Below are 288,358 nucleotides of genomic sequence, written 5' to 3' on the forward strand. Positions count from 1 at the left end.
CTAGTCCAAAAAGTTTTTAAAGTTGATTGTCTAAACGTTTCAATCACTAATTGTAATCTATAGTAGAGTTAATTTTGTGTACATCAATTTATCGTCCATTGTCTTATCCATTTAGATCCCTGATAATGAAAGATGCTTGTAAAAATAGTTTCTCTGTTAGAAAATATCTATAAATCAACGTCTTATCTGACAAATGTGACATTTTAAAGTGGATTTATCGAGAAAGTGATTTAGGTCTAAGAGGCTCAATTTTCTCAGTCTTATATGTAATTTGTGTTTCCACTATGGCTTCGAAACTGTTAAGTATCCGCTGGATTAGAACTGGTTCTCAGCCATACTGAAAAATCGTGCATCGCATCATATAACTGACAATTTTATACGAATATTAAAATAAAATCATAAACCAGTTTTGTTAACTCTGACCTTCGGCCCCTCGGAGCTTCTAAACTATAATTAAAATTTTCATCTTAATATCTGCGGAAAGCTGTCTATAATACGTTGCGATAAATAACTATTCTCTTATGTAATTTGTGTTTTCTTACTTTCATCGGAGAAGAAACATAATTTATTAACCTGCTCCAAAATGATCAACTATTTTTAAAAGGCGAAGCTTTTCTATAATTATGGTCGGTCCGTCCGTCCGTAACGGATAGCTTTTTTCATTAATTTAGGCATGTTAGAATTGTCCTATCGATTTCAAATTTTGCATGGTAATTCCTGTAGTAGAGAGGTACGATTTAGAAAGCGTAGCAACTTTATAATCATTACCAAAATGTCCGTACGTCCATTTTAAACATGTTGATTTTTTTACTTTTTTAACAACAAATTTTTATGTGATCTAATCATCCGATTGATCTAATTTTTGGTATACTGATTCCTGGGACAACACAGTATAATGTTATAAGCGAAGCAACTCTATAATCAAGTCCTAAATATGTAAGTATGTCCATAAACATTATCCTGTATAAAGCAGTTTTCAACAAATTTACTTACAATTTTGCTTCGACTCTTAGACATTTATACATGTGTATTTTGATTATTCAGTTCTGACACTATATAAGTGTCCATGTCCGTTTGTCCTACCGTTTCAGTGCTTCGCTTTTATGGATGTTGTCATCCTTGTTTTTTCTTTATTTTTTAAAAATTTGAAGTTACTTTTCAAGTCATTCCTTTTGGTGGATTTATTATTACTTGGATCTTATGTAGTAGGGCGGCATCATACGGACAAGCCTTTCATAGAGTTGCTATGCTTCGGCTTATCAAATCACAACCCAGCGCTAATCCTAGTTTATCACCACTTCACCCGGCCCCTTCGGGGCCTTGCCGACACCTCACAAGCAGTGGTCAAATTGGACATCTTTGATAGTAGGAGGGGCGCGGCCCCTTTACAACCCCAAGCCCCAGTCACCTGTCTTGCCGGGAGATGTCTGCCTTCCCCTTGCTGCAGCTTACCCCACAAATATTCACCGAAACAGGGCTCCGCCCTCAGCTCCCCACACCCCTTTCTACCTAACCTATTTTATCATCTAATTGTGTATATATAGTAGTAATCCTATTGTAAATGTATTCAGTCTAAAATATATCTCCTTAGTAGCAACTACTGTTAGTTATTTATTGATAGAATCTTTAAGGCTAGGGGCTCGTTTGAATCGAACTCGCGATTGTATGGTTGAAACGCTTCACCCTACCACACTTACACCAGTTTATCATATTGTCTAATAAAGTGAAACACGTATCTGGCTAAAATAACGATCCCCTCCCTTCACCCCCTTTACCCTATACCCTACCCTCCTTCTGGATGAACGAACTGGCCAATAAATGACAGGGGAAAGAACAGCCTAGATTCCCATGTCTTAATATCCCATAACTTTTCTGTCTATATTAAAAAAATATAATTGTTTGCTATGCATTGAAAAAACACTTCAAACATAATATCAGCGCCATTTCTAAGCATGAATATGCTTGTTTGCTATAAATTGAGTAATTTTGATGTACTCCAAATAACATTGCAATATATGATCACATTCTTTTTATTTGTTTCGAAACAGCAACCACAACCACCCTGTTCATCTTTAAAGCTTTATGTCGACACTAGAGGTCTCAAGGGGTGTAATATTCTCTTTCCAATGTATGTTAAGATCAGCTATTTACCATAAAATATCCGCAAGGGGGCCTTAGTTATATTTTTGGCAATTTGTCTTGAAAGGGTGGTGGAACCCTCCCCCAAAATTGCTATAAACCTTTTCAGGAACTAGTTGAAGCTAAACTGTAAAGGAGAACCATATTGGTTCAGCGGTTAGCAAGATCCTTTGGTACAGAAAGAAAGAGATCCTTTTACTCTATCTATAACTAGCGGCTACGCCCCTAGAGGCCTCTAGGGGCACTTGAGGAGAGAGTCGAATTTAAAAATCAAATTTCTTATTTTAGATTTTCGAGGGAGGGAGGGTGCACCCCCCCCCCTCATTCTTAATTTAGTTAAAGAAAATTCAAATTTTTTTTTTTTTTGGGGGGGGAGGGATTTTTCATTTTGGGGTTGGGGGGGTTGGGGGTGTCCCACCCCCCCAAAAAAATAGTTATAAACCTCCCCGGGACTTATGAGAAGCTACCCTGTTAAGGAGAACCCGATCGGTTCAGCGGTAAGCGAGATCCTTCGGTACAAACACACAGACATCCTGTTACTTTAGTATAAGGATACAAAGTAGCTTGATGTCTGTCCGTCCGTCTGTCTGAAGCTTAAGATCTTGGTAACCACTGATCAATAACTCTATTTGTCTGTTTGTCCACCCAAGCTTCACTGCTTATAGATGTTGTTATCCTTGTTTATGATAACACTATTCTAATAACTACATTCTAGTCTTATGTTGATAAAATATCAGCATAAAAGATTGACAGAGGCTTCATGCACTATTCCAGGATAACACTATTCAAATAATGACAATCTGCCTATATCATTATGCTGATAAAATGTCAGCACAAAGGTTTGACAGAGAAGGCTTTGTGCACCATTCCAGGAAAACACTATTCTAATAATGACAATCTGACTATAGTCTTATGTTGATAAAACATCAGCATAAAAGATTGACAGAGAAGGCTTCGTGCACCACTCCAGGATAACACAATTCTAATAATGACTATAGTCTTATGTTGTTAAAATATCAGCACAAAGGATTGACAGAGGCTTTGAGCACCATTCCAGGATAACACTATTCTAATAATGACTATAGTCTTATGTTGTTAAAATATCAGCACAAAGGATTGACAGAGGCTTTGAGCACCATTCCAGGATAACACTATTCTAATAATGACTATAGTCTTATGTTGTTAAAATATCAGCACAAAGGATTGACAGAGGCTTTGTGCACCATTCCAGGATAACACTATTCTAATAATGACTATAGTCTTATGTTGTTAAAATATCAGCACAAAGGATTGACAGAGGCTTTGTGCACCATTCCAGGATAACACTATTCTAATAATGACTATAGTCTTATGTTGTTAAAATATCAGCACAAAGGATTGACAGGGGCTTTGAGCACCATTCCAGGATAACACTATTCTAATAATAAGATTCTAACTATAGTATTATGTTGATAAAATATCAGGACAAAGGATTGACAGAGGCTTTGTGCACCATTCCAGGATAACACAATTCTAATAATGAGATTCTGACTATATCATTATGTTGATAAAATGTCAGCACAAAGGTTTGACAGAGAAGGCTTTGTGCACCATTCCAGGAAAACACTATTCTAATAATGACAATCTGACTATAGTCTTATGTTGATAAAATATCAGCATAAAAGATTGATAGGGGTTTCGTGCACCATTCCAGGATAACACTATTCTAATAATTACCTTCTAGTCTTATGTTGATACAATGTCAGGACAAAAGTTTGACAGAGGCTTGGTGCATCATTCCAGGATAACACTATTCAAATAATGACAATCTGACTATAGTCTTGTGTTGATAAAGTATCCGGATAAAAGATTGATAGGGGCTTAGTGCACTATTCCAGGATAACACTATTCTAATAATAAGATTCTAACAATAGTATTATGTTGATAAAATATCAGCATAAAAGATTGACAGGGACTTTGAGCACCATTCCAGGATAACACTATTCTAATAATGAGATTCTGACTATAGTCTTATGTTGTTAAAATATCAGCACAAAGGATTGACAGACGCTTGGTGCACCATTCCAGGATAACACTATTCTAATAATGAGATTCTGACTATAGTCTTATGTTGTTAAAATATCAGCACAAAGGATTGACAGACGCTTGGTGCACCATTACAGGATAACACTATTCTAATAATGAGATTCTGACTATAGTCTTATGTTGTTAAAATATCAGCACAAAGGATTGACAGAGGCTTCGAGCACCATTCCAGGATAACACTATTCTAATAATGACAATCTGACTATAGTCTTATGTTGATAAAATAAAAGGACAAAAGATTGATAGGAACTTTGAGCACCATTCCAGGATAACACAATTCTAATAATGAGATTCTAACTATAGTATTATGTTGATAAAATATCGGGAGAAAAGATGGACAGGGACTTTGTGCACCATTCCAGAATAACACTATTCTAATAATGACTCTCTGTCCCATAACATTATGTTGCTAAAATATCAGAACAAAAGATGGACAGGGACTTTGAGCACCATTCCAGGATAACACAATTCTAATAATAAGATTCTAACTATAGTATTATGTTGATAAAATATCAGGACAAAAGTTTGACAGAGGCTTTGTGCACCATTCCAGGATAACACTATTCTAATAATGAGATTCTGACCATAGATTTATGTTGATAAATATCCGGATAAAAGATTGATAGGGGCTTCGTGCACCATTCCAGGATAACTATATTCTAATAATGAGATTCTGACCATAGTCTTATGTTGATAAAAATATCAGTACAAAAGATTGACAGAGGCTTAGTGCACCATTCCAGGATAACACTATTCTAATAATGAGATTCTGACCATAGATTTATGTTGATAAATATCCGGATAAAAGATTGATAGGGGCTTCGTGCACCATTCCAGGATAACTATATTCTAATAATGAGATTCTGACCATAGTCTTATGTTGATAAAAATATCAGTACAAAAGATTGACAGAGGCTTAGTGCACCATTCCAGGATAACACTATTCTAATAATGACAATCTGACTATAGTCTTATGTTGATAAAATATCAGCATAAAAGATTGATAGGGGCTTCGTGCACCATTCCACACTATTCTAATAATTACCTTCTAGTCTTATGTTGATACAATGTCAGCACAAAAGATTGACAGAGGCTTAGTGCACCATTCCAGGATAACACAATTCTAATAATGACATTCTGACAATAGTCTTATGTTGATACAATATCCGGACAAAAGATTGACAGGGATAACACTATTCTAATAATAAGATTCTAACTATAGTCTTATGTTGATAAAATATCAGCATAAAAGATTGACAGGGGCTTAGTGTACCATTCCAGGATAACACAATTCTAATAATAAGATTCTAACTATAGTATTATGTTGATACAATATCAGCATAAAAGATGGACAGGGACTTTGAGCACCATTCCAGGATAACTATATTCTAATAATGAGATTCTGACTATTGTCTAATTTTAATACAATGTCAGGACAAAGGATTGACAGAGACTTCGTGCACCATTCCAGGATTCTAATAATGACATTCTAACCATAGTATTATGTTATAAAACACCAGGACAAAAGTTTGACAGGAGCTTCGTGCACTATTCCAGGAAATATCAAGTTTAATCATGTTTATGTACTTTGTCCAAAACTTTTCACTGTTGGGGAGGAGGGGGGGGGGGCACATTGGGGGGGGGGGGGGATATATTTTACACTAAAATAGACAGGCATTCATAACTTTTATTCATTATAGTTGAGGGACGTCCAATCCAAGGGGGTGCCGTTTTTTAATTTTTCACTCCTCCCAAATAAAAAGAGCATGTTTCAAAAACTTTGGGTACCAGTGTAATTTACAGTCCAATGTACCCTACATTCTTGGTTACTTACACATGAAACAAAACATGAGTTTAGTTATTTATTACATCGTATTATAGACAGCTTTCCGCAGATATCAAAATGCAAAATCATAAGATTAAAACCAGTTTTGTTAGCCCAGGGGCTCCGAAGTCCCGAGCTAATATACTTGTGGAAAAATGTCTGATTTTTCTGTATGGCTGAGAACCGGTTCTAATCCAGCGGATATTAATCGGTTTCGAAGCCACACTGGAAAATTAATTACTGAATAATTGACCCTGAACCTGAATGTTTGGTGTTTGATTTAAGTATTGTTTTTTTTTGTGTAGCTCATCGAGACTCATACAAAAATTATAGAATGCCTCAAAAAAGTCAGTTGAAAAGTTTAATTCATTGGTATTTTAATGGATTTTGATTGTACATACTTTGGATGGAGGTTGTATGATGAGTCCGTCCGTCCGTCCGTCTGTCTGAAGCTTAAAATCTTACTAATGTACCGATCAGGTTTTACTTGTATCCCGGGAGGAAGAAACATTGGGCTGTTCATTACACTAGTCCCCAAAGTCTTATCATAATTCATCTTATTTGTTGGCATAAAAACCTTGGGGACTTTTATTGATTTTTGAATTTTTAGTTGATTGTCCAAACATTTCATCCACTAATTGTAATCTACAGAAGGGGTTATTTTGTGTATCATCATTAGGGATGTACATCAATTTATAGGCCATTGTCTACTCCCTTCAGATCCCTATGAGCATACCATGATTTAAAGCCTTTTCTCTGAGAATAAAACAAAGCTACCTGACCCAACACCTACATTGTTCAATGTCTGAAGTTGAGGTATCGTGACTAAGGTTGCCTTTGCTTCCCTTTTCCCCAATATAATTTTCTTGTAGTGTTCTATCACTTCTGACAATGTTAAAACTGCAAAAAAATACATATATTCGCCATGGCACAAAAGATGGTGTTTGTTTAATAATGGTATAAGCGTATGGATAGTTATTTATCGCATCGTATTATTGACAGATTTCTGCTGATATTTAAATGAAAAAATATAAGAACAAAACTAGTTTTGTTAGTCCCAAGGAGCCCTATGTTCGGGCTAACAAAATTGGTATTAATTTATGATTTTTGTTTTAATATACGTGGAAAATTGTCTGGAATACGAAGCTATACATGATTTTTCAGTATAGCTGGGAGAGAACAAGTTCTAATTAATCGGTTTCGAAGCCATACAAAAAAAAAACAGTAGATTATGCGGATTTCATGAACTTTTTTCTTTCTCTGTGTTCACTGAAATACAAGGACATAGATGTATTACAAAAAGCGAAGCATTTTTTTGCTATAATCATTATTTGCTATAAAGTAGTAAGGTTTTTTTTTATTTTGTCTGAAGCTTTTGTTACATCCCCAAAACATACAACTACCATTTACTATAGCTTTGTATGAATTCAGATAACTTTGTGTGATTTCTGTATAATACTTGTGTTTCAAATAAGCTTTTTGTAAAGAACAAGATAATATTAACCATAGAAAACAGCCAAGATGGTGGAAAATCATCAAAGTTTAAAGATTCTTCCTAAATTTGAAAAAACATCAATATACCAAAATATTGTCAAATATGTTAAAAATTACATTTATTTATGAATGTATCTCTAACAATATTGATTTCATGTATTTGTTGAATCTAGTAAACACCAACCTTTACCACCACTACACACAGAGACCTGTACAGGGCGAGGGTACCCCTCAACACAATCACCGTTTGGAAGAAGTAGCAGTTCTTTTTGAGTGCTCACACCACACACACAACAAATTATAATTGTAATAGTTAATAAATAATTGGCATGGTGTTCTAATAAAACGCCGGCGACTGAGTCCCGTCCAATGCAAAGAATTTGTTTGAATCTTTAACAATTTTTAATGTCTTTTATATCTGATGTTATAAGGCCCAAATGTAAAGGGTTGGCAAGAGTCATAAAATTATCCAAACATGAGATGTAATATATATATTGTGATTGCCTAAGATTTAAATAAAGAAAAAGTTAAGCCCTCCATGTAACAGCATATCCTTGTTTTTGTTAGTCATAAAGACAAATAAAATCATTCAAAAGCAAAAGTCAAAAAGATTAAATATTTTCCCCCTAAAAGCTCCAAAGGTTTTTCTTTTTAAAGTAAATTCAAATATTGTTAACTTACATAATTCAGTCCCAAGTATAAGGGTTGTTCTGTGAATATAAAAACAAATTATGTTAGTGTTTTGACTTCAATTTATTTTAAAATAAAGGACCCAACTCTTCGCTTCCCTTCTTTCCTTTCCCCCCCCCCCAAAATTTAGTTTTTTAAAATTTTCTTTTTTTCTTTACCCAACAGTGGCTCCCCGCAACGTTATCTTTCTTTTTTTTATAACTTTTTCTTCTTTGCTTATTTTCATAGATTTTTTTCCACATGACCCTTTTTTGGTCATACTATTTGAGTAATTTTATCATGGCCTTAGGTTTTTTTTATATAGTTTGTTGTGTGGTGTGGTAAACTGATTCTATTGGTTGCATATTTTTTTGCCTTAACTTTGTTCTCCAATAAAATCAAAACTGGGCTTGAAAAGACTATTTTCAATTTTTTGGGGGGGAGGTATAGTAGGCACCACAGTTAAAGAAAAGGTGATTTCTAATAATTTTTAAAAATTAATTTTATACAGCTAAAACTTTATTTACATGTTTACGTGATATGTTCAGAGCAAATAATATTTTGTTTTGTGATTTGTCCGTCTGTAAGCAAAGCTTGATATAACTAGACAATATCGTAGGTCCTCCGTAAAAATTGCTTCTCTATTTGCCATTAACTTCACCCTGTCGTATACACAATTAACTGTATTCTTCAAATGTATTTTAAATGTTAATACAGCTTAGAATTGCTTCTCATGACATTATAAATATTAGTATGTATATTTTTGTCTAGCTTTGTTTTACATTTACTCTTAAATATTAAAGCATTTTATTTTATCAATCAAATTTATAAACACCATTTGATATTTTATTTTATCAAATTTCGTAGCCCTGCATGTTTTTATTTTGATATTTTGCAATCAATAGTTTTTGTATATCTTTTGCAATAAAGATCAACTAATTGAAAAACATAAAGAAAACTTTTCAAAAATCAATAAAGCTACACAAACAAATTTATAAGCAAAGAACTTTGGACTTGTTCTTTTTATTGTAATCAGGTTTATTAATGTCTTTAATGATAATCCTTAGCATCCCTGATCATAACATCTAATATATTTCACTCATAATAATTCATGAAGTATAAATAAGTAAAAGATTTTTTTGGTTCTCTTTGACAAATGCCTAGTCACACATCACATTACTTTTATTTTTTATTTTCGTTTTTTATGTCATTTTTGGTGTTGACATTTAATAACCCCCCCACTTGAGGTGAATATATATCCATAAATCAAATCCAAATTTCTCATTGCAAAACTTTGCTTAGCTAACTTTTTTTGTAATTTTTGGAAATGTTTTACTTTCCTCTAATTTTTCCCCTTTTACTCTGTTTTACACATATGCTACACCTTAAAAAATTGTTTCCCTGAATCTGTGTATAGATTACAATGATTTATAATTCACCCAAAATTAAATTTCAATTTACAGAGGGAGTCCATATTCCTTCAAATTTAAATCTATTCTTTTGCAAAGCGTAGCTATTACATATTTGTTGGTCTGTCAGTTTGCACAAACCATTCATCTACTCACGAGTTTGCACAAAACTTGATATGTTTTTCATTCTTAACTTTATATCCCAACTCATAGTTACCCTTCCTCTTCCATCCCACTGGTTAGCAACGAAAAGATTTAATTTACTAAGCACGTCTGTCTAAATCTTTGACCCATAGTAAAGTATACATGTAAACTTTTCTTTTAAAACCAATAAACTATAAATTTAGTATACACATTATTATACATTATCATATTTTTTACACAAAAAGTACCTTAACAGGCGCTTTTGAATGAGTCATTTTCATCACTAACCTGTACTGTAGATACTATATAGATGTAAGATATACTATATGCTAATATTTTTCAATTCTGTTTATTTTTAAAACCAATAACAAAACTATGTACAAAATTGTTGTTGTTTCTTTTATACTGATAAGACACATTGTATGCCCCTTTCTCTTTTAAAACGTAGCCCCCTTCATCTATTTCGAATTTTAAATGTTATTTATAAGCATCTCTCTTTTTGAAAAGTACCCCGACCCATATCCCAAAATTAACAATCCCATAATACACATTTATAACATTCTAATAGTAGCAAAGCTACTCTATAATACCAAATATTTTTTTTATGCTAGTACAAAATGTTTTTGAAAAACCATTACCCTCTTAGCTATTATGTACGATATATGACCTAAGTCCCGATCCCATAAATCATATTGACCGTTTGTTCATTTACATTTTAGTAAGCTTTTGTTGGAAAATTATTTAATCATACACTTAAAGAATTTAAATTTACAAAATCGTTTTTAAAATTATTATTAAACCTCTGTTATATACATATTCAAAGCCAAAAAATATGTGAAAATATGACTTGATGTGTAAACTTTGGATAAATGTGTTCTGTGTGTATATGTATGTCTGTTTTTGTATGTTGTTTGTGTCTATGTATGCAAGTGCCCTAAGATTATACAAACTGAAACGCCTTATTTTGATTTTTCGTTAAAATGAGTACCTACAACTTTCTTTATTCTGAAAGGTATAATTAAATTCGTCAAAGCACTACAAATTTAAAGAGTCAATATTTTGACAATTTTTTATTGAATAATAAACAAAAAATAGACAATCAGAAATTTTAAATAAATCCTAAATTTCCTCGTTTTTCTGTCAATATTTATCTTTTTTTTTAAAGCGAAACTTTTATATAATTAGGGTTGGTCTGTACGTCTGTTCGTATGTAACAGATAGCTTTTTAAAGTTACTTAAAACGTCTTAGAATCGTCCTCTTAATAGCGTAGTAACTCTATAAATTTTAACAATAATTAGTCTGTATGCCATTCAAACACGCGGATTTTAATTTTTTATGTTATAAAATAATTCATTCATACAATTTTTGAAACACTGAATCCTAGAACAACAAAGTACAACGTTATTAGCAAAGCATCTCTTTAATCAAGTCGTAAACAAATGTAAATTTGACCTCATTTTATTTTTAAGCTAAACTAAACATTCAATTTTGTTTCGACTTTTATACATTTTTTTTAGATTTTTCAATTTTGACTCTCTACAAGCGTTAATAGTTTTTTTTACTGTTTCTGAGCTTCGATTTTATGGATGATGTCATTCTTGTATGTATGAATTTGAATGTACCATTCTTGTATTTCTAAATTTGTATGTTTTTTTATGAAAATTATGTGTATAAATCTACAATCCTATCCATTAATTTATTTCTTGATTACACTTACCCCCCCCCCCCCCCCTCCCCACCACCAAGCATAAACGATAGCGAGTAATGGATATCTGAAAATACGCATTGACGCCAAAGAGTACAAATGTTACGCCAATTGTGATCACAACTCTCACGTTTATATAAAAATGCAACATATAATAATAGCTATTAAAACAATTTTCAAGCATAACTTTTATCTTTTTAGGATAACAATCTAATAAGAAAAATATTTTTACCATATGAAATTCGTGATCAAACACCTAATTGAAAAAAAATGCAAGACATAGCTCTTATTTTAAGAAAGACTAGGGGCAACGAACGCCCCCAAGAAGCCTCTAAGTGTTCTTAAGGTGGGAGGGGGATAAGTCAACCGCCCTTCTACTTTTTAATTTGAGTTTTAATAAGAAATATTCAGAAAAAAAATTTTGTGGGGGATTTTAAATTGGGAGGGTGGAGATACGCTCTCCCAAAAAAGTTAAAAACCTTCCCTGTACCTAAAAAAAAGCTTAATTGCAAAGGAAAACCAAACAGATGTTATTTTCAAAAAAATTTTATAAAACAAAAATTTGCGCATTTGTATGAACACCAGAATTATAGGTTTGAAAGGGGAAGGAAAAAAAGAGAGGGGGAAGAGAGGGGGTAAACTAGTTTGAAGATATCTGAGAATAGTTATGATCGCCATCTTCCACTATCGCATAAACATTTATTTTTTTTAGGGGGAGGGAACGAATTATTTTGATACATTTTGTTTAACATTTCGTATGTATAAAAAACAAATTCATGTCAATTTTTCAGATTGAAATAAACCCTTTTTCAGTCAAATTATATTGCTGCACTCATAAGTGTAAAAATCATATTTTTATATTGAATTAGAAATTAATTTTTTTTTCAAAACATATTATAAATGAACATTATAATTGTAAGATATCCTAAATAACTTTATTCTGCCATTTCCCCTGTTTTTGTTTTCTCAAACATTTTTTGTAACATCCCTTTAGACACCTTTCATTTTATTTTGCACTTGGCTTCGCTCATATGAATGCTGAATGAAGAATTTTTATACTTTTGCACTGTAATATGTGCTTTCCCCAACATCTAGACTTATATACTTTCAGGGACATTTGGAACCAACAGCGTAGATTTTGAACAAAAACAAATGCTTTTCTTTGTTTAAAACCCCTTCACCTATTTCTCGAAATTTTCACCTTAGGACTTAGTACATTACACAAATATTTCAAAGCCCCTGGCATCCCTGCGTTTCTACGCCTTTGGCATTGGTTCTAATACAGACCCCTGCCACGGGCCTAATTCATTGATAGACAATCAGATTTTTTTGCGCAGCTTTAAACAAGTTCGGTTGTTGCGTAGTTCCTTCTTTCTGTCTGTACCCTTTTTCTTCAACTATTCGAAGTTTTAATTAAATAATTATGTTTTAATTTAACTCCGCTACTCTTTAGTTTTCCTTGTTTTTAATATTTTTGTGTTAAAAATCAAATACCTTCCATGTTTTTTTTACGGTAGACAAACTTTACACGTCATTGCTTCCAAATTCATTTTTCATTCCAATAGCTTTTAAAACAAAAAAATACTTAATTACAAAACATGAAACATGTTTATTATTGTCTTTTATGCATAGCTTCACTACAATTCATGTTTAATGCCTGTCGACACCAAAATCAACAACTTGGCTTGAAATTTACTTTTAGCAAACAAAACATTAATTCTTAACAGCCCTTTTAAAATTTCACGACTTATATTGCAAGTTAATCTAACGTTTCATACTAGAAAAACTTCAAAGTTTTTTTTTGTAGAGTGTAAATTAGAAAAATTCTAACATTTTTTACCTTTATCAGAAATAAATGTTAAGTCAAAATCTCCCCTTTCCCTTCAAATTTCGGCCTTGCTTGATTGATGCCTTTTACCCGCCTCCATTTCCCCAACCCCCGCCCCTTTCCCACGTTCCCCTAGGCCTTGCATGATTCTTTTTATTTTTGGGGGGAGGGAGGTGGTGAATGGTTCAAATGTAAACTATTGTCTTTGTTTTATAAATGTTAGTATCTTTTCATCAAAAGGTTATTCAAAATATTTGATCAAAATGGACAAAATTTTATCATTTCCCTTATAACCCTTTCTAGATATCATTTCTTACCAAAAATGGTCTTGTTGATATTAAAGCTACGCCACAATTTAATATTTTCACCTGTGTTTCTGTGTAAATATCTTCAATAAAATTTTAATTTTATGTAAAAATTTCTCGGGAAAACATGCACATTCTTTTTAAACAAATTTTTCTCTCATTTACCTGACATTAAGACGCATGACTACTTATGGATACTGACATCTTTTTAAAAGTTATTCTTAAACCCTACTACAGTCATAATACATTACGACTTTTCAGATACCTTATAGTAAATTAGCCATTTATTCATCTATTAGTTTTGTTGTTTTAGCACACCTATTTAGTAATATAGCATAAACAAAATTTTACATTGAGTTTATCCCTCCATATTAATATCATTTTGTACTCAAACTGCTCTAATTGTAAGTTTGAGTAATTGTCATTAAGAATTTGTTTTCAAGAACTATTTCTTTTTCAAAAACATCAAATCTAATCATATTTTAACTGTAGAAGCTATACCATATTTTATAAATCTATTCTGTCCATATGTCTGTTTGTCAATCTGTCTGTCTGTCAGTCCGTTCATCCATCAGTTTGTCTGTCTGTCATGCACACTATTTTTTTTCAATTGCTTTGATGTTTTTATTTTCATTCAAGAGCCTTGCTACTCATGAACGTTGTCTTCCCTGTTCAATAACAATTTAATCTAATAATTTAAACAAACAATCTTATATCAATATTTTTGCTCATCAATATCATGTAAAGTGTAAAATTAATGTAAATCTTATAAACAGTAGCCCTTCAATTTTATTTACACTTTTGCAATCAAAAGTTGTCATGATTAAATTTTTTTTAACTTCCATAGAACAATTGTTTTTTTTTTTCCAAAAAAAAGGGTGGGTGGTTGATACAGGTTTTAAATAAATTTTGTTTGAACATTTCTGAGCATACGAGTTGCTGTGTAATGTACGTGATTGTCGTAGTGACCCTTATTTGTGTTCTCTTCCTGGACTGGACTATCAACTGATAAGTGGCGCAGGTCAGGAGAAACCCCACGGGGCCACGCGTCAATCTAAATAGCCTGCATTATAGAGCAACCTTGTTTAAAATGAGATGTTAAAATAGAATTATAAAGGTCCTAAAGGTTATGAACTCTAAATTAATTTTTGAAAATCTGAATCAACTAGAAAGTAAACTTCAATTTGATTTCATCTACACCTTTGCTTTTGGAATAATTATTTCATATGGTGTGTTCGAGAAATCTAAACACAACATCTTTAAGGCCTTGAAATAAAGAACAAGTTCTGTTTAACTTCTGAAACTTAACCATTTAGCTGTTATATTTTCTGACAAAATGAATTTTACCTCTATTTTAAACTTTTCAACACGTTTAATCAAAACATTTATAGAATGTTCTATAAAATCTTGGTTCCCGAACTGTAACCTTTTATAACTTTTATAATGGATACAAATGTTATTTGATGAAATGTTACAATTTAGGAAGTTTTGTTTCAATAAATGCCTTAGTAATTTTCTCTAATGAAACCATTTAATATTTATGAATATTTGTTTTTCAAGTTTTAACAAATTAAATTTATATTACATCTAAGAATATGACCGTTAAAAGTCTATTTTCAATATTCTCTCATAACTGTTGCATAAATAGTTAAAATTAAGAAAACAGTTGTTTTGTAATCCAAATGAAACGTGAACTTAACAATATTTGATGCATTTCTGAAATATCTCTTGATTCTCAAAAGTTTTTAAGATTTTATTTATACAAAAATCGCCGCTGGGTTCCTAACTTCACAAACATTTAGTTTGGGTTGAGATATAAAAATTTAGGGTGTTTTTGATCTCTCAATTCAATCTGATAAGAGAATAGTTTTTTTTCGCTCAGTTAATTGTGTCCCCCAATTATAAAGGTTTGACCAGCCTTTCCCTTTTATCCCCCACTAATAAAATTTCCCTTAATCCCCATAGAATTTTCTAGATAAACTTTTTAAAGCAGTCTTTTGTGCTAAGGCCTAGCATAAAAAAATACATGGTTGATCTCTAGATTCCTCCCCCAAAATGTTTATTTGTACTGTAAAATAAAACATTAAGGACCTATGTTTATTTACATACACATTTAAACAAAACCCCTAAAAATATTCCCAAATTTTACAGGACTTTTTATAAAACCTTGGTCCTGTACACCAAATATTTCCCCCCACTGATTTTTCCCAGTCCCCTAGAGGTTATGTAACAATTGACACCTATTTGGCCTTAACAGGGATAGAGAAAGGTTGTTACTGCTCTTTGAATTTAATAAATCACATTTTTGTGGATGAAGACATCACAATGGGATTTGTGCTTATTTGTACCCCAAAATTGTGATCCTGCAATATAAATTCCCTTGCGGTGTACTTGGAATTTATTTTTGCAAAACATTCAACAAGTAATTAAGTATTTTAAGAGGCTCCGGGTGGCCTAAAATACTAATGAAAGTTAAGAGGTCTGTACATGACAGGAAGATACGAAGTCTAAGACCGCTGAATAGTTATCTAAGAATAACCGACTTTTCTGTACATGTAAAAACAACATTATTCATTAATTCATTGATTATTAAGAGAATGATGTCTAAATCTATCTATAACCCTATAATCAATGAGAGCTCAAAGCTCATGTCTGCCCCTATACTTATTTTAAATACCAACTCTAAATCTGGTTGTCTTTAGGTAGTTTTTTATAAATCATAAAAACAGGACACACATATATATTATTTTTTTTAGAGTCAACTTAAAAGAATTTTTATTTTGGAGGGGTGGGTGTTGTGCCTGTTTTATCGACTTGGAGCCAGCTTCTGGCCTGGAGCTGACTCTAAGTTGATTTTATATTATTTCATCTTGGACATTGCTACATGTAATTATAGTATTGACCTGGAGTCTACTCCATGACCAGAGCTGACTCTTAGTTAATATTATCCAGTATCTTACTCATAACTTAAAGTCTGCTCCCTGGTCAGAGCTGACTCTGAGTTAATTTTGCATTTTTTACTTTTAGCCTTAACCTGTAATCAACCCCCTGACCAGGGCTGACTACGCGTTGATGTTACCCTGCATTTAAAATTTTCTAGAATTCTGTTGTATTTCAACCTTGACATACAGCCAGCTCCTTGGTCAGAGCTGACTCTGTGTCAATTTTACTTTTGTTTAACCCTAAATCTCATTTGATATTCTTCCAATATACCATTGTATCCTAGTACCATTTTCATGACCATAACTAATATTTACTTCATCTTACTACAATTGACTCTAAATTCATTTTGTTAATGTCAGAACTTAATTTACTGTCAGTTTCCTTTTTGAACCTGACATTAAACTGACTTTTGGTTTCAAAAATTTAGATTTTTATCAAGTAATCCTAATTATCTTATGCTAAAGTCAACTACTTGGCCTAAAGTTGACTGATATTTAGTTTTTCAGAATACTGTAAGTACTTTACTTAACCTTCAGCCAGTTTAAGTTTTGAACTGACTGAGAGTTAATATAATTATGATTTTCTTTTAAAACTTAATTGTTACTTAAACTGCACGTGAATGATGCTTGATATATACAGTAACATTTATTGAGCTCACGATTGTAAGTAGATATATAACCTTTCATTCCTTACATTCAAGAAAAGTACCTGTCAAGAAAATTTTGTGACAAAGAACGTTTAATCAGTAAATCATTACTTCTAAATGACAATACCATAATTCCAGAAAGGTTGAGATTTAAATTTTTCCTACTCTATACTTTTCAATGTTGATGAATATAATGTTACTCTACTCTGTTTTGTTTTACACATGAATTTTACCTCCATAATCTTTGAGTCAACAGTATACCAGATTTCAAATATTAGTTCAACACAAAGTAAAACATTGGTAACATTGGTAACATGTTGTTTGTACATAATTTATTTTTTCAAAATCTATTGATTTATGGTTGAAGTTTGTTAACTAACCTTATTTCTTTTCTATTGTCCTTTTAGCCATGGTTGACAATAGAATGGATATGATGTAAGACACAACCTTTATTGTTATTTGCAATTGTTTAACAAAGGTTTATGTAGGAATACTTAATTTTACATAATAATTTTTCAAATCATAAATCAAAATTTCTTTTAAAATGCTGATATCACTGAAGATATAGACAAATGTTTTATGTAATTATGTTTTAATGTAGTTACTAACACCAAGGGTAGTTTAACTACCGCCCTTATCTAAGTATTTACTTTTTAGTATAAATTGGTAACTACATAATACATAAGTCATAATAACACCTTAGGGTGGTCTAACAACTGCCCTACTATGAGTATTTAATTTTTAGTTTAGAACTGGATTACATTTACACTTTAAGCTGATCCAATATTTGCTTACACATAAAAATCATTTTCAGTTGCAGAGCTTCTCTGTAATTAGAGTTCGTTCAACCATTCGTCCGTCCGTTAATTCAGTTGAAACATGCTTTTATTTTTGACTATTTATATATAAAAAAAAGATTATCTGATTCATTTGATTTCAATTACATAAAAATACAACGTTATAAATAATAATGTCCTGATATAAACATATTATTTAACAGCAAAATTAAAACAGTTTTGTTTAGACCCATACATCAATATCATACTTATTAATATCCGATGTTCTACAAGATTAATAATCATTTGTCCTTTCTATTTTAAGGCATCGCCTTTATGGATTCATTTTTCCTTGTTTTAGTGATATTGATTTTCTCTTTAAATATTAAAAATGCACATATAAAACTTAGCTGCGCCACTTATGAACGTATATATTTCTTGTGGTGTTAATCTTAAATAACGACAAACCTACTCTATAACGTAAAAGTACATGTATTTGAAAAGAATATTTTAATTTATAAGCAAACAAAACTTAAGATTTTACAGCCCCTACAAGTATGATTCGTATGTCCGTAACAAACAACCCTTAATTTTAATTAATAAAAAAGCCTCAAGAGAAGTGTGCCCTTCCAATATAGTTCCCTAAAGACAAGATCCCATCCTTAGAAAAATTTCACCCAAAAACAATGGTTTTAGGCTTTTAACATTTTGAAAATATTGAGCTTTTATTTCTCACCAAATCCATAATAACACCTTTACTTCAGAAAATCTTTACAGCATGTACAAATACCTTTATTGAAACAAACCACTAAATAGTTTTATTCAGTTTGACTCTATCCCTGTTCACTTCATCTTATTGCATGTTTATTTTTTTTCTTCTTATTTTTAAATTTTTTTTATATATTTTCTTTTTTTGCTCCACAATCGCTTTAAGGTAATTAACCTAATTAGTGTGTAACAACTCTGTAAAAATAAATTCTTGCTAAAAAAATGCAAAGCTCTTCTGCAATTCTAGTATGTTTCTTAGCTACATTCAAAGGTAGAACTTTCCCACATTAAAAATAGGTACATTTCAAAAATATTTCAATCTTTTATGTTTTATTTCATTTTCCTCCCAGCCCAAGTTTTATTTAAAGAATAGTTTCATTTTTCAATACAGGATTCGTACTTGTAATGCGTAAAACTTTGCTGTGCTATCTATGGATGTTATTGTCCTCAGTAATTGTAAATTTTACTCACTGTAAACCTACTCTATAATTTAAAGGTGAATGCCTTTAGATAAAAGGTAAACCAAATATTTTTTTTTTTACAAATGAATATGACCGTCTATTTGCCCCCATTCTTCTAAAATTCCCCCTTCATGTAATACCCAAATGCCCCACAGCTAATCTACTCTATAATTTACATTGTCTTGTATCAAAAGGTAGAAATAATAGGAATATAAAGAGATTTTATCTATTTTTATTTTCTAATAAGTTCTAATAAGTAATTATAAGGAAGTTTAAGGACTCGGCTAGGTACCTAAGAAAATAAAACAAGAAAGCTAGATACAGAAATTAGGAGGCTTACTTGTATTACATTAAACATGATCAGATTGTAATAGATTTCAGTAACAGTTCAGAATTGTGAAATGAGATAAATATTTGTAATTTTCATGTAAATATGAATTGTGATTAATAATAATATTGTATATATTGTTTATTATATCTCGTAAAGGTTGTAACATGAGCCCAATGAAAACTTTTTAAAGTCCGGGTGACTGTTACATCCCCAAAACATACAACTACCATTTACTATAGCTTTGTATGAATTCAGATAACTTTGTGTGATTTCTGTATAATACTTGTGTTTCAAATAAGCTTTTTGTAAAGAACAAGATAATATTAACCATAGAAAACAGCCAAGATGGTGGAAAATCATCAAAGTTTAAAGATTCTTCCTAAATTTGAAAAAACATCAATATACCAAAATATTGTCAAATATGTTAAAAATTACATTTATTTATGAATGTATCTCTAACAATATTGATTTCATGTATTTGTTGAATCTAGTAAACACCAACCTTTACCACCACTACACACAGAGACCTGTACAGGGCGAGGGTACCCCTCAACACAATCACCGTTTGGAAGAAGTAGCAGTTCTTTTTGAGTGCTCACACCACACACACAACAAATTATAATTGTAATAGTTAATAAATAATTGGCATGGTGTTCTAATAAAACGCCGGCGACTGAGTCCCGTCCAATGCAAAGAATTTGTTTGAATCTTTAACAATTTTTAATGTCTTTTATATCTGATGTTATAAGGCCCAAATGTAAAGGGTTGGCAAGAGTCATAAAATTATCCAAACATGAGATGTAATATATATATTGTGATTGCCTAAGATTTAAATAAAGAAAAAGTTAAGCCCTCCATGTAACAGCATATCCTTGTTTTTGTTAGTCATAAAGACAAATAAAATCATTCAAAAGCAAAAGTCAAAAAGATTAAATATTTTCCCCGTAAAAGCTCCAAAGGTTTTTCTTTTTAAAGTAAATTCAAATATTGTTAACTTACATAATTCAGTCCCAAGTATAAGGGTTGTTCTGTGAATATAAAAACAAATTATGTTAGTGTTTTGACTTCAATTTATTTTAAAATAAAGGACCCAACTCTTCGCTTCCCTTCTTTCCTTTCCCCCCCCCCCAAAATTTAGTTTTTTAAAATTTTCTTTTTTTCTTTACCCAACACTTTAGTTCTAAATAATTACTCAACCATTTAGGTTCTCTATTTCAGGTAAGCTTTAGATATGTCCTTTAATGGTTTTAGATATTTTATTAGCGGAATAAAGTCTTAGGATGGTTTAAAGCTAGTATTTTAGCCATTCTCTGTCCCTTCAAATAAAGAGCCCCTAGATGCTAGGGGCGTGGTCGTTAGTATTCAAATAAGACAGTATTTATAAAGTCACCATCCTTTTCTAAAAATGTTTGTATGTGTTAAAAGATCATATTAACGGCGAGACCGTTTGATTTATAATCTTCAAGGAAGTTAAGTATTTGTCCAGGAGAGTTTGGTGGGGGTTGTCTCACCTTATTAACTCTATAGGTCTAATAACTTGGACACTTTACCCCCCATCTCAAAAATGATAAAATAAAACGCTGGGATGAACTTGTGAATGACCCTGCCTGGTTTGATTACAATCCTAATATATAAAGTCGTAAGCTTTTAACTATTTTGGGGGAAGGTATTTCCACCTTCCCAAAAAAAAGGAATGCCCCTTCCGCCAAAAAATACTTCTTTTGTCAAAAACTTACGTGAACCTAGAGGCTTCTAGAATCAAGATGTTAAAAAAAAATTAAATTCTGGAGTTTTAATTTTCAACAAAAGAAAAAGGAAAAAAAATAAATTTTGTGGTATCACATGTTATTTATCATACATTTAAATACATACATACATTGTAAATATAATAGGTGAATATGTTATTTATCATAAATCTAAATACATACATACATTAAAAAATATACAGGGTGAATTATGAATATGTTATTTATCATACATTTAAATACATAAATACATTATAAATATACAGGGTGAATATGTTATTTATCATACATTTAAATACATACATACATTATAAATATACAGGGTGAATATGTTATTTATCATACATTATAAATATACAGGGTGAATATGTAATTTATCATACATTTTAAAAAATACATACATATATTATAAATATACAGGATGAATATGTTATTTATCATATTTAAATACATATATATATTATAAATATACAAGATGAATATGTTATTTATCATGCATTTAAATACATACATACATTATAAATATACAGGGTGAATATGTAATTTATCATACATTTAAATACATACATATATTATAAATATACAGGGTAAATATGTTATTTATTATACATATTTAAATTAAATACATACATACATTATAAATATACAGGGTGAATATGTTATTTATCATACATTTAAATGCATGCATTATAAATATACAGGGTGAATATGTTATTTATCAAACATTTTATAAATACACACATACATTTTAAATTTACAGGTGAATATGTTATTTATTATACATTCATCATTAAATACATACATACATTATAAATATACAGGGTGAGGTTTCATAACTTCATAGCATTTATTATATAATGTAGTAAGGTTTTTTTGTCTGAATATTAAGAAAATAATGGTCCAAATTGGTTGTACTTTTCAGGGAAGATTGAAAATGTTGGGGTGTGTTTTTATAGGCTATTTTCCTGACCTTCATTGCCCTACCATAGGGTCTAATTAGTAAATGCATCCAATATTGGTAATGGGGTTATTTATCTCATCGTATTATAGGAAGCTTTCCACGGACATTAAAATGAAAAATTGTAACCAGTTTTGTTAGACCCGGGGGTCGAATGCATGGGCTAAAAAAGTAGTATTAATTTTATGATTTTATTTTAATATTTATGGAAAATTGTCTATAATACGATGCTATACACGATTTTCAATATGGCAGAGAACCAGGATAATAATCGGCTACAAAGCCATACTGGAATTATTTTACTGAAAGCCCTGTATATAAATGTATATTATGTACCAGGGAGGAAAGGGACATTGGGCTGTTTATTACACTAGTTCCCAAAGTCTTATAATAACGTTTTCTTAATCGTTGGCTTAACAACCTTGGGGACTTTTATTGAATTTTGATTGATTGGTTCATTTAGTTGAGTGTCCAAATGTTTCAACCTCTAATTGTAATCTTCAGAAGGGGAGATTTTGTGTACCATCATTGGGGATGTACATCAATTTATCGGTCATTGTCTTATTCCTTTAGATACCTGATTATGTATAGTATAGCCCTCATAGTTTACAGGACTGGATAAACTTGAAACTGTCCAAACTTTAGATTAATGGTCATTTCACAGGTTTTAGGCTGATTAAATATACTATGTATTTTACCCCAGGGATCTGAAGGGATAAGACAATGGCTGATAAATTGATGTAAATCCCCAATAATGATACACAAAATTATCCTTCTACAGATCAAAAGTAGTGGCTGAAACGATTGGTCAATCAACTAAATGGACCAAATAATCAAAATTCTATAAAAATCTCCAAGGTTGTAAAGCCAACAAATAAAAAAGGTTATTATAAGACTTTGGGGACTAGTGTAATAAACAGCCCAATGTCCCCTCCCTCCCTCCTACCAATATACACACACTTAAAAGCAAAAACAACATACTTTTAAATTTATATTGCTATCATCATATTTTTTATTTCTTACTATCGGCTATGCCCCTAGAGACCTCTAAATTTGAAAATCCAATTAAAGAAAATTTTTTGGGGGGGGATGTGGGTCGACAACCCATGTTTAATTTAGGTTTTTTTTTCAAAATTATATTTTTTTGTATGGGCGATTTCTCTTGGGACGTTTGAAGTACCCTTCCCCAAAATAGTTATGAACCTTCCCAGGACCTGTAATGAAGAACCTTAACAGTTAATAAGATCCTTAGGTACAAACAGACACACATCCTGTTAATTTGTTAAAAGAATATCTAAATTATAGCCGACATGGCTTACAAATATCTACAGTCGAATAGATTTAGAGATCCTATCTTCATTCACATCTACAAAGAAGTACTATTTATATATAACAATGATTATTCACATTGGGTTCACCTTTTAAAAAAAACAAAATTACCAAAAATGTTTAAATTACATAAATTGTGTTTTAAATTTTAAATTTAAAAATTATGTTTATGTAGTTTTTCCTGTTTTTCCTCAAATATTAGAAAAAAACAAATAAATATAGACACCTAGCGGCAAACTTTAAAACAAAAATTTTGAATTTTAAGTGAAAGCTTTCTTTCAAAGTTTAACCCTATCAAGACGAGATTATTTAACATAAAAATTAATCAATAAAAAAAAAATCGGGAATATTTTTTACAAGCGGCTACGAAATACTTCGCTACAGACAAAAAGCTTACTACATCATAAAACGGTATACTTTTTGTTAGAATTTTTGTATTAAAAAAATACCAAATATTAATAAAGAAAAAGTATTAATTTTTGCTTTTTTGTGTAAAAGTCTTTTTTATTGTTTATTGCCACCATGCCTGCCAAGTAATTATCTTAGATAATATTTGGGGGTAGATAGAAAGATCGTCTTTAATACGAAGCGTTGCTTCCCACAATCATGAAAAAATCAGCTAAAATTACAAATTATTTTTTCGAATTAATTCAGTTGTTGTCTACAGCTGATTTTTGCTAATATTTGCGGATTTGTTTATATCAAAAATTGCTTGCTATTACTATTCCTGGTATTATCCTCTTAGAAATTTTTTTTTCAATATTGAAAATTTGAGTACCCCCCCCCCCCCCCCCGACAACGAACTATGAACTCTGGCCGCAGCGCTCGGCTCCCTAGCCTGCCTAGCCGCAGCGCTCGGCTCCCTAGCCTGCCTAGCCGCAGCGCTCGGCCCCCTTGCCTGCCTAGCCGCAGCGCTCGGCTCCCTAGCCTAAAACCTAACCTAACCTAAAATAGTTGTTCGTCGGTAGTCGGGGGGGGGGGGGGGGTGGGGGTGGGGGGGTACAAAATTGAAAAAAAATGAAAAAAAAATTTCTAAGAGGATAACGCCCTATTCCTATATCCCTGACTAGCGGCTACGCCCCTAGAGGCCTCTTGTGGCACTTTAAATGTTTGGTTTAAAAAAATAACACAATACCTTGCAATGTTTCGAAGAATTCTCTATCAATATTCTACGATACTTTGCAATGTTACGTAGGAGTCTCTATTCGAGAGAAAAAAAATTCGATTTATTGTGATTTCTCTTGGGAGGGTGGTGGTACCCTCCCCCAAAATAGTTAAAAATCTTCCCTACTATGAGAAGGTACTCTGTTAAGGAGAACCCGATCGGTTCAGCGGTTAGCGAGATCCTTCGGTACAAACACACAGACACACAGACATCCTGTTACTTTAGTATAAGGATAAATCTAGTATAAATTAAGAGTAAATCTAAAAATCTTTTTTCTCCTGGAAAAGTTCGTCCTATCTCTATGTCCGTAAAAGATATAATATATTAAGAGTAAATGTATAAAAAAAATTACGTTTTTGTCCTTGTTTAGAAACATTTGGTCTAAAAAGATAATTTGACAATAAAAATGTAATTCAACATGTACAAAATGCTATAACCTTTCTGTCAAGTATTAGATTTGCTTTAATTATGATAAAAAACCATCGGTTACACTCCTAGTATCTATGGAAGGGAGGACAGAAAAATAGCCTAAAACCAATCAAAGACGTATATTTAAAAATAATATTGCCTAAACCATTTCGGTACCTGCTTAAAGCTTCTCTAAAATGTAGAGGTTGAAAGGTTAAATAGCGAAGTCTAAATGGGCAATCATTAATAATTTATTTATTAGAATTTAAAAAACAAGAATGACAACATCCATAAAAGCGAAGCTCTAAATGATAGGACCAACGGACATTAACACTTGTATAGTGTCAGAACTGAATTATCAGAATACAAAATGAATAAGAGTCAAAGCAAATTTATAAGTAAATTTGTTGAAAAACTTCTTGATACAGGATAATGTTTATGGACATACTTTCATTTTTAGGACTTGATTATAGAGTTGCTATGCTTATAATATTGTACTTTATTGTCCCAGGAATCAGTATACCAAAAATAAACAATCGGATAATTATATCACATAAAAATTTGTTCTTAAAAAAGAAAAAAATCATCATGTTTAAAATGGACGTACGGACATTCTGGTAATGATTATAGAGATGCTACGCTTTCTAAATCGTACCTAACTACTACAGGAATCACCATGCAAAGTTTGAAATCAATAGGACAATTCTAACATGCCTAAATTAGCGATAAAAACTATCCGTCTCGGACGGACGGACAGACGTACACGTACGGACCGATCCTAATTATAGAAAAGCTTCGCCTTTTAAAACAATTGATTTTTATTTTCTACAAACATATAATTTAATTGATGTTAAACTTGTATATGTATTATCATTGTGGTTATATGATAAGGTGTCAAATGTATTTATTGAATTTCATGTGAACAGGCACTAGCACTAGCAGGTGGGAGTGTCTCACACCACACTAATCAAATTGAAAAAAAAAACAGCTGATTTTAATAATTTTAAATTAGTTACTTTATTGCTAGTGTAGTCAAAGGTATCATTATGGATATTGAAGGTGATTCTAATAATGGAAATGAACTTGTTGAAACAAATAAAGATCTTTCACTAGATGCACCTGTAAAAAGTGATCCCACTTCAAATGTTACCAGTGAAGTTAATTCTGATAAAGTTCTAGACGAACAGCTGGCTGTAGAAGGACCACCTCCAATGGATGCAACAAATATTGATGAAGATTCTGAACCTGACATAACAAAAGAACAATCAGCTGCACCAGTTCTTTATCCAGCAGATGAATTACAACAGCTACAAACAAATGCCAACAAGGACCAAGATGATGATCTTTTCAATGACAATGAACCTCCGGAGATGACTGAAAATATCAAACTGAGAATTATGGATGATTATGAGGAGCATATTGTTGAGGGTCCAATGAATGAGATAAGTTTGGATGATGGGGAAGACAACAGTATCAAGGATGGACTTATGGACGAGGTTAATCTTGATGAAGATAGTTCTATGGCAAAAATAGAATCTAAACTTGACAATAGTTTCAATCCCATTGATAATGATGATAATTTAGAGGAGATTTCTAGAGATGATAATGATGAAATCAAGAAACAATCAACTGTTACATTCGCCGCACCTCCTGTAACCTCAGCCCCCTCTGCCCCAACACTAAACACAATATCAGAACAGGGAGAGTTTATCAACATCAGTGTAACATCCCCCCACAAAGTTGGGGATGGAATATCCTCGTACATGGCATACAAAGTCAAAACAACCACCAACATCCAGAACTTTAAGAAGAAGGAATTGTCGGTGACTCGAAGATTTTCAGATTTTCTTGGACTCCGTGATAAGCTGAATGACAAGTACACCCACGCTGGAAGAATTGTTCCCTCTGCCCCAGGCAAGTCTGTTGTTGGTATGACCAAGACTAAAATATCCAAGGATGATGAAAATGCGGATCAGTCTGAATTTATAGAGAAGCGCCGAGCTGCTCTTGAGAGATATCTGACAAGAACTGCTACCCATTCTGTCCTGCGCAATGATCCAGATTTTCGTGAATTTCTCGAGCTGAACACTGAGCTTCCCAAGGCGAACCAGACATCTACATTGTCTGGCAAGAATGTGATGAAAATGTTCTCCAAGATGGGAGACAAAGTCTCCAGTTATACAACAAAGATGGAGGAGCCAGATTCTTGGTTTGAGGAGAAGACAAATATGATTGATAATCTAGAGAGCCAGCTCAATAAACTGTTGTACTCCACAGAGGCTTTGGTGGCGTTTAGAAAAACACTAGCTGGACAAACCTACAGTGTTTCTAAAAGCATTACAGCCCTAGGCCATGCTGAAGAAGACACTAAACTATCCGCAGCACTTGATCAGCTAGGAGATGTTTTCATGGAAATACAAAAAGTTCATGATCAACAGTCCAAAGATGATCTCTTTCTTCTGTCAGAATTAGTTCATGATTATCTTGGTCTGGTAGCGGCCATCAAGGATGCTCTGGCAGAGCGGGTGAAGGCTTGGCAACACTGGCAGGCAGTCACCAAGGATCTGAACAGGAAGCGGGAGTACAAGGTGAAGCTGGAGGTGTCCGGCAAAGCTGACAAGTTGGCCGAACTCAAGGCACAGATAAGTGAGACAGAGCGTCAGCAAGATTCAGCCCAGGATGTATTCGACAAAATTTCTGCTACTTTTAAGGAGGAAATTGATAATTTCGAGGCTAAAAAGTGCCAGGATTTTAAGGCCAATCTGGTTGACTACCTGGAGAGAATGTTGAAGGGCCAAGAGACTGTGGCAACTCAGTGGGAGAGGTATCTACCTGAAATTAAGCAGTGCGGGGCTTAAATATCTATCAGGACTCGGCAGCCGCGCGTAAGCTGCTAGTAAGCCTCAGTGAAACCATCATTGTTTTATAACTTTAAAATTCAGCAGGGTTTTTAAACTTATTCCTAAACAGACAATCCCACGTGAACTTAAACTTGAGGATCATACGCAGCTGAGGCACAGATGCCGAGCCCTGATATTTATTGATTAAAAACACAACTATTTGAAGCCTATATTATAATTTTGACTGAAATAATTGTCACATATACAAGTAATTAAATTTGATTTCAAATTAAAACAAAACATTGAAAGAAACATATCTGTGATAAGTAGTTATTACTTTATATTAATTATTAATTATCATTTAATTTCATTTTGATTATTCAAATAAATTTTAAAAAGACATTTTTTCTTTTTTTTATACATGTAAAATTTCTTATAAAAGTTACTCTCGCAACCTTTTATTATTCAACGCTAAGCAAAAGCTACTTCATGATTTCTTATCCATTTACAAAAAAAATAGGATCTCTGCCTGTTTACCTGTTTACCTGTCTATCTGTACCACAGGATCTCGCTAACCGATGAAGCAATACAATTCTTCTTTACATTGTAGCTTTTCATAGGTCCTGGGAAGGTTTATAACTATATTTGGCGAGGGTTTCTGCCACTCTCCCAAGCGAAATCACCCCTAGAAATAAAATGACTCTCACAAAAAATAGCTTTCTTGGTGTGTGTGGGGGAAAGGTCGACTTCCCCCCGCACACATCAAGTGCCCCTCGAGGCGTATTTGCTAGTTTGTAATAAAAAGCAAAGTATTTTTTTTGAAACAATGTCTATCCTTTGAATTTTCTAAGCTCTGTATTACCTTAAATCCGATACATTTTCAATTCTAAATAAAATAAAAAGTTTTTCAATTGAAAAGCTAAAACTTTTCAATACGAATTGCGGGAAAGAATGTGGGGTTTAGCACGCGTAAAAAGAAAGGCAAATGGCTTCGAATCCGGTTAATATCCGATTGATAAAAACTGGTTCTCAGCTATACGGAAATGTTATGAATTGCATCATATTACATACAATTTCAAACGAATTTTAATTAAGAATCATAAAAGTAAAACCCGCTTTGCTAGTCCGGGCCTTCGGGGGTAAAAAATCAGGTTTAAATCTTTTAAGTATTCATTTAATATCCGCGGATAGCTGTCTATAATACTATGCGATAAATAACTATTAGCAACTTCAAGAACCTTTTCATATTAATGACGTTTAAAAAGTACAAAAATAATGACACTGGACGCCCAGTTGAAAATGCTGCCTTAAAGCCAAACTAAAAACCCGCAAACGTGGCTAATCACGTAGTACATCCGCTTGTCGTCGGGGAGGTTACTAATCTTAGATCAACACCGTTCTATAACTAAAGACGCTAGAAACAATTCCTACTTCTACCACGTCAGATACTTATTATTAATAGTTAGAGTAGTAAGAATGCCTTGGTCTAAAACAGGCTCAACTCATTGCCATGCACAGTTAGGACTGCCAGACAAAGATCGTGCAATCATAGGAATGGTTGTCTCTTGGGAGTTAACCTAATACTCCAGTTGTGTTAGGACCAGGGATCTAAAGGGATACGACAATGGCCGATAAATTGATGTACATCCCCAATGTTAATACGCAAAATTACACTTCTTCCAGATAGCTGTTGAAACGTTTGGATACTCAACTTAACACAGCTACTAATACAAATTCTTGAAAGTCCCCAAAGTTCTTAATACAACGAATAAGAAAAAGTTATTATAAAACTTTAGGGACTAGTGTAATAAACAGCCCAATGTCCCCTCCCTCACTGAATAAAAACCCTTCATTACATATTGTTAAAGCCAGATTGCCTTTACCTTTACCCCTGAAGGTTTATGGATTCAGATCAGCTGAAATAAATTTCCTATTCGAGCCCTAGTTTCCTAAAGTGTACAGCAGATAACCCAATTATTGCAGACCCTATTTTCAGCGACTCCGGTCAAATGGAAAAGCGATTTAATGTATAAACGATTTATACATTATACATTCAAAAATTTTAATTTTTCAAATTTTGATTTTTTTTGAAGTTTGAAGCTTTTTTAGCTAGTAGCAAATATTGAGATAGGACGCGGAAGCTACGCACACTTTCGGAAACTAAATTCAGTTCATCTGGATTCAGATTGGATCACAAGTTAAACTTTATTGTTTCTATACTGCTGCAATTTTATATACCACTTTAATACCCAAAGCATCAATACGCAGCTGGCACTCTTTTTAGGATTCGACAGCCGCTTAGCTCTAGGGTAGCTGCGGCAGTAAATAATTGTATTTTTAAAATTAGCACGTTACTGCTGATTGCCAAAAAAGCAGGGATCTAAAGGGATAAGACAATGACCGATAAATTGATGTATATCCACCATGAAGATAAACATAATTAGCCCTTCTGTGGATTACAATTAATGGTTACAACATTTGGACACTCATCTTAATGAACCGACCAATCAAAATTCAATAAAAGGGCCCAAGGTTGGTAAGCCAATATATAAGAAAAAAACATTATTATAAAACTTTGTTAACCAGTGCAGTGTAATAAACAGTCCACTGTCCCCTCCCTCCCTGGCAAAATATGGTCTTATTTACAGCTTTGGATTTATAAAAAAAAATATGGTAGCGGCTTTTTTTTTTTTTACAAACTGCGCCTAAATGCAGCTACCGCACCCTTCGGTATCAGCATATAGGGGAGCGAGTAATAATATTCACGTTTTTTTTAATAAATAGATATAACTAATATGAAATATTCTATTTTTCGAGGTTTTGTTGATACATCCACAAGAAAAAGATTGAATTATCCTTACAATAAAGTAACAGGATCTCTGTGTATCTGTACCGAAGGATCTCGCTAACCGTTGAACCGTTATGGTTCTCCTTTAGTAGTTTAATAAGAATATTAACAATTTAATTCTAAAATCTCCTTTTGTAGTTTAATAAGAATATTAACAATTTAATTCTAAAATCTCAGAATATATATGTCCCTTATGACGCGATTATTGTGCAAAAATATATAGAGAATAGGCAAACGGATTATAGCAACAGAAATGAAAGTAACAAAGATGACAACATTAAAAAAACGAAGCTCTGAAATAAAACTGTAGAACAAATATTAATGAACATTTACACTTGTAGAATGTGAAAACTTAATAAGCAGAATACTAATTTGAAGTATGAACTAAATTGCATATGAACTTGATGCAAAATTACGTAAATACGTAAAAAAAATATTCTAAATCTTACCAGATTGTTACAGAATTAATTATCCAAAGTTTAAAATAGATATGGCAATTCTAACATGCCTAAATTATCAAAAAGAGCCTGACCTATGACGTACGGACGGGCGTCTAGAGAAAAGCTTTGCTTTTAAAAACTAAAAAAACTATCAAAAGTTTGGTTTAATCATTATATATTTATCATAATTTTATTCTAAATAACAGAAAATTTATCACATTTCACATGAAAAAGGCACAAACGTTAAATTGATATACATATAGCACTAAATAATCATAGTGATGCTCTTTCAGTATCTAAAATACAAAATTTTGATTTTTACTTAAAGGAAACCTGCAAGAAATACACCGCTCTAACTGCTGAAAGACTACCACAAGTTGACCCAATAAATTTGAAACCTTCAGCTAGATAGCAAAATTTAAGGTATTAAGTCTACTTGTTGCAGTCTATCAGAAGTTAAAGTGTTGTATTTCTTGCAGGCTTCCTTTCAACACAAGAAGGCTTTTTATAATAAAAATTAGTTTGGCAGCCGCCAGCAAGCCGCTAATAATCTGTCGTATTATGCCATTTTAAACCATTAAAGTAAATTTTAAATAAGTTTTTTTTTAATTTTACAAAAAGATGGCAAAAATTTAAGTTAATGTAAATTTAACAAGGCAATAATGTCCATAAGTTGCGCAGTTAAATAATCATAATAGCATTAGTATTGAGAAAGAACGAAATTATCACAAAAACTTGGCGGTTGTTATAAAATTATCTACTTATAAAGTTACTGCGCTTCTCAAATTAAACTTAATTTCTCAGTGGATTTGATGCATTTATGAAATATTTGGTTAGGCTAATATTTTACAATAAATATCATATAAATTCAATTTGACGAGAAAAAACAATTGGATGAAAAATTGGATCTGGTGCAGTTCATGGTAAAATGTTCCTGGGATCGATTCTCTTTTGCTAGCTGTCAAACAGCTGAACGTACATGTCATGCTTGAACAGCGTTATTATCGGCATAAGAAGGCCTACAAATGATTTGGAATAGCCAAGATACAATGATGTACAGGGAAAGCTTGACTGAAGTATTAAAGTGTAAAACCTTTTTCGCTCATTTATGTTCATTGTTTCTTTTAAAATAAATCCCCGGATTTTTTTTCCGTGAACTGCAATTGATCCAAATACTCAAGTTTATATTCTAAAAAGCTCTAGATAAACTTACTTTTGGAAGAATTGTAATACTAAAACAAAACTATATAAAATTTGGCAAATTTTTCAATTTTAGCTTTTATTTACCTCGTATTAAAGCAAAAGTTAATAATTAAATTCAATAAACATTGAACATCTATGCATGTAAAGGTCTATGGAAGATAAATGTTTCAATTAAATGTTCAATAAAGTTATAAAACTACTCTAAACAAAAAGATGTAAAAAAATATTCATGAACATATTCATATAACAAGGATGACAACATCTATAAATACAAAGCTTTGAACGGTAGGACAAACGGTCATAAACACTTGTACAGTGTCAGATTTTTGTTGCAAAGTTCTTAAATATAGAATACTATTTCAGGACATACTTAAATTTTTAGTACGTGAGTATAGAGATGCTTAGCTTATAACATTATACCTGGTTATAATAGGAATCTGTATTCCAAATATCAGATGTATAGAATAGTTATATCACAATCATGCAAAGTTTGAAAATTGATAGGACAATTCTAACTTGTTTAAATTTGCGGAAAGAGCTTATCGTTACCGACGGACGGACCCACCTAATTATAGAAAAGCTTCGCATATAAAAATGTGTGTCAGAAATTAGGCTAGTAAATGTGATTATGTCTGCAATAATAACAATTACACTTACAATTCAATCTTCACTCTCCGCCACTACACCAATTATGCTAATTCAATATATTAACTTATTTTGCAAAGGAAACTCATATATTATACCCCCTTTTGTTATTTTGAAAGAAGCTCTTTATAGTGCATATAAATTGACATCATACAATACAAATTGCCAATGATAGGCAAATACACAAACTCAATTACACATTTGCAGGCTAGTATACATTTTAATTGACCATGATAGGCCAGTTTGGCGTTATTTTTTGTAGCCACAATAAAGCTCACGGTAAAATATCGATAAAATCAAACCTTTTTTTAGGCTACTAACTAGCCAAAAAACGGATGTACGTACATTTTTATAAAAAGGCCTTTAAAAATGGCAACACTCAATAAAGCAAATGCGCAGTTTTTTACGAAAACTTTGATTTGATTCTCTTAACCTTAAACTGCAATACATCCAAAAATTTTGTAATAAAAAAATGGGAAAGGGAGTATTGAAGCTCTACTATGTGAATATAAGGCTAAAATGTATTTAACCAGTACGACTAGATATGTTAGCAAAACTATCACTATATTATGGTACGTCTGTATGTCTGCATTTACTATATGTGCTTTATGAATATACTAGCAATTTCACCCCAAGCATCTTACTAGGGACGTTGTTTTTAGATAGGTATACAAGGTAGGGAAGAAAAATAGACCAAAACCATCCAACGCTTAAATCTATAAAAAAAAAGCCTAAAACCGCTCCATGACCTATGCTAATCTTTACACAAAAAACCGGGAACTTAATAAGTTCAGTAGTTATCGAAATCTTAAGCTACAGGAAAAAAAACTTACTACCTGATATAATAGGATTGAATTTACTTAAATATTAGGTACACCAGTTGCCCAAAATTATCATATATGGAAATTGTTTTTTTAGATCAAATAATTCTTGAAAATTGTACATTTAATCAGTGCAGTAATCAGTAGTGTTTGAAATGGATTTCTATAGCAACTTTGGTCTGTGTAATGCCTATAATACCTAGTTATACAATAAACATACGTTCTGATTTCTTACATTATGTCATATACATTTAGTTTACACCAGTACAAATTTAATTTAAATTATTTTTAAATTTTGTTTAATGTTTGAAATTGATATGTCATTAAAAATATAAATTCATTTCACTGTTTATAATATTTCCTAGACCTAGGCTGCTGTATTTGATCATATCTCAATATAGCATCCAAAGTTCTTGGATCTAGGGCAAGTGTGTTATGATTACTTGAACAATTAGGTCCCTGACCAGCAGCTGCACACGCGTGTCCAGGCTCGGCACACGTGTGCTCGGCGGATTCTACCAGAGTCACTTCATTCAGATCTGTAACAGGCAGGAGGTGGGGGGCGGGGCGACCACCAGAACCTTGGGCTGGAACGCCAAACGGATGATGGAGCCCTTCTTGGGAATATGATTCAGCATGGACTTGAACAGCGTCAGGATTATATTGTAACTGTTGGGCATAGTAGGAGGAGGGATCCTCCTGGAAGATTCGAGTTCGAGCCCAGTGATGTCGTTGGCCGCCAATATGGGGAGGCCCGTGTTGGGGCTGCTGAGAGTGGGAGGAGTAGGCGGAGAGAGGTGGCGCTGAGGGTGAATAAGAGGTTTCTTGTCTAAAAGTAAAATATAACCGAATTAAAATGGAAGAAAGAACTTATGCAGCGTTATTGTAATTGAAGAATTAGTGCATTTAAAGGCAAACAATCAATAGAAAGTTTAAAATAAACAGAAGAATCTAAATAGAAATAAATTCTTTAACGATAAATAATACTAGATTTTCATCAATTGCTTGAGTGTTGAATTAAAGTGTGTTGCAATTTACCTATCACTTTTTTAAAATACTAGCAGCAAACCATTCTAAAATCATCCTAAGGCTTAGATCTAAATATATAATACCCTATACCATCAAGGACCAGAACCTATGTGAAACTTCCCTAAAGGGTGAACTCAATAACTTTAAATCTTAAGGTTCAGACGAAAAAAAACTTTACTACTTTATATAATTAGATTTTATGGGCAAGTTGTTGTATAATTGTTTGAATACCTGTATAAATTTTGGTTATAACTGCGTGTAGGTACTGCTTGTCCTAAATAATGTTCAGGTGTAGAAAATGATTCCGGAGGTGGTGGCATGGCATGATTATGCCGGGGAGCCTGGAGGACATGGTCTTGCTGGTGGTCAGGATCTTGTCTATACCTGGGTCAAGGGTGCTTTCCCCTGCCAGACTGCTGGTGAACCATTCTGATCATATCCAAAATATTTACTCTTTATTATATTACTTTATGTGTAATCCAAGGATCTAAAAGAAGCTTCGCTATAAAGGAGAACTTAATCGGTCCAGCGGTTTGAGACATCTTAAGCTACAGACAAAAAAAACTTACTAGGTACTTTATATTATAGAGACTAGTGTAGCCAATTGTTTGTCAATTAAGATCTTAGAAACCAATTGAAATTGGATTGGTCTACAATTTTAAGTGAACTTTTTTTGTGTCCTATCCAGGTTTTAGTCTATAAAATATTATATAATGGAGAAATTTCCCTACAATTTCTACTTTGCCGAAATGGGTAAAATGTGTCTGCAGTATTTCATTATTTTTAAAAATGAAAAAGTAGACAAAAAATTTGTAAAATTAAGATATTTTCCATTTATCTTATTTTTAATTGTTAGGTATTTGTTTTTGTTCAGAGAACAATATATTTATTTCAATAAAAAATAACATTTAAAATAAAAACACTTCACTCAATTATTTTCATCTGTTTATAGTTAAAATATGTACTAGTTGATTTGTCCCTAGCGTCTAGATATTCTATATTCGATATTGGTTCAGTTGTTAGCGAGATCCTTCGCTACAGACAGAAACACTTTACTACTTTATATAATAGGATATATAAACCAGAGTCTGCAGAGAAAAAGCCTAAACCCATCCCAAGACTTAAGTTTAAATAAATAGTCCAAAACCATCCCTACCAATGGTTATATTGCTTTATATTACACACTAGCGGTTGCGCCCAGCATCTAGGGACTCTTGAAATGATATGGGTAGAAAAATAGCCTAAAACCATCCCATGGCTTAAATCTAAACGGAATTAGCCAAAAAACATCCCAGGACCTATATGAAGCTTCCCTAAAAGTGGGTACTCAATCTAAATCTTTTCTAAATCTTAAGCTTGAGACAAAAATACCTAACTACTTTATATAATAGGATACAAGTTGTGAAGAAAAAAATCATAAAATTTGTAAATAAACATTTTCCTGTACTGTTCTGTATTTTTTGCGGCAGCGGTCTTCTCCATTTTACCCAGAATTTTCTTCAAACTCCTGAGACAAGAATTCAAATTATTTCATCATTTTCTTCTCACATAATAGAGGAAGCTAGAGTGTTAGATTTGTTATAAAAAAGTATATTTATTAAGGACAATTAATGATTACAGCTGATAAAGAGTCCACTGTCCGAAAAAAACCTTTAAACGTGATTCGGAGTAATAAAATGGCGAAATATTTATTTATTTAATTTGTTAGAAAAAAATCTACATAACTAAATACATGAATATAATAAATAACTTCTATAAAAACGGTTATAATTTACAAATACAAATATAGAATTATGCCTCTTCTAAATATTCCCAAATAGATTTATTTTTAAAATACATGGATCTACCACAATTAGATGTTAAACGTCGCAATCAACAAAATCTTTACAAATTTTAGGTGCTGCTAAGTGCTATCCAATTTGAAAAATAATTACATGTGAAATCTAGATAAAATCTACTGCTCACAAAAGTAATGTCAAGTATTTACTCCAAAACTTGAAAAATAAAATAATGTAAAACAAATAACATTTCTTGTTGAAAACAGGAGAGAGAGAGAGAGAGAGAGAGAATTTGGATCTAGAGCAGTTCACGGTAAAATGTTCCTGGTAACGATTATCTAAAATTTTTTTCGAACTTAAAAGGCTGTTTACGGTTAAACGGTGGACCGTATATATTATGCTGGCAGAGAATTTTAATCAACAAAAGAAGGCCTACAACTTTACAAGTAATCTGAAATAGTCATTACCCAATAATACACAGTTATCTCGCAGTGTATAAAAATGCGCGAAAAAAACTTTAGGGAAGTTTTCCCTGTGCATAATTGGATCTTGACTATTCCAGAATATTTATAGGGGTTTTTATGCCGCTTAACACAACGTGCGGGCATGCCAGTACATTCAGACATTTGGCTGGTAGCAGCCTTTAAAGTAAGGACGTCCAATGATGGGGGGGGGGGGGGGGAGTAAAGAGTGTCGTAGGCCGTAGGCACCCCCAAAATTTTAAGTTTGAATTTTACCCCCCGTCCCCAAATTTTTTTTTGAGATAATCGTTACTAGGAAAATTTTACCGTGAACTGCACTAGATCCGAGAATTTATTGCTTTTTCCAACATGAAAGGAAATTCAAATCATATTTTCCGATAATCCGACAGGATCGATTATTTGACTTGTTTGATCTTATGTGTTGCCCAATTTTTCATTATTCTAGCCTTTTCAACACACGAAAACAAATATTGTACAAATTCTATCTTTTATCTTTATCGGACATTCTAGAATAGTTATTTGTCGTATCGTATTTTTGACAGCTTTCAGTGGATATTAAAATGCAAAATTATAGGATTAAAATCAGTTTTGTTAGCCCCGAGACACCGATGAACTGGGCTAACAAAACTGTTTAGTAATAAATGTTTAATAAAGAGCTATTTTTGCGATAGTAATAATTTGCTTTACTGATGGCTTTAGCAACATTAAAAGCGTTTTTGGGAAATGTGAAGTATCATATTTTTTTACTTTGGGAAAGGGTATTTGTATTTAATAATACATAAAATGATTAAATAGCTAAAATATCAAGGAAAATAATGTCCATATTTAAGTGTTACATAAGGGGACGTTTAATTAAAATATAGTTAAGGTGTAAGTGCAGAGACATAAAAAATAACAAGACAAACAAACAGACATTTTTAAAGAAGGATAAGTGTTGATTTAAGATGATCTTATTTGTATATTAACTATGAATTATAAAGAATTTTATTTTGGCGTGTGAGTATTGCATCCCATCATACAGCGGATGATGCCCATTGGTTCTCTGGAGACCTCTTGAGGCCAAAAAGAACCTGCTCGCGTAAGATACTTAGAGGTTAGTTATAGAGCAGCCATGCTACTAAAAAGATTAATTATACCTGGACATATAATATTCCCTTCCTTCGCTGCCATCATTACGTTCTAGACACACCAACCAAACATTAACATTTTAAAAATTTTCATTTTAGCCATATTCATGTAAAAATGGGTTAGTTTCAAGGGATATAAAGGTATAAGACCGTTAAATACAACGATAATACACAATAATACCCCTTAAAACGTTTGGACACCAACTAATAAAATAAAGTCTCTAAAGTTTAAAGCCAACGAATAAGAAAACGTTATCATAAAAATTTGGAGACTAATGCAATGTAATAAATATCTTAATGTCCCTTCCCTCCCTGGTTAGTTTCTTAAAAAAGAAATTATACCTAAATATGTTTCTTACTTTATAAGAATAGTTAAATTATAGAGATGCTCCACTTAGTTCAATTATAAGATTTTTATAAAATAGTTTTTTTTATTCAACTCATGTTTTTTTCTAATTCTTTCACTGCAAGCAAAATCTTTTTATTGATAGAAATATAATTAATCCTTTTGTTCATTACAAATTATCATTATTCTCTTTAATAAAGAAGTAAGTTTTTTTTTCTCTGAAGCTTAAGAAATAAATAACTACTGAACTGAATGGGTTCTATATTTTAGGTAAGCTTTTCATACGTCCCGTGATAGTTTAAGGTAATTTCATTTTCTGATTAAAATCTTAGTTTTGTATAAGCTATTTTTAGCAATACTTTTCTGCCCCTTTGAATAAAAAGCCCTAGAATTGTAAAATACATATTATCTAAATTTATTTTTTTGAATGTTGAAAACTAACTGCATCTGATTGTGCCAAATTTTGTAAGCCTCAAGATAGATTTGTATGGATTGTAATTCAGGGTTATAAAGGGATAAGACAATTGCCGATAAATTGAAATACATTATACATCTCCAATGATTAAAAACAAAATAATCCCTTTTATAGATTACAATTAGTGTTTGAGACGTTTGGACACTTATCTTCTTGAACCAACTAATCAAAATTCATCAAAAGTTCCCAAAGTTGTTAAGCCTACGAATAAGAAAACTTTGGGTACTATTGCAATAAACAGTCCAATGTCCCCTTCCTCCCTGATTGTAATCTTATTGTCAGAGTTCAAGTGTGATTTAACATTGAAAGTGAATTTAAAGAGATGATTCAGCCAGCGTAGAGGGTCTGAGTGAATACATTGTGAGCAGTACGATTACGTCCATTTTAAATAAAATAATTTTATTATGTGTATTTAACCCAACTAAAGTTAAATAAATGTTATGTTATGTTATTAATAACAAGCAAAATTCCAGCTTGAAATCATTTCAATATTTAATAAAGAGAAAAAATTTAACATTAAGGATACTTTGATAAAAACAAAGCATTTGACAAATAATTTCAACAAGGTTCATCTTCTAAAAAGATGATTATATAGTTCATTTAGCAACCACCCATATTATTTTTGTGATAAGATATCTCTTATAACTTTTTATAGACATTAATATTATATTACCTATTCTGAGAATGATATGAAAAAAAATGCAAAAAAGTTGTGGTAGTTTGCAAAAAAAAAGCAGAGTATAATGTATAAATAATTGATAATGTTGTCATCTTCCTGGCAGAGGAACAAAATATTTGAATTATTGATGGCGCATCTGTGTGCTGGTTATGCTACTTTTTCAACATCAACAATTTCAGGGAGGGAGGGAGGGGGCATTGGGCTGTTTAGGACACTAGTCCCCAAAGTTTTATAGTAATGTTTTCTTATTCGTTGGCTTATCAACTTTGGGGACTTGAATTTTGATTGGTTAGTTCTTTTAGTTAAATGTACAAACAGTTTAACCACTAATTGCACTAATAGGGTCTTTATTTAAAACAAAAGATCTTGATTTCATTAAGAGGCAGCGTGTTGTTATCTAGAGGTTTAAATGTTTGATTATTTTCCTAGATCCTCAAGAAAACAGAGGAACAGAGTATCCACAGCCATAGAATAAACTCCAAAGAATGCACTAAATAGAAAATATAGTTATAAAACAAATATTATTGTAAATTTTATAAACAAATAATACTTTAAAACCACAATTATTTTCTTTTGTCAACTATTAAAGAGCAACACCTCCCCCCCCTCTTTATCTTTTATCACTGCTGCACTTACCTCTTTGAATCAAATTTTCTGAAATATAACCAATAATGGGCTATTCATCATTTTTATTTATGAAATTTTAGCTTGTTATTGTTACGCTGCACATAGAAACAATTGTTCTTGTTGAAAGCAAAGTTTTTATATAATTAAGGTCGGTCCGTACGTCCGTAAGGATTAGCTCTTTTTGTTAATTTAGACATGTTAGAATTGTCCTATCGATTTAAAACTTTGCATGTTGATTTGCAGTTAGGTACAATTTGGAAAGCGTAGCAACTCTATAATCGGTATCAGAAAGTACGTACGACCGTCTAAAACATGCTGATTTTTTATTTATAACAATTTGTCATTTTCCTATTCATCTGATTGTTGGAATACTGAGTCATTTCAAAGATTCGCTTTTATGGGTGCTGCCATCCTTGTTCTTGTTAAAAGTGAAACAAATTACCTGGCTATTAGATAGCTACCCACAACAATAAACACAATAGGAGTGAACATGTAATACAAATTTGGGATATGCTCCTAAAATATTTTAATATTAAATTACTATTAACAAAATTGACAGTAAATTAAAAGGACATACTTACATTTTTAAGATAAATATATCACATAAAATTTTTTTGTCAAAAAGTTTAAAAATCAATTTTAAAAGGACGTATTGTCATTCTGGTTACGATTATAGAGTTGCTACGCTTTCTAAATCGTACCTAACTTCTATAGGAATCGTCAAGCAAAGTTTGGGATCGATAAGACAATTCTAACATGTCTAAATTAATGAAAAGAGCTAACTGTTTTGGATGTACCACCAACCTTAAATAAAGCTTAACTTTTAAAAATGTAATGGTCACCTGTATATCTGGAATGTATCTACCAAAGAAGAAATAGGAAAGAGTTCCACTCACCTGTATATCTGGAATGTTTCTACCAAAGAAGAAATAGGAAAGAGTTCCACTCAACTGTATATCTGGAATGTTTCTACCAAAGAAGAAATAGGAAAGAGTTCCACTCACCTGTATATCTGGAATGTATCTACCAAAGAAGAAATAGGAAAGAGTTCCACTGATTAATACAATCACCAGTTTACCCAGGAACAGAAGGAAATCACAGACACTAAATATATATATATTTTTTAGGGATGGCAATCCGTCAAATTTTTGGACCGGATACGGATTCGGATTCTTACAAGAATACGTCTAAAAAAATGACGGATTCCCGCGGATTCCGGATTCTTATTTTTGGCGGATTCCGGACTCGGATTCCGGATTCTAGCAGTAATTTAAAAGGCTTTTTAAAAAAATATAAAAAATAAGTGCTACATATGTCCTAAAAATTATTGTTCTTGGTGTCCTCTATAATTCACTTCCGAGAATGGAACCATATTTCAAAAGATTTTATATATAATGATGATAATCTTTGCCTTTAAAAAGGGGGAGTTGAAAGAAAAACTCAAGACGCTAATTTTAGCCTACCAATTAAGAATCCAAATCCGCTATTAAAAAATGGATTCCTGATTCGGATTCCAAAATTGATTAAAAATTGGGCGTATTCCGGATCCCGTATTCGGATTGCCAACCCTAATATTTTTGTCAAGTAAAGCTTTTTGTGGCTAAGATGTTTTATAAACATACTAGTTGCTGTGCTCCTAGCTTCTGGTAGGGACAGAAAGGACAGAAATATAGCATAAACTAAGACTTAAAGAAAAAATTAACCTTAACCCATCATAGGTCTTATGTTACGCTTCCCTAAAATTGAGAACTCAATCAATTCGGAAGTTATCGAAATCTCAAGCTACAGACAAAGACCCTTACTATCTTATATATTAGGATATTGGGCAGATAAAGTTAAAATTTTACAAGTCTAGTCGATTTTTTATCTATTTATTTAAAGTGTAAATTTTGGTGGACTTAGCAAAACATTTGATGTAAATGAAAGTTATTGATGAACTGCAGTATTTTCGGCGAAAACTGGTATTAATATTATGATTCTTATCAGTACTGTGCTTATTTTTAATTCAGATATATAAATGTACTTCTACGATTAATCTAAGATCATTTAAAGAATTTAAATTTGCAAAAGTTGTAACATCTAATCCCCACAAACTTGGACATCAAGGCAACTTTGCATAACTTTTGTTTTTCTTGCATGCATCATTCAACTAAAGAAATCCTTTTCAAAAATGTTTTTCTTTTTTAGTTTTTGAATATCTCTAACATCCTTCGTTGCATCTTATGTTTGTTTTATTTAGTTAAAATAAAGAAAGTTTTCTAAAAGGTTATTTCTACTAAAGAATTTAGCTTACCATTACCTCGTAAGGGTGGGATTTTCCTTCGATTTAAGTGATAATCAAGAGAATACAGAGCATCATCCACGTGTTATGGGATGCGATACTCTAACACCAGAGGATATTAGGTTAAGTAACATCCATCAGACAACCAACTCTTTGATTGCACGACTTTTGCCTGAGAAGTCCTAACTGTGCATGTTAGTTAGTTGCGCCTGTTTATGGACCAAGGTATTCCCCCTACCCTTACCATTTATGTCGAGCACCTGACATTGCAACAGTAGGATCCATTTTTAACGTCTTTTTTTATGACGCGGTGTCGGCGACGAGTGGATGCGCTAAGTGTTGAGCCACGATGGCGGGTAAAGGATTAAGCTAAGTAATATTCATTACAAAATTAAATACCTAGATATAAATGCACTGTAAAAATCTAATTGTTAAAATTATTTTTTAGATTATTAATAAGAATCATTTAATTTTTCCGCATGCTTTTTCTTTTGCTTTATGTTTATTTTACCTATTTTATATTACTATAAAAATAAATAAGGTAGCATTATGCTTAGTAGCATATCTCAATGAGCAACCTCCATGAAATTATCCCTTGTGTAATAGATATTTCTTTGAGGGAAGAATATGTATTTAGTTTGTATAAAAATGTGTGAAAGTTTAAAAGGATGTTGAAGAATAATTACCCAGGTCTCTACAATTACTCAGACTTATTTTCCAAACTTAATAACAAAGTTTGCCCATGAATCAATATAAAGATCTTAAGTAGGGTAACTGTAGGGTCTTTATACAACTTTATATCTCTTTCATAATATATTTATACACATTATCTAGTAGTTAAATATTTATGCAGGAGTTAATAGTTATTTCTCACATCGTATTATAAACGGCTTTCCGCGGATATAGAATGTACAATTATAAGAATAAGACTAGTTTTTTTAGCCCCGAGGTGCCGAAGGCACCGGCTAAAAAAACTGGTTTTAATCTTATGATTGTACATTTTTATATTAGTAGAAAGCTGGATATAATTCGGTGCTAGACATAGTTTTTTTCGTATGGATGAGAACAAGTTCCTATCCACCGGATTCGAATGAATACGAGAAATTATTCTATATGATTTTCTAGTAAGAGGAATGGGACATTCAGAGATCGCGTAAAACTTATAAAAAAGGTAATGGAAGCAAAATTGGATTAAATACCCAAATCTAATAATTTTTCATTTTACTACCCACGGAAAGCTGTCTATAATACGATGCTATAAATGAATATTACTTACCCGTCCAGAACGACAACCCTCACCAGGTTTCTCATGATCAGATTGAAAGCTTGTTTGCCAGAATTCCAGAAATTAGTTCCCTTAAAGAAATATTAAACTTTATTTAAAAGTTCCTTGTTGATCACAAAAGCCCTCCCCTACATTATAATTGAAATAAATTGGAGGGAGAGTAGTTTGTTTGTTTATTACATTAGCTCAAGTAATTATGGGTACAATGTTGAACATTTTTTTCAAATCATTTAACGAAATATTTTTTTTATTATCTTAATTTAAAAGGTTTAAAAAGTAATAAGGTTTTTGAGTAAACGCTATAAGAAGCACATCGTCTCAAAAGTGTAAACAGATAGCTAATATTGAAAAATAATAAAACAAGGATGACAACATCCATAAAAGCGAAGCACTGAAACGGTAGGACAAACGGACATTAACACTTGTATAGTGTTAGAACTTAATTATCATAATCTAAATTTATAAGAGTCAAAGCAAAATTGTAAGTAAATTTGTTGTAAAACTGCTTGATACAGGATAACTTTTATGGACATACTTACATTTTTAGGGCTTGATTATAGAGTTGCTTCGCTTATTACATTATACTTTGTTGTCCCAGGAATCAATATACCAAAAATCAGATCAATACGATGATTTGATCACATAAAAATTTGTTGTTAAAAAAGTAAAAAAATCAACATGTTTAAAATGGACGTACGGACATTTTGGTAATGATTATAGAGTTGCTACGCTTTCTAAATCGTACCTAACTACTAAAGGAATCACCATGCAAAATTTGAAATCGATAGGACAATGCTAACATGCCTAAATTAACGAAAAAAGCTATCCGTTACGGACGTACGGACGGACGGACGTACCGACCATAATTATAGAAAAGCTTCGCTTTTAAAAATCCTAAATCAGAATACAGACATATTTATTTAATTGCTTCAAAAAGGCTTTTCAATTTATTTAACTTTGAACCTTAAAATATATTTTATGTTCTGGAATTGTGAAGCTAAATGTTTTCAACCAAAAATATTAACAGATTCTAAGCTTCACAGAACAACATATGCGTGATAAAACTAGGATGACGAATTCCATAAAAAAGAAGCTCTAAAATCAGATGGAAGGACAAACTAATAAAAAACGCACGGACTTTCTGGTAACGATTATAGAGTTGCTACGCTTTCTTAATTCTACCTAATTATTATAGGAATCACCATGCAAAGTTTGAAATCGATAGGACAATGCTACATGTCTAAATAACGAATAGAGCTAACCGTAACGGACGGTCCGACCCTAATTATAGAAAATCTTCGCTTTAAATAATATGGTTGTAATCTTATTTTACCTTCATAGCACACATGATGTAAATATTTCTGTTGAAGAACTTCATCATCTTCTCAAGACACCAGAGGCAACATTTACACATGCATATGATGCACCTTAATATCATAAAAAATAAATGAGAACACATAATGCAAAGGATGTAATAGTAATCTGGGAGGGAGGGGACAATGGGCTGTAAATTACACTCCTAGTCCCCAAAGTTTTATAATAACGTTTTCTTTATCGTTGGTTTAACAACTTTGGAGACTTTTATTGAATTTTGATTGGTTGTTTAAATTAGTGTCTTAACGTATCAACCACTAATTGGTATCTACAGATTCACAGAAGGTATAATTTTGTTTATAATCATTGAGGATGTACATCAATTTATCGGCCATTGTCTTATCCCTTTAGAACCCTGTATAGTAATAATATTCTTCTTTTACTTAAAGTAAAAAAAAGTATAAAAAGTTAACCAAGCCATATCTCGAAAAAACTTAAATTATAAAATAAATTTTATCATTTGTGGAATGAGTCACTCTTAAAATACTCTGACTGACGGACTTTCGAACGAACAAAACATATTCATCGATAAGCTACGTTATTAAGTTGCTGTGGTCATCTATCTAACCTATGTGACGCAAATGACGCAAAGTGATTTTATGCACAAACTGGTGATCTTGATGCTTTAGATTTAAACAAGGATATTTATGGGTCCATTAGTAGCATAGCAACAATAATAAGAATTCAAGATAATAAAGTGTAGTACAGTAATAACATATGAGTAATTTGATTTATAATAGTTGCTTAATCCCTAGCATCTGTGTTATGAAAGGAGGGGGTTGGGGGGGGGGGGGGGGGGTGTTCAGAAAAATGGCCTAAATCTTCCCAAAGTATTTTTTAAGCCTACCCTAAAAGTCAAAGGAACAGCAATTTCCGAGATCTCAGGACTCAAGACTGTGATTTTTTTTTGTGAAAATATTATAGAAAGGTGCAAGTTTACTCAGTGAGTTAAGATAAAAAGGTGGGAATCAAGCATACGGTAAAAAGACAGAGAGAAGGGAACAATTTTCTTATTCGTTGGCATAACAACTTTGGGGACTTTAGTGAATTTCGATTGGTTGGATCATTACATTTGTGTTCAAACCTTTCAACCACTAATTTTAATCTACAGAGTAGGAATTTTATTTATCCTCATTGGGGATCGACATCAATTTGCCGTGGGGAAAAGGTATGAGAAACAAAGGGGGTGTGTGGGTGAGTATATCAAAGAGCAGAATGCTCTGCATAGAAATATCAACAGATAGACAAGAACTGTAGTGCAGCATCACTACTAAAAATATGCATTCTCATCAAATCCTATCATATTTCTAAAAGGAAAACTGTCTAATCCTGATGAATGAAAAGCTGAAAAGGAAGGCTGGCGTGCTCAGAGATTAAATTGTTTAATGGATTTCTGATGTAATTCTGGGATCGGTTTCACATTATTCTGTAAAACCAGAAGGTTAGTGATACAAACTTTTAATTTTTTGGGGGCGAAGGTGATGAAGGGATCTACTTTGTTAGTGTCATTAGTTAAATGATTTACTTGACCTCTTTATATATAGGCTTGCAGCTGCACTCCTAGCATCTAGGAGCTATCCTTTTATATACAGTAGTAAGGCTTTTGTCTGTAGCTTAAGATTTCAATAATCATGAAGATGATTGATTTCTCCCTTTACGGGAGGCTTTACATAGGTCCTATGATGGTATTAGGCTATTTTATTTTAGATTCAAGTCTTGGGCTATTTTGAGTACAGATTCCTGAAATGCTAAGGGCGCTACCGCTAGTAAATTCAAAAAGGTAAGAAATTTACAGAGGCACTTAAATACAACTTTTAAATACTTTCAACGTTAACAGTATATTATGTTAATGTTTTTTTTGTTGAAAATTTGTGTCACCAACTCAATGGCCATTGCCAACTAAAACTGACCAAATGGTTCGAATAATAATTTTTATTTTATTGTAATTTTTACAATTACACTCAATATATTTGAGTTGAATTTATATATTACAAGACAATAAAAGCCAACCAAAGACAATTATTACGTTCAGTTGTGAGAAAGAGGGTAATTTTTTTTCACGTAATTCCTTAAAGCTGGTTGTTGGGTTGAAGTTAAATGCTCTTATTAATTCAAAGTGTTCTTAATTATTACCAAATGTATATAAATTAAATGGTCTATAAAGGGGGGGGGGGAGTTCTGACACATTAAAGTTCTTAAAACTTGAATGATTTTTTTCCCGTATTATATAAATGTGCAGTCAAGGGAGGGGGGGGGGGGGGGAGTTCTGACACATTTGCTAAACCTGGTATATAGGCTTTATCTTTGGACTGAGAGGATAGGTTGTAAGATAAAATCATTCTTATATGATGAATATTCCCAAGTTTTAAGATTTTTTGGATAGGCCTCCAGGTTCTGGAGCTCCAGGTGCTCTTTTTACAGGTAAAAATAAAAATATTTTTTTTTGAGGAGTTAGAGGTCAACTGAGAAAACAAAATATGCATCTTTTTGAAGGTTATTCACATATTTGAAGAAAAAACATACATATTTTATTTCATAAGCTGACATCTAACTATTTAAAAAAATTATATTTTTAAATTTTACCTGTACAGAGACCACCTGGTGGCCTGGAGCTCCGGAACCTGGAGGCCTATCTAAAAAATCTTAAAACTTGGGAAAATTCATCATATAAGAATGATTTTATCCCTAATAACCTATCCTCTCAGTCCAATGATAAAGCCTATATACCAGGTTTACGCAAATGTGTCAGAACTTCCCTCCCCCTTATTAACAGTTTAACTTAATAAGGGCATTTGACAACAAATCAACACCTAACTTTACGGAATTACGCAAGAAAAAGGCCCTCTTAAAAGACGGCATTCTAGTAATAAATATAGAATATCTTCAGACATACCTATTAAGTAAAGATAATATTTAAAAGATTATAATAGTAATTTCATTATCCTATTATATAAAGTAGTAATCGTTTTTTGTCTGTCCAGAAGGATCTCGCTATCCACTGAACCGATATTGTTCTCCTTTACAGTGAAGCTTCTTATAGGTCCTCGAAAGAACTATTTTTGGAGAGGATGTCTTCACCCCCCTCCCCCCCCCCAAAAAAAAATTTTTTTTACTCTTTTAAAACTAAAATTTAAAATGGGATGAGGTCGACTTTCCCCCCTCCTACCAGTGCCCCTAGAGGCTTCTAGGGGGCGTAGCCGCTAATTATTTGATAACTTACTTAGCCAAGTCATTGTTGAAGGCTTTGCACCTTTTCTCAATATACTCCACAATTGTCCGAATAAACCTGAAATATGAAAAGTTATCAATAACATAATAAGAAATATGGAATTATATGAAATAGGATTAAGTGCTCTAAAGCTAAAATAATAAAATGAAAATAACAACCACACCACAATCCCCTCTTGCTACGCCCATTCAAAATCTTCAACCCTTTCTTTCAGCTGTATTTTTGTTTGTTTTGTATTGGTCTGCTGTTAGACCATAAATAGATATGTAGCGGGAGTGTAAATATGTTTAAAATATAAAAAAAAGTTTTTAGGTATGTGTTTTTATTAATATGAATTATGAAAATTAATTTTAACAGCATTTTTAATTACATAACCTTTTATAAAGATGCGATGCATCTCTACTTACAGTTTAGTGTAAGCTCTCAGAGCATACAGTCGCATGCACAATGTGAAAGCTGCAGTAAACTCACTTGTGACTTAAGTGAGTAACTTCATACAAAAAATGTAACTTATAAATATCAACTTTAGTTATATTAAAATATTTATTCTAAGACATAACTTCTAGAAACTACAACTCAAAATGGATCTAAGTGATAATATCTACAAACCCAATTCAATGTCAACCACATTTCCTAAACAATATCAACACTTCATCTTCAAAATTTCATAATCCTCATAAATTAAAATCGCTACTAAGTCATCTCCACCTTCATTTATAAAAATAAAATTCTTCAAATTTAAAATATTTTACCTAAAACGGCCACTTATTCCCAAGAAAATAAGTAATACTTCATAGTCAACTTAGCCTTCAAAAATAATCTTCCATCAAATCTAATATATCTTAATCTGCAAGACATTAGTTGTAAAATTATACTTACATCACTCACTTCTGTAATATTCATAAAAAAAATTGGCCTAGCATCAGAATTCTGCTAGCTAAGTAGGTGGGTTAGCATTTTTCTAGGTTTTATGTAGGTCTCCAAAAAATTAGTCCTTAGAATTATGCTTAATGGGATGGGGCATGAATCTATATTGACTACATATAATAATTTAAATTTGCAGAGGTGTTTTTTATTAAGTAGATTTAACAGCAAATGTCACCAATATCAACTGCAAACCTAAAATAATGTATCCTAATCGGCCACCACATTCAATTCTTAATCTGCTAGACATTAGTAATAAAATTTTACTTACATTATTCATTTCTGTAACAAAAGTGACAACAAGGGCCTAGTATCAGAATTTTGCTAGCTAAGAGTAGGGGTTAGCATTTTCTATTATAAAGGTCTCCCAAAAAAAGTCTTTAGATTATGCTTATTGAATGATGGGCAAGGGCATTTATCTATTTATGACTACATATATTAACCTAAACTTTCAGGAATGTCAATATTGTATAGATAATTTAACAAAAATGTCAGCAATGTAAACTTCTCCAAACCAAATTTCCATATCCTAAACGGCCAACACATTTCATTCTAATAAATCACAGCTTCAAACAATTTAGACATCTAAATATAGAGTAGCTTCCTTCTAAATATCACAATAAAAAATTTCTATTTATGATACAATCAGCATAATTTTCTTCTAAACACACAAATCAGCATATTTTTTACATTTTAGAACTCTTAAAAATGACATTCATTATTTCTACAATTGTTTTACTTACAAAATTTCATTATAACTACAATAATAACTACATATATAACTACAAGGTAACTACATTTATAACTACAAGATAACTACATTTATAACTACAATATAACTACATAATAACCACCAGTTAAGTCACATTTAATTTTGCAATCATATCTCCGAGGGGTTTCACCCCTAAATTCAGATCATAATCGAGTTAGTAGTAAAACCTCTACCAGTATTGCCATGTACTAAAAGAGGTGTACTAAGCTCTACTATCCTTGTACCATAAACTATTCATACCTTATCCTATATTATTATCATAAATTGTATATCGATAGTTAAATTGATGAAATACATACATACATACATACAATAAATAAAATCAAAAAGAAAAAAAGAAACGGTAAATAGGTATCTTATTCAGATTCTTCAAAAATAGACTTTTTGTATGTATTATTTACTGATTTGTGTTTTTTTTCCTTTACAGGGCGATTGAGAATGATAACTATAGTTATTGAAATATATATGGCCTGTACAAAGATGTTAGTTTGATAAAGTAGTCTTGGGTTGAGATGGATCAAAAATTTTTAAAACTAAAGTAATAATACTCAGGGAGGGATGGGACTTTTGGCTGTTTATTAAACTTGTACCCAAAGTTTTATACAAAGTAGGTTTAACAACCTTGGAGACTTTTATTGAATTTTTATTGGTAGGTTCATTTAGTTTTGTGTATCATCAATTTATCCGCCATTGTCTTATCCTTTTAAATCCCTGACTTTACTTACAAAGGATTTAACGATTTTAAACGGCATTACCATATTACCTGATAATAGCCAGGACAAGTGAACCGAATGCTATGGTGCCGACGTGATAGAAAGCATTGCCCATACTTCTGAACAGCTGGAAGGGAGGAATCTGGTCTTTCTTCATTGTCCAATACCACTGAAAAATATTTTTATTGCTTAAAATTAAGTATAATATATAGTATGACAGTGATTGAAAATTATTTCACGGCTTGGAAAACCGTTGTTTGTTCACTTTGTCTATCCGTCCGTCAGTCTATGGGGCAAACGTGATTTTCTTGGGTCCTATTCAAGATGGACAGCTAGAATTTTAAGAGATTAAATCACATTAACATTGTACAACCAAGTTTCATCATTATTCGCCAGTTTATTGAGGTGCTAGATCGATTCCTAAATGTTAAGTTTGCGTGATTTTCTCAACTCCTGTTAAAACTAGAAAGATGAAATTTACAATTGAATATGCTTCACATTCTACATATTTTCATTTTTTTGTTGGGGTACTAGATCGATTCCTAAATTTTCAAGGTAAAGTCTATTCATCCTATTATATAAAGTAGTAAGGGTTTTTTGTCTGTCACGAAGAATCTCGCTAACCGCTGAACCGAAATTGTTCTCAGTTACAGTAAAGCTTCTTATAGGTCATGGGAAGGTTTTAAACTATTTTGAGGGAGGGTGTCTTTACCCCCTCCCTCCAAAAATTTTTTTTTACTCTTTTGAAACTCAAATTTAAAATGGGATGAGGTCGACTTTTCAACCTTCTACCTTAGGGCCCCTAGAGGCTTCTAGGGGCATGGCAGCTAGTATCTTAAAAAGTAAAAACAATTTACCTGTGAGAAAACTCCAGCAAGAACAAGTTCTCCATAGGCAGAGAAGAAGAAAAGTCCCCAATATAATCCAAAAACATTGACGAGCTGCAGCCAAGAGAAATCTTTGTTGTTCATGTATCTAAACAAATAATATATTTTTACAAAAACAAGATGACAACATCCATAAAAGCAAAACACTGAAACGATAAGACAAACGATCATTAACAAAGGTATTGTGTCAGAACTGAATATGTAGAATATAAATGTATAAGCCTAAAAAATTGTAAGTTAATTTGTTACAAAACTACTAAAATACAGGGTACTGTATAGGACATAGGTACATATTTAGGATAAATATATCACATAAAAATTGTTGTTAAAGAGGTTAAAATCAACATGTATTTTTGACCTTTCTTTTAAAGATTATAGAGTTGCTACGCTAAATCGTATATAACAATTACAGAAATGAGTATACCAAGCTTGAAATCGATAGGACAAATCTTAAATATGAAAAGAGTAATTTACCTGAAAAATTGACAAGTTGCCTCTGGACAACTGGTTGCACAACTTTCAAATTCTTCAACCTGCAAATTTAAAGAAAGAAAATTATCTTTATGCATTGGAAAAAACAAAGCTGTTATGAAAAGCAACACATTTGAACCAAGTGTTTATGCTACTAACACATTTTAAGATTGTCAAATTTAAAATATTTTTTAAAGGCGATAAAAAAATGTTATTTTTAAAAGAGAAAATAATACAAAAAATAGAAAACCATAAATGTAACGCCACAAGAGGCCTTTAGGGACACTGGAGGAAAGAGGGGGGGGGGGGGGAAGTCGACCCTTCACTCTTAAGTCTAGTTTTAAAAATAAATTTGGGGGGATTCCTTGGGGGGAGGGTATACCCTTCCCCTTAAAAAGCTCCCTGGACCTATAAGAAGCTTCACTATAAAGAATATTTCATATCGGTTCAGTGGTTAGCGATATTCTTCGCTACGGACAATAAAAGCTTACTTCTTTATATAATCCTAATAATAAAGTAAAAGAATCTCTGTGTACCGAAGGATCTCGCTAACCGCTGAACTGATATTGTTCTCCTTTACAGTGTAGTTTCTAATAGGTCCTAGAAAGGCTTATAGTTATTTTATGAAGGGTACCAGTACCCTTCAAAGAGAAATCGCCATAAATCCAAAAATATATAACTAGCGGATATTTTTTTGTGGCTGATCTTAACAAAGATTGAAAAGAAAGCATTTAATGTGCCCCTAGAGGTCTATACGGGGCGTAGCCGCTTGTAGGATAATACTGCAGAAAGGTAATTTTGTTCTTTGTATTTAATGTAGTATGATTGATGATATCTTATTGATTCATCGGTCAAACCATATTAACAAAGACCCGAAGGTTATTGGATAGAGAAAGGAATAAACTAATATAAAACAAGGATGACAACATCCATAAAAGCAAAGCTTTGAAACGGTAGGACAAATGAATATTAATACATGAAGAGTGTCAATACTGAATAAAAATATAAATGTACAAGTCTAAACAAAGTTATAAGTAAATTTGTTGCAAAACTGTTTAATTACAGGATACATTTTATGGACAATGGACATACTTACATTTTAGGGCTTGATTATAGAGATGCTTCTCTTATAACATTGTTACTAATTGCAATGGAAATCAGTATTCCAAAAATCACATGAATAAGGATAACATAGGACATTCTGGTAACGAACATAGAATGGTACCTAACTACTTCAGGAATCATCATGCCAAGTTTAAAATCGATAGGACAATTCTAACATTTGAGAAACTAATTACCGTGCACGTTTCATTTGATTTAAAATTCTTGCAGTCTGGAATATTATCACATTTGTTCTCCTAAAATATGAAAAACTTTGTTAAGGGTAGGAATAGGCAGGGATGTACATTCCCAATGATGATACACAAAAATATCCCTTCTGTAGATTAAAATAAGTGGTGGTAAAGTTTTGACATTCGACCTAATGAACCAACCAATCAAAAATTCCCCAAAGTTGTTGAGCCAACGAAAATAAATGTTATCAAAAAACTTTGGGGACTAGTGTAATAAACAACCCTATGTCCCTTCCCTACCTGAGGAATAGGGCAATAGAAAATAAATCAATCCCCTCCTCTATCTCCTTAGTCATAGGAACAGTTTTTCTTTCGGTGCAACATCCCTGACCATCCACGAAAACAAATAATTAAAACTGAAAACAACAAAAATGAAACAATGTGTTCCCCTTTTCGAAAAAAAAACTTTTTAATAGAGTAAAAGGAAATATTTGTACGTTCAGAAAAGTTTTCTCTTTGTATGTAATTCACACCTAGTTTTTCATAATTTTTAACTACATAACTACGCAGCGTATTATGTTAAAAAATGATAATTCTTACATTTAGACTTCAGGGAAGCATAATATATGTATAGACTGACTTTATATATGATGGATGGTAGGTTATTCTTTTTTCAGAAATTATTGCGTAATTATTACCCAGAGAGAGAGAGAGGAGATAATTGGCTGTTTATTACACTAGTCCCCAAATTTTAATAACAACGTTTTCTTATTCATTTGCTTAACAACTTTGGGGACTTCAGTAAATTTTGATTGGTTGTTTCATTAAGTTGAGTGTTCAACGTTTCAACCCCTAATTTTAAACTACACTAGGGGTAATTTGGTGTATCATCCTAAGGGATGTACATCAATTAATCGGCCATTGTCTTATCCCTTTAGATCCCTGATTATTGCCAGTACATATATACGTGCTCAGTCACTATTACGCATGTACTGGTATTTCAACATGAAATAGAAAACTTTGGTTTTGAAAAGTTTTTTTATTATTTGTTTTTAAAGATCTACTTACCTAAATTGTAAAATTTTTCTAGGAAAACTCTTAAAAACTAATCGCAGTTTGGTCGTTTGCCATTTAGAAAGTAAAAACGTAGAGATATTAATAACGATATTCGGTTCAATGTTCAAGTTCCTTATTTCACATTCTAAATTTTTATGTTCTACATAGAAAAATACATCCAGGTAGAATAACTCTGTAGGTACTCTGATTTACATAGAAAAATATACTTACAGGTAGAATAACTCTGTACTCTGATTCTCCAGAGGAAGCCAGGTACATAGCAACTATCATAAACCATCCAGCTACAGCCTGGATATAATAATTATGGATAAAATTACAGGTAGAATAACTCTGTACTCTGATTCTCCAGAGGAAGCTAGGTACATGGCAACTATCATAAACCATCCAGCTACAGCCTGGATATAATAATTATGGATAACATTACAGGTAGAATAACTCTCCAGATGAAGCCAGGTATATGGCAACTATCATTAACCATCCAGCTACAGCCTGGATATAATAATTATGGATAAAATTACAGGTAGAATAACTCTCCAGATGAAGCTAAGTACATAGCAACTATCATAAACCATCCAGCTACACCCTAGATATAATAATTATGGATAACATTACAGGTAGAATAACTCTCCAGATGAAGCCAGGTATATGGCAACTATCATAAACCATCCAGCTACAGCCTGGATATAATAATTATGGATAAAATTACAGGTAGAATAACTCTCCAGAGGAAGCTAGGTACATGGCAACTATCATAAACCATCCAGCTACACCCTAGATATAATAATTATGGATAACATTACAGGTAGAATAACTCTCCAGATGAAGCCAGGTACATGGCAACTATCATAAACCATCCAGCTACAGCCTGGATATAATAATTATGGATAAAATTACAGGTAGAATAACTCTCCAGAGGAAGCCAGGTACATAGCAACTATCATAAACCATCCAGCTACAGCCTTGATATAATAATTATGGATAAAATTACAGGTACATGGCAACTATCTTAAACCATCCAGCTACAGCCTGGATATAATAATCATTATAATAAAGTAACAGGGTGTTTGTCTGTCTATCTGTACCGAAGGATCTCGCTAACCACAGAACCTATATGGTTTTCCTTCACAGGGTAGCTTCTCTTGGGTCCTGGGAAGTTGAAACCTATTTTTGGGGAGGGTACCAATAACCTCCCACAAGAAATCAACTCTAGAAAAAAATCCACGCTAAAATATTTTTTTTGTAAAACTAAAGCTGCGAGTGTGGAGTCGACTTTCCTACCCTCACTACATATGCCTTGGAGGCATCTAGGGGCGCAACCGCTAAGCAGTTAATAATGCATGAAACTAACTTACCAGCTGTAGAATGAAGGGAATGATTGGGAAGAACAGGGTGGAGAACATATGACCCACCGCCTTCGAACCTTGCTCTATCAAGGCTATGGCAATCAAAATCCTCTGAAAAATAAAACAAAGTAAATATTTTACATCAGGGTCTTTCTACCAGCTTATACCAACAACAAAATTAATTCGGAAAAAATCACGAAACTTATAAGTAATTTCAGCTGTCATTCATCTGCCCCCAAATATTATTTTAGATTTATTCCCCTTGTTGGTTAAACCTTTTTCCTGCCTTTCTAAGAATCTTAATTAAAAGCAAAGAACTTGCTTCTCTAGTTAATATCCTTTTTTGTCACAATCAAAACTTCAAAATCGCATGAAAAAAGATCCTACAATTATTTTCCATTAAATTCAAACAATTTTCAGTTAAATTAAGGCCAAAAGGCACAGCAATAACAAGCCATACAATTTCATTGCATTACTTATTTAATTTTGGACAAGAAATAAGATGGTTAATGTCATCTTAGCTTAATAATCTCTTAGTGACTCATCGTCGGGCTGTCAGACGGACTAATACCTACTTATATGAAAGTGACAGGATCTTTGTCTGTTGGTCGGTAACGAAGGATCTCGCTAACCGCTGAACCGATATGGTTTTCCTTTACAGGGTAGCTTTTAATAGATTCTGGGAAGGTTTATAACTATTTTGGGAAGGGTTCCACCAACCTCCGAAGAGAAATTGCAATAAAAAGAATATAACTAATCGCATCTACCGGCCGTAAAAATATTTTGGTAAACAGATAATCTTAACACAAGTTGAAAATAAAACATTTTACGTTTCCCAGAGGCTTCTAAAGGCGTAGCCGCTATCCTAAGTTATAATGTAGATGACAACTAGAATGATAAATTGTACCAAAATGTTGTCTAGAATGTTGTCTAGATTGGCATTGTTTTAAAAATAGCAACCAGAGTCTATTTTCTCTAACATGTACAAGTTTTCGTAATCAGTCTAATTGTATGTTCACTGTAGTACACTTGTAGTACAACAGATTACTTGCGAAGAATATATTATTACTTCGAAAAAAGAATGACACCATCCATACCGGCGAGCCTTAATAAATACGAAAATAGGAAAAAGTAACATCAAAAATATAAGAAGATATTTTTTTTAACATGAAAGAAACAAAAGTGTCAACACTAAGAGAACTAATACCGTGTATAGGAATAATAGTTATTTCTTTCATCGTATTTTAAACCGCTTTCCGCGGATAAAGAATGTACACGGGCTAAAAAAACTGGTTTTAATCTTATAATTGTTCATTTTTATATTCGTAGAAAGCGGTTTATAATAAGATGCTAGACATAATTTTTTCGTATGGTTGAGAACCGGTTCCTATCCATAAGGATGTAAATATTTAAAAATCAACAAAAGATTTAAGACTTGAAATGATGGAAATCTGAACGAACAAGTTTTAGAGTAGTAACGATTTAAAAATGGCAAAATTAGCGTTTCTTTGACTTTGTCAAAGCGTTTGATAAATATATTTTTAAAAATTTAATTCTAACATTGTAGACCAAAAGAGTTACTGCTCTAAGGTGGAAAACTTTACATCTCAATGTTTAAATAGCAATATGAAATAAACAAGGTTACTACTATCTGTACTCGTATCATTAAACTTTGTATTGCTGTAATTTTCAGGAAATTAACTATAAAAGCTACATGAAACACCAGGAGATAAATAAATTGTCAGGTTTATATTATGTATTATGTACGTGAACAACGAGGGTGTTGGTGCCCCCCCCCCCATTTTTAATTTTAGTTAAAAAATTAAACTGAGAAAAAAAAATTCTTTAGGGGGGAGTAATTTTTTTCTAGGGGCTAATTCTCTTGGGGTGGTGGTGGTACCCTCCCCAAAAATAGTTATAAACCTTCCCGGACCCTAGGAGAAGCTACCCTGTTAAGGAGAACCATATCGGTTCAGCGGTTAACGATATCCTTCGTTACAACCAGACAAACAAACAGACAGACAGACAGACATCGTTCTACTCTGTATAAAACTAGCGGCTTCGCCCCTAGCCTCTAGGGGCTTTGCCCCAAGAGGTTATAAAAAAAAATTAAGGTGAAATTCGTAAAAGAGCCAAGGAAAACTCCTACAAAAAAAAAAAAAAAATGGGGGGGGATTTTTTTGTTTTTGGGGGGGTTGGGGGTGTCCCACCCCCCAAGAAAATATCTTAAAACCACCACAGGACCAGTAGGTATATTCCCTGAAGAGTAGAGCCCATTCGGTTCAGCGGTTACCGAGATCTTAAGCTTCAGACGGACAGACGGACAGACAGACGGACAGACATCGTTCTACTTTGTATTATAGATATTAAAGTATAAATCTGACCAACTTGAACTAGACAGAGAACCAATTAGAAAATTAGTTTCTACAAAGGATAAAAAGGGGTAATAAATTATCATATTATAATCATTTATTACATTTTTAATATAAACTTTTACTGTGTAAAAAGAGGAATTTGAAAAGCATAATAGTTTAAAAGAGTCAAAAATGGCTATTATCTCATTTAAACAGGAAACCGGTAAAATTCTTTCTCGTATTCATTCGAATCCGGTGGATAGGAACCGGTTCTCATCCATACGAAAAAACTATGTCTAGCATCGTATTATGTCCAGCTTTCTACGAATATAGAAATGTACAATCATAAGATTAAAACTAGTTTTTTTAGCCGGTGACTTCGTCACCTCGGGGCTAAAAAAACTAGTTTTAATCTCATAATTGTACATTCTATATCCGCGGAAAGCCATTTATGATACGATGCGAGAAATAACTATTCTCATATTGTACGAGAATTATCACTTTATGTGCTTCAAATCGTTAAAAGGAAGTGTCGTATGAGCAGCTAGGTGAATATGCACTCTTCCTCAAAGGGTTAATTAATGTTCATTTGTACTTAATAAATAAAAATTATTACAAAACGTTGACAAAATATTACTTAAAACATGTACATTAAATGATCGAATTATTGTGATTTTTAATAGATATTCTGTTTTAAGTACACACCCCTCCTTAACCGAACTTTAGATTAAAAAAATTTCCCAAACATTCGGACAATTGTGCATTCAAATAGGACCTAATGGTAGTTAGAATCAGTTGAGAACAAAATCCCAACTGTTCCTTCTTGCCAGATATTGCCATTTTAAGATTTTAAGTAAAATTACACTAAATATCCTAATACAAACTTCACTCTTCTTTCAATATTTTAGTGTAATTGTAATGAAACAGCCCTAAAACAGAGTAGCTTTGCTCCTCTGGCCAACCTGACTGCCTGGAGTTCCTTACAGGAAGGGCCATATTGTGTTAACAAAAGTGAGGATTCGAACCCATTCCCAAAACTATCCAATGTGGAATAACTGTATATTATAGCATGACAACAGTAATTTGTATATTGGGCTCAGGCTATGAATGCCTCTCTGGATACCCTCTAGCTATTGTTTGTGATCAGAGCTGGATCTTTAAGTAATCTAGTGCAGCTGGTGCCACTGCCACTGCTACAGCCATAGTTGCAGCTGCTGCCACTGCCAGTTCTGCCAATAAAACATGGATTTTATGACTGTGCAATGTCGGCTATCCTAGAAATATGGATCTTAAAAATCTTTTAAGTCTCAACATTTCATATATATTTTATTAAATTATTATTTATAAAAATCTATATTTCAAGATCTATGATGGTTTCGAAATAAAAAAATTATAATTAATTATTAAAGTGGCTGTCTTTGTGGCTACATGGCAATATTAAATGACTGTAGCCACTTTTAGCTTGGCCAGCTATGGTTCATGGCTACATTTAGCCGCAGCTATGTATAGCTATTTTGATTTAAAGATCACTATTTGTTGAGCAGCTGTACATCTGGCAGAGGCAACTGCCACACTAAACAGTTTTAAAGATCCAGCTCAGCAGGGTCAGATCCTTGTTTGACTTGTAACTGGGGTTCTCCACGTTCAGGCCCCTGCGCTTGAAGTTTAGGACAGGTCTTGACTACCATCTCTGTCCTGGGGGGCAGTTTGATGTGGAACCCCTCCCCTATCCAGTTTGCGCCTCCTGAAGGCACCTTGACACCATGGAGGTTTACAACTAAAAATAGCCAATGTCCAGTTTCACCTTCTAGAGGGCCTTGGACCCTACCTTGAATGTAATGGGCAGCAACTCCATGCTACCCATATCGTGGTCATTGGTCAGCTATGAACAGGTGCTACACAACCTCCTTGACCACAGGGAATTCAGTGAGGACAAAAACTGTGGCTGGCAGTGGCCCTATGAGACTGCCTTGGCCAAACAGTTGATTGTACGGCTAGAGCGCTTCTTGCCTTTAGTCGCTGGTGGTGGGAGGGGCCCTGGGCCTTCCCCAGGCTTGGAAGCGCTGGGTTCACTTACTTAATGGGAGTGGGGGCAACCATGGCTACTCTCCCAACTGATCCATACCATCAGCTCAGGTATGTTGAACAGTAACTGTATCCCTGACTCCCTCAGACAGAACCCTCCCAGGTTCAGGGCATGGTTCAAGATGCACACCACCATGATCTCCTGGAGGGTCAAGATCAGGGTAGAACTAACTTGCATCTTGAGCAATGTATGCAGCCCACCACCTGCAGCTCTCCTTTTGTAGCAGCTGTGCTAATCTGGAATTGGCAGGGGAGCATTTCATGGCACAGGGCTCGGGCAAGGGTGTGTGAAATCACCCTGAGCTTGGAACTTGTTTGCCAGAGTCCATCATGGCATCTACCTCTATAGGTTGCTATTTCCGGTTGGGCAGCTGCACCCACAAGTGGCAGTGTTAATAGGAGTCTGAGGGCACCTCTGGGTTTTGACCTGCTCTATCCCTGGGTGCGGGTGAACAACACCCCAGAAAACATGTGGTGCAGACCTCCAAATTGCTCCACTGGGGCCTGGGGGTGAATGGTCCGGTTTCTGGTTATTATATGCCTTGCCATGGCTAGCCATCCATCACTAACTGGTGAAAATACTGAACTCATGCTGTAATATATAGCTATTCCATGTTGGTTAGTTTTAGGAATGGGTTCGAATCCCTACTTGTGTTAATACATTAAGGCACTCTCTGTTAGGAAATCCAGGCAGTCAGTTTGGCTGCAGGAGAAAAGATACTCTGTTTTGGGGCTGTTCCATTAAAATTACACTAAAAATTTCAAGAAGATTTATCTTTGTAATAGGATATTTAGTGTAATTTTACTTAAAATCTTAAAATGGCAATATCTGGCAAGAAGGAACGGCTAGGATTTTGTTCTCAACTGATTCTAACTACCATTAGGTCCTATTTGAACGCCCAATTGTCCGAATGTTTGGGAAATTTTTTTAATCTAAAGTTCGGTTAAGGAGGGGTGTGAGTACACTTAATTTCTATTGTTTATGTCCTAAACTAGTTATCGCTCAATTATCAGTTTACGTTAGGGCTAGCTAAATGGTAGATAATTGCAGTTTAAGGAAATCCGCCGCCTAATGAGCACTGTATTTAGGTATGTAAATATTAATTGTAATTATCATTATCCAAAAGATATAAGGCCCTATAGACACTCTATTAGAACTAGGGTTGGGCCGGATACTTTTTTGGCCGGATACCGGTTACCGGATATCCGGCTGATTTCAAATGTTGGATATCCGGTAACCGGCCGGAAATCCGGCAAATATCCGGTTATCCGGCCAAATTACCGGATATCCGGCCGGATAACCAGCCAAATTACCAGATATTAAAGTAGTAAAAAAAAATTTCTTCAGAAATCTTATATAAATTTACATAAAGTTAAACTTATTCAGAAAAATGTTCTTCTAGCTTCAATAATAAGAAAATTATAGCCATTTAAGATTTTAAAAAGCAGAGATTTTTGGTGTAAAGTATAAAAAATTATATAGCCGGATATCCGGCCGGATAGTTTCAATATCCGGTATCCGGCCGGATATTGGATATGGCCGGATATCCGGCCACACCGGATATCCGGCCCAACCCTAATTAGAACAGCTTTCTTTCAGTTAACTTTTGTACTTTGCCTTTTGCAATATAGTAAGGTTTAACTCTATTATGATACTCTAATAGTTAATCTATAGTTGTTATCTATTATATTATTTGTTCTTAATATGTTCTTATTTAGAATCTACCAAACTGTTTCTACCATACCGTGTACCTTGTACCCAGTGTTGCTTTAACTGGCGCCCTACTCAATACGGGTTGTGCTGACAACTAGGATTGGAGACAGGGCAAAGGTTAGCAACTAACAACAGAGTTTAGAGTCATCTCCTTCTACTTTGCCTTCTGAACCTTGTCTTGGTTATTTAATCCAGGACTAAGAGGTTAGATTGGGTCATCCTGGCGTGACACCTGTAGAGAAGCTTCGCACCTAACCTGTATGTATCTATCTTTTTCTTTATTTTAATAAATCTGTACAACTTCAATATTTGTTTTATTTTGGCAGTATAAATGGTTTTGGTTTTTAACTAAATAGGTATTTAATAGGCCGGCTATTGATTCCGCTCGCCCAACAGGAAGCTATCCTTTTAAAAATGTTTTTAAATGCAAAGCTTTTCTATAAATAAATTAGGCTCGAGCCTTACGTACGTCCATTACGTTGATTTTTAACATTTTTATCAATATATCTTTATATGATTTAATTTATCTGATTTTTAGAATACTAACACCTAGGACAACACAGTACAATGTTATAAACGAAGCATCCCTATAATCAAGCCCTAAAAATGTAAGTCATTAAACATTATCCTGTAGTTTTTCATCAAATTCACTCACAATTTTGTGATATTCAGTTCTGACAGTCTACAAGTTGATGTTCGTTTGTCCTACCGTTTCAGATCTTCGCTTTTATGGATCTTTTATGGATTTTCTATAAAAAAAAAATATGTATCCTAACCTGTCTGAGGTAGACAAAAACACAGAAGAGAACGAAGAAGATGATGCCGAGGATGATGGTGAATGCCAGCCAAGTGTCCCGCAAGCACAGCAGATCATTCAGGTAGTCAGGGGTCAGGTTTACCTAGATCATATAATTCTTCAATAAATGTTAGAATAAATTATTGGTTTAAAAGACTGATCACTACAAGTACTGAACCAAATAATCGATTTTTTTTATAAAGTATCCAATCCACAAGCACAGCAGATCATTCAGGTATCCGGGGTCAGGTTTACCTGGATTATACAATTCTTCAACAAAGGTTATTGATTGATTAGCCAGAGTTTCTTAGGGTTTGGACTTGGAACTAAGTAGTCAGTATAAACAAGTTTCCGGTATGGCTTCGAAACCGATTAATATCCGCTAGACAAAAACCGGTTCTCAGTCATACTGAAAATTATATATAGCATCGTATTACAGACAATATTCCACGAATATTTAAACAAGTCATAGAATTAAAACCAGTTTTGTGAGACCAGGGCTACCAATATCCGCGGAAAGCTGTCTATAATACGATGCGATAAATAACCAGTATGATATGTGCCAATATTTTTTACAGAGACCATGGGGGATAAGACACTAGAGTTAAATTGATATAAATCCCAAACGATAAACTAAATTACACAATTTGTGTATTGAAATTATTGGTTGAAAAGCTTTGACACTGCTAGTTTGAACCAACCAATCAGATTTGAATAAGTGCCCAGCGAAAGAGAAGGCGTTGTGATAAAACTTTTGGTAACATAAAAATTTTCAGTCTATTTGTCTAACCCTCCCTGGTATTTTCAGGTAAATTATCCTTTTAAAAATAGAGATATTCATAAAGTTGCCAATATTGGCGTTTTAATGAAAAAAAGTATGAAAAACGTAATATACAAAAGATTCAGTTAGTAAAAAGTAAACAAAGAAATGTCTCTCTGTTTCTAAACCAAACACATTATATTTTCATAACAAGATGAAAAAATAGAATCCTTTTCTTATTTTTCTCCAGCAGGTTGCTTTCAGGGATCTTAAGGGATAAGACAATGGACGATAAATTGATGTACATCCCCTATAATGATTTCTTCTTCTGTATATTACAATAAGTGGTTGAAACAGTTGAACACTTCACTTAATGCAACAACCAATCAAAATTCAATAAAAGTTTCCTAAGTTTTGAAGCAAACGAATAAGAAAACGTTATTATAAAACTTTGTGGACAAGTGTAACATACAGCCCAATGTCCCCTCCCTCCCTGTTCTGTCATACTTTATAAAAACAAGTTTACCCAAATCTTATGTAAAGATAATGTTTTTATTAAAATGAAATCCCTCGACATTTTCAGAAGTATCAGGGATCTAAAGGGATAAGACAATGGCCGATGAATTGATGTACCTCCCCACCAAAAATACCATTTCTGTAGATTACAATTAGTGGTTAAAACGTATGGTCATTAAACTTAATGAACCAACCAAAACCAATCAAAGTTCAGCAAAAGTCCCCAAAATTGTGAAGCCAAGGAATAGGAAAATGTTTCTATAAAAATTTGGGGACTAGTGTAATAAACACCCCAATGACTCCCCCCCCCCCTGAAAAATATCATCTTTTAAAAATTTGCATATAAAATAAAATTGTAATGATATAATCTTTATAGCTTCTTTTTATGATGAACATTTATAGATATAAAGAAAAAGTAAAAGAGATATATTCAGGGTTTATAGTCAGGGATCTTAAGGGATAAGACAATGGCCGATAAATTGATGTACTGTACATCCCCAATGATGATACGAAAAATTACCCATACTGTAGATTATAATTATTGGTTGAAAGTTAATGTTTGAGCAAAATTTAATTTAGTCCCCAAAGTTGTTGAACCAACTAATAAGAAAACGTTACTTTGAGGGCCAGTATATTTGACAGCCCAATGTCCCATCCCTTCCTGGTTTACAGTATCATTACTTCATTTTATCATGATTCATTTCATATCATATAAAAAAATATATGACCTGAGATTTAATATAGAGAAAGATGCAATAAACGCAGGGAGTAAGGGAGGGGATAATGGATCGAATATTCAATTTTTAGGAGTCTCAGACTTTGGGTACTGGCTTAAAGGGAATGTGCAAGAATTTAGCAGTTTCTGACTGAGTTTGAATACTAGCGCATGAAATGCCACTACTCGTTGTGTTTGTTTTGAATATTGCAGACGGGAAGAAGGGAAGTAGGGGCAAGAGAAATAACTACTCGTTGTGTTAGTTTTGAACGTAGCAGACGGGGAGAAAGGAGGTGGGGGCAAGGGGCAAGGGAAATAAACATAATAAAAAGGGGCAGTCATATTCTTGCCCAGCCAGCTAGCAGCTGGCCGGGTCCAATAGTCTTGTAATATAAAAATCACACCATTAAACCTCAATATATTTCATCAAAAACAAGCTGTGATTTCACTTTACATGACGCTATGGAAATCTATTATTTAATTAACAATCCCTTTATAATTTCCTCCAAATTTAATGGATTAATCTGGATTTCATGGCCTTTCTTTGATAACTCTTATATTGAATTAATTTCCCATTGTCCCCTCCCTTACTCCCTGCAATAAACGAGAGAGAAACAAGGACAATTCTGTTTTCGAGTTGTAGATAATAGTTATTTATTGCATGGTATTATAGACACCTTTCTGTGGATATCTAAATGAAAAATTGTAACATTAAAACTAGTTTAGTTAGTCGTGAGGGCCAATGCAAAATGCAAACAAAACGTGTAAAATGCTCTTCCTGTTTCTCATCATGAATTGCATCTTTTACCTAATTTGATTATTATTAAATTTAAATGTATTGACCTAAATAAAAGTTTTTTTTACAGACACTATAGTGATATATGAGACATGTTTAATTTCCAATTTTAGATGAGGCTTAGGTGATGCACTAATATGAGTAAACTTTCATAGTTTTCCACTCATAAAAATATTACCTACATGGTGCATATTTTATCATGTTTTTACTGTCTGTTACCTAGTCGCTTTCTATTATTTAATGTTTTATTACTACTAGAGGCTACGCCCCTTGAGAGGGGTGAATGATAGCAACACTGCTTTAATATTTTTAAACTGGAAAAAGTCTTAATAAAGAATAAACAATAATAGACTACCACAACTAAAGTTTTATTTTACCTATACATTGGATAATTAACTAATCATTAAAATATGCATATTATTTCCTTGCTTTTTCATATCTTGATAAATTTACAATGCTTTTGTGAAAAAAAATGTATTTTAGATTAATTTCTACTGTAAAAGAATGACTTCCAACAACACATCCGTGTTTGACAATGCCAAATATACAGGGAGGGAGGGGATATTGGGGCTGTTTATTACACTAGTCCCCAAAGTTTTTATATTAATTTATCTTATTTGTTTGCTTGACAGCTTTGGGGACTTTTGAATTGGTTGGTTTATTATGTTGAGTTCCAATCGTTTTGACAACTAAATGTAATCTTCAGAAGAGGTAATTTTGTGTATCATCATTGTACATCAATTTATCGGCTACTGTCTTATCCCAGGGAGTAAGGGAGGGGACAATGGGCAATTAATTCAATATAAGAGTTATCAAAGAAAGGGCATGAAATCCAGTTTAATCCAATAAATTTGTAGGAAATTATAAAGGGATTGTTAATTGAATAATAGATTTCCATAGCGTCATGTAAAGTGAAATCACAACTTGTTTTTGATGAAATATATTGAGGTTTTTTGGTCTGATTTTTATATTAAAAGATTATTGGACCCGGCCAGCTGCTAGCAAGAATATGACTGCCCCTTTTTATTCTGTTTATTTCCCTTGCCCCATGCCCCCACCTCCCTTCTCCCCGTCTGCTACATTCCAAACTAACACAACGAGTGTTTATTTCCCTTGTCCCCACTTCCCTTATCCCTTCTCCCCGTCTGCAATATTCAAAACATACATAACGAGTAGCGGCATTTCATGCGCAAGTCCCCAAACTCAGTCAGAAACTGCTAAATTCTTGCACATTCCCTTTAAGCCAGTCCCCAAAGTCTGAGACTCCTAAAAATTGAATATTCGATCCATTGTCCCCTCCCTTACTCCCTGGTTTTATCCCCTTAGATTCCTGATAACAATTAAGTAAGATTTACTAATGGATAAATGAAATGAGATCTCAGGACATTGTGAAGTAAAACCTGTCAGTCAATTAGAGTTCCTATGCACTACAAACTTTTTTACTGATGTGGCACACACACACCTACACATACACACACACACACACTTACTCACACGTGCACACACACACACACACCCACACACTAAATGAAAGATGAAACTTTGTTACTAGTGTGGTTTACACACACAGATTCATTTAGCTTTGCCAACCAAGGAGAGGAACGGGGTTTAGTACAATCAAATATTAGAATAAGACAGTCAACTTAAATCAAGTTAAAGGGACTGTGCACGGAAAAATTTCTCATCTGATTATCAAACCTAAGTATCATCTCATTCATAATATATCAAAGATAAGGCAAAACGGGCTTTAAAGGACTTAAAAACGGATTTTTCCGCCGATTTTTACTAAAGTTAGGATTGAAAGAATTTTTTCCCGTATTATATAAATGTGCAGTCAATTATTTTCCTTTTCTTCTATGGCTAATACTTAACATTTTTTACATTTAAACGTTAAGCCTTTTTTAACATAAACCAATGTACAATGTATAGTTACTAAGAAATTTTCGGATTTGAATATTAACTTTATAAAAAATCATCCGTTAATTTTATTTCACAAGAATTCTGTAAGATTTTTAAAAGCGAAGCTTTTCTATAATTAGGGTAGTTCCGTACGTCCGTCCGAGATAGTTAGCTTTTATTCGTTAATTTAGGCATGTTAGAATTGTCCTATCGATTTCAAACTTTGCATGGTGATTCCTGTAGTAGTTAGGTACGATTTAGAAAGCGTAGCAACTCTATAATCGTTACCAGAATGTCCGTGCGTCCATTTTAAACATATTGATTTTTTTACTTTTTTAATAACAATTTTTTATGTGATAAAATCATCCGATTGATCTGATTTTTTGATTACTGATTCCTATTACTATAAGGTACAATATTATGAGCGAAGCATCTCTATAATCAAGTATTAAAAATGTCAGTATGTCCTTAAACAGAATTCTGTATTTAAGAAGTTTTGCAACAAATTTACGTATAATTTTGTCAAACCTTAATTTTCATATTTTGTATATTCAGTTCTGACACTCAACACAAGTTAATGTTCGTCTGTCATATAGTTTCAGAGCTTCGCTTTTATGGATGTTGTCATCCTTGTTTTGTTTAAGATTCTATTTTATGTTCAATTATCACCTTGCTTTTCTATAGTCCAAAAATTCATAGAAATTAAAAATTGACTAGGGTAATAGTATTTTTGAGAAACTAATGGATGGTAGAATAAACGTAGATATCATGTTAAGGGAAAATTTTCGTCAATTTAGGTGGCTATTTTCACTGTTAGTTCGTTTATCAAGAAGAAGGGGTGGGGGAAGATCGTTATTTAAGCCGGCTACAAGGTTCAATTTATTAGAGAACACGAGTCTGGTGTAACATGATCCAAGTAATAATAAATCCATTAAATAAATCAACTCAATTTTTAGCCCTGCCTAGGTGTATATTTTAAGATTTTAGTACGATTTCTTTAGTAGAAATTAACAGGAAAAGCATGAAGAAGTTAATAATTTGAAGTGAATCTAAAATATATTTACCTCAAGAATATTTTTCAAATTTTCATCGCTTGGAGAAATCCATATGAAGTATAACCTAAAAATATAATAATTAACTTGGATATGTATTTATCTAAGAAAATCATAAGCTTAATTAACCTGAACATACCAAGCCGAACAAACGGCAGAAAAAAAACGAATTGTTCGCTAAGTGCTGAACATGGTAAATGCTAAAGGGGAAAACAATTTATTGACTTTCATAATTTCAATATAAACATACTAGAAATGCCTGGATGTACCATCCAGGTTTAGATAAATTAGTGAAAATTATTGTTTCCTTCTGTTATAATACATTATTGATATTGCATCTTTTAGTTATTCTTTCATAGCTTAGTGGTATGATATGAGAGAATGGGGTATGAAGATCAGTGGTTCAATTCTTGTTGTCAAGATAAACATTTTTTATTTCCTTTAAAAAAAATTGAATTTTTTATTAAATAAATAAAATAAAACTAAAACTAATTTTGAAAAGTCACTTAAAATCTTTAAAAAAGCAATTTAAAAAAAAATGTTGCCAAGCCTCGAACCGGCTTCCTTGGCCCTAAATATTCTAAAGAATATTTATTTTTATGACATTGTAAACAATATCGGTAATTAATAAAATAAAACTAATTTTGAAGTCCCTTAATATCTTTAAAAAGGTAATTAAAAAAAAATTATCGCCAAGCCTCGAACCGACTTCCATGGCCCTAAATATTTTAAAGAATACTTTATATGAATTGTTTAAATTAATGGTTTTATTAAAGCTTTCCTCTTTAGCTCAGTGGATAAGTTTTATTGTTAATATTTTATCCAAGCAGTCTGAAGCACCTAAGATCGAAACCACCTCGGGTATTTAAAAAATATTTTTATCTTTATAGAGAGAGAGAAAGAGAAAGAAAGATATTGTTGTGTGGAGGGGGGAGGGGGGGGGGTAATTTTTTCCCAGAACGATTTCTCTTGGGTGGGTGGTGTTACCCTCTTCCAAAATAGTTAGAAACCTTCCCAGAACCTATGATAAGCTACCCTGTAAAGGAGAACCATATGGGTTCAGGGGTTAGTGAGATCCTTTGTCACAAACAAACAGACAGACAAATAAACATTCTGTTACTTTATTATATGGATGATAGCTTTAATAGTTTATTATACATGCGGGCAATGGAACTGGAATTCTTGATAAGTTACGTGGGGGGTTTTGAACCGGCGACCTATAAGCTTTAAGGGATACTTAATATTATAGGAGGAAAGAGAGAGAGAGAGAGAGAGAGAGAGAGAGAGAGAGAGAGAGAGAGAGAGAGAGAGAGAGAGAGAGAGAGAGAGAGAGAGAGAGAGAGAGAGAGAGAGAGAGAGAGAGAGAGAGAGAGAGAGAGAGAGAGAGAGAGAGAGAGAGAGAGAGAGAAAGAGAGAGAGAGAAAGAAAGAGAGAGAGAGAGAGAGAGAGAAAGAAAGAGAGAGAGAGAGAGAGAGAGAGAGAGAGAGAGAGAGAGAGAGAAATTCGTAGGTTGCGTAATTTTCAATCATCAGCGACCGTTTAAACGGATATAAAAATCAAAATTTTATAAAGTAACAGGATATTTGTCTGTGTGTTTGTATGTTTGGAGGGTAGGGCGAGTAATATAATAGTTATTTAAAGCATCGTATTATTAACTATTATTATATAACACTGGCTTTAATCTGAAATGATTGTGCATTTTTATATTCATAGAAAACTGGATATAATAAGATGTTAAATATATTTTTCAGTCTGTTATGTTAAACAAAAAAAAAATTTGAAAATTAATGTCCCTGCCTGGAATCGATCTTGGAAAACCATGACCTTAGCCTTACACCGTACCCCTGTGCCACAAAAGCTGCATTAATAACAAACAAAAATTTGTCATATTTTTACAACCCAAAACAAAATTAATAATAAGGATTAATCAACCCTTCTTTTTCTTCCATTGTTCTTTCCTTGAACTTTCCTTGAATATTAATATTTTTCTTCCATTGTCTTTTACCCTACTATTAATCTTTTTCTTCCATTTTCCAATCCCCGACTATTAATCTCTGAATATTATAAGAGGGGATAAAAATTGAAATTATTATAATAGCTAAAACTATTACGCCGATATTAAATTACACCAAATTTTTGTTGTATACTATAAGACATAATTTTTTTATACATTTTCTAATTTTATGTACGATTCTTGGTGTTCTCCATAGCTCAGTGGGAAAGTGGTGGTGTCTGGTTATCATGATCGGGCGTTCAATTCCCGGATTTGATTTTTTTTTTCAGTTCGTTTCCTTGTCTACCTTACGAAAAACAAATTTAAAAAAATAGCTTTTTGATATTTTAAGTGACTGTTATTACAATGTAAATAAGTAAACTTTTACCAAATATTACTTATTATATCAGAGAGTGAAAATGATATTTAGTGTTTGGGTAGTTTCGAACTGACAACCTTCCGACTTGATCGAACAAAAAAATATTTGAATTAGTCTTAGTTAAAGATTATCACGAAACCTCCGTACCTAAAAATTTGTATTTTGTAGATTTGTAATTTTTTTTTTTAATTTGATTCTTTAGGTTATATTTAGCTTTTTTTTTGTTCAAAAACTTGTCTAAATTTTTTAATCTTCAAAATACATATACCCCAATTATCAATAAACCTCGATACTCAAAGAGAGTATATCACGAAACCTCCGTACCTAAAAATTTGTATCTGGAGGTTTCGTGAATAAAACTTCGAGGTTTTGTGAATCATACTATTTTTACTACCTTATCTATTTTACTTCCAATCTTTGAAGTTGCATATAGCTTATATATAGAATGTGTGACTTCTTATCTGGCTAACCCAGGTTCGAATCCCGTCCGAGAGGGCCACCGATTTTGTAAATGTTAAAAATTGGAAGATTTCATTAAATAAAAGTTGTCGCAAATATAGGTATTAAATAAAAATTTTTTGGGGGGGCCATTGTTTTATTGAATACTAAGGTTATCTCCAAGATCAGGCGAAATTATGAAATATTTTTCACGTATGGTTTCGTAACCGATTATTAATCGCTCGTTTAGAACCGGCTCTCAACCATACTGAAAATCATGTATAGCATCTTAATATAGACAATTTCCACGAATATTGAAATAAAGATTACAAAACTGGTTTAAATCTTATAATGTTTTCATTTTAATATCTGCGGAAATCTGTCTATAATACGATGCGGTAAATAACTATTACGAATTATTCAGTTTTTGGTTACAGTTGACTTTATTCCATTTTTTTTATAAGGCATTGCTTGGATTGGACCCAATCGTCCAGAGAAATTTCAACAATCTATCTATCTGTGAACATGACTAAGCTGAGTCTTGTTATAATTAAATTTAATTTTAATTTTCAAATTCTAAAGAAGATGAAAATTTAATTAGGTTTGGTGCTCTCTAAATTAATCAGGGCGACAAAACTTGCACACAATATTTTACATTATTACAATAGCAGGGGTGTATATTCTGTATGGGATCCCCTGTTAAAATGAAAAAAATGTACGGGGGATAAAAAAATGTACTGAAACATCAGTTGATACTATAGTACATAATTTTTTGGAAATATTAAAAAAATTAGCAAAATTCTATTCGTCCTTGGAGAGATAGGAAAGGGATAGTTTCACGAAGTGCATTTAAAAAAAAATAGTGAACTGTAAGTTTTTTCTATTTTAAATAACGTAGTAGTGCATAATATAAAGTTATTGATTAAAATTAAGAGATTTTACCAGGGATTTTACTTAAAAAATGAGTTTTTCATTTTTATTTTCAACTTCGTTGCGTGTTATATATGGCAAAAACTTTTTTGTCATAAATACAACTTTAGGTAGCATTTACTAGTTAATAGAACTTTAAACTTTTTATACAACAAAATACACATAACAACAAAGAATGACCAATAAAATATTCAGCATGGTACTTAGAGTAGTGATCTTTTTATATGTCTTAGTAGAATATATTAGGCATTTGATAGATATGATTGTGATAAAGAATTTTAACATTGACCTGACCAAACTTTTTTTATTTGACAATATCTAAAAGAGTTAGTGATTTGCAACATAAATTACATGAGAATGGTCTTTTTATATATATATATGTTGTATGGATAGTTGGTATTTCTGCGTGAGATAATGTGTATATTGTAAGTAAACCGGATGGTTTTCTTTATTTTTTAAAAAGAATCTATAGAAAACCTGTTTTATAGTGAACCGGACGTTAATTTTTATGTTTTTTAAGTAACTTGTCCCAAGGGGAACCCCTGTTCAATTTTTTTATAACTCTTGTGAAATATGTGGGAAAAGATGATCTAAAATTGGTGTTTTGGCTATTCATATTTGGAAAAAAATAGACCATTCTCATGTAATTTATGTGGCAAATCTCTTTAACTTTTTTCGATATTGTCAAATAAAAAAAGTTTGGTCTGGTCAATGTTAAAAATTCTTTAACATATAATCATATCTATCCAATGCCTAATATATTCTACTAAGACATATAAAAGTTCACTACTCTAAGTACCTTAACTCTTTAAATACATTCATAGAACTATCCCTTTTGTTTTTTTTCTATGGGGGAAGAGGGTCTTTATAAATAATCTTGTGCAGAATATACACCCCTGAGCCAAAATATTTTACATAAGCTTTAACATGTAAACAAGAACAATCACTTCCAAAGGTGACAAGGAATTTATATAAAAAGTAAGAAAAGATAATCAAAAACAGATACTTTGCTACTTTTGATTTGGAAACAATAAACAGACGATTGTATTTTACTTAAGCTGGACGTGGACCATACATATTCAGTATATGATGATAGTATTTTACGTAAGCTTGACATATCGAGTATATAATAATGGAAGAGTAGTTTTTTTAAAGTAAAAACCTGTAACAGGATAATTAAAGAGCAGCTTCGCTATTAATATAAAAAAAACCTGTAAGCACAATAACCCAGAAGGCCGCCTGTTCCAAAGAATATCACACTTATACTCAGCCAAACCATTAGACCTAAAAAAATATATTATCAAGGATTATTTTCATACCCAAGAGGGCGATTCCAACAACCCATAAGAAATATCGCCTCGACAAAAAAATATCTTTTTAATATTAAAAATCAAAAGTTTTGTTTGTCCTTTAAGATCTCGTTAACCATTAAATAAATCAAGTTCTTCATTTATTTACATAGGTCCAGGGATAGTATTAAGCTATTTTACCACCTTCCCTCCTCTAAATACTAGAAGCGCAGCCGCTAGTAATTTCAATATACTCTTCATGTATATAATAATAAGTCTACAATCTACATACATACACACGTTGTTTTAATTAAACAAGGATTAAATGGCGACGGTGCGTGAATATTTACTCAAATTTTATATATTAGAGAACGCGCCCCAAGCCTCCGTTCGAATAAAGAGTTAAACTTAAACTAAAAACCGTAGTTATATAAATAACAAATTTTATGATTGAAACGTTCTTAAAAGTAGAACCAAGATGGTCTAGGGGTTGGCAAGGTCCTAAGGGACAAAAAAGACAAAGGAAAATTCAAAATATATGGACTGACATAAATAAAAGAAAAATTCATAAAATTATCTGTATTGAAAATTCCAGGAGGAGGGGAACAATGGGCTGTTTATTACACTATTCCCCTAAGTATTTTTTTTAACAACCTTGGGGACATTTATTGAATTTTGAATGGTTGGTTCATTTAGTCGAGTGTGCAAACGTTTTAAATACTAATTGTAATCTACAGAAGGGTTAATTTTGTGTTTCATCATTGGGAATGTACATCAATTTATCGACCATTGTCTTATCCCTTAAGATTCTTAGAAATTTCGCTTAAGATGGGTAAATTATAAATATTGAAAGTTAATTGAATAGCTTGCAAATTCTGTGTGAAATCTTTGCAAAATTTGAAGAATGTCACAATGCATATGCATGAGATTGAATAATCTTATATTTTCCGATTAGATGAACTATATAACCTAAACCCTTGGTTTCAAACCATTGTTTCTTAAATCAAACCTGAAAGAAATACGCAGCTTAAACTGGAGAGAGACTGCCAAAAGTAGACCCACTACCCCAAATTTGAAGCCTTCATCTTCAATGACAAAAAAGTTATAGGCATTTTAGAATGAAATTTTTCCAGCACTTATGATAGAAATTTAATTATTAAATTATGTCATCTAGAATCAAAACTATGAGCTCATTTTTGGCACAAAGTTAAAATACCAGTAACTGATTACATTTTTACAGTAAAATTACCCCTTTCATAGACAAAATTTCTCAAAAATTCAGTATTGGGTCTACTTGTGGCAGTCTTTCAGCAGTTTTTTTTCTCAGTTTTTCATGAAGGCTTCCTTTAACCTTACATTTAATCTTATAACATTTAATTGAAGACAATACCTGCAAGGAAGCGCATGAGAACAATCCATATGAAAGACAGGATGCAGGCCCCGATGAGACCCAGCCCAATCATCCACCAGGTTTCTGCCAGGTCAGAGAACACTCTCTCCCCGACCTCACGGATGTTCAGGTAAGCGGTCAACCGGAACAAGGCTTTGTCTAGCGTGTCCTACAAATAAGAATTCTTAAATAAGTTTTCAATGGGAATTACAGAAATAGAAAAAATGAAAATTGATAATATAGAAAAATATAATCATAAGCTAGAATAATAAAGCACTTTCTTCGAAGTATAATTCAGATTATTACTATAAAAAAGAGAAGAATTATTTATTGCATCGTATTATAGAAAGCTTTCCGCGGATATTAAAAGTAAAAATTATAAAATCAAAACCAATTTTGTTAGCCCCGAGTAGCCGAAGGAGCGGGCTAACAAAACTGGTATTAATTTCATGATTTTTATTTTTATATTCGTGGAAAATTGTCCGTAATACGATGCTGAACATGAAGAGGTTCTAATCCAGCGGATATTAATCGGCTTCGAAGGTATATTGAAAAAAAAAGGCTAAACACTTTATTTGGCAATTTATCTTGTCCATGTTTTATTGGTTGTTGCTTCTCGTGGGATAAAAGAATGATTTGTAAGAAAAAAGGAAATACAAGAACATATGAAGGATTATACTTCTGTAATTTAAACATTCAAACCAGTGTGGTGTGTGCATTCATTTGCCAGATGGGTATCAGGGTGTTATTACCACCCTACACCTAAACGTCATTGAATGAAACACTGGAGTAAAATAGTTATTTATCACGTCGTATTATAGACAGCTTTCAGTAAATAATCAAATGAAAATTATAAGATTACAACCAGTTTTGTTGGACTCGAGGGGCCGAAGGCCAGGGTTACCAAAACTTGTAATAAATTTATGATTTTTATTCTCATATTGGTGGAAAATTGTCTCTAATATGACACTATACATGGTATTTACTTGAGATTAAAATAGACGTCAATCTGCACAACATACAGATAAACATACTTGATTAGTATCTCTGAAAGTGAGAAGAAAGCAGGGATCTAAAGGAATAAGACAATAGCCGATAAATTGATGTACATCCTCAATGATGATACACAAAATAATCTCTTGTGTAGATTACAATTTGTGGTTCAAAGGTTTGGACACTAAACTTATTAAACCAACCAATAATAATTTATTAAAAGTCCACAATTTTTTTAGGCCAACTAATAAGAAAAATATATTACAATACTTTAGGGACTATTATAACAAACAACCCAATGTCCCCTCCCTCCCTGTAAGAAAGGATGATTTGAAGAGAGGTGAATGTATTTGTCCCCTGTGTCCCCTCCCTCCCTGACAGAAAGGATGATTTGAAGAGAGGTGAATGTATTTGTCCCCTGTGTCTCCTCCCTCCCTGTAAGAAAGGATGATTTGAAGAGAGGTGAATGTATTTGTCCCCTGTGTCCCCTCCCTCCCTGTAAGAAAGAATGATTTGAAGAGAGGTGAATGTATTTGTCCCCTGTGTCCCCTCCCTCCCTGGAAAAAAGGATGATTTGAAGAGAGGTGAATGTATTTGTCCCCTGTGTCCCCTCCCTCCCTGTAAGAAAGGATGATTTAAAGAGAGGTGAATGTATTTGTCCCCTGTGTCCCCTCCCTCCCTGTAAGAAAGGATGATTTGAAGAGAGGTGAATGTATTTGTCCCCTCCCTCCATGTAAGAAAGGATGATTTGAAGAGAGGTGAATGTATTTGTCCCCTGTGTCCCCTCCCTCCCTGGAAGAAAGGATGATTTAAAGAGAGGTGAATGTATTTGTCCCCTGTGTCCCCTCCCTCCCTGTAAGAAAGGATGATTTGAAGAGAGGTGAATGTATTTGTCCCCTGTGTACCCTCCCTCCCTGTAAGAAAGGATGATTTGAAGAGAGGTGAATGTATTTGTCCCCTGTGTTCCCTCCCTCCCTGAAATAAAGGATGATTTGAAGAGAGGTGAATGTATTTGTCCCCTGTGTCTCCTCCCTCCCTGTAAGAAAGGATGATTTGAAGAGAGGTGAATGTATTTGTCCCCTGTGGCCATTCACAAAACCGTCTCATCTCAAAATTACACGAATATCTGTATTCTTACTTTTTAAGCAACAAACATTCAATATTTGTAGCTTTTTAAAGATGACTATTGTACGATTGTATTAATAAAATAATGCTATCGCTTAATTAAATGCTTCACAAAAGTGAAAAAGACACAAATTACAACAGTTAAATACTTCACTACATCAATTGTAAGATATTTTAGTTGGCCAATAATCAGAATGATAAGAAAAAATGCAATAAAAAATAATATTGTTTTTCATTCAATATCTCAAAAAGGTTTAGTAGACACCAATTTAAATAGTCTTAATAATATATTTCATTGTATTTTAATGTTTTTGTCTAAAAGGTATTTAAGGGGTGGGGGGGGGGTAATGCAACCATCGCGTAATCAGTGAGCAAATGGCACTTAGAATTCGAATTTCCATCTGAAATTTTGCATGAGTGATCCTTGGTAGGTCTATTTTCCCTAAATCGAACAAAAAGTTGAAAAAAGTAACGACTAACGGCTGGCGGCTCAGCCGATTTGTCATTTTTTGGATATCTATATTGCAATTTAGTCACGAAACCTATCTCCACATAATACTCATTTCCACTCCAAAACGCTATTAAACGTTTCTAGACGGTAGCTGTTGGTACTAGAAGTTTTAAAAATGGTTATTGCTATCATTTAACATGAATTAAACCACAAAAATATGTTTTTAAAAGTTGATTCCTACGTAATTGATGATGAATTTACCCTGAAAATAGGCAAAAAACGGCTAAACGGCTGAGCCGCCAGCCGTTACTTTCCCAACTTTTTGTTTGGTTCAGGGAAAATAGACCTACCAAGGATTACTCATGCAAAAGTTCAGATCGAAATTCGAATTCTAAGTGCCATTTGCTCGCTGATTACGAGATGGTTGCATTAACCCCCCCCCCCTTTATTTTAAAAATTGCTGAATAAAATGCTTGCTTATAGGTCCTTAATTTTTTTTATCAAATTCGTCACAACTCCAAACATTATAGGATTGAATGAGTAATGAAAGAAAGAAAAGATATTCCCATGTGAAGACAGACAAACACTTGACACAAATATCATTGTAAACTTCACAGACCATTCAATTTTATTTTATTGCTTGTCCTGCCGCCCACTTTGGGTCATTCAGTGTGTCTGCTTCATTAATCTTTTTCATAAGGGATTAGGTCATACCCAGGTAGAAAGTCATAAGTAACCAAGTTCTTTAATCCTATCATCAAAAGTTTTTTTTGTCTGTACCTAACCGATAGCGAACTTTTACGGTAAAGCTTCTCATAGGTCCAGGGAAGGTTTATAAATATTTTGGGGAAGAGTATCCCCAACCTCACAAGAAAAATTTTTCAGTATGAATGAGAACCGATTCTAATCCATCGGATATTAATCGGTTTCGAAGCCATACTGGAAATAAGTATTTTCCCTAAAAAGCATATCATTTTATCTTTTTTTATCTCCCTATAACCTTTACATTCTTAAACTTAGGTGGGAAATTAAGATAATATTTAAAACATGCTTTTAGTTTATAGTTTGTTTATTGTGTTACATGCATAGGTGAAAAAGTATTTTTTGTGCTTATAAATAATAGTTATTCATCGCATCGTATTATAGACAGCTTCCGCGGATATTTAAATGAAATATTTATAAGATTAAAACCAGCTTTGTTAGACCCCAGGGCTGAAGGCTCAAGCTATCAAAACTGGTTTAAATATTTAGATTTTTATTTTCATATTCGTGGAAAATTGTAATACGATGCAATAAATGATTTTTAAGTATGGCTAAGAACCAGTTCTAATTCAGCGAATTTAATCGGTTTCAAAGCTATTCGGAAAAAAAACAAATTCTGATTGACCTTTAATTTAGCAATAAAATATAATTCATAAATCTGTAAATTTGAGAAACATATAGAAAGATAACTTTAGGAAGGTTGGAAGACAAAATGTTAATGATGGATAAGTATCTATTCTTTTACCTGTATAACTTTGAATACAAAATTATGATTGTCTGTCAACTAAAATCTCTTAAATGGTTGGACATTATATTCATTACCTATTTCACACTTTTGGAACTAAGTAAAATTCACGTCTGTCAGCATAAAATCAATATGCTTTATATACCTATCTGTAAAATATAATGGATCATGGAAAGAAAACGAAGAAGTGGGTTTTATCATATTTTCACAGTTGCTTTTCTCATATTTCTAGCCAATGCGGGGCAATTGTTAACATTTAGATAACCTAATCTAAAATAATCTAGGTATCAAAGCTTGAAAATACGATGAAACCCATGATCAGAAACTGCTAGCATATTATATCCGTAAGTATATTTATGTAAAATTGTAAAGTAAATAAAGTATTGATATCACCTTACTTACCTAGTTTATATTAACTTACCATATTGATATTCTGCTTGCTGGGATTATCTGAGGCTCGGATTAAAACCTAAAGCGTATCAAATCAAAGCATATTAGTTATAATAAGGTGCATAGTTTCAATAAAGTTGTCTTTAGTATAGAGGAGGTATTCAAATAGTTAGGCTTAAAGTAGTCGCTAAAATTTCAAAGAAGGTGTATTAACTTTTTTGCTTTTTATTTAAGATAGCTAGCCGGTTCTTTTAGTAAGTAGTAGATGTAAAATTTTTCATAGAATTCAGATATGCAATCGTTTTTTTTTATAGACCTCTTATTTTTGAAGTAATTTAAGTTTTTTTTAAAAATAATTAAGTCGGTTTTAGGGTACTAAAACGCAACAAAATAAATGAAGAAAATTGCCATTATTAACAAAAATAGTAAGATCTTTAATTTGACACCTTGCTTTTAAAATTCTGTTGAGTAATTATTGAAAAAATTTATTTTTTTAACTTTTTACATTTACTACTTACTAAAAGAACCGGCTAGCTATCTTAAATAAAAAGCAAAAAAGTTAATACAACTTCTTTAAAATAATTAGGTAAATAAGTTTATGTTTAATATATGACAAAGGGGTAGGTTTCTGGTAGAATCCGTAAAGGTGTTTGTTTTAAGGCTTAAAAATAGTAGTAGAACGATAATATTCACTAAATATGTGTATTTCTAATTGAAAAGAACTATAGACAAATTTTTTTTTTTAAGTTAACAAATTTTTTTTATCGTTCTGCTACTGTTTTTTAATTATAACACATAACCTTTACGGATTTTACCAGAAAACTACCCCTCTCTTCTTAAATCATGTCATTATTTGATAAAAAGTTTGGATTTGTAAGTACCCGAAGTTTTTAAGCCAACGAAACTCTTGGTTTGACTTTCTATTCTAAAGACAACAAAACTGAAAATATGAACGAAAATATAAACACATAAATATTATATTCATTTTAATTGACAAATACAGAAAGAAGACGAAGCCAATGAAAGAAATGAAAAATTCTATAAAACTATAAGAACATTGACATAATAAGCACTAAAGATTTCTGTGCTAAAAAAAATTAAAGCCCTTTTTGTCAAATCTTTATAGTTGGTAACAAAGCTCATTTTAAAACATTCAGTTTTAGCATTTTCTTTTTATTACTCTTAATTTATTACTCTTAAGTGATTAGTTCATTTGGTCTGATTGTTGAATAAGTATCTAAGTGTGTGTGTACTTAGGGTTAACAATTCTTTGGATTGTCCCAGGAATCTTAAGGGATAAGACAACAGTCAATATAATGATGTACATCCCCAACGATGATAGATAAATTACCCCTTCTGTAGATTACAATTAGTGGTTGAAATGTTTGGACACTAAACTTAATGAACTAACCAATCAAAATCAGGGTTGGTAAAAACTTAATGAACCAACCAAATTTACTAAAAGTCCTTCTTAAAAGTTGTTATGCAAACGAATAAGAAAACGTGAATATAAAACTTTGAGGACTAGTGTAATAAACAGTCCAATGTGCCCTCCCTCCCTGGAATAGAAAAAACTCAGGGATAAGGGATGGGAAACGTAAGAAAATATTATTCCAGGCCTATTTTCCAACTAGGCCTAAAAAACTAGTTTCGGGATGACGCAGTAGTTAGATTTGAAAACTATGAACAATGATGAAATAGCTATTATATGAATGCAAAGAAAACAAGTATAGAATAGAATTCAGGTAGTTGATTTCACCTATCATAAAATATAATAAAAACTTTTCAAAGAACCAATATGTTAGTGGCTTTAAGTAGAATCCCGTTATTACTTCGCCAACCCCCCCCCCCCCCCCCATTTAAAAAAGTTTTTTTTGAGATGGTTAAATCTGATTTATTTTCAAACATTTTAAGGGGGGATCTACTTCACCCCAAAATTTGTATATAGAAATAAACACCGCTATAGCTCCCCAGCTTTAATAAATAAATTAAGTAGAATTGAATAAGTACATGGGTAACATTCTATCAACTAATTGTTCCATAGCCAACATATAAATTAAGAATTTTTAAAAAAATTTATTTTACGTTAAATATTAACAGAAAAGTTCAATTAAGTGTGCAATAATTTTTACCAAAATTAATGAAATTTTTTTTTTAACAAAACGCAGTACACTTTTATTTACATATTGAACTAGTTTTGTATTTGTGATCATTTAGATGGGTTATCAATTCCACATGAAATGTAACTTTTAAATTGTCTAAAGACATGAGTTTTTCACATTGTTCTAAAGTATAAAATGTTGAATCCTACTCAGTCTTCAAAAAACGATCTCTCAATTTATGTTTTGCTATATGGACATTTATTAATGTGTAAATTTAATAATAAGTTGATGTGATTGAACGTCATATATATTGTTGTCATTCTAATAGCAGAAAGTTTCCATTGTTGTCTTTCTAATAGCAGAAATTTATGTTTGGTTGAATTAATTTAGCCAATAATGAACTGGGGGACGCGTTTGTTATTAATTAATTGGTTAAAGCTAAAAGCAAGTTTCAGGCTATTGGATATTGGCCTACAGCTAATGAGGAACTGGGGGAAATGAGTTGATTTTATAGGCAAAAAAGAAAAGTTGCCCCATCACTTTTAAAAGGAGGCTGAGACCTAATTTTCGGTCAGGTTTCCCATCCCTTATCCCTGAAAAACTTAATTTGAAAAATTTCCGCCATCCTATATCATAGAGTAGTAAGGTTTCCTTTTGCATGCGGCTTAAGATCTTGTAAATTATTGGCCTGATCGGTTGATACTTTTCGTGAACGTTTTATAGGATAGTTGTAGCTATTTTATTCATGCTCTTTCTCTGTGTCCCATTCAGGCTTGGGGCGAAGCAGCTAGTTTCTAGTAAAAAAGGAACTGCGATATCAACCATTAAATCATAAAAATGCACTTACAGATAAGTTCAAACATTTCAAATGTCAAAACTAAAAGGTACATAAATTTTTCTCCAAGTTTTGAGCGATTTCTATCTTTGAAGGACATTAAATGCACTTTTACCAATAACTTGAGTATTATATGTCAGGGATATAAAGGGATAAGACAATGGCCGATAAATTGATATACATCCTCAATGATGATACACAAAATTACACCTTCTGTAGATTACAATTAGTGGTTGAAAAGTTTGGACACTAAACTAATTAAACAATCCAATAAAATTCAATGTAAGTCCCCAAAGTTGTTGAGCCAACGAATAAGAAAACGTGGGTTTAGTCCTTTTCGTAACATCGCACCTTTTGGGGCGATTCTTCGTATTTTTCACAGTAGCTTTTTTCCTATTTCTAGCCCCTGCGGAGGGCTCTTACCCTGCGGGGCCAATTACCTAACCCTGTGGGGCAATCACCTTACCCAATATAACCTAACCTAAAATAACCTATAAAAAGCCATTTTAAAAATACGACGAATCATCCCTATGGGGCGATGTTACGAAAGGGACTATTCCCGAAAACGTTATAACAATACATTGGGGACTAGTGTATTAAACAGCCCAATATTCCCTCCCTCCCTGATTACATGTACATAAAATACACATATTTTCTTCCATACAAATATGTTAGAGTCATCTTTAAGTTGTAAAAAAATCTTTTGTGAAAAGTTTATTTGAAAACCTTTTTAATGCCATTAGGAAGATGATACGTAATTATTATTTGAAAATCAAATATCGCAAGGCTAAATTGTTTTTAATAATTCAATTCAACTTCTAAATTGTTAAACATAAAACATTCGTTCTTTTAATAATCTTTTAATGCATATTGTCTATTCAGAAATTATTTTATTTCATTCTAAATTTAATAGAAATAGGAGGTAAAATGATATAGTCTTTTTAACTGGACAAAAACCTAAATTCTTAAACAGTTTTCTTCCTATTGAATAATCTTCTATTTGTTGAAAAAAGATTAATCTATAGAATCAGGATTGTCTAACCATAAACATAATTTTTGGCCAGACATAAAATATTAGTGTGTCATAACAAAGAGTTGTAAACTAATGAAATGTGCTTTTTCATCTCCTTTTTTGAATTGAGGTTGCTTTTTTATATTAATTTTAAAAGTTTGGATCATGGAAAGAAAACAAAGTCATTCCTAATTAGGACAGAAGTCACTGGAAATTGGTCTAAGGAAGGCTACTTATGTCCTTCATCTAACAAAATCTAACTTAAGGGAGGTGACTTATGTCCTTTGTCTGACAAATTCTTACATTAGGAAGGCTGCTTATGTCCTTCAAGTTGCAAAACTTAGCTTTTCTGTCCTTCACATAGCAAAACCTCACAAAACATAGCATTTCTGTCATTCACATAGCAAATTCTTGCAAAACATAGCAAATTCTTGCAAAACATAGCATTTATGTCCTTCACATAGCAAATTCTTGCAAAACATAGCAAATTCTTGCAAAACATAGCAAATTCTTGCAAAACATAGCAAATTCTTGCAAAACATAGCAAATTCTTGCAAAACATAGCAAATTCTTGCAAAACATAGCATTTATGTCCTTCACATAGCAAATTCTTGCAAAACATAGCAAATTCTTGCAAAACATAGCATTTATGTCCTTCACATAGCAAATTCTTGCAAAACATAGCAAATTCTTGCAAAACATAGCAAATTCTTGCAAAACATAGCAAATTCTTGCAAAACATAGCAAATTCTTGCAAAACATAGCAAATTCTTGCAAAACATAGCATTTATGTCCTTCACATAGCAAATTCTTGCAAAACATAGCAAATTCTTGCAAAACATAGCAAATTCTTGCAAAACATAGCAAATTCTTGCAAAACATAGCATTTATGTCCTTCACATAGCAAATTCTTGCAAAACATAGCAAATTCTTGCAAAACATAGCAAATTCTTGCAAAACATAGCATTTCTGTCCTTCACATAGCAAATTCTTGCAAAACATAGCAAATTCTTGGAAAACTTAGCATTTCTGTCCTTAACATAGCATTTTGGTCCTTCACATAGCAAAATCTCACAAAACATAGGTTTTTCTGACCTTTTTCTACCAGGAGATCAGAACTAAATCAGAACACACATAACAAGAGTTTTTACATAAAACATTAAGATTATCAATTATGCATTTAACTCTGCATAAATTATGATAATTCATTATTATTACCCCTCCCCCCCCCCCCCCTATTTAAAATTTACCCCTGCATAAATTATGATAATTTATGCTGAGTTAAATGTACTGTTTGAACTTCTATCTAACAGGATATGAGAACTTAATCAGAACACACATAACAAGAGTGTTTACATAGTACATTCAGATTAACAATTATTCAATTGGCCCCTTTTCAGTCCATCATATGACTTGGGAAGGAGGTTGAGGAGCATTTTATGCAGCCTAAATTCCACTATGCTATGCCACTTTTCCTAAAAGGCGTCATAGCTGGCCTCTTTTGTGTCCATTACCCCGTCCCGGATTTGAAAAATTTGGTTAAAATTTTTGCCTCCAGCCAAAATATGGTTGATTTATGCATAAAAATGACCCATGCAAAATATTTTTTCTGTAATGCAAAAATTGCGACGGTACAAGCACTGCAAAGTTTTTAAAATCTGCAAAAAACCCTGTTTTTATGGCTTTTTTGGGGCTTTTGTACCATCCCAATTTTAAAGATTTTTACAAAATTTCAATTCAAGTGTGTTGATATATACCTGAAATTTACCAAAAAAAATGGGGGCAGTCTCAATTATAACATATGAAGGTGTAGCAAGTAATCTTCCAAATACAAAATTGTCAAATTGCATACATATATAATAGGGTTTGGCCAGATACTTTTTTCGACGGATATTGGATATCTGGCTGATTTATAATGCCGGATATTCGAAATCTGGACAGATATCTAGCAAATATCTGGTAATTTGGCCGGATATCTGGTTATTCGACCGGATATCCGGTAATTTGCCGGATACCAAATATGTTGCATTTTAAATCATCCGGATAACTTAATAAACCAACCAATCAAAATGCAATAAAATTCTCAAAAGTTGTTAACCTAATGAATTAGAAAAACAATAATAAAACTTTGGGGACAAGTGAAATAAACAGTCCAATTTCCCCTCCCTCTCTGAATTATACCAGAGTTTACCAAAAGTCTAATAATAACTAGGGAGGCAGAGCACAATGGGCTGTTAATTACACTAGTCCCCAAAAACTTTTTCATTTGTTTGGTCAACAACTTTTTACATTGTTTGAAATTTTAATTGGTTTAATAAGACGTTCCAACCACCTATTGTAATCAACAGAAAGGGTAAGTTTGTGTATAATCATGGGGAATACATAACCATTTATCAGCCATTGTCTTCTCTATCTAGATCCCTGTACCCAAAGTCTAATAATAACTGAAACAATTTTATTTTTATTACATAACAAGAAATAACATGTTATTCAAGAATCTAAAGGGATAAGACAATGTCTAATAAATTGATGTACATCCCCAATAATGATACAAAAAATTATCCCTTCTGTAGATTAAGACTAGAAGTTGAAACTTTTAAACACTCAACTTAATAAATCCACCAAATAGAATTTACTGAATTTCCCCAATGTTTTAACCCAAATGTAAGAAAACACCGTTATAACACATTGGGGACTAATTTAATAAACAGCTCAATGTCCCCTCCCTCCATGAACTATACAAGAGTGTATCACAAGTCTAATAATAACTAGGGAGGGAGGTGACATTGGGCTGTTTAATACACTAGTCCCGGAAGGTTTATAATAACATTTTTTTATTTCTTGGCTCAACAACTTTGGAGACTTTTATTGAATTTTAATTGGTTGGTTCATTAGGTTTAGTGATCAAACGTTTCAACCACTATGTAATCAACAAAAAAGGGTCAGTTTGTGTATCATCATGGGATATACAAATAAATTTATCAGCCATTGTCTTATCCCTATAGATCCCTGTACCCAAAGTCTAATAATAACACTTTCATTTTTATTACATAACAAGAAATAACATGTTACTGAAGGATCTAAGGGATAAGACTATGGCTAATGAATGAATAACATCCCCATTAATAATACACAAAATTAACCCTTCTGTAGATTAAAATTAGTGGTAGAAACGATTGAACACTCAAATTAATAAACCAATCCATCAAAATTTATTGAAAGTCCCCAAAGTTATTAAGTCAACGAATAAGAATTATTTTCAAACTTTTGGGACTAGTGTATTAAACGGCCTATTTTGTCCAATCTATTTCTGATACTTATTAAATGCAAATCTTTTCTATAATATGAGTCTGAACGAACTCCTTAAAGGTTAGCTCTTTTATTTAATCTAAGCAAGTTGAAATTTTTTGATTGAAAACTTTGGTTGATGATTCCTGTAACAATAAGGGTTTAGAAAGTGTAACAACTCTGCAATTGGTACTTCTGCTTTTTAGCTTTAGCCCCATCTCCCGACCTTAAAAAAAGTTTGTTTCTTAATTATATAAGGTCAGGTTAAGATAGTTTATATTGGGTACCAGGGACCCTTGCAACGTAATATAAAGAGGGAGGGGTTGTCAGTGATTAAAAGACACTTTGAGGGAAAGCACCGAACATCTTTTATAAGCTAAGAAATCTTTTTCCATTAAGTCAATACAAAATTAACAGAGATAAACAATGAATAATGACACATAAAAAGATAATGTTAAAAATTATCTAATTTTGACAAGAAGAGCTTCTCCATAGTACTTTCTAGCGGTAACGCTCCTAAAGGACTCTTGGGCACCTGAGAGAAGGGTCGATCCTCTAATTTTATTTAAGTGGTAATAACTGAAACATTCCCTGGATCTATCAGAAACTTTACTGTAAAGAAGAAACAATTGCATACATATATAATAGGGTTGGGCCGATACTTTTTTGGCTGGATACCAGATATCCGATTGATTTATAATGAAAGATAATCGTTATATGGCAAATTACCGGATATCTGGCCGAATAACAGAACATCAGCCGAATAACCGGATAGCTGTCCGAATAACCGGATATCCGGCCAAATAACCGGATATCCGGTCGAATAACTGGATATCAGGCCAAATAACATTTATTTGCCGGATATTTGGCATTATAAATCAGCCAGATATCTAGTATCCGTCCAAAAAACCATCCGGCCCAATCCTATTATATATGTATGCAATTTGACAATTTTGTATTTGGAAGATTACTTGCTACACCTTTATATGTTATAATTGAGACTGCCCCCATTTTTTTTGGTAAATTTCAGGTATATATCAACACACTTGAATTGAAATTTTGTAAAAATCTTTAAAATTGGGATGGTACAAAAGCCCCAAAAAAGCCATAAAAACAGGGTTTTTTGCAGATTTTAAAAACTTTGCAGTGCTTGTACCATCGCAATTTTTGCATTACAGAAAAAATATTTTGCATGGGTCATTTTTATGCATAAATCAACCATAATTTGGCTGGGGGCAAACATTTTAACAAAATTTTTCAAATCCGGGACGGGGTAGTGTCCATCATATGACATGGGAGGTTGTGCCATGTAGGAAAAGTGGCATTGCATTCTTGGGAATTTAGACTGCATAAAATGATCCTCAACCTCCTTCAAACAGTACATTTAACTCAGCATAAATTATCATAATTTATGCAAGGGTAAATTTTAAATAGGGGGGGGGGGAGGGGTAATAATAATGAATTATCATAATTTATGCAGAGTTGAATGCATAATTGATAATCTTAATGTATTATGTAAAAACTCTTGTTATGTGTGTTCTGATTTAGTTCTGATCTCCTGGTAGAAAAAGGTCAGAAAAACCTATGTTTTGTGAGATTTTGCTATGTGAAGGACCAAAATGCTATGTTAAGGACAGAAATGCTAAGTTTTCCAAGAATTTGCTATGTTTTGCAAGAATTAGCTATGTGAAGGACAGAAATGCTATGTTTTGCAAGAATTTGCTATGTGAAGGACATAAATGCTATGTTTTGCAAGAATTTGCTATGTTTTGCAAGAATTTGCTATGTGAAGGACATAAATGCTATGTTTTGCAAGAATTTGCTATGTTTTGCAAGAATTTGCTATGTTTTGCAAGAATTTGCTATGTTTTGCAAGAATTTGCTATGTTTTGCAAGAATTTGCTATGTTTTGCAAGAATTTGCTATGTTTTGCAAGAATTTGCTATGTTTTGCAAGAATTTGCTATGTGAAGGACATAAATGCTATGTTTTGCAAGAATTTGCTAGTTTTTGCAAGAATTTGCTATGTGAAGGACATAAATGCTATGTTTTGCAAGAATTTGCTATGTAAAGGACATAAATGCTATGTTTTGCAAGAATTTGCTATGTGAAGGACAGATAAACTATTTTATGCAAGATTTTGCTATGTGAAGGACCAAAAAGCTAGGTTTTGTGTGGTGAAGGGAGGCTACTTATGTCCTTCATCTTGCAAAATCTTTGTTAAGGGAGACAAGTTATGCCCTTCATCTAACAAATTCTCACATAAGGGAAGCTACTTATGTCCTTCCTAGGAAGGTGACTTCTGTCCTAATTAAGGAATGACTTTGTTTTCTTTCCATGATCCAAAAGTTTAAATAAATTATTATTGCTAGGTATTGACTAATGCCTTTAAAACTTTTTTGCAACTTAAAGGGCCCCCGAAAAGCATTTTAATTAGCGTTGGCAATCCGAATCCGGAATCTGCCCAATTTTGGAATCTGAATCCGGAATCCGTTTTTAATAGCGAATTCGGATTCTTAATTGGTAGGCTAAAATTAGCGTCTTCAGTTTTTTCTTTCAACTCCCCCTTTTTGAAGGCAAAGATTATCATCATAATATATAATATCTTTTAAAATCTGGTTCGATTCTCGGAAGTGAATTATAGAGTACACCAAGAACATTAATTTTTATAGGACATATGTAGCACTTGAACTTTTAAATTTTTAATAAAAGCATTTTAAAATATTGCCAGAATCTGAAATCCGAATCCGGAATCCGCCATTTTTTGGACGGATTCTTGAAAGAATCCGAATCCGGTCCAAAAATTTGACGGATTGCCATCCCTAAATTTTTAATAGCATGACAAAAAAGACAATTGTTAATAGTGATTTACTTACAGCAAACTTGATTTGAAAAACCCAATATTAAATTTTGTCCAAATAAAACTTATGGTAAGCCATAGTGATTGTATATTATAATATATTATGAAATGTGTCCTGGTCAGACATAGTGTAGAGCCCTTCAAACCAAAATGGATAAACCTGCAATCTCATCTGAAAAGTCTGAACATGACATTAATGGATTTTTCCAAAACACTCCACTCGGCAGGGAGGAAGTGGACATTGGGCTGTTTAATAAACTTGTCCCCAAAGTTTTATAATAACATTTTCTTATATGTTGGCTTAACAACTTTGGAAACTTCTATCGAATTTTGTTAGTTAGTTTATAAGTTAAATGTCCAAATGTTTCAACCACTAATTGTCATCTACAGAAGGGGTAATTTTGTGTAATATCATTGGGAGTGTACTTCAATTTATCATCCATTGTATTATTTCTTAAGATCCCTGCCTCTCGGCCACTTTCCCAGTTTTTTCAACCACGCCTTCTCCCCTCCCTCCACTTCAGAGGTGCAAGGCTTTTCATTCAATTAACACAACAAAAACAGAGACATGTATTCTGCAGTTAATTTTATTTCTAATATTCATAATATAATCTGTAAGGATAAAAATGAGAATATGTTACTTACAACCCACCTTAGATATTTTTATGACCAACTCTCAAAGATGTACAAGGGGGAGGGAGGGGTTTAAGGGGTAATTCCCCCCCCAAAAAAAAAAATCTCCCGAAAATAAAAAAAAAGCTTGGACGTCCTTGACCCTTATATAAGAACTCTGATTGTAATTTAATATTGATAAATTTAGGCACTTGGATAATAATTGATATAATCAATAAAAATAAGTATTAAAAACATTTTTATCAATATCAATAGTTTTGTTGATGTCAAACCTACACAAAATATAAATAGGTACCTACCTAATCAGATTGATTTAGATTTTAAGAAATGGAAGACCTTGACAAAACATGTGCTTTATTTTTTGTGACAAATTACATGCTATTAATCATATACCATCACATTCACCAGTGCATTTTATTTTAACATTTAATTAACAAGACTAAACATTTTGTAGGACTAATATTTATATGAAGAATAGTTATTTATCGCGTTATAGACAGCTTTCCGCAGATATTAAAATAAAAAAATATAAGATTGAAACCAGTTTTGTTAGCCACGAGTGACCGATAGCCCAGGCTAACAATGCTGGTATCAATCTTATGATTTATTTTAAAATTCGTGGAATATTGTCTGTTATACGATGCTTTCATGATTTTTCAGTATGGCTGAGAAGTGATTCTAATCCAGAAGATATTAATCGGTTTCTAAGCCATACTGGAAATACTATTTAATAAATGAAACCTTACCTCATCCCCCACCTGTGTCCCCTCCTGTTTTCCATCAAGTCCGGTGGTATTGTGTGACATGGGGAAACAACGACCAAATAAGCTCGAGCTCTCTATATACCTAAACAACAACAACAAAAATCAGGGATCTAAAAGGATAAGACAATGGCCGATAGATGTATGTACATTCTAAATGATCCCTTCTGTAAATTGAAATAAGTGGTTGAGACTTTTAACCACGCATCTTAATGAACCATCAATCAAACTTCACTAAAGTCAATAAAGTTGTTAAGCCAACGAATAAGGAAAGCTTATCATAAATTAGTTATTTGAGGGAGGGAGGGGACAATGGCCTGTTTATTACACTAGTCCCCAATGTTTTATAATTAAGTTTACTCATTCGTTGCCTCAACAACTTTGAGGACTAGTATAAAATAAATAAATATTATTGAGAAGAATGTTTCCAGTATGGCTTCGAATCCGATTAATATCCGCTGGATTAGAATCGGTTGTAGGCCATACTGGAAAATCATGTATTGTATTGTATCATATGCAATTTTCTACCAATACCTAATGAAATAAAAATCATGACATTAATGCAAGTTTTGCTGGACTGGGCTTTTAAAACTGGAATTAATTTTATATTCTTTCACTTCAACTATCCGCGGAAAACTGCGTTATATAGCCTGTGTTTTAAGCTACTTGCATCAAATTTTGTTGGAATTTCAAATTTATATTTTGTACTTTAAAATCTAAAGTGTATTAAAGGTTTGACCCTCTGATTTGTCGAGCTTCGCTTATATTGATGTTGTTATCCTTGTTTTTAAAATATTACCATGAAGGACAAATTTTCTCATCAATGAGCTGTTTCACATTCCTGCCCTCCAATTCACTTCTATCACCAATGTTACAGTAAGGAGCCATTCTAAAAGTATAAATGTTTGTTAATATCGTATTAATGGAAGTAGAATTTATGTGGATGATATAACAGGAGAATTTTTTTTGTCAATTTTGGTTGCAATTTCCCCCCGCATTTATTAGTCGGGCCGTTTCTCCAGTAGGAGGAAAGATGGGGTAAAGGTGGGATGGGATAGATCGTTATTTTAGCCCGCTACAGAGTTCACTTTATTATAGAACATGAAAATCATGTGTAAGATCCAAATAACATCCATTATCGCATTATAGGTTAAGCAGGTTAGTTTGAAGAATATCCCCTAACGGAATTCTGTGGGTGAGTGGTTCAGGTGCTTGCTTAATTTTCTGGCGTTAGATGGTTCCCAAATCTATGATGATTTCATCTCCTGCCTTCACCTTGCTGATAAGTTTCAGCTGATTTTTTCAAGAGTTTGGGGGGCAACACATCGTAGTAAAAACGACTTTTTTTATCTGCTCCAAAATATTATTGTATGAGGGTAGGTATCTTGACCCTCCAAGAAACCTCCTCCCCCCCCCCCATTTATATTTTCTTTCTAAAACTCAAATTGAAAAGGGGGTGGGGGTCGACTTTACCTTCACCTAACTTAAGTGCCCCTAGAGGCTTCTAGGGGGCGTAGCCGCTTTTTCTTTTTTAAAAAGGAATAAAAAATCTTACCTGTCCTTTATTTCCCTTTCATTTCCTGATTGCGCACTACCCCATGGAAAGAAAGTTTCATTAGGACAGTGGGACACACAAACCTTAAAATTTAAAAATACATGTTTTATCATTTATCACTAATACTATCTAGGTAAGTCTTAATTAATGTCATATTTAAGTTACAAATCAAGCTAAAGGTTAGCTACGAGATTCAAAAATTTCGGAGCGGTCAATGGATGTAAAATATACATGGATATTATGCCAGGGAAAAGATTGTCGTCATTTGGCTTGCAAATATGGAACTCGTTTATTGGTCGAAGTGAGGAGAGGGGAAGGTGTAATGTTGTAAAGGTGTTATTTTAGCCCGCTGCAAGTTTCACTTTATTACAAAACACAAAAATCTGGTGTAAGATCCAAGTAATAGTATGTCCATTGAGTGAACGTACAAAATATGTAATTACGTAAAATTAAAATTCTATAATAAACAAAAAAGAGATTTACACGATTATATTAAAGGTATACTTACATGAGGCGTAGGACAGCCCGATATGAGTGCCGCAGGGTTCAGGCATTGGGTTATATCAAAGAGGAGAAGGTAGGGCCGCTTCTCCATCTTACCATGACCACATACATGTCCCTAATTATTAAAGTAAGGTTGAAAAATGTCAAAAGGTGTTATTTTAGGTAACAAATATAAAGTTTAAGAAGAAAATTTATTAGGTTTTAAGTAGAGTTCAAAAATAATTTTAAGGTTATTTACCAGAATGTAAATAACGTATTATTTGCAAAAATGGCCATTTTCGAGGTATATCAACCAGGGAGGGAGTACTGGCCCACCAATGTTGACTACTGAAAATCCAGTTTTGAGATTTTTGGTAAAAATTTTAACCCCCCCCCCCCCCGTTTTGTTCTGACATGAACCAGCATAGTTCCCCAACAACAAAAATACCTTTGGAAGTGGTTTTGGACGTCTAGAACAGATTCTATGGGCAGTATAGTGACAAAAAATGTATTGAGAACTAAATTTTAAATTTTTTTGGTTCTCGTTTTCGGGGGACCACTTCTCACTCCCTGGTTGAGATAATGCCTTACAACCTTAGAATGTACTATTACATGTCCCCAATAGTATCTGTATAAATTTTTCATCTCCATATCTTGAAGCGTTTTACTGTAATTCTTCAAAGGGTAGAAGATTTGAGCAAAAGAAAAATCCACTAAAACCATTTTTAGATTTTACCTCAAATAAAAACTGAAATATTTTTTGTGGTTCTATTAATTGTCTTAAAAACGAAGAAAATAAGCCATTGAACATTAAACTCTGATAACTATTAGTGGGGTAAAATTGCTTTCATAAAAAAAAACATACTGTATATGTAAAACTTGACAGGCATACATTAAAATAAAATTGTTTTACTAAGAAAGGAGATTTCAATGAAATTATTTAAATTGTTGTAACCAAAGCTCGGCAGCCGCGTATAAGCCTAAAATTTAAAACTGCTTGCGTGCAAATTAGTAAATTCCGAAAAGAACTGATTGTCTGTTTAGGAACAGGTTTAGACATTCAGTGGAATTTTTAAGTTGAAATATGACAATTTCACTAAGGCTTACACGAGGCTGACGCGCGGCTGCAGAGCCCTATATTAACCTGAGTGTCTGTTGGATAAATTACTCTCATAATATTTCCCTCACTGTAAAACAAATCATATTTTATACAGGTTTAAATAAATAAGTGTTGGTTACAATGTTTAGTATAGGAACTGCATATAAGACTAAAATAAAAGATCTAATTGAAAAGGTGTAATTAAAACATAAATGGATTTATTATTATTTGGATATTACACTAGATTTTCATGTTCTCTAATAAAGTGAAGCTAGCAGCCTAGCATACACCCACTTTACTCAATCCCCTCCCCTCCTACTAGATGAACGAACTGACCAATAAATGATTTACATGTTAGTAGATTTACTAAATTTACGACAGTTTTTCCCATGTCATAAAATCCACGTATATTTTATAACCATTCAGGCATACTATGTATCATAGATGGGTAATTGATAAATATACATTTGGAATTTAATATGAAAATAAATTGATTTCTCAAACAGTATCTTCGCACAAAACAATATTTATCGTGAAAATTGATTTTCCTATATCCCAGGTAGGCCACAAATATCCAGGCTCCAACAAATCCAAGCAACAGAAATATACACAAAATATCTGAATAATAAATGTATAAGTATAGATGTATAACTAGACAACTACCTGGATCCCTCTGTTTGAGACCTTTTTCGTCTGCTAGCAAATTGATTTCTGCTCTTTTGAAGTGACATGGCCGTGTTAAAATTCCCGACGCTATTGGTTGATTTTCAAAGACCCAATTAAAAGTCGCCACACAGTCTTCGGGGTAGGGACATACAGTTATTTAATCCCTTCCCCCTCTATTGTATTACTCTAATATCTTAATAAATCATCAATTCAAAATTTATTCATAAATTCATGCTTCTCATAGTCAATGACAAATGTGAATCGGAAAAGCGTCCGCATTTTGGTTTCAACACAAAACTAAAATAAGAAAATTGATGGTAGAAGATTTTGATTAACGACGTAGGCGACCCGCTGAATTACTTAAGAAACAACCAAGTTCTTAATATATATCCTATTATATAAAGTAGTAAGCCTTTTTTTGTCTGTAGCGAAGGATCTCGCTAACCGCTAGACCGGTATGGTTTTCCTTTACAGTGAAGCTTCTTATAGGTCCAGGGAAGGTTTTTAAAAAAATTTAAACTTTTTCTTTTGAAACTCATATTGAAATTTGGGGGGGTCGACTTTTCCCCTCCAACTCTAATTGCACCTAGAGGCTTCTAGGGGCGTAGTTGCTAGTAATATATATTTTAAAGGCGAAGCTTTTCTATAATTTAAATTAAGGTCTGTCCGTTCGGAACGTTTAGCTGTTTTCGTTAATTTAGACATGTTAAAATTGATCTATCGGTTTTTCTACTTTGCATGATGATTCCTGTACCAGTTAGGTACGATTAAGGAAGCGTACCAACTCTATCTATGAGTGTTACTATAAAGTCCATTCGTCCAATTAAAACATGTTGATTTATTATGTGATATAATTATTCTATTTATCTGATATTTGGAATATTGATTTTAGGACAACAAATGATTATTCAGCTAAGTAAGATTGTCAAATATTTCATGAAAAGGGTAGAAAAAACCTTTAACTCGATTCAATATTTTTCATATTTTCTTCCTATCTCTCTCTCTCAAGAAAAAAAGAAAATCTTTTGGTAAGACACAATTTTGTGTAAAATCCATAAATAAACATGAAAATATGAAAAGCTGAGACTTATGGGGCGGCCTATAGCAAAATAGCAAGGAATAATCCACTCTAAGCAAAATTCAAATTTTCTGATATGATTTTGAAATATTGCAAATATGCTTTTCTTATCAAATCATGTAATTTCCGGAGCTAACACACACACACACACAAACAAACCCCACACAAACCATGCACACACACACACACACACACACAAAAAAACACTCATACACCCAGACACGTCACACACACAAACTTTCATACTTTGCAACCTAATTTTACACAAAAAAATGACACACAAACACAATATTCTTGGTAAAATCCCTTAAATCGAATCGTGGACAACAACTCTCCACCTTCATTTTTAGTTAAGGACATTGGGCTGTTTATTACACTAGTCCCCAAAGTCTTATCATAACGTTTTCTTATTCATTGTCTGAACTATCTAGGGGTCTTTTATTGAATTTTGATTTGTTGGTTCATTAAGTTGAGTATTCAAAAGGGGTAATTTGGTATTTTTTTATTGGGAATGTACATTAATTTATCGGTCTTTGTCTTATCCCTATATATCCCTGACTAAACCTAACTGACTTAAAACCAAAGTAGAAAAAAGGGGGTAAATGGTGTTTAACTGCTGCTTTCAAAGGAATGCCCTAATATTTTGCCTGTCTTGGTCCCAAATGAAAATGTTGACACAAATAATTTCCATGTGATACATCCATTAGGAATCTTTAATGAGGGGTGGCTTAACCACAAATCTTTACCCCAAATAAATATTAAATACCTGCTTGGTTTTTGCAATTTCTTTTTTTTTATTTATAAAAAGGGATTGTAGTAAAACATTATGGTTAAATATAAAATGTGTAAATAACAAGGATTTTAAGGGATAGGACAATGGACGATAAATTGATGTACAATCCCAGTGATTTAAACAAAATTACTACTTTCGTACATTAAAATTATTGGTTAAAAAGTTTGAACACTTCTATCATAAACCAACCAATTAAGCTTTAATAGAAATCAGGGTTGTCGAATTGGGCACTTTTTTGATATTGGGCGGCCTAATTGCCCAAAAGGGTTCTGGGCGATTTTGGGCGCCCAAAAGTGGTTTTGGGCACCCTTTTTGGACAAATGTCGTAAAAAGGATATAAAATAGCCTAAAACCATACCTAGACTTATTATTAGAAATAAAATAGCCTAAAACCATCTCAGGACCTATAAAAGCTCCACTGGAAAGGAGAACCTTATCGGTTCAGCAGTTAGCGAAATCCTTCTCTAGATACAAAAAAGCTTAACTAGTTAACTAAGTTAACTAACGGCTACGGCCCTAGAGGCCTCTAGGGGCACTTGAGGAGGGGAGAGTCAAATTTGATAATCCAATTATTATATTAGATTTGAAAAGAAAAAGTAAAAAAGATTTTTTTTTTTTGGGGGGGGGGGATATTTTTTTTGGGGGGGGGAGGGGGTTTCCTCCCCCCATTTTTATTTTTAGTTTAAAAAATTTAAAAAAAAGTTTTTGGGAGAGTGTAATTTTTTTCTAGGGGCGATTTCTCTTAGGAGGGTGGTGGTACCCTCCCCCAAAATAGTTATATTATAGCTATGAGAAGCTACCCTGTTAAGGAGAACCTGATCGGTTCAGCGGTTAGCAAGATCCTTCGGTACAAACACACAAACAAGCAGACACACATCTTGTTACTTTAGTATAAGGATATCACCCAAAAAATAGGCCCGTCCCCCCTCTTTTAACCCCCTCCCCTTTTTCTCTCCCCCTAAAATGGGGGTGCCCAAAACTGCCCAAAAGGACCTTATATTGGGCGGCCCAAAAGCGCCCGCCCAAAACTGCCCGCCCATAATGACAACCCTGATAGAAGTACCCAAAGTTTTGAAGCCAAAAGATGATATTAATTCTGTATTATATTGTTCAGTAGTTGTTACTCATCTGTATAATTAGAAAAAAAACTCTCCTTATTTCCAATTCATTTAAAAAATAGGGGGGAGGGCTGTATCACTGCCCAAATGGCACTTTGTGTGAAAGCACCATATTTTCTGAGTGACTTAAAGCTTTAATGTTTGCCTACCCAAGGATGGAGGGGACATTGAGCTGTTATTACACTAGTTTCCAAAGTTTTATAAAAACGCTTTCTTATTTGTTGGTTTAACAACTTTGTGGACTTTAATTCTTATTGTCTGGTTCATTAAACTGAGTGTCCAAACGTTTCAACTACTAAGAGTAATCTACAGACGGGGAATTTCGTGTATCATCATTGGGGATGTACATCAATTTATCGGCCATTGTCTTATCCCTTTAGATGCCTGTTGCCTACCTGTGCATGATCTTTTCTTCTGTAGAGGGCCAGACTGTGAGAAACAATAGGATTCACCAAATTCTGCCTCTGGATTGTATTCACCATACACATACTAAAATTATTTTTATTCATGGATTTCAATTTTTTTAAATACTTTATTTACATTATTGTATTGTATTAAGCTTGATCCTTTTTAGTACCGTAGCTGCTCTATAACTAGAGTTTGTGCGTAACAGTCACTAAACAATAATGAGATTTTCTTAGCGGCTATTATACAAAGATTTATCATTTTTTAGCGCGATTCCTTCAACTACGAAAATCTTTAATGATTTAACATCGGCAGAAAGACGGCTGGTTGACTGCATTTTAGCGGGTTTTATTTTTACTTTTTGTGCTATTTCTCAATGATAGCTGTATAATTTTTTTTTGTGTTTTTCCCCCCTAACTAGAGAAATGTTAAAATTTAAATAATGAACATAATCATGTTCTTGTTAGTCTTAAAGTGTTCGCTACGTTTGTACAACAATGTCCTTGATTTGTAATACTTTCTATTTTCGTAAGGCAATATTCAGAAAAGCTATGAAAAATATTAAAAGCAAAAACTATTAACATATATACATAGATAACGTAAAATAAAGGAATAAGCCCTTTTAAAGTACTAAAAATATTAGGGTAAATACTACTCCACCTATATCTTTCACTATAAATCACAATGAAAGTATTATATAATGGAACAGATAGATCAGAATAATTTTGGTCACCATATGATCAATTTAGTTGGTAAAAACAAAAAATTATCCCTGTTAAATTTTTTTCTTTGACTCTAGAATGAAGGTTAAATTTCAATATACAATATCCTTAGGCGACCAAACTTATCCCCAACCATCTATTCTACCATTTGAGGAGTGCTTTATAGTGCCTTTATAAAAATGGGGATAAATTAAAAACTTTTTGGCTGGAGAATCCCGAATGACGTCATATAATATTAGAATACTCCATTATGCTAATACTAGCGGCTACGCCCCTAGAAGCCTCTAGGGGCATTTAAGGTAGGAAGAGGAAAATTCGACCTCATCCCATTTTAAATCTCAAAAGAGTAAAAAAAATATTTTTTTTTTTTGGGGGGGGGAGGCCAAGGGGGGTGAAGACACCTCCCCAAAAATAGTTTAAAACCTTTCCAGGACCTATAAGAAGCTTCACTGTAAAGGAGAACAATATTGGTTCAGCGGTTAGCGAGATCCTTCGGGACAGACAAAAACGCTTACTACTTTATATAATAGGATGAATACGGGATTTTTTTGGCCAAGTTTTAAATTAATCTCCTTTTTTATAAGCACACTGTAAAAAGCTTCACCATATGAACCTGATTGTTGGGATCAGGAGGATCTGAATCCTGTGAATAATCATATTCCTGTTGATCTTGGTGATGATATCCTTGGTGATGCTCATGTGGCGGGTATCCAGGCTGCTGCTGGTAATAATCCTGGTGGTAGCCACCATCCTGGAAGTGTCTCCTGTCTGGAGGTTGCTGGAGGTCAGCATCAGCTGGATGGGTCTTGTGCTTCCTACCCATCTTCACCCTGAATAATAAAACATGGATTGAATATCAGAGAGAGAGAGAGGACAATGGAATGTTCATTACAAGTCCCCAAAGTTTTATAATAACGTTTTCATATTCGTAGTTTGACAACTTTGGGGACTTTAGAAAATCTTGATTGGTTGATTCATTAAGTTTAACGTTCAAACGTTGCAACCATTAATTTCAGATGGGGTAATTTTGTGTATCATCAATGGGGATGTACATCAATTTATTGGCCATTGTCTTATCCCTTTAGATCTCTGATTGAATATATAATAAATCTAAAGTAAAGATGATTTTCAAAGACCCAATTGAAAGACGGCAGAGGAACTTTGGGGTGGGGACATACAATTATTAAACCTCCTTCCCTCTCTATTGTTTTACTCTTTAGAACCAGTCAAATTCGGGGGGTTCTTAAACTAAGGCCAATGGATAATACAAAAAGTGTATACTCCCCCCCCTTATTTAATGATATCAAATGCTTTGCTACAATCAAACATGCACTAATTGTAATTATGAGTGCAACGAAAAACTTGAGGGTTTCATATATTTCTTATGTCCCCATATTTTAAAAATTATATTTTTAAAGACGAAGTTTTTCTTTGATGAGGGTCAGTCGGTATATCTGTAACGGTTAGTTCCTTTCGTCAATTTAGACATTTTATAATTGTCCTATCGATTTCAAACTTTGTATAATTATTTCTATAACAGTTAGGTACGATTTAGAAAGCGAAGCAACTCTATCATGTTGTTTTTAACTTTGATGACATAAATTTTTTATGTAATATAATTAGCCTTTACATCTGATTTTTGGAGTACTGATTCCTGGGACAACAAATGTAATTATATGCTTTAAACAGTATCCTGTATTCAACCGTTCAGCGACAAATTTACATAAAATTTTGTTAGTGTTCGTTTGTCCTACCGTTTCGGAGCTTCACTTTTATGGATAATGTAATCCTTGTTCATAAGCACTTAAATAGTGACATTGAGATGTACATACCCAAGTAATAGAAAAGCTTTGATTTTAGAAAGAGAATAAACAATTATTTTTATTATTTTGTGAAATATTTAAGTTATTGAAATTTAATTGATCGAAAAAGAAAAATCAAAAACTTTTAATGATAAGAAAAAGAAAAGAAAATGTTGGAAGAATTTAATATACATATGATCAGGGATCTAAGGGGATAAGACAATGGCCGATAAAATTATGTGCATTCCCAATGATGATAAAAAAATTATCCCTTCTGTATATTACAATTAGTGGTTGAAACGTTTGAACAACCAACCAATAAACCAACCAATTACAAGTTAATATAGTCCCCAAAGTTGTCGAGTCAACGAATAAGAAAACGTTATCATAAAACTTTTGGGACCTGTGTAATAAACAGCCCAATGTCCCCTCCCTCCCTGACATATGATTCTGATTAAGAATGAGATTAGGAGAGGAAGAATATAAAATTTTAGATTAGAATCAAATGAGATCTTCTAACCTTTTTCTTTGCAAATTCAGGTTTTAGTTGGACAGATTTCTTACAGGGATGGAGAGGACATTGGGCTGTTTATTATATAAGTCCCCAAAGTTCTTCTTTCTTTGGGGACTTTTATTGAATTTTGGTTTTTTAGTTGAGTGACCAAACATTTTAACCACTAATTGTAATTTACAAAAGGGGTATAATCTTTGGAAATGTATGTACATCAATTCATTGGCCATTGTCTTATCCCATTAGATCCCTGCATTTTTTAATATTTCCAAATAAAAGACGACGAAAAAAAAATTCAGATGAAGCAGAAAGTCTTTCAACCTTTAAAAAGGGTATATGTACTTTTTATTAATGGAATACGTTTTGTTATTGAAGATATTTTTCTTTGTATTGTAAAGAAATCTTGGATCTACTTTAGAATTTATATAATGTACAGTCCTTTCATTTAAAAATCCTTAAAAAACTTATCCTATTATATAAAGTTGTCAATTTTTTTAAAGTAACTTTATATCATTAAAAATAGAAATGACAATTTAAGTGAGCAAGAAATATCGAACTTCAATATCTAAATTTGGATAAATATAAAAAATTCTTACTTCATAATTCTATTAATAATAGTAATTTATCATTTTGTGTTCCTAATTAATTAGGACGTTTGTCCCGTATAATTTTCATAATATAACACTATTCTGATAACAATAATAATATTCAACTAATAATAAATATTGATATAAAAGAATACTGTGTAGAAAAAAATAACTTATTTGAACACTTGTGGATGAGTTGGGCCAAGTGCAAATAGCCTAATTATTTCTTATAGACTGCTGCAAAATTAATAAGTAATTAATCAGTATTTTTTATATTGTATACACAATAATATGAATCATAGTGACCCAAAGGGTTTGACAGGCGCATATATTATAGAGTCTTTTCACTAGAGATTTGTGAAATTGAGCTTTTTAGCAATAAAACCTTACCTAACCCACTCATGTATATAGGTTTGAAGATGACTAATTGTTTAGAATTATAATTTCGTGGATTTTACAAGAAGTAGTTGGGAGATTTTTATTACAATTTATGATTTTTTTTTACAATTTTTAGGTTAGGTTTGGTTTAATGGCTAGGTAGGCTAGAGGGCCGAGCAATGCAGTAAAACAGGCAAGGGGGTCGAGCGCTGCGGTCATGATCATTATTAACAATTGAGGCTATTTTTCTTAAGCCAATTTGTTGTAAGGCAATTTTTTACAAGAGGCAGTATGTCATTGTCCAAGGCTATTTTCTATCAGATCTGCAGCTATAAGAAAAGAATACGCTTCTATATCATAATACATTAAACTGACTTTAAAACCACCATTTTTGTGTGCTTTAGGGGGGTGGGGGGGTTACAAATATGGTCGTCGCCCCACCTCACTCAATTAAAATATTTTAAAATTAAAACTATCCGTGACAGCCCTAAAAGTTTACGAGGGAAAGAGCGACGCAATATTATGCATTTAAATTACCACACTGTGGGCTAGAATTGAATCAAGACAAAAGTAAGTGCCGAGCCCTGGGACCTATGTATGGTGAAAATAGACATAAAACCATGATGATTCCAGGTAAAACCAAAATATTTCAGCGGGGTCTTTTTGTTTTATTTCAATTTTAAGTTCTGAAAAAAAAATGAAAAAAATATGAAAATCTTTAATAAAAAACAAACAAAAACTGTTTTTCAAAATTTTTTTTCACTAAAAGATACAAACAACTTATATACATACTATAAGCTTTAAAAAAATCAAAATTTTCAAATTTAGGACTGCCTTTCCAAGGTTAGAAGAAAAATCCTAACAACGAATTCTAACATATTTCTGATCAACATAGCAATAAAACGTCTTTTGCTAAATCTTTAACATCAAAATTAAATAGCACTTACTAAAGACTTTTTTTCATTTAAACTTATACTTTTTACATTATTTAACTTTTAAGATTGTGTTTTTTTAAAAGAAAGGTTGCGTGATTTTTTTCCTCATAATTAATTTATCTTAATATGCTGCATTATAAGTGACTGACATTGTAGGCTGTGATGGCTTAGAAAACTCAATACCAGTTTTGTTAGCCCAGGCCATCGGCCCCTCGGGGCCTACAAAACTAGTTTTAATCTTTTTATTTTTATTTTACTATCTGCTAAAAGCTGTCTATAATCCCATACAATAAATAACTATTAAACATACCAATTAAAGTGAAACAGGGATCTTAAGGGATAAGACAAAGGATGATAAATTGATTACTCCTTCTGTAGATTAATATTATTGGTTAAAAAGTTTGGACTTTGCATGTTTGAACCATCAAATCATTAATCAATTCATAAATTATCAATAAAACATACCAAGACTAATAGTATAAACCAAACAATCAAGATGAAAAATAAAGTTCCCAAAGTTTTTGAACCAATGAATGAGAAAATATTTATAAAGAACTTTGGGTACCAGCAAATTTTACATTCCAATGTCCCCTTGATCCATATTAAATCTACCATTTCATAAATTGTAGAATTTATTTATCAGTATAATTTAATTGTAAACAACAAAACAACAGGGAAGAAGGGGACATAAGAACTGTAAAGATTCTTAGAAATAGGAAAAATTTTCTTTTGTGTGGACACTGCTAGTTTGAACCATCCAATTAAGATTTAATAAAAGACCAGTTAACTAATTAGATAACGTGTCTATAAAAACTTTTGGTACCAGTATAATTTATAGTCACATGCCATACTCGGCGAGGGTGAGGTAATAAAGAGTAGCTCACTTGTGACAGCGGGTCAAGGTATAATATACTTGAGCGTGGAGCTTAATAGCCCTAGTGGCTAAACAAAAGTGTTTCATCCTTCTTCATTACTACTTAGGTCCAAACACTAAGAAACAATGGCTACACAAACAAATAAACAGTCACATTTTTCCTCCCTCCTTGCCGATTTGCATGTATTTATCATGTATAAAATCAATTATTTATCATACATTGGAGGTAGGGGGCTTTGGACTGTTTATAACACTAGTCTAAAAAGTTTTATAATAATAATTTGTTATTCGTTGGCTTATATTTTAGTAAAAATATTTTGTTTTGTTTATTCTAGGTTTTTTTAAAATGAAACTTATATTGAATGTGTCCCAGAAATAGAGAGGACAATTGACTGTTTAATAAACTAGTCTCTAAACTTTATAAAGACATTTATTATTCTTTGACTTAACAACTATGGGTACTTTTGAATAGTTTTGTTTTTGTCTGTTTTCAGGGGAAATTTAATTTGTATAGCAGCTATTCAAGACAGATGGCTGCATTTTTTGTGAAGATTCCCTAAACAATTTACTTTGTATATCAGTCAAGGTCTATAAATATTAAAATTATAAAATACGCAAGAAAGGTTTCAGGATTTAAAGAAATTCTTTATAAAACTGCTTGTCCATATTCCCATCTCATCCATGTTATTGATGTTGTCATCCTTGTTTCTTTCTTTCAGGGATCTTAAGGGATAAGACAAAGGACAATAAAGTGATACATGTAGATTTCCACAAATTATGACACGGAAACTAACCATTTCTTATGTAAAATTATTGTTTGATTATATGTTTGTAAAATATTAGTTTGAAACCATTCCATTAATTTTAGTAAAAGTACACAATTTTTTTGAGCTAACGTGGGTACTGGTGTGATTTACATCCCAATGTCCCCTCCCTCTTATAATTAGCAAAATAAATTTTAAAACGGCATTCTGCTTTTCAAAACAGGATATTTAAATAATTTGTATGATAGAACAAAAGATCCTAAAACTCTAGACAAAAAGTAACAGGATGTCTTTCTGTCTATATATAAGTGTATGTTTAACGAAGGAGGGAGGGAGTGAACTGGACATAGAATTGTAAATCATATCCAAAGTTTTATAAACACATTTTCTTATCCTTTTGATAATTTATGAATTGATTAATGATTTGATGGTTCAAACATGCAAAGTCCAAACTTTTTAACCAATAATATTAATCTACAGAAGGAGTAATCAATTTATCATCCTTTGTCTTATCCCTTAAGATCCCTGTTTCACTTTAATTGGTATGTTTAATAGTTATTTATTGTATGGGATTATAGACAGCTTTTAGCAGATAGTAAAATAAAAATAAAAAGATTAAAACTAGTTTTGTAGGCCCCGAGGGGCCGATGGCCTGGGCTAACAAAACTGGTATTGAGTTTTCTAAGCCATCACAGCCTACAATGTCAGTCACTTATAATGCAGCATATTAAGATAAATTAATTATGAGGAAAAAAATCACGCAACCTTTCTTTTAAAAAAACACAATCTTAAAAGTTAAATAATGTAAAAAGTATAAGTTTAAATGAAAAAAAGTCTTTAGTAAGTGCTATTTAATTTTGATGTTAAAGATTTAGCAAAAGACGTTTTATTGCTATGTTGATCAGAAATATGTTAGAATTCGTTGTTAGGATTTTTCTTCTAACCTTGGAAAGGCAGTCCTAAATTTGAAAATTTTGATTTTTTTAAAGCTTATAGTATGTATATAAGTTGTTTGTATCTTTTAGTGAAAAAAAATTTTGAAAAACAGTTTTTGTTTGTTTTTTATTAAAGATTTTCATATTTTTTTCATTTTTTTTTCAGAACTTAAAATTGAAATAAAACAAAAAGACCCCGCTGAAATATTTTGGTTTTACCTGGAATCATCATGGTTTTATGTCTATTTTCACCATACATAGGTCCCAGGGCTCGGCACTTACTTTTGTCTTGATTCAATTCTAGCCCACAGTGACCATTAACTTATTCTTATCAAATTAATACTTCCTATTTCAATAACAATAAAGCAAATTATTTCTTCGCATGGAAGAAGGGGACATTGGGTTGTTTTTTTACTCTAGTCAACAAAGAATTATTATAACGTTTTCTTATTCGTTGGTTTTATAACTTTGGGGACTTATATTGAAATTGCGTTTCCAAACGTTTCAACCATAAATTGTTATCAACAGAATTTTGTGTATTATCATTGGGGATGTACATTGATTTATCTGCCATTATCTTATCCATTCAGATCACGTATTTCTTCAGCCTTCTAGACAAAGATTTAAAGCTTTAAGCAAGCATTTTTATTAAGTAAAGCTTTTCTACAAATGGTCTGTTAGTATGTATGTAATGCCCCAAAGTACGAAATTGGACTTAAATACGAAAATCTACTAAATTATAGTAGTTAACAGTAAACACCCTAAAATTAAATAAACAGCGAAGGCAATTTAAATGTACATTCGAATTCGTGGTGGGTAAATTCGACAATTTTTTGGCAAATTAATCCTGGCTTAATTTAGGTAATTATTTGATAAAATAATAATTCCTATATTAAACACAAAATTACATGTGACATCTTGGATATTTTCCAAGATTTTGAATGCATATATTTCACTAAAGATTACATGCAGTATGCTTACAGAGAAATCGTACTACATATTTTGGTCAATCATTCATAACGTCTCAAAATCTGAACTGTTTTGATAACAACTTATGAAGTAAAAACAATTTAGATCATGGAAAGAAAACGAAGTAGCGGGTTTCCTCGTATTTTCACAGTAGCTTATCCTATTTTTAGCTCCTGTAGGGGGGGTCTAACCCTGCGGGGCCGATATCCTAACCCTGCAGGGCAATCATCAACATTTATCTTACCTAACCTAACATAAATTAACATATCAAAAACTACGGTGAAAATACGACGAAACCCGCTACTTCGTTTTCTTTCCATGATCCAACAATTTTTCTAGAGCCTCTGCTGTATATTACTAATAAGGAACTGAATAATAACATCCATCTGTCCGTACTTTATCTTTTTGGTTCATTACCTAACCGATTTTATCATTTTCAAAAATCATATTTTTCTAATTTTTTTACGGAGTAAGTCATAAATAAAAGGTTGCTATGGACAACATTTTCCCTGTTAAAAATATTTTATGTGCAGGAAAATAAACATAAAAATGTCCACCTGATAATAAAGCAACCGAAAATGTTTTTAAGCAGCAAAGAAATTAATCTCAACATTAAATTATAAAATGTCTATTCACATGAATATTTGCATAAAAAGATTTATTTTCATTAATCACAAATATAAGAGGCCACTCAATTAAAAAAAAGGGGGGTGGTCTCAAAACTTGTTAAAACTAGATTTGCATCAGAAACAATTGTAGAGGTATAATCACTGACTGCACAGTCACACTGAAACTGGTAAAAACACAAGTGCATCAGGGATCTAAAGGGATAAGACAATGGCTGATAAATGATATACATCCTCATGGATGATACACAAAATTAAACCTTCTGTAACGTAAAATCAGTGGTTGAAACGTTTGAATACTGTAAATAAAACAACCAATAAATAAAACAACCAATCAAAATTCACTGAAGTTCCCAATGTGGTTAGCCAACGAATAAGAAACATTAAAAAACTTTGGGGACTAGTGTAATAAACAGCCCATTGTCCCCTCTCTATCTGTAAGTGCATACCTTTAACTTTTGTATTCTTGACTCAACAAAACAACCAAGCTGCAATGTCTTTTCAATTCACAATGGATTCAAAATATTTAAATAAATATTTATTTTAAAGATCTAATATTTTTGAAGGGAACATCCTATTCTATAAGTGGCAAGGTTTTTTGTCTGTAGCTTATGATTTCGATAACTACTAAACTGATTGATTTCTTCATTTTAAGAAAGCTTCGCCTAGGTTCCAGGATGATTTATATATTATATTATATTTTAAGATTTATGCTTGAGGCTGGTATATTTTTCTTTCCTCCCTACCCCTTCAAAATCAGAGCTCCTAGATGCTAGGGGTACAGTTGTTAGTATTTTTAAGGGGAAAAGATAGGTAACAGATTGTTATTTACAATGAACTTTGGCCTTATACAGCTTTTTTTGTTAGCTAAGTTTAACTATAATTCACTTTGTCTGTCCAACTGTCAATACATAACGCAATGGAAAAAATATTTTATTCAGTTGCTATTAAAGATAGATCTCTAATTTTTCTTGTAATTGTTAACATACTATAATTGCTATATAATAACAAAATTGTTCTTGTTATCTGCAACTTTTTTATTGATTGTACAGCTACGGCCATATAAAGATAAGAAAAAGATTAGACAAGCTTAATTTGTTTTCCATCTGTTAATATAAACCAATTAGGTCAGTAAATAAACCAATGTGTATTCTACCGTAACACAGGGAGGGAAGGAGACAATGGGCTGTTTATTACACTAGTCCCTAACGTTTTCTAATAACATTTTTTTTATTCATTGGCTTAACAACTTATGGACTTTCATTGAATTTTGGTTAAGTTGATTGTCCAAACGATTTAACCACTTATTGTAATCTACATTAATTTTGTGTAACATCAATGGAGATACACATTATATTTTTTGGCCATTATCTTATCCCTTTAGATCCCTGACCGTAACAGGAAGAAAAATTGGCAACCTAACAAAATGGATAATGATTATCTGGAGACATTCATAGAAATACATTCGGGATTATTTATATTTTTGGTTAATTTTATAGAATTTGCAAGCACAGATTTAAACCACAGTCAACAAACCTTGGGTATGCCCAACCATATAGAGTATGCAATGCATACAGGGATAAGACAATTGCCGATAAACTAATTTACACCTCCAATGATAATACACAAAATTACCCCTTCTGTAGATTAAAATTAGTGGAAGAAATGTTTGGATTCTAAACTTAATGAACAAACCAATCAAATTTTAAATTTCCCTAGGTTAAATTCTATGTACATTGTACATTGAACAAATCATATTACTTAGAAGAAATTATATTTAACACAGTTTATACTAAAACTTTAGCTAATGATCTTAAAAGTTAGGAAAATGTTGTGTCAAGATAAAAGAATATTTAAACTTATAGCGGATCTACTGCAGTTCACGGTAAAATATTGCTGGTAATAAATATTGCCAAAAATCTATGAATTTTAAAGGCTCCCACCTTTCCCACCTATCTTAATTTATTTGAAAAATAAGGAGAGGGTTTCAGTGCTCTATAGAAACATACGGGAAAGCACCAGAATTTATTTTTATTTATTTAGTTATTTTGCCATCAGCTATAAAGGATCTACTGCAGTTCACGGTAAAATATTGCTGGTAACGAATATTGCCAAAAATCTATGAATTTTAAAGGCTTTTAGCTGTCAAACGGCTGAACGTACAGATCATACCCGCACACCATTTTAAGCGGTATAAGAAGGCCTACAAATAATCTGGAATAACCAAGATCCAATGATGCCAAGGGAAAGCTTTACTGAAGAAAAAACGCGTAAAATATGCCTTTTTCGCGCATTTCTCTGCACTGCGAGATAATTTTGCATTTTTGATTTATGGCTATTCCAGATATTCTTATGCCGCTTAAAACAGTGTGCGGGCATGATCTGTACGTTCAGCCGTTTGACAGCTAAAAGCCTTTAAAATTCATAGATTTTTGGCAATATTCGTTACCAGCAATATTTTACCGTGAACTGCAGTAGATCCTTTATAGCTGATGGCAAAATAACTAAATAAATAAAAATAAATTCTGGTGCTTTCCCGTATGTTTCTATAGAGCACTGAAACCCTCTCCTTATTTTTCAAATAAATTAAGATAGGTGGGAAAGGGTAGATTTTTTCCTCTTGACTTACCAATGCGGGGAAACCTAACTCTGTGGGACCTGTACCTCATATCATAATAATATCTAGTAGAACGATGTCTGTCTGTCTGTCCGTCCCTTAAGATCTCGGTAACCACTGAACCGATCGGATTCTACTCTTCAGAGAATATACCTACTGGTCCTGTGGTGAGTTTATGCTATTTTCTTGGGAGTGGGACATCCCCAACCCTCCAAAAAACAAAAATCCCCCCCATTTTTTTTTTTTTTTTTTTTGTAGGGGATTTCCTGGGTCCTTTTACGTATTTCACCAAAAAAAATTTTTAACACCTCTTGGGGCAAAGCCCCTAGAGGCTAGAGGCTAGGGGCGAAACCGCTAGTAATCTAATAAACAAACAGAAAACTGTTGTCATAATTAATCCCTTATTTTCAATTCAATATAAAATAAGGGGGTGGGAGTGTTCGACTAGAAACTGTGGAAAACCACCTAAATTTTCAAAATGGCAGTACATCATTCGATTCTATAGCACTTAAAACATACCTATGTTTTAATCAATTCGAGTTGCAAAACAATTTTAGAAAAAACTAATTTTGCTTTTAATCTGATGTAATTTTAATAAAGTCTTGTTGACGTAAAATAATTGCGCCACGATGACACATGTACATAAACAAAAAATGACCTTTGTCCCTTCTTGTGAAAATTAATGAACTTCATTTGCGTAATATGTTATTTTTGTGAAACAAAATATAATCTTAACACAATATCATAGAATTAATTCTTGAAAATATTTTTACAACATGTATAGCAAAGTGCAGGTTAAAATATATATTAACTCATAAATTTTAAAGCTAAGATACTTTTAATTTAACTAGCAGCTACGCCCTCCCAATGGCCTCTAGTGGCACTTTAAGAAAAATGTGAAGTCGATCCTCCTCTTTCAATTTTAGTTTTAAAGGAAAATTTAATTAAAAGGGTATTTTTTCTCAAGGTGATTTTATGCCTAAATAGTTGCAAACCATCTCTGGACTTATAAGAAGCCTTATTTTAAAGGAAAACAATTTTGGTTCGCGATTATATTTATCTAAGTCAAAATTGAAACCAAGAATAGTTATTTCTCGCATCGTATTATAAACAGCTTTCCGCGGATATAGAATGTATTGTACATTTATAAGATTAAAACCAGTTTTTTAGCCCCGAGGTTTTAATCTTTTGATGTACATTTTTATATTCGTAGAAAGCTGGATATAATACGATGCTAGACATAGTTTTTTCGTATGGATTAGAAACGGTTCTTATCCACTGGATTCGAATGAATACGAGAAAAGTTTTTAATACAAAACTAAACTCTTCCTTTTAAATTAATTAATACTAACATAACATGACAAACCAAAAAAGTTAACAAGCACATATCTTCTTAACAAGTTTCTTTTTAAAAATAAATATTTCTCTTAAACTTCAATGATAACGAATAAGGTATAAAGTTTTATGTATTGAAAAGTGACCACATCCCCCATCAAACCTAAAGAGATTAATTCAATAAAATAAAATCCATAGAATTTAAAGTAGACCACAGAAACTCTAACCCTTTCTAATAGTTAAACATTTGTTTCTAGTTCCTGTATAGAGCCTTTAACTTAGGTAAAGAGTTTTTACCCTTGAGTAACTTTAACCCTAAAGGGTTTTTCTGACTTTTACTACTTAAGCCTAATTAAAAATAACTTCACAAATGATTTTTTTCAAAATCGAAAATTGCGGGGGGGGGGTAGGTGATGTAGGGTTCTCCGCTGGCTATTAAGGGGATATTACTATTAATTCCTCTCACTTATCTGATTAATCCTTCTTACAATTCTTGAAACCTGTCCTCCTTCCTTCTATAACAAATTTTCCACAGAGGGAGGGCACATTGGGCTGTTTATTACACTAGTCCACAAACTTTTATAATAATGTTTTCGTTATTGGTCGGCTTAACAACTTTGGGGACTTTTATTGAATTTTGATTGGAACTAATAATTATAATTTACTAAAGTGTTAATTTTGTGTATCATCATTGGGGGTGTTGTGTACATCAATTTATAAGCCATTGTCTTATCCCTCTAGATCCCTGCAAATCTTCTCTCAGCTTTTTTCACAAAATGCTTTTGCTAATTAATTTGAGTACTTTCCTCTCACATCGTATTATAGACAGCTTTCCGCGGATTTTAAAATGAGAAATCAAAAGATTAACACCAATTATAGTCCGGACTAACAAAACTGGTATTTATTTTATTATTTTTATTTTAATATTCGTGGAAATTTGTCTGTAATATGATACTATACATGACTTTTCAGTATGGTTGAAAACCGGTTCAAATACAGCAGAAATTAATCGGTTTCGAAGCCATACTAGAAACTTTACTACTAGCCTAATTGCCAATAATATGTTTTCTAATTTACTGTTTTCCTAATAACCTTATCATTTGTTTTACATCATTCTTAAATCTTTATTTATATATTATGGATTTCTTTTTATGTATAAACCAACTGATGATTTGTTAAAATTAAAAAATGAAACACTCTGTATTTGATTAGGTAAATATCATGTTTAAATAAACTGTGCTGATTACAATTAATATTGCATATTTATTGATTATAAAAATATTTTTTTCATTATATGAAAGGAATCAGTGAATCAAATAAGCTGGGATTTAAAATATCAGAATCACGAAACAAAGTGATTTGAAATACTTTTGCAAGAACATGAAAAAAATATGTAAAAAAAAGAATTACAATATACATTAAGCGAAGCTCTAAAATCAAATTTTAGGACACAAACAATAACAATTGTAGTGTCAGAAAGTAATTTACAAGTCTAAACAAAATTGTATTTAAATTGTTGCGAAATTTCTTAAATACTATAGAATAGAGTAAAGGAAATAATAAGAGTTTCAAAAGATGCTTCGCTTATAATATTGTACCTTGTTGTTCTAGGAATCATTATTTAAATGTTTTAGAATTATCATGCTAAGTTTGAAATCTATATGATAATGCCTGAATTGCCCAAATAAACTAAATAAGGACGTAGTGATGGACAGACGTTAAGTATAGAAAAGCTTCGTTTTGTGGGAAAATAAGGAATAAATATAATAGCTTTAATATCAGTTCTAATGTCACTTTTGAAGGTGCAAAAATTGCAAAAATAAATTTACAGAAAAGATTACAAAGCACAAAACAGTGTGCACCGCTCAAAAGAACATAAAAATGTTCAAGTTATGATTTGTTTAAAACAAATTTTGGGTTCTGTGAGAGAAAATCAGGGAGGAAGAGGACATTGGGATGTTTATTACACTTGTCCACAAAGTTTTATAGGTAATAACGTTTCCTTATTCGTTGGCTTAACAACTTTGGGGACTTTTTATAGATTTTGATTGGTTGGTTTATTAAGTTTAGTGTTCAAACGTTTCAACCAATAATTGCAATTTCGTGTATCATCATTGGTGATGTACATCAATTTATTGGCCGTTGTCTTATCCCTTTAAATCCCTGGAAAATGCAGTGACAAATATTAACCCAACATGTGTTTTGAGTACACTGTGTATGCTACTTAATTTAATAATAGAACACAAAATTGAAAACAAGGAAAACAACATCCATAAAAGCGAAGCTCTGAAACGGTAGGACAAACAAACATAATTCTTAGTAGAGAATCTGAACTGAATATGCATAATATGAGAGTAGGTAAATTTGGTGCACACTGCTTTAAAAGAGTATACTGTTTAAGGATTTGATTATAGAGATGCTTCGCTTATAACATTGTACCTTGTTAATCATCAAGCTAAGTTTAAAATCGATAGGACAATCAAAACATTTTGGATTTACGAAACGAGCTAACCGTTACGGGCGAACGTATGAACTGACCGACCCTAATTATACCTAGATAAGCTTTGCTTTTAACAAGGATAACAATGTTTGCAGAAGCTATGGAACGGCTAATCATAAATACGACCTATAGGTCAGTAAAATAAGACCATTATGCTTTAAATTTTCTATCAGATATTTTGCTTAGGAGCCTTTTTCGAGTTTTTGGGGTTCAATTTCAATAATGTCCTTCCTAATTTTAAATGCTATACTATTTGCATAGGCATCAGCGGCTTAGCTTCTAGCCTCTAGAGGCTTTTTATAACCTAATTACAAATATTAAATATAATCAAACGTCTTTAACCTATGCTTACGATATTTCATTATTTTCTTGCAAAAATAGTTCTTATTATGAGTCATAAGTTTTAATGCGATTATTTCTTAATAAGACTTAATAAGATGTTCGTAATATAATTTGTAATACTAACGGCTGCAACTAGTGGTATTTTATTTAAGGGTTTTAAAAAGGGGGCACAAAAATATCCCAAGGCTTAAGTCTAAAAATAAAAAAGCATAAAACCATCCTGGGACCTATGTGAAGCTTACATTAAAAGAAAAACTCACTCAGTTCAGCAGTTATTGAAATCTTAAGCTTTAGACATAAAAAAATTACCACTTTGTAACTAAAACCCACTGTGAAACACAGTTACGCAAAAATACTTTTAAAAATATTTCAATAACTGACTTTAGGAATTGAGAAATTTTATACCTAAGTGTCTTAAATGAGTACTTATATATTTGTGATTAAAAATGTACAAGTTTGATACAGCTGCGCTATTTATAGACACAATTACCCTTGTTGTATAGAAACAAGGATGACAACATCCATAAAAGCGAAGCTCTGAAACGGTAGGACAAACGGATATTAACACTTGTATAATGTCAGAACTGAATAATCAGAATGTAAATGTATAAGAGTCAAAGCAAAATTGTAAGTAAATTTGTTGAAAAACTGCTTGATACAGGATAATGTTTATGGACATACTTACATTTTTAGGACTTGATTATAGAGTTGCTTCGCTTATAATATTGTACTTTGTTGTTCCAGGAATCAGTATACCAAAAATCAGACCAATCGGATAATTAGGTCACATACAAAGGGGGGGGGGGGGCGAAAGTGACACTTTTTGAAACCAAAACTAAAAGTCAACAAAGGAACTCAACTAAAAAAAGAGTTACAGGTCTGAGATTTTGCATGGCAGTTGCTTTATAGGGGTACAATATGGAACTGTGAAGAAACAGCGGCACAACCGCCGAAATCGCCGTTTCCCGCCGAAATTTTTTTTGCCTTTTCTCGGCGGTTTTCGGCGGTTGCGCCGCCGTTTCTTCACAGTTCCATATTGTACCCCTATAAAGCAACTGCCATGTAAAATCTCAGACCTGTAACTCTTTTTTTAGTTGAGTTCCTTTGACTTTTAGTTTTGGTTTCAAAAAGTGTCACTTTCGCCCCCCCCCCCTTTGTTGTTAAAATGTAAAAAAAATCAAAATGGACGTACGGACATTCTGGTAATGATTTTAGAGTTGCTACACTTTCTAACTCGTACCTAACTTCTACAGGAATCATCATGCAAAGTTTGAAATCGATAGAACAATTCTAACATGCCTAAATTAACGACAAAAAGCTATCCGTGACCGACGGACCGACCCTAATTATAGAAAAGCTTCGCTTATAAAAATATTTATTTTGTTCTACAGTAGGTATGCAGTTTTAATTCAAAATTTAAAAATCAAAACCGGTTTTTATTATACTAAAAATAATGTAAGTAAACTACCTTTCATGATAGAAGGCAATATAAAACAGAAATGCGCACAAACATTATTTACTAAATCTGTTCTTTATTAATGTTCATCACTAAACAATCACAAAGAATTCTATATAATCAATAGATTTATATACATATGTTTATTGTTTTATATTTATAACATTATGACCTTGTCAAGGTTTCTTGCTAACAATAATCTTTGTTTACTTGCATCACTATGTTTTTACATTAATTTGTATCATTATGCACACTCGTATACACATGATGTGTAGCTATGACAACCTTTGTATCTTTAAAAACACATGTAAACCACTATTATTTCTCCGATAATTTACGGAGAAACTCTCGCTCACTCACCCGCCGAAGTTTCACTTCGCTAAAGTCTCGGACTTTTATCTACCTCTATTTGCAGCAGCAGCGACTATTTTACGTGCTCTGAAATATCTCCGGGGAGAATGTTCTGCATATATGAATGATATAAAAACACGACATTTTCACATTGAAATTGAATAAAATCCACAAAAATATCTTGGCTAGTTTAAACGAGAGATGCGCCTGTGTGTGCTGTTGGGAAAGAAACTACTACAACTTAAATTAGGAAGTGGAGGTGGGGTAAAGTATGAAGCAAAGCAACAACAACAATGATAGAAAACAGCTGATTATTATTTAGAATTTCTCATGGAAAAAGAAGTAGATAATTGATTTAAAAACCAGTTTTCTTAAAAGTTTGATTGATGGAATAAATAGGTTTATAAGATTTTTATATCTAAATATATAAAGTAGAAAGTTTTTTGTCTGTAGCTTAAGATTTCGATAACTACTGAATCGATAGAGTTCTTCGTATTAGGGAATCTTTATATAGATCCGTTTAATTTTATAATTAGGTCTAATAAGTTACCCCTTCCAATACAGCCCCTAGATGCTAGGAGCCCCGCAACTAGTGTGAAAATAAAGATCATAAGTTATGTACTAAATATTTTATTTACATAAAATATGATTTTAATTAGGAATTGAATTTGTTAAAGAGAGAAAAATACAATATTGTAATTCCTATATTGTACATCCCCTATGACGATATGCACAAAATTAGCCACATCCATGAAGATTAAGAATAGTAGTAGAATTGTTTGAACACTCAACTTAATTAACTAACCAATCAATATTTACACAAGTCCCCAAAGTTGTTAAGCCAACGAATAAGAAAACGTTATAATGAAACTTTGGGGACTAGTGTCAAAAACAGCCCATTGTTCCCTTTCTCTCTACTTTAAATCATAGTATTACTCAACGCAAAGTTCTTTCCTATGGACAATTAAACTGTTAATTATCACAGCACAAAGACAGGCTTGACTAGGCATGAAATATACTGTAATACTGAGAGATATGAAACAACTTTAGAAGCAGACTTGTAAAAAATCCTGGCTTGAGAGGTGCATGCAGTGGGTGGGGGACAACACAACCAAAATAATTTTAGGTAGATGTCAAGGATCTAAAGGGATAAGACAATGGTCGATAAATTGATGTACATCCCCAAAATTACCCATTCAGTAGATTACAATTAGTGGTTGAAACGATTGGACACTCATCTTAATGAACCTAACAATCAAAATTGTAAAAAAAGTCAACAAAGTTGTTAATCCAACAAATAAGAAAACATAATTTTAAGACTTTGGAGACTAGTATAATAAACAGCCCAATGTCCCCGCCCTGCCTGGGTAGAAGTACTATTGGAGGAAAACGTATTTTTGACTCATTTAAGTAATATGCAATTAACTACTAGTACTTCGAGTTTTGATTTGCAAAATCGGTTAAGTTAAGTACAAAATAAAAGTTCTATGAATTACAGGTTGTAATATTTGGGCTTAAATGAATTGATATAATGATTTTTACAGTATGACTTTAAAACTGAATCCGCTGGAATAGAACTGGTTCTCAGCCATACTATAAAATCATGAATAGAATCGCATTCTCCACGAATGGGTACCAAAAAAAACATAATATTAATGCCTGTTTTGTTAGCCCGGACCTTCGGCCTCTGGTGGCTAACAAAATTGGTTTTAATTTTATGATAATCTTATATAAAATGTACTATAGAAATATTTTTATGCGAATAACCAACCGTCTTCTTCTCTAGTATGCTACTTTCAGTTATGCTTGGTGGGATTAAGTTTTAAAATACCACAGAACAAGAAATGTCCGGTTTATGGTATATAGAAGCATGGTTTCTAGTGCGTCACGAAATCACTGCACAGCACATTTTAGTGATTTATTTTAATGGATATAGAAAATACATGGACATTATGTCAGGGAAGTTTTTTTCATTAATTTAGGTTGCTAACATGGACATCATTTATTGATCAGTTCGTTCATCCAGAAAGTGACAGGTGTTTTTAGATATTCCTCGCTTACAGATTGTTGCTAATCGTTTTGATAATCAGTGTTAAAAGACCAAAGCAATGAGGCTTCAAAAAGCATAATATAATGTTCAAAATTATGTAATGATGTACCTAAATGTGGCAGAAATCATCTTGCCTAGTTTGAAATCGAAGGGACAATTCAAACATATGCTTAAATTAACGTAAAGATCTTTTACGTTCTAAAATCAACCATTGTCTCGTTAAAAGAAACTAGAAGAAATAAGCACTTGATTAGTGTTAATTTCAAGAAAATGTTAATCTTTAGATTAAAGGGATAATTATATCCCTGAAATTTCATCTGTAAGCTGATTAATAAAACAATAATCAATTTGTGACTTTGACTGTGCTCATAAAAATCACATAAGCAAAATTGTAAATCACAGAATTTACCAACAGGCTTGCTGGCTGATATCTTGTAAACCAAACTACTTGGTAATTTCTGTATTGCCTACATAAATGTAGCTATAATATAATAAACTTACTTTATTAATTGGAGGATCATATGAAGGAAATGAAGTCATTCCTAAAAAGGACAGAAATTTCCTTCCTTGGGTATAGGAAGGCTATTTCCTTTCCTTTTTCTTACAAATTCTCAGTAAGGAAGGTGATTTCTGTCCACTATCTTACAAATTCTCACTAAAGGAAGGTGACCTCTGTCCACCATCTTACAAATTCTTCCTAGTTCTTAGAAATTCTTCCTTTTCCTCACTATTACAACCATGTTTAATCAATCTACCTTATTTTACCGAATTCTTTCTTATTCTCAAAATTCTACCTTAATTACACAAATTCTCCCTTATTCTCAGATAACTTACCTTATTCTAAGAAATTCTTCCTTATTCCAAGAAAGCCTACCTTATTCCCCCAAATTCTTCCTTATTCTAAGAAAATCTACCTTATTCCCTCAAATTCTTCCTTGTTCTAAGAAATTCTACCTTATTCTAAGAAAATCTACCTTATTCTAAGAAATTTTTCCTTATTCTAACAAAATCTACCTTATTCTCTCATATTCTTCCTTATTCTAAGAAATTCTTCCTTGTTCTAAGAAATTCTACCCTATTCTAGAAATTCTTCCTTATTCTAAGAAAATCTACCTAATTCTCCCAAATTCTTCCTTATTCTAAGAAAATCTACCTAATTCTCCCAAATTCTTCCTTTTTCAAAGAAAATCTACCTTATTCTAAGAAATTCTTCCTTATTCTAAGAAATTCTTTCTTATTCTAACAAATTCTTCCTTATTCTAAGAAAATCTACCTAATTCTCCCAAATTCTTTCTTTTTCTAAGAAATTCTACCTTATTCTAAAAATTCTTTCTTATTCTAAGAAAATCTACCTTATTCTAAGAAAATCTACCTTATTCTCAGAAATTCTTCCTTATTCTAGGAAAATCTTCCTAATTCTCCCAAATTCTTCCTTATTCTAAGAAAATCTACCTTATTCTAAGAAATTCTTCCTTATTCTAAGAAAATCTACCTTATTCTAAGAAATTCTTCCTTATTCTAAGAAATTCTACCTTAATCTAAGAAAATCTACCTTATTCTAAGAAATTCTTCCTTATTCTAAGAAAATCTACCTTATTCTAAGAAATTCTTCCTTATTCTAAGAAAATCTACCAAATTCCAAGAAATTCTTCCTTATTCTAGGAAAATCTACCTAATTCTCCTAAATTCTTCCTAATTCTAAGAAAATCTACCTCATTCTAAGAAATTCTTCCTTTTTCTAAGAAAATCTACCTTATTCTCAGAAATTCTTCCTTATTCTAGGAAAATCTTCCTAATTCTCCCAAATTCTTCCTTATTCTAAGAAAATCTACCTTATTCTAAGAAATTCTTCCTTATTCTAAGAAAATCTACCTTATTCTAAGAAATTCTTCCTTATTCTAAGAAATTCTACCTTATTCTAAGAAATTCTTCCTTATTCTAAGAAAATCTACCTTATTCTAAGAAATTCTTCCTTATTCTAAGAAAATCTACCAAATTCCAAGAAATTCTTCCTTATTCTAGGAAAATCTACCTAATTCTCCCAAATTCTTCCTAATTCTAAGAAAATCTACCTCATTCTAAGAAATTCTTCCTTATTCTAAGAAAATCTACCTTATTTTAAGAAATTCTTCCTTATTCTAAGAAATTCTACCTTATTCTAAGAAAATCTACCTTATTCTCAGAAATTCTTCCTTATTCTAGGAAAATCTACCTAATTCTCCCAAATTCTTCCTTATTCTATGAAAATCTACCTTATTCTAAGAAATTCTTCCTTATACTAAGAAAATCTACCTTATTCTAAGAAATTCTACCTTATTCTAAGAAATTCTACCTTATTCTAAGAAAATCTACCTTATTCTAAGAAATTCTTCCTTATTTTAAGAAAATCTACTTTAATCCCCCAAATTCTTCCTTATTCTAAGAAATTCTTGCAATATATAGGAGTCCTAAAGTCAAAAACAAAGTTTCAGGGCGATCCAGCCACCTGTTCTTGAGATACAGTGACCTGGTGTCCTTGGTACCTACAGTAAGATTTGGGAAATGGTTCGAATCCTTAGTAAATTTGGTTAAAGTCCAAAAATATTTTGACACTTAAAATAATTTTCAATATTTGATCAAAATTATTTGTCCACCTGGGTATTTTTTCCTCAAAATTTTGACTAAGTGCCAAAATATTTTATTAAGGATTCGAACCATTTCCCAAATCTCAACGTCAGTGCCAAGGACACCAGGTCACTGTATCTCAAGAACGGGTGGCTGGATTGCGCTGAAACTTTGTTTTTGAGTTTGGGACCCCTATATATTTCATTTGAGAGAATTAGGTAGATTTTTTTAGAATAAGGAAGAATTTCTTAGAATAAGGTAGATTTTCTAAGAATAAGGAAGAATTTCTTAGAATAAGGTAGATTTTCTTAGAATAAGGTAGAATTTCTTAGAATAAGGGAGAATTTCTTAGAATAAGGTAGATATTCTTAGAATAAGGAAGAATTTGTTAGAATATGGAAGAATTTCTTAGAATAAGGAAGAATTTCTTAGAATAAGGTAGATTTTCTTAGAATAAGGTAGATTTTCTTAGAATAAGGTAGAATTTCTTAGAATAAGGAAGAATTTCTTAGAATAAGGTAGATTTTCTTAGAATAAGGAAGAATTTCTTAGAATAAAGTAGATTTTCTTAGAATAAGGTAGAATTTCTTAGAATAAGGAAGAATTTCTTAGAATAAGCAAGAATTTCTTAGAATAAGGTAGATTTTCTTAGAATAAGAAAGAATTTCTTAGAATAAGGTAGATTTTCTTAGAAAAAGGAAGAATTTGGGAGAATTAGGTAGATTTTCTTAGAATAAGGAAGAATTTCTTAGAATAAGGTAGATTTTCTTAGAATAAGGAAGAATTTCTTAGAATAAGGAAGAATTTCTTAGAATAAGGTAGATTTTCTTAGAATAAGGAAGAATTTCTTAGAATAAAGTAGATTTTCTTAGAATAAGGTAGAATTTCTTAGAATAAGGAAGAATTTCTTAGAATAAGAAAGAATTTCTTAGAATAAGGTAGATTTTCATAGAATAAGAAAGAATTTCTTAGAATAAGGTAGAATTTCTTAGAAAAAGGAAGAATTTGGGAGAATTAGGTAGATTTTCTTAGAATAAGGAAGAATTTCTCAGAATAAGGTAGATTTTCTTAGAATAAGGAAGAATTTGTTAGAATAAAGAAGAATATCTTAGAATAAGGAAGAATTTCTTAGAATAAGGTAGATTTTCTTTGAAAAAGGAAGAATTTGGGAGAATTAGGTAGATTTTCTTAGAATAAGGAAGAATTTCTCAGAATAAGGTAGATTTTCTTAGAAAAAGGAAGAATTTGTTAGAATAAGGAAGAATTTCTTTTAATAAGGAAGATTTTCTTAGAATAAGGTAGAATTTCTTAGAATAAGGAAGAATTTCTTAGAATAAGGTAGATTTTCTTAGAATAAGGTAGATTTTCTTAGAATAAGGTAGAATTTCTTAGAATAAGGTAGATTTTCTTAGAATAAGGTAGAATTTCTTAGAATAAGGAAGAATTTCTTAGAATAAGGAAGAATTTCTTAGAATAAGGAAGAATTTCTTAGAATAAGGTAGATTTTCTTAGAACAAGTAAGATTTTCTTAGAATAAGGTAGATTTTGGGGGAATAAGAAAGAATTAGGAAGAATAAGGTAGAATTCCTTAGAATAAGGTAGATTTTCTTAGAATAAGGAAGAATTTGTTAGAATAAGGTAGATTTTCTTAGAATAAGGAAGAATTTCTTAGAATAAGGTAGATTTTCTTAGAACAAGTAAGATTTTCTTAGAATAACATAGAATTTCCAAGAATAAGGAAGAAATTGGGGGAATAAGGTAGATTTTCTTGGAATAAGGAAGAATTTCTTAAAATTAGGTAGAATTTCCTAGAATAAGGAAGAATTTGGAAAACCAAGGAAGAATTTGGGGGAGTAAGGTAGATTTTCTTAGATTTAGGAAGAATTTCTTATAATAAGGTAGGTTATCTGAGAATAAGTGAGAATGTGTAAGGAAAAGGTAGACTTTGTTATGAAAAGGTAGACTTTGGAGGAACTAGGTTAATTTTCTTAGGATTAGGAAGATTAAGTGAGATTTAGGAAGGTGATTTTTATTCTCTTTTTCAGATATGTGAGAAAAAGGAGAGTGATTTTTGTCCATATTTCACTTATCTGAGATAAAGGAAGATGATTTCTGTCCTTTTTGCAATGAAATTTCTGTCCTTTTAAGGAATGACTTCATTTCCTTCATATGATCCTAATTGGATTCCAAGTATTCCAATAATATAAAACATACCTCGTAAAATTATCTGAATTTGTTCGTCTACTTCGGGAATTAAGTAAAAATACTTGATTAACATTTATGTTTCAACAAATCTGAAAATATCACGCAAAAGAAGTTTCATTACTACTATTTCCAACTTCCTTGTTAATTAACTTTTATTCACGTGAAAAGGTTCCTTAGTTTTGGGGCACAGCATTCTTACCTTACAGCATTCTATTTTCCACTATATAATAATTTGAAGTATCGATTAAGTACATCGAATATCTTTAAGGAATGAAATCCCTCGACTGGTATCAATGACATGATTTATTTTGTTGAAAAATTTCTCTGGCCGTTGAACATATCCTTCTGTAAAAGTAATTTAATAAATCAAGGAAATTTGTTGCGTTGACTGAGAAGCTATCATAACACTTGTTAAGGTTTCGTGATTTTTTCTTCAATAAATCTATTTTTGATTTTAACAAATATTCTTAGATTTGCCTGTCTGAATTATTTTTCATGATTTTTTTGTGCTTTGCTACTTATGGATGTTGTCATCCTTGTTTAAAAAGAAATAGATAAAAGTTGAATTAATACTAAAATAAAACTAGTAAAAAATAAATATATGTAAACATTTATTTTATTTATTTTTAAATCTATTACGATCACAGATATTATTCTTTGTTTTCTCCAAAATTTGTGGATCCAATCCAAATTCTTGAAGCAATATTTTAATGTTTTTCACATAAGTTTTGGATTTTATTGCTCTGCTTAGTTCTTCACTTTTCTCAGACAACCTAAAAAATATTATAATAATAAAAAAAAAACGTTTCTTGGCTTAACTAACAACCTTGGGGACTTTATTGAATTTTGATTGGTTAGTTCATTAAGTTTAGTGTCCAAACGTTTCAAACACTAATTGTAATCTACAGAACGGGTAGTTTTGTGTATCATCATTGAAGATGTACAATGTACACCAATTTAATGACCATTGTCTTATCCATTTAGGTCCCTAACGACAAACAAACTTCTAAAAAATGTAATTATGCTGACTTTTAGGTATGGTTAAGTAGATACCCGCAGGGCTAGTGTTCAGCGGGGACATAACCTTACGGAGATTAAAACATGTTTCAATGAAAGTTAAAAATACAGAGGGGGGCTGGGATGAGGGTGGAGGGGATAAGAGGTTAACTCATTAGTTGTTTCGACCTAATTTCTTCTAATTTTTACAATATTTACGTATATTTAATTATGATGTACTACCACTCTTTGAATAGCAACAAGGACAAACAACGTCAATGGCATATCAGGAAAGCACCTTTCACGAATGAGATAATTAAGATAAAAAATTATTAATACGAACGTAGAAGTGAAGACAAAAGGGGGCTTAGGGCGGGGAGGGAGGGTAGTGGTACATTGTTCTGTTTATCAACTAGTGTCCAAAGTTATAAAATAACGTTTTCTTATTCGTTGGATCAATAACTTTGAGGAATTTTAGTGAATTTTTATTGTGGTTCATTAAGTTGTGTTTCCTGGCCCCCCTTCCCCTAAACCCCTCAACTAATAATTATTATCTACAAAAGGGGTAAATTTATGTATCATTATTTGGAATGTACATGATTTAATATAAAAAAAGAAAATAACACTTCTGGAGGGGTTATACAGACAAACAAACTAACAAGAGAGAATTGTAGAGAATCCATGCTTTAAAAAAAAACCTGTGGTTGACAACCAAATTAATATACTTATCAAAATCACACCCTTACAAAATATTTATTTTGAAAATAATAATATTATCAGGAATCTAAAGGGATAAGACAGTGGCCGATAAATTGATGTACATCCCCATTGATGATACCCAATAATACTCCTTTTGTAGATTACAATAAGTGGTTAAAACGAGTAGACAATTATATTATAAACCAGCCAATCAAAATTAATTAAAATTCCTCACATTTCCTAAGTTAATGATAAAAAAACGCTATTATAAATCTTTGGGGACTAGTGTAATCAACAGCCCAATGTCCCTCCATGAATATCATTGCTTTAATGCTTTTAGTGTTATTAGAGTTTTAGTCATTTTATTACCAATAAACTTTCTAATAACCTTCATTAAATTTTTTTCAGCTTCGTCAGCTTGTTACTTTTGAATTATATTGTTCTTGTTAATTTAATGAAAAACAAGGATGACAACATCTATAAGTAGCGAAGCTAAACAAATCATGGAAGGGCAAATGAACAAAATAATTTATAGAGCAGATGTTGAATTGTCCTAACAAAGAATAAAGAGATATATAGTATACAGAAGTTCAAAGAAATCACGAAACCTTTAAAAATTAAGGTTTATGTCCTTTGAAGCATGACAGAAAGAAAGTTGGACTATAAAATATAAGCGTATATGTAAAAGGAATCTTCACTAGGTAAATAATTGAGTTGTCTATCTTTAAGAGCACATTTCCCCCTTTGCGTTACGGACGGACTGACAGACAGACAAAATAAATTATAGAGTAGCTTCGCTACTAACAAATTACTTACATATAACTTATAAAAATAGAAATGATTCTCCATTCTAGAGGTTTTAATGAGACATTTTCTGCTGTCAGCTTTAAACTTCGGATTATCGTTCTTAGTTCAGCCTAAAATAGAAATATTTGATAAAGAAAAATAGTTTAACAGAACATGATTTTTTTCTTTTCTATAATACAAAGTAGAACGATGTCTATCCGTCTGTCTGTTTGAAACTTAAGATCTCAGTAACCAATTAACCGATTGGACTCTACTATTCAGGGATTATAGCTACTGGTCCTGTGGTGGTTTTAGGCTATCTTTCTCTCTTATCCTTCCCCTTCTGCAGGGTTGTCGAATTGGGCACTTTTTTTGATATTGGGCGGCCCAATTGCACAAAAGGGTTTTGGGCGCCCCAAAGTGGTTTTGGGCACCCTTTTTGGGCACATGTCGTAAAAAGCATACAAAAAGGATATAAAATAGCCTAAAACCATACCTAAACTTATTAGTAGAAATAAAATAGCCTAAAACCATCTCAGGACCTATAAAAGCTCCACTGGAAAGGAGAACCATAACGGTTCAGCAGTTAGCGAAATCCTTCTCTAGATACAAAAAAGCTTACCAATTTATAAAGTTAACTAGCGGGCACTTGAGGAGGGGAGAGTCAAATTTGATAATCCAATTATTATATTAGATTTGAAAAGAAAAAGTAAAAAAAATTTGGGGGGGGGGGAATATTTATTTATTTATTTATTTTTTTTGGGGGGGGGTTCCTCCCCCCAATTTTAATTTTTGTTTAAAAAATTTTAAAAAAAGTTTTGGGGGGAGTGTAATTTTTTTCTAGGGGCGATTTCTCTTAGGAGGGTGGTGGTACCCTCCCCCAAAATAGTTATAAACCTTCCCAGAACCTATGAGAAGCTACCCTGTTAAGGAGAACCCAATCGGTTTAGCGGTTAGCGAGATCCTTCGGTACAAACAGACAGACACACAAACAAACAGACACACATCCTGTTACTTTAGTATATATTTAGCGGCTTCTCCCCTAGCCTCTAGGGGCTTTGCCCAAAAAGGTTTGATAAAACTAATTTTTCGTGTTTTAGATTTTAAAGAAAATTAAAAATAAAATTTTTTGGGGGGGGTAGTCGACCCCACTATTTTAATTTTAGTTTAAAAAAGAAATTTTTTTGGGGGGGGGATAAGGGGTGTCCCATACCCCATGAAAATAGTTATAAACCTTCACGGGACCTATGATAAGCTATCCTGTAAAGGAGAACCCGATCGGTTCAGCGGTTAGCGAGATCCTTCGCTATAAACAGACAGACAAACAAACAGACAGACAGACAAACAGTCAAAGACATCTTTCTACTTTGTATTATAGATATCAGCCAAAAAATAGGCCCGCCCCCCCTCTTTTTAACCCCCTCCCTTTTTTCTTTCCCCCTAAAAGGGGGATGCCCAAAACTGCCCAAAATGACCTTATATTGGGCGGCCCAAAACTGCCCGCCCAAAAGCACCCGCCCAAAATGACAACCCTGCCTTCTAGATGGTAGGTAAATTGCTACTAATGATTCATGTTTTATATTTTAACTGTACTGCTTACTTGAAAAAAAAAATCCCTACCTCTACAAGTCTAGCTGGTAGTCCAAGTAATTGGTAGATAGGAGTACCAAACCTGGACAGCTGATCCAGAACAACAATAATCCTGTGCTGCACTTGAGCGTGGCGGTCTAGCAAGGGCAAGCATGGCTCTCTTCCATCATCATCTTCTTTGTCCTAAGCAGAGTATAAACATTATACATACATGATTTCTTTGTAGCGAAGCTACTTTATATTTTGTCTGTCCTTTTTTTCTCGTCTATTTTTTTACGTCCCAATATCAACATAGGTAATTTTTAATATACCTTCGAAGAAAATTTTTAAATCGTAGGCATATGATGAAAAAATTGTCTCAAAAGGAGAGGTTAAAAGGTTCGGCTGCTTTGTCAATTTCGAAACAGTTTCTTAACATTACAACATTTTACATCATCAGAACAGCTGCTTTATATCCTACCAGACTCCAATAATGCAATTCTGATTTTGGTCGAGTTACTTTATATTTTTCTTCCGTCTCAAAAAGTAAGTTGCATATGATATAGGATCTTTCTCTCTTTCACCCCTTTGTGTAAATAAACTGCTTACTATTATTTGAGTAGAATCTTCATACGCCTCTTTTCCTCTCATGTAGGCACTGAATTTGTTGGCAAAAACTTCAGTTTCCTCAATCAATAGCTGGTCAATGTGAAACTGAAATATTTTGATAGGTGTTTTAAAAATCGACCCCTTAAAATCAGATATTAACGTAGAAATATATACGGTATGCAATCATTTCCGCACACATACAAATTCATAAGAACAACAACACAACTGCCCCTTATCCTTTGCCTCTTTTAATGCTCTTTGTTATTCATTCATAACTAAATATTAATAACTAGCGGCTATGCCCCTAGAGACCTCTAGGGGCAATTAAGTTGGTGTGGGGCTACATTCGCCCCCCCCCCCCCGTATTTATTTTATTTTTAAAAAAAGTAACACAAATATTTTAAGGGGGTAGAGTAAATTTTTCTAGAGCGCTTTCTCTTGGGAGGGTGATGGTACCCTTAGCCAATATAGTTATAAACCTTCCCAGGACCTTTGAGAAGCTACATGTAAAAGAGAACCATATGATATCGGTTCAGCGGTTAGCGAGATCCTGCAGTACAGACAGACAGTCAAATAGAGATCCTATTACTTTTATATAAGAGTTGAGCAACGATGAAAATTACGCCAATACCACAATAAAATTCTAACCTTAGCTTCATTTTCAACTTTGATGTTGTTGAGTTTGTCAGTTAGATCTTGAATGTGATGATCAGCATCAACATCCACTCCCTCCCCATCATCATCTATGTCCTCTGTATCTTCCTGCTGGAGGTCAGATTCCTGGTCAGGTGAGCTGTGCACCAACCTAACAGCTTCTTCGGAAAACCATTCAAGAAGGACGTCAATGGCAACCTCTGAAGCATGTTTCTCGCATTCAATTACTTTGCTCTTTTTCATTTCCTGTCATTAAATGTATTTTTGAAAATATTTTAGTAGGGATTTATATTAATAACAAACTAGGTACCTACCTAACAAAATGGCATTAGATGATTAAGAATTACTTTTATTTTTTAATAAAAAAATTACTTAAAGTAGCAAATGTGTAGGCTTTTAAAAAAACATGCCTAATCTTTTTAAAACCACTCAAGACCTTTTTTGGATCATATTGTATTTGATCACAAAATATCAAAATTGCACTATTCAATAACTCCTAGGTATATACATAAATTTCTTAACCTTGAAAAAGAATATTTCATAAAAAATACATTCCTGTTTATCTTCATCACTGCTTTTAGGTTTGACAACAACATTTTGAGGCAACTGTTTTAATTGTTGCATTGCTTTAATCATATCACCGGCACTCATATTATCCAGATCTTGTTCAAATAATTCCTCTGGACTAGTTTTATTTATTTCTATGACAGTCTCTTTGAGCCCAGTGTATTCAGAGTTAAATGAAACCTTTTCTTTTGTCTTCATGTGTTTGTTTGGTTCAGATATGGTCACTCTAGGCTTGGCTTCAGATGATTCATCATCACAGTTGTCACCAGGCTTTTTCAATATTGATTTTATTGTAGACTTTTCATCCTTGGTCATTAAAAAATTGGATGTTTGATTTAAGTGGATGTTGCACCATAATTTCGCCTACTCTAATAAAATGGTCCATCCAGCGATAACCCCCTCCCCTTCTACCCCATCCCGTCCCCTCGTCCTACTGGAGGAAAGTACTGACCAATAAATGATAACTAAAGTAGCAAACTAAATTGACGACAAAATTTCCCCTATGTGCAAAAAAAAACATCCAATTTCCTTATTAGAAGTATAATATATTTGATCTCCCGACTGAATATCCTTTATTCTTATTTCCCCATCCTCCTCCATATTCTCCAAGATAACAACTTGTTTTGTATCTAGGTCATCATCTGGAGGCGGCTTAGCTATTGCAACCAACTCTACTACATCTCCTTTTCCTAAATAAAATGTTATACTATTTACGTGAAAAGTTTTGATTTAAATAATAAACAATCATTTTGCTTTTCATTAGCTTTAGACGAATCGGCAGAAATAACACTTTTTAGACCTGTATTTTTTTTATGGTGAGTTTTTAGAAACTAAACATTCCCAAAACACTAACATACGCTTGGTTAACGCCTAGCCTTTAGTTCTTAAATCAACTTATTATAAATTATCTTGCAATCGGGAGTTTAGAGTATTGCTTGTAACCTAAAATGCTAATCCCAAATAATCCATTTGAGATAGATTCGCTTTTTTTTTGTAGGATTCTGACATCCCTGTTTTTGTTAAATGTTGAAAGAATATTACTCTCCGAATAATCAATTTAATAAAATTGTTTGACCTATAAAATAAGTTTACCTGATATTTGCACAGACTTTGTATTATGGCTGTCTTCTAAAAAGGTAATTTTTGTAACAGCAACTTCTTCCCTAAAATGGTAGGTAGGTAATTAACTTATATTTTTTACATTTTTTATACCACACAATCACAAATGTTGTAACTCTACGAATGACATACCAAGGTTAATAATCTTTGAGGTCCTGTATAATTTACAACATTGAAAAAAAACTTCTGACTTTAAAGGAAATCAGATACCTATTGTAAATTTTTTTCTCGTATTCATTCGAATCCGGTGGATAGAAACTGGTTCTCATCCATACAAAAAAAAACTATGTCTGTCTAGCATCGTATTATATCCAGCTTTCTACGAATATAAAAATGTACAATCATAAGATTAAAACCAGTTTTTTAGCCCCGTGGTGCCGAAGGTACATTCTATATCCGCGGAAAGCTGTTTATAATACGATGCAAGAAATAACTAATCTGATGAATTATAAAGAGTATATCTATATCGAATCTAAGTGAACCAAAGAAAAGTTTATTGTTCTCCAATTTTCTCCCATGAAATATGTATAATAGTGGGGAAGATCATAAATTATACGCCTTTTGCCTACTCCTGGTTGTACCTGATCCATAGGGGTGCGGTGTTCAGTTGACTTTTAAGGTGAGTGGAAGCTTTGAAACAAAAGCCAGAACAATATTTAGACCTCTCCTCTCGGTCATACACTTTTTTGTCCCTTAAAGAAAAAGTCTAATTATATAAAGAAAAAAGATTAAATCAATTCTTAAAATGTAGTAAATCCTGTAAACGTAATTCTAAAAATATTCGTATTTTCAGTTTTAGGCAGTTTTGACTCAATGAAAGGCTGTTTTGATATAAAATGGGCTTATTAAAATGAGAAAAAAATAGGTAGGTACGTCTAGTTTAGGCAATGTGTAGCTAACTTCACCTTCACTCTTTTATACGATAAAACAGGTAGAACCTAGAACCATGAGAAACTACACTGTAAAGGAGAACCATAACGGTTTATTAAGATCCTTCGGTAGGACAAACAAAAACACAGATACAGATCCTATCACTTTAATATAAGGATTATATTAAACCAACTAACCTTAAAGAAATATGAAATTTAGCCGCAGAGGTAGGTTGTATATCATTCCCACAAGTAGGGTAGCCACATATCTTTACTATGCTTCTCTCTGTTGTTAAGTCATTGTAATAATCCTTGGGAGTTATTTTTATTTTTAGCAAAGCACATTGAAAATTTGTTGAACAGATGAGTTTAGCCTTTTAGTAGCGAAGCTACTCAATAATTTACTATGTCTGTCTGTCCGTAACGCTATGGCGAAAATAGGTTTTTCAAGATTGACAGCTGAAATCTTTACAGAAGATTCCTTTCACATTTATGCATTGCATCTATTCTATATATATTGTTTTGTCCGTTTGTCTGTCGGTCATGCTTCAAAAGACATAACCCTTCCTGTTAAAAGATTTCGTGATTTCTTTTAATTTTTGCATATTATCTATCTCTTATTCTGTTATGACAATACAACATCTGCTCTATGAATTTTAACCGTTTGTCCATTCCATGATTTTTTTTTCTACTTATGGATGTTGTCATCCTTGTTAGACTTCAGAGCAATATTAAATAGAGCAAAACAACTATATTGAGACAAAAAGTTCAGATGATAGCAGGGGTGTATTTTCTGCACAAGATTCATTTTTCCCCCAGCAGCAAAGACATTTCATCCCCCCTCATCCCAGTTTTTCTCCAAGGACGGTAGGGGAATGGAAAAGGTTTTAAGTACTCTTAATTTTATTATTTTTTCCCCCTCCCGCATATTTTCCTAGTTATTAAAAATGGAAAAAAAATTTCAGTAGGTACCTACTCATAATATTTTCCCATATTTTTTTATCTACCCCCCCCCCCCCCCTTAGACGGAGATCCCACGCTGAATATAGACCCCCAATTTTCAACCCACGATCATAATATAATCATAGATAGGCTACACACTATTAATTGATCTAATAAGCTTTGCTCAAAACAATTCCTGATTAATGTAATTCAAAGATTCTATCAGCCATTCTTTTGATGGAGTTTCTTCTGTTAACCTTTATTTTGACGTTCCTTTAAATCCTATTTATACATTGGAGAGATGTTCTAAATAGGTAAGCGGGTATGATGTTATTGTTGAATTTTCCAACTCGTATCTTAAGGTGCATATCAATCCCAGTAAGTAAATAAGAGCTACTAGTCTACAATACATGTGAATTTAACTACCATTCTAATGCAGTTATCTAAAGGGATAAGACAATGGGCGATAAATTGGTGTACATCCCAAATGTTACACAAAATTGAAAGAACAAACCAAACAAAATTCAATAATCCCTTAATTTGTGAATCCAACGAATAAGTTAACGTTATTACAAAACTACAGAGATTGATGCAATAAAAAGCCCAATGACTCCCTCTAAAGTCTGGTAAAATATCTTTTATACTAAGGAATACCTTCCTAGAAACTATATCAAGAGCCTTTCTTTCGCATTCTTTTTTTCTTTTCAGGGCGGCTGCAATTTGCTCCCTTTTCTGGTCTTCTGTAAGCTTGCTCTTTTTCTTTTTACCATCCTTTTTATTCATCTGAAAGAAATTGAAAAGAAAGAAAACTACATTTTTTTTAAAACAAGATTTATTTGTTAACATTTTAATAGTGAAGTATTGAAATGAAAGTATATTTCCAGAACTGATGAATTATTGATGAAAGTAATTCCAAGGTGGGCAGTGCATCATGCCAAAAATATTTGCCATTGAACATCCAACAGAAGAGGTAGAGATTGGCTACAGGCAAGTCAGTCCTGAAAATAACTTGTAACGGAAAATTTACTTAAATTAAATACAAATATTAAAAGTGTGACCGATAATTTGACTTAATTCATGTGCATTAATAAAAAATTAAGTAGTTGCTGGTAAATTGAAATGGATAAGGTCACACTTGCTACAGTATACAAAATACAAATATCTATCTGCAGATGTATTAAACTTTTTTATCCAAACTGTAGAAAAATGCAAAGGTTTGTGTTGTAAGGTTCATTAAAAAATCAACTCATCTACAGACAAATACACGAAAAAATAACACAACATTATTCTACAAGTTCCATGACATGCTTTAGACCGCAAAATGCAGTTGAGATGAGGTAACATGCCGCATGGAATTGGGGGGAATCATGATATTACTGGCCAGCGGCGGCCAGGGGATTTTTGAGCACTAGAATGACTGAGTCTCCACGCAGAAACATCTTGGCAATGAATCTGTCCTTGTTCACTGGCTTTCCCTTCTTTTGGCCTGAAAATAAAATTGTGTAATGATCAGATAAAAACAGGAGGGATATTCTGCAAATGATTTAGTTTCGCCCTCCCCCCCCCCCCCTTCTTTCACGTGTTTTTTTATTTATCCTTTTGTACCTTTGCCAGCCTTAGGGATTTCAGTCCACATCTCTTTGACTTGCTCCAGAACCATGTTGCAGTGCCTAAACAAAATAGATAAACTTGCTTTAAGATAAGTTACATTTTCAAAATCTTAAAAGATGTGCTTCAACTAAGAGAACTTAAAGAAAATATCTTAACAGATTACGGATCGTTTGAATGTTTTTAGATTAGTTATCAAAAAAAGACATTACGGGAAGCTTTATAACTACAAAAAATAGGAATGTGACCATTATAGTTTTAAATCGAATATTACTAATTGAAAGTCACACGAATGGATACTTTAGAAATTCTAAAAAGAGTCTACAAAACTAATTTGAGGTACCCAACATAATACAAGTAAATTTCAAATCAGCAATCCCTAAGATCTTAAACATGACAAACCTGTCGAATGCCTTGACTCTACCCAGAAGCTTCTTGTTGTTTCTGCAGTTGATCAACACTTGTGTGTTGTTCTTCACGGAATCAGTCAGAACTCTACAAAAATGAAATAAATTTGGAGCAATTTTAATCGTTCTCACAATCTTGTTTATACGTAAGTTATCATGTAATGGAATGACTTAGAATTAGTAGGTACCTAATGAACAAAATAAAATTTCGTCCTGGAATACCAAAAATCAGGAACAACTAATAATATCTCCAAAATGTGATCATAGTCATGGATCTAAAGGGATAAGACAATGGCCGATAAATTGATGTACATCCCATTCTCCCCAATGATGTCACAGAAATTACCCATTTTTTAGATTAGAATTAATGGTTTCAACATTCGAAGTCCCCAAAAATGTTTAGCCAACAAATAAGAAGAGGATATTATAAAACTTTGGGGAATAGTGTAAATATCAGCCCAACATCCCCTCTCTATCTGAAATAATGTGCATGTGGTACCTGAGTGGTCCAGTGTTGAATTCCTCCTGCTCCTTGGCTTCAATCTCCTCGGGGGTCATCTCTGTCTTCTTGGTGGCCATTTTGGTCTAATGGAAAGCTCGAAAGTGTCTGAAATATGATTGTGCATTTAATTAAAATAAAGAGACATGATGTAGAAAAAAGAACATCTTCTTTGTAACGTTAGGATAATCCCTTTTCATGCTATATCAAGTTCAAGTTTGCAAGATTGGCAAAGCACGGAATCAAAAACAGCAAACAAAAATATTTTTTGAAAACAACGACTTCAATTGACATTATTTGCCATTAAATAGGTATAATAATATAAAAGCGCGTTTTAACCCTACCTAATTCTAATACAGATGAAGTAAGCTTAACTTTGGTCGACGACGAGCAGAATTTTTTACTCAGCTAACTGGGTAAATATTTAAAATTACCCTGCTTGTAAATAGAGGTGTAAACACTAACGATTGTTTTTGAAGCATACAAAATTAGAGATTAGCGCTTTTGCTTCGTAATGTCCTTCTTACGATCAACATAAAATAAGGTAATCTAAAGTACGTACGTATGTGCGAACTTAAATACATCATAAAATTAATTTAGGAATAATAACTAAATTCTCTGCACTGTGGATTATTTCCTAGGATACAATCCTTCATATATTCTGAACTTTTTTAGGACAATATGTATCGTAAAATAATCCGTCGACGAATATATATAAAGATAGATTTATTAAATCCGTCGTTAAGTCTGATTTAAAAGTAAAATATCTATTTGAATAAGAAGCCTCTAACGTAATAACAGCTAAAACTAATTAGTTTTCGACATTTGGTAACCTTAAACGTAGTTTTACGTACGAAAAGTCATAAATATAATAAAACGAATTGAAGTTTAATTGATTAACCTCCGCTAACCGTAAACAATGGGCTTGTTGTTTATTTATTTTATTCGACGAAATTACGGCAATATTTAAATATAAAAAACTTTTCAATTCAATTTTAAAAACAAATCTGAAAATAAAACAGCATTGGAATGTTATACAAAGCCAACTTTAGATAAAACTTAAGTAAAAATTATGAATGTAAAAATAACACATTCCTTGCAAAACATCAAAAGTTTCATTTTTACTATAAGCCTTTTAAATGCCGCATTGCTAAATAAATAAAAAATGTCGTCGTTTTCAAATCATAATATTATTATTAAATCTTCATTATGATAAAAAATAATAAAAACAAAAATCATACATTGTTACTGTAATAATTTTAGAAAAAAAAACAATTATGTTATTTTATTTGTAGAACCAATCAAGTTAGGCTTTTAAATTGTTATAATATTCCAAGGGCTGATTTTACTTTTTCCTATGGGTTTCAAAATTAACTATTTAGAGAAATAGACTAAAATTGCTACACATACTAGTTAAATGCACAGAAAAGTACTAATCTCTGAGATATATATATATCCTATTATATAACGTAGTAAGCGTTTTTTGTCTGTCCCGAAGGATCTTGCTAACCGCTGAAGCGATATTGTTCTCCTTTACAGTGAAGCTTCTTATAGGTCCTGGGAAGGTTTTAAACTCTTTTTGGGGAGGGTGTCTTCACCCTCCTCCCCCAAAAAATATGTTTTTACTCTTTTGAAATTCAAATTTCAAATGGGATGAGATCGACTTTTCCCCCTCCTAACTTAAGTGCCCCTAGAGACTTCTAGGGGTGTATCCGCTAGTATATATATATATATATTATATATACCATTCCTGTTCTATTCTTGACCATAGCTAAGTACAGAAGAGTAAAGTTGCAGAAGTTACAATTTTTTTATTTTGTATATAAGTGGCTAGGCTTATTGAAAAAATACAGCTTGGCTGCGCCAATGAATATTGAAAATAGGGAGGAGTATACAAATATTGACATGTTGTTGCATATTGTAGAAGTGGTCGTGGATTGCTAAATAGACTGGCTAATTATTAGGGGCGTGTGACTTTTTTCATTTGACAACCCCTGGGTGATTTGAGGGGGTGTAGGTGGTTTCTGGATACACCCCCTTCTGCACGCTTCTGATCTAATCTACATGTAATACACAATACACATACTTTATTTTTGTTCTATCGGCTGGGCGCCTAGAATCATAGGAGCTCTGTATCCTAAGAGACAGGAAAAACAAAAAAATAGACTAGACCATCCCAAGATTTAAATCTAAAAAACAAATAGCCTAAATAAACTATCCTTGGACCTATGTGAAGCTTCCAGAGAATAGAACCCAATCAGTTACGAAGTTATCTTAAGTTCAGACAAAAAAAACTTACTACTTTTATATTAAGATAAAAAGTTTGAGTTTGAGTGTTCCATGCATCATCATTACTGATTTCTTGCAAGATAATCCAAACAATACAATGGATGTAGAATATACGTGGATATTATGAGTGGGGATAATTGTTAAGTTGCTATTTGCCCTTTCATTCATTGGTCAATTCGTTAATCCAGTAGGAGGGGGAGGGGATGGGGTATAAAGGGAGATCGTTATTCTAGCCCGCTATAACTTTCACTTTATTAAAAAAAAAAAAACAAGATAATCTGGTGTAAGATCCAAGTAATAATAAATCCATTATCCAAACACACATCAGTTAAATATCTGCCTGTAAATATCGTGCACGCAAAAACTGGACAAAAAAGGTCCTAACTAGGTGTATTCATACAACATCCATTATCTAAACATGCATCAACTCACAGGGGCCACTTCCTGCACTTTAAAGTAGTTGGATGTTTGGTTTTCCTTGTGGAGAGAGGGGACAATGGGCTGTTTATTACACTAGTCCCCAAGGTTTTAAAATAACGTTTTCTTATTTGTTGGCTATATAACTTGGGGAACTTTTATTGAATTTTGATTGGTTGATTAAGTTCAAACTTTTCAACCAACAATTTTTTTCTACTAAAGGGGTAATTTTCTGTATCATCATTGGGGATGTACGGATCAGTTTATCGGTCATTGTCTTATCCCTTTAGAGTCCTGAGTTATTACACTGTTTGAAAAAAAAAGAGTAGGAGCTTTTTAGCATCCTAAAAAAATACAAGAAAAAGTTATACTCAAATTCAAAAGTTTTTGATAAAATGTATTCATCATTTTAAAGTTAAACTGGCTTTAAATAATCTTTTGTAATTAATCTTTAAGCTAAACTTCAAATACTTTGCAAGCTCTGCTCATTAGGCACTTTCTTTTATCAGGGAGGAATGGAGTAATGTTTATAAATAAAATCTTCCACATTTTTAAATATCCATCAAAAATAGAATTTAGCAAATAATTAAGGGTTAATTTATTAATATTGTGAGGTTATCTTTGCATTCATGCTATTAATCATGGAGGAAGGGGACATTATGCTGTTTATTACACTAGTTCTCAAAGTTTTTTAATAACGTTTTCTTCTTCGTTGGCTTAATAACTTTCAGGACTTTTATTGAATTTTGATTGGTCGGTTCATTAAGTTGAGTATTCAAACGTTCCAACCAGTAATTGTAATCTACAGAAGGGAAATTCTTATATATCATCATAGCAGGGGATGTACATCAGTTTTTCGGCCATTGTCTTATCCCTTCAGATCCCTGGCTATTATAATAACAAAAAAAGATGTCGGTTGTGATTGAGGACTAAGAATGCATACCTAATGATGGCGGAGAAAAAGTTGGTCATCATCTTACCCAATCAACCATTAATCAGAGAGGGGAGGGAGGGGGTCATTGGACTATAAATTACACAGGTACCTAAAGTATTAAAAATAACCACGTTATGTTATTCATTGGCTTAATAACCTTGAGTTATTTTATTAAATTTTTATGAATTGTTTCAAAACTAGTGGTGTCCAAACTTTTCAGCCAATAATTTTGATCTACATGATGGTTAATTTTGTTTAAATAAAGTGCCTAACAAAATAGAAATAAATATTACTTGGATCTAAAACCAGATTTTCATGTTCTCTAAATAACTGTTTCCCCTTCCACCCCTTTACCTCATCATCTTTCTTTTTACTGGATGAACGAACTGACCAATAAACGAGATCCATGTTAGCAAGCAAGATTGACGACAATATTTCCCCGTCCAAATATCCACGTATATTTTACATCCATTCCTTCCTAACAATTCCTTTGTTATTGGTTCTAACTAAAGAATAATATAGTTTGGAAAGGAGGATTTCCTTAAAATCAGGGTACAATCATTACTACAGTTGAATGTGTGGTAATACGGCAGCAGACGGACGGGTAGTTTACAGAGTTGCTACGCAGTGGCTTATCACGTCAAGCCTTCTGCACTAATCCTATTATATCACCATTCACCTCATGACCGCAGATGACCCCGTTGCGCAGCGGTCAGATTGGACTGGCTAAATAGGGGAGGAGCACGGACACTTAGCAACCCCGTGCCCCTCAGCACTATGGGCAAATCAAAAACATTAACTTTTTTTCTCACATTTTCTCAAAAAAATTTTGACACCATTTTGTAGCTTAGATTATGAGGAATTAGCTTTACTTAAGGCATTTTTCTCGGTTTTGCCGACTAGCGGAGATATTAGTGCTTAAAAATACTCATTAAAATGATATATTTTGTAAGAAAAATAAAAGTAAGACGATGTATGTCGTAACATCTGTAATATATTGCATAAATGTATATGTATATATGTTCAGATGACCGTCGTCACGTATAGGGGAATTTAAAACTTGATAACGAGGCGATAGCGAGTAATGGATATCTGAAAATACGCATTGACGCCAAAGAGTACAAATGTTACGCCAATTGTGATCACAACTCTCACGTTTATATAAAAATGCAACATATAATAATAGCTATTAAAACAATTTTCAAGCATAACTTTTATCTTTTTAGGATAACAATTAAATAAGAAAAATATTTTTACCATATGAAATTCGTGATCAAACACCTAATTGAAAAAAAATGCAAGACATAGCTCTTATTTTAAGAAAGACTAGGGGCAACGAACGCCCCCAAGAAGCCTCTAAGTGTTCTTAAGGTGGGAGGGGGATAAGTCAACCGCCCTTCTACTTTTTAATTTGAGTTTTAATAAGAAATATTCAGAAAAAAAATTTTGTGGGGGATTTTAAATTGGGAGGGTGGAGATACGCTCTCCCAAAATAGTTAAAAACCTTCCCTGTACCTAAAAAAAAGCTTAATTGCAAAGGAAAACCAAACAGATGTTATTTTCAAAAAAATTTTATAAAACAAAAATTGGCGCATTTGTATGAACACCAGAATTATAGGTTTGAAAGGGGAAGGAAAAAAAGAGAGGGGGAAGAGAGGGGGTAAACTAGTTTGAAGATATCTGAGAATAGTTATGATCGCCATCTTCCACTATCAACGAGGCTATCATACTGAGAGGAGAGGAGGGGCTTAAAATTTTCCATTTATATGTTTCTTAAAAAAGACAAATATTTTTTACATTATATGATAAAGCAAGAAATAGACATTTTAGCGTTATACATGAATATTCTAATATGTACTTTGGTATGTATTTTTAAATTATCATTTAAAAGCAAATACAAATGTGAAATAGGTATGCATAATAATACTTAAATAAACTCTTATATTGACCAGCATTGTAAGCAAATACTTCCTTTTTAACAGTACAGCTCTTCTACTTTAATGGTCGATTAATATGGATTTATTTAATCATAAAATTGGAACGTTAGATATAAATCATTCTATTGATTTCAAACTTTAAAAGATGATTCATTTTTGCAGATTGGATTGAACACCACTTCCGTAATTCTACATCATTTAATTCTTTTCCTTTCTTTATCTCCTGGATTGGTCATAAATTCCTTAATATCATTTTACACCACAGGGGAGGATATAAAGTCATAAATCTTTATTAAGTTTAATCCATATTTCATTGTTTACACATTGACATGGACGAGGTATCACATAGCCCGGGCCTGAGAAACCCAGCAATAGGGTATTTTAATTTCCCGCCTAATTTTAAAGGTCTCAATGTTAATTATTGGGGTTGAACACCCTGAACAGCGCTAATAAGCATTATAGATAGAATTTTTAAACTGCTTTGTTATTTTGTGCCAAAATATTCAAATAATTTTGAAAAAATATGTTGAGTTTTTAAAAAAAAACTGATTGAAATGCTCAAAAATGGTAATTTATAAAAAAAAACTTACTAAAATAGACATTTTATTATTGTATGTTATGTTGGAAAAAATATGTTTATAAATTATTAAAATATTCAAATATGTTAAATTTAAAAAAAATAAATTAAAATATGATTTTTTCTTTATTAATTAGGAGTTATTTAGCTGTCTTATGTGACTCCTCCCTCCCTCACCTTATGTGTCTCTCATAATTGTCCTCATAATAAAATATCTCTGCTACCCCTCACCACAAAGAAACAGGAAATAGGTACCCTCTCAAAATTCCAAATGTGTCACTTCTTATTCCCCCCCCCCCCCCCTCCTTCATGGCAATAAATACATCATGCTTGGTGTTCATACATTACTATTAAAGAAAATAGGAAATGATCATAGATATAGTTATGTGAAAAAGAGCCTTAACTATCTTAAAATATTCAATAATACTGTTGTTCTTCTAATATTTGATTCAACAATATTGTAGGGTCCCCAATAGAATTCAAAAACTTATCTCTGCTGAAATGAATTGACACTAATTATCAAGCATTAGTAGTATGATTAGGATTGCATACAGGTCAGCAAATTAAAATTCTAGCAAATATTCATCTACCATTGTTAAACATAATCATGAAACTAAATTAATTTAAAGTAATTAAATTAATTCTTACTCTTCAGTTAAAACATATAAATAATACATAACATATACAACATAAACATTTAAAAGATTTTTTAAAAGTTTTACAATTCCAAGTAAAGAGAGGGGCTACTCCATAATTTTCTTTGAATTACAAATTACCCTTCTGTAGATTACAATTAGTGGCTGAAATATGTGAACACTCAACTTAACTAGTGTAATAAACAGATCAACCCATCCTCTCTGCATTATATAGCCTTTTACCTCTCTCCTCTACCCCCCCCCCCCCCTCTCATGGCATACATATATATAACTAACAACCCCTGCACTCATTGGTTTGTTCTATAGAAACTCAACCCTCTCCACTTAACACCTTTAAGTCAGGGTTGTATATTCCGCACAAGATTATTTTTTTTTACCACTGCACTGCTGCAAAATGTTTTTTTTCTTCCCCCTACTAGTTTTTTACATCAAGAAAGGTGAAAAAATAGAAAAAAAACATTCATAATTCTTAATTTTATTCATATTATTATATAATCCCACATATTCTTTTATTATTTTTTTCACTAAGGAGGAGAAAAATGGAAAAAAATGTTTTCATTTCTCTTAATTTTTTTTACATTTTTTCCCCCAACCTTATATTTATTATTCTTCCCCCCACTTTAGCAGGGTCAACCATGCAGAATATATACCCCTGGTTTAAGTTTAAACCTGAATAATTTACCTTGACTTTGATGGGAAGTCCAAAATATTAACTTTAAATTCTATTACTGGCTTTTTGAGGCGGGGCATTTGAATGTTTACCCATTGACATTTACTAATTATTTGAAATCAAGGTGACAAAGTTTTTTAAACAGCAATTGTTTAAATAAAATTCAAAGACTTAATTTAATGAATAAATAATATTAGAAACTTTTTTCTTTTTTATAGTATATATAAAACATGAATATATAAAATGTAAAATGAGTTTGAAACCTGTGATTCATATTGTTTTTCTTTTTCTTTGTTATTTTGTGTGTGATTACTCAAGATTTCTACCCTATCTATGATAAATTACAAAATGCTGTTTTGCAAGAACACCGAAGTTTCCGAGATAATTTTAACCGTAGTATAAGAGGTTATTATAGGTCTAAATTTTAGTTTAAAACTTCTCAATTAAAGGATTAGTGCTAAGAAAGGGGAAGGGTTGAAAGGGTTAATATAGCCTATCTTTATTCATGGATTCAAATAATGTTTTTTTTTATTTCGAAGTTTTTCTACATATAGGCTCCGACCGTGTAAAATGGATAGCTCCTAAAATTAATTTAGCCCTTTAGAAATTAGAATTGTCCTATCAATTTAAAACTAAGCATGATGATTCCTGTAGCAAATACATAGCAATGCCATAACTATTTTGTAATGTCTATTTTTATGTTGATTTATTAAAGGCCCTTAAAAAAAAACTTTTTATTGATATGCTATTGAGTTTAATAAAAATGACTTATATCCTAATAAATTTAATCTGTAATTATGATAGGTTTAATGCATCCTTTTGTCCCTTCTGTCATTACTGTTTAAATTGCCGCCTTTGATATTTTATTACACATCTTAATTAAACCCCCCCCCCCCACAATAAAACCCGCCCATTATTCAGTAATTAGCGGCTCAATTTATGAATTAACACCTTTTAAGTATGAATAAATAATCCAAACTAGTGAAACTTTAAGATTTTCTACTTATATAATCCCCTGAATCTTACTCTGTCTGCTATAAGTTGCTTTCTGTCTGCTATAAAATATTTAAAGCTCCATAGGCAAGTATGAAATTTAAAATATCGTCGTCAATGGTCCAAACTTAAAAATTAAATAAAATCGATTTTTTTATATAAATAAAAATATTTTTAAGTTTTTAAAAATGTTTGAATCATACTATAAGAATTTTGCTAACCAATAGTGCATATTTCATCCATTTAAGTATAGCAGGAAAAAAATGACGAAAATCGCTATTTTTTGCCCATAGTGCTCAGGCAACTATACAACCGGGAGATGGTGCCTTCCCTTTTACTACAGCTTACCCCACAGAATGTCTACCGCCGCGGGCTACGCCCTTGTCTCCCACACCCCCTTCAAACCTAACCTATTGTTATAATCTATTTTGTATATATATAGTAACCACCCATTGTAAATGTATTCAGTTAAATATAATTTCTGTATGAGTAAATCCTGCTAGTTTGTTTTGGTAGAATACTTCAAGGCTAGGGGCTCGTTGGATTCGAACTCGCAACCGGTGAGCTGAAACGCTTCGGCTTACCACAAATGGACAAACAGACAAACTTCGTATAATTTTACGTAAAAGTATATAACATATTACCATTAATAATTTTCTTATAAGATTATTTCTTTTCTCTGCGTTTTTATCTCGTGAGAATAGATGTAGAATAAAATATACATGGATATTATGACAGGGGATAAAAAGTTGTCAATTTAGCTTGGACATCAACTATTGGTCACTGGTCAGTTCGATCATCTAATATAAGGGAAGGGGATAGGGTGGGAGAAGTGGAAGGGGAGAATCGTTAGTTTAGCCAGCTACAAGTTTCACTTTATCAGAGTAGAAGATAATCTGGTGTAAGATCCATGTATTAAAAAATCCATTCTCATAAGTGATTAATATCAGATTTAAAAATTTGCCGTCAATCAATTTCATGTCTGGTTTTTGCTGCATGAAAACATAAAAGTTGATGTCAAGTCAAGAATAGTTGCTTGCTTATAGTATACAATATACATAATAGCATAATATATGAATGCAGAGTAAGAGTGGACAATGAAATATTTATTACACTGGTCCCCAAAGTTTTGTAATGACGTTTTCTTATTCGTTGTTTCAACCAAAAATTGTGATCTACAGAAGTGGTAACTTGGTGTTTAATCAATAGGGATGTACATCAATTTATCGGCCATTGTCTTATCCCTTTAGATCCATGATATAATTGTAGGTATATGCGCGAAGCTTTACTAAGACTTATCCTGATCCAAAAATATAAACCTTACCTTGTATATCCTAAAATATAAAGTAGTAAGTTTTTTGTCTGAATCTAAAGATCTCACTTGCTGGTCCGAATTGGTCATACTTTTTACGGAAGTTATGTTTAGGGAGGGTTAGGTTAGAGGTTAGGGGCGAAGCAACTAGTCGTGAAAAAATAATAGAAGAATTTCATATCAACATTTTACCTAATAAAGGTTGAAAGGTTTGGATATACCTTAATTTTATAGTGACTGCGCTTGTAAAATAGAAATTAACCAATTAAAATTTTTATTGCTAAGTCAATTAAAGTTGTTTAGGTTTATTTTTACTTAGTTTTATATAATTGATTTTGAAAATGATTCTTTAAAGCAATTTTACTTTTACGGACTGTTAAAATATTTATGGACCATTTTAAGCATTGAAAATATAAAATATTCTAATATTGCATGCACGTCAACCTGTCCCACCACCCAGCCTAAAATTAATTTTACCAAGAAAAGAATTTGAAACAATTGCCATGATGATTTAATGAGATTAGACAAGTCAACTGGTTCATGGAATGCGAAGGGTTTAAAAAATAGGGTTGCTTTTTACAAGCGAAGTTTTTCCATAATTAGGGTCAGTCCGTCCGAGCCAATTGGCTCTTTGCGTTAATTTAAAGAGGTTATAATTGTCCTATCGATTTCAAACTTTGCATGATGATTCCAAAAACAGTTAGGTACGATTTAGTCGTTATTATACGTGCATTTAAAACATACTTGACAACACATTTTTGTATGTCATTACCACAAAATACAATTTTATAAGCGAAGCATCTCTATAATCACGTCCTAAAAAGTAAGTATGTCCTTAAACAGTATCCTGTATTTAAAAACTTTTGCAACAAATGTACTTACAATTTTGTTAAGATTTATACATTTATATTCTGCTTATTCATTTCTGACACTCTACAAGCACAAATGTTTGTTTGTCCTACCGTTTTAGAGCTTCGCTTTTATGGATGTTGTCATTCTTGTTTTTAACACAGGCAGTAAATCATAAAAGTCAAGAAAATATTTGGTACCCGGTTATTGTACAACATACCTTTCCAAATGGTGGCCTAGTACCCAGGGATCTAAAGGGATAAGACAATGGCTGATAAATTGATGTACATCCACAATGATGATACACAAAATTACCTCTTGTGTAGATTTTAATTAGTGGTTGAAACGTTTGAACAATCAACTTAATGAACCAACCAATCAAAATACAATAAAGTCCCCAAAGTTGTGTAGCCAACAAATAAGAAATCTTTTGAGACTAGTGTAATAAACAGCTAATTGTCCCAGCTGTCTCTGCCTAGTACCATATTGTACATGGAGTTTTTTTTTCTCAAATGTCTTTTAAGAAATTTCTAACTTTTTGCCACTTTTCTTGAGTTACAAAAACATAGACAATTAAAATATTTACAGCTCATAACTGACATTCTTTTAATATTACTAAAACAATTATTAAAATTGAATTCTTATTTTTCCTTAACTCTCTTAAAAGACAAAAATTTAATAATAAAAGAATAAGATAGATGTAGAGAATAAGTATTGTACTTAATTCCAATAAAGGTACTAAGAAAGAGAGGGAATGTCTGATTGAGCCAATAGGAGAATCGCATCGGTGTATACATTTAATTTCATTGGTTGAAATTTTGTACACATCTTGTTACGAATGCATGTTTTTTTTTCATTTCACACTTAGATAAAAGTCAGCTGTAAACAGTATATTTTCTTAGTAGAAAGCTTTGCGGAATCAGAATTAATTGCCCAAAAATTTCGTTTAAATTTGAAAGCTTAGTAACGAGGTGGATTCTTAAAAAAAAAGTTAGGCTGGCTACTCGCTGGTGAGGCAAAATTATTTGTGTGAAAAATCCTCCAAAATCGAATAAAAAAATTTACAAAAATTAAATAAAATCTTTAAAGGGTTATTAACATATGATTTTGTTTAATTTTTGTAGATTATTAATGTGCTTTTGGATGATTTTTCACAAAAATAATTTTGCCTCACTATCGAATAGCGAGTCTATAATTTCTTAAGAATCCACATCAGCTTGAGTCGAAAGTAAACAATACTTTTGTCTGCTAGAAATGTTCCTTCTTAGATTTGACGAAAAAAGGGTTCAGAATATGCTTCTATTCTTCTATTTCTATTTTAATTCCTAATTTTAAAAAAATAGATATGGCATACATTTATACTTTTATAAGTATAAGGGCAAGAAATTGCCAAAAAAAAAAACTAATTGATATTCAGTTAAGAAAAGATTGTCTGAATATAACTCAAAAAAAGGACTTAAAATTCAATAAGACTCAGCTGATTTAGTTTTAGCACGTTACAAAATAATTAGCTTCTCCCTAGCGGTTCTCTTTACTATTCTAATTTATGAGGCCAGGAGAAAAGATTTAAATGATAGTAAAATAGATAGAATGTCCTTTCCTTAAAAAGAAAAAAAGTTAATTTGACCAATAACAAGGACGAATACATCTAATGTAAATGGAGAAAAAACAAAAAAAAAACTTAAAAGTCCTCCTAGCTCTTGCAAGCTTTTTAGTCTTTAACGTCAAGGTGCAAAATTATGGTAGTTATAGGAGATATTGAAAGTGGCATGTGTTACGTCATAAAAATACTTCTAAATCCATCTCTCTTTTTTTGGTTTCCTTTCACACTTCTTCTCTCATCCTCCCTTTTTAGACGTATATATATGACGTCACACATGACACTTTCCGTATATCCGAAATTATATATAGGGTAGCTATTAACACTTTGTGTGTATGTAAAATCGTGTCTAATATTTTGCTTTTTATGAAAACACAGAACAATTAAAAAAAAACTAGCAGTATCAAACACGAATAGGGGCAGCCAATTTTGATAGAACAGTTTGGGTGTTTAAAATGAAAAGTGAAATTGATATGGGTAAAATGAACAAAATACATTTTAAGAAGGATTTTTGGAACCATTTTATTTAAACTGACAAACAAATTCTTGTGACTTTTATAGCAGCTTAGCCCTGAGTAATATTGAGCCCTAAAAACGGACATATTTTGTCAGGTGTAGTTTCTCCAGGGATCTATCTAAAGGGATAAGACAATGGCCGACAATTTAATGTGCATCTTAAATGACGATACTCAAAATTACCCCTTCTGTGGATTACAATTGGCGGTTGAAACGTTTGAACACTCGACTTAATGAACCAATCAATCAAAATTCAATAAAAATCCTAAGCCAGCGAATAAGAAAACGTTATCTAAAACTTTGGGGACTAGTGTAATAAACTGCCCAATGTCCCCTCTCTCCCTGAGATTCTCAGAGACACAGTTGACATTGATTTATTAAAAACAATTCTTTATAATTAACATTTAAGAAACTAAGTCATTACGCCCAAAACTAAACCAAAACGTGTTTTTTTTCACATATAAAATATGTGTATTTTTTTTAAACAACGTCGAATTTATTCAAAATATAATTGGGGTTAAAATATTTTTCTCCATTGGTTTCTCTTATAAATAAGTTTTAATTCTTGTATGGTGACTCGCTTGACAAAACAACAAGGATGACAACATCCATAAAAGCAAAGCTTTAAAACGGTAGGACAAACGAACATTAATTCTTGTAGATTTTTAGAGCTGAAAAAGCAGAATATAAACATAATTGTAAGTAAAATTGTTGCAAAACTGAATAAATACAGGATACTGTTCAAGGACATACTTACATTTTTGGGACTTAATTATAGATATACTTATCTTGTACCTTGTTGTAATAGGACTCAGTTTTTCAAAAATCAGATGAATAGGATAATTTGTTGTGAAAAAAATCAGCATGTAAATGGACGTACGGATTTTCTGGCAACGATTAAAGAGTTGCTACGGTTTTTAAACAGTGTCTAATTGTTGTAGGAATAAGCAGGCAAAGTTTAAAATCGATATTACGAATCTATCATGAATAAATTAACATAAAAAACTGTTCCTCACGGACGGATCGACCCTAATTTTAGAAAAACTTCTCCTTTTAAAAGGGTGTTTACATGTCTTACTTAATACTTATACATTATTTAACACTATCGGCTTCGCCCCTAGGTAATTCAAAAAATAAATTAGGTACCTTTGGTGCTGCAACCACCTAATATCAAAATAACTGCCTAAAAAATGAGGGGGATTTTTTTGTTTTTTTTTTGTGGAGGTTGGAGGTGTCCCACCTCCCAAGAAAATAGCTTAAAACCACCACAGAACCAGTAGGTATATTCTCTGAAGAGTAGAATCCAATCGGTTCAGTGGTTACCGAGATCTTAAGGGACAGATGGACGGACGGACAGACAGACATCAAGCTACTTTGTATAATAGATAATCGTTCTTGTTTCTCAGACTCAATTTTATGGAAATTAACTAATGTTGCATTTGTCTACAAATTACTAAGTTCTAAGTAATAGTAAAATTTTCACCATTTTTCAGGGATTTCAATGGATGAGACAATGGCCGATAAATTGATAAATATCCCTAATGATGATACACAAAATTAACCCTTCTGTAGATTACATTACACTCAAATTAATGGACAAACCAATCAAAATTCAGTAAAAAGACCCAAAAGTTGCAAAGCCAACGAATAAAAAACGTTATTATAAATCTTTGGGGACTAGTGTAATAAACAGCCCAATGTCCCATCCCTCCCTGGCCATTTCTACATTTGTGTAAAAAAGTAGGGACATAGAATTGATTTCACTTTTAACAGAGCAGCTAAATTTTTTTTATTCTTTTGTTAGTAATATGAAACGTTTGAAGTATATTATTGTAATTACATAATTATTTCGTAGAGTAAATCTTTGAAATAGAAGATGATTATGACGTAATACGATAAAATAACCAATGAGAGGTTAGCATAAATTTTAGCATTGATCAATTACAGTGTATACTGGCCTCTCATTGGCTATTCTATCGTATGACGTCATAATCTGTTGAGGGACTTTAATAATCCTCTTTGAAATAGAAGTGTAAGGTTAGACGTTCAAAATTATTTTTTATTAGAGAACCACTAATACCCTTTTCCCCCCTCTTTCATGATTAAGTTTGGTTTCAGATAGTTTGTTTTTATCAACAACAACAAAAATATGGGACTGTAAAGTAAAGTGCAAAAGTATATTTGAAGTAAATAAAGTTTCTCTATTTTCAACCAGGGATCTAAAGAGATAAGACAATGGCCGATAAATATATGTACATCCCCAATGATGATACGCAAAACTACCCAACTGTAGATTGCTATTAGTGTTTGAAAGGTTTGGACACTCAACTAAATGAACCAAATAATTAAAATTTAATAAAGTCCCCAAAATTGTTAACCCAACGAATATGAATACGTTATTACAAAACTTTGGGGCCTAGTGTATTATACAGTCCAATGTCCCCTTCCTTCCTCCCTGCTAATTTCCACAGAAGGTTGTTAATTTTGTGAAATATTTGTTAATTGGCACTTGTCAATGAGTAAACAAAACACAAAACCAAATTTGGAAAATAGTATAATCAGGCATCACGGAATTGGTTTAAAAAAAAATTCTTTTAAAACATAAAAACTTTACTGATGAAGTATTAGACAAGATAGAAACTTTAGGGGGTCTCGGTGACGCTTCGGGTACTAGCTCCACGCCACCTTGAACATACCCTACTTTAAAAAGTGCAGTGTAACGCATGTATGCATAAAAATTGGCTCATAGCGTAGCTTTACTATTGCTTGATGCTTTCTAGGTAGTTTAGAGTCGCTTCGGGACCTCTCCATGCACCTTAAAACATACTTTGCATATTTATAATTGCGGTGTTAAGCGTCCATTAACCCTATAGACAATTGATCCTTTGATTGCACGACCTTAAAAGTCCTAACTGTGCATGGAAATGAGTTGCACCTGTTTTTGGCCAAGGTATTCTCCCTGCTTCCTACTCCCTACTATTTAAATCGCGCACCAGACATAGGAACCCTTTTTAACGTCTTTACTTATGACGCAGGTTGAGATTCGAACCTTTTACCTCCCCGACGACAAGTTGAGTCACGGTCGTGAATTTTGCTTTTACTTTACCCATGGAAATGAGCGGAGACGCTAAAGTAATAAAGTTCCACAATAAGGTCCAACGAAAAAAGTAAACTCGAAAGTGGGACAAAATAAATTGAAGTAACAGTCAAATTAGTTAAATATACCCAATTCTGTCTTTTACATTCTAGTTGCGAAGCTACTCTACAAGGCGTGTCATGATTATACTAATCAGATAGATAGTATTTGATGCTCTGAATTTTGAGGAAGATAAGCATAATTAGCAGAAAAAAGTTCGTTATGAGTTATTTCTTTTTGGGCGCTATTTAAATGAAAAATTATACGATTAAAACCGGGTTTTGGCACCTTGGGTCTAACAAATTTGGTATTAATTTATTTTTATATTCGTGAAAAAATTTCTGTAATACGATGCTATGCATGATTTTTCAGTATGTCTGAGAATCGGTTCTAATCCAGCAGATATTAATGGATTTCAAAGCGATAATGGAAAGATAATTAAAATAAAATATAATTTTGCCTTTAAGACAACTTCCAAATGGAAATATATTTTAAAGTTAAAGCTATCCTTTATGAACGTACAAACCAAAAAAGTATAAAGCTTTGCTTCGAAAAAAAATCACTGACCTCACTGTAAAAAAAATCTGAAACCATCTCTATAAAGCAGAGACTAATTGACATCTGATCAAATTTATGTCCTAAGATTATTTCTGAATGGTCAACCAAATTTTTAATCAGTCCAACTTATCGCCATGAAAATTTGTTTTTGGGCTTTAAGTATTTGTGTACAGGGAGGGATAGGACGTTGGGCTGTTTGTTACATAGTTCCCAAAGTTTTATGATAACCTTTTTTTTAATCATTGGCTTAACAACTTTGGGGATTCTTATTGAATTTTTATTGGTTGGTTCATTATGTTAAGTTTCCAAACGTTTCAACCACTAACTGTAATCTACAGAATGTATAATATCGTTCATCAGCATTGGGGATGTACATCAATTTATCGGCCATTGTCCTATCCCTTTAGATCCCTGATTTGTGTAGCAGTGCTACGCCCAGACTATGCGCACTTTTCTATGCTTCAAATTCATTAATATTGTTGGCGTAGCTACTAAACTTTCAGGGTTCTTATCTTGTCCTTACATCTTACTAACTCTTAATTTATTAGCGAAGCTTTTTTAACAATAACCAAAACTTTAAGGCTTACATAATAAAATGAGAAAAGAAAGACATATTAATGATGAGAGTAATTTTTTTTCATTGTTAACTCAACAATCTGGAGCCAGAGGCCGCCTTCCTAAATATGGATGGCTGCCGAGCCTTGAACCTATAACTCTTCTGGTTTATTCAACGCTCGGTAATTGGAAAAAATTGTCGAAATGAATCAAGTTTAGGTTTTTTCAAGCTGCAATTTTTATTTCAGATGCCATAAAAAAGCAACTTGAAAACTGATGTGGAGGCCATAAAGTTTGTCCTTGGTGATCAGTGCAAGGTTTATAATCCTAACCAGGGAGGGAGGGGACATTAGGCTATTTATTACACTAGTCCCCAAAGTTTTATAATAACGTTTTCTTATTCATAGGCTTAATAAAGTTAAGGACTTTTATGAATTTTGATTGGTTAGTTCATTAATTTGAGTGTTTAAACGTTTCAACCACAAATTGTAATCTACAGAAGGGGTAATTTTTTGTGTATCATCATTGCAGGGATGTAAATCAATATATTGGCCATTGTCTTACCCCTTTTGATCCCTGATTCTAAAAGAATTTAATTTCTTTCTGAGAATTTTGATAGGTTGATTCAGTAAGTTGAGTGTCCAAACGTTTCAACCACTAATTATAATCTACATAAGGGATAATTTTTTGTGTATCATCATTGGGGATGTACATCAATATATTGGCCATTGTCTTATCCCTTTATATCCCTGAATTCTAACCCTTTGCACAAGATTTAAACAAGGATGATAACATCCAGAAGCATCCAAGGCTAAATATATCATACAAAGATTAGCAATCATGTGCTAGATAAACTTTTAATATCAAAGCTGATAAAAACAAAAATTCCATTTTACTTTTGTTGCAATATTATTTAATCTTTTTAAAGTGGAAATATTGAATTAATGTTTTAAATTATTACGTCAAAAGTCTAAACAATTAACATTAAAAATATTTATTATGGATGTTTGGGCCTAATGTATACGATAAACTAGTACTTTCTACATTACTAGAGGCTACACTCCTAGCTTTTAGGAGTAGTTAGGGTCCAGTAAATAGCTTAAAACCATCCCAAATCTAAAATCTGAAAATAACATTGCTTAAAACCACCAGAAGACCTATGTGGAGCTTACCTAAAGTAGAGAATCTAATCGGTTCAATAATTATTGAGATCTTAATCTTCAAACAAAAAATAGGAAAAAAATTATCATGAAATGAAATTTTTAAAAAGGTTTGAAAAATCTAAAACTGACACACCCTACATTTTAAAAAGCAATGCTGTCAGCAAGTTAAAAAGAATTAACCATGAAGTCGTGAATAGAAATAATAGCCTTTCTTGTTTTTAGTTTTAATACTAGAGCTTCTCTATGATTTCTGTTTCATATAATTTGTATTACATTAATCATTGCAGCGGTCATGCCCCTAGAACCCTCTAGGGGTTCTTAAGGGTGGGAGGATAATTTTTATAGGTGATTTCTATTATGAGGGTGGAGATGCCCTCCCCCAAAATAATTAAAAACCTTTCCTAGTCCTATTAGAAGCTTCACTGTAAAGGAGAACCGTATAGATTAAAGAGATTCTTCGCTACAGACAAAAAAATCTTACTACTTTATAGAGAAGGAGAATAGAAAAATCTTGTGTGGCATTCATGCTTGTGTTGACTATTGATTCAAATATAAATTTAAAATATGACCTTAAACATTTTTTTTTTATAAAAATGCATATTCAATTATAAAATCAATGTATTATTGGCTTCGCCATTAATGGAAGACTAACTTTAACCTAGCATTTAATTTTCTTTTAAAATAAAGGAGGAAAATTGAGAGAAAAAATTTTTTTTTTGGAGGGGAGAGATATTATTTCCCCCAAGGGCCACATCATTCAAATCTATCATTAAAATAGCCTAATATCTGCCCATGAATAGTAAAAGTTTTTGGACAGTTTTATTTAGCTTTAAGATACAAAAAAACACCATAAGATATAGTGTGGTATTCGGCAACCGTGAGCCATGCCTATGGCACCCCTGACCGGGGTTCGGGGAAGGGCCAACGGCCCTCCCCCGAGTCCTGGGGAAGGGGTCTGTCGACCCCCTCCCTATGCCTAAAATTAATGATTGAATCTGCCAAGTTTTATTATGGTTAACTGTATTGTTAATTCCCCCCACCCTTTCCAGGGATGGGGGATCATTATTGCCCAAACTGACTATTGTATATGTATTATAATGCTTTTATGTTATGATTATTTATTCCTATCTGTGTAGTTATTGTTTGTTGTATATAGCTTTAGTACCCTTTAGACCTGCAATAAAGTGACAACTGAAATAGATGTTGATTATTATTTAGTGAATGCTAGAGAAGCGTAGCTTCTCTATAGTAAGGTGTCCATGTCTGTCACACTGCCGTAATCTAATTGAACTCCGGTGTCTGCCATTTATCCTCGACGGATACCACAACTTTTGGTGACAGCTGTGTGAGATTACGGCAAACCACAAGTGTAGAGCAGACGCGCAGCTGAGGCTAAAGTACTCCCAGCAGTGAAACTGGCAAAACTGACACAAGCAACCTGAATTACCCACCCTGGATAGCAAGGTCTAACTCTGCATCCGGCAGTTGTGGAAGTGAAACAGCGAAACTTGACGAAGAACCGCGAGAAGCGCCGACATCTAACGGAGAATTGAGCGCTCAAAGGGCTGAAACAGGCCTGCGGACCGGCTGAAACAAGCCAAATAAGTGGAAACGGCTGAAAATAGGCCAATTTTACTGCAAGAGATAGCAGGATCCGAACCAGTGGCGCTAGCAGGACGGGACATTCCCTGCCGCCATCAGCCGGATTTGGATCAGCGGCGCTAGCAGGACGGGACATTCCCTGCCGCCGATAGGCTGAAACACGCCACATAGCTGCGAGCTGCGAGCCAACATACGAGTGTAGTGCACCAAAGCAGAGAAAACTACGTCAACTCCAAGTATCCTGAGAGGCTACAACGCAGCCACCCATCTAGAAAAACAGATATTATATCACATTGCAGGGATTACCACCCTGGTGTGATGGCTAAACAATAGATTTATGAGCAAAGATTGGCAAACAATTTGTTGTGTTGTGATAAAACTAAAAATAGAACAGGCTTGGATTTATTGTGTATTGTGATAACAACTAAAAATAGAACAGGGTTGGTAAACAAATCTGTTATGTAATTGTGATAAGGACAAAAATAGAAGCTAGATGTAATATAACAAATGCCCTGATACACAATCTAATCACCTCAAGCCTACAGCACAACAACAATACACCCCTTATCTCAGAGGAAAGGGAGGGGCCCACTCTCCACTGAAGGAAATACAATCAAGGTGACATAACAGATAAGCCTAGGATTAAGGAGAGAGGGCACCATTACTTCATCACACAGTTACCTCAAACCCACAGCACTCCCCCCTTCCTCACAGGGGGAACGGACGGATTTACCCCCGTCCCCTCACGCGCTTCCCCCCTCCTACCCACACTAGACTAAGTCCGCCCACGGTGTGGAGCTAGTGGCCGGGAACACAGAGCGCCATTTACGGGTAGCGCAACGGAGTGCGGAAATATCATAAAATTCAACGGACAAAGCGGACCAATGAGAGAGCGAGTTGAGGGATAAGTGCGCGTTTTACCTGTGTGCGCGGATTTGACGGTGCATAAGCGCGTTGCAAGGACAGGAGATTTCACGCACACACACACACACCGGAGCGGAGCTACTCCATAGCATCTAACAGAGGTATTTTTAGAAAATAAAGAATTACAAGCTTCCTCCTCCTATCTGTAGTGTGATAAAGGAAAACCAAATCAGTTCCTGACAGCAGTTCAGACCCTCAACACCTATCTACCCCTACCAGCCTACTCTACAACCTCAGCATCCAACTAGTGATAAGTACAGCTAAGTTATATCTTTGCAACTAAACTACCAACCTAGTGATAAAAACAGTGTTGGCTGTTAGGCTAGAAAGCCTCAAGTGACAAACCATTTATCCTATTGCTTTATAACTTTGTGTCCCGCCGTTGAACCGTTGACCCGATGGAACAGCCGCAAGCGCCAGGAGGCGACCAAGCCCCAGGATGGCTCCAGGATGACCCTCAGCCGGCTCCAGCCGAGTACCGCAAGCTGATGTTGAGTAACCTGCCGGAGTATAGAGGACCGCCCAAGCAATCCTGGAGTTCACATATCCGCAGACTCGAGATGTCATGGGCGGCTTACCGCGTGCCACCCCATGACTCCCTCAACCGCCGCAATGCCCTTTTACTGTCACTGGTAGGGCAAGCGGCGGAAATGGCTTCTCATCTGTTTGGCGAGGCAGGCCAAGCCTTGACCTACGAACAGGTCAAGGCCGAGTGTGAAATGTTATTTCGTCCTGCTTTTGAATCCCAAACGCTTAAACAAGCGTTTAGGGATTACAAGCAACACTCGACAGAACCTATACAAGCATACATATCAACCAAGTGTGCCTTGTATAGGGACGCCTACAGCCATGAGGATCTCGAGTTGTTAGTGGACGAATTAAATCGTGGCATTCGTAACGCTAATGTGAAACGCGAGATGATGAGTCACGAGATCACGAGTGTACCTGTGTACACTCGTAGAGCCATGTTCACCGTCACCATGATTACCAAGCAGCTGAAGGAGGGTGTGTGCCTAGTGGACTCTACCGACGGGCTTACTGGATCGGCCAGCATCCAGTTGCCCCAATATGACGAGTCGGAGCCAATGGAGATTGGCGCCTTGGCTCCGGGTCTCCACCAGATGGGGAAGGTCAAGGACAAGGTTCCAGGTCGCTGTTTCCGCTGCCAGGGGAGAGGCCACCGAGCTCGAGACTGCCCGACGCCTATGGAAGTTAGCCTAGAGGAGAGACGCACCCAGCCACGCCGTGACCGTTCTGCCAAGTGCGAGCGTTGCCACTATGCCGGTCACACGGCGGCCGAGTGCCGAGCTGACTGGGACCAGGTAGCCAGCCGCAGGCGCACCGCAGATAAGGGTGCCCCTCCAGGAAAGCCCAGTAGAGTGGCCCATATGGAAGGGAGCGCGCCCCCAGCACCACCGCAGCAAGCAGCCGCCCCCAAAGCTGCGGACCGAGCCGACGGGATGCCGCAGTTTGGGACCGTTCCAGCTAGGATCAACGTACTGGGCGGCGCGGCTGAACCCAACCGGGTTGGCCTGGGCTTCAGTCTCAACCACCTGGGGCCGGAGTTGGTGCAACCCTACAACATCGCCGAGCCAGAAGTCCTGAGGCCCCAGCCTTTTAGCCTCAACATGATGGAGCCTGCTTGACCGAGCCTACCCAGCAAGAGTGGAGGGGCACTACCCAGCGTCACTGAGATGGTGTACGGGGAGGCCCTGGCGGCCGCTGAACGAGAGAGGCAGGAGGCGCTAGCCAGCGCATCAACATCGATGTATGGGGCGCCACCCGGCGCCGCCACCTGTGATGACTGGGGGGTGCTATCCAGCGCCTCCCATCTGGTGCCTGGGGCGACAACCGTCGCCGCCACCGAGATACCTGGATCCTGGAACGAGCCAGCCTCCAACCTGGTGCCTGGGGCGACAACCGTCGCCGCCACCGAGAGACCTGGATCCTGGAACGAGCCAGCAGTCCCAGAGGAAGGGGTGACACCCGTCACCCCCAGCCAGCCAGCGCCACCAGCCTGCAGGGAGAGCCCAACTGCATGCCATCCAGCGCCCCCCGCCATCCGAAGGAACCCAGCTGCCCAGCACTCCCAGTCGAGCCAGGATAAGTTAAATTTGACAAATGTGTTGTATCCAAACCATTGTAAAACCCCAGCCTTGCCTGTGCCCCCTGCACCAGAGGCTGGGGAGATTGAAATTTGGGGATATAAGGACTTGCCTGTGCCACATGCACCTGAGTTCCTAGGGCAGGGGAGGGACGTGAGTCAGGGCGAGCCTGTGCCACACGCACTTCAGCCCCATGCCACTGGGCATGCCATGGACAAGGGAAGGGACCACTTGGGGCTAGGGGAGCCGACACCCAGGCAAGCGCCAGTCGCCTGCCAGTCTGTCATTGGGGAGGGTATCGGGGTGCCCCGACCACACAAAGATAACGCTCAATGGAAACTTGTATCTAGCCAGGAGCAGCCCAGCCGTGTCCAGCCCAGAGAAGCAGCCGTGACCCGAGCCGAAGATCCCCAGCCGCGTGTGCGAGGTAGATGGCTGCCTGGAAGCTTCTCACACTGGTGGATGGTCCTGTGGGGACTACTGCTGGCAGCCGTGTGGCCTACAACCAGCTACGTCCTGGTGGGATGGGACTGTGCCAACCCCACCCACGTCACAGCCTACAATAAAGAAAAGATGTGCAACACGGAACCTCTACACCAGGAGGTGCCCCTGGGCCATGAAGTACACGTCCTGCAGCAAGTCAAGGTGAGGGAAACAACAGGATACAGTTGTCAGCTCACTGTGTCCCAGTGGACATTCAGGTGTGGGGTATGGGGTCACCTCAAGGTGACCTCGGTCCCCACCCTCATGAGGCCAACCAAGATAGATCCAGAAACGTGCCGAGACCTGGCCAGGAACCGAGTCTACACGCTGCCAGGCAAGACCCAGCCACTGACGTTCCAGCTGAACCATCCCCTGTTCTTCACCCTCGATATGGTGGGCGCCCTCGTCAACAGCCCCGAGGGGGTGGGTTGTGAAGGGGAGGACGTCCACTTCGAGGGCCAGCTGTACCGCAATGAATTAGTGCTCCAGGAGCGACGGCTGCTGGTCAAGGAAGAGACCTACGTAGTAGAGGATGGACGGGTGGAGTCCCAATCTGACCACCTGACCTTGGAATGTCCCCATTCAGAGCTGTCTTGCATCACTGGGGAAGCAACCTACGTGTGGGACCACCTGGGGAGAGATTGCCCCTTGAGGCTGATCCGCAGCCTCCAGCCTAGCCTAGTGATGGATGCGTTCCTGGTTGACCATCAAGCCCAGTTTTTCATCAACATGACCAACCCCACCTCAATAGTGAACTGCGACTTTGAGGCCCATGCCACCAACCACCCAGCATTGTTCGTGGCAGCTGACCCAGCCGCGGCAGCGCTGCCCAGAGTATCGGCCAGGGATGTTGATGTCCCCCTGCAGGCCCAGATACATGCAGGTTATATTGGATTTACTCTGGAGACACGCATGAAAAGCACAGCAGCAGAAGAAGTAGCGGCCAACTGCTGGAAGCTCCAGCAACTAGACCCGGCCCACCCGGTGCGTGTCCAGGGGAGCACGTTCTCAGTGCTGAGGGGAGATGTCCTGCTCCAGCTTACCTGCCAACGCAACAAATATGTTGTCCGTGAACACAAGGAGTGTTGGGACAAAGTGCCAGTAGAGCCCACAGGGTTTGTAGATGCCGTGACACGAGTGTATAGCGGCCACGCCACCAAGATTCCCTGCTCCTCCACATACCCCCTGACTGTGCACGCGGAGGAAGGCTGGATAGAGTTAACCCCCGCTCCTAAGAAGAGGCCACCCCCGCTGGATACGCCTAAGCAGCTGCTGACAGAACCCTTGGATGACTTCAGTTCAGGGGGCTTGTATTCGCAGGCTGAGTTGAACGACTGGCAGCAACTGCTGGCGTTCCCAGCATATAAAAGCGCCATGCTGACCGGCCTGTCCTATGGCTCATGCGTTCAGCAAGGTAGCTGTTCGGCCACAGGTGACCATGGGATAGTGTCCTACAACATCGACCGACTGGCTGAGGAAGGAGAGGCCGCCCTGGATGTCTGGGCTGGGTTCAGACAAGCTATTCACGAGTGGGGAGATGGCGCAGCCATACTGTGCTTGCTGTTGTTAATCCTCAAACTGCTGGGGGATCTGACCATCATTTCTCTGGCAGCAGCACAAGGAGGTGTACGGGCAGCCATGAATGCGATGTCACAAGTGTTCCTGTACCATCCAACTTTGTACAGGAAGGCCTTGGCCAGAGCCCGGCTCACCCATGCCAAGTCCCGGGACTTTTCAGTAGACTGGGATGCCATTCCCATCGGCCGGGAAGCAGCCGAGGAAATGGTGTCCATGCAATCAGCCGATAGCGGGCATGACCGCCCAGGCAGGCCAGGACCGCCCTCTGGAAGACCCCGCGGCCCCTCGGGAGGTCAGGCTGCCGCCCATACGGTCAACTTGGCAGCCAGTGCCCCAGCCGCTGCCAACAACAACCAGAATGCCCCACTGCTGACTGTCCCAGCAACAACTGTGCCACCCGCCAACCTAACACCTGCCGGCGCTGAACTACGTGTCCAACCAAAGCCAGCCTCTGCCTTCTATCCCACGTTGGGAGCCCATCAACCCTGAGAAACACTCACCACTAGGATTCCATTGAATCATTATCATTTGTATATATCTTAGCCCTAAGGAGCGGACCGAAGGCCTCAACCACTGTCGGAAGTCTGGTAGGGAAACCCTCTCCCAGCCTTCCGAGGGGAGAGTTGTGGTATTCGGCAACCGTGAGCCATGCCTATGGCACCCCTGACCGGGGTTCGGGGAAGGGCCAACGGCCCTCCCCCAAGTCCTGGGGAAGGGGTCTGTCGACCCCCTCCCTATGCCTAAAATTAATGATTGAATCTGCCAAGTTTTATTATGGTTAACTGTATTGTTAATTCCCCCCACCCTTTCCAGGGATGGGGGATCATTATTGCCCAAACTGACTATTGTATATGTATTATAATGCTTTTATGTTATGATTATTTATTCCTATCTGTGTAGTTATTGTTTGTTGTATATAGCTTTAGTACCCTTTAGACCTGCAATAAAGTGACAACTGAAATAGATGTTGATTATTATTTAGTGAATGCTAGAGAAGCGTAGCTTCTCTATAGTAAGGTGTCCACGTCTGTCACACTGCCGTAATCTAATTGAACTCCGGTGTCTGCCATTTATCCTCGGCGGATACCACAATAGTACTCTAAATTGATTTATTATTACTTGGATCTTACAACAGATCACCATGTACTCTAATGAACTTGTAGCTGGCTAAAATAGCGATCCCCCCGATCCACTCCCTTACCCCATCCCCTTAACTCCTACTGGATGAATAAGTGATGTCCCTTTTAGCAACTTAAAATTTTCCCCTGTCATAATATCCACTTATATTCTATGTCCATTGTTACCCAATAAATAAATGATTGACGGTTTGACTTTATTTTAACATTTATTTATATTACATTTAGAACCATTCATACTGGAATGTTTATTTTTTTCTTTTCCAGGCGTTAAAAGACCACACCCATATAAGTATGTATGCTTACAAAAACTTTTCTATTCATAATTATATTTTCAATTAACATCATATGTATATTTCAAAGCGTAGTTTTTCTAAAACAAACTTGAGACTGTTTCGTGTAGTTGTTATTTTTATGTTTAATAGAAGAATCGAACGGGAAAGCTTCTTAAAATGGATATAGAATATACGTGGACATTATGTCAGGGGAAAAATTGTTGTCAATGTAGGTTGCTAACATGAACATTACTTATTGGCCAGTTCGTTCAACCAGTTGGAGGGGAGGGGATGTGAAAAGGGGGGGGGGGGGGGGGGAATCGTTATTTATCGTGCTACAAGTTTCACTTTATTATAGTACATGATAATCAGGTGTAATATCCAACTAATAATAAATCAATTCTTAAGAATTTTGACCTGTGGACCAAGCCGTTTCAGACATCTTTAGTAACTCACATGGTAAAGACAACAATAAATGTATAAATATAGATGTAAAACTAGACAACTACCTGGATCTCACTGTTGAAGACGTTTTTACGTCTGCAATTGCTTTCTGCTAACTTGTAGCGGTTTAGCTGTGTTAATATTCCCGGCGCTATAGGTTGATTTTTAAAGACCCAATTGAAAGTCGACACAGGGTCCTTGGCATGGGGACATACAGTCATTTAACTTCTTCCCTCTCTATTGCTTTACTTTAATAAGACATCAACTAATTTAATCTTTTTGGGAGATATTTATGCTTGTGTTTAAAAATACCTTTTAACAGTATATGCAATGCATGCATGATTTGTGTGTTTGTGTTTGTGTGTGTGTGTGAATATGCAGGGATCTAAAGAGATAAGACAATGACCGATAAATTGATGTACAACCCCAATGATGCAGCACAACATTAACCCTTCTGTAGATTACAATTAGTGGTTGAAACGATCGGACACTAAACTAAATGAACCAACCAATCTAAATTCAATAAAAGTTCCCAAGGTTGTTAAGCCAACGAATAAGAAAACATTATTGTAAGACTTTTGGGACTAGTGTAATAAATAGCCCAATGTCCCCTCCCTCCCTGTGTATGTGTGCGTGTCTTGTTATTTTGTTTACTGATGCTGCACAAGAGCTTCACCTAGGTCTTGTCTTGGCTTCCCATGGAGATTATTATGGAATTTATGATAGCTTCACACACACACACACACACACACACATACACACACTTACACACACATACACACGCACACACACATACACACACATATACACACATATATAATATATCAAGGACATGGATAGGACATACGAAGAAAATATTACTCTTTCTCTAAAGCTTTTCAGTTACTTTTAACCGGTATGGTTCTACTTTACTGGGAAGGTAAGGGGAGGGTAGCACCACCTTTTCAAGAAAGATCGCCACTAGAAAAATACCAACCCAAAATATTTTTTTTTACTTAAGTAACGGGTTAACAAAACTGGTATTTATTTCATGATTTTTATTTTAACTTTCGTAGAAAACTGGATTTAATGCGACACGATATATGGTTTTTCATTATGCCGAGAACCGGTTCTATTCCAGCGGATATTAATCGGTTTTGAAGCCATACTGGAAATAATTTTCCCTTGCAATATCCCTGTCCCCGGATTGGCACACAGACATGGGCCGCAGGGAGGTAGGGGACATTGGGCTGTTTTTTGGGTACTAGTCCCCAAAGTTTTAAGAAAACGTTTTCTTATTCGTTGGCTCAACAACTTTGGGGACTTTTATTGAGTTTTGATTGGTCGTTTCATTATGTTAAGTGTCCCAACATTTCAACCACTAACTGTTAACTTCAGAAGGGGTAATTTTGTGTATCAACATTGGGGATGTACATGAATTTATTGGCCATTGTCTTATACCTATAGATCCCTGCATGGACCCCCCAGCGAACACATAGGCATCTTACAAGAAAAGGCCCATCAAAAATATGACAGGGAAATCAAATATATTTGATTGGGTTCCCATAAGTTACTTGTAATGTATTGAAATGTTGTGTATTATTAAATGACGAAACAAATATCAAAGACTGTCAAAAATATTATAGTTAAGTTTTCTATTCAGTCCCAGTGACGCTTTTCTATAATTAGGGCCCATACGTATATTTAAAACATGCTGATGTTTTACTTTTTAAAAATCAAATCCTAAAATTCAAAGTTTGTCCCTTTACACTATCCTGTTATTATGCATTTTTGCAACAAATGTATGTACAATTTCGTTTAGACTTTAATGTTCTGCTTATTAAGTTCTGACACGCTATAATAGTTATTGTTCGTTTGTCCTTCCTTCTGATTTTAGAGCTTCACTTTTATGGATGTTGTCATCCTTGTTATAAAAAATTTAAAGAGCAAAATGTTAAACATTATTTTAAAAAAAACACAACTTATTAATGATTTAATTATGATATTTATTCCTATAACATAAAGTTATCAAAATTGCACTCTTATTTTTGATTGTTTTTCCGAAAAAAATCTCATTTACAATTCTAAACATTTTATATTTTAAGTATTTTTGATTGTAAGAATCTGCTCCATTCATGTAAAACAAAGAAGACTTCAAAAACGTGAAATGTAGGACCTCCAATAACCTAAAATCATAAAATTGGCGCTGATTGGAGCAATTTACAAATTTTTGCACAATTTAACCCTCTGCACTCTGCAAATTGCCTTTAGTTTATTTTTTATTTTCTTCTAGCCTTTAATATTTTGCACTAGAGTGGGGTTGTTTCAGGGAGAAGAGGATAGGTCACTTGAAAATAAATTAATCTTCACACATTTTTTTTTGTTTTTATGGCTGATAATTGTTGTTCATAATCACTGGTAGTAGGGGATGTAATCTAAATGGCATTGTCCTCTTCCTCCATGAGAGTTTTGCAAATTTGAAGCCATTATCATCAATCTTCTAAAATTTTTATATTCTTTCACATTTCTGCTTAGGATTAATTTAAAGCGGAAAGTTGTGAGTTTGGACTGGACTTATTGATATCAATGAAGCTTTGTCTTGGTTGCATAGGCAGCTCAGCTTTTTTTAATGAATAAAAGCTGAGAGCATGCAAAACTTACTGATAAATGTTAAATGCGCTAATTCAAGCTGCGACAATTTATATATCTTTGTTCTAATTTATAAACTATCTATTCTACTTAAATTACTTGGATCTAGTGCAGTTCACGGTGAAATATTTATGGTAGCGATAATCTAAAAAAAACAATGAACTTTAAAGGCTGCACACCGTGTTGAACGACATAACAAAACATATTAAAAATCTGTAATAGCCAATATCCAATGATGCACAAATTGACTATATTCCAGATTTAAAGTTCATAGAGTTAATCGATACAAGGAACATTTCAACGTGAGCTGCACTAGATCCAAATACTTTTAAAGAGTATATTTAATTAAGATATTATGGACAAATTATCTTTGTTTATAATTGCTATGCTTCAATTCTTTTCAATTTCTTAGATATGAAGATTTTAAAATGTTTGGTCTACAGTTTTAAAAGCTTTTTTTTGGTGAGTTTATTTATTGATCTAATAATGTTTTGAAGGTCGTTGTATTTTTCTAACAATTCTCCAATAAACAAGGATGACAACATCCATAAAAGCGAAGCACTGAAACGGTAGGACAAACGGTCATTAACACTTGTAAAGTGTCAGAACTTAATAATCATAATATATATTTGTAAGAGTCAAAGCAAAATTGTAAGTAAATTTGTTGAAAAACTGCTTGATTCAGAATAATGTTTATGGACATACTTACATTTTTAGGACTTGATTATAGAGTTGCTTCGTTTATTACATTATACTTTGTTGTCCCAGGAATCAATATACCAAAAATCAGATCAATCGGATGATTAGATCACATAAAAATTTGTTGTTAAAAAAGTAAAAAAATCAACATATTTAAAATGGACGTACGGACATTTTGGTGATGATTATAGAGTTGCTACGCTTTTTAAATCGTACCTAACTATTAAAGGAATCACCATGCAAAATTTGAAATCGATAGGACAATTCTAACATGCCTAAATTAATGAAAAAAGCTATCCGTTACGGACGTACGGACGTACGGACGTACGGACGTACGGACGGACCGACCCTAATTATAGAAAAGCTTCGCTTTTAAAAAGAAAGAAAATGAAAAAGAAAAGACTTAAGGCATGGTTTTAAAATAGTGTTCTGGATTTTAAAATTTATTTCATCTTTCATAATCTTGCGACTGTCGGCCTGGTTCTTTATTTTGTTATCAGGCTTTTGTAAAAATGAACCATAATTGTTTTTTTTCTATATCTACTTTTACTAAGGGTATAATCAGTGTGAGCCGATATGCTAAAAAACATGCAATTATCATCATATAACAACAACAAAATAGTGAAGAAAATACACACATACACACAAATATATTTTACACACTCACACAAACATACACACACACACACACACACACACACACACACACACACACACACACACACACACACACACACACACACACACACACACACACACACAAGTAGTATATAAGAAGGAAGAAGGCTTTAATAATATTCTACGCGCGCGCGCGCAAGAAATGTATATATCCGAGGTGAAGGAAGCTTGAGAAGCACACCTCACCACCAAGAGAAGATTTGAGCGCTCAAAATGAATACCAAGGAGTAAGTGAGGGGGAGACTGGGGGGGAGTGGGAAATGAAAGCATCCCTTATAAGAGGAAGAGACTGGGGGGGTTGAAAGGAACAACATAAGAAGGGGAAGGGTAAACACCTGTTAATAGCACCCTGTACCACTTTAAAATCAAAGCTACAAATCGGGCCACTGTGTGAGAGAGAGAGAGAGAGAGATAGAGTAAAAAAAAGGTTGAGTAGTGCTAAGTGCAGGAAGGTTATTTCTCTCTCCTCTCCTCAACTCAATTTAAGCCAAAAGCAAGCAAAGGCAAAGCAAAAATTCATTTTAGTATCTTGTCAGTTCGTGCCTGTGAAAGATTTACAAAATTTAGGCGTGAAATTATTGTTATTTTAATTTAAAAACTTATCATAATTGAAGTAAGGTTATACTTAGTGATACTGTTAATTTAAAATATACAGTTAACCAAAAAAATAGATAGTCTAAAAATGATTGAAGATAGATTAAGACCTCGTTATTCAAGTCGCAGTGGTCGACCCCAATCCTTGTACCGAGGCCAATATGCTGCCCAGACAGTTCACATGTACAGGACACAGTATGCCCAGCGATCACCAGAGCAGCAGTCATTAACGCCACAAAGATCTCCGCGCCAGCGCAAGGCTCGGGCCATCATCAACAAGTATAGGAAGACAGTCCGGTATGCTCAGCTGTACAGGCTGAAGTCTTTGGTGCCATCCGTCAGAAATGATGAGGAAGCTTCAGAGGTAATCTATTAGCCTCGAGTGTTCTATTTCTTTTATACTAGCATTAAACCTGCCTCGAATGATATCGACGTAATGAGATGTTGGGGTAAACCAAATAACAACCCCTAATGAAATCTTAAGCATTTCTTTTCGGAGGGAAGGGGTGAACTTTGTTTCTAACTAATTATATAAACAAGTGTCTTACATGGTTCTTTAAAATAGCATTAAACCTTCCAATGTCCAATAACAGCAATTGTTACAATATAAACTTGAAATTGTGCCACTGTTTTACTTTTTAGACATCTTACTCAACAATCATACCTTGCATTTAACATAAAATTTTTATTATCTTCGTTGACTGTTAAAAAACTACAATGTAGCCAATGTTTTTGAGCCAACGAATATTGGTTATAAGTGTAATTTACAGTCCATTGTCCCCTCCTTCCCTGTATAAAACCTAACTTACTTTACCCTTTTAGGTTTTTAATATTTCTAACTTTCCAATTCATAAAATAAATTTGAGAATCTCATTACCTAAAGAATTATACAATTAAATCCTTTTTTTAAAAAATTTACAAAGAAAATTTTGAACAAAGCCACAAAGGGTTGACATTCTAACCAGGGAGGGAGGGGACATTGGGCTGTTTATTACACAAGTCCCCAAAGTTTTATAATTACGTTTACTTATTCGTAGGCTTAACAACTTTGAGGACTTGAATTTTGATTGTTAGTTCATTAAGTTGAGTGTCCAAACGGTTTAACCACTAATTGTTATCTTGAGAAGGGATAATTATGTGCACCATTATTGGGGATACACATCAATTCATCGGCCATTGTCTTATCCCTTTAGATCCCTGCATTTATAACAGTATGCAGTTGTAACCATAACAATGCAGATTAATATTATTTTTTTTTCATGAACCGTTCGAAAGCATTCAGATGCATTATGCAATTTGTGTAACATCACTGCCGCATAAAGCCTTGTTTTGTTTTTCTTCAAATTGCGTGAGGCCGTATGAGTTTCTTTCAATCTTATAATAACAATGTTTTTTTTAGCTTATCTCTAATAATAATCTATTTTTTTGTCTTTTGTTGTAATGGAACAGTTAGAAGTTATGCAGAAATCTGAAAAGATAAGACAATGGCCGATAAATTAATGTACATCCTTAAAAAGAATACATAAAATTACCCCTTCTATGTATTTAAATAAGTGGTTGAAACGTTTGGACACTGAACTTAAGGAACCAACCAGTCAAACTCCAATAAAAGTCTCCAAAGCTTAATATTGTTATAATAAACTTTTGAGGACAAGTGTAATAATGTCCCCTCCACCCCTGGTAGTTATGATACATTTGTGGAAGTCAAGGCACACCACGCAATATTGCTATCTACAACATAAAGAATCTAGTTCTCAACATGCTAAAGATGCTATTTACAATGTGGATTCGGCATTGAAGTAAAACTATTTTGCCCCTTTCATTCAATGAAAACCAAAAGATCAGGCCCCCTCCCCAGATTTTAAAATCAAGCCTCTGAAGGGTAGGGGCAAAGGCTGTACTTAAATATATACATCTTATATCTTTCCGTAATCTAATTTATAGATTAAACTTTTTGACCCGTTTTGCTACGTGATAAAATTTATAAAAAAAAATTCAAAGAAGCCGAAAATGTGAGACTAAAAGTTTGAGATAAATTGTATTTTTATCCAGGAATCTAAAGGGATAAGACAAAAGCCAATAAATTGAAGTACATCCTCAATGATGATATACAGAATTACCTCTTCTTTAGCTTACAATCAGTGGTTTATACGTTTGGACACTGAACTTAATGAACCCCCAAAGTTGTTAAGCCAACGAATAAGAAAACTTTGGGAAGATAGTAATAAACAACCCAATGTCCCCTACCGCCCTGACTTGTATCTGAGTATTTACGACATCTTATAAAAACTTGGCAATCAAAGAGGTCCCGAGTTATATAATGTGTCAATTTTATTTAAAAATAAATTTAAACATTTACTGATCAAGCAATAGATTGAACAAGGATAACAACATCCATAAAAGCGAAGCTCTTTATTCAGAAGGAAGGACAAACGAACAAAAGAGTAGAGTAGAGATGCTTTTCTTTAATATTGTACTTTGTTGTCATAGGAATCATTATTCCAAAAATGAGTAGTTGGTTTAGGGCCCTAAATATTGAAAACCTTCGCTTTTAAGAAATTATCAGAAAAACTTTGCCTCAAAATCAGAAAATTAATATTAACACAAAATATAACAAACCTATGTTTTTGATAACTTATTATTATTTTCTTAAGATTCAATCTATTATTATTATATTTTCTATTTAAATAATCTAGATGTTTATTTGTATTACAATGAAAATTGAAAATCCCTACTTGAAAGGTCTTTTTTTGTGTGTGTGCTGGGATTACATAAGATGAGGGGCTCTCATGCATTCAACAGTTGGGGTCGCGAAACCAATTTTGTTGGTAGATATATATAATAAGACATTTACTTTTTTTCTCTATAGACAATAAGATTTCATATTGTTAAATTTAAATTTTAAATGGCCTTTCCGTTTATACTTTCTTTCAAGGAATGCTACTCCACGGTTTTTCTTATCTCAAATGTATGTACATCAGTAAAGACGAGATCCTTTTGAAGCAATGAAATGTAAATAAAGTTTGTTTAGGGGCCCCAACTGTTGAATACATCCTATTGAAGGAAACAAAATGTAAACAAATTTGGTTTAGGGGTCCCAACTGTTGAATACATCTTATTGAAAGAAACAAAATGGAAATAAAGCTGGTTTAGTTACTCCAACTGTTGAATACATCCTATTGAAAGGAACAAAATATAAACAAATTTGGTTTATGGTCCCCAACTGTTGAATACATCCTATTGAAAGGAACAATTGTAAATAAAGTTGGTTTATGGTCCCAAACTGTTAAATACATCCTATTGAAATGAACAAAATATAAACAAAGTTGGTTTAGGGGCCCCAACTGTTGAATACATCCTATTGAAAGGAATATTCTATAAATAAAGTTGGTTTATGGTCCCCAACTGTTGAATACATCCTATTGAAAGGAATATTCTATAAATAAAGTTGGTTTATGGTCCCCAACTGTTGAATACATCCTATTGAAAGGAACAAATGATTACACAAACAAACATTTGTAACACTAAGCTTAATTCAAATGAACATAACAACAAAAGATTACTTTATTTAGATTTTTTTAGATGTAAAAAAGTAAAACCGACATTTCTTTTAAACATTAGATGGGATGTCTCCCTCTCAAAAACTTAAAATTTTTGTCCTAAATTAGAATAACTATTTAGTGGTTAAAATGTTTACGCGCCCAAAGCCTGCCAAGTGTTTGGTAGATCTTAGATTACACACAGACACACAACATACTACTTAATTATAAAAGATGAAAAGTTCAAACCCAACCCTTTATAGATAATGACATTAAGGGGAGAGTTTTTTTAGAACTTAATTCCAAGGACACTAAAAAGTTCTTCATAAACTTTAATCAAAGAGTAATCTTACATTTAAAAACAAATTTATTAAATTTCTAAAATTTTCTTATAAAGTATGATTCTACTTAGTGAAGTATATGCATTGTATATTGAATAAATGCTTAGCTAAGCTAAGGTAGTGAAATTTGATATTCTGTTAGTGGCCTTTACATACATCAGTGGGGAACATAAGTAGATCAGAGTTTACTTAAGCTGATAATCTACTGTTATTTTTTCTAGCTATTATTTTGTAAATAGACTATTCCAAGTTCTACTGTATCAAATATCTTCATATTTTATGATTATAAAAATGTTCTTTGGTTAAATATACTTTAAAAAAACGAAAATAATATAATATTATTCACTTAAGCATAAAGTATTTGATTCATTACCCTCACTAAAAAATCTTTGAGCTACTTAATCCGGAAGCTAGGGTCCACACTATATAAATACACTAGCGGCTTCGCCCCTAGCCTCTAGGGGCTTTGCCCCAAGAGGTGATAAAAAAAATTAAGGCGAAATTCGTTAAAGGACCAAGGAAATCTTAAGCAAAAAAAAAAAATAAAAAATGGGGGGGATTTTTTTGGTTTGGGGGGTTGGGGGTGTCCCACCCCCCAAGAAAATAGCTTAAAACCACCACAGGACCAATAGGTATATACCCTGAAGAGTAGAATCCGATCGGTTCAGTGGTTACCGAGATCTTAAGGGACAGACAGACAGACAGACGGACAGACGGACAGATAGACATCGTTCTACTTTGTATTATAGATATTAGGAGTATTTAGGCAAGGTGGATATACCGCGAGGGGGAGGATGAAGGGTCATAACCCAGCAACCTTACTCTTTATTTTATAGAGGAGTCTATAGAGCTAAAATGTAGAATTGTGAAGGGTGTAATGTTTCAAGAAACTATTTATAAAGAGGACTTAGGCCAAAGATATTCTACATAAAAGTTGGTAAATAGCTAGGAAAGGGGATAAATTTCATACAAAGAAAAACAATTTTGCCAATCAAAATAATCATTATTAGCACCAAATTTGTGAAGATCATGCAATAATTCATGAAGAAAAAAAACAAAGTAGGGGGTTTCGTAGTATTTTCACAGTAGCTTTTCTCCTATTACTAGCCCCTGCGGTGGGCTTTAACCCTGCGGGACAATCGTTAACATTTACCTAACCTAACCTAACCCAAACTAACCTATCAAAAGCTACGAAAATAAGAGGAAACCTGCTACTTCGTTTTCTTTCTAAGAACCAAAATATTTTTGGGTGCGCCAGACATGATAAACATGAAAAAATACCAAAACAATATTGCATAGCAATTTTATTTTGTATTATTTTCTTTAAATAAACTTGTAACACTAAGTGAGGTGGTGGAGATTTTAGAAGGCAGGAAACTTAGTTTCAAATCTGAAAGGAAATATGTGACACTTTTTACTTAATTTAGAGAACGCTCTGCTTAATACCTAATACTCCTTATACTTAGGAAGGAAGGGGACAATGGGATAATTACACTAGTCCCCAAAGTTTTTAATAAAGTTTTCTTATTCGTTGGCTTTAAAATATTGTGGACTTTTAATGAAGTTTGATTGGTGGATTCATCAAGTTGTGTCCAAACGTAATCTACAGAATAGGTAATTTTGTGTCTCATCATTAGGGATGTACATCAATTTATCGGCAATTGTCTTATCCCTTTAGATCCCTGCCTAATATTGGCCTGAGCAGATTAAATTTCACCAGTAAAGTTTAGGTTACATCTTAAAATATTTTACCAGCTTCAAAATTTTAACAAGTGCAGTAAGTTCGGGTTTTTAATTATTTTTATCTCTGTTTTTAATTTCTTTTTTCGTCTTTTCATTTATAGCAATGTCAATTCTCAATAATGATTATCATTTCAACTAGGACAGTAAAGTTCTATATAAGGAGCTTAGCTAACTATAATTTAGATGAAAATACTATTCAATTTACAATCTTACATTCACAACCCCTACTGCTTAATTTTCTTTTAGTATAAGAGTAGCTGCGTTATTTAGAAATATAAGTTAAGTAAAAAAGCTATGAATGCTATCTATAATACAAAGTAGCTTGATGTCTGTCCGTCTGTCCGTCTGTCCGTCTGTCTGTCCCTTAAGATCTCGGTAACCACTGAACCGATTGGATTCTACTCTTCAGGGTATATACCTACTGGTCCTGTGGTGGTTTTAGGCTATTTTCTTGGGGGGTGGGACACCCCCAACCCCCCCAAAAAAACAAAAAAATCCCCCCCCTATTTTTTTTTTTTTGCAGAAGATTTCCTAGGTCCTTTATTTTTTTTTTGCAGAAGATTTCCTAGGTCCTTTATTTTCTTTTGCAGAAGATTTCCTAGGTCCTTTATTTTTTTTGCAGAAGATTTCCTTGGTCCTTTTACGAATTTCACCTCAATTTTTTTTTGATCACCTCTTGGGGCAAAGCCCCTAGAGGCTAGGGGCGAAGCCGCTAGTTTTAAATAAATTAGAATTGAAAAATACTTGGGATTTTACTATTCATAGGTATCCTACTCAGTTAGAAATTAAATTCTTTTAGAATCAGGGATCTAAAGGGATAAGACAATGGCCGATATATTAATGTACATCCCCAATGATGATACACAAAAAAAATACCCCTTCTGTAGATTGCAATTTGTGGTTGAAACGTTTGTACACTCAACTGAATAAAACAACCAATAAAAATTCAATAAAAGTCCCCAAAGTTGTTAAGCATACGTATAAGAAAATGCAAAAAAAAACTTTGGGGACTTGTGTAATAAACAGCCCAATGTCCCCTCCCTCCCTGTTTAAGAATATAAATTGAATATTCATAAATATGTTAAGGCGTCACCTTGTGAGAGATCAGCCAACTGAAAACTTAAGATCTTTATCCAAAAGTACTTATCATTCAAATTCAAAACATAAAGAAACTCTAAAATATTAAGATTTTTATTTTACTTAAATGTATGTCTTCGTCTATTGGCTGTAATTGTTCCTATTGCTTCTATGTCACTCGTTGTTTTTGTATAATTTATTTCGAGGTAAACATGAAACAAACTATGAATTTATGTATTTTTTTATTTCATCTCAAAGAAAACTTTTATCTTTTTAATGTTTGGTACCCTATATTTTTGCCAAAAATGAAGTATTTTTTCAACTATCATTGCTAATTCTAATTGCCAAAGATCGCTCATTAACAACGATTATAGAGTTGCTGCGCTTTCTAAATTGTACCTAGATACTACAGAAATCACCATGCAAAGTTTGAAATCGATAGGACAATTCTAACCTGTTTAAATTAACGAAAAGAGCTAATTGTCTGTGACATACGGACCGACCCTAATTATAGAAAAGCTTCGCTTTTAAAAATTAGTAAAGATAAAATTATGAATGTTTATCAAAATGGACTATTTTAAACTGTTTCTTTGTCACTCGTAAAGCGTTAAAAGTTGGCTATAAAACAGGTGCAACAATGGATTTATTATTACTTGGATCTTACACCAGATTTTTATATTCTCTAATAAAGTGAAACTTTTATGAAGTTTTGATTGGTTAGTTCAAAAAAGTTAAGTGTTCAAACGTTTCATCCACTCTTGTAATTTTGTGTATCATGATTGAGAATGTACTTTAACGTATCGACCATTGTCTTATCCCTTTAGATCCCTGATAATAACAGAATATGATTAAAACATTTAAGTGTTTCTAATTAATTACCTTATCCTTGTCAATTAGGACCATTAAATGGGAAAGTCAATTCATTCTAACAGGTCAATTTGATGTCTAAGTAAGATTTTTAAAAAATAACAAGCATGACAAAATCCATAAAAGCGAAGCTCTGAAATGGTAGGACAAACTAACATTAATACTTGTAGAGTTTCAGGGCTAAAAAAAAGCAGAATATAATGTATAAGTTTAAACAAAATTTTTGTTGCAAAACTGCTTAAATACATGATACTGTTTAAGGGCATACGGTTTTTAGGACATGATTATAGAAAAGCTTCGCTTATAACATTTTACTATGTTGTCCTAGTTTAAAAACGATAGACAATTCTAACATGTCTAAATTAACGAAAAAAGCTAACCGTTACGGACGGACCGACCCTAATTAAATGCTTCGCTTTTAAAAAGTTACATTATTCAAAACAAAATTAACCTGATTTAAAAACAAATAAACATAAAAAAGCACTTATTTAAAATATATAACAATAAAAACGAGCATAATAACCATTTGAATAATATATGAGCGAGGAATGCTGAGATATGTAAATGTAAGAAAATTAAGCTTGCTTCGTAATTTTATATCTAATTTAAAGTTTTTATAATGGATCTGTTATTACTTGGATCTTGCATCAAATATTCATGTTCTATAATAAAGTGAACTCTTGCCCCAACCTTCTCCCCACCTACTGGATAAACGGCCCGACCAATAAAAGCGAGGTGAATTTGCAACCTAAATTGACAACATTTTTTCTCCTGTTATATCAATCATTTATATTCTACATCCATTGTTCTTATATTAAATTTTTCCCACAAAAAAGTTACTAGTTCTTGATAAATTGATTTATTTTCCATTTGTCCCTGGCGATAAAGACAAAGATAAACCAGCAATTTCCATTTCCCCGTTTAAAGCTCATAAAAAGGCTGTGTACATTGTTATTATTTCTGTCATAACCAGATAACAATCATTAAGGGCTTACTTCTGACCCGCCCTGGCACTTACACATACACATACACACCAGGGAGGGGGGGAGGGACATTGCGCTGGTTATTACGCTAGTCCCAACGCTTTATAATAACGTTTTCTTATTGGTTGGCTTAACAACTTTGAATTTTCAATTGGTGTGTTCAAAAAGTTGAGTGTCAAAACGTTTCAACCACTAATTGTAATCTACTGAAGGGGTATTTTGTGTATGGTCATTGGAGATATTCATCTATGCATAGGCTGTCTTATCCCTGCATTCACACACATTCATAGACAAAACATACACACACTCACACACATAAACATAAAACGTGTACACACATACATACACACACACACACACACACACACACACACAGACACGCCCTTCATTATACAGGCTTCAAATTGAGCTTAATTGCTTTTAGGGAAATAAAAAAACCTTCTGTGATACACTTTGTTCATACTTTATAGTTTCCAAATTTTACTATATCATAAATTATATTCATTCTAAAAATAACTATTTTGACTCAAACATTTCCAATTATTTAATATTAAGTTTGTTATATTTAACAGAGATCAAAAGGGATAAGACAATGATCTATAAATTGATGTGCATCCCTAATGATTATACATACACAAAATTACCCCATCTGTAGATAACAGTTAATGGTTGAAATATTTGGTTACTCAACTAAATGAACCAACTAATCAAAATTCAATAAAAGTTCCTTAGGTTGTTAAGCCAACGAATAAGAAAATGATATATAAGTCTTTGGGGTCTAGTGTAATAAACAGCCCAATATAAGAGAATATAATTTCCTAACTATTGCCTTAAGTATAATGAATATTGAATTAAATTAACTGATAAATTTTTAAATTTCAGGTTGATATTCTGCAAGAAACAGTCAAGTACATAGAAGAATTAGAACAGCGGCTGTTAAGCCAGGTACAATCCGTTGGCCTCCCACCAAAACTGGCCAAACTGGAACACAAGACCGTGTCTGAAAATCCACCCACTATCCCTTTAAAAATTCAAGATCTTCGCAACCTTGTGCATTCCTCCCTACAGCCGGCACTGCAAGAAAAGCTGACAAAACAGCGCCAAGAAGATCATGCGAATATACAGAAGTTGTTAAACCAGGCTTCAACAAGTTCTTCATCATAAAGCTGATTAGTTACGTTATAGAGCAGCTTTAATTATAGTCAAATAAAATCAGTGATAATGTAAATATATAGAAGTGCATTTAATTTTAGTTTTCTCAGTTAATGAGAAAATAATATAGTTAGGTACGTGAATATATTTCAGTGTAGAGGATTGGCTTAAGAAAATTTTACAAATCTTAGTTATCAGAAACTATTTAAAGACAAAATGAAATAAAAATCCTAACTCAAAATAATTGTAATAATAAAGCTATGTAGGTATACTCTAGTTATTTTATCTATATACAAAATAAAACCCTTTTACTTTGCATTGTTCTGAATTAACCTACCCAAAACAAAGAAATGTATTCACGTGCCTAACTATAAAATATATGTTTAATTTATTTTGTTATTGCGAGTGTCTGTTTAAGTTCTAGATCTCAAATTCAGTTTTCTTAATTTTCATTTTATTATGTTCTTCTCTAAAACTATCTGCCATTAGCTTTTAATCTGAGGTGGATTCTTAAAAAACTGTTTGGCTCACTGCCTCACTAAAATTAGTGAGGCTCAGTAAAAATTTTTGTGAAATATCCTCCAAAATCGCATTAAAATTCTAAAAAAATTAAACAAAATCTTGTGTCAACAACCCTTTTATGATTTTATTTAATTTTTGTAGATTGTTTTATGCGATTTTTTACAATTTTTTTTAGCGAGCCTCACTAATTTTAGTGAGGCAGTGAGCCAAAAGGTTTTTTAAGAATCCACCTCTGATATAAAAAATATTTTATATAAAACTTAATTTTTCTATTTTTATGACTTTTGTAAAAATTATTCTTTCATGTATCATCTTTTTCTTATAAAAATTAGTTTATAAAAATTGCTTATGTGTAAATCTATTCATATCAAATTGTGATATTTTCTTGATTTCGCTATCGCCATATAGTTCAAATTTTTCTTTAATGTTAAATATATTTAGTTAAATATATCATTATTATGTATTTTTGGTTTAAATTTTTTTTTTTTAAAATGGTTTAACTCTTATCTCACAGATCGGGGGGGGGGGAGGGGGGGGGGTCCAAGAGCCCCCCCCCCCTCTAGTTTTATTACTACAGACATATATCATGAATATCGTGGCTTCTATTGCAGCTAGAGACCTATATTTTTTTTGGTAAATCCTTAAGCAATAATAAACAGATAAAAATATTAATTTGCGCCACCAACCGCCGTTTTACCGCCGTAACCGCCGAAAATAGCGGTTTCCGTTATTTGCCGTTTTTCGGCGATGATCAGAAAAAGTAATTGTTTTGATATGAAAAATAAAAGTTCGTCCTAAAATTTGGTCATCCTGGCCGCTCTACAGCTGTTTGAAAATTTAGCGGCTGAAAAGTAATTTTCTCTAAAAATACACATGAACCACCAGAAAAAAATTGTACGTCTTTATCTGTACCAGGAGCCGAGATAGCTATGCCCCTTGAGGGTTTCTAGGGGCCCTTGAGGAGGGGTAGTTTTTAAAAAAAAAACTCGGCACCCTTGTAGGAAGGTAAGACCTGTAAGTCAAATATTGGTGTTGCCTAGCGGAACATTAGAAATATTTTTGGGTACTTTGGCAATTTCTCTTGGGAGGTTGGTGGTACCTTCTCTCAAAATATCCATAAACATTTCCAGGACCTATGAGAAGCTATACTGTAATGGAGAACAATATTGGTCCAGCGGTTAGCGATATACTAGGTACAAACATACAGACAGAGATCCTGTAACTTTTATATATAGATATATAACAAGGATGACAATATCTATAAGTAGTGAAGATTAAAAAATCTTGGTATCTAGTGCAGTTCACGGTAAAATGTTCATGTTTACGACTCTTAAAATCTACGATCTTTGAAGGCTGCTAGCTGATAAACGACTGAACATACATGTCATGTCCGCACACCGTCTTAAGCAGCATAAAAGGGCATATAAACAATCTGGAATAGCAAAAATCCAAGGAGATGATCGTTACCAGGAACATTTTACCGTGAACTGCACCAGATTCAAATCTTGGATTGACAACAAAAAGTAGTAGCTATGTCATTTGTGTTTTGTTTAATATGGCTTTGTTTTTATTGTATAATCTAATTTTGGAATTTTGTCCAGGACATCTACACTAATTACATTAAATATTGATTAATTTTGATTTATTAACAAAATTGATGATTTTTTGTTATTTTACCGCGACAAGCCGCAAAATTCACACAAAGTTGAATATGTTCAGCATTATGCATGTCAACAAACAAGAAAAAATGTGTCCAAAGCCACCATTAGTCACTAAATATGCTATTTGATAGCGCTTTTTTCTTCTTTACGTTAAGTAGTTTCAGTAAGAGGTATTTACCGCGTCGTATTATAGACAGCTTTCGCGGATGTTAAAATGAAAAATTATAAGATTAAAAGCAGTTTTGTTAGACCCGAGGTACCGAAGACCTGGGCCAACAAAACTGATATTAATTTTATGATGTTATTATTCTTTTTACTCGAGAAATATTGTCTCTAATACGATGCTAGACGGGATTTTTCATTTTTCAGTATGGCTTAGAACTGGTACTAATCCAGCGGATATTAATCGGTTTCAAAGCCTTACTGTAAAATGTTTATCCGTTTGTCCGTATATTGAAAACAAAGTACAACTTATCCACTACTGAAAGGCACAAGACACAAAAAAACATTCTTATGTATTTTTGATAAGGCCCTAAAGTTATTTATATTCTGTTTGGACGACGCAATACATGCAGGAATTCAAAGTAATTTGCAGATTAGCTGCGATGATAAAAGAATAGAGATAACCTAGAGACATACTGCCTAAATCAGCCAACAGGAGAATACTATATAGGAGGTACATTCAATACATCTCATTGGTTAAAATATTTTACTGATCTTGGTACGTAAGGGCATAATTTTTATAGTTGTTTATGAATTTCTTAGAATAATTCGTCGCAAATAATTTCACCCGTACCTCGTATAAAACATAAAGTAAACAAAGGTTTTCGTCTGCAAAAAATACCCTTTTAATAAAAATGGGGTCAGATGGACCATCTAGATATATTATATCTATTGTTAAAAGAAACTGATTTCAGTCGTGGGAACGGAGTCTAAAAACAAACCTTTCAAGGAGTAAATTGTTTGGAAAATCATTCTTGTCTGTCGTGGGAGGGAGGAGCCGTTTTTTGCATGGCGGATTTTCTAATTAAGATTATTTGCAGGGTTTTTGCAAAGATTACAATATTGCATAGTGTCTACCAGATCTTTTTACCTTTTAAGAAGCTCTGTGTTAGTATGCAGGGATCTAAAGGGATAAGACAGTGGTCGATAAATTGATGTACATCTCCAATGATGATACACAAAGTAACCCCTTATGTAGATTAAAATTAATGGTTGAAATGCTTGAACACCAAACTTAATAAATCCACCAATCAAAATTCACTAAAAGTCCCAAAAGTTGTATAGACAAAGAATAAGAAAACGATATTATAAAACTTTGGGGACTAGTGTAATAAACAGCCCATTTTCAACCCTGGTTTCATCAAAATATTTAACTTAAAAGTTGAAAAAGGGCGGCTCACAAACGACTTTGGCTGTAAATTAAAGTGGTTTGATTTTGGTGTTCACTAAAATTGAGGGATTTAAAAGTCTTGAGGGGGTTAAACTAATGTATGTTTTAAAATTTTGGGGAAGTTAAATGATGGATTTTTAAGTTTGAGGGGGGGGGGGGGGTAATCACACCCTAGGACGTTTATGGGGTTATAAGCAAGTGCAAGAAATTACATTAACAATCGTCGTTTTTATTAATTAAATTAATAGCTCTAATTCCTTTTAGTATGATGATATCAGTTAACTGGTAAAATTTAGAATTCTACAAAGTTGGTTTCCCGCAGAAGAAAGGGTAACTAGACAAGGTGTCTCAAAAATCAGCCATGTGACGCCATAAAAATGAGGGAGATAAGAGGAGAAGTGGGAAAGAAAACCCTTAAAAAAGACATGGATAATCCAACATTTTTATGACGTCACATGGCTGATTTTTGAGACACTTTGTCCAATTAAGAAGAAAGGCTTTAGGCTTTCTTGTAAACACCATTCATGACGTTGCTTTATTTGTTAATCGATTTCTAATGTCCCAATCTGTGGCCATTTTTAGACATGTAAAAAGTATTGAAATAGTAATTTCGTGTTGATATGTAAAAAGCGACAAAATGTTTTCTATTGTATTTTTCCTGGTTTAGATTTGAATTCAAAAATTGTCTCAAAAAATCAGCCTTGTGACGTCATAAAAATGAAGGATTATCCATCTCTCTTTAAGGGGTTTTCTTTCCCACTTCTCCTCTAATTTCCCTCTTTTTTATGACGTCACATGGCTGATTTTTGAGACACTTTGTCCAGCTATTAAAATTCCTTTTTTTTCAAGTAAGGCTTTTAAAAATCCCCTCCCCTCTTAATCAACTTGAATTTTTCTAAAAAAGTCTAAAAGGTTAGGTTTTTTATTTAAATAAAACTCAAAATTGTAATCTTGTTGTAATAGGAATCTGTATTTAAAAATTCAGATAAATCGGATAATTTTAACAACAAAAATTTGTTGTAAAAAGTAAAAAATCAGCATGTTTTAAATGGACGTACGGACTTTCTAGTAACGATTATAGAGTTGCTGCGCCTTCGATCTCGTATCTAGCTGTTATAGAAATCATCATGCAAAGATTGAAATCGATAGGACAATTCTAACCTGTTTAAATTAACGCAAAGAGCTAACTATTACGGACGTACGGACCGACCCTAATTATAGAAAAGCTTCGCTTTTAAAAATGTATGATAAACATCTAGCCAAGGCGCCTTAATAGCAACAAAGGTTATTTAGAAAATATTTTACATCATTTATTACTTAGCAGTTTCTTCATCATTAACCTACTCTGACCTCATTATATAAAGTGTTTCATTACTAGGTAAACATTATACCACCCGCTAATAATTGGAAATATTTTAATGGAATTTTGGTCTTGAAAAGATGCCAAGTAAGTTAATGTAGATAATGTAGTAAACTATTTATAGACAACTTTCTCGTTTCACAAATTAATTCAGAATATTTACAGGCTAAAAAACCCAAAATAATATTATTTTTAAAATATTAATAAAACATACAATTTTATTGAATATTTTGATAAAACTTCAATTGTTCTCAATGCACTTAGGCTACATTACATGCTAAAACAGAGCTTCTGAACAGATAAAAAGAAATGGTAGACAATATGCATTGTTGAGATCTTTGCAAAAACACTGCAAATAATCTTAATTAGAAAATCTTTTAGGCAAAAAAAGTGGAATAACCGCCGCAGCCGTTTTATATTCAGCTACCATTTCAGTATGTCTACTGTCTAGTGTCTACATGAGCAACTGAGCAACCATAGGCGTCCAAGGGGGGGGGGGTAATGGGCCATTTGGCACCCCCAAAATTTTGTGAACAAAAAAATTTTGTGAAAAAAAAAATACCCCTACCTTGGGGGTGCCGTAGGCACCCCCAACGATTTTGGGGGGAGTATTTACCCCCGCCAAACCCCCCCAAAAAATAAATGTTCTTTAAAAAATTTTTTGGGGGGGGGTATTTACCCCCCCCCCCCAAATTGAATGTTCTTAAAAAAAAATTTTACTGAAAATTTTTTTTTGGGGGGGGAGGGAGTAATCCCCGTCCCCCCCCCTAAAAAAAGTCATAGTGTGACAACCCCAATATAGTCCAACCAGTTAAAACAGTTCTTAACCATGATAACAAAAAATTTAATAGTTTGATCATGTTTTATTTGCTTGGGCCTTTATAAGGGCTAAAACCATCCCGGGGATCTATGATGTAATTGTAAAGCACTGAAGATTCCATAAAATAGATACCTAACTAAATTAAATATTTCATTAAATAATGAAAAAGAATTTCTATAGGCGATTTCTTTTGGGAGGATGTCAGGGTGTCTCAAAACTAGTTATAAAACTTACCAGGACCTATAAGACGCTTCACTTTAAAGTATAATCATATTGGTTTATTGGTTAGTGAGTTAATTATTGTATTTTTATGTTCTAAAGAATGAGATACTACTATATATTTGAATAGTAGTGGCGCCCTTAGCATCTAAGAACTCGTGTTTTCTAAAGGGTAAAAAGGGAGGAGAAAAATAGCCTAAAACCACTCAAAGGATTGACCTATAATAGTGTGGAACCATCATGGGATCTATGTGAAGCTTTCCTAAAAAGGAGAACTCAGTATTAAAAGTAATGAAATCTGAAGCTATAGTCAAATAAACCTTACTTTTACTTTATGTTATAGGATAGTACTTATTAAAGGGACTGTGAACGTAAATTTTTCTCATCTTAATATCAAATCTTAACATTATCTCATTCATAATATCTCACAGATAGAGCAAAACGCGCTTTTGTTTGCTTAAAAAATGGCTTTTTCCGACGATTTTTATAAGGTACGGGGAAAGGAAGAAATTTTCCGTATTATATAAAATGTGCATTAAATTGCTTTTTTCTCCCATTATAGCTCAAATTAAACTTTTTCACATAGTTCTAGATTTTTCCTAACAGTTAAGCTGACTTTTAACATAATCCTTGCTTTAATCCAATGTATAGTTACTTAGAAATTGATAAAATAAGCAATATTTTTTTATTGAAAACCAAATACAATAACAAAGCCAGAAACAGGTTTTTTATTAGTATCCAATTAACTTTAAATGGCCCATCTCTCGCCCACCTTTAATTACAAAGGGGGAGGTCATTTTCTAGTAAATTCCGTAAAAGTGTGTAAAGGTGTGTGTGTTATAAGGCCTAAAAATAGTAGTAGAACGATAAGGTGCTCCCTATTGTTCTATTCAATAGGGAATACAAATATATAGAGCACCTTATCGTTCTACTACTATTTTTAGGCCTTATAACACACACACCTTTACGGAATTTACTAGAAAATGACCTCCCCCTTTGTAAATATTAAAGACGCAATATTTCTTTATAAACAGTCTGATAAGGTGTAAACTAATTCTCCAAAGTGGGTTATTTAATGTTCAACACAATAAAAAAGGATATTATTATTTTATATAACCTATGAGATTCAACCCTTTGTAGACAGTGAGGTATTTTTTTTGTCAATAATACGAATTTAAAATATGTCTTTATAACCTAATTACTACGATATAAAAAAACGAATTGGCAATTTTATAGCATAAAATAAATCCTTAACAGTAAGTAAATTGTTTCAACTATATATGACAAGTTAAATATCCCTACAAACATTATAAGAAACAAAAACATTCAGATTTTCCCTGTTTTTTCCTTTTTCCCTCTCAAAATACCATAAAATCAAGGCATTATTTCTGGATAGTTTTGTGAATAGGACATTTTTGGTTGATCAGTGTAGTGAAATGTGCTTAGTAAATGTTAAGATTTGATAATCAGATGAGAAATTTTTACGTTCACACTCCCTTTAACTTAATAGATTAGGTAGGAGCTTTTTTTTACATAATTAAATTACCCCCCCCAAAAATTTTACCCCCGGGGTAAATTAGTTTGGAGGGGGTAATTACCCCCCCCCAACAGATTTGGGGGGAGTATTTACCCCCCCCAACAGACTTTAGGGGGGGTAATTACCCCCCCCAATCAAATTTTACCCCCGGGGTAAAAATTTTGGGGGGGGTAAAAAAAAATTTCGGCGCGCTTCGCGCGCCATTTTACACCCCCCATACACGAATTACCCCCCCCCCTAAATTTTTTTACCCCCCCCCCCCAAAAAAAGCTTGGACGCCCCTGTGAGCAACCCCTCTTATAACAACATATTACCAGGGATCTAGAGGGATAAGACAATGGCCGATAAATTGATGTACATACCCTATGATGATACACAACATTTTAAGAATTTAATTTTTAGTTAATACGTTTGAACACTCAACTTAATGAATCAACCAAGCAAAATGTAATATAAGTCCCCAAAGTTGGTAAGCCAACTTATGAGAAAACGTTATTATAAACTGGACTAGTGTAATTAACAGCCCAATGTCCCCTCCCTCCTTGGTCATTACTCATTTTTATTTGAAAATATGCGGCTGTCCACTTCCAGTGACAATCCCTGTGGTGTATCTATAATACAAAGTTGAACGATGTTTGTTTGTCTGTTTGTCTGTCTGTTTGTTTGTAGCGAAGGATCTCGCTAACCGCTAAACCGATCGGGTTCTCCTTTACAGGGTAGCTTCTCATAGGTCCCGGGAAGGTTTATAACTATATTCTTGGGTGGTGGGACACCCCTAACCCCCCAAAAAATGAGAAATACCCCCCCCCAAAAATTTTTTTTTTTATTTTCTTTAAAATCTAAAACACGAAAAATTTGTTTGATAAAACCTCTAGGGGCAGAGCCCCTAGAGGCTAGGGACGAAGCCGCTAGTAAATGTATAAAGAACAATTCTTTTGGAAGCAAAAAAAATTCTTATCTTGCACTAAATTAAGGCTATCTGTTGTTATAGCTGAATTCAAATTATACTAATTTTCTATAACAGGTTTCATAGATCTGGATCAGAAAGGGTTTATCGTTCCAACTATTTTCATTACTTACGCTTTTTTAGTAGCGCAGCTCCTTTATTATGTGTGTATGTCCGTCACAAATGATATTAAAATCACTTCTAACAGTAGTAAGGATAAATATTTAACTCATTTACATATGAATGATGGTAGCTTTTTTATCGTTTATTTTTTGTTTCTATTAATGGTACTAACGGCCTATGTTTCTATAGGCCTCCAGTGGCTCTTGAAGAAGGGGGGGGGGGGGGGAAGTCCACTTACTCCACTTCAATTTTAGTACTTTTTAAAAGTAAAATCTATTTTAAGAGTGTCAATTTTTGTAAGGGTTGATTTCTATTGGGAGGGTGGTGATACTCTCCTCCAAAATAGTTTAAAACCTTCCAAATATCAATAAAAATTTTATTGTAAATGAGAACTATATCGGTTTAGCGGTTAGCGATATCTTTCAGTTAAAACAGACATCCTGCTAGTTTTATAGAAAAATTTGGTGTCGCACCACTGACATATTTATGTCGATTGCTTTTATTCTAATTTTATTGCATTGAATAAAGTTTATTTTGCCTGTAAAATACATGAAATAATTGTTTGATCTCGGGTGGTCTCAACGTAGAATCGTGCATAATCCTAAACTTAAGCCAAACCATTTAGAATTCTTAAACCTTTATAACAGTGGAGCATTAGAATGACTAATGTTCTCTTGTGTGGTTAATTTGCCATACGGTTTCAAACTTTGCATGATGATTCCTATAATAGTTAGGTTTATAAAGCGTAGCAACTCTGTAATCGTTTGCAGAAAATCCGTACGTCCATTTAAAACATGCTAATTTTTAACTTTTTGACAACAAATTTTGTATAATGAAATTACCCTATTTATCTGATTTTTGTAATAATGAATCCCAGAACGTCAATTTACAATTTTTTTAGTGAGGCATCTCTATAATTTATTTTAATCCATATTCCATTACAATCTATCTGTAACATTACAACACATTTATTTGTATACACTAATGAAACATATACAAATCAGTAATCCTTTTACTAAAGTAACAGGATGTTTGTGTGTTTGTGTGTCTGTACCGAATGATCTCGCTAACCGCTGAACCGATCGGGTTCTCCTTAACAGGGTAGATTCTCGTAGGTCCCGGGAAGGTTTTAAACTATTTTGGGGGAGGGTACCACCATCCTCCCAAGAGAAATCACAAAAAATCGAAATTTTTTTTACGTTTCTTGATTTTAGAAAGAGAGTTGAACGCAAACATAAACGTCAAATGCAACATAGGCATATTCCTTCCCCCCCCCCAAAAAAAAATTTTTTTTTTTGTTCATTTTCTTTAGAATTTAAAATACGAAAAATTAGGTTGATCAAAGCCGCTAGTTCTAGATATAGTACTAGAAAAAAGGGTTTATATCATAACACTTTTAAACAATAAACTAAACTGGCTTAAGTAAGAAGTAAGTTAAACAAAATGTAGTAACTATAATAATTTTACTTAGGATAAATCACAATAGGTCTTAACTATAAAAGAAGTATAATATATGTGTAGATTACCCGTATAGGAAATCAAAAGTTCCCCTAAACCCCGCACTGCAGTAAAATCTTTAAAGCCTGTAGCACAAATCCTAACAAGTTATCCACATTCATTCATGGATAAAAATGTGCGGTAGGTACGTCATTCAAATACAAATTTAAATATTCTATATATTGGATTCGTCCCTAGCCTTGAGTGACTTCCCACCCGTCCTGGGTTTTTAGATCCCCTCTTCTAACAAATAGGCTTTCAATGGATTTATTGTTATTTGGATCTTACACCAGATCATATACCCTAATAAAGTGGAACTTGTAGCTAGCTAAAATAACGACCCCCCCTCCTATCCACCCACTTTAAAACCCCCATCTCCTACTTAATCAAAGAACGGACCAATAAGTGATGACCATGTTAGCAACGTAAATTGAAGACAATTTTTCCCCTGACATAATATCCACGTATATTTCAATCCATTAAACTTTTCTTCAAAATGAAAAGAGACTATTCCCTAGGACCAATCTATAAGGATTTAAATTTGATGTTTAAATGTAAGAAGTATTTTTAACTTTCCAATTTTTTCTTAAATGGAGATTGAATTTGTTAGAATTGTTAGAAAAGAAAACTTTTAGAACATAAGGACTCAGCAGCCGCGCGTAAGCAGCGACTAAGCCTCAAATCTAAATTTGTTTGGATATTTTAACAAATTTTTAAATGAGAAAAATGGTCAGGCATAGATTTCCAGCTGATTTTGTAATAGATAAATTTCCTCGTGATAGTTTGGGCTGAATCTTAATTTTATTCTTTGGATAATTCTGATAGATGCTGTAGTTAGTTTATCTTTACGGATTATAAAAATTTTTTAATTGGGTCGAAAATGTCTGTTGGGATATTTTTTTTGATTTTGTCAGAAGAAGCTTATTGTGTCTAATAAAAAATGACTTCATCCAGTATATATTTTTACCATTGGTCAGTTAAAATGCATAATGGACTATCATTGGTTATTTGTATTGTATGACGTCATTTTTATTAGGCACTAAAAGCTGCTTAATTTATTAAAATTATCAATGTCATTTTATTAATATTGGGTTGAATTTGTTATTTTTTTAGTAGCGAAGCTACTCTATAATTCACTTTGTCCGTCCGTCAGTCAGTCCGTCCGTCCGTAACGCTATGGGGGAAATGGGATTTACTCAGCTCCTATAAAAGATAGAATGCTGAAATTTTTTGACAACATTCCCATCATTAAGGAGCACAATTGACTATAACACATCATTGGCGTTCGGACCGATTTTTAGCAGGTTTTAGGCTACTTTTATATTTTTCACATTTTTCTCCATATCTTCAGTGTTTATGGTCCGATTTTCAAAATTTTTTCAGTTACAGCTATCAAAATTAAATTTCCCGTCGTTTCAAGGAACAACCATGAAGGCCAGACTGCCTTTTTAGCAGGTTTTAGGCTATTTTTATATTTTTCACATTTTTCTCCATATCTTCAGTGTTTATGGTCCGATTTTCAAATATTTTCAGTTATAGATATCAAAATTAAATTTCCCGTCTTTTAAAGAAAACAATCATGACGACCAGACTGCCTTTTTTGCAGGTTTTAGGCTGTTTTTTTTATATATTTAACATTTTTCTCCATATCTTCAGTGTTTTTAGTCTGATTTTCAAAATTTTTCAGTTATAGATATCAAAATTAAATTTCCCGTCTTTTAAACAAAATAACCATGACGGCCAGACTGCCTTTTTGGCAGGTTTTAGGCTATTTTTATATATTTAACACTTTTTTCCATATCTTCAGTGTATATGGTCCGATTTTCCAAATTTTTTAAGTTAAGGAGTTAAAAATTAAATTTTTTGTCGTTTTAATAAAACAACCATGACGGCCTTTTATCAGGTTTTTGGCTTTTTTTATATGTTTTACATATTTCCCCATATCATTGTTTATTTTGATGCAATTTTCAAAATATCAATATCAATTTGATATCATTATCAAAATAATTTTTCCCATTGTTATGAGCATTTTTAATATAATTTACTTTGACCATCGTCATCATGCAAAATAAAACAAGGTTTCATGTTTATTTTATCCAATAAATCTATTCTTGATTTTAATAAAAACCTTTTAAATCTACCTGTACGTATTCCCATCGACGATTTTTTGTGCTTCGCTACTTATGGATGTTGTCATCCTTGTTTTATAAATGCGTCGTTGATTATTAGCATTTACCTTGATCCTTTCTTAAACTTTTACTTTAAATTACTTTGTAGATTAAGAAGCTTTATATATTTATATGTTGAAGACTTTATTATTAAATTGTTTGTAAAGATTGAGCTTACACTTTGGGCCACATTCTCATTATACAAGGATAACATAATCCATACAAGCTTAGAATGCTTTTTATAGTGCCTTTAAAAAATGACGCCATACTGGCGTACAATTGGTCAATTAAAATGTATACTGGCATATTATTGGTTATTTAGTCTGTGTATTGTACTGTCAATGGTCATTTGTATGACGTCATTTTTTATAGGAACTATAAAGAGCTTCAAAAATAGATATGAACAACTCTACAGTATTAATACTTCTTATATTGAAAACTGATGTTTTGGAATTTATAAGGTATCACATATCAACACAGTAATCACCATTTAAAGCGATAGAATTATCATGTTTAAATAGCTACAAATCAATGGGCTATCAAAACTGTTTTTTATTTTATGATTTTTTTGAATATTCGTGGAAAATTGTCTCAAGTACAATGCTATACATAATTTTTCAGTATTGTTGAGAACCTGTTCTAATCCTGCGGATATTAATCGGTCTCGAAGCCGTACTGTAAAGGTCATTACTTTCCAAATTGTACTTTATTGGTACAGAAATCGTCATTTGTGATGACGCAACAAATTAAAGTATAAAAGCTTCGCTTTCAAAAACCAATCTTCATCAATTATCTTCTTTTATCTATCAAAAAGTGATTTATTTATAAATTAGAAAGTATTTCGACTCGGGTTTCTAAAGGGATAAGACAATGGCCGATAAATTAGTATACATCCCCAATGATGATACACAAAATTACCTCTTCTGTAGATTACAACTAGCGGTTGAAACGTTAAATCATTCAACTAATTGAACAAACCAATTAAAATTCAATAAAAGTCCCCAAAGTTGCCAAGCCAACAAATAAGAAAATACTTATAAAATTTTGGGGACTAGTGTAACAAACAGTCCAATGTCCCCTCCCTCCATGAGTTCCACTTGCCCAAGGTGTACTACAACATATTGGAAGCTTCCAATAAGTTAATTGAAAACTAGTGCATTATGATGCTTTCAAATCTTGATTAAATTCTTAACGTCATTCTAAAGGAAAAGAATTAAAAATTTTAATTATGAATTTTTAATATGGGGGTTTAGTTTTCATTGGTTTGTTTGACTTTCAGTCTGGTTAGGTTAGATTATATTGGATAATGGTTAGCCCCGCATGGTCTATACTGGAACATAAAATGGTTACCATAGCTAAGCTCTTGATAAAATTTTTAAATTCTAATCGTAACAAAATTCTACTTATTTATAATTGTCTTCTCATTATGGTAGAAATTATTCTACACGTGACAAATTATAGGCATTGGGTATTCAGGCAGCTATACATTCTTATGCCATCATCCCCAGGGAAACAGGGATAGGTCAATGAGGATAAAATAATTGTTTCAACCTCTAAAATCGGAGATTAAAATATCTATTTATGCAAAGCAAAGTATTTGGACATACAGACCCAATCAATTATAGAGTAAGGTAACTTCCAACTTCAAACATGCATGAATATAATAAATGAAAACATAACTAACACTAACACTTTTAATTTTTCGTGTATAGTCCCTTTCGTGACAAAGCTTCTTAAGGGGCGTTTAGTCGTATTTTCACAGTAGCTTTTGATGGAATTCGTAGAAAATCTACTGTGAAAATACGACGAAACGCCCCTTAAGAGGCGTTGTCACGAATGGGACTATACTCAATTTTTCTACCATCACCACTCCCTGTGTCCGTGTATCATCATAATACTGGACAGGAGCAGTAAGCATCAAATTAGACATCACCTAGACTAAGTTGACAAATTCTTCAAAACTGATCATTATTTGTTCCGATAAATGCTACTGAATAATAAATCTTTTATAAATATTCTTAGAATAAAGTTTTATGTAAGAGCGAGATTAGCTATTTATCGCATCATATTTTATAAATCCCAGCTTGTAAAATGAATAATTAAAAGCTTAATCAGGGCTGACAAAACTGGATTAATAATAGTTTTCATTCTATTATTTGTAAAAATTCGTCTATAATAAGATACGTTACAAGATTTTTTATTACGGTTATGAACCGGTTCTAATCCAGCGGATATTTATAACTTTTAGAGCCAAACATACGTTTTGTTATATATTGAATAATGAATATATATTATTTCAGTATGGCTCAAAAACCGATACAATAGAACTGGTTCTGAGCCATACTGAAAAGTCACGTCTCGTAATATAGACAATTTTCCACGAATAATGAAATATAAAATTAATAACAGTTTTGTTTGCCTGGGCTTTTTGACTCCTCAGAGCCAACAAAATTGGAATAATTACATATATTTTACTTGCCTTGGAAGCTGTCTATAATACAATGAGATCTTGTACTAGGGATTAAGGCGGTTCTTCAAACCATTTTTCTTTTGTATCAATGTTCATATATTAGCAGCCGTGAAAAGCCGCCTCATTTCTTATGCAGCAGCAAGTGAAGCCGCCATGAGATGACCATCAGCCACAGCTAAGCTCTGCGAACAGTCAATTTTAATTTGAAAAATATTAGTTAAAAATTAAATATATCCTAATTTAAAAGTGTCTGTTGTTCCGAAGGATCTTTAAATGCGAGCCGATATGGTTCTCCTTTACAATGTAGCTTCTCATAGGTCCTGGGAAGGTTTATAACTATTTTAGGAGTGTACCACCATACTCCCAAGAGAAATCGCCCCTAGCATAAAATGACCAACCTAACCCCCCCCCCCCCCTCAAGAGTCCCTAGAGGCCTCAAAGGAGTAGCCACTAGTTAAGGTTTATAATTATAGACCTCAATTATTTATCACAAGTAAGTTTGTGATTGGTCTATTTCGGTACAATCTATTAAGTAGTGTGCCTGGAATGTCAAGACGGTTGCCAGACCCATTAATTAAGTATTTACCATTCCTATTATACAATACAGGTTGCCAGACCCATTTATGATGTATGTAACTTTTAGCCAATACAGGTTGCCAGACCCATTTATGATGCATATACATTTAAGCCAGTACAGGTTGCCAGACCCATTAACTAAATATTTAGCATTACGATTATACATTGCCAGACCCATTTATTAAGTATTTATCATTCTGATTATTCAATACAGGTTGCCAGATCCATCAAAGATGTATGTATAGGTTGCTAGGCCCATAAATTAAGTATTTACCATTCTGATTTTACAATACAGGTTTCCAGACCCATTAATTAAGTATTTACAATTCCGATTATTCAATACAGGTTGCCAGACCCATTAATTAAGTATTTACCATTCTGATTATACAATACAGGTTGCCAGACCCATTTATGATGTATGTAACTTTTAGCCAATACAGGTTGCAAGACCCATTAATAAAATATTTACTATTATGATTATAAAATACAGGTTGCCAGACCAATTAATGATGTATGTACCTTTCTGATTAGCCAATGCAGGTTGCTAGACCCATTAATTAAATATTTACCATTTCGATTATACATTGCCATACCCACTAATTAAGTAATTATCATTCTGATTTTACAATACAGGTTGCCAGACCCTACATTTAAGTATTTACAATTCCGATTATACAATACAGGTTGCCAGACCCATTTATGATGTATGTAATGTTTAGCAAATACAAGTTGCCAGATCCATTAATTAAGTATTTACCATTCTGATTATACAATACAGGTTGCCAGACCCATTTATGATGTACATATGTAACTTTTAGCCAAAACAGGTTGCCAGACACATTAATTATATATTTACCATTCTGATTATACAATACAGGTTGCCAATCCCATTAGTTAAGTATTTTTCATTCTGATTATACAAAACAGGTTGTCATATCTATTATTAAAAAAATTACCATTATAATTAGTCAATGCAGGTTGCAAGTCAATTATTGACTTTTAACATTTAAGATGATAAATGCTTTTTCAGTAAAGCTTTATACTTGTCAGTATGTCTTTACTTTTAAAAAGAATGCATTAATATTATTGAACTACAGCAGGCTGGTAAAGCTGCGATACATATTGACATAATTATCCTTGTGTTATAATACTCTCATCTGTCAGTTAAGCACGGGGTGCACCCCGGGCTATTGATTAGGGGGGCGGGGCTGTGTCGGTTTCTCCAACCAAGCTCCTAAATCCACCCCCCCCCCCTTACCCATCCATTACTTAAGAAGACTTGATAAGCATTGGAATTTGTATCCTATGTTATTTGAATATATTAGCATGAATTTCATCAATCTTCAACTGATAAAATTCAGGATTTAGAGAATCATGTTGCTAGATAAAAACCAGGAGAATCTTTCTTCATCTTTTTCGCCATTTAGAAAATCATCATTTTGACAAAAGTTTAGTTTGTTCTGTAACCTATGGTTTTGTAATTGTAAACAATTAGAAAGATTTACATTCCACCTATTATCCTCATTGCATTTGTTTAAAACTACTTAAATGCATCTATTTAAATGTATAGTGCATAGTATAATTAAATTCAGTAGTCGAGAAGTGCAGTTTGAAACATCAATTAATTACAGACTTTCATTTTTTTTCAATTCTTTTAAAAAGAGACTGCAGTTGTTGGATTTCCAACATCTTAAAAGTTTTAAGTTTATAAGCTTTGAATGTTAATTTTTTTAGAAATGTTTGTCATTGTCTGCCTGTGTGCAACGAATAATATCTTTAACCGCAGAACCGATATGGTTCTCCTTTACGACATATCTTCTAATAGGTCCAGGGAAAGGTTAGAATTGTTTTGGGGGAGTTCCACCACCCTCCCATGTCAAATTGCCCCTAGACAAATTGACCCCACATCAAATATAATCTTAAAACTTTTGTTTTATAAAACTAAAATTAAAAGTGGAGGTCGACTTCCTCCCACCCATCCACTCCTCACTTCAAAGTGACTCTACAACTTACAAGCCTTTATTGATGTAGTCGCTAGTTACAAATATAGATTATTACATCCCTAATTCTTGACTGAGCTTGGTATTTACAATGTTTCACCATATTTGAATTTGTCATCTGATCACCACTTGTATTAAATTTACATTATATTGCTGCAAGCAAAAGTAATGTCAAAATAAACTATGGCTGCCAGCATATGTGTAGGTATAATACATTTTTGAAACATTTTTTTACACTTGTTTAAATGCTTATGCTTATAAACTTTGCTTTCGTTAGTTTTAAGTCTCATACAAGTCATGATACTAAGCCCTAAAACTTTATGCTTCAAGTTTTAATATGATGCAAAAATTGTGGAAGTTTTAAACTGTGAAATTAGTTGAACTATTCAATTTTTACCAACTCATTCCCCTTCTTGTATATTTATGTTGACATTTTCATTCTAAAAAACACACGATTAAGTTAATCTTTTTTTATTTAATCAAGGATGACCATTGACAACATTCAAAAAAGCAAAGCTCTGAAATCAGACGGTAACATAAACACTTATTGAGAAGAATATCATTTTAAAAGTAGAAACAAAATTGTATATAAACTTGTTGCAAATTACGTTAATACAGGACTCGTTTTTTGGGACTTGATTATAGAAATGCTTCGCTTAAAGTATTGTAAATTGATGTCCTAGGAATGATTGTTACCAAAGTCAGATTAATAGGATTTTATAACCCTAAAAAATGTTTTTTTTTGTATTACTACATCGACATAATCCGTCTAAATAATACATATAAAGGGTTTTATTATTATACATAACATGTACATAACATATATGTATATATTTGAATCATTTGATTATAAACCAAAGATGTTATTGTACAAGTTGAAAAGAATTAGGGCAACTCATCTAACAAATTACCTTGAGATTAAATAACAAAATGAAACAATGGGATAAATCTGACCGAATCGAATTAGTTCATTTCTGATACAGATTATTACTGGGTAGAATACATCAGGGCTAAAGGAACAGTAAAATTACCAGTAAATTTAATCAAATATAAAAGCTAGTCAACGAATTATACCTTTATGATAGATGGGTTAGAAATTCATATTTTGATATTTGACTTTATGGAATCAATTGACAGGCAATTTTCGTCATTATGTTTGTGGAGGCATTAAACTTTTACCAAAAAAATAATCATTTTAAAATTAAGCATCTTTACTTGTATCTTTACTCCTGTAAATTAAATTAATGTAAACTCCAGAATTTTTAACTCTTTGGATTGTTATAACTTTTAAACAAAAAAAGTTAGAATATGAAACTAAGAGTGTTGTAATTCGTGTTTTTAAGGGTGCTTTGACCTTAGAAATTAATTCAAATTTGACTTGATTTTATTTTAAAATAGGTAATTTAAGATTTTTTCAAGGATTTTTCATATTTTATCGGCCCTAGCTTTAAATTTTCTTTTCTAAGAAACAGTAAGGTTCCTAAGCATAGACATTCAGGAATCCAAGGGGATAAGGCAATGGCTGATAAATTGATGTAATCCCAATTGTTCAAAGTTACACCTCTGTAGATTACAATAAGCGGTTGAAAAGTTTGGACACTGATAAATAAAACAACCAATCAAATTCAACAAAGGGTTACCAACGAATTTGAAAACGTTATTACAAGGCTTTGGGGACTAGTGTAATAAACAGCCCAATGTCCCCTTATTCCCTGATATAAATGTGTACAAAGACAGAATATTAAACATGTATGTATATCTTAATTTAACTTTAAAAATGTGGATAATAAAAAAGCCAGTTTCTTAATGATGGTACAGTTACAAGTGGATGGAACAATTATAAGATACTAGCGGTTTCGCTAATAGCCTCTAGGGGCTTTGCCCCAAGAGGCTATTTAAAAACTATATTTTAAGTAAACTACAAAAAAATAGAGGATTATTTTGTTTTTTTTTCTTGGGGGGTTGGGGGTTTCAAATCCCCCAAGAAAATAGCTTAAAACCAACACAGGACCAGTAGATATATTCCCTAGATTTTCAGTGATAACCGAGATCTTGAGGGACAGACGGACGAAAAGACAGACAGACGGACGGACACACAGACATCATTCTACTTTGTATTATAGATAGAATTAAATAAAGAAAACTAATTAAATAAGTTTATACTAATAGCTTTTAATACTCAACTTGTATATAACATTAATTAAATTATTTAAGGCAAAATAATTATCAAATTAAGAACATGGGTATGGTACCTTTTGTGGCAACGCATTTCTTCGCATTTTCACAGTAGCTTTTCTCATATTTCTAGCCCCTGCTGGGGCTCTAACCCTGCGGGGCAATCATCTAACACAATATAACCCAACCTAACCTAAAATAACCTATCAAAAGCCATTTAAAAAATACGACGAATCGCCCCTTAAGAGGCTTTGCAACGAAAGGGACTATACCCAAAAACATAATTAGAGCTCTTAATTCAATCTTCTTTTGGATTACCGACAGACCAAGTGCCTTACATACAGGCACCTATAATCTTTAAAAACAAGAAAGGTTGATAGTATCTTTGCTAATAGTTTTATTTAAAAATTTTTAAAGTAAAGCTTTTCTATATAAAGGGTAGTTCCGTCCGTAACGGTTAGCTTTTTTCGTTGCTTTATACATATTAGAATTGTCCCATCAATTTTAAACTTAGCATGATGATTGATATAACAATAGGTACGATTTAGCTGCTTCGCCCTATGAAGTAATGGGAAGTCAACCCTCCTAAATAGAAATATTCAAAAAAGTTATTCTTTTTTTAATTACTCACACATAACCTGCCAAGGAGCAGACGCAGAGTTTCTCTACAAACACGTGTGTTATGTACTCGATAATTTGACCAATAGGTGTCTCATTTTTTTTAATAGAAGACCTCCAACCGGAGGTTACATCAACAAAGTGTGTTACCAGCTATTTAAAAAAGTATAAAGATAGCATTTCTGAGGCGACACAGCAACTGAATCAAGCTGTGTGTGGAGGTCTACAGCTGGTCAGCAACCTATCTATAGTCTTTTCAAGATATGTCCCAAAAAGGTCAATCTGTGTTAACATTATCCTCCACAGAATCATTTCTGTTTCTATTCGAAACTCAAAGACAACTTAGCCATGACGATGAGTCGAATGTCATGTCCTGAGCGTGAGAAGGCGATGATGGTTTACTCCATCAAAATATCGATGATCGCTTGGAAGTCGGAAGTCACTCTGTGATCTCCTAGATGAACCATGACATCGGCTGAGTGGTACAATTTATATCTCTGATGTGTGCTAGTCATACGCTAAACAATTTCAAAAACTGTTAGCATTACAAGCTCTTATCTACACTTTGTAGAAAAATAGTGGCTTCGCTCCTAGCCTCTAGGGGCTAGGAAAGCGTAGCAACTCTACAATCGTTAACAGAAATAAAGTTTTATACGATATAATTATCCTATTAATAGGATTTTTAGAATAATGATTACTAGGGCAACAAAGTACAATAATGTAAGCGAGTCATCTCTATAATAAAATTTCCATTTACAATATCCTGTATTTATGTTTTAACTTTAGAATTAATGTTCTGCTTATTAAGCTCTTACATTCTACATGAGATATTGTTCATTGGTCCTTGCTTATGATTTTAGAGCTTTGCCCTTATGGATGTTGTCATCCTTGTTTATAGTGCTTTTTTAGCTCAATTACAAAGAATGCCTCCTATACCATTCAGAAGACGATGAAAGTCACTCAAAAAATCTGACGTCATAAAAATGAGGAATGGTGAGAGGGAATGAAAACCCCTGAAAAAGATATGGATAATGCCTCATTTTTATGACGTCACATGCTGATTTTTTGAGGGACTTTCTTTTTCCTATACAATTCATTTCCATGAAAATTGTTACTTTCTCTGTCATTAAGTTTATAGCTGCCAATATTTCATTGTTAAAAGCTCCACATTTCCTCAATAAACTCATACAATTGTAGCACATTTTAAGAAAGATTTTTGAAGTAATCTTAATTCTAAGTTTTATTAGTAATGTCAAAGCTAATATTTTCCAAAAGTAAATTATTTAAAGTTTTTGTTTTGTTTTATCAAGTAAAGGGTGTTTATTTTTAAAAAGTTTTACTTTTTTTCTAATTTGTAATAAAAAATGCACTCTCCATGGAAAGAAACATTTTTCATAAGGGCTAGGTCTCAAGCTGTAGTACATTGGAGAGGTGAATAGATTCAAATTTCAATATTGTTTTCTCATCGTCATTGCTTGAGCATAAATTAGATTATTTTTTGTTAGTTTTGACCATAATTGTAGGGTTTATATTGACAAAAGTGAAGACATTGTTTTTTTAAATCCCCCCCTTAAATTTCATTCATAACTAACTAACAAATTGCAATAATTGATGAATAGCTTTTCTAAAAAAAAGAATAATTTTGCAAGTTAGTATGTTTTATTGGCGTTGCAATCTTACGTTCATGGGGATAATTAGGGAGGGTAGGAACATTGGGCTGTTTATTACACTAGTCCCCAAAGTTTCATGATAACATTTTTTTTATTCGTTGGCTTAACAATTTTTGGAACTTTTATTGAACTTTAATTTGTTGGTTCATTAAGTTGAGTGACCAAATGTTTCAACTACTAATTGTAATCTACGGAAGGGGTAATTTGGTGTATATTCATCGGAGATCCCTAAATATACTCGCTTTTTAGGGGCACCTATCTATTATACAGTCTCACTTAGCCAAGATCTAGAAGAACCCTCTCTCTCACCTTCGAAGTGCCCTCTACCAGATCTCACCTCAGCGCTAGCATACTTGAGATTGATGCTTACCAAGCTAATATATTATAGTCAGATACCATAGTGAGAGGTGAGTCAAGACTTGAAGTTGATATCTCAATCCTAGCTCCCATGGCGGACAAATAGCCGAATAATCTTCAATTAACCTATCTGAACATCCCTGAGTGATCATACATCTTTACATTAATTTTACTATTTATCTTTCTATTTTCAGCTTGACAAATGAATCCATGAGCAAAAGGTTTTTTTCTCCAAAAAATAAAATTTAAACCATTAACCATTTTAGTCATTGTAAAATATTGATTTTTTACACAGAAAAAAAAACTAAATTCGTGATAAATTTTTCTTTTCATGGACAAAATTTGGGTATAAATTTGATAAAGTCGTGCTGTTGAGATGTACAAATTACCAAAGTTCTGTAGCCGCAACCGCATACACCCCCGCAGCTGTTATTAGCCGCCCTTGTTTTTAACTTTGCAATCCGCAGTTCGAGTTTGTAGACAATCCACAGGTGCAAGTCTTGAAATATGTAGCTGCAAACCAGCATCGCTTTATTTGAACAAACCTTTCTATTCAAATATTTTCGTTTCGACAATGCATTTTGAGTTCAAATTCGCACTCTCTTCACTTTTAAAAAATGATCTGAAGCCTATTTCAGCCGCCATAAAATTGACGGCTGTCGAGTCATAAAAAATTAATCATTAGGATTTTAATCATCTTAAACCGTTGAAAAATGAAAGAATTGATCTTGTTGAAAACGTCAAATTTAAGCCAAACGATTTTTAACATCTTTAAATTCTTTTCTTCAGCAATAAACAGAAAAAAGGTGAATTTGTAAATTTTTTCTAATCGTAGAGTTATAAAATTATGACTTACATACAAAAAAGAATATGATAATGGATTTATTATTACTTGGATCTTACAACAGATTATCATGTACTCTAATAAAGTGTAACTTGTAGCTGGCTGAAATAGCGATTCCTCCATCCAAAAAGAACTGACCTTATTAGCAACCAAAATTGACGACTATTTTCCCCTTCATAATATCCATGTATATTCTATATCCATTGATGAAATACAATTTATTTAAAACATTTTTTACACCCTTTGTTAGATTTCCAAAATTTAAGTTTTTTTTTATTGTGCGGAAGTGAGCATAATTTGCAGAAAAGGGCCATTTCCTTCTCGCGGACACCTAGGCAAGGCAAGGGATGGGAAATGGATAAAATAACAAAAAAATTGGAGTAAGATTTATAAAATGATTTTATAGAGGAAATGTGCTGTTAATCACTTTCATTCAACACATAAAAACATGGATGACAACATTCATAAAAACGAAGCTCTGAAACGGTAGGACAAACGAACATTTAAATTTGTGTCAGAACTAAATAATCAGATTATAAATGTATAAAAGTCGAAACAAAATTGTAAATGAATTTGTTGAAAAACTGTTAAATAGAGGGTAATGTTTAATTTATTACATACAAATTTGTTGTTAAAAAAAGCATATTCTAAACGAACTTTCTGGTAACGGTTATAGAGTTGCTACGTTTTCTAAATCGTACCTAACTGGTATAGAAATCAATATGACAATTCTAACATGCCTAAGTTAACAAAAAACAATCCGTTCCGAACGTATGAGTGGGCGACAAACCCTAATTATAGAAAAACTTCGCTTTTAAAATCCCATGCATTGAAGTACAATGGAAAGGTGAAAACAGTATTTTATTTCTGAGAATTTTGTCCTAATGTGATATTCAGCATTTCCGTGTATATGAAATCTAAAAACATTGTTTTATTCAACAATTAAAAGTAACCAACACAATTTGATAATAAAAAATAGATCTTTCTAAAAAAAATGGATTAAGCTTAAATTAAGAAAATTTTTAAAAAGGCTGTTAGTAGATTTCTGTAAAAATTATGTAGTTCGGATGGTGGTCGTAAAAAACTTAACAATACACAGGCTTAAATTTTTTTAAAAAATCTTAAAACCATCATGTGACCTATGTGAAGCATTCCAAAATTAAGCAATTAAAGAGATATTAAAGGACAAACAATAATAAGGTTTTTTTTTGTTTGTAGCTTAAGAGTTTGATTACTTTTGAACCGATGGAGTTCTCCCTTTTATATAAGCTTCACATAGGTCATGGGATTGTTTTAAAATTTAGGTACCAGGATCCTCATCTCTACCTATTGAATTACAGAGGCCCTAGATGATAGGAGAGCAGCCGATAGTTATATAAATTATAGTGTTCTGGCATGCACCTATCCTTCGTGCACGCACCTTTATATTGTGTACGCGCGCCACAAGTCATTAGATAGTAAAGTGCTTATTAACATTAATATTGGAATGTTGATAGCTGATAAATCATATGCTTTTCATAATAATGTCTAACTATATACCTATGGACTAGATTGGAATCATATAAGTAGGAGCGCGGCTAACTCAAAACCAATCTGTTATAACCCTTACAGAAACAATCGTAGTTTATTCTATGTTCAGTATACATATTTTTTTTTATATATTTCATCCAATTGAATTCTAAGTTAAAATAAAAACTTGTAGTTAAATTATAAATTTTAAGTTATTTTTCTAAAAACACACATTTAATGAATCTAGAGCTTTCAATAAAAAGAGCATTAAAAAGATAAATTTATATATAAACGCTATAAAAAATGTTCCAAATATCTGTAGGACATAATTGATAAGACATATAAACCAAAGTATATCGTTTACCACATTGTGAGTTCTGATATCAAATTCTTTACCAGGAAACTATAAAACCACAAACACCGCTTTATTTCTGGCCTCGGGGCGCGATAAGATCGACAATTATGTCTTAAATGTTAAAATTTTCATTTTATGAGTTTCTGAGCGCGTCAATAAAATGAAATTCTTTTTATCAGCCATGTGCTACATACATAACATGGAAAAGGATAAAACTAGGGTTGTCAAGATTAATCTTTTGTAAATTATTCATATTATTTAATTTTAAACAAACCAAAATATTTTGTAAAGCAAAAATACAAAATAATAATTTTTTTGATTGATTATTATAATTAATGATTTTTGACGGTCCGGTCGTTAAGTTGAAAGATCAAATAATCGGTCTGTTAGTCGGACAGACCGAAAAAATTATTAACGTATAAAAACACAAAATTTAAGGTAAGTTGCATACGTAAAGATAAACTAAAGAGTAAAAGCAAATTGTAAAACAGTTTCACTGAATAAATATTCGTCACTTGCTTACAGCCAGCTATCCAAATAGAAAGACCTAAAATATTGAAGTTAAGGACTGATGTTGGTGGAATTTGGGTCAAGAATTTGAATTTGATTAGATTTATATCTGCACTACAGTTTTTCCACAATCATTTTGACCATCGCAAGGATTTGAAAGGGTTATAAATTGGTTTCTTTGTCTTGTATTGTAGAACAGAATAGTCATAGAAATTTTTTTAACAAGGATGACAGCATCTAGATATAGCAAGTTTTTATTCACACAGAATTTTCCATTAATGTGTCCCATTGCATAACCGACAGACTTACACGGACCAAGTGAGGTATGCTAAAGATGGTCAGTTTATTTGTATGGAAATTTGGAAACAAAACAGTCAGTCGTTTACCTAAAATAGCATTTGAGAAAATCAAGTTTCTCCATGAACGTAATATTGATTTGTTGCTATATACATGATTTTGTCATGAAACCGTATACAGGCACAACATAAGAAGAAAAGTCTCAATTAAATTTTAATATTTATGTATTGTATCATATTATAAACATCTTTCCGCGGATATAAAAATGTAAAATTTTAATTTTAAAACTATTTTTTTTAGCTCCGAGATGTCGAAAGCAAAGACTTGTACATTTTATAATTCGTAGAAAATTGGATATAATACGATGCTATACATATTTACATAATTATTCAGTATGGCTGAGAACCGGTTCCAATCCACTGGAAATTAATCTGTTTCGATTCGAAGCGATACTGGAAAATGATTTCTAAACGATGATTTTAATCATATTTTAACAGGATGATAGCGTTTTTAAAAAGTTTCAGTACTTCAGTTGACAAAAAAAGATTCTGTCTTACTGTTTAAAAAAATGTGATGAAATCAGTGGTTTTTATTTTCATTTCTAAAAAGAGGCAGAAATTTTTAATTTACTAATGAAATATAAAAGCAACACGGACTATTCTATCCAAAACAAGTGCAATATATTTTTTGTTTGATCTCTGTGATTTGTGTATACCTAATTAAGCAATCAAATAAAAAATTACAGGAGATTGAAAGTGACCTTAAGACGAACAGAACAAACTTTGCGTGTTTCTGATTTGATATTGTAGAATAATTAGTTTGTAATTATAAAGATTATATTGCAATCCAATCTTCGCGCATTTGTTACGCTCAAAATATTAGTTGATAAGCTTACTTAATAACAACTAGGATCAGTCTGTACGTCCGTTAGGCCGTTTGACCGAGGAATTTGCGCAATTTTTCACGAACTTTTTGGTTTATAAAATATAACAACGCATAAATGTGAAGTACCTTATTGACTATACCTGCTAAAAGTCTTAAATAATGCAACGGAACGAATGGAAATAAAAGTTCTTGTTTATTATGATCAGTGGCGTGTTATGATATTTAGCAATTTTTTGTGGGATGATTAATACCAGCGAATGAGTATTTTTTCGTCAGGGAGGTTTGCAAAACAATATTTCGAACTGCTAATTAAAAGTTCTCAACTGATGTTTTTTTTTATAAAGATATTGACTTGCAGTCGCGTGGATTCTGTCGACAAATAATTTCAATGGTCTTTGTCGTCTTCTATATGGCATACAGTCATGGATCTTCAGGGAAAGGCCATTGGATGATAAATCACAGTACATCCCAAACGATGATGATAAACAGAATAACCCATTATTACCCAATAAATCAAAAAATTTAGACGCTGCTAGTTTAAATCAAGATAGCTTCTCATAGGTCCTGAAAAGGTTTATAACTATTTTGGGGAAGAGTAACAACACCCTTCCAAGATAAATCGCCATTAGAAAAAATTCCCCCCCCCCCACAAAAAATTACAATTTTTTAACTAAAATTAACCCCCCCCCCCCAATTTTTTTCTTCTTTTAAAATCTAAATAAGAAATTTGAGTATCAAATTCAACTCCCCCCTCCTCAAGGGTATCGTAGGGGGCGTAGCCGCTAGTACCATTTAATTGACTAGAATTAGATAAAGGCAGCTATAACTGACTTATGATCAACATAACGTAATTCTTCAGACAATATAACAACAGTCTACACTACACTTTGTCTAACAACAGCACAAAGTCTAAATAATCTATAACACTACCAAACCCATAATAAAAAGACTAAATAATTTCCCCCAAAAGAATTATTGTAATTTGTATAGGTGAAATGAATTGGGCTTTGTAAATTCATTGTTCATGACATCTATTTAAATAAAACTATTTTAAATGGGCAAAACCACAATACAATATTAACACAGGGATCTAATGGGATAAGACAATGACCGAAAAATTCACTCACATACCCAATGATGATACACAACTTAATGAACAAACCAATCAAAATTTAATGAAAAGTTTCTAAAGTTTTTAAGCAAACGAATAAGAAAACGTTATAATAAAACTTTGGGGACCAGTGCAACAAACAGCCCAATGTTCCCTCCCTCCCTGATATTAAAAGTGAAATTAGAGCTAGGACAATTATATCAACAATAAGCGCATTAATAACAACTTGACAATGCTTTAGATTGTAAAGTTCAGAAAATAAAATAGCTTATGTTTAAATTGTTTTGGCAGTTCTCTAATTCCTTATATTTGTAGCTAATAACATGAGACGTCATAAAAATAAGGGAGATGAGAGGAGAAGTAGAAAAGAACACCCCCCCCCCCCAAAAAAAAAAATTGATAATCCCTCATTTTTATGACGTCACATGGCTGATTTTTGAGACACTTTGTAAAGTTACAAGAATCCGTAACTTTAAATATTGAGTGATGCCAATAAACAATGTGAATATAAACAAATTTCCTTTGGGACAGGTTGTAAGACGCACGGACAGACTGTATTTATAGAGTAGCTTCTCTGCTAAAAATACCATAAGGGAATATTTTAGTGTGTGAGAAATATTTAAATCTAATTGCCAACCAATATCAAGGTGATCTACACCGTTGGGTCACTAAACAAGCGCAATCAAAGATTAGTTATAAAAAGGTACTATTTGAAATTACAAGTACGCAATCCTCTATTTTTATGTGTAAATTTACTATTTTTCCTTGAATTTAGAATAATAGAACTTTTACCATAGAGTGATCATTTTAAGCTCTTTTTCTTCATGTCCAACAATAGAAAGATTTTAAAGCTACTTAATAAGTACTTTAATTGTAAAAATGACTTTAAAGCATTTAAAAAAGCTTCGCTTAAAGTCTTTAGGCTTGTTGTTTAAACTCATTAAAAAATATTTCAATTTAAGAAAACCTGACTACTCAAAACGTTTTTTTTTTCTCCCCCAGGGAGTACGGGGATATTGGACAGTAAATTTTTACGATTCCTAACGTTTTATAAATAAGTTCTATATTTTGCCTTTTTAAAACTTCACGTACTTTTTATCAATCTTGAAGGTATTCATAATAGCAGTGTCCGAATCAATTAGTTTGATCTAAATATTGGGTAATTTTGTGTATTATCATTGGGAATATACTTCAACTTATCCTTGATTGTCTTATCCCTTAAAATCCCTGTTGTTACCTGTTGAGAAAACTGAAACCTAATATAATAGAAATCTAAATCTTTACACCAATCTAAATTAGGTTTTGCCCCCCACGCACAATGGATCAAAAATGAATATTTTGACACACCAAATAAAATTATATGGTACGAGCATTTCTATACCAATTGTTAAAAAATAGACTAAATCCTGTTTAAGACCTATACATAGATACTCGGAAAATTACAGACTAGTAAAAAGGAACAAACAGATAGACACCAAATAGGCAGTTTAACAGATAGACAAACAGATAGATAGATAGACATAGGTAAAAATAAAATAATAGTGTATAATAAAAGTGGAAAAACAGAATTAAAAAACGAAAAAGAAAAAAAAACAGACAACCTTCTCTTTATGTATGGATAAACTTTTTTTCCCCGCATTTTTAAAAAGTTGCATTGTGATGTTTTTAGTAATTTGAAACCAATTTCACTGGTGTGGGAAAATATAAATCTTCAACTATTTGGCATAGCAAGGTAAATACTAAATTTATGCACTCACAAAATTGAAAACGTCGAAATACAAAAAAATATGTGTTGAAATTTAAATATTGCCTTTCTTATTTATTTTGTTTTTGTTAAAAAAAACGCTGGGAAAATAATTTTTATTTTACGACCTATAAATATTGAATCTTATTATACACCTAGATTTATTTGTACATCCGTAACAGTTCTGATCTTAAATGTATACACATTACAATATTCCTATATAGACATGTAACTTAGGGAAAGGAAATTTGAAAGGTTTCTTCATTAATTTTCAAAACGGTTCAAACACTAATTGTAATAAAAAAACGGGTAATTTTGTGTATCTTCATTGGGTATGTACATCAATTTATTCATTGTCTATCCCTTTAGATCTCTGCATGTAACTTGTTAGCCAGAAAAGCTACATATAATCAATTAACCATTTAGTTAATTTTGACACCGCCTTCTTGGATGACAACTAAACCTTGTTATGAAGCCTTTTTGTGTGGTAATTATCAAAGGGAAAAGAACCTCTTTTTAAAAATGTATTTATGACGTTTTTTTCAAAAAGGAAATTTCAAAAATGACACAAATTTAATAACATTAAGACATATTCTTAAATAAATTTGCAGAAACCTTGCATGTGGATGAAAATAGGAGAAATTTTGTGTCTTTTTTTACATTATTTTGTCCAGAAAAGAATCATCATAATTTCTCACGTCCTACTAAATTTTCATATGGGGCTCGCCAGCCGCTTATTGCTTTACAGCCGACACAATAACTTTGGTTATCCAGCCGCAATTATGGTGACTGTAGCCTCAGATTTCCAACTGAAATTTTACTAACCCCCTTGCTGCATCTTATGTGGTTTGACGGCTGATTTACATGAAAAGGCCGCAGGCAGAGACAGCGAATTGTTCATATAAAGATTGGTCAGATTTTCATGGATTTATCGTGTAAAAAATGCGGTAAAATAATGCTGCGGTTGTCGAGCCCTAATTTTCATGCAACAAATATGGGAGGTTCCCATTGTAATATCAACTTTTTGACATCAAATTTAGTAAACTTCTAATTTTACAAAATTAACGCCTTATTTTGCTGAAAAAAACATCATCAATTGTCAAGATATTAGATCATTTTTTTCTTGGTTAAAATTATTCTTTTGTTAAACTGTCTACTTATACATTGTTCTTTAAAAATACTACTTCTAAAAATAGATTATGAAAAGGAAAACTTATCCATTAGGGGGGTAAATCAGAGTAAACACCTCCCATGGGATGGGTTGCTCCATCAATCCTTATAAAAAGTAACAGGATGTATGTTTGTCTGTCTGTTTGTACCGAAGAATCTCGCTAACCGCCGAACCGATTTGACTCTCCTTTACAGAGTAGCTTCTCATAGGTCCTAGGAAGGTTCATAACTATTTTAGGGAAGGGTATAAATTGGGTTATCGAATTCAACTCCTCTTTCTCAAGTGCCAAGTAGGCCTCTAGGGGGCGTAGCCGCTATTAACATAGACACCATCAAAAACTTTAGTATTCTCTCAATGTTTTGTAAGTCGAACAGTTATTTTTATAGAAAAGCTTGGATTTTCTAAAAAAAATAAGAATATTAATGTGTGAAAGTTACCTCATCTTTTCTTTATAAACCTGTCTCATGTCCCAGCCATTAAAACTGCCATAACAACTAAATCATTTCATTGAAATTTGTTGAAATCACTTTATTCATTCACTTCCTGTCTTTCTTTCTTTATTTCCATGGGAGAATTTGATTCTGCATTTTCCAAGTCTCCTTGTAAATAATTATAAATGATTAAGGAGAATGGCTGCTATTAAATCTAATTAACAATCACCTCCTTGAGCTATGCCATACTTTCTCCTCATATTAGATTCATTAAGAAATAGACCAACATACAAAATAAAAATAATCAAAAAGTATTCTAGTGTCAGTGAAAAAAATACCCATATCATAACCGGTAGCGAACCTAGTAAAAGTGTCTGACTCTGATTATGACATGAAAAAAATAGCCAATGAGAGGCCAGTATACACTGTAATTGACCAATGGTAAAATTTATGGTGTCCCCTAATTGGTTAATTTTTTTTGACGTCATAATCTGAGTCAGCCACTTTTACTAGGTTCCCGGTAGCTGGCAATTCAATGGTTTATGTCTATCATATTGCATTATATGTCATTAAATGGCTGTTATATTATCTTCATTATGACATTATGACTAAATATCTATGTATAATGCTATAATAACTAAACTAAATTTAGTAAATGATAGTCAATATATATGTGTAACTAGCGGTTGCGGTCCTAGCATTTATGGGATAATAAGGGCAGAATAATAGTCTAAAACCAAACCCATCTTATTCATAAAAATGAAGCAGCCTAAAACCAGCCTGGACCTATAATAAGCTTTACTGTAAAGGAGAACCATATCGGTTCAGCGATTAGCGAAATCCTTCACTTCAGCCAAAAAATGCTTATTACTTTATATAATAGGATATCTATTGTATGTATAGATATTCCCAGGTCTAAATGTAGCAGCTCAAAGGTTGTTATTATCTGGCCAAATTGCTGGGCACTACGTTTAATTACGTTTTTTACACAGCCTGCTTTTATCCTTTTATACTGTAAAAATGCAGTTCATTATACATTACATTTATTACAGTTTTATCTTATGTAGAGTTTAAAATACAACATAAACTGAAAATTATTAATTCCTTTAAAAAAATTGTTAATTAATAGTTATTTCTCGTATCGTATTATAAACGGCTTTCCGCGGATATAGAATGTACAATTATATATGGTTTTAATCTTATGATTGTACATTTCTATATTCGTAGAAAACTGGATATAATACGATGCTAGACATAGTTTTTTCGTATGGATGAGAACCGGTTCCTATCCACCGGATTCGAATGAATACGAGAAATATTATTGAATATTTAAATCATTATTTTATAAAAGCTTCCTTTATAAGAAGCTGTAATAAAAGATTCATTTATGTAGACAAATTTTTTTTGTGTAATTCCAAGCAGGGCATGGGAAACCAAAAATTTTAGTAAGAAAATGGCCAAGAAATTTTGTAATGAATGGACGAAATAGAACTTTTAGAACATATAATTATCTTTTTTTTAATGCCTTAATCTATACTAGCGGCTTCGCCCCTAGCCTCTAGGGGCTTTGCCCCAAGAGGTGATAAAAAAATTAATATTTATTGTTTTTAGTGAGAGAATGTTGCTATTCTTTCATTCAAAATAAATGCTGGAATTAAAAATATTTTTTAACAAAGGACCTAGGAAATCTTCAGCAAATAAAAAAAAAAAAAAAAAAAAATGAGGGGGGGGGATTTTTTTGTTTTTGGGGGGTTGGGGGTGTCCCACCCCCCAAGAAAATAGCTTAAAACCACCACAGGACCATTAGGTATATACCCTGAAGAGTAGAATCCAATCGGTTCAGTGGTTACCGAGAACTTAAGCTTCAGACGGACAGACAGACGGACGGACGGACGGACGGACAGACATCATTCTACTTTGTATTATAGATATGTCGAAAATATATCTAATACATTTCATTAGAGGTTCAGATTTTTCTATATTTCAATTTTAATTTTGTATGATTATATGTCTGATTTTCTGACCTTATCCTTATATAAAAGTAACAGGATGGCTTTCTGTGTACCAAAGGATCTTGCTAACCGCTTAACCGATATGGTTTTCCTTTACAAAGTAGCTTCTCATATGCAGTGGGGAGGTTTAAAACTATTTTGGGGGTGGTTACCACTCTCCACCTCAAGTACCCCTAGAGGCCTCTAGAGGCATAGCTGCTAGAGTAAAATAGAGTGATATCATTATAATGATATCACAGCACTAGTTGTACTGTAAAAAATCCATGCAATCTAAGGCCACGCTTTTATTCATAAATATTTTCCTTGCTATATAGTATATACACTATGATATTTATGGCTAAAAGTAATTCAAATCCTCTGGAGATAGAGCCAACCTTATAGTTGTTCTCAAGGCAGTGAGTCCCAACTACTGGAGACATACAATACTTTGATTGCACGACCATTGTAACAAGTTATTATTTGTGACGGACACAATAAGTTACAGAGCAGCATCAATACTAGCAATCATGTAAAATTTATAATTTAAAGTAAAATACATTTTAGGTCAAATTCTGAAGTATAAAAGTCATAAAACCATGTTTAGATCATGGATGTTCATCTATTCAAATCTTTATTGCTGTAAAAAAGTATTTTCTTAAAGGGAAAGTATAACTTTAAAAGAATATTTGTAGCTGACATTATCTATTTATTCATATATTTTACAGTATTCAACGTATTTTACTTCAATGCTGTTTTTATCGTATATCAATTATTGTGCTAGTAATCTTATTTCTCTATCCATCCCCCTTTATCTGTTAGAAAAACAAAATATTATACTTTTCAAAGGTAAAAACATCTAACTTGCTCAAACTTAATCAAGATTGATTTTAAAGAAATTTAAATCATACTGTCCCTTGGTTGGTTTAATAATGCGTCCGCGTGACTGAGCAGACAATTCCACAATAAATTTGATGCTAATCTCACTGGACAATTCAATAATTTCCACCAAAATTTGTTGACCCCCCACCCACCTGCAAAAAATCCTGTAACTTATGAAACATAATTTTGTTACTTTTGCATTATTTTACTTTAGATGCTAGACAGCTCTCCTTTTAGATTTTTTTGATGTGTAAATTCTCTCTTCTTTTGTGAAATATTTTTTGATAAAAGTTTACTGGCTTGAATTTATGTGCTATAATTCTTTTACATAAGGAAAAGGGGGCTTTTTCTTATGGTAGATCTAAATAGGATTTTTTAAGAATTAAAATATATTCTTGGAGCATAGACTCTTACATATTTTTATGTTTGTTATAATCAAATCTCAGTACCTTGTATAAAATTTTTTAGAAGCAAAGCTACTCTATACATTGGCTGATATGTTCACATGTCTGTCTACACAACACATCGTTTATTATGTCAATCCAGGGACTTGGGAATATGATTCAGACAAACAATTCTAAGTGAAAATTCCCCTCAACCCTTATATCTCTCCCTTATTACCCACTTCCCTTCAGCTACATGAAAACAAGTTTTACCCCAACTCTACGCCAAAAAAATATATAATTTCAAATAGAATTAATTGGCTGAATAGCAGCCCCTGATGTCAATCAAATGGATATGAAATTAAATGAAAATGTAAACACGTATGATGGTCATTAATGTAATAATTAATTATAAAGTCTTATCAAATAATTCCTTATCAGTCATCTCGGCAGCAACACATAGTATTTAAACTTTTAAGAGATGCCGCCCTTAAAATTAATAAATCAAATATAAACAAGAACAATTTGGTACATAACGTTGTTTTAAGGGCCGGGGTGTGTGGTGATAGGTGTTTGACACCCACTTGAAATTAGAACTTGTAAAACATGAAATCCCTTTTATTTCCCTTATAAAACTTACAACTCACTTTTAAATGCCTTTGCATGCCGTTTCTTTATTGGCGATTCACATATATGAAATCTTGTTGTATCTAGGGACTTGATGCTTATGAAAAAAATTAAACACAAAATGAATAGAATATAAATATTATTACACCAATTGGAGATAAAAAAAAATTGTGTACTGTAGAAAATCTGGAAGTTAATATTTTGAACCTGTACAAAATCTTCAAAGGTGCCTCATTCATAAATATATTTTATCTTAATATCAATGTTCGTCATTTAAGGAAAAAGATTCAGTAATTTAATGTGATTTAAACTTATTAAAAAAGAAAATTCAGCTGTGGTAAAACTAAATAGCTGACAACATTGATGTCGGGGGGAAGTTCAGCACTTCATTTAAATTTCCCATTTTTGATCCCTGCAAGGTTTTACATCCTCGTGCACGCCATACTGGCTGAAAACCTATCTCTGTTTATGATCTGATTGTGGAATAGAATTAGGTTAATTGTCTCGGCTTCTCAAACTTTATTAAAAGGTGCTTCAACAAAACCACATTTTTTTTTATGATTCGTTAGATAGATTGATGACATATTATATTTGCATAAAAGCATTTGGGCCAATTCAAGGTTTGATTACAGAGCCGGTACACTCTAAGCTGGACTGTTTTTATGATAATTTTGTGTTTTGTGAGTAATATGAATGTGGTCACGTAATGTACAATGTATTAGTTAAAGAAATATGTTGTATTTAATATTTATAGTAATTGGGAATTTACAGCCGGTGGTATTTAAAACGTAAAAGAATCTAAAGAATTATAGATTTTAGTAACTAATATTTTATTTAATCTCTTTTGCAGTTTAATGGCTTTGAAAAATTAATTTTTACAGATCTAAATCAAAACAATTGAATTAGTAACTACTGCTGCATTATAACGAACTATATGTTTTTATAAATTCAATCGTATCTCTTGTAGAAGTGATTCAATCCATCAACAATTAGCTTAGTCGTATTTTTTGGAAATTTGATTTTTTACTGTAAACATTTTATTTGAAAATAGGTTCTTTTGCGGACTTGATTGAAGATCTATTATTCTTATCAATATCAAAATCAAATCTGATTGAAAGGAAAGGATTGAAGTGATGTAACTTTCTATTTATCCTGCCACTTGTACATTAGGATTTTAAAACTTTTATTCATGATAAATGTTTAATTTCTTATAGATTTGTATTTGTATATTTGATAATATCAGATACATATCAAAGGCTTGAATAGAAGCCCCAGTACTGGTTTTATTAGTAGCGCGGATAATCTTAAACTAAAATGTCCGACTGTCTGTTTATTATGCCATTGGAGAAGTAAATCGTCTCCTTTTTTGTCATTCTCTTGATCAAAATAGTATTTTCTTGGCTGGTCTTTGATATAAACTTTTAATTTTTGTTGTGAAGATTATCTAGTTAAACTACTCCAAAACTAATTTTGACCATCCGTATATCAGTCTGTTTGTGAAGAAAGGAAAACTTATTTTAAATTTTAAATAATATACGTTGATACTTGATATATTGTCATCCTTGTATCGAATATGTATACATATATATACTTCTACTAATAAATACTTAAACGTGGATGCATTTTGAATAGATAGACCACCCCTCAACAAAAACTTTATCAAGAGACGCTACATGAATTAAAATACATAGATTTTTTAAAATTTCATGAATCCTTGCGGACACTGGAGCCATCTAAAAATCCAGGTTTATTTGTAAAGGTGCCTAAATTCTACTACTTTACTTTTTTTATGATTATTTGGCTCCAAACACAAAGTAACATTAATAATATTAATAAGCTTACTAAGGCCATTTTTTGAGCTTACTAGAACTCCTTTTTGAGCTTAAAAATGTGACAAGTATATATGGCATCAAAAGTATCTCGTACCTTGAGCGTCCTGCTGGCCAATACAAAATTCAGTTAATGCAGAATTAGAAAAAGTGAAGAATCTTTTGATTGCTAACTGTAATATGCAAGTATTGCTCCGAAACCTAATAATATCCGCTGGATTAGAACCTGTTTTAAGCCATACTGTAAAATATGTATCGTATTGTATTTTAGACAATTATCACGAAAACGAAGATAAAAATAATGAAATTAATACAATTTTGCTGGCCCGGGATTTCGGTCCCTTAGGGCCAACAAAATGAAATTATATTATAATTTTTCATTTTAGTATCCGCGGAAAGCTGTCTATAATACGATGTGATACTGCTGAACATCTATTCAAGATGCAGAAGCAGTATAGTTTTATTAAATAGAAACCCTTGGAGTCAGACTGTTTTTATTAATATTATTCTCTATATGAACCAATTAAAGATCAGTTTTCAAATGTATACAAGTCATGGGTTGATGTACATCCCCAAAATTACCCCTTCTGTGGATTATAATCAGTGGTTGAAACGTTTGGACAAATAACTTTATGAACTAACCAATCAAAATTTAATGATAGTCCCCAAAGTTGTTAAGCCAACCAATAAGAAAATGTTATTATAAAACTTTGGGGACTAGTGTAATAACAGCTCAATGTCTCCTCCCCTACTGAAACAAGTATATTTTTGTTTCGAAGCTACTCTCAAATTAGTGTAGGTTTTTTTTTGTTTATAATTTATAAATTTGTTGTAGCTAAACTATTTATGAAAAAAATTGTCTATGGTTAAAAATTAGAAAAGATTTAAGAATATACTTCAAAAACTGTTCCAAGTTCTTTTAATAGTGTATAAAAAGTCTAAATCCAATCAGCGTAAAATGCGTGTAAAACACGGAGCTCTATGTTTTGTAATAGTTTGAATTTCTATATATCATGATAAATTGTGTAGAGTTTTGCTCCGGGCGGATTATTCCATTATGTCTTGTTCGTGCAGTTAAATGATTAACATATAGAATTCAAAATTTTTGATTAAAATCAAAAGCTCAACAATTATTAAAGCATTCTTAAAAAATCAAACAATAAAAATCATTTTAATATTATGACAATTTGATATCAAGATCTCGGTAACCACTGACCTGGTTGGGTTTTACTCTTCAGGGAAGATACCTACTGGTCCTGTGGTGGTTTAGGCTATTTTCTCTAAGAAAAAAATCTATATAGGAGGATTGACTTCCCTTTACCTCATAGGGCGAAACCCTAAAAGGCTAGGGGCAAAGCCGCTATTTGTAATTATATAGTGACAGCGATTTTTAATACCAATATTTAATAAGAAAAAATCTAACAATAAAATGCAGGACAATTTTCTAATTTCTTACATTTTAAAACTTATTTATAAAGACCATTTCTTATGGATCTTATCGTAAGTATTAATAATCAATTTGCTTGTTAAATGTAAGCATAGATCATCCGCTTTAGGCTGGTCTATTCATAGTGGCTAGGGCCGAAGTCATAAAAGCATCTTTGTACAACTACAAAAATACAGGGACAAGGCAAAATGATTCTGACAAACAATTCTAAGTGAAAAAGTGAAAAACACCCTCTTCTCTTATTTCTCCCCTTCTTACTCACTTCCCTTCAGTTACATCAAAAAACAAGTTAAATGCCAACTCTGCGCCAACAAAATATTTAATTTTCAGCAATTCAATTGGAATTAATTGGCTGAATAACAGCACCTGCAAATATAAAAGTACATGTATCTAAATTTAGTTTACAAACACAGGGATTTAGGAGAAATTGAACAGTAAATTAAACTCGTACCCAAAGTTTTATAAACTCTTTATCCTAATTCAATTTTAATTGTTATGTTCCAACCTGGTAGTGTCTAAACTTTTAAACAATGATTTTAATCTACAGAAGGGGTAATTTTGTTTATCATCATTGTTTAATTTTTCGTTCATTGCCATGTTCCTTAAGATCCCTGCAAATACAAGACACGATTTTCTTGCAAAAAGAAGCAAAATATCCCCAAAGAAAATGATTAAAAAGATTGTAGATATAATGTTTTTATTTGTAAAACTACATGTAATCTATCTTGAGATTGTCCACCTACACAGTAAAAAATGCAAGTCTGGGATGTACACAACCCTTTTCAACAATATCCCTTCAACTAGCGTGGATCATGTAAAAACTTTTTGAAGTTTCCAAGGATGCTAAAATTGAAAAGTATAGGTTTTTGTTGGGTGGGGGGGGGGGGGGGTAAACTAAATATGTTAACATTTTTAACTTTTATTAAAAAACCCTTTAATACGATGACGTCAGTATGGCTGAGAACCGGTTTAACTCCAGTGGAAATGACTAGTATTCGGAGCCATACTGGAAATCTATTTCTGATACTTATTTCACACTATCAAGGTTAAGTAAGTGCCGGAATAGCCCCCAATTGGTCGGATCTCTACGCTGAAAAAAATGGAAAACGGGGGGCTTTGTAAGGCTCAATGATTAAATTAGAAGAATTATACCACCCTTAAAAAAAAACAAGAATGATTGCAGACCCAAACTAGGTTGAACATGGAAAATTCAAAATTCTATTATTTAAAAGGTTAATTAATGACAGTTGGCTTTAGCATTTGTCACATGATTATGTGGTTCAGGAAGTTTATAGCAAAACGGCATTCAAGAACTTTTAGAGCTTTTAGACCGTAGTCTTACATTAGAGTAGTAATATTTATTTGATAAATTTCCCATCGAAGCTTTGTTAAAAAATTCTTATGTTTTATAGCATAAAAAAAAGACAGCAACGTCAAAAATTTGCCCTACAGAAAAAAAAGATTGCTAATGGGAATCTTCACATGAAATCTATGATGACCATTTCTCGTAAATTAATGGACTGACGATCAAAGCTATTTTAGCAGGGAACAAAAGGGAGGGGACTATAGCTTGTTATTCATTATTAACAAAATTACCCATTTAATTATAGATGATAACTATTTGTGAAAAAAGTGTTGATATTTGTATTACAGAAAATAGCGTTCTATTTTAAATAGCTGATTCTGACATAAGGACGAGCAGAAATTTTTATATTAAGTACAGCTTTGCTTAAAAAACATTAGTATCGACCTACTTCTCAATGGTTACTATAAAAACTGTTTTCTAAAATTTGAGTAATTTGTATAAATAAAGTAAAATCTAAGTTGAAATGAACCAAATTAGCCTGTGAATGGAAAAATAATGATAGGCTTCTGTTTGTATAAAAATACCCTTCAGGGGGGAAACCTGTGTTTTGTTCAACAAAACATAATATTATTAGTAGCGCAGCTACTCTACGTTTTTCTGGTAAGTACGTCCGTTTATTCTAACAAAGTTATTTGCTATAATAAATATATGATGCAGATATGCAAGCCCTTTTAATATACAGGATGTAGAAGATACGTGGATATTATGAAATGGAAAAAATTGTCGTCAGTTTAGCTTGCTTACATGGAACTTATTTATTGGTCAGTTTGTTCTTACAGTAGAAGGGGAGAGAATAGAGTATTTTACTTGATTAGCGAACATGAAAATCTGGTCTAAGATTCAAGAAATAATATATCCATTTTTTAATATTTACCCAACTTAGCTTATAGATAAGCTGATATATAACTTTTATATTTTTTTTATATTTGTTGCTGTGCTACTAATGAACATAATCATACCTGTTATTATATGTGTATTTTCTATATATATGTTGTAATGAAAGGTTATAATCAAAGTTTTCATGTGAATATTTTTGAGAACTTTGTAATGTGATTTTAATTTTATTAAAATAGGTTTCTTTTATAATTATATAAATTTGGTATCGATGGACCAATGAATTTAATGTTATCAAAAATCAAATAATGATTAAATAGGTCATTAAAAACTAGCGGCTACGCCCCTAGAGCATTTAAAGGGAGAGGGGGTGAATTCGACAACATAATTTTTTTGTCGCTTTAAAAACTAATTTTTTTTGTTTTGTGTTTTTTTTTTGGGGGGGGGGTTAATTTTTTCTAGGGGTGATTTCTCTAGGGATGGTGGTGGTAACCTCCCCCAAAATAGTTATAAACCTTCCCAGGTCCTATGAGGAGCTACCATGTAAAGGAGAACCATATTGGTTCAGCGGTTAGCGAGACAGACAGATATCCTGTTACTTTTATGAAAGGATAATTACCACAAAAGCGTTGGCATTGTGTCTCATTTTTGTTTGATAATATATTGCTTGTGATAAACTAAAAGATAATTTTGTGTCAAAAATGTGGAAGTCATTGTAGCCTCATTACTTCAAGTATTATGACCAGAAAATAATACCAAATATGCACTGATTTTGTAATGTTACGAAAATTCGAAATATTTTTAAATGCATAATTGTAAACAGCATTAAAATATCCACCATCCTAAATGCTAGAAAAATCCCGGTAAAGACGGCTTATGTACGGACGTACAGCTGTGGATACTTAACTAAAGAGTAGCTACGCTACTACAAAGATGACTAAATGTATAGTATTGTCCTGTATAAATGGATGTACTTTATACATGGATATTATGACAGAGTAAAAATTGTAGCCAATCTATGTTGCTTTTCCCATGTCATTTATCGGTCTGTTCGTTCATCTAGTAGGTGGGAGGGCATGGGGTAAAAGGGATGGAAGGGTTAAATAGTTATATTAGCCCGCAGCTTGTTTCACTGTATTAGAGATCATGAAAATCTGTTGTAAGATCCTAGTAATGATATATATCCACCATTCCTGTATAACATATTAAAATTAAAGCGTGATCGTATTTATTATGAAAAGAATGTAATTATTTTACATATAACATATCATTATATTCTAAAATTATATTATTGTTTCCATTCAAAGTGAGTTATTTTAGTACTTTATTACATTTAAAAATTGAAAGTTGGTAGAGTGCAAAATAACAATAAAAATGACGCCATTCAATACAAATGACAAATAATAGGCTAATATACAAACTAAATTACTAATGGCAGGCCAATATACATTTTAATTGACCAATGGTAGGCCAGTATGACGTAATTTTTTTATAGGCACTAGAAAAAGCTTCTTCAACCGCCAAGTCTTACACATAGCTTAGATGGTTCAGCCGCTCATAATGCGTAAAAAAAACCTTGGATTGGCTTCTAATGACTCTAAGAGCATTAAATAAATAACTTTAAGAGATCAGAGGTGAATTCTTTACAAAACGGTTGCCCCACTAAAATTTTAGTGAGGCAAAATTATCCCCTCTAAATTTTTAGTTTGCCTCACTGATTTTAGTGGGGCAAAAGTTTTTTAAGAATTCACCTCTGTATTTTAATAACGTAAATAAAATATTTGTAGAATTTCTCGATATGAAACCAAAATTATTGAAAATAAAACTGAAAATGCATAACTACACATTTTAAAATCTAAAGTTTAGAGATGGATTCTTAAAAAAAAAATTTAGGTCGCTCCATCGCTATGTTAATAACATTTCTATAATTGTGCGACCCTAATTGTTCTTTTAAGAATCCACCTCAGGACTTTAATTTAGAATTTTTTTTGCATTGATTCAAGGAATTTGTTAATACTCATTCAAAAATCTGTGGTAAAAATATATTCATTGTATAAAGCAAAGCCACTACACATTTTTCTGTGTTAGCTGTTTGATAAGACAAATAAAAACAAGGATGACAATATCCATAAATAGTATAGCCTTGCTTATTATATTATCTATGGCTCACTCAGAGGCATTTTTAGATAGGCATTTAGATAGTAAGGAAAACGTAAAAATTCAAGACTTGATCTAGGTCCCCAACCAATAAGCAAATCTTAATGAAACTTGGTAGAATGTGAACTTATTCAATCCCTGAAAATTTCTGCCGTCGAAAATCACGAAAATTTGAAAATTTAGGAATCTATTTAGCACTGAAAAGTAATAGACAAATCTTGATGACACTTTGTGAAAATATGTAGAATGTAAACTTATTCGCTACATTAATTATATTAAATAGAATACATTTATAATTTAAACATTATTATTGCAATATGAAAAAAATATTTAAATTTTCTGGGCTTTTTTTCCTTGTTAAATTCACTGCATAAAGTGCATTGCAATAATAGAACTTTCTAAAAATCTCATAGGCAAAGGGGTTATTTGCAGGGAGTAAGGGAGGGGACAATGGATCGAATATTCAATCTTTGGGAGTCTCAGACTTTGGGGACTGGCTTAAAGGGAATGTGCAAGAATTTAGCAGTTTCTGACTGAGTTTGGGGACTTGCGCAAGAAATGCCGTTACTCGCTATGTTAGTTTTGAATATATATAGTTTTGCAGACAGAGAGTAGTTCAAATATAAATACACGGCCCCCCTCCCATACTATATTTCACTCCCTTCATCTCCACCTCCTTTTTAAAAGTAGACGAGAAAGGGAAATGGAGAAGGGAGGTGGGGGAAATAAACAGGATAAAAAGGGGCAGAAAGGCGTGCGGGTCATATACTTGCCCATCCAGCTACACGCCTGCCCGCCCCTTTTTTCCGTGTTCACATCACTTGCCCCGAAATCTCTTTTCTCTTTCCCTGTCATCTGAAGAGATCCAGGGAGATATTTCTAGTAATTAATTACAGAATGGTTATGTCAGTCTGTAATACTGGTAAACTTATTTCAAATGATTGCTTTTTTTCTTGGAACTTTTTTCTTAGTTTATGGTTTTCTAGATTTAATCAACAATCACTTTACAATTTCCACCATATTTTCGGGATTATTCTGGTTTTCATGGCCTTTCTTCAAAAACTCTTAAATTGAATTAGTTGCTCATTGTCCCCTTCCTTACTCCCTGGTTATTTGGGAGGAAAACAAGGAAATTAAAAGAGTTGTTGTATTTCAAGGAGAAAAGGGACATTGAATTGTTTATTCTACTTGAACCCAAAGTTTCATGTATACGTTCTCTTTATAATCATTACGAGTATGACCCTATAAGGTTATCTAAATACATAAGCTTAAAAATTAAATGTTATATAAGACACTAGCAGCTGCGCCCCTAGCATCCAGGAGCTCTGTAATCAAAGGGGCAGAAAGTAGCTAGAGAAATAGCTCATAAATATCCCAAGACTTCAATCTGAAAAAAAACCAACACAGGGACCTAAGTGAAGCTTACCTAAAATAGAGAACATAATCGGTTTCAGACAAAAAAGAACCTTCCTACTTTATATAATACTAGCGGCTACGCCCCTAGAAGCCTCTAGGGGCACTTATGTTAGGAGGGGGAAAAGTCAAACTCAATTTTAAATTTGAGTTTCGAAAGGGTAAAAAATAATATATTTAGGGGGAGGGGGGTGAGCACACACTCACCAAAAACAGTTTAAAACCTTCCTAGGACATATGAGAAGCTTCACTGTAAAGGAGAACAATATCGGTTCAGAGGTTAGTGAGATCCTTCGGTACAGACAAAAACGCTTATTACTTTATATAATAGGATTATTATATGTATAAACACAGTTTATTTCTTTAACTTTTTATTGATGGAATACAATTGTTTCACTATTAAATAGATCATCAGTTCCAATTAAGATGTATAAAATAAGAGTTAAAAGAATAAATGTCCTTTCCTTGCATTTTTGAATCCTTTTAATATAATAGGATGTAATAAAACCTTCAACAGACATATATGTATATCTATGAATATGAAAATAATGAATAATATCACAAACAAAAATACATCCATAAGTAGCGAAGCATAAAAAGACGTTTAAGGACAAACAAACAAAGAGCAGATTTTTAGTTGTAATCAGAGAGAAAAATAAGTTTAGGATAGAAAAAACTTCCAATGTCGTTCGTATCATGACCGACAGACTGACGGACCAAGTAATATACTGGATTCTCTTAGTTATGATCCCACAAAAATTCAATAGTCTATCTTGTATAGCAGTATAGATTATCACATTTCCCCATAGTGTTACTGACAGACGGACAGACAAGTAAATTATTGAGTAGCTTCGCTACTAAAAAAATGTGTGATAATTTGCAAATTACCCAAGCCCCAAAAATAAATCCAAAAAAGGTGAACAAAAAGTTAAATATTATAAAATGTATGAATGTAATTCAACATAGTTTTGGGTGGTCCTAGCATTAGAGTACTAAATTGAAAGGTTGATCATAAAGGGACTGCACTGGCTATGGCTGCTGCTTAAACAAGAAAAAAGAATATCCAAAAACAAATAAACCAATTTTTTTTTTATAAAAATAGATCAAGTAAGTTAAACATGAAAATATTTGCCAATTTCAATATACTGAAGTAAAAGGATGTTTGTATGTATGTCTGTATGCATGTCTGTATGCATGTCTGTATGCTAGATTTGGATCTTCTGAATGGATGGACTGCACTGGTTGTTCAAAATTTCTAAGAAAGTTTTTGGCTATTGTAAGGAGAAGGCTTAACACTATACCTTTAAAGACATGGCATTGAAAGAAAGTTTTCTCAAAAAACAAGTGGTAGACGTACAGACATATCCTACATAAGGTGCAGCTTCGCTCTTAAAAGCTTTCCCTATGTGTATAGGGGTGCGTGGATGTGAGTGTGTGTGTGTATGTCAGTGTGTGTGTGTGTGTGTTTAATTTCCCTCGGCTTTTTAGGTGGTCTCAACCCCATGAATGATTTAGTTCACCAAATATAAAAATATTCTAAAACCGGGGGAAATTTTTAGGTGTCCATTGTGGTTTCTAAATTCCTAAAAAATAATTTTTAATCATTATAAAGAAATTTTTAAATATTTTTAATGGTAAGGCTACTCTGTAACTACGACATGTTCGTATGTTTGTACCCTACCAAATTTTACTTCCTACTTACTTTTTTCAAAACGGTTAAAGTATTTATTTTTAAAGGAAGCTTTTTATAGTGCCTTTACAAAATTACGTCATACTGGCCTATTATTGGTCAATTAAAGTGTATACCGGCCTGCCATTGGTAATTTAGTCTGTCTATTGGCCTATCATTGGTCATTTGTATTGTTTGATGTTATTTTTTATAGGCACTAAAAGAGCATCTTTTGACTGTATCTGTCTTGATTGAAAATCTAAATTATTTTCTATAATAAAAACCAATACGATAAACATAAAATTCATTACTTTAAAATGAAAAAAAACCTCTCTGAAATTCAATTTACGCTTCTCTTTTTTACAAAATATTATTATATTGTTCTCTCTGCGCTACTATGGACATGATTGTCCTTGCAAATGCTAAAAAGCTATACATATAAAATAGCATAAAAGGTCCATCACATGACCTAGAGGTTAATTTCTACATGGTTTAAGGGGGGAGAAAATAGAAAAGGTACATATGCCAGTAAGGGTTATGCGTGGACTTTTTTGGGCTTTTGAAAAATTAAAATTTAATTTTATTGAGAAACTTATCTTTTATTAGTAAAATAGTACCCTAATATCTAGAGGAAAGGTGAAGAAAAATAGCCAAAAACCATTTCTAGATTTCAATTCTGAAAAGCTGTAATGCTCCCCCAAAATGAAATCTCCAGAATTTTATAAACAATAAAACATATACATATTTTGTCCATATAAATGCACCTTGAAAAAATCATCCTTATATAAAACGAGGATGTTCTTGTTTTAGTTTAGTATTTTACTTTCGGCGTCAAAGGGTAAAATAACAAAATCTTAGATCAGCTGAAATAAATTTCCTATTCAAGCCCTAGTTTCCTAAAGTGTACAGCAGATAACCCAATTATTGCAGACCCTATTTTCAGCGACTCCGGTCAAATGGAAAAGCGATTTAATGTATAAACGATTTATACATTATACATTCAAAAATTTTAATTTTTCAAATTTTCATTTTTTTTGAAGTTTGAAGCTTTTTTAGCTAGTAGCAAATATTGAGATAGGACGCGGAAGCTACGCACACTTTCGGAAACTAAATTCAGTTCATCAAATCTTAAATTATATCCTTTTTGTTCTAAATAAATCCACAAGGTGTTCTAAAAATTGATATTTTCTACTTATACACAGCAAATAAAAGCAATAAGTTTAAATTTACTTGAAAATATTATTATTATGTGTTTTTAATCAAATGGGTACGTTTTCCTTCATTGGGTTTATTTTTTTTTTTAAATTTGACTTGCATTAATTACATATTTCTTTACTATGTATAACAAAAATGACAATTTATGATCATAAAAAAGTGGAGTTTGGAGACCCCGCCATCGACCATTTTATGTAGAGAAATATTTCAGTAATGAGAACATTTTTTAATTATCTAACCTATGAATTAAAATAAGTATAGTTTGTTCACTGCAATGGGACGATATGGTTCTTCTTTATAGTGAAATTAAAGAAAATATTTGCTTTAGTAGATATTAATGCATTTATTATCCTCACTACATAATAAACCAAATTGTTTTAAGCACTAATTAATCCTGAATTCCACGGGGGGTATTTTTGTATTAAAAAAAGATAATTTTTCTTTTCATCAATCTACAAAAATGTTAAAGTTTAACAAAACCAAAGGAACTACCGTTTTATCTAAATTAACAAAATATCAAAAAATATCATAAAATTAAAAGGTGCTATTCGCAAAAGAAATTTTTAAAGATTGTATGATAATCATTTTTTCCTTCTTAATTTTGCTAAACCAATCATTTTAAAAGTTTCTTAGCTGTTTTTATACCATAATATTTTTATTGGTCTAATGATACTGGAACTTTCGTTTATGATATCATGTCCAATCGTCATACAATTCCCCAATATTGATATCAAATCAATAGTATCAGTTTACCATTCTAAAAAAGAAAAAATAACACGTTTAAATGATTGCAATAACCTTTTGATAAGGGTTACAAAAATGGGGTATAGTCCCTTTCGTGGCAACGCTCCTTAAGGGGTGTTTCTTCGTTTTTTTCACTGTAGCTATTCTCCTTTTTCTAGCCCCTGTGGGGCAAATTGCCTAACCCCGTGGGGCAATCACCTAACCCAATATAACATCTATCCTAAAATAACCTATCAGAAGCCATTTTTAAAAATACTATGAATCACCCCTTACGAAAGGGACTATTCCCCAAAAATGTTACACTTACTAGATTGAAGTTTACTAACCTCTACGCACCTAGAGGCCTCCACACTTGCAATTTTAGTTTTAAAAAGAAAAAAATAAATAATTTTTTTTCTAGGGGCAATTTCTTTTGGGGGTGTTGTGGTACTGGTACCCTTCCATTAAAATGGTTCTAATGACCTATGAGAAGCTACCTTGTAAAGGAGAACCATATCAGTTCAGCGGTTAGCGAGATTCTTCAGTACAGACAGAAAGATAGGATTATTCAAAGTTTAAATCAACTATAACATACTTAAATTTTTGCTAGGTGTAAAAATGAAAACTTGATAGATTTATAAAAAATACTTTCCTATCTAGTTATGAATAACTAAAAATAGTTGTCTACAAGTACAGACAAAACCCAATCTTTCCCAATTTTGTATAATTTTTGAGGAACACGATTACAGTGACGTCATATTTTTCTTTCCCAAAAAAGGGAAGGGGGGAAGAAAAAAAGAGATGGGAGAAAAGGGGGTTTTCCCCATCTCTTTTGAAGAGATTTTCTTCCCCCCTTCCCTTTTTTGGGAAAGAAAAATATGACGTCACTGGAATCGTGTTCCTCAAAAATTATACAAAATCGGGAAAGATTGGATTGTGTCTGTACTTGTAGCTAAGTACACCAAAAGACATAAAAATTCTTTGGTTGTGTTTAAGTATAGGCTATGTCAGCAGGAATAGAGTATCATGCATGTAGGATAGGTCAGGTGGAGATAAAAATTAAAAGACAATATATGAAATCGTCAATAAACCTTATACCATGATGAAAAACTTGCGGCTGTGCCACAAGCATATGAAGGCTATGTATTAGAAAATCGTCCAGAGATTTAAATTTCAAAATAAAAAGCCTAAAACTATCCTGGGACCTATATGAAGATTCCCTAGATTGGAGAACTCCATCGGTTCAGTGGTCAGCGTTATCTTAATGAAAAAACAAAATACTTTACTTCTTTATTTAAAAAGATGTTGACCTTTCTACCAAATATAAAAGATTAAGAATATTATAAAAAGAAATATAAATTTATTTCCATTGTCCAGTCCCTTTAACTTTGAGATACAATACACTTCTGAATTGAGGGATGGGACATTCGCCTGTTTATTACACTAGTCCCCAAAGTTTTAAAATAATGTTTTCTTATTCGGAGGCTTAACAACTTTGGGGACTTTTTTTGAGATTTAATTGGTTGGTTTATGAAGTTGATTGTCCAAACGTTTCAACCACTTATTGTAATCTACAGAAGTGGTAAGTTTGTGTTTCATCATTGGGGATGTATATAAATTTATCGGCTATTGTCTTATCCCTGTAATCCTGAGATACCATACCCCCTCGGCTTTTTATTGGTTCTGAACGCTAAGAGATAAGCACGAATCTTACATTCTGTGAATTTTTACGATGACGCTAGTTAGCCTGCCAGGTTGTTTTATCATTTCCTCATGAAAGATATTTAATTGTTGGAAATATATAAAGGGTGTTTAAAAAAAACAATCGCTTGAATAATAGAAATAAATTATGCTTTTGACATCAATAATGACTTCAATGAAATGACACTGAACGAAGCTTTTTATATTGCCTATAAAAAATGACTTCATACTAACCTACCATTTGTCAATTAAAATGTATACTAGCCTACCATTGGTCAATTAAAATGTATACTTGCTTGTCAATTGCAATTTAGTCTGTGTACTATAGGCCTATCAATGGTCATTTGTTATTTATGACGTCACTTTTTATAGGCACTATAAGAGCTCTTACCTGAACATGAAAAAAAAATCGAAACCCTATGCATTTACGAAAGTAACTGGATGTTGGTATTTGTCATTACATGTCGGCAGGAGTGATCCATGCACATGCACACCCTTCTGGAAGCTTATGATTTATTTTAGGAATTTGTCAAGGTATGAAGTGGTGGGAGCATCGATATAGGTCAACCCCCATTACAAAAATCATATTATGCTAATAAGCAATAATACAATAATTAATTAGTCTTAATTTTAACTTGAATGTTACTGAATAGTATTTACAATGCTAAGGTATGTAATGTATGTCTTAGATAGGTACCTTACCCCGAACCATTTTAGAAAAAACTTGTTAAAATTTTGGCCCCCAGCCATAATATGGTTGATTTATGCAAAATAATGACACATGCAAAAATTGCGATGGTACAGAAAAAATAATTTGCATGGGTCATTATTTTGCATAAATCAACCATATCATGGCTGGGGGTCAAAATTTTAACAAATTTTTTCTAAAACGTGACGGGGTAAGGTACATCTATATGGATGATAGGTACATTTATGTGGTAAAACACTCAATTTTTTAACCTTGTATTTGAACATATTACCCAGAATTAAACTTTACTAATCTAAAACGTCTAAATAAAGTGTCTCTAAATATTTGATTATGTAATTTTAATGAAGCAACAAAAAATCCCTTTTTGCAAATTTGATAGCTTTTATTTTTTCATAACTTGTGAAATAAATCAAATTTGCGAGTTTGGCATTTTCGCCGACACGATCTAACACCTTTGTTGTTATCATCCGTAGGAATCTAAGGCCTGCAACTTAACAATCTAACAAGGCTTTTTGCTCAAGTAAATGCTGAAACATTGTAAAACAGGAATAAGTGTAGAGAACAAAGCGAAGAAGTGGTGTAAAAATCTTCTTTATACCTAATGAAATAATAAAAAAATCTTCCCGTGACCTTTCAAAAGCTTCACCATTAAGGATTTTATAAAAAGAATCACAAAATTTTAAAGTTTAAATTTTAACTCTAAATTTTAAAGTAACAGGATGCTTGTGTGTATACCTCCTCCCTATAAGCCGTAAGTTTATAAAACAGCAATTTAAATGATAATTAAAAGAAAAAATCTTTTAGGGATGGTTATCTATCCTTGTCGTTTTGGCCAAAAACAGGTCGGGGACTACTTTTAAGCTTTCCTAAAAATTGTTTAACGGCTAATCTAACCGTTGAATAAAATTTTAAGAATGAATGAGATGAAAAAATATGACGACGTCTCAATGTCTTAAAAATGTCTGTGTTATCAAGCAATAAAAAAACTAAAACAAAAAAACTGTTGGACTAAAAATCTGTTAAATAAGAAAGAGTTAAATTCTTGATATTTCACGCGCTGTATCTCACTATTTTCAACGTATATTCCTGTATCGAAATCTATCAATAAAAGTCGTCAAAAGATGAAGAGCTTTTTTCTCCTGAAATTCTTAAAATATTTCCAGTATTGCTTCGCAACCGATCAGAATCGCTTGTCAGTCTTACTTAAAAAGCATGTATAGCATCGTAATACTGACAATTTTTCCGAATATTAAAATATAAATCATGATATTCATACCAGTTTTGTCAGCCTGGGCCTTAGCCCCTCGGGCACAACAAAACTGGTTTTAATCTTATAATTGTACATTCTAAATCCGCGGAAAGCTGTTTATAATATGATGCGAGAAATAACTATTCTGGTTTCTCCACTGTATTACCATAGCTCATAATACTGAAGTCATAACGTCACCTATTCTTTATTGATTTTAATTGTTATCTCTTTTCTAGTATGGCTACAAATTTAATTCATTGGATTAGAACAGGTTAAGTTAATGAAAATCTTTGGATTAATCTCTATTTTGTTGAACCGGGCTTTCAGCCCCTCGGGTCCAACAAAATAGGAATCATTCCTATAGTATTTTAGTTATATATCAAAATTTTTAAAAACTTTGTCCTATAATAATTGCCATTCAGCCTTTTGTTCAAAAACTTTGGATGTTTATCTCCTTGTTTAGATTCCAATGGCATGACTTGTATTTTCTGATTTAGAAAAAGTCATGTCTAATTGAAAATTGTAATTTATCTCAAGCATTTAGAACAAGTGTAATCTCTCAGGGATCTAAAGTGATAAGACAATGGCCGATAAATTAATGTACATCCCTATTGGTGATACACAAAAATATCCCTTGTGTATATTACAATTAGTGGTTGAAATGTTTGGACACTAAAATTGATGAACAAACAATAACAATAAATAACAGTCACCAAAGTTACTAAGCCAACGATTAATAAAACATTATAAAACTTTGGGGACTAGTGTAATAAAAAGTCTAATGTCCCCTCCCTCCCTGGTAATCTCTAGCATATATCTGCACAGGGACCACCAACCGCCAGTTTTGTACAGACAAATGTGGTTCCAGGACAAATACAGGAGTGACAAACGTCGGAGAGTACAAACGCAGGAGTGTTAAAATGTTAAGTTAATAAAGTATTTCTTTACAAGTTAGGTTAGGTTAAGATATGGATATAAAAATAAGGCCCCTGTAGGGGTTAGGCATCTAAAATACCAAAAAGGGGGAATAAATAGGTTAAGTGTCCGCTACCGCTACCGAGCAACAGATTTTTATAGCCGCATGATAGCTGGCCCTTTAATAGGGTTGGCTATACACTAAATATTTCATGCCCTGTTAAACGATAAAGTACATTTAAACTATTTGAAACACTTTAATCACTTTTTCTCTCTCATTCTCCTTATTATTATCCTTATAGCAAAGTAAAAAGATCTCTGTCTTTCTAGTATGTGTACCGAAAGATCTAGCTAACCACTGAACCTTTACAGGGTAGCTTCTATAGGTCCTGGAGGAGAGTACCATCACCCTCCTAAGAGAAATCGCCAAAAATACAAAAAATATTTAAAAATTCCAGTGTCGTAAAAATCTGAATAAAAATAAATAAAGATATCTTAACATTTTACAAAATATTTCTCAACTTAGATATTTAAAAAGAAAACATATAAAATGCCTCTAGTGTGGGCGAAGGTGCTAGTTAACAAAATTGTAGCAGGGAAGCAGCATTTAATAAATATTAGCAATTTATTTTAATTTTTTTATGAACCCCAACATAACCTAACCTGCTCGAATACTCCATCTCCCAAATATTATTTTTGTAAAAATTAAACATTTCAAATACATATGATCGTTTTTTTCATCAATATATCTTCCCCTGGGGTATAAGCAGTTAAAATTAACAAGAATTAAATTTTCCAAAAAAGGAAAAATTGTCTAACAATGAAGAATATGATTTTTAACTCCGTTGATTTGATCTCTGTTTACTAAGGTGTATAAAAATGTAATTAGAAAATTTGGAGGATAAAACATTTAATTCTCCCATAAAATTAATTGCAAAATTCTGCATTTAGGTGACTGATTTTAGTGCAATTGCCTTCTCTCTCCTGAATAATTATCTCTATTTTCAGTATGGCTTCGATATTGATGAATATCCGCTGCATCAGAACCGGTTCCCAGCCATAATGAAAAATCATATATAGCATCGTAGTACAGACAATTTTCTATGAATAATAAAATTAAAACCATAAGATAATACCAGTTTGATAGCTCGTAGCTTGGGCCTTAGTCCCCTCGGGGTTAGCAAAACTGGTTTGAATTTTGCATTTCAATGTCCGCGGAAAGCTGTCTATAATATGATGCGATAAACAACTATTCTACTTGTTGTCAAATAGAAAAAGCAGAGTAGCTTTGTTCTCCAAGATATAAGATAAACCTTTGTTTCTCGGGTGGTCTCACATCTACCTAAAAATCCTTTGATATATTGGCATCTAATTATAGATATCATTCCTATCAGGGAGGGAGGGGACATTGGGCTTTTTGTTAGACTAGTCCCCAAAGTTTTATATTATTGGTTACTTAAAAGTTGGTTTAACGACTTTGGGGACTTTTATTGGATTTTGTTTTTGGTTCTTTAATTTGAGTATCCAAGCATTTCAATAACTAATTGTAATCTACGGTAGTGGTTATTTTGTGTACCGTCATTGGGGAAACATAAATTTTTTGGCCATTGTCTTATCCCTTTCGATCCCTGATTTTCAATACCAACCAATATTCTGACAAAATTCTAAATTATCATTGCCTTCATATATTCTTATATTTTTCCCAAGGGGTAAAACATGTATTTTTTTATTGATTGGGAATGGGATTATATGTAATAAATATCTACCTTGCATAAAGGGTATGATTTCAGGGAGGGAGGGGGCATTGGGCTGTTTATTACACTAGTTCCTATAGTTAAATAATAAAGTTTTCTTATTCGTCAGCTTTAAGTTAAGTGTCAAAACGTTTCAATCACTAACTGTAATCTAAAGGGGGTGGAAGGGGGTAATCGTTATTTTAGCCTGCTGCGTGTTTCACTTTATTTTAGAACATAAAAATTGGTATAAGATCCATGTAGGTACTCAGTAAAATAAAACAATCATTATTAAAAGAAATTAGCTATCTTTTAATCTTTACCAATATATTTATTAAAAATCTATCTACCTAAAAATTAAATGAAAAACTTTATTGCTTCTTTTATTGCTGAACCCAGATTTACAAATGGTCAAATTAAACAAATTAATTAACATTTGGGTAATTTTATTTTAATTTTGAAATTTAAATTATATTTGATGAAATGTAGGGACAAAATAAGATGGAAAACTGGGGTAGTATGAAATTTGAGTGGTAGTTTAGAAGCACTTTCTGTGAACAATACCAGGTCCAGATTCATCATACTCCTGCTTGGAGATCCACATCTGCTGGAAGGTGGAGAGGGAGGCCAGGATGGAGCCACCGATCCAGACAGAGTACTTCCTCTCGGGGGGAGCAATGATCTTGATCTTGATGGTGGAGGGAGCCAGGGCGGTGATCTCCTTCTGCATTCTGTCAGCAATACCTGGATACATGGTGGTGCCACCAGACAGCACAGTGTTGGCATACAGATCCTTCCTGATATCAACATCACACTTCATGATGGAGTTGTACACTGTCTCGTGGATGCCACATGACTCCATGCCCAGGAAGGAAGGTTGGAACAGAGCCTCTGGACAACGGAATCTCTCATTACCGATGGTAATGACCTGACCGTCGGGCAGCTCATAGGACTTCTCCAGAGAGGTGGAGGCGGCAGCTGTGGCCATCTCCTGTTCAAAGTCCAGGGCAACATAGCACAGCTTCTCCTTGATGTCACGAACAATCTCTCTCTCAGCGGTGGTGGTGAAGGAGTAGCCACGCTCAGTCAGGATCTTCATCAGGTAGTCAGTGAGGTCACGGCCAGCCAGGTCAAGACGCAGGATGGCGTGGGGCAGGGCATAACCTTCATAGATGGGGACAGTGTGGGACACACCATCTCCAGAGTCAAGAACAATACCTGTGGTACGACCAGAGGCGTACAGGGACAGCACAGCCTGGATGGCAACATACATAGCTGGAGAGTTGAAGGTCTCAAACATGATCTGGGTCATCTTTTCTCTGTTGGCCTTGGGGTTGAGGGGAGCCTCAGTAAGGAGGATGGGATGCTCCTCAGGGGCAACACGGAGCTCATTGTAGAAAGTATGGTGCCAGATCTTCTCCATATCATCCCAGTTAGTGATGATACCATGCTCAATAGGATACTTGAGAGTCAGGATACCTCTCTTACTCTGGGCTTCATCTCCAACATAAGAATCCTTCTGACCCATACCAACCATCACACCCTAAATATAAAAAGTTTAGAAATATTGATAAAATTTGGAAAATAAAGAAAATATTTTAACATATAAGTGTACAATAGCATCAAGGACGTCCAAGCATTTAATTTCGGAAAAAGGGTAAACAATCTAAATAGGCTGGGTAAAAAAAGTTTAGTTGGAGTATTTTTCCCATTGCGCGAAGCATAAACAGTTTTTTAAAAATTCTCCCAAAAACTTATTTGTATAATATATATAAATAAGATTCAAAATAGGAAGAAAGTTTAAAAACCTGTTTACAAGAATGATATATGAAAGATACAATATTCAAACTAACATTGTACAATAACTTGCTGTATTGAAAAACAATATCTGATGATATATGTAAATGTTGAAAAGTAACACACAAAATGATTTTTGTTCCAAACAATACTCCTGTTCCTAGAGAATAATTATACCTGATGCCTAGGACGGCCAACAATGGAGGGGAATACAGCTCTGGGAGCATCATCTCCAGCAAATCCAGCTTTACACATACCAGAACCATTGTCAACTACAAGAGCGGCTACCTCGTCGTCACACATCTTGTTCTTGTTTTTTTTTTAACTTCTCTAAATAATTACAAATATAAAACGCCTACATAAAAAATCTTTTAGAATTGCGTTAAAGTAAAAATAATGTTTAGTATTAATAGTAAAATATAAAAAAAAACATTGAAATGTTATACAGATATAATTGGGAGGAGATTGTATTCTATCCAGTTTTCTACAAATATAGAAATGTACAATCATGATATTAAAAGCAGTTTTGTAATCCCTTGCCTTCGGCATCTCGTGGCTAACAAAACTAGTTTAATCTTATAATTGTAAATTTTTATATCCGTAAAAAGCTTTTTGTAATATTACGAAAAATCAGTATTAAATACCTGTAATTAAGAGAGATCTGACTCTTGGGAGGACTTATCCACGAGTGATAAATCCAGGATCACCTATTTCTATTCACAGCTTGCCCTCTGCTCCGGTATGGCCACAGTAGAGCCCTTTCTATTTGTCCTCCAGTATAGCTGTATAGTCCCTTTCTATCCCAGCCTAGCTGGCCTGCTGCATGCCAGTTTCCCTTAAAGTGCCTAGTGGAGCACAGTACCCCCAGGCATTATTTTGATAAAAAAAAATTGATATATAGAGGCAGAGAAGTACATTATGTTTTTTTTTACTTTAGGTCAGATTAGGATAGGTTATATAGGGTAAAGGGAAGCTCCTCAGGGGTTTGATGTAGAAAAAGAATTTCCACCTTGCTCCTTAATTTACATTTATCAGAAAAAAAATGAGTGGGTGATTATGTGTTCGCTAGCAACTTAAAGGGAAAGTACCGCCTTCCTACCCAACACATTAAAGCAGTGCCCTAATTTAGTTTGAAAGGCTACTAGCACATTCTCTGACGGTCAGCCTGCCTGCTCACACACACACACTAACTCACTCACACACACATACTCCTACATACACATAAATTTAAACACACACACATCCAAAAATCAACTCATATATAAAAAGAGAAACATGAGTCAATGAAAAATATTGTAATTCATAGATACAAAAAAATTGTATACATCTCAGTTTAACTCCTAAAACGAAAAGGTTTTCAATTTTAGGAAAGCTTCATATAGATCCTGGTATAGTTTATGTCAACTTTAATTTTCATATTTAAATCTGGTTTTAGGCTATTTTTATTCTCGACTTCGAAGCCCCTTGGTGCACAGCCGATAGATGTTTCATATTGTATGTAATATTTTAATTAACAAGGATTACAAAATCTATCGGTGCGAAGCAAAAACTTTCATAAATGGACGGAAAATATTGAGTTCGGGATGTTGCTTATTCGAATTTTTGAGCAAGCAAATATATTAATTGGCACACAGAAAAACAGTAAAACTTGCCATTACTTTGTCAGATAAGACTCATAAATTAGCAGGGATCTAAAGGGATAAAACATGGCCCTTAAAATGAGATGTATCTCCAATCATGATACACAAAATTAATCCTCTTGTGGAATATAATTAGTGGTTAAAACGTTTGTACACTGAACTTAATGAACCAACCAATCAAAATTCATTAAAAGTCTCCAATGTTGTTAAGCCACCAAATAAGGAAGCGTTACTATAAAACTTTTGGGACTAGTGTAATCAACAGCCCATTGTCCCCTCCCTCACTGGAAATTAGGAGATATACTTATCAAATTGCTGAAAGTAATAAGATAAACTGTTTTCACCATATATGGAAATGACTTTTAAGTAGAAAGATTGAGAAAGATATTTGTTTATGTTTCTCAAAGTTCAGGCTCAATTTCAATAAACAAATAAAAATTATAAGCAGGGAGGGAAGGGCTATTGGGCTGTTTATTACACTAGTCCCCAAAGCTTTGAAAAAAACCGTTTTATTATTCGTTGGCTCAACGTCGTTGGGGACTTTTAATGGATTTTGATATTTTGGATTATTAAGTTAAGTGTCCAAACGTTTCAACAGCTAATTAATGTCTTGTGTTACATCATTTGGAATGTACATCAATTTATTGGCCATTGTCTTATCCCTTTAGATCCCCGGGTTCTAAGGGAGAACTGTTTAAAGCCGCAGATTATTAGAGCCAAAAATATAATGTGATCGTACCAGAATCTAACAGCTATTGAAACAGCCCTTGTATGACTAAACAGGCGTTAGAAAGGGATATAGTAACTGAAGAAAACTATTTTTGACTCCACCTTTTTGCCAATCAAACTCATGTTCCTTTTAAGTGTTGAGTATTTTTTCATTGATATCAATTACATCACATTTTTGGGATGTTGTCTTCAGTGTTTCTTCATTGAAAAGTATCGACTTTGATCCTGGAGGCTTCTAGGAGGTTTGAGTGAAAGGGAGGGTGGAGATAAAATTATCAAAAAAGTAGTAAACCTACCTTAGACATATGAGAATCATTACTTTAAAGGAGATCCATGTTAGTTACTGGTTAGCGAGATCCTACATACTCAAACATACAAAAATCCTGTTACTTTTAATTGCAGCGCATTACAATAAAATAAATTGCAAAATTACTTTTTGCATTTGTCGGTGCAATGATGATAATTTTAAGTTAGAAATTGTAGGTAAAAAACTGGCTTCGAAACCTATTAATATCCGCTGGATTAGAACCGGTTCTCAGCCATACTGAAAAATCATTTATAGCATCGTATTAGAGACAATTTCCATCGAATAGTAAAATAAAAATAACAAAATTAATACCAGTTTTGTTAGCCCTGGCCTTAGGACCCTCGGGTTCAAAAAAAATAGTTGTAATCTTTTTTTCCCTTAATATCCACGGAAGGCTGTTATAATACGATGCGAACTATTCGTCAGATACTATATCCAAATCCATCTCCTTTACAATAAGAGAAATAGATCTGAAAGCCTTTTACCTTATAAGGGCATATTATGAGTAGGAGAAATTCTGGACAGTTAGCATTAACGCAGCTACTCTATGTAAAGGGCAATATGTGTACGTCCGTACGTACAGCTATTCTATAGAAGAAAGTCGACCCCCACCCATTTTCAGTTTTGGTTTTAAAAGAAAAGTAAATAAAATTTTTTTTGAGTGGCACTTAATTTCTAGGGTCTATTTTCTTGGGAGGGTGGTGTTACCCTCTCACAAACTAGTAATAAAACTTCCCTGGACCTATGAGAAGCTTCACTGCGGTTCAGCGGTTAGCAAGATCCTTCGACACAGACAAACGCACAGATAGACAACCTGTTACTTTTATATATAAACATAAACATATATATTATTTCATCTAAAGGGATTCTAAGTCTAGAATAAGATTCTAGAAAGCACTTAAGACTTTCGGCCTTCATGTGTGTGCGTGTGTGTGTGTGTGTGTGTTGTGATAGTCTGTATTAGCCTGTAAAGTGTATGTTCGTTTGTAAAAGCCCCTGTAGGAGGACTATAAAATTTGATTGTTGCAGCCTCTGTAAGCGAGTTCTGTGTATTATATGTGTGTGTAATAGCCTCAAAGTGTGTGTATTTGTGTGCGTGTGACGAGTTCTGTTTGTGTGTATAGATGTGGCCTCTGTGTAAATATGCCTATTGTTTTGTGTGTGCGTGTGTGTGTGTGTGTCCACGTGTTTGTGTGAGTGTGTGTGCTGACCTCCGTGCGTCTTAGCCTGTCTTACATGGCTGTAAGAACAGAAAATCTCCTTTTATGTGCATGTCTCCATATAACTAATTGAAAGAGAAAGGGACTTTTGAAAGCGAAGAGCCCTTTCCTGTCATTTGCTTTAAATATGACAGCATTGTAAATAACTTCCACAGTTTCAAAACTGCCCTTGAGACCAACCTGTACTAAATTGACAGGTAAAATATTCAAACATAATATTTTTTATACTAGTCTAAGGTTTGAATCTGACGATAAAATAACCTAAAAGGCTAAAACTATCACAGGACCTATGTGAAGCTTAGCTAAAATAGAGAAATTAATTAATTCAGTAGTTATTAAGATTTTAAGTTTTAAACAAAAAATCCTTACTACTTTATATAATAGGATGATTGATATTTTAAATACAGCTAAGTAGCTAATATAAACAATACCAGTATTGTTTAGCAAAAGATTTATATTAAATTATAAGAACACACAATTCTTTCAAATTCATAAAGAATTATATGTGCACATTCTATATGTTTTATATTTGTAATAATTAAGAGAAGTTAGAAAAAACAAGAACAAGATGTGTGACGACGAGGTAGCCGCTCTTGTAGTTGACAATGGTTCTGGTATGTGTAAAGCTGGATTTGCTGGAGATGATGCTCCCAGAGCTGTATTCCCTTCCATTGTTGGCCGTCCCAGGCATCAGGTATAATTTATTTAGGAACAGCAGTATTGCTTTGCAATAAGCATGTATTGTACAAATGTTTCTTTTGAGTTACAATTTGTAGCTGTCTACAGTGTCCTAGCAAAAATGAGGATAGATGTCACTGCTTTTGGCCAACCTATTGTATTGACGTCATGAAATACCTATACCCCATCTCTTTTATAGGGGGATTCTTTCCCCCTTCCCTTTTTCTTTCCCTCTATTATGACGTCATAGAACAGCTAGGTCAAACGAGGTGACATATTTCCCCATTTTCCTAGGGCACTAAACACAACTACTTATCATTTTTGTAAATATGGTACCTGTTTTATTTTCTTCCTATTTTGAATCTTATTTATATTCAGGGTGTGATGGTTGGTATGGGTCAGAAGGATTCTTATGTTGGAGATGAAGCCCAGAGTAAGAGAGGTATCCTGACTCTCAAGTATCCTATTGAGCATGGTATCATCACTAACTGGGATGATATGGAGAAGATCTGGCACAATACTTTCTACAATGAGCTTCGTGTTGCCCCTGAGGAGCATCCCATCCTCCTTACTGAGGCTCCCCTTAACCCCAAGGCCAACAGAGAGAAGATGACCCAGATCATGTTTGAGACCTTCAACTCTCCAGCTATGTATGTTGCCATCCAGGCTGTGCTGTCCCTGTACGCCTCTGGTCGTACCACAGGTATTGTTCTTGACTCTGGAGATGGTGTGTCCCACACTGTCCCCATCTATGAAGGTTATGCCCTTCCCCACGCCATTCTGCGTCTTGACCTGGCTGGCCGTGACCTCACTGACTACCTGATGAAGATCCTGACTGAGCGTGGCTACTCCTTCACCACCACAGCTGAGAGAGAGATTGTCCGTGACATCAAGGAGAAGCTGTGCTATGTTGCCCTGGACTTTGAACAGGAGATGGCCACAGCTGCCGCCTCCACCTCTCTGGAGAAGTCCTATGAGCTTCCCGACGGTCAGGTCATCACCATCGGTAATGAGAGATTCCGTTGTCCAGAGGCTCTGTTCCAGCCTTCCTTCCTGGGCATGGAGTCATGTGGCATCCACGAGACAGTGTACAACTCCATCATGAAGTGTGATGTTGATATCAGGAAGGATCTGTATGCCAACACTGTGCTGTCTGGTGGCACCACTATGTATCCAGGTATTGCTGACAGAATGCAGAAGGAGATCACCGCCCTGGCTCCCTCCACCATCAAGATCAAGATCATTGCTCCCCCCGAGAGGAAGTACTCTGTCTGGATCGGTGGCTCCATCCTGGCCTCCCTCTCCACCTTCCAGCAGATGTGGATCTCTAAGCAGGAGTATGATGAATCTGGTCCTGGTATTGTTCACAGAAAATGCTTCTAAATATCAACTGCCATTGTTTTTATTTTGTTTTATTATGAAAGAACAACATATAGCTTTCATTTTGTGATAACTTGTAGTAAAGAATTATTTTACTTAACATTGTGTTATTCTATATTCCTTACAAATAATATTTATTATTTTTTTTAAAATTTAGATAAGGGCATTTGTGCTCATAGGCTAGCAGCACTATCGATAACGAATAGTTATTTATCGAAGATAGCTATTTGCGGCTGGTAAATTGTAATATTAATTCAAGATTATTTGTCCCGAGGGGCGACAGGGCAGTGACAACAAAACTTATTCTTATGATTTTCATTTTATATTGTCTAAAATACAATCAAGAAACAAACGTACGTACAGACGTACAGACCATCGTTACAATGTAGTTACTCTACCAAAATACCCAAATAAAAAATTTAAACCGTCAAAGTATTTTTATATTACAAAGAAGAGCATCAAATATTATAACAAGGACAATCACCTACGAAATATTTCTGTACCATTATTAATATTTATCAACAAAAGTGTTCATATTTTGTTTTATTTCAAAAAAGAATTAAACATATTCATGGATTGGTAGCTGCAAATATAACAACTTTCAATCATGCAGTTTAGAGAAGCCTTATAAGAAGCCACAGTTGCTATATAATAAGCTTCTTAATGCCTCAGCCATAAAATTATAAATTCTTCCAACCGAAGCCTGAGATACATCAGTCGCAGCCATTTCAGACTCAGTCATCAAATTCAACTGCCCTTAGCTACAGCCACCCTTGGCCAGTCGCAGCCGAAAATTATAATTCAGAAGCTAAAGGCACGGCTGTCGAGCTCTGATTTCTCCGTCGGATCCTTTTCTTTACTTTCCATCACCTAATAGCTATGAAAATGCTTTAAATTCAAAATCCAATAGAGTAAATTAAGGAAAAGCAATGCTTTAAAAAGCATCATCTCACGATTTTGTGTTGAGGAAAAGATAACAAAAACTGTCTTGTAACAAATAAAAGGACAATAAAATATAATTTTTTTTCTCGTATTCATTCGAATCCGGTGGATGGGAACCGGTTCTCATCCATGCGAAAAAAACTATGTCTAGCATCGTATTATATCCAGCTTTCTACGGATATAAAAATGTACAATCATAAGATTAAAACCAATTTTTTAGCCGGTGCCTTCGGCACCTCGCGGCCAAAAAACTAGTTTTAATCTCATAATTGTACATTCTATATCCGCGGAAAGCCGTTTATAATACTATGCGAGAAATAACTATTCTTCTTCTAAAATTTCTATCCAGAAAAGAACGAGATATATTAAATCGATTGAAAGGAATTATTTTAACATTGGATTTTTTTTTAAAATTCAAGCTTCTATATCATCTTTAAATCATTAAAATCAAATAAAGATATATATATAATATATATGCCTTAAACATTTTTAATATTTTTGAATATAATAAAATTTGAAAGATGGAGTGTTCTTTTAAACTATTTGAATGGAATATAAACGTTTATTTCCAACCGAAATCTTGATATTCAATAAAGAAAAAGAACAATTTTTAAACAAACTTCTTTATATTTAATGCAATATTTAGTTGCTTATTTCATTTTACGAGTGGCTTTGTCACTAGTTGATGTTCTGTTTGAATGGATTATCATGTAATAAAGTGAAACTTGTAGCAGGCTAAATAATAATTCTCCACAATACACCTCCGCTCCTACTGGATGACCCATATGTGATGTCCATATTAGCAACCTCAATTGACGACAATTTTTCCCCTGTCATAATATCCAAGTAAATTCTATATCCATTACTGTTTGATTCTGACAGGACAATAGCTTAAATACTGCATTGTGTGACATATGTGAAGCTTTCTTGAAATGGAAAACCCAAACAGAAATTAGGTGTTCATGCTATTTTTGAGATTTTATGTAACACACATGTGTATTTTCCAGTCACGCTTTTAAAAAAGGGTTAATTTAACCGTTACACCAAGTTTTATATTTTTTCCATTTTCAGAAGAAAAAAACGGTTAAGTATTGATCTCAATAGAGCAAAACATAGCGTACGCTTCGTTGACCACGAAAGCTTTGAGAAAATAAGTAACGACATGGGAACTAAAGAACTGAATATTTCCCCTAATCGCAAGCAAAGCACCCATTATCCTATAAAGAAAAACTCTTTATAGTGCCTATAAAAATTATACTTGCCTATTGCTATTGGTCAATTAAAATGCATACTGGCCTACAATTGCATTGGTAATTTAGCCTGTGTATTGGCCAATCATTTTTTTTCTAGGTATAATAAAAAGCTCCCCCAAGAAACATTCTTTGGTGTATCTTTTTAATTTGGTAAAGGCGAATCATATATATCAGTAAATTTCCGCGTGGCTGGTTCCTTACCTCAGAAGAGAAAACCTTTATATTAGGTTCCAAGGTACTAACATCCAAACTACGACCCTTTAATTGAACGTCATTTGTCTAGAAGTCCAAACTGTGCATAGTAAGTAGATGCGCCTGTTTTTTACTAAATTATTGTCATTCCATCCCTAATCTCGATATTATTGACGCGCATCTGTTTGAAGACTAAAATATTGGAGGGGGCAAATTTGAAGTCCAGCAGTGGATTAATGTGATTCTACACAAACTAGTATCAAATTTACAAGTCAACTCATCCTTTCTCCTCAATGGGGTTGATTTATTATAGCTCTAAGTATTTATTTACAAAGCAAAATTATAATGATTTTTCCCCTAATATTGTTTTTAATTTGTTTCAAAGTTTAGAAAATTAGCATTTTATTAGCAAACATTTTCAACAAGATTTATGATAGTTTGTTATTCTACAAAATACTCTTTGAAGATCTTAGAGTTATTTAGTTTTGAATGAACAGAATCAGAAAAAATATTATAGTTTTTTGTTTCACTCAAATCTTCGCTCTCATTAGACAATACCATCCTTGTTTTTTTCATAAAAGTTGAGGTACGCTAAAGGAGGAAATTATAAAAAAGCTCTTGCAAAAGAATCACAGTTTACCAGGGAGGGAGGGGACATTGGGCTGTTTAGTACACTAGTCCCTAAAGTTTTATAACAACGTTGTCTTATTCGTTGGCTTAACAACTTTGGGGACTTTAATTGTATTTTGATTGGTTGGTTAATTAAGGTTAAATGTTTCAACCACTAATTGTAATTCACAGAAAGGATAATTCTGTGCATCATCATTGGAGAAGTACATCAATTTATCAAACAATGTCTTATCCCTTTAGATCCCTGTTATTTTTTCCACCATGGAAGTGATAAGTTAAACGAATGAATGGAAAGACATCTGAATACAACAAAGTCGTATAAACATCTGGAAATATGGTGTCTCATCACTTCTGCCATAATCCATTTATTACAGGGATCTAAAGGGATGAGACAATGGCCGATAAATTGATGTACTTACCCAATTATGATACACAAAATTATTCTTTTTGTAGATTACAATTAGTGGTTGAGATGTTTGGACACCTAACTAAATGTACCAACCAATGAGCCAAGGAATAAGAAAATACTTTTGGGACAAGTGTAATAAACAGCACAATGTCCCCTCCCTGTTGTATAAAAACATCTGAAAATATGGTGTCTCATCACTCCCACCTATAGTTTATACATTTACAGATTATAAGAAATTTACTATTTTATTTCTAAACAGGGATCTAAAGGTATAAGACAATAGCTAATAAATAGATGTCCTCAAAGATGATGCACAAAATTACCCCTCGTGTTGATTACAATTAATAGTTGAGACGTTTAGACACTCAAACCAACTAATAAAGAAAATATAACAAAGTTTTAAAGCTAACGAATAAGAAAACGTTATTATAAAACTGTGGGGACTAGTGTAATGAACAGCCCATTGGCCCTCCCTCCTGGAATTATTATCACTTGGATCTTACACTAGATTTTCATGTTCTCTAATATTGTGAAACTTGTAGTTGGCTAAAATAATGATATCTCCTATCCCCACACTTTACCCAAGCCTTACTACTGTATAAAATAGGATTTTCATTAATGAATGTAGAATATACGTGGATATTATGACAGGTGAAAATTTGTCGTTAATTTATCTTACTAACATGGACTTAATTTATTGGTCAGTTCGTTCAACCAGTAAGAGGGGAGGGAAGGGGCAAATCGTTAATTTAACTGGCTGCGTTTTTCACTTTATTAGAGAGAATTAAAATCTGGTGTGAGATCTAAGTAATTTTCTAAATATTGGTATTACGAGCAACTTTATCTTTTTGTCAATATAGAAAACTTTGCAGAAATGACAATATACGGAACTGATGTCACATAAGGAAGTAGGATAGAATAAACTTCAATATTTCAAATTTGGTAGCCAGTCTACAAATCAATATATATTTTAGTTTTTGAAATCATTTAATTCCTAATCGAAAAAAATTAAAAATCAAATATTTTAGACACTATATTCAGCTGTTCATTACATTAGTCCCTAGAGTTTTATAATAACACTTTCTTATTCGTTTGCTAAACAACTTTGGGGACTTTTCTTGAATTTTGATTGTTTGGTTCATTGTCTTATCCCTTTAGATACCTGATATTAAATATATCCTAAAGATTCAAAGCTTAGCCGTATTTTCAAAACCTTTTCAAATCAGCAGCCGTAGCTGAACCGTCCTGAAACAAATCCTTAAAGTGAACTCAAAGAATTCAAAGACAAAAAATATAGCAACGTTTTTTTTGTGAAATCATAAAAGGTATATCCTATGATATTGTTGAAAATTTCATCTACTAATTTTTAAGCACTCCAAACTTTGATTGATTAGCTATTAAAAACTTTCTTTAAATATTTTTCTGTCTGCAAAAAAAGGTTAAAACCAAAATGTAATTGAACAATTTGAAACAGTTTTCAGTTATATTTCTTAGAGGCTAGTTTGTTCTGATATACTTAGGTTCCCTTACTTTATACTAGAAATATGAAACTATATTTATATGCAGCTGCGTGTTAGCCTCTGTGAAATCGGCATAGTATAACTTTGAAATCCAGCTGGATCGATGTCTAAATCTGTTCCTAAACAGACAATTGAATCCATCTTTCAGATTTTTATTTTTTGCTCACAAGCAGTTTTAAATTTGGTATTCAAAAGTATAATAAATAGATTTAAAAGATTTGTATTTTTTTTACAAAGTAAGTCTTAAAAAGCTTAGAATCCCTCACAATGTCTGTCTGTAAGATTTAAAAAAAAATAATCACTCGGTCAAGTGGTTGTTTTAAGCTATTTTCTTGAGACAACCCCTTCTCCACAAGATTTCTCTGTTTACAAGGGATCTAAAGTGATAAGACAATAGCCAATAATATTATGTACATTCCCAATGATGATACACAAAATAACCCAAACTGTAGATTACAATTTGTGGTTGAAATGTTTGGACACTCAACTTGATGAACCAACCAATTAAGATTCAATAACAGTCCCCAAAGTTGTTTAGCCAACAAATAAGAAATCGTTATTATAAAACTTTGGGGACTAGTGTAATAAAAAGCACAATGTCCCCTCCCTCCTTGCCTTTTTACAGTAATACTTTACAGCATAATTTTATCTGCAACTGATGAAATGTGGGGGTTTACCACCTCCCCATCTTGGCACGAATTCACTCATATATATAATACTAGTGGCTACGCCACTAGAAGCCTCTAGAAACAATTAAGGTTGGTGTATTGGTAAAGTTCACCTTTCCCCATTTCAATTAAAAAAAAAAAAAAATTACATTTTTTTTCGGAAGGGTAGTTTTTTTTTATTTGGAGGGTGACTGTAGAGACCCTACCCAAATATAGTTAAAACCTCTCATGGGCCTTTAAGGCGCTTCTCTGTTAAGGAGAACCATATTGATTCAGTGGTAAAAAGCTTACTGTTTTATATAATAGGATATTTGGACAATTCTAATTTTCAAATTTTTTTTGATTACATTTGCAAGCAGACGTCCTTGTTTTAAAAACATAAATTTAGTTGAAACAAGACGATGCACTTGTATAATTGAGATGTCAAAGTTAAGACAATGGTCAACAGGGATAAAGGAAAGATGATAGTTTTTATCACATCGTATTATAGACAGCTTTCAGCGGATATAAAAATGTAAAATTATAAGATTAAAACCAGTTTTTATATTCGTAGAAAACTGGATAATATACGATGCTATACATGGTTTTTCAGTATCGCTGAAATACGGTTCTAATCCAGCAGATGAAGTGTCCAAAGCAAGAAATCAGTTTTTTGAAAAGCACTCAAATACAGGGGTCAGTCACATAATTTTTTTCATTAAAATATCCATGCATCGCTGATAATTAGGGATAATTTAGAATCCTGATATATATAAAAACCAGGGTTACAAGATATAGTCAAATTGGTGAAATTTCTTTGAATCAAAATGTAATTTGATTTAAAATAGCCTTAGAGAGGGATGTTTATTACTTTAGTCCTCAAAGTTTTCTGATTTGTTGGTTTGATAACTTTGGGGACTTTAATTTGTAGGTTCATTAAGTAGAATGTCCAAACGTTGTTTATCCACTAACTATCTACTGAAGGGGTAATTTTGTGTATCATAATTGGGGATGTATATCAATTTATCGGCTATTGTCTTATCCCTTTAGATCCCTGCATATACATATATCTTTCTTAAGTTGGACTATAATCTAGGTCAATTGTACTTCAAGGAAGTTCCACGGATAAAAAAAAAAGAAGAAAATATTGAAAAGGTGTTTCAAGATTCTAGCTTTTTTTATTACTAAGGGTATAACCCGTAGGTATATTACCTGAAAAGCAGAACTCAATCAGTAAAATAAGGTTATTGAGTTATATACAAGGAATCATCATTCTACTTTTTTATGGTAAATAGCAGCTTAGCCCCTAGCCTCTTAATTCAATTAATAAACAAATATACAGAGGATAAATTAAACCTATTTTGACTAAATGATGGACGCGCAATCATGCCCTTGTTTTAGAGTTGCTTTAAAAAAAGAGCATACTGTATATAACCCAAAGGAAGTAGGTCGCTCAAAAAAGTATTGAAATGGCAATAGCATGGATCGTAAGGGATAAGACATTGGCCGATAAGCTGATGTAAAATATACATACCCAATGATGATACACAAAGTTACCCCTTCCGTAGATTACACTTAGAGGTTGAAACATTTACACACTCAACTTTCAACTTTGGGGACTATTATCATAAACAGTCCAATGTCCCTTTCCTCCCTGGGAGAGAAGGGATATAATTTGGGGTGCAGAGGAGAAAAGTTTTGAACTAGAACAAAAGTAAAATTGACTATGACCTCTTGAACTCAAATATTCAAAGTTCTAGAAGTAAAGTAATGCTTTAAAGTATGTGCATAGGTCACTCAATCAATCATAAAGTCAAGTCTTTTTCTTAAAATTATAACATTACAAATATTTACAAAATAAATTTTTGCCTTCTATTTTACATGGAAAAAAATATATATAGCGTATTCTAGTATTTTAGCCAATTTAAATTAATCGTTCAATTCATACTTCCTAATGAGTTCTCTATTTTAGGAATGCTTCACATTGGTCCAAGGATGGTTTTAGGCTGTTTTTTTTATAGATTTAATGCTAAGGATGGTTTTAATGTTTTTCTTTCTCCGACTCTTATAAAACAGGCGCATCAACTAGTGTTTTAAAAAAGATTACTTTCTAGTCATATAGTTAAATGACTTTAAAAAGTAGAATTTGAGAAAAAGAAAACAGAAAGAGTTGCATTAAAACCATTACCTTTATTCTAGTTACTTTGTAGAGTCTTGACTATAATTGTTTCTTTACTTCATTCATGCGCAGGATGGACTCAATTTTATTTCTTAAATTGGCCCCTTCCACTCCTTTTACACAGCAGCTATATAGACATTACTTCTGATAAATAAATATCAGCGATGGAAAGTCAATTTAATTTCTCACAAAAAAAGCACATTATCTGTTTAGTTTACCTCTACTAGTTTTTTCTCTTATATTGTCTTTACAGCTTAAATCAACCAAAAATATCTATAAAACTTACATTTAGCCGAGGAAAAAAAACTTTCTACTTTGTATTATAGGATATAATTACATTTTATTTTTCATATAAATTGTTTCAGTTGCACTTCTTGTAAACATCATTGTCCTTGTATTATACAATACTAGCGGCTGCTCACCTATCATCTAGTGACTCTATATTTAAAGGGATTGGCAGAAAAATAGCCTAAAAGTTAAAACCCTACCAAAAATAGCCTAAAACCATCTCAGGACCTATAAGAAGCTTCACTGTGAAGGAGACCCATATGTGTTCAGCGGTAAGCGAGATCCTTCGTTACAGACAAAAAAAAGCTTACTACTTTTTATGATAGGATATATGTCTCTGTCTATGTAATTGTATATAATAATTTTGTTATTATTCTACCTAAATTACACATATTATTATCATTATTATTAATGTTAGTTAAAATTGGTTCAAGAAGCTTTTCATACATTCACTTTTTAGTAAGGATAATTTAATAGCTAATAAAATGGTGTATATTCCCAATGATGAAACACAAAGTTACCTCTTCTATAGCGTAACCTTAGTGGTTGAAACGTTTGAACACTTAACTTAAAAAAGAAACCAATCAAAAATTTCAATAGTCCCCAAAGTTGTAATTCCAACGAATAAGTGAGGGTTATTGAAAAACTTTGGGGACTATTGTAATAAACTGCCCACTGTCCCCTTTTTTTGGAGGATATGTCTTTGTCAGGAGATCATTATTGGAGTGGCGATAAAATTAAGTTAAATTGTTTTGTCCTTTCTTTCTTGTTGTTTTTTTTTCTCGCTTTGAACATTGAAACTAAATTCTAACATCAAATATGATACAAAAATCATTCAGTCATAACACCAATTTTAAAAGTACAAGGATTACATATGCAGTGCAGTGAGGGAGAGGGTGATTATTAGACTAGTGCCCAAAGTTTTATAAGTTGTTTTATTAATCGCTTGGGAACTTTTATTGAATTTTGATTTGTTGGTTCATTTAGTTTTGTCCAAACGTTTCAACCACTAATTGTAATCTACAGAAGGGTTAATTTTGTGTAGCATCATTTTGTATATACATTAAGTTATTGGCTATTGTCTTATTACTTTAGATCCCTGATATATATGTTATTAATAAAGAATTTACCTAAACAAGATTTTTAATTTTAAAAAAATTTGCTATATCCATACAGAAATTATTTTTCATAAAGCTTAATTGCCTTTTCATCTTTGTATAACATTTAAAAAAAGCATTAAATATATAAAATCTTCAAATGGATTCTATAAAACGCGTGATGGTATACGCGCATAAGTGTATAAAATATACTTACAAACACAATACGAAATCAGGGATACGAAATGGTAATTATATTGGCGCAAAATTCTGTCGGGCCTTTGTAATCAGAGGTTTCGTGAGTTTTTATTTTCTTCCGAGTAAACTTCATGAAATTAAAAACAAAAATATGCCCTTTTAGCTTAAAGACTTTAAAACACATACTTATTAAAACAAAACATTTTTTGACATTTCGGTTGAAGAATGGATGTATAATGTATGTGGATATTATGATATGGAAAAAAAATGTCGTCCATTTAGGTTGCTGTTTCCCCTGTTATTCATTGTTCAATTCCTAAATCCAGTAAGTAGGGAGGGGATTTTATCTAGCCCGCTACAAAGTACACTTTATTAGAAAATATGATAATCTGGTGTAAGATCCAAGTAATAATAGATACATATTGGTTGAAGGTTCTTATTTTATATTAAAAATTTTCATACTTTTGGGAAACTTTAAATCTTATATAAAACAAGGATGTCACCATCCCTAAGTAGCGAAGCTCAAAAATTATGAATGGATATCGGGAAAAAATTTACTATAGAGTAGTGTCATACATTAAACATTAAACTTGATAAAATAGGGAAATAACGAAACCTTTAAAATCACGCATTCTTAAAATCACAAAAAAATAAAAATCTAGGAATCGATCTAGCACCGCAATTTATAAATAAATCTTAATGAAACCTGATGGAAATATGTAATATATGGGTATATTCATTCCTTGAAAATTATAGCTCTCTATCTTAAAAAGTAATTGAGAAAATCACGAAAACTTAAAAATCTAGGAATCGATCTAGCACCCCAAATAACAGACAGATGGACAAAACAATGTAGATTAGATGGGCATATGTCATAGGAATCTTCCCTAAAAATTTATCTTGAATAGGCGCCGAGAAAAAAAATCGTTTCCCCCAATTCATAAATTACGGACAGACGGACGGACGGACATTTGAAATTATAGAGTAGCTTCGCTACTAAAAATATGCGTTAAACATGAAAGATCGTTGAAATATTTGTTTGAGATAATGGCTGAGATCAATTTTGAATTAACAAAACCCAATGGATTATTATTTTTATGTAATATTCTTCAATCTTCAGTGTTTATATTCTCCAACAAAAAAATGTTATCCATCAAAATTTCCATTCTACTAATAAACATTGTTCTGCGCAGAGAGAGGGGACAAAGCGCTGTTTATTACAATAGTCCCCAAAGTTTTATAATAACATTTACTTATTCGTTGGCTTAATTAAGAACATTTAGGACTTTTATTATGATTATGATTTTAAATTTCTTTGAAACTAGTAAATAACTAATCAACTCATCAATCAATACTTCTTACTTAAAAATTTAAAATGCATATAATGAATCTAGGATACAGAACAATATTTTATTTTTTAGAGATTAATCAACAGTTTTGCTAGAATACTTTATCTTTGCTGCTCGCAGTAGGATATCTTATCAGACTCTATTATTCTCCCCCTCCCAATCATCCTAGACCAGGGATCTAAGGGGATAAGACAATGGCCGAGCATTGATGTACATCCCCAATGATGATGCACAAAATTACCCTTTATATATATTACAATTAGTAATTGAAACGTTTGGACACTCAACAAAATGAACCATCCAATCAGAATTAAAATAAAAGTATCCAAGGTTGTTGTGTGAACAAATAAGATAATGTTATTATTAGACTTTGGGGACTAGTGTAATAAACAGCCCAATGTCCCCTCCCTCCCTGATCCTGGGCAACAGTGCCTGCCTTTCCTTAACTCTCTTTTATTTTTTAGGGTAAACAAACTTTTTACTTATTAGTATTAAAGCTAATCCATAGTTTTGTTCGCCGTCTGTCTTTTTCGGAGAGATTTACTTTTTAAAATCATTTCAAAAAATGTTGATTCCTAAGTTCACTAAGAAGAGAAGATCAAGAAAGCGTAACATCTTTATTCTAAATAAAAGAGAACGTTTGTCTCATTGTCTGATATGTTTAAATTCGCTTCTATGGATGTTGTCATCCTTGTTTGGATGGGGAGCGGGATGGAACATTGGGCTGTTTATTTCACTAGTCCCCAAAATCAATTATAATAACGTTTTTAGATTCGTTAGCTTAACAACCTTGGGTACTTTCATTGGATTTTGATTGGTTGGTTCTTTTAGTTAAGTGTTCAAACGTTTCAACCATTTATTGTAATCTACGTAGAATAATTTTGTGTATTAAAATTTGAGATGTACATCAATTTATAGGTCATTGTCTTATCCCTTTAGATCCCTGAGAAAATAAGGGGGGGGGGTGATGCTTTTGTTACATCCTTGTACTTCTCTTTATTCAATAGACAAACAAATTGTTCACTTTTTTGATAAAATCTCAGAGTCCTTTGCATATTTACAAACGGTTTTTTTCTTTTTTAGTAGTAGCGAAGCTACTACATATCTAGGGTTTACAAGTACATAAACGCCTCTATTTTTGGGCTGTCTAGTCTCTAAAGTCTTATAACAACGTTTTCTCATTCGTTGGCTTAACAAGCTTGGGGACTTCTAATTCTGAATTTTGATTGTTTTGTTCATTTAGTTGAGTGTCCAAACATTTCAATCACTAATTGTGATCTACAAAAGGGATAATTTTGTGTATCATCTTCTGGAATGTGCATTATGTTATCGGTCATTGTCTTATCCCTTTAGATCCCTGCGTATACACACACCTGTACAGACCAGTAACGCACACACATACACACAAACAAACACAAGCTTACTGTTTATTTAATATTTCATCAACTGCCTAACCTATGAACATAATTATCCTTGTATACTATATAGTGTATTCAAAAGATTGTAAGAGCATGTTTTAAGGTGTAAATTACGCCTATTCACAATATTGAAAAGCTACTTAACTTGGTCAATTTTGAGTTTATTTTTTGGCTGTAAAGAAGTGGTACGACCACTGGCTTTTTTCAACTTAGATAAGGATGAAAGCATCCATAAAAGCCAAGCACAACAAATTAAATAGTCGGAAAAACGAACGTTAACAATTATTAGAGTATCAAAACTTTAAGACAGAATGTGGTGATTTTCCTCAAACTACCTGTTGAAACCACTCTTCCCTTATTTTTTAAATATATTAAAATAATGAGGGGGAAGTTTATTCCTATGCCTCTTCCCTCCGAAGGCCCAAACCCTGGAGGGGCTCATATTACTTATTTCATTGAGAGATTTTTATAAATTGTTCTTTACGTGGTCTGTTAGGCAGTTGTAATCGAATACGTCAATGAAAAAATCATTGGTTTGTTCGACAGACCCAAGAAGGCATTATTTAAGTATCAGTGGACTTTTAATTCAAAATCAAGAAGAATCAGTTTGATTCTGACGGATTAGAAGCTTTTAAAATGCCTATATTAGCCTATTTTTGGTCATATATACGTGTACTGGCTTGCCATATGTATTTTAGTCTGTGTATTGGTCATTAGTGTTGAAATAACAATCCTTATAAAAAATTATCAGGATGTGTGTTTGTCTGTTTGTCTGTCTGCTTGTACCGAATGATCTCTTTAACCGCTGAACCGATCGGGTTCTCCTTAACAGGGTAGCTTCTCATAGGTCCCCCCTCCCCAAAAAAAAACAATTTCCCTCCCCTAAAATTTTTTTTTACTTTTTCTTTTAAATTCTAAAATAATAGATTGGGTTATCAAATTTTACTCTCCCCTCCTCAAGTACCCCCTAGAGACCTCTAGGGGCGTAGCCGCTAGTGAAAGGATAAAATAGAAAGAAAAGAAAAAACGATTTAAAACATAAATGTGACTTACTAAGTTTATATGGTACCAATTAGACAGGAATTTTTATTTAGTATAAAAATGTAAAGGATTTTGATGATTCATCCAGAAATTTGGGTTATAAAGCATTTTTACAAGTAAAGCATATCTACACTTTGCGCTTGGCCGTACGTCCATTCTGTTATGGTCATTTATTTAGATTGATTAAAGTAGAGCTTTTTTACTTCTAACTTTGTATGAATATACCTTTAACAATACGGTATAGGATAGGTGAACTAAAAACAATAATATTGTACTTAAATTATGGTATAATTCATATTATGCGCTATGAGTATGTTACATTTGGAGCAATTTTATATCAATGGATCGGCGTTTTTTTAGGTTTACAAAGCATGTAATATCTCTAAATAGCTTGACAATAAAAAATATTTTCTTTTATCATATTTGTTGAACTTCACTTTCATGGATGTTTTCATTCCTGTTAGCATACACTAAACTTGATGTGATGATAAGATAAGATAAGATAAGATTTTATTTCCTCTAAGGGGCATATAATTAGGGCGAGTTACTAATAAAGTTTTACAATTTTTTAACTATAAGTTTCTTCCTGAAAAAGATTGCATGTTAATTAAGATACTAGATTTCTTCCTGAAAGAGATTGCAGGCAAGATAATAAATAAATTATTACATTATACAGTGAATAATAATTCATTAAATTGTAATTTATTAGCAATTTTAAGATCCTGTAGTACATTTACTATTTATGTACCTAGCTCAGGGTTGTAGTGAACTTCTCCTTCCCCGTTCACCTACATTTTACATTTTACAATACAATTTTATTATATAATTGAACACTGAGCAAGCTGTGAAGCGAGTGGATGGCTTAACCCCGGCCGGGGTTGTTGAACCGCAGTTCTTCGCGGCGCTTACCAAATCGTTTCATAGCTTTTTAGAAATAGTTGTAACAAATTATTTTAGTTACATATTGACATATATAAACACATATATAAGACTACTATACTACGGTATGCTGAATATACCATCTAACAATCATTCCACTAGAATCCATATGGGGTTTCCAAAAATAAGACCAGTACAATTATGTTACCGGTGCCATGGAAGTTAGCCATGTTTTTTTTCCCGTTATAGACCGCGACTCCCACCGACCTAACGTTCCCGGATTAAAAGATTATAAGAAATGAGTAATTTAAAATCCTGTGGGATTCCAATCCCACACTTCTTTGATACCTGTAATTTATTTCCCAACCCGTCACCATATTCCTACATCCCTGATGGCGATTATTAAATAAGAATAAATTTACATATTTGAGTTTTTTGTTGGGTAAAAACTGGAGGGCTTGATGGAATTTTAGCCACATTTAAACATTTAACATTGAACATTGCAATAACAAGGAATACATATGCACGGTAGGCGCGCATATGTACCTAGTATGTTAAGTAAAACTTAAATAAAACCAAGTAAAAATTAAACAAAATATAAAAATTTAAGAGTTTTAGAAAAGAACTGATTTTATTTGGATTTTTGTCAGACGTTACAGGTGGCGATGTACTTAGGTATCCTAAGTTGATCGTGTATTCAATATTGGCTAAGCTAGTTGTAGAGTGGCTTTGCAGCTTTGAAGTTAAAAATCTTGTTAAGTTTGATATTAAGGAATTGTTTTTGCTAGATTCAATTTAAGAAGGCTAAAAATCATTTTTAGAAACACATCAGTTTACTAGCATTGTTCTTCAAGTGAAGGTTCTTTTTGTAAAGATTTATGAGACGTTAAGACGTTAAGACGTTAAGACGTTGAGACCTAAGGAGAGAGAGGTAAAAAGAGTTGGAGAAAGAGAAAGAGAGGGATGGCAGGTTTGGTGTCCGAGTGGCTGCGCACCCGAGTTCTGACCGCGGCAGTCGGTCCCTGGAATAACTTATCTGAGCGTTTAACAAACGCTTCCTTGTTGGCAGAGTTCTACCTCTGGGAGGTTTCAATTGAGGATGTTGTTTACCTCGAAATGCTTAGGATTTATGACGAGATCAATGAGCTGCGCTCATTTATCTTTGTCAGACAACCCCGTAGCTTGACAGGCTGCCTGTCCGGGTTGCGCTCTTTGCGGCGCACGCAAGCCGCCGTTCCTATCATCGAGGAACGGCTCATGGCGTGCGCGGAAAGATGCGCTCAGACTCTTAGTGGGCGGCGTCGGTCACCTTACCTGCCGGAGATTGTTGACGCTAATGAGGACTGAATGACTGAGTGATCTGATTTGGGGAGGAACTGACCGACGGTATGGCTGGTTGTGAATGGAGAGAGGAGTGTGAGAAGAGGAGAGTGGGCAACAGACTAAAGACTATGAGACTGAGTGATGGATTTAATTTTGGTTGAACCCTATGATATTGATGCCTAATTTTGTAGTGAATGAATGTACACGTGAAATAGTATGTATCAACCAATCGTTTACATATTTAGATGAGTCTGCTAGAGCCACCCAGCTCCAACGCTTATTAACCTGTAACTGCAGCAACATATAAAATAAATAAATAAAGTGATCGAGTTAGATTTGTTTGTAATGATTGTTGAGATAAATATTCTCTCCAATTTAATGGATTAATTTTTACGTCAACAACCCTACTGCTGTTGCAGTTATCAGTAACCTGTATCGCTGTGTCCCAACTTCACACCTAAGCTTAATACTCAATGACTTAACAACTTAATAACGTCAACGCTGCTCTATAATAGGATGTGTCCGTGCGTTCAAATATAAGACTTCACGGCCTCAACAAAAAACTATAAATGGATGACAATGAATTTGGTGAAATTTTGAGTGATGGGAAAAAAGAGATTTTGGTGAAAATTAATGATGTATGATGAATATAATGAGTATGAAAAACATAGTTAAATTTGAAGTTAGAATGTTAGAATGCAAGAATTTGGTGTAGTTTTGTAGAAAGCACTATATACCCCCCTCCCCCCCCTCCTTACCTACCCGGGTGAGAGTTCGGATCTTACAGATCCTATTTTTGGATTTTTGAGTATAGGACATGGATAAATAAAAATATTGATAGAACACTTACCATTTTTAAGTTTGTTTGTTATAGGTACCTATGTAAAATCTATTTGGTTAAGAAAGTGAGTAAAACATTTTCTATTGAATTCTTTTTCATTTACTATTTGCTTTATATTATTTGGGAGACTGTTTAAAATTGTGGGAAAAGAATGAAGGGGTGAATTTAGTAAAAAAGTTCTATTTACTCCATTTGCATATGCAAAGTTGTTTACATTTCTTGTATTATACCTGTGGCGATCACGGGAGATTTCCCAGGTATTATTAAAAATTTCTGGCTGTAAGCCATGTAGGTACCTATACATAAATTTACAGACGTTAAATTTTATTAATAGATTAATGGGCAATATCCCATTACTTTTAAAATATTCTGCTGTGTGTGCTCTGCTAGGTAAGTTTTCTATTATTCTTACTGCCGCCTTCTGTATCTTCAAAATGGGATCTAAAAGATAGGCTGGACAGGCTGTGAACAGAAGGCAGCAGTATTCCACACTAGATTTAATATAGCTTGTATATAAAATCTTTAAGTGTTTCTTATCAAGCAAATGGCGCATGACACGCATAGAGTAAATAATCTTTGAAATTTTTGCATGTACTTTTTTAAGGTGATAAGAAAACTTTAATTTTGTATCCAAGCTAATTCCTAAGTGCTTTACAAAACCCTCATTATTATCATCTACAAGGTTTAACTTTGTGATCTTTTCAGGGATGCTTTCACCTACGTTGTTCATGTCTATGAAGACATTAAATTCCGTTTTTAATTGAATTTCTTCAGGGGTAAGATTTTCTCTGGGGGAAGTAAAGACCATAACTTTGGTCTTGAGGGGATGGATTAAGAGTTCATTTGCGTTATACCAGGCGGTCAGCTTGGGGATGGTTACTTTTGCGAGTTCAATCAATTCCGCTAATGAGTTCCTTTCCATGAAGGTTAGGGCATCATCAGCAAAAAGATTAATAAAGACTTCTGGGCTGCAATTTGCAAGGTCATTTATGAAAATCAAAAACAATATTGGGCCAAGAACTGACCCCTGTAATACGCCTATGATAATCTCTTCCAACGTAGATGAAAACAACCCCTTAAAAAACACCTTTTGACGTCTATTGCTATAATAAGAACGGAACCATTGTAATGGTAATCCCCTTATCCCTGCATTCCTTAACTTTTCAAACAACAAATTCCTAGGGATCATGTCGAAACACTTCCGTATGTCCAAAAATATGGACATACAGGAATTGTTTCGACCTAGACACTGAGTGATCATATTTGAGAGATCAAGGACATTATGGTAAGTTGAGATGTTTTTCCTAAATCCAAACTGTCTGCAGTTAAAAAAGTTTTTTTCATCCAAAAAATTTACCAAGCTATCGCATACGTACTTTTCCAGGGGCTTGCTTAGGTTATCAATCAATGAAATACCACGGTGGTTATCCATTTGATTGAGTGAACCTGATTTGTGAAGGACAAGAATTTTGCTTACTTTCATACCGTCAGGAAAGACGCCAGATTGGAGGGAAAGGTTATAGACGTGGCAAAGGGGGTGTGCGATAACATCCGCACAGCGAGAAATTAAAAACATGCTGACATCATTGATGTCTGTGGACCTTTTGGGCCTGATGTTCCTAATCAAATTTATTACTTTAAAAGGATAAAGGGGTTCAAAAAAGATTGAGTCTTGAATGGGAGGAGGTAAAAATTCTGCAAAGTTTTTTTCTGTTGTTGGGATCTCAGGTTTAAGGGAGGTTCCAATCTGACTAAAATAGGAATTGAATTCGTTAGCGATAGCTTGGTCACCCTCAACTTTCCTATCCCCGACCTCTAAATATGAACACTCAGCACTCTTTTGATCAAATCCTAGCATATCTTTTAAACAACGCCATAACTTTTTACTATCTCTGCCGCAATTTCTTATACTTGACCTATAGTATTCTAGTTTTGCACGGCGTACATTCCTATTATAAGAGTTTCTATAAGAGTTATACAACAGCTCACTTTCCCTTGTTCTTTCCCTAAGAAAATTGTCGTGGAGGGTATGTTTATGTTCCCTCATTCTCAAGAGGTACTCGTTCATGAAGGGCTGCTGGGGCTGGACCCTAGAATTTTTTTTGACTTTTACAATGGGGCATGAGATGTTATATAACTCAAGAAACTTAGCTATGAAATTACTATAGGCAACGTTGACGTCGTTTTGGTTAAGTACGTTTGACCAATCGGTACTGAAAAGTGCGTCATTTAGTGAATTAATGTTATCATCGCCTAGCAATCTTTTTTCATAAGTATCAGGTTTTTTTGGTTTTTTGTTAGCATTAATTCTATACGCATTTATCAGCAACAAGTGATCACTTATTTGTGATGTTAGGACACAAGACATCATGAGATTTGGAATAAAATTACCAACGCCGAAAATGTCAATCAATGTTGAAGTGTTTTTTGTGATCCTGGTGGCCTTGGTGATTGTATTCAAAATGCCGTTGAAATTTAGCGACTCTAGCAGACGCATACTAGGGCTGTTGTTTTCATTAATCCTGAACAAGTCAAGATTAATGTCTCCAACAATAAAGAACGGTAGGTTGAGTGACATAATCCTATCCAGTAATTCAAGGTACATTTCAAAAAATTCATCAAGTTCAGCACTACTTTGATTAGGGGGTCTATAGGTGTTCAACACTAAGAATTTAAATCCATTAAACGAACATTTGAGACAGATAGATTCACATATACGTTCTTTGAAGGAGATATTGTCAAACATTCTTACTACTTTATAATGTTTTTGCACTAGTAATCCCACCCCTCCCCCCCTTTGTGTTTTTCTAAGGTTGACATGCCAGTTGTAGCCTTCAATATTATACACGTCAAAATTTGCATTGGAATTTGCCCAGAGTTCTTGACACGCAAGAACGCTGGGCCGTATTCCTTTGCAATTAAAATTATCTATACACGCCACCAATTCATCAAATTTAGAGTTTATCGATTGACAGTTTAAAGAAAATAAAATTATCAGTTGTTCTCTAAAAGATTTCAATTTTGTTATTGCTTCATTTTCCGACATGTACTGACAATTAATACCAAATTCTTCATTAAATCCATCAAAATGTTGGCCATATATAGGGTTTAGGAGGTCTAGTGTAGGGTTAAGATTTAAATTAGCAGGTACCTGTTCATTTAATCCATTAGGGAGGCTTGTAGGGTACTGGTGTGGAGTCTAAGTTTATCGCAGGAGGATTAGCACGTATATCAACCAGTGGGAACGACTGAAAAACAATATATATCAGCATACATAAAACATGAATATATTTACAATAGTAATAATAGTGAGATAGATAAAACATTTAGTTAGGAGGTGATGTGCCTCCGCTCTTTACTTTTTCCCCCCCCCCCCCGTGGTATTAGTTAGATACAAAAAATCTTTTAATCAATATTTTTATCTAAAAGTTGGCATAGGGGGTAGGTAGGTAAAATAGAGTTAAATTCTTTTTAGTTATCGTTTTTTAATCTTTGACAGACGATGACATTATGACATTATATGACAAGAAAATAAACGGATTAATTTTAGTAATTAATCAATAATCATTCATAATAAGGACAGTAAGTATTTGTTAACTGCAAGAAAGTACTATCTAATCATTTTATCTTACTGTCGTTGGTTTTCTTTGCAGTTCTTGCAGGCATAGATTTCAGCGGTGGTAGCGGCTGCTGTTTAGGTGGATCCGCTTCTGGCTCTCTGGCTGCTGGGCGGGCTGCTGCTACGCTGGGTGCAGTTGTTGGAGCTGGCATCTGCTCGGTTGCGTTCTCATCCTCGGCCTCAGGGACATCGGCGGCTGCCGTGTCAGAGGTGGTTGCGGACTCCAAGGGAGGGAACTCATCCATGTTGGCAGCGTTGGGAGGAGGTTCAAAGTTATCCTCGAAATCATCCTCTGTGATGAGGGGATTGCAGAACTTTGAGTTAGGGAAGAATGATCCTCTGTCTGCATAGGGCACGCTGTTGTATTTGATCAGGGGGGGCTCCATTGATGTGCTGAACAGGTTCTCAGTGCCAGGTATTGGTCTTGTCATGCCGATTAAAGTGTCGGCAAATGGGTTCAGAACTTTTTGCCATCTGGTTCCTGTCTTGATTTGAAAACCCACAGTTTCCCCCATTATTTTGGTACGGGAGATCAGCTTTGTTGAATGTAAAAATGTCTGGACGTTTTTATTCAAACGTGTTGTGTCATATTGCATTTTTATCATTCTACCTGGGAAATAGGGTGCAGGGGACACACTCTGGCTGGCAGTCTTGTACTGGTTCAACTTAGCTGTGTATTCCTCGAGGACAGGGCGCTTGGATATCATTACCGCTTGGAGGTGGACGCGGGAATGAAACCTGAAGATGGCCTGTGGGACTTCCTTCTTCTTGGGGTTAAACGGCAAATGATGCGCGTACTCGATGACGTCCCCCCAGTACTGGGGGACGAAATCGAGTAGGCCGTTACGGTGGGCTATTTTCAGTGAGGGCAGAATGAGTGCGTTGTATATCGACAGCATGGTGATCTTCTCTCGGCTGTGGGGCGACTGGAAATTCGTCACCCTCAGGGACCACGCCCTACTACGCTGCTCCCTGCAGGAGTTCTGAAAAAACGAATAGCGTTTAAAATTGTCATCGTTTTTTGCTTGACATTCGAACTTACTCTGGAGGACCGCAATACTATCCTTAATCGCTTTTAAAGTTTCTGCCGATATTTGGGCATCCTTAAAATTGTCAATTTGCTCAAGAACAGAGATTTTGTCACTAAGTTCGGAGAATTGTTTTTTTACCGCATCTATTTCTTTTTTATGGCTAGAAATTGTGTTAAAAACTTCCTCATGTCTTACCTTGGCTTTATTTTTATCGTATTCCTCAAACTTTTTGTCGAAAATCACTTCCATTCTTTCCCAAAATGCGGGAGATGATTGTTCCGGCAACATTTTCAAGCGAGTGAAGCCGTGTGGCTAAGATGGCGGTGATTTCGAGTTCAATTAGCCAATAGGAAGCGAGGAAAAATTGATGACTGCCAATAGCGTGATTTGTTGTGGACGCTACTTGCTTACTAGCCAATGAGAGAGCGACACTGGTTTGGCCCTCGTGTGATGTGGCCAAGTTTTAAAAAAGAAATAGATAAAAGATTTTGCGGATTTTTATTTCACTTGATTAGGCGATTATTCACAAGGATAGTATTAACGGTTTTACACCGGCGATTTTGCCTAGACGGCGGTGTAAAATATGCTGCCAAAACTATATACGAGTTTGCCCTTGGCTACCATATCTTCCCAGTACCAACACGCGGAGGGACCACGGGCGTGGGGTAAAGGGGAATTAGTAAAGAGCGGGGGGTGTGCTGTACAGACTAGTACATACACATGGGCTAGAGAGAGAGAGATGTTGTTCGCTCCACGCTCTGAACTAAACTAAACTAAACTAAACAGTTTTAATGATTTAAAATTATGAAATCACTTCTAATAAATTTTATGTATTAAAGTAGATGGGATTGTGCCCGGCTTTAAATCCGTGTTTTGTCTAAGTTATTTTCAGGGTTAATTTGTGATGAAACAAGACAGGATTTAGGCTATATTTGGGTGTATATTGACTATATAATATTATTTATTGTCTTTTCATGCGATAATAAAACACTACGAATATTTCATATATGCGACAGGGAATGCACAATAGTTTTCTTTAAAACAGATTTTGATTGTAAAATATAAATAAAAAACCTAATTGGTATTCAAATTAGAAAGTAATCCAGATTTTTATTGTTTTGTTGGTGTACTGGGAGCAATTAAAACCCTTGGAGTAAACTGTAAATCAATTTTGCTCTTTACAAGTCCTCACAGTTTGTCAACTAAACGCCCCTTTACCAGCCCCTTTTAAAAGTTGTCAGAATCCTTGTAACCGAATTTGGACCACAAACATACTCACCCCCTTATATTCATTTTAAAAATTGTTTTGACCTCTCTAACAAAACGGGGTACCACACTGCGGGGTTCTTAAACTTTACTTTACCTAACCCAAAACAATGTTTATAACATCTTAAATACCATCGCAAAAATCTTGTATTTAACTTAGCTCCTTCTAAGTTAATGTTTTTACTTTCTGTACAGACATACAAAGTGAAATTTGGATTATTTTTCGTTATTGAAACCCACCCTTTTTTAATGTTTACCACCACAATCTATTAAAACTCTTGGTTCTAAAGGGATAAGTCTTAGTCAATGGCCGACTAAATCTATGTACTTCCCAAAATTACTTCTTCTGTAGATTACAATTAGTGGTTGAAACGTTTGTACACTCAACTTAATGAACAAACCAATTAAAGTTCAATAAAAGTCCAACGAACTAGAAAATGTAAATATAAAACTTTGGGGACTAGTGTAAAAAAATAGCCCAATGTCCCCTTCCTCCCTGATCAAAACCTTTACAGTTCCTTAAATAGCAGAGAGTAAGGGAGGGGACAATGGATCGAATATTCAACTTTTAAGAGTCTCAGACTTTGGGTACTGTCTTAAAGGGAATGTGCAAGAATGCAGCAGTTTCTGACTGACTTTGGGTACTAGCGCATTAATGCCCCGTTAACTAGCTGAGTTAGTTTTGAATATAGCAGACAGAACAATTTGTCCTTAGATGACTGGTTTTAACAAATATTTTTCCCAAGAAAATGTCATTTTATGTATACAAACTCTACTGTGATATTTATGTATTAAATGATCTAAGAACCCCTTTAATTTAGATAGCAGTTAAAAATATATGAGAAGGGTTGACGAAGTTCTATGGGTGATTTTTCTAGTGATTAATTACAGAATGTTTACTACATTGTGATGTACTGGTAATTTAATTTTCAAGTAAATGATTTTTTTCTTAGAACTAATTTTGTTCTCAATTATATTACCATGATCCCTTTACAATTTTGGTCAAATTTTTTGGATAAATCTGGTTTTCATTGCTTTTCAGTGAAAACTCTTAAATTGAATTAATTGCCCATTATCCCCTCCCTTACTCCCTGCTTAAATAGTATAAACACTCCTCCTCCCACTATTTGTAAACCTTATTATTGCTAGGTATTAATAGGACATTTACAATCACCATTAATTAGGAATTAGTAATCTATAAAAAGGGGTTGTTTCTCAATGTTTACTGCAATGTATTTGCAACGCCCAATTTTGGTAGATCTTAGTGCCCTTTAATTTTAAGCTGTTTATTGTTTCTTTTTATGAGATCAATTTTATTATATAACATGCTAGAATGATAGTAGCTATTTTTAAAACCAGAGACTCAGGGTTTACTTAAAAAACTTAAACCTGCCAACAATTATGTAAAATATTTATGAGATTTATATTGGTCAAACTACTTACTTAAGTTTATGTAATAGCGGTTACGCACCTAGTGGCACTTGAGGAGGGGGGGGGGGGAGGTTTGATTTCGACAACCCAATTTTTTATTTTGGGAGGGTCTTTGTACCCCCCCCCCCCCCCAGAATAGTTATAAACCTTCCTAGGACCTACAAAACTACCTTGCAAAGGAGAACCTTATCGGTTCAGCAGGTAGCAAGATCCTTTGGTACAGACAAACAGAGATCATGTTACTTTTATTTAAGGATTGGATAAATAAGAAAAAAGACAATCCTTATATAAAAGTAACAGGATCTCTGTTTCTGATAACTTAACTAATTTTCACGTATTCATTCGAATCCGGTGGATAGGAACCGGTTCTCATCCATACGAAAAAACTATGTCTAGCATCGTATTATATCCAGCTTTCTACGAATATAAAAATGTACGATCATAAGATTTAAACCAGTTTTTTTAGCCCGTGCCTACGGCACCTAGGGGCTAAAAACTGGTTTTAATCTTATAATTGTACATTCTATATCCGCGGAAAGCCGTTTATAATACGATGCGAGAAATAACTATTATAGAGTGGCATTGACGACAGACTGACAGAACCACGTTAGAGTCACTATATTTGCAATTTAAGATTTTTTAATTATTTAAAACTTTTCATATTCTTCGAATTTGATTCTTTTTTTTCAGTGAGACTGTATAAGTGTTGAAAATAAATCTAGACGTCCACCTGTTAAAACAAGTGAAACCAATTAAAGTTTGATTTCCTATATTTAGAATTAAATGTTAAATAAATAATAACGGTCTTTTCTCAAGAAGATAATTGGTCAGATTTACATAGCAAAAATAATAATTGAATTTATTAGATGAATTTTATCTTTATTTTGATAAATATAAACCTTAATTGTTAATAATTAAAAATCTTTTAAAAATAAATTTATTGGTTCCTAATATTTGTTTAAAAATTTAGAACATTTAGACCTAATTTCACCAAATTATTTCAGTAAATCAAAATATAAAGTATAACATGAAAGGAATCAGTATAAAAAAGCTTGATATAGGACCTTTTAGAATAAAAATACATTTCACCTTAAAATCATAGCGTGTGAAATCACATGAAGTAAAACAAAACCTAGCCTACTTCTTATGATTAAAATTTAGAAACAAAAATATAATGATATGAGACACACATAAAATTTAAAATATATATTTGACATGAAAGTTCCATTTATGGGTTATGTCTCCAAAATTTAAACATGTCCACAATGGGTAAAAAAATGTCTCAAAAGTTAACCTGGAGATTTATCAGGGAAAAAAAGAACATTAGTTTATGTCGACTTTCAATAAAGTGGCCACGGCTAACATATTATCGATATGCCGATGATATTTTCGTAGACATTATGAACCTTCTATTTCTTCCATGATATGTAGAACTCGACAGCCGCGCGTCAGCCACGACTAAGCCTAAAACTTAAACAGTTTTATATGCTTTGACAATTTTGTTCAAGACAGGAATTGCCATATTTGGGTCAGGTTTAGATTTTCAGCGGATTTTTGAAATTGTAAAAAGTTGGATAATATCCTCTTAGAATTTTTTTTTTCAATTTTGAAAATTTGAGTACCCCCCCCCCCCCCTTCCACAGAACTGTGAACTCTAGCCGCGGCGCTCGGCACCCTTGCCTGCATAGCCGCAGCGCTCGGCCCCCTTGCCTGCCTAGCCGAAGCGCTCGGCTCCCTAGCCTAAAACCTAACCTAACCTAAAATAGTTGTTGTGTCGGATGGGGGGGGGGGGGGGGGGGGATGGTACTCAAATTTTTTAAATTGAAAAAAAGAGGAGAACGCCAAAAGTTGATATACCTATGGCTTACAAGCGGCTGACGCGCGGCTACCAAAGCTGATAATATGTTATGCTATTAACGACATTAGTACTTTATTTTTATGTGGATATGATAACTACTGCAATTAATTCTTCTCAATTTTTATTAGATTAAAAAACAGTATTCAGTTGATGGTTAGTTTATCGTCCATTGCCCTATCCCTGTATCCCCAAGATTCACCTTCTAGAAAATAAGATAAAAACATATTTTCTAGAAAGGACTTATATTTTTATTTTTTGATTTGAGCCACTAGCCTCCAAGAGCTTAGTACCTGCGATCGAGGTGATCTAACCCAATGAAAACGATTTTTTCCCCGAAAAAGAAATATATTATTGGTCTTTAGTTTCTAAGAAATTTTACTTCAAACAAAGAAATAAAAGTAATACTTGAAGCTTAAGATTCTTTTTCAAGATAAATAAAAAATAATTTTGTAAACTCAAAGATTTATTTTTATGTATATTCTTTAAACTAAATATGAAATCCTTATTATATTAATGTTTAAAAAATTGGGCAGCCTATTTGAGGCTATATGATATCTGAAAGATATAAGTACATAGGTTAGGCAGTGAAAAAAGGGGAGAATTTGGGGGGAAAGCACAAATAAATGGGAGGGAGCAAGGTTTTAAAGGGTTAATGGTATTGTTGTTCACATAAATCCGCCAATTTTTTACACTATTTTCAATTCCACACATATAGAATATCATGACACCACAAAAATCTTTTGATATAATTTTTCTGCATATTACATTGTTGAGACAATTTCTTTTGATTTCATAATCTACACGTTATAATTATCCAATCAATACATAAAGAAACTATCATTCCGCTGGATTAGAACCGGTTCCTAGCCATGCTGAAAAATCATGGATAGCCTCGGATTACAGATAATTTTCCACGAATATTGAAATAAAGAGCTTAAAATTATTTCAAGTTTTGCCTTCGGCCTTACGGGGGTGACAAAACTGGTTTAAATCTTTTGATTTTCTTTTTAATATCTCCGGAAAGCTGTCTATAATACGATGCGATAAATAGCTATTTCTCTCCTTGCACAACTCTATTTTTGAATTAATTCTAAAAAATCAGTTGAATTTGAAATGTTAGTTTGTTTATACGAACACCCATATTACTGTGAGACAGAATGACAGGTGGCCTAACCAAAATATTTTATCTAAATTCATTTCAACAATTTTGAACAGGTTGATTCTTTACCCAGGCCATCACAAATATCTATCAGTCTCAACTATTGATTATCAATCATTCTGTTATTATTATGGGTTTCTTTTCAGAATATAGATAATTTAAATTTGTTGCAAATCTGCTTAAATACAGGATACTGTTTAAGGATATACTTACATTTTAAGGACTTGACTATAAAGAAGCAATGCTAATAACATTGTACTATTTTGTGTTAGAAATCAGTATTCAGATGAACAGATTATTAAATCACATGAAAAATTATTGTCAAAAAGGTAAAATGAATGTACTGATTTTCTGGTAACGATTATAGAGTTGCTACGCTTTCTAAATTGTACCTAACTGTTATTGGCATCATTATACAAAGTTTGAAATGGATAGGACAACTTAACTTCTCTGAATTAGCGAAAAACTAACCTGTACGGACGAACAAATCGACCCTAAATATAGAAAAGCTTTGCTTTTAAAAATAAGGAAACCAATCTTCTGCAGCAAATACTTTATTAATTTGTTTAGTCTAAAATTTGATAAAATTTGATCCTTTTGTTTTTTGTTATGTCTACTCTGCTACAAGGCTTTGTTTTTGCATATATTTTGCAAAATTTTTAAATCAAGATTAATTTTCTTTAAAAAAAACTAAAATAGAAATTTTCACAACAAAAAATGTATTATTAAAATCACATGACGGTTTGAATATTTTAAAAATATTTAAAATTAAAGTAGAATGTTTTTTTAACAATTTCTGAATTGTTTTTTTAGTATTATAGACAGCTTTCTAAGGATAATAAAATGAAAAATTACTAGATTAAAACCAGTTTTGTTAGACCGGGCAGAGAATTATTTAATATTTTCTAAAACAATTAAACCATGGTAATAATTATCCTTGTTTAATTACTTGGTTGATTCTAAATGATTGTCCTTTCAAATTCACACAATCAAATAAAACCAATATAAAAGCATAACGTGATTTTTCCTTGGTTGTCTAAATAGTAAAAATACCTCAAATTGTAAAAGTATAGCATCCCCCCCCCCCCCACCAAACCCCACAAGAGGCTTGAAACTGTATCAATATTTTTTATTTAAATTTTAGGGTAAAGCTATGCAAAATTTCAGTCGTTTCATTTATGTTTAATCTGTAGTACCAAGATGGCTTCTTCTATAACGTTCCTTAAAATAACCTGATCCTATTTTTTCCTTTTATATTAAGCGTAGGATCTCGCTAACCGCTGAACCGATATGGTTCTTCTTTACAATGAAGATTCTTATAGGTCCAGGTAAAGTTTTTAACTATTCCCCCTCCCACTTTAAGTGACACTTTGAGGTTCTAGTAGCGTAGCCGCTAAAAAACTACTAGTATTAGGGGGTGAATATAAGTGTTCCCTTTTGTAAAATAAAGTAAATTAACCGTCCAAATATATCATTTTTCCCAGGGTGGAGTCATGAGAAAAACATTATTCACGCACGAAAGATTTTTCATGTCTCTTGGATTCCTTCCAAATATTTCCCATGAATTGGTCTTCAAATCCACGGCGGTAAAAATTGATTGGTTAGGGTCAGCAGAGTTTTCTTGCCTAGGCTAAAAGTGAAGCTTTCTCACATTTAGGCCGTACGTCAGTCCGTCCATTAGGCATTAAACATGTATATGTTAATATTTTTTTGCTTGTTTTAATTGTTCTATCAATTCGAAACTTTGCATGAAGTTTTCTATAAAAGTAAGGTATTATTTAGAAAGCACAGAAACTCTATAATTAATATATGGATATTTAGAATAGAAAATCTGAAGACAAGCAATCACAACTAAGAAGGTAATTAATAAATATCTTGATCAAAGTAAAACAATAGAGTGTGAAAAAGGGTTACCTCTGCGGTCTTTAATTGGGTCTTTGAATCAGCCAGTAGCGTCGGATATATTAACACACAGCCAAGTCGCTACAATAGAGCAGGAAGAAATTTGCTAACAGACGAAAAAGGTCCTCAAAGAGATAATGTTACAAAAATACATTTCTATGGATCTTGCCAACCTTGTTGTTTTTCTTTTATTTAGTAGAAATAGAATTCAAGATTTGCTCCAGTCAAAATTAATTTGACATTGATCCAACTTAAACTAAATATAAAATTTTAATACAAAAAATTTTCTATTTAATAATATTTTTCGTTTTTATACTTAAATTTTTAAAATTTATCTTATTATATAAAGTAGTAAGGTTATTTTTGTGTGTAGCCTAAGATCTAGATAACCACTGAACCGATTGAGTTCCAAATTTTCTGGAAGCTTCAAATTGGTTGTTTTGGACTATTTAATTTTAAGATTTAATTCTCGGGATGATATTAGCCTATTTTTCTGTTTTCCCTACCCCTTCGAATACAGAGCTCCTAGATGCTAGGGGTACAGCCGTTGATATCATTTAGAGATCACATTTGCGAGAAGGGGGAAAGTAGACACCCCCTAAATTTAGGAAAAGAACTTTATGACCTTACTTTTGTTTACCCTTGTTAAGAATTACTACCCACTTTGGAAGATTTCTGTGCACACACCCGATGGCACATTTGCTGTCAATTACTATTTAGTGAGAGGATAACTATTTTTTCAAAAATAAACCAGATGCATATTACCAGCTGCAGCCATTATTGAAAAATTCTTTTTCCATAATACAATAGACAAAAATGTTAGAGTTATAAAGTCAGAGGTAAATCCTTTGAGAATGTATCTAATCCATTTTTCTATTATTTTGTGCATTCTCTTCTGCAAGGACGCCAAGATTTTTATCTGGAATTAGGAAACTTTTTTGAGAGAGATAATTCCATGAATGGCCACACAAACGATTTACTAATATCTACAATAATTAAAAATTTTTTTGCTATTATCATTTTTGATTGATAATTTTTTTAAAAGCAATTTATGCTTTTTGATTTATTTTATTAAATTTTAACTAAAGATATACCATTTTGCTAAGAACAGTTCTTCTAATAAAAACCCTACTAATCGTACTACTGTGTATTAAAAATTATGATCAAAACAATACATCCTATCTCAATAATAATATACAATAAATTTTAACGTAGGCATACAAAAATTCTGTATTATATCCTATTATATAAAGCAGTAAGGTTTTTTGTCTGAAGCCAAATATTTACAAAATTCCAGTCAAATTGAGTTGTATTATTCAGAGAAACTTTATGAATATAAAGGGCTAGTTTTAGGCTATTTTATAACCTATCCCTCCCTCCCCTAAAGTCTAAAGGTGATTCAACTAGTACCTTATAAGATATGAGTAGGGGTAAGGGTAGGGGTAAGGGTCACATAGCCTCGGCATTATACATGGTTAGACCACACACACATACACACCCTAGGATTTTGACATTATGACGTTTCTAGACCAGACCATTAAGTACGAAAGGTTCCATAAAAATATCATAGAGTCACAATCTCGATCTTTAATCTTTTTTATTATTGCGCAGGGACACGTTCTCTAATTCGTTGGCTTTAAAACTTTAAATACTTTTGTCTATCAGTGACTAAAGTTTTTAAATTTTAATCTAATATAAAAAAGAGTTAACTTTGTTTATCATGATTGGGGATATACATCATTTTATTGTCTGTTGTCTTAACCCTCATAATACTTTGGTTAGTGATTCAATTGGTCATATTTTTATTTATTGCAGTTTTAGAAATTGACTATTTTTTTTTATTTTAAGCTCATATTTAATATTGAGAGTCGGGACTTCAATTAAATCTTTCTGGTTTCTGCACTCCAAACTGGCTAAATTCCTTTGCTCCTCCTAATACATATATAAATTTAATCCCAGGTTATTGATACTTGAATCAAGTAAAACTGTAATATTAAGGGGAGTTCTAATGGAGCAATAAAAGATAAATTTCATTGTTATCCCCGTAATACATGCAATAGAAAATATGTCATGGTCTTATAAAGACTAAATTAAGAGAGGTACGTAGTTTTTTTTTGTGACAATTTAAAGAATAAATATGTTAAAAAATTGTATTATATTAAACTTTAATCCAAGAAAACATTGTTTTTTTTTTAATTTAAAGAATAGAAAAATATTAATACAATACACTGCACAGTTAAGACTCTAAGAAAAATATTGCATAATCAAATGGTGGTATGTCCCAAGAGGATTTGTCAATGGACTAAAACGGGTCTATGGGCTGGCTTTAGCAAATGGTTTATATGCCCAAGATCCATAACTTTTATAAGCTGTATTAATGAGCACAGATTGTTATTGTTGCGCTACTTACAGACAAACATCCTACTACTTTGTAATTAACAATAGCTGCTTGTTGATGTACTACGTACATTGTGCAGCAATAAACTTTGATTTAAAGCTCTGACAGGAAATGGTCAAAAGTAAACACATTGGAGCAGGGCTCGGCAGTAGCATTAGTTGTTGGATTTAGCTGTTCCCTAATGAGCAGTTAGCAGCCTAATATTTCTAATCAGTCACTAAAACTAAAACTGCTAGCTACCCGTACTTTAAAAAACATCAGTAAATTGACATTTTGCATCAAAGCTGCTTTACAGCAAAAACTAGACGGCTGCCAAGCCTTGAACTGGAGCATAAAAGTTGAGCTCAAACCCTTGACAAGTGAATAGACAAAGGGTAGTTAGGTAAGATCCCTCAAACCGCCAAACAGCCCCCCAAACCCTCAATCTCAGAATTGTTTCTCTAAAAAGAAGTTTCTAAATCCTGTGGGGCCAGCTCTAATCCTGCGAGGATTCAAACTTTTAATAACCTAACCTAATTAGAAAGAAACATTAGAAAAAGGTTTATATATAATTAAAGATTTTTTAGGTGGAGGGTTATTGTTGTTTTACTGGCGAATAAAGGAAAACTGTGTATATTTATTATGTACTATGTTTGCTCGGAACAAACAAAGGTTTAGAACAATATTGCTCGTTAATATTAGTGTCTTCCTATACGTCTTCATCAAAGGTTTCATTTATTTTGTCTAATGTATAAAGAGAAATTTATAATTTTAATACTATTTGACTTCCTATTGGCCTCGCAAATAGTCTGTACTGCATTGTGTTTTGTTTAAATTAAAGAGGAAAAAATTCACCAAGCAGGAAAATTTAAAAAGAAGACTTAACTAATATTAACCTAAGAGATGCTACACATTATTGCTTATTACTTGAATCTTACACAAGCTGTTCATGTTCTCTGATAAAGTGAAACTTGCAGTGGGCTAGAATAATAATTCCTACCTTTCACCCCGCCCCTTCTATTGTATGAACGAACTGTCCAATAAAAGAATTACATGCTTGCAAGCTAAATTGACAAGTTTCCTCTGTCATAATATCAACGTATATTCTGCAACCATTCTAATAACCTAACCGTTTCAAGAAATTCGTTTACAAATCTTTAGCTCAAATTTAAAAAATAATAATTTGATTTTGATTAAATTGGTAGCTTTGTGTGTTTTTGTGATCCGTAGCTTGATGGATTATCCAGTGTTAAAAACGGCCAAATATATTTGTGAGCTAAAAAGGTTGAAGCCACAAATCAAAGTTTAATTACAGAATTTACGATGTTGAGGGATGCCATTAAAAAGGCATTAATCATTCCTAAATTATGTTTTCAAACAGTTTTGACATATTTTACAGGTTTTTTTAGGGGATAGTTCATAATTTAATAATAATCAAATATTTTCTTTTATACTGTAGGAGATATTTTTTACAAAATCTTTATAAAATTTTTTCCCCATTGATGTAAGACAGGAGGCCCTCCACTATTTTTTTCACACTTTACCATGGGAAATATTAAATCTTCAGATCTAATATCCTAACCTAACCTAACCTAGGATTATTATTGAAAATATATTTTTGAAAGTTTGTTTGTCATAGTCGGCCCTTATATTGAAATTGTACATATGTCGACACTATTTTATAGTAAAACAACGTTTTTTACTTCAATTTTATTTATCTTTAACTTAAAGTTTCATGCTTTCGCAATCTTCAGAAAGATACTAATGGTTTTTATAACATAATTAGATGATTTTTTCAAAAAATTTTAGGAGATTTTTTAACATATTTAATTTTACATAAAAAAATACTAATTTTGAAAAGCTACATTCTTTAGTTTCTTAAGAAGATGATATTTTCTGTGAATACACTTAGAGAAAATTTCGTGCCGTTTATTGAGAATAGATTCTTTGTCTGAATATAAGATTGCAACTTTTTCCATAAGACAAAGTTGACATTTATTTGAACCAGGATCAAAGGGTGGCTGCATAGAAAGGATACTCCACTTGATGTTATATTGTAACTCGTCATTTTTTAATTGCCAAATATAACCAGATAGTTTTGTAGAATTTTGAAGGTGAAGATTATTGAAGGTAGAGTTGTGGTTGTTGACACTATATATATTTACCGATTTTAATGGAAAAGTTCATCGTTTTCAGGAAGTGGCGTGCAGCAGAAGGGTGTTGATATCCCCTTATAAATTGAGAAGACCTGTTCCCCCTTCCCTTTTTCACCTAATAATTGATTACACACCCTCCTTGATGAATCAATGTGCACGCCACTGTTTTCTGGTGCAAAAACATTGACTTAATCTTTCTTGTTCATTGTAGACCTAGGTACCAATTACAATTATCATTACTAGGATGAAAAACCTCTGGAGCTTAGTGACGCTTCAGGTACAAGTCCTCTCCATGCATGAACATCGATCAATCGCCATGGGTATTAAGTAAGGTAACACCCAATAGATAACCAACTCTTAAATTGCACGACCATTATCTAGACTGTGCATGGTAATGAGTTGCACCTGTTTGAGCCAAGGCATTCCCCCTATTCTAACTATAAATTTCACATAGTGACATAGCATTACTAGGAACCATTCTTAACGTCTTTAGTTTTTACGTGGTGTTGAAAAGATTCCATCACCTCCCCGACGACGAGCGGATGCGCATAGCATCAATGAAACCAAAACTAAAGACATAATATATTTTCTCGTATTCATTCGAATCCGGTGGATAGGAACCGGTTCTCATCCATACGAAAAAACTATGTCTAGCATCGTATCATATCAAGTTTTCTACGAATATAGAAATGTACAATCATAAGATTAAAACTAGTTTTAATCTTATAATTGTACATTCTATATCCGCGGAAAGCCGTTTATAATACGATACGAGAAATAACTAATAACAGACGAATCCATATAATTTTTAGTGTCTACCTACAAAATCTTGATACTAGATGTAACTTTGAGATTTTATGTAAACTTTAATGTCATTCCTATTTGTCATAAAATGACCATTTAAAAAGAAAATTTGGCTAAAAATTAAAATACTTTTTAGTAATGCTTACAGATATAGGCAACCTTTAGAGAATATACTTATTTCTTAATAAATCGTCAATTGAGATTTGAAGACAAAAGCAGGATTCTAAAAGCTTAATTGTACTATCATATTTATCATTAATGGTCGAACATATCCTAATTGTATAATAGCCTAGCTTTAAAAAAAATAATTGTTTTATTTGTTAGGTTCAATTAAAATTAGGTACAAAAACATTTTTCAATTGTCTTGTGTTTTCAAAGAATATAATAATCTCATGAAGGGAAAAAGTACAAAATCCTTAAATCCATTGCAACGGATCTTTCACCAGATTATCATGTACTCTAATAGTTGGATAAGATATAGCAATACCCTCCAATCCTACTGGATGAACGAACTGAACAATAAGTGATTTCCATGTTAGCAACCTAACGTCATAATATATCCACGTATATTCTATATCCATTAATATAAAATTCCTTTGGTCAACTCAACTTCCCTATAAGTGGGGTATTTGTTAAAGCGGGATACGTTGGAATATGCAGATCTGTAACATTATTTTAAAATGAAATATTAAAAATCTAAACATAAATTTAGGCATTTTAAAGGAAATTCATATCTAGTGATTTGATGACAGTATCTGTCTAAAATCAGATGCTTATTGCAATGACCTAACTAATTAATCTAATTATTTCTTTAAAAAAACAATTTACATTCTTTTTCCATATTTCAATTTGTTCTTTCGCTACCTTTGAATGTAATTATAATAATAAAACATAATAAACTAAAAAAATTAAAACAAAATATAATCATTAAATATTTTATTGTATTAAAATGATACAAATATATCACAGATAGAGTTATGGAAGACATATGAACATTAAAAATCAACATTTTTACATGTTTTTTTTGTATGATATATAATTGACAACAATATCATTTTATTGAAGCTTAAAGGCATCAATTTGGAGAGAGAGAATTTCATCTTGTTCTCATATTAAACCTCATTTTGGTTTGATTGTGGGGTGTTGGCCCATTGTAGGGTCTCATCATCACGATATTTAGATATTTGAAGTCCAATTTTAGAATTTTGTTTCAACGTGAGATCATTTGATATAAGCTAGTAATCTTTTTTTTTCACAGGCAGTAACATTAATATTTTTAAAATAAAATATATACATCTATAGTTTTTTAACTGGCACAGTAGAATGTTTGGATCAAGTGCAGTTCTTGGTGAAATATTGCTGGTGACGAATGCTTCCTGGGATTATTACAAAGTTCCTGGATCCAGCAACACAAATGTTTATATGCTAGTGTCTGCCAGTAAAATTAACTGTTGCAGGTACTGGCATGAGGTACGGCCGCTGAGGCATCACCATAGCCATGGCCGTCCGCAAAGAATCCAGATTCAGGCTGTTGGGCTGGAGGCCTGTATGCACCAGCTGGCTGGGAACCGAACCCTGCCGCATAATTTTTGCCATTAATTGTTTTTCTAGCTCCATAATCATAGTGATAGTTTCATCAATCACCTCTTTCTTCCGCAGTTTGCCACCGTTTTTAGCCGGCGGCAGCAGCTGGCGCAGCTTTTCAAGTTCACGTTTTTCCTCGTGCTTTCTATATTTTTTAACTATTTTTCTGGCGGCCCGAATTTTATCCTGGCTCGGCGGAGAGCTGTAACCGTCAAGTGTTGGAAGTCGTTTAGCCTGACACATGTTGCTTGCTCTGTGGTTGGGACAATACTGGATGATAATCTGTCCGTGATGGTTGAACTCAACTCTACTAACTCAACACCCGTAAGATTGGTTTCTCTCTCTCCCACTCCGCGCTTTCCTCCCCCCCCCCCCTCTTTTTGACTCTCCTTGCGTGCATATGAGTGTGTAATATTTTTCGGGGATTTTTTTTCAACCATTCCAATTATAGTTAGCTTTATTATCATCCTATTATATACATTGGCAAGCTTTATTTTTGTCTGTGGTTTTAGGCTATTTTCTGTCCGCCCATATTCCTTTAATTATGCTAGGGATGATCCACTATTGATTAAAAATTAAGCTGTTTTAAACATAATAAATAGCATATTAAAAGTTTAAGAAGCAATAGCTTTAGCAACAAACACAAAAAATTCCAATTTAAGGTAAAACCGTTGGTTATAGATTTCATGCATAAGGGGGGGATGCTATGAAATGTAGGCCTAGAGTGGAAGGCAAACCTGTAGAATGAGTAGTTATATTTTTACTAATCAACTTTTGGTTTTCTAAAAAATATCCTTGATTTGAAGTCAACATTTTTATATATTTTTTTGTGGAAAAATGAAAATAGAAACTTTTTTTTAATAAATATATTGTTTTTATATATTTATACATAAATGGGTTGGTCATGTAAAAAGCCACATTATGGACCTATAATGATTTCTCCACTTAAAGATGTTTTGGGGGTGAAAGAAAGAAGAAAGTGCGGAAAGTGGAAGGAATTATCCCTAAGTAAATGGGTAGGGGATTTATTGAATTTAGCAGATTTTTAAAATTTCCAATTAAAATGAAAAAAGTAATGTCTCTAACTTATCCACCAATCAAATTTGTACTATTGACGACAATCTTTTACTAAAATAATCATTTATTAAAATAATCTTATACATTTAAATTTTAATGTACAAAGAAGTGTTATTATCATTAAAGAAAAAATCTACATTTCAAAGAAACTACAATAATACATTAATGACAGAAAAGTTTAAGAAAAAATATTGTTTTAATGACTTTTTGTAGATTTTTAAATTAGGAATTTTAGTAAAATATAAGATAGAACATTTTTAAAAATCTTAACATTGAGGGACATTGGGCTGTTTATTACAATTGTCCCCAAAGTTTTAAAATAACGTTTTCTTATTCGTTGACATAACAACTTAGGGAACTTTTATTTAATCTAATGGTTGATTTAATATGTTGAGTGTCCAAATGTTTCTACCACTAAATGTACTCTACAGTATAATTATCTCTTTGGATCAATTTATCGGTCATTGTCTTATCCCTTTAGATCCCTGGAAGCTACTTCTTTTTTTGCTTTTTCGTACGACTACTAATTTGTATGATGGGAGAACTTTGGAGGGTACCCAATCAGTTTAACCAGCAGGAACCTATTTAGCCTAAACCATTCGGAATCTTTGAATTTGTTTTGGAAAATGCTTTTTAAATTAACCCGAGGTGTACATTTATTATTCCTAAAAATGGTTCTCAGAAGGTTCTCATCATTGTTTAAAATGTGTGTATTTGTGAGTGTGTGTATGTGTGTGTATTTGTATGTGTGTGCGTGTGTTATTTTTTTAAAAAGAAAATTATCAATCTTAATTTTTCAAGAAAATATGGGAAATAAACCGAAAAAAATAAAAATTTAAAATTACTTCACATAAGTTTGTACACCTTAATTATACACAAGAAACATTATGTTTATTTCAAAAGCATAAGAATATAAAAAAAATAGTTATTTATCGCATCGTATTATAGGCAACTTTCAGCGAAGAGTAAAACGTTGAATAATAAGATTAATTCTAGGCTAATAAAAATAGTATTGATTTTATGATTTTCATGTTAATTTTCGTGGAAAAATGTCTTTAATACTATTTTAATACTTTAATGCTATACATGATTTTTCAGTATGGCTGAGAACCGGTTCTAATCCATCAGATATTAATCGGTTTCGAAGCCAACCTGGAAATTTTGGGGAAAAAATTATTTTGATCTGAGAAAACATAATCTCACCCTCCTTGATTGTTGATCACTTTCAGTTTTTTTGGAGGATTTCTCACCCTCCGTCCTCCAGGACAAAGATCAAAGAGGCTAGGAGCGAAGCCACTATAAAATATCCTAAACTAGGTCGTGAATGTAATGCATGATTTTCAGCCTTGGGTGTCTAATTAGTTTATTGGTCACTTAAATGCAATAAATAAACAATTAGAACAATATCATTTTATATACGCTTTTCATTTAATCATTATCACATCAAGGTTGTTTATGGAAAATAAAATTGGATAACAAACAAGGAAGTTTTCTAGTATCGAAAAGGATGCACAATAAAATGTCAGAGACGATAAGTTCGAATCTCAGCCAGAAACAGCGTTAAAAATAGTTCCTACTGCTGCTATGTCAGGTGTTAGTTCGAGTAGAGGAAATTAGCCCATGAAGAGGCGTAACTCATTACCATGCACAGCTAGGACTTTTCAGACAAAAGTCGTGCTATCAAAGGGTAGGTTGTCTAATGTTTGTTTCTTAACCTGATACACCCGGGTTTTTGGACACAAAAGGAGAGATTTTATTTGACTCCCCCTAGTTATCTTGGGTTGTTGGCCCTGACGTTAAAGTGTCATGGACCGGACAGTAGTTTCGCCTTTATAAGGTGATTGATAGGTAAAATAAATTTACAATTTTTCTTGGGTCTTTAAGAACTCTATACATATAAGGCTAAACCTTCTATTGACTAACCCTGAAATCAGATTAAATGAGGAAATTAAAGTGACAGAGTTATAAAATTTTATTTTCTCAAATGATCCAAGACACATGCACGTAGGGAGGGGATATTGGACTGTTTATTACATCAGTTCCCAAAGTTTTATAATAACGTTTTCTTATTTGTTTGCTTACCAATTTGGAGAATTTAATGAATTTTTATTGGTTGGTTTTTTGAGTTGAGTGTGTAGTCGTTTTAACCACTAATTGTAATCTACAGAAGAGGTAATTTGGTGTATAATCATGGGGGGATGTACATTAATTTACCAGCCATTGTCTTATCCCTTAAATCCCTGAAAAACATGTCTTTGTTCTCAATTTATTTTTCTCCTCCAAACTTTGTTTCCCAGGAAGAGAAAACAAAGAGTAAAAATAAAGATATCATGATCTTTATTACACTTTTTTTTCGGCAGTGAAGCCCCTCGTAAAGCCATCCCTGTGTAGAAAACAACAAACGTAGGACAAACGAACATTACCACTTGTAGAGAGTCAAAACTGAATAAGCAGAATATAAATGTATAAGTCCAAACAAAATTGTAAGAACTTTGTTGCAAAACTGACTAAATACATGATACTGTTTAAGGATATACTTACATTTTTAGGACTTGATTATACAGATGCTTTGATTATAACATTGTACCGTGTTGTAATAGGAATCACTATTCCAAAAATCAGATGAATAGACGATTATATCATACACAAATTTGGTGCCAATAAAGTAAAAATTCAGCATGTTTTGAAGTACGTACGGTTTAAAAATGAGCATTTAAACATACTTTATATTTATGGTTTTTTTTAGAGATGTAAGATTTAATTTAGAAAGCTTACTTTAATCCAAGATTGAATTTAAATTTGTTTGTGATGCTATACAGGAGCTTGTAGTATTATGTTAGGCATATAAGTTGTATGTATGTATATCAGGTTTATGCATAAGAGGCGTAATTATAAGTTTTATAAGATGATATACTTTTTTTATTAACTTAAATTTCATGTAATATATTATCTACTAGTGGCTACACCCATAAAATCTAGAAGAAAAATAACAATAGAGAAATAGCATAAAACCATTTCAAGATTTAATTCAAAAGTAAAATAGCCTAAAGCAATCCCCGGGCCAATTTGAAGGTTCCATAAAATGGGTAACTCAATCGGTCCAGTAGTTATTTATATCTTAAACTTCTGACAAAAAAATCTTACTACTTTATATAATAGGATAGTGGTAAAGATTTATGCTTTTTTTTACTGGGATTGGTAAGTCACTTTAATAAAAATGTGGGAGAACAGTCCAACCCTCTCTAGTTGTAGCCCTAAAAAGCTAAGACTAAAAACTTTATTAAATATAAAAGTTAATGAAAGATGTTTTTTAGCTTTCCTTGTTTACGCGCCTGTAATATAAGAAAAGGGTTGAGCAACCAGTAAATATGTTTTGGTTATGTGCGTGTGTTTGTGTATGTGTGTGCGCGCCTGTGTGTGCTCACGTTAGGACTCTCTCTCTCTCTCTCTCTCGCGGCTAGACTTGGGAATCATGAACAGGTGCATCTATACGCTCATCAACCCAGTGTCCACACAAAAAAAGGGAATTTGAAATCTGAAAAAATAGCAAATACTTTTTGATTTTTAATGATAAGGAAAAAAGAAGGTCTTTATAGCATTATAGTAAACTAGCGGATACGCCCCTAGCGTCTAGGGGCTCTATATTCATTGGGTTGTGGGAAGGGAATTAAGCCTATAACAATTTCAAGACATAAACTAAAAATAGAATAGTCTAAAACCACCCAAGAGCCTATGTGAACCGTCCCTAAATAGAGAACTCAATTGCTTTAATAGTGATCGAAGTCTTAAGCAACAGACTAAAAAACCTTACTTCTTTTTACAATACGATATAAGTACATAAGGGGTTGGTAAAGGTGGTATGATACCCACTAGGAAAAGTTTTGTCTTGGGGCTGGCCTCCCAACGCACGTCCACAAAGAGATGATTTAACCTCCCAATGACCACTGCAATGCTTGTTTGAAAACTGTAGACCGACAAGTCCAGCCATTTTCTAGTAGATTCTACTGGAACTGATTTAATTAGTTGAAAAATGACTAATTATGTTGTTTGGTCACATTTTGGAAACACCGTATAAATTCCATCACAATAAAGAGAAGGAAAAAAAGAAAGGCTAGGTAGGGGTATACCATGTAGCTTTGTTTAAAAAAGGAAAAAGAAATTTTAACGTATTAAAATGAACAAAATAGAAAAGGTAAAATAAAAGTCAGCAAAATCCAATAAATATTGATAAAATTAAACTGAAGCTTTTTAAAGTACATATAAAAATATGACGCCATTGAATACAAATGACCAATGATAGGCCAATACACAGACTAAATTACCAATGGCAGGCCAGTATACATTTTAATTGGCCAATGGTAAGCCAATATGACGTCATTTTTTATGAAGGCACTATTCAATTTCAATTAAGCATTGTGTTAACCAACTATTACAAATTTGATTAAAATTTAAAAAAAAACTTTTGCTAAATTGATTTCTTAACTGAAATGTTGAAATATTGTAAAATTGATTCAAACAGGGTCATAGGTATAAGGTAAGGTTATAACTTTAACCTGTAACTTCTTAGGGATTTAACCAGGGAAACCTACACAAGATTCAAACAAAGCTTCCACGAGAAGAAAATTTTTTTTTGATCAAGCAGTTTCAGAGATCTTTTGCCACAAACAGACTTGGTAAATCCTGAAAGTAAACCTTGAGAAAAGTTTCTGATTATGTTAAATATTATCAAAACTACATTAAGTATATTTTGATAATAAAAACTTATCATTATTAATGTTAATTTGATAAATCCACAAACACTGTTTGTGTTGAAACTATATTTTTTAAGCAAAGCTTTTCTACTTTCAGCAGTTTCCGTTTGTATGTAACTTACTGATTGTTATTAAAATCATAAATAAAAATGTAAATAACAAGGATGACAACATCCATAAAAGCGAAGCACTGAAACGGTAGGACAAACGGACATGAACACTTATATAGTGTCAGAACTGAATAATCAGAATATAAATGTATAAGAGTCGAAGCAAAATTGTAAGTAAATTTGCTAAAAAACTGCTTTATACAGGATAATGTTTATGGACACACTTACATATTTAGGACTTGATTATAGAGTTGCTTCGCTTATAACATTATACTTTGTTGTCCCAGGAATCAATATACCAAAAATCAGATCAATTGGATGATTAGGTCACATAAAAATTTGTTGTTAAAAAAGTAAAAAAAAAAACATGTTTAAAATGGACGTACAGACATTTTGGTAATGATTATAGAGCTGCTACGCTTTCTAAATCGTACCTAACTATTAAAGGAATCACCATGCAAAATTTGAAATCGATAGGATAATTCTAACATGCCTAAATTAACGAAAAAAGCTATCCGTTACGGACGGACCGACCCTAATTATAGAAAAGCTTCGCTTTTAAAAATATAAATAAAAATGTATATTCACTCCTGTTATCTAGGGTTTCTCAATTTAAAGGGGTAGAAAGGGCAGACACTCTCAGCCACTGTAAGCCTCAGCCGCACGTAGCCTTAGCCACAAAATTCCCATTCAGCCACTCTAAGCCTCAGCCCACCTGATTCTTATTCAGCCGCAGCCGCATTCAGCCGCAGCCACACTCATCCGCATTAAGCCTCAGCCACCCTCAGCCTTAGCCACGTCCATAACAATAAGCCTCAGCCACGTCAGCCGCAGCCGCGCGGCTGATAGCGCGGCTGCCGAACCCTGCTTAAATTTAAAGATAGAATATCACAAATCCATCCAAGGACTTATATAAAGCTTCCTTAGAATGTAGAACTCAAACGGTTTAGTACTTATCAAAATCTAAAGCTTCTGACAAAAAAGTTCTTTCTACTTTTTATTATAGGGTTGTTTAGACATGTTAACCACGAACCTAGTAAAAGTTTCTGACTCTGATTATGACGTAAAAAAAATAACCAATGAGAGGCCACTATAAATTTTACCATTTGTCAATTACAGTGTATAATGGCCTCTCATTGGCTAATTTTTTTACGTCATAATCAGAGTCAGACACTTTTACTAGGTTCGTTATAAACACCATTTACGCAATTTTAAAATAGCAAAACAGGAAATTTTGTATAACTCTTCTAGTTGACAATATGTTTTTTATCAACAATTATTGGCAATTGTATGAAAAGCTTTGTTTCTATGTCTGTTGTAATCCTTGTTGAAATTTTATTTTTGTGAGAAAATTTGTATGTTATTGTATAAATTGAACAGGGCATGAGCGCAGGATAAATTGGTATCATTAGTAGCGTAGCTATTACATAACTAGGGTATGTCCTGTAGACGTCCAAGGGAGGAGTTCTGGGATGTTTATCCTCCTCTCAAATACTGTTAGCATTCATTTTACCCTACACAAAATTTTAATAATTTCGTTAGATTACCCACCTCCAAACCCTTGAACCTCTTATTTTTATACCCTTCAAAATAACAAGCTTGGACGTCTCTGGTATGTGCGTACATCACTCTGTCCGACTATGTTGATACGATCAACTAGATATTTATTGTTTATTGGCGGATTTATAATATTAAGGTATATATTATTCATGTTTATAGATGTTTACGTCTACTGATTTTTATTTAAAGTATTGCTATGTTGCTATGCAACTTAGGGACATGTTAATACTTGTTATTATTATTATTTATTATTATCAAGTGAAAATTAGAATCGGAACTTTTAATCCTTTTGAAAAAATATTATTGTAAATTTTGAAATTTAACCCTTTTTCGTTATTTCTTCAAAAAGGGTTAATCAAAGTGGTGGAGGTAATAATAAGGAAGTATCAAATTTCAATATTATTTTTTACTTAAACTTCTTTACATTCTTTTACATTTGCATTTTAATTTTAGAATGAAAAGATCCTTATATAAAAGTAACAGGATCTCTGTTTGTAACTAAGGATATTGCTTATCGCTAAACCGATATAGTTTTCCATTACATTGTAGCTTCTAATAGGCTCTAGGAAGGTTTATAACTTTTTTTCGGGGTTGGCCGGGGTGGAATGTCCTCCCTCCCAAAAAAATTGAGGGGTAGATTTTACTTTTTATTTTTGAAATTAAAATAAAAAATAAGGAGTTCGAATTAAACCACCCACCACCTCAAGTGCCCCTAGAGGCCTCTAGGGGGGAGCGTAACCGCTAGTATAAACATAAAATAGTTAAAAACTGTTTTAGAGATTTAGAGGAACACAAATACGAATGTTAATTTTTCATTCACCAATGAAAATAAAACATATTAAAGATATTGTTTTAATTTAGAATTAGGATTATCCTATTTACAGCTTTTAGACCTTTAATGGCCATTCTATCCCCCCCCCCCCTCTTTTTCCACTTACGGAAACTTTGTTGACCATTCGTAACCTTCCCCACACTTACTTACATATAGCCTAACAACTCAGGGATCTAAAGGGATAAGACAATGGCCGAATTTGTGTACATTTCCAATGAGATAATACACAAAATTACCCCTTCTGTAGATTACAACTCGTGGTTGAAACGTTTGGACACTCAATTCAATAAAAGTGACCAATGTGGTTAAGCCAACGAATAAGAAAACATTATTTTAAAACTTTGGGGACTAGTTTACTAAAGGGCCCAATGTCACCTCCCTCCCTGCTAACAACTTTTTAAATATGTTTTTTTTTAGGTTAAAATAAAGGGGGTTGATTATGTTGCTTCATAAACAATTTTAGTGATATTTCCATTTATTCTTATCATGATGATAAATCCTTCCGTTTGCATTAAAGTATTTTCCATGCCTGGGTTAGTATCAACACAAAATAAACAAGAACGTTTAAGTACATGAAAAACAAAAAATATATATATAAAGTATGCTTTAAAAAAAGTACTGTTCATAGAAGAAATCTGATTTTTAAAGCGAAGCTTTTCTACAATTAGGGTCGGTCCGTCCGTACGTCCGTCTGTAATGGATAGCTTTTTTCGTTAATGTAGGCATGTTAGAATTGTCCTATCGATTTCAAACTTTGCATGGTGATTCCTTTAGTAGTTAGGTATGATTTAGAAAGCGTAGCAACTCTATAATCATTACCAAAATGTTTTTTTTTTTTTTTAACTTTTTTAACATCAAATTTTTATGTGATCCAATCATCCGATTGATCTGAATTTTGGTATATTGATTCATGGGACAACAAAATATAATGTTATAAGCAAAGCAACTCTATAATCAAGTCCTAAAAATGTAAGTATGTCCATAAACATTATCCTGTAACAAGCAAATTTCAACAAATTTACTTACAATTTTGCTTTGACTCTTATACATTTATATTCTGATTATTCAGTTCTGACACTACCGTTTCAGTCAGTGCTTTGCTTTTATGGATGTTGTCATCCTTGTTAATCTATAGAAAGATGGGACAACGGTATTACACTAATCCCAACAGTTACATCATAACGTTTTCTTATTCGTTGGCCTAACAACTTTGGGGACTTTAGTGAATAAGGATGTGTTTGTTCTTTAACTTGAGTGTTCAAGCGTTTCAACCACCAATCTTACGTTACAGAAGGGGTAATTTTGTATATCATCTTTGGGGATGTCCATTGATTTATGTGTCATTGTCTTATCCCTTTAGAACCCTGCTATAAATTACTCTTAATACTTTCATATTGAAGAAAACTTAGTGAAAGCTAAATTTACTAGAATAAGAATTGCGTGTTAAGATAATATATTTGAAGAAGGATTTGGATTTATTCTATCTGTAACTTATCTACTTAAGATTTTATCATTTTCAAAAATAAAGAAAATAATATAATCTTTTGTTTTATGAGAAAGTTGAAATCTTGGTGGATTTAAAATATTATTTCATTTTTATGGTAGGGTTGTCCTTAAAAGATAACTATATTCTTCAATTTAATCATGTTAATATCGATTTTAAACTTAGCTTGGTGATTATTTTTTTTACAGAAATGTTCAATTCAGAAATTATTGCAAATCTGCAATCATTAACAGAAAATCCGTCCTTTTATTTTTTAGGCCAATTTATCCTAGGTGATTTAATTTCAAGAATGGCTTCAAAACCTATTGATATCCGCTAGATTATAACCGGTTCCAAGCCATACTGAAAAATCATGTATCGCATCGTATTGCAGACATTTTTCTACAGATAATAAAATAAAAATCATGATATCAATACCAGTTTTGTTAGCCCGGGCCTTTGGCCAAAACTGAAATGAAAATTATAATTTTTAGTTGTGCTATCCGTGGAAAGTTGTCTATAATACGATGCGATAAATATCCAAGAGGCTGTGGGCGAAGCCATTTTAAGTATTTAAGTCAATAATGTTTAAAATTATCTAAAAGAAATGATTAATACCTGAAATCTTTACCTTGAGAATAAATTTACAATTTTAATATATGCTGTACATTATAGAATAATAGAAAAAAATACATAGAATGATTAAAGAGGTTGTATTAATGATTATGATTTCATACTTTATTTGAACCAAATTTTTACATAAACAGGGTTAACTTATTATAATGAACAGTAAGGCAAGTTCGTGCAATCAAATAGTTGTTTTTCTGAGCTGGATCTTTAAAAAATCATTTTAGTGGTGAGCCAGATCGGAGTGAGCCAACTTTCCACCAATGAGAGCACAGCATTTTATGAAATGCCGCGCTGTGATTGGCTAAAATTCGGCCCACCCCGATCTGGCTCACCACTAAAATAATTTAAAGATCCAGCTCTGTAGAACATTGGCTAAATGAATATACTTCCAAGGTACAGCAAATTTAAGCATAATGGTGTATAATAATCAAGGACGTCTGAGCATTTTATTTACATTGTTTATTACACTAGTCCCCAAGATTTTATAATAACGTTTTCGCATTCATTCACTTAAACACTTTTTTTAATGGTTGATTCATGAAGTTAAGTGTCAAAACGTTTCAACAACTAATTGTAATTGTACAGAAGAGACATTTTATGTATCATCATTGGGGATGTACAACAATTTCTTGGCCATTGTCTTATCCCTTTAGATCCATGCCTTTTGCATCTCAAACTTAGGGATAAATTTGTTAGGGGGATAATAGTTATTTCTCGCATCGTATTAAAAACAACTTTCCGCGGATATAGAATGTACAATTATAAAATTTTAACCAGTCTTTTAGCCCCGAGGTGCCGAAGGCACGGGCTAAAAAAACTGGTTTTAATCTTATGATTGTACATTTTACATTCGCAGAAAGCTGGATATAATAAGATGCTAGACATAGTTTTTCGTATGGATGAGAACCGGTTCCTATCCACCGGATTCGAATGAATACGAGAATAGTTATTTCTCGTATCGTATTATAAACGGCTTTCCGCGGATATAGAATGTACAATTATAAGATTAAAACTAGTTTTTTTAGCCCCGAGGTGCCGGAGGCACCGGCTAAAAAACTGGTTTTAATCTTATGATTGTACATTTCTATATTCGTAGAACACTGGATATAATACGATGCTAGACATCGTTTTTTCGTATGGATGAGAACCGGTTCCTATCCACCGGATTCGAATGAATACGAGAAAATCTTATAAACCTTTTGGACATCTTTGGGGGTAATTCTTCTAATATAATTAGGCTATCCGTGATAGGATCTTGTTAAGATAAAGAATTTAACTTCATTAAGATGCAAATGCAATTCTTTCCAGTCCAACTTCAACAAATGAACCTCGTTTATTTTCTAAACATCTAACATTGGGAGGTTGAAAGCATTTTTCTTTGATTAAAGGTTAAAATTGGAAGCTCTTTATAGTGCCTATGAAACATAACGTCATACAATACAAATGACCAATGATAGGATAATACACAGACTAAATTACTAATGCCAGGCCAGTCTTCACTTTAATTGACCAATGCTAGGCCAGTATGACGTAATTTTTTATAGGCTTATAAAAAGCTTCCTAAAATTAATAATAAAATGAGCAGAATAGACATTATTTTCAATTAATTTTAGTGTTAAAAATGCGGCACTCAGTAATATACAGTGTAGAACATACTTTAAGTAAGTTTTTGTTTTTTTTTGGCGAAGGTTTAATCATAAAAACACCCAGTTATATTTATGATGGTTATAAAAATGGCAGCGTCCTTTTTTCCATGCTTTGACAAAACAACAATAATTCAGTATAAATTTCAAGTAAACAAAAAACATCACCTTCCCAACTTTCCCAACTATCCAATTCTCCTTTCACATTCTAGTTAAGAGAATGAGAAAAGTCTGAATTTGGGTCTAAAATTGTGGAGAACATATATCACTTGGGGTTAAGAGATAAATTGACGGTCAATATCCCTAAATTGGCAAGTGGAGCATCAATTACATGACCTCCTACCAATACATTTGTAAATTTTGAGAAAAATTCAAAGTATGGAGGAGACTATCAAGGTTTGGGCTCCCCAAAGGGGTTTCAAACTATTTTTCACATAGAGAGAGGGGACAATGGGCTGTTTATTACACTAATCCCCAAAGTTTTTTTTATAACTTTTTCTTATTCGTTGGCTTAACATCTTTGGGGACTTGAGTGAAGCGTGATTTGTTTGTTAATTAAGTTAAACGTTCAAACGTTTCAACCACTAATTATAATCAACAGAAGGGATAATTTTGTGTATAATAATTGGGGATTTACATCAATTAATCGGCCATTGTCTTATCATTTAGATCCCTGTTTTTTTTCATGTAATTAATTTAAAAGGTGACTGGGGGGGGGCGTGCGTTACAGAAGTCTATTAAAGGATCCTACAAATTGACGTGCTAAGGAATTTTTTTGTATAATTATGGGTATTTTCTACCATTATTTTTATTCTTGTTTTAGATCAAGAAAAGGTTCAATTTTCAGGCAAAACTTGTTAAAAATATGTGATAGTGATTATCTATTTTGAAAATGAATCTAAAATATGGTTGTATCACCCAGACAACAACCTAGATCCAGTTTTGAGGACCTTTTTTGTCTTTGGATGATATTCAAAAGTCGGCACAGGGTCAACGGGACATATAAGTTATTAACACTCTTTCCCCTCTATTGTTTGAGTTAAATAATTTCATTCTTAGCCCTGAATATGACTGCTCCCCCCCCCCCCTAAAAAATAAGAATATAGTCAAATCCTCAGACACGTAAATACAAATATTAAAAAAATTATTTATAAGTGGAAATCTTTATATTTCCTGTTTAATCATTATTCATGCTATTTTTATGCAAAAGGCGACTGAATAGCGTTATATATAAAAAATTTTAATTCTTGTTTGAAAAATTTAATTAAAAACCTCATTTCAAAATTTGTTGTAAATATTTTCTAACTAAAAACTGTAGGATATTTTGCATTTTTAACTTTACTACAAAAACATGTTTTAACACCTTTTTACCGCTCAAATATTCGAAGCCGCTCTTAAAGCCTTTCGCAGACGTATGGGTCCTCTTTTCAGTAATTAATTCAATTAAGTCAAAGTGAATATTACACAATTTAAATTATTCTATAATCTCTCAACCATGCAATGTAAATATATTTAAGAAAAAAAAAGATTTATTGCTTGTCTCAAATCGTTTAAGAAATTAAAACCATATCATAATGTGGTATATATGTAAAACTAGTATAAAATTACCTAAAAAGATAAACATATTCAAAGAGCTTTTATTGGGCAGATTTTTGCTTAAAGTTGTGCTTCGCGTCATAAAGCTTATCTTAACGATTTTTTTCATCAAAATTAAAACCTTTTAGAAACAAAGAAGGTGCGAAAACACCCGCTGAAAATCCCTCCCCCCCACATTTCATCCTACCACTTTTTTTGGCGCTACTCTACCCAGGGAAAAAAGGGATAAGACATTGGCTGATAAATTGATGTACATCCCCAATGATGTTATGCAAAATTACCTTTTCTGTAAATTACAATTAGTGGTTGGACACCCAACTTGATCAACCAACCAATCAAAATTCAATAAAAGTCCCCAAGGTTGTTAAGCTAAAACTTTGGGGACTAGTGTAATAAACAGCCCAATATCCCCTCTCTACCTGCGCTACTCTACCCCTGAGCAATTACACGGTCACATGGTGGTGAATCAATTTACACTTGACTCAACCTCTTCAGGGAGGCAGGGGACTATGGCTCTTTATTACACTAGTCCCCATAGTGTAATAATAACGTTTTCTAATCGTTGGCTTAACAAATTTGGAAAAAGTTATTAAATTTTTATTGGTAAGTTTATTACGTTGAGTGTCCAAATGTTTTAACCACTAAATGTATTCTACAGAAGAAGAAATTTTGTGTATCATCATTGGGGATGTACATCAATGTATCGTCTATTGTCTTATCCCTTTAGATCCCTGTGACTCAACCTCTTTCAAACTTGAGTAAAAAACCTGTGCTGCGATAATTTGCCGCAAATTTTGACGAATGTTGGATGCCCAAGGCAGTTTTTATTTTGGCTCTAGCTTTCAGGGGGTTGGGGAGAGGTAAATGAAATAAAAAAGGTTTTGCCATATTCTAGGAGAATAATTTAAAAGTTAATTATCGCATCATATTATAGACAGTTTTCCGTCGATATTAAAATAAAAAAAATATAAACTTTTTTGCTGACAAAACTGTCAATATTTTCAAATCTAAATTGTCTATATTACGATGCAATATATGATTTTCCAGTATAGCTGAGAACTGGTTCTAATCTATACTGGAAAAGAGATGATCTTGATGTAAAATTTGCCAATAAAAAAGTAATGAAGCTCTTTATAGTGTATATAAAAAAAATGACGTCATACATTACAAAAGATTAATGATTGCCAATACACAGACACTGTAAAAAAGATTCAAAAGTATTTTTGAACCTATCTCTAAATCCCTGGTGATAATTCAGACTGAAAGAAGAGGAAAGTCATTCACTTAATCTTCATCCTTAATAACTCTACAATCCTTCAGGAAAAGAAGTGTACATTGGCCTGTTTATTACACTAGTACCCAAAGTTTTATAACAACGTTTCCATATTCTTTGACTTTACAACTTTGGGGATTTTTATTGAATTTTGATTGGTTGGTAATTTTGTGTATTCATCATTGGAGATGTACATCAATTTATCGGCCATTGTCTTATCCCTTTAAATCCCTGCTGTTAAAAACTCTACAATCCTTTCGACAAGAAGATTTGAAACAAGGATGACGAAGCCACTAGTAATATTAAATTAATAAATGATGAGTAATTCAATTAATGGTGTAATTCACCTTAAAATATCAAGCAATTTGTAAGGATATGAACAAAAGGAACAGTTATAATGAATAAGTCTATCAAGATCAATTTAAATTTATCCAGTAATTACTTTTTTTCTCATAGTAAAAAAAGTTATATTCAGTTATATCTTATTTTAGATATTTATACAACTTTATTATTGTTGAAATTAAAATTATCTCTTGTAGAAAGTTCTTCATTTTACACATTACTATTCTTGGTTTTTCTGATTGTAAATGCATAACCTGGCGCTTGTTTTTAGAACTATTACGAGATTATTTAATTTAACCCTTCAAAGATGATTTTAAAAAAAGTTATAATCGTTAAAATAGTCATCTTGAATATGTTTTATTGCAAAATAAAACTAAATATTATTTTTTTTCCAGTCGAACAAACAAGTAAAATTATATGTCAACATTATTCTCTTAGTACTAACAGATTCCTCTTAATATACAATATCACAAATCAGATTAGTCATTTTTCACAGATTTTAAATCAGGTCCTTTACCCAATATGTACCAAATAATGTGTTTTTATCATTTGCATGCATAGGAATGGGGGAGGGGTAAACCTCCCTTCCACCCAAAACAAGGATGACAATATCCATAAAAGCGAAGCTCTGAAACGAAAGGAAAAACGAACATTAACACTTGTAGTGTGTCAGAACTAATTCAGGAATAAGGTATAACCAACAAGCAAAATAAATCTAAAAAAATATTTGGGGGGCAAATGGAGAGGTCGTCAATTTTACGATGTGTTGCCCCCCAACGACAGCTGAAAAACACGTATAGGTTTCGTGATTTTCTTCCGAATTAATTTCG

General features: G+C 33.0%; 8 protein-coding genes, 1 long non-coding RNA gene, 1 other non-coding gene and 1 pseudogene across 19 annotated transcripts; 5 read left to right on the forward strand and 6 right to left on the reverse strand.

Annotated features, from left to right (window-relative positions):
- The first annotated feature begins 26,076 nt into the window (after positions 1-26,076).
- LOC145315748 (sorting nexin-2 pseudogene) lies at positions 26,077-28,376 on the forward strand (annotated as a pseudogene). Its single transcript, XR_013878128.1, has one exon. The product of XR_013878128.1 is annotated as a sorting nexin-2 pseudogene (transcript).
- Positions 28,377-31,420: 3,044 nt separating this feature from the next.
- On the reverse strand, positions 31,421-123,044 carry LOC145315749 (choline transporter-like protein 2). 9 transcript variants are annotated; one of them, XM_080155790.1, is made up of 31 exons: positions 102,013-102,034; positions 99,717-99,933; positions 98,372-98,465; positions 94,873-94,939; positions 94,367-94,412; positions 93,248-93,358; positions 92,740-92,822; positions 91,984-92,073; positions 91,170-91,269; positions 79,726-79,773; positions 75,229-75,397; positions 73,761-73,833; positions 68,822-68,876; positions 63,052-63,174; positions 56,132-56,233; positions 54,990-55,067; positions 53,709-53,768; positions 52,414-52,472; positions 51,910-52,027; positions 51,103-51,221; positions 48,635-48,700; positions 45,374-45,467; positions 44,032-44,111; positions 41,479-41,578; positions 40,917-40,990; positions 40,273-40,337; positions 38,357-38,399; positions 36,402-36,467; positions 35,192-35,389; positions 34,141-34,760; positions 31,421-31,558 (listed from the first exon to the last, which is right to left on the reverse strand). In XM_080155790.1, exons 1-29 carry the CDS (start codon positions 102,015-102,017, stop codon positions 35,350-35,352), a joined length of 2,445 nt encoding a protein of 814 aa, XP_080011916.1. In that variant the 5' UTR covers positions 102,018-102,034; the 3' UTR covers positions 31,421-31,558; positions 34,141-34,760; positions 35,192-35,349. The 9 variants fall into 9 exon arrangements, with proteins under 9 accessions (XP_080011916.1, XP_080011915.1, XP_080011920.1 ...); XM_080155789.1 differs by having other exon boundaries at positions 31,421-31,595; positions 31,699-34,760; XM_080155794.1 differs by lacking the exon at positions 102,013-102,034 and adding an exon at positions 122,954-123,044 and having other exon boundaries at positions 31,421-34,760.
- Positions 61,608-62,581, forward strand: LOC145318193 (uncharacterized). The gene is made up of 2 exons (XR_013879248.1): positions 61,608-61,650; positions 62,281-62,581. It is a non-coding gene; the product is annotated as an uncharacterized LOC145318193 (long non-coding RNA).
- A 498-nt stretch (positions 123,045-123,542) lies between the features above and the next one.
- On the reverse strand, positions 123,543-128,502 carry LOC145315750 (putative RNA polymerase II subunit B1 CTD phosphatase RPAP2). Its single transcript, XM_080155798.1, has 5 exons — positions 128,252-128,502; positions 127,604-127,708; positions 127,046-127,198; positions 125,456-125,556; positions 123,543-123,717 (listed from the first exon to the last, which is right to left on the reverse strand). Exons 1-5 carry the CDS (start codon positions 128,498-128,500, stop codon positions 123,561-123,563), a joined length of 765 nt encoding a protein of 254 aa, XP_080011924.1. The 5' UTR covers positions 128,501-128,502; the 3' UTR covers positions 123,543-123,560.
- Positions 128,503-129,301: 799 nt separating this feature from the next.
- LOC145317947 (putative RNA polymerase II subunit B1 CTD phosphatase RPAP2) lies at positions 129,302-132,600 on the reverse strand. The gene is made up of 6 exons (XM_080159236.1): positions 132,412-132,600; positions 131,949-132,010; positions 131,011-131,121; positions 130,525-130,635; positions 129,917-129,987; positions 129,302-129,513 (listed from the first exon to the last, which is right to left on the reverse strand). Exons 1-6 carry the CDS (start codon positions 132,598-132,600, stop codon positions 129,302-129,304), a joined length of 756 nt encoding a protein of 251 aa, XP_080015362.1.
- On the reverse strand, positions 132,537-134,409 carry LOC145315751 (small nuclear ribonucleoprotein Sm D2-like). Its single transcript, XM_080155799.1, has 4 exons — positions 134,269-134,409; positions 133,765-133,857; positions 133,360-133,424; positions 132,537-133,240 (listed from the first exon to the last, which is right to left on the reverse strand). The coding sequence occupies exons 1-4, from the start codon at positions 134,346-134,348 to the stop codon at positions 133,128-133,130; spliced, it is 351 nt and encodes a 116-aa protein (XP_080011925.1). The 5' UTR covers positions 134,349-134,409; the 3' UTR covers positions 132,537-133,127.
- Positions 134,410-165,414: 31,005 nt separating this feature from the next.
- On the forward strand, positions 165,415-175,363 carry LOC145315743 (uncharacterized). Its single transcript, XM_080155784.1, has 2 exons — positions 165,415-165,940; positions 175,009-175,363. The coding sequence occupies exons 1-2, from the start codon at positions 165,665-165,667 to the stop codon at positions 175,288-175,290; spliced, it is 558 nt and encodes a 185-aa protein (XP_080011910.1). The 5' UTR covers positions 165,415-165,664; the 3' UTR covers positions 175,291-175,363.
- Positions 175,364-195,652: 20,289 nt separating this feature from the next.
- On the forward strand, positions 195,653-195,847 carry LOC145318438 (small nucleolar RNA U3). The gene has a single exon (XR_013879332.1). It is a non-coding gene; the product is annotated as a small nucleolar RNA U3 (small nucleolar RNA).
- A 33,609-nt stretch (positions 195,848-229,456) lies between these two features.
- On the reverse strand, positions 229,457-231,709 carry LOC145315745 (actin 205). Its single transcript, XM_080155786.1, has 3 exons — positions 231,529-231,709; positions 231,062-231,214; positions 229,457-230,630 (listed from the first exon to the last, which is right to left on the reverse strand). Exons 2-3 carry the CDS (start codon positions 231,185-231,187, stop codon positions 229,626-229,628), a joined length of 1,131 nt encoding a protein of 376 aa, XP_080011912.1. The 5' UTR covers positions 231,188-231,214; positions 231,529-231,709; the 3' UTR covers positions 229,457-229,625.
- A 3,613-nt stretch (positions 231,710-235,322) lies between these two features.
- LOC145315746 (actin 205-like) lies at positions 235,323-236,938 on the forward strand. Its single transcript, XM_080155787.1, has 2 exons — positions 235,323-235,474; positions 235,837-236,938. Exons 1-2 carry the CDS (start codon positions 235,349-235,351, stop codon positions 236,839-236,841), a joined length of 1,131 nt encoding a protein of 376 aa, XP_080011913.1. The 5' UTR covers positions 235,323-235,348; the 3' UTR covers positions 236,842-236,938.
- Positions 236,939-256,188: 19,250 nt separating this feature from the next.
- Positions 256,189-257,080, reverse strand: LOC145315744 (uncharacterized). Its single transcript, XM_080155785.1, has 2 exons — positions 256,677-257,080; positions 256,189-256,292 (listed from the first exon to the last, which is right to left on the reverse strand). Exons 1-2 carry the CDS (start codon positions 257,047-257,049, stop codon positions 256,276-256,278), a joined length of 390 nt encoding a protein of 129 aa, XP_080011911.1. The 5' UTR covers positions 257,050-257,080; the 3' UTR covers positions 256,189-256,275.
- Between the last annotated feature and the right edge of the window lie 31,278 nt (positions 257,081-288,358).

The sequence above is a fragment of the Acartia tonsa genome, chromosome 4 (assembly GCF_053477335.1).
Source record: "Acartia tonsa isolate MP-2025a chromosome 4, ASM5347733v1, whole genome shotgun sequence".
Taxonomy (NCBI): domain Eukaryota; kingdom Metazoa; phylum Arthropoda; class Copepoda; order Calanoida; family Acartiidae; genus Acartia; species Acartia tonsa.

Bases quoted from the DNA above. Each gene is read 5' to 3' on its own strand.
- LOC145315749 (XM_080155790.1), bottom strand. The intron at 91,270-91,983 runs GTAATATTTTAA...GTTGTTGTTTAG, and splicing joins GAGAAAATTTGTCCTTCATG to GTATATAGAGAGCTCGAGCT. The intron at 45,468-48,634 runs GTAAGTTATCAA...TATGATATTAAG, and splicing joins TTCAACAATGACTTGGCTAA to GTGCATCATATGCATGTGTA.
- LOC145315751 (XM_080155799.1), bottom strand. From the start codon at position 134,348: ATGGCCACCAAGAAGACAGAGATGACCCCCGAGGAGATTGAAGCCAAG. The intron at 133,858-134,268 runs GTACCACATGCA...TCATTTTTGTAG, and splicing joins TTCAACACTGGACCACTCAG to AGTTCTGACTGATTCCGTGA. The intron at 133,241-133,359 runs GTACAAAAGGAT...TTTTATTTTCAG, and splicing joins AATCCCTAAGGCTGGCAAAG to GCCAAAAGAAGGGAAAGCCA.
- LOC145315743 (XM_080155784.1), top strand. From the start codon at position 165,665: ATGATTGAAGATAGATTAAGACCTCGTTATTCAAGTCGCAGTGGTCGA. The intron at 165,941-175,008 runs GTAATCTATTAG...TTTAAATTTCAG, and splicing joins ATGATGAGGAAGCTTCAGAG to GTTGATATTCTGCAAGAAAC.
- LOC145315745 (XM_080155786.1), bottom strand. From the start codon at position 231,187: ATGTGTGACGACGAGGTAGCCGCTCTTGTAGTTGACAATGGTTCTGGT. The intron at 230,631-231,061 runs GTATAATTATTC...TTTTATATTTAG, and splicing joins TTGGCCGTCCTAGGCATCAG to GGTGTGATGGTTGGTATGGG.
- LOC145315750 (XM_080155798.1), bottom strand. From the start codon at position 128,500: ATGAAAAAGAGCAAAGTAATTGAATGCGAGAAACATGCTTCAGAGGTT. The intron at 127,709-128,251 runs GTTAGAATTTTA...AAAATATTTCAG, and splicing joins AAGTTGAAAATGAAGCTAAG to TTTCACATTGACCAGCTATT. The intron at 123,718-125,455 runs GTAAGTAATTTG...AATATTTTTTAG, and splicing joins TCTATTTTTATAAGTTATAT to GTTGTCTGAGAAAAGTGAAG.
- LOC145315744 (XM_080155785.1), bottom strand. From the start codon at position 257,049: ATGGAGCCCCCCCTGATCAAATACAACAGCGTGCCCTATGCAGACAGA.
- LOC145317947 (XM_080159236.1), bottom strand. From the start codon at position 132,600: ATGTTAACAAATAAATCTTGTTTTAAAAAAAATGTAGTTTTCTTTCTT. The intron at 130,636-131,010 runs GTTAGTTGGTTT...TTTTTCTTTAAG, and splicing joins AAATTTCATATTTCTTTAAG to GGACAAAAAAGTGTATGACC. The intron at 129,514-129,916 runs GTAAACTTATTT...CATTTTATTTAG, and splicing joins AAAGTCTGTGCAAATATCAG to GAAAAGGAGATGTAGTAGAG.
- LOC145315746 (XM_080155787.1), top strand. From the start codon at position 235,349: ATGTGTGACGACGAGGTAGCCGCTCTTGTAGTTGACAATGGTTCTGGT. The intron at 235,475-235,836 runs GTATAATTTATT...ATTTATATTCAG, and splicing joins TTGGCCGTCCCAGGCATCAG to GGTGTGATGGTTGGTATGGG.